Here is a 287,110-nt window from a genome sequence, read left to right on the forward strand (position 1 = left end):
GGTCTCTGGTACCTGATAGATGCTCCTTGCCCAGCGGCAGGCAGACACCTCTGGAGTCTTTAATCCACTGGACGGGAGAGGGAGGGAGTCTTTTCTGAAACGTAGGCTGCCTTTGCTCCTGATCACCCCTTTCCTCCCACACGCAGTCCCGCTGCTTTTCCTCCTCTCTGCTCTTGGGCCATGCAGCTATTTTCGGCACCCAGATACGCAGTTTGGGGCTGGGCTGCGGGTGCTGGAGGCGCTGGGCTCGGCTGCTGCCTTCGCTGCAGGTGCTTGCGTGGGGAAGAGCGGCAGGACCAGGCTGGAGGTATCCCCACAGCCCTTTCCTGGCGGTCATCCCTTCCTCTGAACCTGTGCTGCCTTCGCTGGAGCTTAGCTGGGCCAGGCAGGCCTCCTAACAGCTCGTGAGGTCTGGTTCCCCATAAAAAATGGATGCAGCCTGGTAGTCCCAGCAGCTGGGCTGGGACTGAGCAAAGGCCAGCGGGAGGTGTGAGCGGCTGCCCCCCGCGTTTGAGGTTGTGGTGTAGGCAGGGCTGTTCCTAAAGGAAGATATTCCAGGGCTGACCTCGTGGCTTGATGATGATCCCAAGTTTCGTGGCTCTCCAGGATGTGGCCGTCCCGGTGCCAAAATCAACTCGGGCTCCACGCTTACGGACCATACCCACGCCCGGCTGCCCACCCCTTGGCTCATCCGCGTTTTGTGAGGCCCCGGCTCTCCTGCGCTGCAGCAGGGGCTGGGGTGAGAGGTCAGATGTATTGCTGGGGCGAATATATATATATATATATATATATATATATATATATATATATATATATTGCTGTGGGACTCTTTCAGCAGCGGTGTAGGCAAAGTGAACTGTGTATCTGGAGAGGCAGAGTTGTTCATGCTGCTCAGCTCTTGCTGGAGGACCCCCCCCCCCCCCCGACCACCCACCCCCCAGCAGAGACAAAGTGAGGGGTGAGAGATTCACCTCAAAATCCCAGGGCTTGGTTTGCCGCAGCTTGTCTGGGATTTTCAGGTAGGGGGTTTAGTGCAGGAAAAAACGGCTTCAGCAAGTTGAGAGTCGGGGTTTTAGGAGCCTCGTTAGCTCCTACCATGGGGAGGGCAGCAGTGATGGGATGGGGGAGGGTGGGGGAACGAAGGGAAATTCAGAGAGAAGCCGGGGACCTGTGCAAAGAGAGGAGGCACATAGGCTGCTCCTGTGGTCCAGGAGATCTTTCTGTCTTGCTGACCCTGCAGGAAGCCAGGAAAAGAGGTTGTAGGAGAGGGTACCACCGCTGAGTCTCCTGGGGTAGCCCGTCCCTTGAAGCTACCAGTCGCTCTGGCAGTCAGCTGGCGAGCACGCAGAGGTGGGTCAGCCGTTTCGGTGCTGATGCAGAGTGACTCAGGCCTCTGCCCACAGCTCTCCAGTGGGATGCTGAGCAGAGCTGACAGGCAAAAGCGAAACATCTGCTTCAAACCCTTGTTCTTCGCAAACTCGGCAAGTCACCAGCCAAGAGCTCACGTCTTGGAAGAGAGGTACCCAAGGGAGAGGTACTGGGGTCTCTGATTTGGGAGCAGGGGAGCGGGGAGGCCATTTGGGACTGAATCCTGCCCTTTGGCAGCTTGGGCAGAGAAGAAAGAATTAGTTTCCCTTTGGGTCTGGACAATTAGTAGCACTAAGGTTGAGACTCAGCTCTTGGATGAACCAAAAAAGCCTAGAAACCACGTTTCTGGGCTTAATTCAAGGGTTGCTGATTGCAGTTCGCCAAACCGTGCCATTAGGAAGATATCTTTGGATAATCAGCTGTTCCTTCTGCTCTGCACCTCTGCAAATCGCCCTGGTGGAGGAGGATCTTTGGTCTCAGCTGCCCTAGTTAGTCTCCTGGCGTTTCTTACCAGAAAGGTGGTAGATCCCCAAAGCACCCATGTCGTAAGAGCGCATCAGTCTTCGGGAAGGACTCGAGTCCCTCTGAAGGCAATGTGAATCTTTTCCTTGACTTCATCAGGCTTTGGATCGGGGACGGACTCGTTGTGGTCTCTGCATGGAAGGGTGAAGTGCCACCATGATTAAAACAGACAGGCAGGGACCCAGCTGTGGTGGTGATGGCAGGCATTTTTAGGAGAGGAAAGTCTGGTGTCAGCATTCCCTCTAAGAGCTTCAATGCCCAACATGTTGAAATTTAATAATTAAGGAGGTGCTTTCATATGGTTTTGGGTTTTTTAATAGTCTAACAGCGTGAAATAAGCCATTCAATAATTAATTGACAAAGTTGAACCACACATGCCCGCACCCGAGCTGAGGGTATGGGCTCAGCCTTTGCAGACAAATGAAGTGAGAAGTAATTGCTTGATGAAGAAAAGGAAGATATTAACATAAGATTTGTCAGGTCCCTCGTAGGAATTCGTCATGGTGGGTCTGGGGCTTCGAATGGGATTTGTGCTGCTAATTCATCACTAATTAACACTCTACATTGGCCCAGGCGTGAGGGGAGGGAGGGAGCTAGGGTGATTCTAGACTGCAGCGAGAGCAAGAGGAGGGAGAGAGAGAAAAATCTTTATTTGTAGGGGACGACTCAGAGAGAATAAGGAGGAGACAGAACCGGACTGCTCATGCTGCACGACATCTGCACACGCGTGTGTGTCATTGGGAAGCGTCTAGCAATGTTGACATCCCCGTGGATGATCCTCAGGTCTGGGATGGGGACTTGGTGCCGGTGAAAGGGGTCCCATTTCTGCTCCTGGCTGACTCCAGTCTCCTTCCTTCTCGTCGTTCTCAGGGTGTCTCTGCTGTTGTGGATGTTACGACTGCCCTGACTGGGTGAGATTAGCGACTCGGCCTGATTCTGGTCCTTTGTGGCCCAAGCCTGGCTTCATGTACAGTCTGTAGAGAGAATTAAGTGCCACAGCGAGGGTGAACGTAGCTCTGAAATGCCGCTGTAACCCGTTAAATAACAAATCCTCCCGGCTGCCACCCAGAAATGGTGGCTCTGTGCACAATAAGAGGTGCCCCAATAATTTAAGTCTGTCTCTCTGTCCCTGTGTGTGTGTTATGTGACTTGGGTCTCTCCTAAGTACTTGTTACCGTGTGGGACAGCTCCATCTGGAGAGACAGCGAGGGCTCAGTCAGCGTGCCCTAACTGACAGCTAGGGTACTGACTGAACTTGGGGTGTGCTCTTCCCCTCCGTGTACTCTGCTTCCCTGGCTATTACGGGAGTGTCGCCTTTTCTCTGTTGTTTTTTTTTTTTTTTTTTCCTTTATAAGAAAGCTGAAAAGCCTATTTCAGCATGATAAAAACACTAAAACCTTGAAAAATGTTCCTGAGAGGGCAACTTATTCCTTCCCAGCTCCAGGTTTATTCCCAGGGCAGCAGATTAGTAGTGTTTAGGGCTGGAAAGGATCACTAGTTTAATCAATAGATTAAAAAAGATCACAGCTGTTAGTGCCAGAATTTGATTTTTACGCTGCCACTACGTTTTATGTGGCTGCCTCCCCATCTGTGGCGTTTTATAGCACTCAGGGTACCTCTGTGTTATCCCAGTCCAATTTGTGCTCTAATTTATACTATTCGCCTACCCCTTTGCTATCCCTTATCTCCTCGGATGTTCATGGATCCGTGTCCTGCCACGTTTCCATCACTCGCAGGACGTACCAGGTGGGAAGCGGCCCCGCGAGAGGCCGGCAGTGTTTGTGTGACATCTCCAAGGCAATGCAAGGGCAGTCTCTGGGCTGTGTGCTCTTTACTTCAGGGCCAGCAGCTCCTAATTTTGGCTCGAGGCTCCTCAGGGAAGGGTGATTCGTCTCCCCAGACACTACAGCAGGATTCAACTTGGAGTCCTGAGCTAAGCCTCTCCACCTTGAAGGTGATGGTGTGGACAGAGCGCCGGCCAGGCTCGGAGCACCTCAGCCAGCCGCCAGAGTCTTCCTCGATGGGGTAATTTCTGGTGAAAAAAAAGGGTATTTCTCTGCTCTCTCCCCTTCCCTGTCTTACAGCAGCTGAGCTGCTTCTCTCTCCCCACCTGGCCTGTTTTTGATCCTTGGCTCACATGGTGGTAACTCCAAAACACTCTTAGGAAGGACGAAGTTGCAGACTTGGGGTAGAACATACTGCTGTCAGCTGCTGCTTGGAGGTAGGGAGCGCTGCAGAAAGGGCAGTGGCAAGAAGTATCCCTGTGTCCCTTGTTCGCAAAGAAAAAGAGATGGATATAAAGAACAAACTTATTTTCTTAGAAAGTCAGCTCCGAAGGTCCCCTGAACTTGGTGCCATCTTTCTGCTGCCTCGATGTGGCTAGATGTGTCGGTGGATGGATTGGGATACTGGAGCAGGACAGGCTTCGGACAGAAATGAAGGCGCTGACAGATTACAGTCTTTGCTTGGCAGAGTTTATTCCAGAGACCTTGCTGCACCTTCTAGGAAAGGAGTTCCCCTTGAGGGAATGCAGCAAGTTTCTAAAGTCTCAGGAGGTAAAACCTTTCATAAAAATACAATTGGCTTCCAACCAGGACCCCTCTAAAGAGCAACTCAGTATGCTTTGGGTTAACTGTGGATTGTGTGCGCAAACATCCCCCTTCCTCACGTCTTAGGCACTGAGAAGGTGGCAGCTGTAGAGGCAAACTTCATCAGAGAGCACCACAAGTGATTCTCTGGCTTCCTGGTTCCAGTCTCTGGGTGAGTTTTCTCTAGTTCTGCTACAGATGGCTGGCAATTTCTGTCCCAGCCGTAAATTAATTGGCATTGAGGGTCTCTACTCTGTTATGTTTCCAGATGGGAAAATGCAAATCCCCTAATGAGGCCTCTAGCTCCATATTTCTGACTCTGGAGAATCAGTCTTCCTGAAGTCCCCTTGGGCATTGCTGATCTAGCAGAAAGCCTCCACACGCCTTCGTTTTCTGCTGATCAGCAAAGCTTCTTCCAGTCGGATTTTTCTCTTTGGGTTGAGTTGGGAGTCTTAACAGGGTTTGGGCATCATAAGCCCAGAGCAACTATGTTATCTGCTGAGTAACTTCTTGTGAATTTTCTGCCTCAGCTACAGCGTGATTTCTGCGTTGGCTTGCGTTTGCTCTTGGAGTGATGTCAGTGATAACCCATGTCCTGTGAATGAATAACGAGGCATTGATTTGAGGAGGGTCCCAGCACACACTGCACCTTTTGTGACAATCCTCAGGACTCCGTGAGGTCAACGCCTCACTTGCAGCTTGACGAGAGCACTGAAGCCCTTCTTCCAGAAAGCACCAGGAGATCCTGGATGGTTATCAACTCTCAGTGCTGTAACTTCACAATGGGGCAAAATATGGCTTTCTCCTCTAAAGTTGGTCTGGGATGCACAAGTCAGTACTGATCCAGAGGGGAATCTCCCACCAGGCTGGAAATAACCTGTTGCTGATTCCATAAGGCTGCCTCTTGCTGCTCCCGGGCTCTCCTGGCAGTTTTCTGTCCCAGAGCCAACCAAGGACTCAGCCAAGGATGTGAGCACACGTAGTCCAGAGGATAGTGCAAGCTTCCTTTTTCAGTGGGAAAAACAGGTAGATGCAGCCCTGAATTAAAAAACAAACATCACCAGCTCCTGCAGTGGGATTTTTAAGACAGCAGAGCCAGAGAGTGGATCCCTGGTGCCTGCAAGGCAGAAGATCTCCAGTGAATACTTGGAACAAACAGGACTCAGCCAAACTGGGACACATTGCACTAGAAGAGATTCCAGATTAGGAGCTGGGACTCTGCTGGCTGGCAGGGATGCTGTTCCCATGCCTGTTGCGCCCCAGAAATGCTTCTCTGGTCTCCCAGACAGAGCCCCAAGACGTATCTCGAAGTGCTAACAGTCCTGAACCTTGCCCATTTTAAATTATAGAAATCAGATTCCCACTTTCCTAGCAATGTGGAGACTGGAGAGTCCTGGGTTTCTTGTTGCTTTACTGTGCCAGCAACTCTGCATCAAGCCTATTACATTTATATTCCCACTTTCCGAATAAGGGAAGTGGGTAGCAATATGGGGTACCTGGAAAATGCATCTGCAATATCAGTTTAGGCTTGTGGATCCCTGGAAAGACCCAGCGAACTGCAAGCAAAAGCAATACATTGGAGTATTGCAAGAAAAAGCAATACATTAGCTTAGTGCAAGCGATAATGTTTCCCCGCAATAGCCAGCTCAAACAGCTCTAATAGCTTTCTACTGACTTTCTGCTGAAAGAATGACTCTTAGCTCGAACAACAGAGATGTATCTTCAGGTAGGGGAGGTTCCCTTCTAGCAGAGGCTGCTGTGAGCCCCGTCAGGGACACTCCAACACTTCCAAACCAGAAAAATCTGCAATCAAAATGACCCTGATATACCCGCTTCGGTGACATTGAGAAGCAACCTTACAGCTTCATAAATCAAACTGCGGTGAGGAAAGGAAGCGGAGGTTATGATGCCTGAAACCGGAGGGTTTAACCAATGGAAGGAGCACCTTGGGCCGGAACGCTTGGAGTCAGCTTTATCAAAGGTTTTGGCGTAAGGGATGGCATCCTGGCTGTGTCTGATAGTAAGAGGATGGATGGCCTGGTAAAGACTGGGACAGGCAGATCTACAGCTGAGCAAATAGGACGGAACGTGCAACACATACCAGGTGGACTCGGGCTCTTTTCCTTCCCGGGGGGAACGCTATCCATCTGCCATTTCGCTGAACCCAGTGAGCATTCAAAATAATGGGAGTGACTTGCAGAGTGGGGAGGTAAATGTGGGTTTGTAAGTGACGGCGGAAGGATCAGCTGCAAGGGTCTGCTCTGCCATGGCTTGTGGCAAGGCTTTTGCGTTAGCCCAAGAACTTCTCCTGCCATGCCCGGAGGAGCACGGCATGTGGCGCTGGAAGGAGCGCTCCCTTAGACGCCTTTGGTATTTGCTTGGCTTCTGTCAGCTCCTTAGAAAATTGCCTGCCATGAAGAGCCTGGCCAGGAGCGCTCCCTGTCTGTCTCCCTGAGGGCTGGAGCCTTCTCCTTCCTCCTAGTGATGGGAAGCAGGCCCGGGGTGGGGATGCTGCTGGTACCTTGCAGAGCCATGGGGAGAGTTGGAGGGATTTCCACAGAGCTGGCACTGATGGGCAGAGCCAACAGGCCAAGACCATCCAGGGAGGAGCAAAAAGGTGTCCCATGTGCCTGGGGAGAAAGCCACGGTGTGCCACGGTCCCTTCCACAGCCCTGGCTGGGGTGCAGCCTGGGAGGGACCGTGATGGGGGCGGGTAAAGCGCTAAGGGCAGGAGCCACCCCAACTTCCTCCGTCTGCCCCTTCCACCTCAGCAGAGCGTGCCCTGGGCAAGAGGAGCCAAGGTGGAGCGGGATGGGGGTGTGATGTGGGGCAAGGATGACCCTGCCCTCAGCCACCGGCGAAGTTTGCTGGCGGTGGTGGCAGGGCTGTTACTCTCCCCCTCGTAAACACTTAGCGGTTCCTTCGCTCCGGCAGATTTAAAAAGAAATCCAATGCGCGTTTACAAGCTCCCAGCCCATTAACGAGCGGGTTTATAAAGCAGCGAACAAAGGCTAATCAATATGCTGAGTGCAGGGGAGAGGGAGCCTGAAAGCATTCCCTAATCAGGGGGATGCTGCCGGCCTTATAAATAAGAAGGGTCTCTGTCTGAGGGGGAGTGGGCCCAGGGAGCGATTCGGCCCCTTTCGTCTCTGGATGCCCCTAAAGGCCTCTCTCCAGTAATGAGCCCGCCGCTGCCCTTCCTCCCCAGCGCCAAGCGGAGCGAGGCGGAGGAGGCAGGCGGAGCCGCTGCTAATGGTGACTTGCCACGGGGATCAATAGACGGGAAGCAAATTAACTGGGCTCCCGTGGGAAGGGATTTGTCGATAGGCGGGGTGGTGGGGAGTGACACGGGCTCGGGTGGCTGTGCCGCTTCACAGGCACCAGCCTGTAATGAACCCCCGAGGGAGCAGGAGGAAGGGGACCCTCCTGCCTGTCTGGGATGCTGCCATCCCTCACCTCATCCTCCCATTAGCATACACACGGCTTTGATTTTTTCCCCCTAACAAGTCCTCTCGCTGCCTCTCTCCCTCTGTGAGGTGCTGCTCCCTCCAAGAAAACTTCTCCTGTAGATGTCCCCGTGAAGAGGGAAGGGTCCTTGGAGCCCAAACCCCCCACGCTCAGGGCCCCTCACAGAGGTTGGCCTGAGGGGTTTTGCCTTGGGACATCTCTGAACCCCTTCCTAAGAGGCTTGCAGTCTTCCTGCCCTGGAAACGTGACAAGTGCTTGAAAAAAAAATCCTGGCCATTTTTTTTTTCAGCCTCATGGCCATGATGGGGCTGTGCTGTGGGGCGGGAAAGCAGGCAAGGGAGGGCTCGGCCCGGCGTTCCTCTACCAACTCGTTCTTTCTCCTGGGCCTGGGGGAGGAGGGACTGCTTCTCCAGGCGATGAAGCTGGCAAAGCACGCTCCTTTCCCCGCCAAGCCTGGCGTCTTGGTCGATCTTTGATTTTTTTGGTCAACGCTCCCAGAGACTGAGGTGTCCTGGGAGGCACAGGAGGCTGGAGGAGGAGGTTGCTTCTAGACAACTGCTCCGCAGAGCAACCTGACGGCCGTGGGGCTGCCATAAGGCTGGGGTTACAGAGCAAGTGTCTTCAGCGGAAACCTGTCTGGTCTGTTGCTTGACCCTGAGCTGCTCCAGCTACCAAATTAAGGGAACAGCCCTAATTGTAGGGGGCGTTCTCTTGCCTTCATTTCTCAGTTGCTCACGGGGAGCCTGGCCCTGCGGGTGTTAGTCCTGGTGTTCTGCCACTCCACTGGAGCCAGCAGAGCAGGCAAGGGGTGGGAGAGGAGCAATCGCCTGCTGGACCAAGCCCGGCTGGGAAAGGGCAGGAACTGCAAGTTGTGGCACCTGCTGGAGGTGTTTCAAAGAGGACATTTGTGCACAAGCTGTGCTTTTAACAGCTGGGACAGATTTCATGATCTTCATGGTCCTGTTAGGCAGCCCTGGCAGGTGGGTGGGTAGATGGGAAGGACAGCAGCAAGGGAAAAGTGGGCTAAGAAAAGCAAATCCTGAGCACGTGCAGAGAGCAGGATGACCCTGCCAGAATGTGAGTCATGTCTGCAGAGCAGAACCATATTTAGTACCTCTCCTTCGCTGGAGACTTCAGGCCGTGGCGTAGCAAGGCATCAGTTGGGTGCTGAGACAGCCAGGGACTGGATTTCCCTGGGGAACTGATCAAGAGGAGGGAGCCTTGGACTCCTGGAAGCCACCACCTGCCTCTTTGCAAGACGAGCCTTGCATTTGGACAACGCCAAGCGTTCCTCCTGGAGCTGACCGAGGAGACCTTCGTGGTCCTGGAGCTGGCCCAAAGCAGAAGTCATGAGAGGGGCCGGAGTCCAGTGAGTTTTGTGCAGGACACTCAAGTTCCCTGGGGAGGCTGGGGAGCCCGAGGGCATGCGTGTGCTGGGGTGCACCCCTGAGCGCGCAGAGGTGGGCGTCACGTGCCTCTCGCTCTCCCCGCAGGTGGAGGAGGAAGCGGGACAGAGGCCACCAGCCTCTTCCGTGGCAGGCAGCCCGGGCAGCCTTCTGGCAGCAAGCGATCTGCAGGAGCGGGGGCGATCTCCTGGCCACGCTGCCTGCGCTGCTGTGGCGGGGAAAGTTCTCGCTGTGCTGGGAAGGGAGCCCCTCCTCGACTGCCTGACAGCTCATGCCCTGAGGGGCTCGTTTGGTGCCGATCCAGCAGCGAGTTCGAATCACATTTAATTTTGCCCGCATGCACCAAAGAGAAAAATCCCGTAGTTTCTGCTGCTAGCTGCTGCTTGACTGGCTGCCCAAACAAACAGGCAAGATAAAGTGACCCTGGGCATCTCTGCTGAGCTGTGGCCAAGGCTCGATTGAGCAAATGAACCTGCAGACAGAGAACAGAAAAGGCCAGGGATTTGCTCTGCCTCCGCCATCCTCCCTCCAAACACCTCTGGCAGCCGAAGGAGCAAGGTCTCCTAGGCACCCTTCTTGCTGGGGAAGCAGGAACAGAACCAGCTTTATGGTAGGGGGAAAAGGGAAGGGTGTCCTCCTTTGGGAGACCAGAGCACTGAGGGATCAGCGTCTTGTTTGCAGGAGCGAGAACAGCCTCTCTTTGGAAGGCACCCTTTGTCCATCCGCTGGGACTACACCTTGTTTGCCTGCCCCCCTTCCCTGCTTCCCTCTCCGCTCACGATCGAGGTGTCCCCTGTCCGTGGGCGTGCTCAGGAAAGGTGTGCTCAGGACCATGCTGTTAACAACTTGAAAAGGATCCTTCCTTCCCCCCGCCCCTTCTGTCTCTCCCTCACTGCCTTCTGCACGTTGCTTTCTCATCCCTCCACCTCTCCTTCCCACCTCGCTGCTGATGTCTGCCTGCCTTCCTCATCCTCCCTCCCGTTGAATCTCGTCCTCCCCTCTGCAGCAGAGCTGTGCCTTTCAAGCAGCCTATTGAAGGCACTTGCCAAAGGAGCCATTAGCTGGAAGAGAAGCGGGGGCCTGTGATGCTGAAAACAAAAGGCGCCGCGGTGGAGAGCAGGGAGGGAAGAGCAGGTCTGTATTATGCAGCTCGTCTCTGCTGCCAAGCTCAGAGTGACCCCCTCGCTGTGCATCGAGCCGCCTCGGTGCGATGGCCATTTGTGAAGTGAGTCCAGGCAGTCCCGTCTGCACCCCCTGACAAAGACGGTGACTCACAGAGCCCCAGACGCGCCGCCCCCCGCCCTGAGAAGCGTTGAGCGTCTGCTGGGGTTTCTGCTCCTCTGGAGGAGAGCGGCTCTCGAGGGGAGAGGAAGGTGTGGGAGCGTGGGGAGAAGGGGTCTAAGAGAAATCTGAAGGTGACAGCAGAAGCTGGGGAGCTCCTGGCAATTCAGGCTGTTAGGAAACGGGTGAGAATGAGTGCGTTGTCCCCACAAGGACACCTTCCCTTGTTGACACAGGAGGGGTTGAGCGTGAGGCCGTCTCACCTCCTGGTCACTGTCGGCAGTGAGGAGAAAAGGTCCGCGTACACAAATGGAAAATAAGGTTGAATCGGGCTCCCTGCCTCTCTGTGCCAAAGCCCGTTGAGGTTAAAATGATGTCTGGATTCGGAGACAACTTCTGCTGGGACAGTTTGGTGGGATCTTCTGGGCATTGTCGCTCTTCCTCCAGCAGCGGTGAAGCCTGGCTCCTTCCCCAGCACCATCTAGGCAGTTCCCTGGCACAAAGCTCTAGCGAAGAGCCAGCGCGTGCCCTCAGGTCTGCTTGCTCTTTCCGTGGCGTCGGTGGCCGCAGGGCGCCTTTGGTTGGTCAGAGGTGGGGTGCCTGCAGGACGGCTGGAGTTCTGTGTTCGGGGCCTGTGTACTGCAGCCAGTAAAGTCCTGTGATGCTGTAGGGATAAGCCCCTGTGAGCAAGATTAAAAAAAGGCAGCGTTATATCACTCCTCACCTGTCAAGTGCTTTGAGATCCTTGACTATAATGTTCGATATAAATGCAAAATAATTATTATTTTGCAAAAAAATTCTTCATTTCCTTACATTATACTCACACGCACCGAGGAGTACGTTCCCATTGCCAAGCATTTGTGCGTAATCTCTAGAGAGGGGCTTGTCTGATGTGTTTATTCAGTGTAAATAAGTTAAATGCTGGGGAATGAACGATTCTACTAATTGAATTTATTCTTGTAGATTTAATGCCATTCTAGCCAAATGTGCCATCAAAAATGTGCATTATTTTGTTCATCTGCATGGGCACCATTGAAATTCAGAGAACGCGTCTGAAATCCTGCTGCATGGCTGGGGGAAATGGTCTTTACAGCAACCCATGGAAATACTGTGTGGAATTTCAATACCTGTCTATCCAGAATGACTGCTTGTGTTCTTGTGACAGAAGGATCGGTGGCTGCAACCGTAATGCTGAAATGTGCCCACTGTGAGAGAAAGTACGGTTCCTTAGTTGTTCTTGCTTCTTGTATACGGATTCCTTTGATGCGTGGAGTCCCTGTGCTTGTTCTCTGCCCAGAGAGGATTTTAAAGTAAAGAGGAAAGGGTCAAGGAAAATCTATAGGTTTTTCTGTGACTGTGCTTTATGTACATTGTCAGAATTACATCCGGGCATAACTCAGCAGCAGTCAGGCATATTTTGCTCTAATTCGAGCTCTTTTATAGCTCTTTTGGAGAACTGACAGCGATGAATGAGCTGCTTGCGAGGACACTATTAATTGGTTTGGAAGCCCTGAGTGCTGGGAGGGTCTGTTACGTTTCTTGAAGCTCTTCACCCATGTCTTACGCCACGGTAGGTCATATATCTGCTGCAAACCCGATGCGATCCTTTTGAGCCTGTTGCGTGGCAGTTCAATGAGATGGTTCGGAGGCGGAGGAAGCTCCTGCGAGCCCTGCCGTGGGAAGGAAAATCAGGGAAAGCAGAGAACATCATCCTGCCACTGCCAGCGTGCCGAGTAGGGAACACATCTCTGGCTTCTCCAGCTCCAATGTGGTTTATATAGTAGAGCTAAAAAAGGCTTAAAGCAGGGCAGCAGCAAGGATGACCAAAGGTGGGGACTGACTTGAGTGTGAAAAATGATAAACTGGGCTAGGGCTTCCCTGCCTGGAAGGAGGACAAGTGCGGAGCTATGAAATCATGAGTATCGTGGGGAAGGAGAGCAAGGACCAGTTGTTCTGTCCCAGCATCGGTACTGGGGGGCTCAGAGGGAACTGGCAGACGGCAGTTTCAGAAGAGACCAGAGGAGCTGGGAGCGTTGCTGAGCTGTGAAACGCCTGGGCAGCGGGTACCTGGAGCGTCCCAAACGTGACTGGACAGCTCTGTGGAGGAAAAACCCGTCATGAAGTATTAAACCCAGGGATGTCACCTGTGACCCAGGATGTCTCGAAGCCAAAGGTGCCTGGGAGAGTAATCTGGGGAAATCCCATGGCGTGCTTGCCCTGCCCTCGTCTGCTGCTGGTTGGAGACAGGCTGCTGAGAGAGACAGGTCTCTGGTCTTGCCTGGTAGGACCGTTATTGCACTTTCACGTCCATCACTCAAAAAACACCCTATGGCAGTCAGCTCAGCTTTCAGAACACTAAATTTTAGAGGGCTACATAACGATTAACTGCTTTTTCTTCATGCCATTAAGTATCATTAGGTCCCTACTATGGGTTTAGCAAAACCCCAATGAGCCAAGAGGGAGAAATAATTGCGGCCCATATGCCTGAAATCGTCCGTCCCACTAAGGACTGCAATTCAGCTCATAAGCCATAATCACGTCAATTAACCTTTGTTCCATTTAACATTAGGAGGGCCATGGAATTACAGTTTTCGTAATTAACCTCCTAAATAGGGATGCATCCAAAACAAAGAGAGGTCCCTATGTCTCCCAGGCCTGTGCAAAGACAGAGAGGGAGAGGTGAGGGTTATTAAACAAAAGGAAAGAGAAAATAATGTCCACTGAGCTCTGTTGCTGGCTTGCAAGGGGAAGGGCTGCTCTGAGCCCCCTGGGCTTGGGAGCCTTCTGGATGGGCAGCACCTCGTGCCTTGGATCCAATGCCAGGGACAGGAAGGACCGAGGATTGGGAATGGGGAAAGGGGGAAGCTCCCAGGGCTGAAGTAAGGGTGAATAAAGGAAGCTGCCTCCCCAGAGAGGTGGCCTGTGGGCTACCCAAGCCCCTCCAGCAAGCACCTAGCTGAAGACCCATGGTCTGCTCAGGACCTGGGCTCTGCTGCCCTGCCAGAGGGTCCGACAGCCCAGCTGGCCTCTACGCGGGGAAAACCGTGGAGCAGCCATTTAAAGGGAAAAACGGGTAAGATTCACTGAACAGCAGTGGGAAAGTAATTGAGCTAAACTAAAACCTAATTGGAAAATAATCATGGTGAGCAGCCGTTTAACACATTTTATTGTAATCTGAACAGAAGTTGCTTTATGAGTTTGTGTTCATCCCCGTCGCGGGGCTTGTGGTGCGCTGTCTGTAGCGCAGACAAAAGGCTTCTTCTGTGCCTTGGGACCGAAGCCAGAAACAGACTCTGCTCCTTCATCCTCACTGCCACCTCTGCCTCCAGATGCAGCGCTGGGGCAGCGTGGGAGGAGGAACCTGCTTTCTCCAGCCTCATGTGAGAGGGATGGTGCTACCACCCGCAGCAGGAGGCGGTGGCTGCTGGCCGGGGGTGGGGGCTATGCTGGGAGACGCTACTTGCTTGCTCCAGGTTAGTCAAGAGTGTTTTCTGTCCGTGCTTTCTCTGTGCTGTTCTGCTCCAAAGCTGCTTATGCAAAGCGTTCAATAAACACCCCCTGAAATGTGGAGGAGATGAACAAGGTAATGCGAGGAATAATGAAATGTCCCTCAGCCTCCGGGGAAGCAGTATTGACCAGCCATGGAGAGAGCTCGTAATGAGGCCCACTTTACCCAGAAAGAACAGTAATAGCCTTCCCTTCCGCAGCCCCCCCGCTCGCCATCCCTCTAAATTGTGTTTGCTCAAGAAAATGATTGGAGCAGGAAAGGAGCCAGGCAGCAAGTGCGGACTTGGAGGGGCTGGCGTGGAGGGAAGGAGAAAGGTTCGAGGGGGAGTGGTGGGCCAGATGCAGCTCCCCAAGGTCAGTCACTGTTGCAGACAAGGTCTGCTATGTCAGATGCTCCTCTGGACCCTGCTGGCCCAGGATCCTGGGGGGCAGGAGATTTTGGGAGCGTGGGAGCCAGAGCTGGAAGCAGAGAGTGGATCCTGCGCTCAGTGAGCACAACACTCATCCCGAGCGTGTTTTCACCTCGCCTCACCCGTGTCGCTCTGTCCGAACCTCTGTTCTTCGGGCAGGTGGTGTTATCTCTGTACCAGTCCCACCCTGCCCTGGCTATTACCCCAGCTCCTGAGCAACGCCCCTGCCCCTCGCCCCTGCCCTGCTGCAGGAGGCTCGCAGGATGCCTCTGGATTCAGTGCACTCGCCCAGGGGATTCACCGGCCACTCTCCTCTGGCCCCTTTGCCCACCACCGTCTGCTGTGGAGATCCCCAGAGCTGCGTCAGAGCATCTGGCAGGGTTTGTGTTCCTGGGACGTGATCAGCCCCAACAGGAGTGTGACCCAGATAACCTCCGGGCTCAGCGACGGGGCTGCAGTTCCCCCCCTGCGGTGGCTCTTGTCTCCTAGCCCGTGACCCGGGGTTCCCGGCAGCCTCTCCTGCACCACAGCATCTCTCCTTTCAGCAGTGATGGAGATTTCTAGAGCGCACCAGCTGCTCGCCTGGTTTTAACTGTGCTATCTGTTCAAGGCAGCATCCTCTCTACATTAACCTTTATCGTGTTATCCCTGTGCCTTCCGCTCCTCATTTCCATTCCTTGCCCCCGTGTTAGCTGAGGAGGCGACAGGTCTCTGTCACTTTGCCTTGCTGTTCTTCCTATTAATTTCCCTGCCTTTCGCTGTCAGAGCTTCCTCCGCCTGCTCCCTCCTTGAGCAGCCTCCCAGTTGGGACTGGCATCTCATTAGACTGCAATTCCCTTTGCCTTGGTCCGGCTTACAAAGTGCCAGGGCGTCTCAAATTGAGCTGGGACTCCTGTCTCACAAACAGCAAGGTCGCTGCGATGATCCGAGGAGCTCCTAAGCCTGTGTGTGTCTGAGGCAGCCCACGTTCACACAGGGCAAAAGTTAACTCTGCAGACTTGGGAGCGGAGTCCTTAAGCTGGTGCATTCAAGCACCCCCACACTGCGTCCTTTCTTTGGCAGGTGGAGGAGGAATAAAGGTTTCTCTTTATTATTATTATTATATCATTTATTTCCTCAGTGATGTCCAGAGGAGAGGCTCCTTCCTGCCCCTGTGGCAGGTGAGAGGAGGGTGCAGACGAGGCGGAGAGCTGAGATAAGGCAGGAACCTGCTAAGTGTGGTTGGGAAATGTGAGACTGGAGCGCGTGATGGATCTCAGATACGTGGTGGTCTTCTTCCCCGCCACGCTCTGATGTGGTCCAGCATGTGGTCAGTCCAGACTGGGGTTTTCAAAACTTTATGTGGTCCTCCATGGTCTCACCCCAGCCCTTGGGATCGCAGTGATTCTTCCCCTGAGCTGGAACCTTCTCCTCCAGGCCGGGAACAAAGGGGTTAGGTTTTACTGTGCCCTGGGGAAAACTGCTCTGGAAGCTGCAAGCCTAAAGCAAGCTGGAAGAGCCCCCCTGCTGTGTTCAATCAGTTGATTAAAGCAGCAGCTGATCTTATTGTCATTCCTAACAGATCAGTGTGGAGTTTTCCAAGGCTGCTGCTGAGCCCATTGTTAGTTTGGCCGGTTGCAATGAGTTTGATCTGAATTTATCCTAAGGGGTTTTGTTTGGGTTTGGTTTTTGGTTTTTTGGGGTTTTTTTTGGCTTGGTTTGGTTTTTTATTTCTTCTGGTTTTAAGCCTGCTCAGAAAATAACTTCTTTCTCATTTTGTGTTCATTGGGGTTTCATGTGGAGCAACCTGCCAACCTGGCAAAAAAAAACTTTGGTCATGAGTTGCTGAGGGATGCTGAAGCAAATCAAACTAAATCAAACTCCACGAAATCGGAAAAAGCTAAGCTAGGGACAAACCAGACCAGATTCAAATAAACCCCATCAGAGCAGCCTCAGGCAGACCAAACCAGAGACATACCTTGACTTGAGCAGACCAGAGCAGACATATTTAGATTAATAATTGAGTTAAGGAGAACAGAAAGGCCTTTTGGCAGGGGAATATAAAGGCATTTTCTTTCCTGCTTCCACTAACTCCAGGAGAAGCCCTGCTCTGCTTTCCTTGGGAAGGGGGCCTTCTGCTCAGGTGCAGAGCTCCTTAATGGGAGGATGCTGCTTGGAGAACACCCCACAGCATTTTAGGGGGACCACTTTTCTTTCTGTAGTAAAAGCCACATTGAAAGCAGAGACTCATCCTTACCCGTTATTTACTGTCTCTGGAATCTCTGCAGGCAACATGGGAGATGGTACCCATCAGGATCACAGCACTGGCTGTGACTTTTCTGGTAGGGTTGATGGCAGATGCTAAACCTTGATTTCCTTCTACCTGGAGGGGACACACAGCCCTGGTCTAAATGAAGGGGTTAGGAAGCTAGGTGCCTGTGCCCTACGGTCACAGTCAGCAGCACTGATTCATGGCCTTGCTAGTCTCCACACAATGAGGTGAGTGTTAAATGGGAAAGCCCTCTGGAGACTGGGTATTTACCAGACTGTCATTATCCACTGACGTCCCTTATGATTTTTTGCCCATAAACACCAGGAAACAAACAAACAACCCAACAGAAATAATTTTCTGCAGTCTCAACAGTTCAGATAAAAATCTTGGTTTTTAGACCCTCTCTTCTTCCCCGTGCTTCAGGTTGAGCTCATTACTTTTCCCAGCTAATTAGCATGCAGCCTGTGGGTTCCACAGCACCAGCTAAATATAAACCATCCTTTTATTTTTTCCTTTTATTTGAAGGCTGTTGACAGAGCTTTTTGTTCACTTGAAAGGTAGAGCATTAGCCATGTGAGGTTCGTTCCTCGTGTCTGTCTCCTGTCACCGGAGGACGGTGGGTCCCATCCATTAGCCAGGCACACGTCCAAGGCAGTGCGTCGGGCAAGGCTTCAGACAGGACAACGCCACAGCCAGACTCAAGGGAGTGAGCTCCTGGGCTATGACTTGGCCACAGTCTAGTGCTGAGGACAGGAGCTCAGCTCTCATCACTCTAGGCTTTTCTTCCCTGCCTCTTGACTGTTCCAGAGGAGTGACCTTCCTTCAGTGAGCTTTGTGTTCTCCACGTGCTGTTTCGGGAACAATCCTGCTTGGGAAGAAGAGTTAGCTGGGGTCTGTGAATAGGAGAGTTGCAGGGGGGTTGATCCCAGTCCTCAGCCTTTCGGGTTAACCAGCTGGTACCTGTAAAATTCTATGAGATTTCCTAAGAAATGATCCTCTGGCAGACATGGGCTGATGATGCCTGTCCTCTCCATGTGCTTTCAGGCTTCTGTTAACAGAGCTGGCCCCTGTATCTGGCTTGTCTGCCAGTTCGTAATGCTTTTAGGAGCAATGACATTCCAGGCTGAGGAAGGATGGACACAGCCTCTGATGTTAATGTCGCATCATTTGGTGGCCTCTCTGTCCTTTTTATACCCGTGAGGAGGACAGGGTGACGTTAAGGGAGCCAAAGACTGTATTTCAAAGCCTAAGGGATCCCATCTGGGCTGAACTGTAGCTGACATTTCACCCACCCTGGGCTTTAATGTGCAGCAAAGACCCTCTGGGCATGATACACAACCGTTTTATGGTGCTCTGAAGGAGAGCGTTCTCCAGCTGGGATAATAAAAGAGGGGATTTTTCTTTTTCCCCATGGCTCCTGTTGGAACACATTATGAAACCCTTTGTGAGAGGCTTTAAAGAGTGCCTTTAAAATTGATTCAAATGGAGTGAGACTTGGCAGAGATTGAAGTGGAAGAAGAATGTGGGGGATGAAGAACCTCCAAACCGTGGGAAATCATTCCCGGAGCATGAAGAAAGCTGTCTGGAGGATTAGTTCTCTTTCCTCCTCCCAACCCACAAAGCAGGTGTCAAGACTCAGATTTCCCTCCCTGAAGCTGGCACACAGTCATTGGAGTCATTGGTCTGGGTTTGTCTGGTTGGTCCCAGCACACACGCGTTACCCTCCAACCACAAACACCTTGGTGTGGACCTTCAGGGTGACCAGGCTGTGGTGTGATCCCAGGTGAATGTCCCTTTGGGCCTACACCACCTCTACAGCCAAAGGGTTCCCACTTGCACCCATCCCACTCTAAAGCCAAGGCTCCTATTTATTTCTTTGCTTCCTGTGGGAGGTGGAAACCAACACTGCCGTCCCTTATAACACCTCTCCTTCTCCTCTCTAGGGCTGTCTCTGTGACTTCTTTCCTACCCAGTTCCACTTATCTCCTGTCTGTATCCAGCATCACCAGTGATTTCAGCATGGAGAAGAAAGTTAACAAATGGAAAAGACCCCCCTTCCTAATACACATTTGTAGGAATGTATAAATCCAGGGGGTCTGAATCTATCAGTTCAAGAGGAAAGACCTTCACCCTGTTGAGCTGATACCTCACCTTGCCTGTGTCCTGCTTGCTGATGCTTCATCCCGGAAAGCTCAGAAAGCTGGGCAGTCCACCTTGCATCCCAGTCCCCTGCTGCTGGCCCAGGGCTGTGCTGCCCTCCCTTGTGGACAGCAAGGGATGAGGGACGAGCCATCTGCTGAGGGGACAGCATCACGATCAGGCACGAGACAGGGACTTCTGTCCCAGATGTTTGCCTGAGTGGCAGCCGGGGCTGTTGGATGTCCAGAAATCGATAGGTCGGTGCTCAGAGTGTTCAGACCGGTAGAGCCAGGGCTGATGTGTTAGAGGCTTTCTGGTGCCTCGTAGTTCTGCTGGGGAGCCTGGTGAAAGAGAAGGCAGGTGCTTTCTGATAAAGGCTTGTTTTCTGAGTCAGATTAAAGGGCTACTGTAAAGAGCAAGGGATCAAATCTGAAGATAGGGATGAGCATGGGAAGGTCTGTCCTACATGTTAAAGTCTTCTTCAGAGGGAAGAGATAAAAATTAGTCTGGAACTGAAGCACAAGAGAGCCGGAGCCTGCTTTGGCTCTGGGAGAGGGAGGGAGAAAGGGATTGGGAGATCTCCATGCTCTGCCAGCGAAGCCTTCTGGTGCACTACAGGTCTTGTGTCATCTCTGGGCTTTCCAACAGCAGCATGATGGCACGTCTGTGGTACTCTACACAAAAAGAGAAGCTAGGAATGCTATAGCTTGACCGCTAGCCTGACTGCTACCCTTTCCTTAAATCCAGCCTCACTTCTACACTAGAGACACTAGTTTCAAAGCCTTGATTCCTCTGTGCCTGCTCCAAAGTTGATCCATGTGTTAGCTGTGCAAGCTGGGGTTTTCAAAGCTGGAAATACGCCTTGGGCTGTTTTAATGTTTCATCTAAAGTGGGTCATTCACTTCTGAGGAGAAGATTAGGGGAAAAAAACCCCAACCAAACACGGCTGCTTTGCCCACACCGAACAGAGTTCTGACAGACGGGTGGTTGGGAAGTGCAAGCTTGCCTGTTGGGGCCGGGAATCGATGTTGGTAAAACCCCACTCAGCCTAACTAGAGCTGCCCCAGTGAAAAGCCATGCATCTTTGGACGCTCCCTGGCCCATTTATTTTCTGTAGAGACTAGTTGCAGCTGGACTGCTCTGTCCTCTGAAGCTCCTCTGTCCTCTGAAGCTCCTCTATATGCTGAGCTTGCTCTGCTTTCCTGCGGCTCCTGCAGTCCAGCTTGACAGGACTTCCAACATCTCCAGGATGGTGGGTTTTTTGGTGCAGCTGTTACTCCTTTGTATCGTGGTAAAGTTTTCGGTCCGCAGAGCATCCAACAGCACTGCTGCTAAAAGGTGTCTCCCCACCTCACTGTGCTCAGGAGGAGTCTCCCCTGGGAGTGCAGGTGGGGGAGGTAAGGCAGGAGGCAGCTCCCTCTCTGAGAGCTGCTCTGGCTGCTGCACATGACCCACGCGGGGAAGGACTAAATCAGGGAAATGCAAAAAGCAGAAGAATGATCTCACGCTGCCCACCCCAAGGGACTGGCTTGCTTTCTTCCTCTGTCACTGAGCTCCTTGCTGTCAGGGAAAGGTTGCATAAAGTAAGAGGTTCGTTGGGAGCAACTCGTTCCTTGTTTTCTGAGTAATGAGCCTGATTTATCCCGTCCGTTATAACCAGGTGGACTCATGCTTCAAACACATAAAATCCCATGTAAACCCTGAAAAAACAGACTTGAAGATCTTTGCAAATCTAGCATCCCAAATTAATGATAGTTTTGAATGAATTTGGCTTTGTTTCTGTCCCTCAGTTCATCAGGTATGAAGGTAATGAAACCACCCGATTCAACAGGGAAAATGCTGATGAATAACTCGCTCATACCTGTGGCACTCAAAGGCTATCATGAGCAGAACTTAGAAAAGGCTTTGGGGAAGGGCTTTGTCCCCTGCTGGAGGCTGTGAATGAGCTAGAGCCAGAGAGGCTGAGGCAAAACTGGCGGGGGACTGGAGCGATGGGAGTCAACGTGAGCAGAGGGAAAAGACTACGTGTCATTGTGGTCCCTCGCTCTGGAAACCTTCTTCCTGGTCCCTCTGAGGAGAGAAGGCATGGAGGTGCTTGGTGATAGGGCTGGAAGGGTGCTGAGGAACAGCCATGCCCTGGTACACAACAACGGAGCAGATGGGGCTAAATGAGGCATCTCCATCGCGGCATCCCGTCCTCTAATTCCCTCCTAGAAAGAGGTTGAAGAGACAAATGGCCCTCCTGGAGGGAATGCAGTATGAAAAAAAGGAACTCCAGCAAGCCCTGGCCACGCTGGAAGGCAGGACAACGTCAGCTAACTCACCCCTCGCCGTGCTGCTGGCCTCCATCCCTCCTGCTCCTCGTCCGCCGCACACCCAGCCCTTAGACTGAGGGGGGGTCTGCTCGTGCTGTCAGCCCGAACGCATCCAGCCTGCGAGGGGAGGAAGAGCGTGTGTTAGATAGGAAGTAGCGCATGGCCATGAAGCACTTGTGAGAAATCTCAGCTTGGGTGTAAAAACTCACTGAATTGCTAATTAGTGGATTACCTGCCAAACGGTAGTTGTCGTCATCGGCGTGGATTATACGCTTGTGCCCACCGTGAGGCAGAGTCAACCCCAGAGCTCTGCTCCTCAGGTGGGCTCCCTCCCTCTGCTTCTGACCCTCACACAGGCAGTCTTCTCAACCCCCTACACTCTCCGTCTTTTCCCTTAGTGCCCCGAGATGGCAAGTTATTGAAGGGTTTAATTTTAAATATTGACGCTGCGAAAGGGTTGGAGTTTTCTGAGAGGTGGCTCACGTATGGAGAAAAAAAAAAGAACAGGGTGGTTTGGTTATAATGGGGTGGTTCTCCAGCTGCTGGGTAATTCGAAGCATCTGACATACTTCTTCAGTATGTAACTGAAGAAGTATGAGCTCCTTCTAACCCACAGAAGTCCATTACTTATCAAAGAGATCAAAGTGGTCTAAGTGATAAGAATAATCCATCTGGAGGATTGGATGGAGGTAACACACATGACCAGGTGACCCAGGTGTCTGAACCCAGGTGACTCTGACTTCTGCCGTGGTACATCAGTAGAAACGTCAGGACGTGGATCTGCGAGTGACTCTTGACTGTGTCAGCTCTCGGCGGACAGCCTAGGTCAGGTCAAGCGGAGAGCTACTACTTTGCACCAGGTCAGAAGTTACCTACTTGGGAGAGAACCGCTTGCCTGAGCACTTTGAGCTAATATTTAATCAAGAAAGTGCCACAGCAATGGGGTTTTCCACCCAGAGCTGACTTGGGTGAACGGGAGAAAAATATATGCACAAGAGCGTACAACTGTAGGGAAAGAAAAGTTCCCAGATTGTCAAAACCACGATGAAATATTTGGGGCTTTCGGTTTGCAGCAGCTTTCCATTCTTGAAATGTTAATTGACTCGTATGTAGGAGAAGAAGGAAAAAAAAAAAAAGCCATGAAAGCCCTAAAGGTTGAAGAGGTTGTGTGCCCTCTGTAGCCTCGAAGCTGTTGGAGAGGCAGCCTCGCCGCACGAGAGCCGGGCTGTCTGGCAGGGGAGCTCTCCAGCAGGTGCTGGCCAAGGGCTTCTTCTCCTGGGCACCCTCCTTCCAAAGAGCCGTGTGGCAGGGAAGGGACAGGTTGTCACTGGGCAAAGGGGGAGATGCTGTGGCTTCCTTCTCTGCTGCCTTCCCCTCCTGAGTCACCGCTGGATCCATCCCTCTCAGGCTGCGGGGAGGAGCGAGGGGAAGACATGCCGGCAGGGAGGGCCGGGTGGTAGCAGCCTGTTTGTAACCCTCGATAAATGCCACGGTGCAGCCAGCGTGAAATGAAGAAATATTGCTTCTGGTAAATATTTATTTTATATCAGAAATTAGCATACCAAATGTAATTAAAAACAACTTTATGTGCACACCACCCCCCCCCCCCCCCTCAAGTCTGTCAAATGACATCTTAGAATAACTAGTCATAAAGAATGTGGCCTAATTAGCAAGCATCCCAGCCTACTGTTGCTGTTTGATAATTACCCTACAATGAGCTTCTGAAATTAGAATTTCATTCCCCCCCTCTCTGCCCTCCTCCAGCCGGAGCCAACGCCGGCTGCTTTGCATCCTCCCCGCTTTTATTTTCCCTTTCTCTGGGTGAATACCAGAGCACCAGAGCCAGCCTCGAAATCCCTCGCTTCGCTGAGCCAGGGATACGCCTGGTCCCTGTCAGCAGAAGCCCCCCCCCCCCCCCCCCCCCCCATCACGCGGGGTGGTTTTCGGAAGGCAGGCGCTGGGGGTTCACCCAGTGCCCCTCAGCTCCTCGTCCGGGTGCTTGGGAGCTTGGCTGGGGTGAGCAGAGCGAGGGGATGGGAGGGCTGGGGTGGGGGGAGACAGGAGAGAGGCGTAGGGAGGAGGAATTAGAAAGGTCTTAAACCAAACAGGAGAGTGGTGGTTTATCCCGCTCTGCCGTGCGGCTGCTTAATTGCTCATCCCCGAGTGCCGGCGTGCAGCGAGCCTGCTGCCTCCCTACATCAGGGCGTGCGTGAGATAAAACCCGGTTTTACCATTCTTAAATCCATCAGAAATGACCCATTAGTGGCAGGGAAAAAAAAAAAAAACCAACCACCAACCCAGATGGTGCCTTGTGAAAGCCTTTCTCCTCTTGTCGCTAGAGCAAAACCAAGGCTGCTTTCGCCAGCCCCGCACGGGCTGGTGTTGAGGCCAGGGAGGGGGGCTGCTGCCTGCCAGGAGCCCAAGGTCTGGGGGCACGGGTGGCTTATTTTCTCCTCCTGAGATTTGGGACTGATCCCTGCTGCTCGTGCTCACGCGGAGCCCTGTCTCACCCCAGCCCCTTGCTCGCAGATCCGTGCCCGCCCCCCGAAAGCATCCGCGGGCTCCCAGGGGCAGTGCAGCTGGAGGACAGTCCCTGGGGCGGGTCCTCGGGAGACCGAGCGGGGACTCACCGCCTGACTGATGGAGACATCTCCAGTCGGCCTCAGACATCTCCAGTCTGCCAGTCTCTGCCTAAATAAGCTCCTTCTCCCCTTCTCCCTAGGGGAGAGGACAAGGTGCTTTTAGGATCTGATTTGTCTGGCTTATTTTAGACATTGACTTTAGTATGAGACAAATTACATCATGGAAGAGTCTGTTTTCTTCACTGACTAAGCAGAGACCCCAGGGTGACTTGCTCATATTAAAAAAAAAAAAAAAAAAGTGAAATGAATCCCATTTTGAGACCTTGTTTTTCCACAAATAGAGGTTAACCAAGACAAAGCAGAGGAGAGGGGCAGCTAGTATTAAAGAACAACAGAATTAACTATAATAGGAAGCATTTCCCAAGAGGCTTTTCAAAAGAGGCTTTTCATCAGCACACAAGAGAGGCATGGGCTTTGTCCGGCTCTGCCTGGGATGCTTTAGCAGGAGGAACGAGGGCACAAAGAGCCAAGATTTTGGAGAGAGCAGCAGCTGAGAGGCTCACGCTGGAGCTGGGTGCCCTGGAAATTCAGAAGGGATGCTGAGGCGCTCTGGTTTTGATAGCTGGGCTGGGAGGGGGAGGCAGAAGGGAGCAGGGGCTTTGGCGACTAACCTTGTGCATGTGTAGGAAAGCGTTAGGGGCATCTATTCAAGCCACCCCACATCTCGAAGGGCAGAAGAAAAGCTTTGTCCTACTCACCCCTTCCATCCCACGGGGGACCAGAGACCCTGGATCCCAGCACGGGTCACTTGCTGGTGGTGTACTTGGGGTGCAGTGATCAGCACACTGGGAGCCAGCTCAACGGGAGCTGGGAAAAGAGAGGCTGTGATGACCTTGCTGGGTCTGCAAACACGGAGGGGCTTTGAGTAGATACGGCTCAGGAGGGGCTGTGACCCTCCTTGTGGCCTGCTGATGCCGAGTCTTGTTTTGTGTGAAGTTTGAACCCGGGTTTGGTGTCCCCAGAGGCGGTTCCCCAGCCAGGCTGGGCTCTGAAGGGCTGTAGGTGCTGTAAGGAACATGAAAAGCACCATGCTGCTGGTGGGCTGAGATGTGCTGGCAGCCAGAAGGAGGGTGGAGGGCAGGAAAGAGCGGGGAAGGGACCTGGCTGCCTTGGAAAAGCCTTTCCGAGACTCTGCAGTAGCTTCTGTCCCTGTGCTGGCGGTGCTCCCAACTTTACAGAGGCCTCCTCCTCTTCTCCTCGAGGACAGAGAGGATCTCCATGCTGACATTGCAAACGCAGCAGCCCCAGGCACTGGTTTCCTAATTGCTGTGCATGGCTGGGTCCTCTTGGGGATCCAGCAAGGAAGGCTACTGAAGATAAAGAAGGCTGGCGTTTCATTTAAGTCATTAGAGAGCTCCTCGGGGAGGTGGAGGGGAGACAAAGCGAGAAGGATGGAGGGGGAGAGGGAGGGAGAGGCAGCAGGAGAGGAGGGGAGCGAGGAGACAAGGAGGGAGTGAAGGAAGGTGTGGGCGAAAGAGGATGGAAAGACGGTGAAAGTATCTGGAAGGAAGAAAAAGAGAAAGGGAGAGGAGAGAGAAGGGGGTGCGGGGAGGGAGATGGGGAGGTGATGGAGGGAGGATGCCCCCATGTCAGAGGATGAGAAAAAAAGAGCTGGCGCTGACCAGAAGCAAGGAGCAAGAGCACTGCAAGCCCTTTCCGCGGGTGGGCTGTGCCGGGGACGCGTGGCCGCCCGTTTCTTCCACCCCTCCACCCTGCCTTTCCCCGGGCTCTTTGTGCCACCTCCCCAGTTGTTCTTTTCCCCCCCAGTTCCCCTCTCTGCAGCCATCTCCCTCCTCTGGCTTGGGCAGCATCAGGCAGATTTTTAATCTGGGAGATTTTTATTTCAATTTCTGACAGCAGTGAGAGCAGCATTTACCCTTCACCCACTCTTTAGTTTCCTTTTTTTTTTTCTTTTCCTTTAAAAAAAAAATTTCCTTCCTTTTTTTTTGGGGACTTCTAAGCCCTTCTTCGTCTGCTTCCCCCTCCCCGATGGAGGGAAGCGGGTGGCTGCTTGCAGAGCAGGGGAAGGAGCCGACCGGCAGCGGGGTGAGCTCAGCATCCCAGGCTCTGCTCTCAGGAACTTCTAATTGGAAATGGTTGGCTTGTTTTCTTTGGACATATTTTCCGGTTAAAAACCCAACCCTTTTCTATACAGTGTTTGTTTTTTTTTTTTTGGTTAGCAGATTGTTGTTTCTGTCAAACATTATGTTTTGTAGATGGCAGAAAATAACAAATATGTATAGCAAATATGTACTCTCTTTTCTTCCTCTTTTTCCACATGGGGAAAAAGACAGAAAGCCTAACGGAAATGACACATCTGAAAAAATGAAATATTTTCATGGATTATTTTGAAGAAAGCGTTTTTTTTTGTTGTGGTTGCAGAGCGAAAGGAAAAATAAAGACAGTTCTGATGAATTCTGCTGGCATTCTGAATAGGCAAAGGGAAATATCCTTACTGGAGCTATTTCACTGCTCTCTTGCAGCAGGGAAAACTGAGGCAGCGCTCATGGGCTGGCTCAAAGGCAAGCTGTGAGTCTGCAGGAACAGTGAGGCATCAGTCCTGGCTTGTAGGCAGTGCCAGGCCTGAATGTCTTCCCTGCTGGCCACGAATCCCACCCATTTTAGCAGCTCACCAGCTCTGCAAAGCCCAGGAGAAAAGGAGAACACAACTTTGCCTCCTCTGAGGACGGGAGAACCAGGAGAGGGGCTGGATGAAGCTTGGCAGCTGTGGCTAGCTCTCTTGCAGACAATTACCTCCTTCCAGTCTAAATGGCACCCCGCTTTTCCCCCACTGCACACAGTCTGTTTCAAACCCCCCCCCCTCTCTGGCTGCCTTCCACCCCAGCACCAGCTGCACCCTTGGTTTTGGGGGGGCAGCAGGCACACTGTGCACCAAGGACATTTCTGCAAATGAGGAGGCCGGGGAGGAATGGGAAGGAGAAGATTTAATTGCTGGCGCTCAGGATGTTTTTCCAGAGCTTGCAACCCAGACTTTTCTCAAACACGGGATGCATCAAACCTAATTGCTCTCCAGGCTGGGCTGCTGCTTAATTAGAAAGTGTTTTAAAGCCCCACGTCGACTCCCTGCTGATGAAGCCGCCTTGCAGTGTGAAATGAGAACCAGGTGCCCCCAGCACCTTGCAGCACCGCTCGAGGCAGGAGCGCAGGGTGCCCGGTCCTCTGGCCTGACGAGAAACCCCACAGGGCTGCGGCGTTGGGGGGGGTTCAAGGGTGCCCTCTGCCTCCAGCCGCCTCACCTTCCCTCAGCCCGCTTCCAAACAGGACTGTCCCACAGGATACGTGTGAGTGGGGGGTAGAAATCCCAGTTCGGTGAGGACACGAAGGGTGTCGTGGGTTCAGGCTTGAGGCTGAACATCAGGAGAGCAGCAAGGGGCAAGCAGAGCAGATGCCCCCTGGCTTCCCCAGCACGGGGGATGCTGCTGTATCCGCCCTCCTGTCCGAGCTGGTCCAAGCTGTAGCACATCCATGGGGGAGAGCAGAAGCAAATAGTCTCCTGCCTCTGAACGCGTTCCCCTCCTTTGCCTTTCCGTGGTTCCCCGTTGTCATTTCCCACTTGGCCGGCTCCACAAACATCTTAATTTCATGCCTGCTTGTCAGGGCTGCTTTGTGAAACATCTGAATGACATTAGCACAGTTTAAGAGTGTGACAGACTGAGGAGCAGCAGCCTCCTGTGATCGCTTATTCCAGATGGTTAAGTGACAAATCTCACTCCTGATATCTTAACTAGAAAGGTGCAGGAGGAAAACATTCCCCAGGGAACACCGAACACCCCACCCCGCCTCTGCTCCAGCTCTGAGCCTTTGCCGGGACCAGGCAGCGGTTAATCCAGACGGAAGGAGACGTGCAGCAGATGCCACGTTCTTCAGGGACCCTGGAAAGCTTTTCCCCTCCCTCTGACTTGTTGCTGTCTCATCTCAATTAACTGCACAGCCATAAACAGCTCAGGCAGACCCAGTGCTCGTTCCTGCAAGCGACTCTTCTCACTAGGGTGATACTCTATCACATTACCTTCAAATGGCATTTTCAGTCTCATAAGCACGCTTCAAGTCCCAAAGCATCGCAGGACATTTTGGGGAAGAAACTCTGCATTCACGCGGGTAGTGAAAGACAAGCATTGCCAGGGGAAAGTTCAGGGTCTAAAACTTGATGTGTCTGTGTGTAAGGAAAGTGTAGTCCAGGCTGGTGAAGCCCCGTGCTCAGGGTGACACCGCAAGACGCTTGCATCTCAACTACCTTGTTGAGCGCAGCTTTGCTTTCCAGTGCAACCCCTCCTGGGTCGTACCTAGCTCCTGAACGACTCCTTACAGTAGTGTAGGAGTCTCCTACTTACTCTTACCTCTGGGAGTGATAGATAGGACTAGTACTGACAGGCTCAGACTCTGCTAACAAGTAAAGCTAGAGGTTTCTGGGTCAGCACAGGTGATGGGGGGGGGGGGGTGTGTGTGCACGCGTGTGCGTGTTTTTATGGATTGCTATTCTGCCTCTTGAAATGAAGCTGACCCCAGCTTGGAGCACAGCAGCTGGTTGGAAGGCCAGGCCAGGCCAGGAGGTGGTAGGGCAGGAGATGAAGTGAAATATGTAAAACTGGGGAGGGGTACTTCGTGATCACCTCCCGTTGGAGTTTTGCGCCTCCTCTGCAGCGTAGCAGCGTTCATTCGCTTCTGGTGGATAACCTGTGTAAAATGCTTCCTTTTGGCCATGCAATGGGATGTGAGTTTCCCATCCTGGCTTGGTGTCTTGGTTCGAAAGGCAGGTGTCTGCGGAGGAAGGCAGGAGCCTCCCTTGAAATGGAAAGTGCAACCCCCTTCCCTCCAAATTATTATAATTTTGAAATTAACGGGCCTTCAGGCAAAGATATGGGGAATAGGAATAACAGTTCTTTACTAACATATATATATATATATAACACAAGGCAGGAAAAAAACAAACAACCCACTGGTTTACCCTGACAGAGTCAGGAATACAACCTGACACCCTGTTAGGGTGGCAGTAGCAGTCCGATAAGATGCTGGCTGCAGTCCTCCTGAAGTGATGGGTGTAGTGCTGTGGAAGCAGCGATCAGGTAAAAGGGTCTGGTCTTCCTCCGAAGGTCCAGTGGTCGGCAGGTAGCTCTTGTCCTCTGGAACTCCAGTGGGGGGAAAAGCTCCTCTGGGAATCCAGTGGAAGAAGGCTGCTAGGGTGTTCAAAATCTCCGTTTTTATTTGGCATGGACTGCTTGGCTCCTTCCCCCCCCTCCCCGGGCGGAGCATCTCACCATGGGATGGGGAGTCGTGAGGCAGTTCCTTGATGGGCCATGAACAGGAGATAGCCCAGGAGCGAGTTATCGATGGGTCAGGCAATAAGGCATTGTTGTGCCCATTGACAGGAGATAGTCCAGAGGGGGGAGGCAGGGAGCACCGCCCCACCTGGTCTCAACAGCTCCCGAAGATGGTCATGGAATACTTTTTTTTTCCTTTTGGCACATTTTACACTGTAACCTGGGACACTCGGGATCTGGATCCTGAGACGATGGCGTTCCTTTCCCATGCTACAGCAGCACATGTGTTCTGGCTCCGCAGAGAACACAACGCATCAGGTAAATGCTGAAAGGCTACGTCGTCCTGTGCTCCCAGTGCTGTTCCCATCGCTAGAGTGGGGATAATGGTCCGTCCTTCCCGCCCTCACGAAGCCTCCCGGCCCTGAAGCCAGGGCTCCCTGCCTGCCAGAGCGAGAAGCTGAAGTCGTTGGCCGTAGGCCCGGGACGTGGGACTAAAAGACAACAGCTGATCAGAAGATAAAACCAGAGAGTCTGAGCAGAGGAACTAAATCCGGCTTTTACTGATCTTACATAAAAGAGCAGCAGCCCGGTAGTTAGATAATTGCTTTTGTAAAACGCTTGGATTACGGTGTAATAGCTGAAGGTTTCCTGGTGGTGCCACGTGAATAAATTTGGAGTCTGTGCAGGTACCGCTTTCTTCTCGGTGAGACGTCTGCTTTTGGTGGCAGGTGACTCACAGTTGCAACCGGTGCTCTGGTCTGCGCTTGCACTCAGCTGCTGCAGTCTGGAGGCAAGTCTGACTTGCAGACTCCCGAGAGATGCTCGCAGGAGGCATCCGTCAGCATCCTGGTCCCTGCCTGCCTTCCCCCTGTTGGGTTGGAGCCCATCTGTTACTTCAGAAATATCCCTCGAGCCTCTTTGAAACAGAAATACATGGGAATTAGTACATGCTGTTGAAACCCTGCTTCTGCCCTCTGCAGATGGGAGGCAGAAATGGGCTGGATCCAGCTGGGATTACTCTGTATGGTCGAAATGATTCCCAGACTGGTCCCAAAAGAATGATAGGCAGAAGAATGAGTGCAGGGGGAACAGACCTCTAAACCCAACCTTTCCAGTGGAGAAATGTTTCAAGTTGCACCCTCAAAGAAGAAAGGAGATGTTCAAGGGCCCAAGGAAGGTGACCTGGCCTGAGTTAGTTCCTCAGAGAGTCTCTGAGTATGAGGAATCCCCTGCCCCAGCCTCTGCTGCTACATGGTGCTGCCCATCACCTCCACCCCCTGCCCCCCTCCCCAGGGATCCTGGAGGAAAATGACAGGGGAAACAAAGTGGAACCGGTGGGACTTGGGAAGACAGCAGCCAGCTCTCCAGCCGTGAGTAAACTGTGCATTTCTCAGCACTTTTAATCTGCTTATTATGGTAATGGGCTGATAACTGATTGTGTAGTCAAAACGGAATTTGGCACCAGGGCTGCAGTTTCCCTGACTTCAGAGAGATGCTGCCGTAAACAACCTGGTAAAGAGCTCTAAGAGCTGATGTTCTGCTTCAAACCTGTGCTAATGGGAATCTGGAGGAGGGCAAGAGAATGAAGGGAAGCTGAATTTATGTGGCTAGACGCATCGAATGGCCCTGGATAAAGGAAGCGTTTCTTGGCCTAGAAAGGGGATGGTCCGAGAGGTCACCCTGGTGGTGGGGTTGAAAAGCCATGGGAGATAGAGCGTGAATAAAAGACTCCGGGGCCAATGGCTGCAGCGTACAGCGTCTGCACAGCCCTGCTGCCGTGGCTGTACGCGGAGCCTCCACAGGCAACTGGCCCAGCTGTCACCGATGGTCCTGTCACCCGCCTACCCCTGCGACACCACATCCCCTTCGCCCTGACATGGTTCCCCTCTGCTCGGCCCAGCTGATCAGCCGGTGTTTTAACCGCGTTTCAGCCTTTTCCCTTCTGCTCTTTTATTAATTCCTGGCTGCTGTTTTTGTATTTACTGCTGTATTGCCTCCTGTGAGGTCCACGGTGGCCCATCTGATTGCAGATCCCCCCATTCAGCGTCAGGCTTGACACAGCGCAACGACTAACGTCCATGGCCTGCGGCGTCTTCTGCTGTCTTCACTCTTGCCAGTGGTTTGGCACCAAGCTGTATCTCTACAAAGGAGGAAAGGGATCTCTGTCATGGTCCTAGCAATTAAATTGCAGAGGATAAGAAACATAAAGGTGACAGGGCTATGGACCCATCTTCTACTTCGTCCCTGTAAGCACATTCCTCATAGAGAAAGAAGGGGAAGAACTTCTCTCTGCTCACCCTTGTGAGATAGGTGACAAGAGAAGAGGCAAACTGTGAGCCCCTCTGAACTGCTGAGCTCCCAATACTTTTCTGGGATCCTGCAGTCTGAGAAATTGTAGATTGATTGCCTGATAGATTCAGGGAAAATCCTTGTATGGTCCTGCTGCGTTTACCCCAGTGAAGATCCCTATTCCTGCTCTACCAGCCACTTAGACCGCTCCATTCTCCCTTTGAAAAACAGAAAGAAAAACATCGTCATCGTGAGGCTCTGCTTTTACTTTTTTGTTTTTTTTTTTTTAAAACTCATGGTCAAGTACATTTGCATGGGGGGAAAAAAACCCCGTTGAGTTTCAAGGTCTTGGGCAGCAGCTATTTCCTCCATTAAGCAGATGGACGCGGGGAAATGAGGGAAGGAATATTGACTGATTTTACCAAGGTCCATTAGAGGTCGTGTGAATATTGAAATACGAGTCTGGCTTTGACATTAGGTGGAGAGGAAGCGGGGCTCCCAGGAGGGTGCCGCAATGAGAAGGCACGGGCTCAGTTTGTTGGTGGGCTCAGCAAGGCGGGGATGAGTAGTGTCCCCAGGTGCCACGTTCGAAGCTGCGTTGAGATGCCGCAGATAGTCCCCGAGCGCTCATGACGAGCCTCCCAGCCCATCCTCCTCCTCCTCCCGAGGACTACGGGCGGTGCAGTAGGTGTCCATGAAGCCTCAGACCCCACTGTGAGCGTGTAGGGAGGGGGTTGCTCCCCAGGCACCCCCCGCCCGTGCGCTAGCACTGGGGAAGAGATGTTGCTCCTTCGCAGGAGAAGCTCAGGGGCTGCACTCAGCCCGTCCCTGAGTACTGGACGACTCAGGCGCTCGATGAAACAGCAGTATTTACAAGAGTCCACTGGAACCCAAAGCCTGAAAGGTAATTTTTAGGGGAAATACCGGCTGTCCGGTGCGATTAGCTGGGAATGCCATGTTTAGCGCGGAGGCTTTCATCGAGCTGCACGTGGCAGCCTCAGGTAAGGAGAGGTGACTCTGCAGGCCTGCAGAAACCCCTCTCTGGCCTTGCTTTGCAAGGGCTGGGAAGCAAGCAGGTCTGAGGGGATTGAACTGCCATGCCCGACAAGGTTTGTGGGCTAATGGATGCCTCACACCCACCTTTATCCTCAGCATGTTGGGAGCAAGGAGAATTCACTGTGCAAATACGAGCAAGTTTAGCTCCTTTAGGCAAAGCAGCGCTGCAGATCAAGCTGTGCTGCTGCACCCAGCGTGTGCTAAGCTGTGGAACTCCTTGCCACAAGAAATCACCCTGCTAATGGTGAGAATAACTTAATAAAGCTTGATGACACATGTATCTAGGCAAACCAGCATGTGGAATAACACAATCTTGTGATCCATGGCGTAAGAAGGAGTTACGTTACTAGCTGTTAGGTCTGGGGGGCTTTCCCAGCTCTTTTCCAGCCTGCTGAACAAATACATCCTTGCTGTAGGCATGTTTCTGTTTGCACCCATTTTTTTTTTCAGCAGGAGATTAAAGAGAGGTGACAAATGTTTTTCTTCTGTGGGATGCTGGTTGGCTGATGTACCCTGAGTCAGAGACATGGGCTAACAGGAGTCTATACGTTTCTCTTCCCTTCCCAGAGCTGTCAGTAAATCCAACAGCACCATCTTACAGTTCAAGTCCCTTAACCAGCCTGGCTGTTGTGTGGGAGAATTTGTGACCTTCTTCAGTCCTGACAGTAAAGAGCATGCCCTGCTCGTCTGCTGGGAGGATCTCCTTGTCCTTTTTTTTTATCTACATCCCAGCTCCCTCATCCCAAACTTGGCACTTGTCAGACGCTGCCCATCAGCTCGGAACAAACGGATGCCGTTTGCTGCCCGCTCGGCCGCCTCCTCCATATCCCTGTCACTGTGGTGGCACACCAGATTCAAGGCACTGTTCCCTGGTGCGAGCTGGGCTCTTGTCTTTTGCTCCCCCTCCGCTGCCCATCGCTTGTGTCTTTGTCACCTCGCTGGTGCCATGCTGCCTTCTCTCCTTGCCTCCTCCCTGGCCTCTCCTTATTAGATGCCGCTTCCAGAGGCTGCATCAGTCTCCCTCCCTTTACGCAGGCCCACGAGCACCCATTAGCATGAGGCTTCCCCTCCTTGCAAGTCACAGCCTCACTCCTTTTGGACTTAGCCTCTAATTTTAGCACCGCTTTTTCTTACAGCTACCTTTCCCAGAAGGTCAGAAGAGCCCCTGCCCTGTCAGAGACGTCATTCTCTTGGCAGCAAGCAGATGTTTTGCCGTCGTAGGAGTCAGCCTTCTCAGAACAGAGCAACCTTCGTGAAAGCAGTGGGGGTGCAGTGATTCAGGGCCATTGGGCTAGGCTGGCATGGACGAGCTCACACGCCCATCTGTGTTGGGGGGCTCGTACCTCTGCCCACCAGAGGCTGAAGGTCCAGCTCCAGCCCTGCGCTGGCCACGAGAGGGGTCTTCCTTCCCTGGCTGGCTCTGCTCCACCACCGTGCTGCCAGAACAACTCCACACATGCCCAGACCTGGATCATACCTCTGGAAGCAACCCCCTTTTTCTCTTCCCAGTTCCCAAGGTGCAGGGAATCCCTCCAGACCCTGCAGGGATCTGTGCCTGGTGGATGGCCCTAAGCTTGATCCGTACTCAAAGGTTATTGCCCTGGCTTTGTGTTTCAGAAAGCTACTGAAGTGCTCGGGAGAGCAGAGGTACAGCAGAGCCTCCCCCCTGGGGGGAAGGTGTCCTTCCCTCAGCAGGAATTCCCTGGGTCACTCCACGTCTCCTTGAGTACGGCTTTTCACAGAGGTGGCCTCTGTTGTCTCCAAGTTGACTGACACCCTCCGTGAAGCGAGCTGCCTTTTGGTAGCGCTGCGCTGATGGTGTGACAGGGCTGTGCACTGAGGTTCTTTGGGAAGAAAGGCAGCCTATGAATTATTTAAGCACCTCTGTTTCCGATGAGCTTATGACTAACGTTCATTGCACTGACCCCTGAGATGCTGCACGTTAAAACTGCTGGAGAAAATATAATGGGTTGAATTGCTTTCCAGGTAGCAAGGTACACACAAAGCTTTTGTGGATTTTTTGTGTGTTTGTTTTGCTTTTAGTGCTAAATGGGCGCACTGAAAGAGAGCTCAGAATGTCTGCTCAGGGATTGGGGGTCCACAGTAGGCCTGGATCATTTTTTCAAGGGCAGCAGGGAATAATGGGGAGTGAATACCGCAGCAGACAAGGGAGTTAGAAAGAAACCTTCTTTCTGGTGTAACATTAAGGTTTTACAAGCCTTAAGACCAGGAGATGAAGCAGGGCGTAGAGGTTGCCTTGAGATAGCCGGTGGAATGAAGGGTGCACGAGCAACACCAGCAAATTTCACATCATGCTGGAAAAACAGAGGGGTAGTGTTGGTGGAGCTCAGAAGCCAGAGGCCCATGTTAAAGCAAGTTAATAAATGCCTGGTGTGTACTGACCTCTTTGTGGTCTGTGGCCAGAGGTGGAGACCCTTTCCTGTTGTCACACAACAATCCCAACCACCTACCTCTTACCAGAGAGCGTGAGTCTTACGTAGGAGCACAGCCACAAACCCCCTTTTAAATTGAAGAGACCAGCCCAGAACACAGATGCCATAGCAGTGCCTTGATGGTGGCGTGAGGGAGGCCCTTGCTGGGGACCAGCTGCTCCGCCTCTCTGCCTCCTGCCTGTTTCTGCATGCAGCCTGAGTGCAAATGCATTTTGTTAAATAAAAACGTCTTTAATTGAATGAAACTCCCAAAGTTGGTTGGACTCCAAAAGCAACGTCAGTTCCAGGCACCACTTTCCTTCTCTCTTTCGAGTTTTAGCTTCTTAAATCCAAACATCTCTCAGAGATTATCTCTTCTGCATTTTTGATTGGCAGGGCTCACAGGGTTAAAACACTCCTGTGCTCTGTTCAAGTATGGCCTTGGGACTTTTGCCAGCAGGATGCACGGGTGAGGCCATCCTGCTTCAGGAGAAGAGAGTTTCGCTGCGTGGATGTCAGCACCATGGCAGGCTGTTTGCTTTCCTCCCCAGAGAACAGGCCCTGGCCTCTGAGGCCAGAAGAAAGGGTGTCTTGTCCTAGTCCAGCACTTCTGGTCTCCTAATGCTCCCTGTCGTTGCTCCGGAGCATTGAGGCCAGGTGGGATGTGGAGGGAGATCCTTCACCTCCACAGCCATCCCAGGAAAAGGACGGATGGAACAATTTTTCTGTAGCCCTGGGGCTTTTCTCCTGGCACACATGCCTCACCAGCCATCATCGCTAGGCTTGACTTGAGGAAGGTAATGCACTGGACTGGTACAGGTTCTTCCCGCTCATTGCTTTCTCTGTAAGATCTTCTTCCCAGGCCAGCAAGCTGTCTTGGTTTGAAAAGACAGGTGTCTGCGGAGGAAGGCAGGAGCCTCCCTTGAAATGGAGAGTGCAACCCCCTTCCCTCCAAACTATTATAATTTTGAAATTAACGGGCCTTCAGGCAAAGATATGGGGAATAGGAATAACAGTTCTTTACTAATATATATATATATATATATATAACACAAGGCAGGGAAAAAACAAACAACCCACTGGTTTACACTGACAGAGTCAGGAATACAACCTGACACCCTGTTAGGGGGGCAGTAGCAGTCCGATAAGATGCTGGCTGCCGTCCTCCTGAAGCGATGGGTGTAGTTCTGTGGAAGCAGCAATCAGGTAAAAGAGTCTGGTCTTCCTCCGAAGGTCCAGTGGTCGGCAGGTAGCTCTTGTCCTCTGGAACTCCAGTGGGGGGAAAAGCTCCTCTGGGAATCCAGTGGAAGAAGGCTGCTAGGGTGTTCAAAATCTCCGTTTTTATTTGGCATGGACTGCTTGGCTCCTTCCCCCCCCCTCCCCGGGCGGAGCATCTCACCATGGGATGGGGAGTCCTGAGGCAGTTCCTTGATGGGCCATTAACAGGAGATAGCCCAGGAGCGAGTTACCGATGGGTCAGGCGATAAGGCATTGTTGTGCCCATTGACAGGAGATAGTCCAGAGGGGGGAGGCAGGGAGCACCGCCCCGCCTGGTCTCAACAGCTCCTGAAGATGGTAATAGAATATTTTTTTTTTTCTTTTGGCACATTTTACACTGTAACCCAGGACACAAGCCTTCTGTGTCCTATCTCACATCAGCCAGTCCTTCCTCAGAGCTAGCCCTGGGGGGTATTAACATGGAGCTCCCCAATGGAGAGACCAGTTCTACGCTGGCCTGGGCAGACAGGGTGCTTTTTCTGTGATAATAACGCTCCCCCGCGTGTCTGTCGCTCTCTGTAGCAAACCAGGGGCAGAGGACGTGCATGCTAAATGGTCTCTGACTCACCTGCAGCCCTGCAGCTCCTCTGCTAGCAGGGACAGTCACCGCTGGCTCTGTTAGCAGCCTGAGCTGCGCCTACGGCAGCGCTGGCCTCGTGGGGTGCCGAGGGCGGGAGGATGCTGAGACGGAGACAGGGCCGCAAGCTGTTGGAAGTGTGCAGGAGGCTAAAGCACTCAGAGACGAGGTGTACAGGATTTCTCTCGATAACGTCTTAGAAGCACGGCACCAGCGTGTGGAAGAGAGTCTCCTTCTCGCAGTATAGCTGCAGGAGAAATTTTCTACACCGTTTTGTCGCGGTCGCTTGTAGCAAGGTCATGAGTCTTGCTCGTGCACCTGCGAGGTACTTTTCCATAGTGATCCTGCTCTAAAACGACCACTGGACCCATCCTTTCCTTGATACTATCAGTGCCACCTGATTAGAGAGAGGACCTGTCCCTTTGTCACTTAGAGCCTGCGAAGAAGCCCTCCCTGGAGGTCCTCGTCCCCACTGCCCACGCTGTGCTGAGCTCACTGAAGCGTAGGCAGCTGCCTACCACCCCGCGGCCGCAAGGGACACACGTGTCCTGGAGACGGAGAGACGGGCTGGTATGGACCTGGGCTATGCACAGGGTGCAGAGCCGCCTGCCTGGGCTCTTTGAGGGGTAACCAGACTCCAGCGGGACATTTTCTCCATTCGTGTGTCGGTCTCTGGCCACCGGGCAAAATTCCTGACCGGCATCTTCCCAAAGATAGGCGGCGTCGGAGCGTTACAGAGCGATGTGCTCTGGCACTGTGCGTGAGGCACCCTTGATGTCCACTTAACTGTTGTTTTCGAGCAAAGACACGGGCAGTCATTAGTGCGCAGACGTGATCTCATCCATCCTCACAGCACCCACTCCAGCTTCCTCGGCACTTCTCATGGCGCCCCTTCGGTGGTGCACAAGAGGATGGCTTGAGTGCCTGATTCCTCTTCATCGAACCTCACTGCTGCTGCCTGCAGCCAGCACCAGAAGCAACCTGTTTTCTCCCAACAGTACTTCCAGGCTTGGGATTCAAGCAGCGAGAAACCAGGAAAATTTGCCTTCTCAACAGTCAGGCCGGCTTGCCGTTGCAAGCTTTCCTTTGCCTGTGTTGAAGCTTGAAAGCGGCGCTGGGGGATCTGCAGTCAGAGCCAGTAGCTTCTATCACCTGATGCTTTCAGCACTCCCCTGCACACAGTCCCCAGCCGTTCCTACGAGAACTGACTGCACTTTCATAGCGGCATCACTTCTTGCAATGAAAGCACTTTGCTTCTGACAGTTGTCCACGCTATGCTTTTTGTGAGACTCTTGGTTAATGCGTTGTGCAGGTCATACGGTGCTCTCACAAATCCCTGGCATCTTTAGTACTTGTTTCCAGTCATATTCCAATTTCTTGAGCAGGTTTGGGGTCAAATCAGCCTCACTCTATAATCACTGGTTGGGGTTTGTTTTATTTCCCTGAACACAAAGTACCCAGTTCCTTCATGCATCATTTATATTCCCTGCACCCTGGAAAAGCTCTGGCCATTTCTCAATTCCAGCCACGTTTTCAGAAATGTTCATTTTCTTTCAGATTCTCTTTATAAAAACAGAAATGCTCTATCATCTCCAGTGACTCTGAGGATAGGTGATTTTGTAGATTTTTCCACAATCTCAGCAAATGCTTTGTCTGCAGATTTAATAGACACTGTTCAGCTATGCAGCAGATTCTAAATTTTAGCCCCCATTATGATCAGTAAACTGCCAGGGGTTTTTTTTAGATGTTGTCCATTGTTCACTCCCATAGCATGGGGGGAGCAGTCTTCTCCCAAGCCCGTGGAAAAGCTCATTTTCCCCAGACAGCCGGACGTGTTTAATTCTCTCTCCCTCTGCACGAGTGGGTTACGCACGGCCCCACACCTGCACCACGTACGAGTGGATCTCATGGCTCTCCTCATTCACCAGCAGCCCAGGAACAGGGTAGAGCCGGACCACAGACACTGGTGGGGAAGGAATGGCTGTTAGTCCTGAGGGCTGGTCTGTACCCACAGCTTTGCAAAGGGATGATTTTGTACGCCCGCACCGCTGGAAAGGCTGTACCGTCATCTTGAGCGATGCTACCCGGGTCTCCCCTCCACCTTCTTCTGTCTTGCAAAGTTACAGCAGGAGCTCTGCCGATTCCTGCTGTGGGTTTGCGTGGCATGGGCCAGCACTCTCCTCTGGACTGCGACCCCCGTTATTGCCATGACTCAAACACCATCAAACACTGCCTGCAGGTTGCTAGCAAGCTGCTGCCACTTCCATGTGGGAAAAACAACAGCCCGGTGGGCTCTGTGAAGGTTTTTGCCTTAGCTGGAGTGTCTTTGCAGAGGAGGGTGGCTGCACACTGAGCAGGTGAGGCATTACACGGACTTCCTTCCTCCATCCCCATGCCTGGGCTTCTTTCTGAAGGCTGGGTGCTCCCTAGGTCATGTAGGTGGCTATTCTGTGAGCCTGGACATCTCTAGCCAGGATGAAGCTTCCCACCTCTTTACATTTCGCAAGGCTGGCTGATGAGGACCTGCAAACACTCAGCCAAGTAGCACAGCTCCAGAAAACTCCTGAGTCCTCTCGCCACCTCCCCACCTTCTGACCCCATCGCTTTCACCTTACATTTCCTCCGACAGCTCTCGGCCAGCTCTCCTCCCCCTCCTGCTTTCTGCAGCTTGCAGTCAGTTCGCTGGATGGAGGGATGGGGAGAGGAGCAGGAGTTGGATGGACAGAGCAGGCTGTGGCAGTGAGATGCATAGCCCTCAGCATCCTGCTTGTGCAGGTGGTGGGACCTGTGGTTTATGGTATCGCTCACTGTCTGGGCACAAAACGCCTTCGTGCCTCTGCCGTAAGGTGGAGGCATTGGGCTGGCCAAGTGGTCTCCCAGACAGAGGCAACTGAAGCAGGAGGAAGGACTTTTCCGAGATCCCTCAGCCCCTGGTCTCTGGGCGGAGGTGATGAGGGAGGTCACGCTGCACATCCCAGGCCCAGCGTTCCTTTGGAGAGCTCTCTGCTCTCTGCTGAGCCACCCTGACCTCCAGAGACCTGGGAGAGAGGGGTTAAGGCAGAGCATACCTGAGCTGCAGGAGGGTGCAGCTGAGCAGAAAGGCAGCTATTGAGTCTGCTGAATGTTTTATAGTGCATTCGAGTGCCCGCTAGCTGGGCATTATCCATTTACAGCCTTGTCTTTAAAATAAATGGTAACTCTTTGAGGATGAGCCGGTGCCAGGTGAAGGAGGTGGGGTGTATGTCTGATACAGGAAGAGAAATTATACCAAAAAAAGGCTGAACGCTCTCACCTGAAGGGCCGTGGAGATGGGAAATCAGCTCACAGAGCCTAGGTATCTCTTCAGACCACGGCATCATCCTGAGCAAACTTCCCAGCCAATATTTTTACATTAAATTGGAGAATTTTGAACCCCACGCTCACCCCAGAAGAGAGGGTTGACTTTTTTTTTTTTTTTTAAAACTGCAGAGGTTAAGTAAAGCCTGAGTCAGTAAAATGGTTGGAGGTGGGGCAGTGGGGGGGGAAGAGGAAATAAAAAGGACTGTGCTGGGTGAGGAATGCGATGCCACGGGCTCTGGCACGCAAGGGGAGGCGGCGTGGGCCTGGGGAGGGAGCTGTGTTGTCAGGGCGTTAACTCTGGGAGGAAGATGTTGTGGGTTGTTGGCAAATAGGAGCTGTAGGTGTTTAAAGGTGTGGGCGAGAGGTGAGCAGTGGGGGTACAGGAAGGTTTGCACAGATCCCTGGGGCTGGTGAGCCCTGGGGTAGGGGGTGAGGGGCAGCGGTGGGAAGGGGCAGCGTGCCACATGAAGGGGGTGCACAGAGCAGGCGATGGCATTGGCATGGCGGTGATGCCCACGGTGTGTCCAGCCTTGCTCAGATATACGGAAACAGACAATTGCTGCCTGGAAAAACACACGAGCCACGAAGCCAAGCAGCAAACAAAAGGCATGAGGGAAGGGAGAAAAAGCAGCCATGGTGAACACAGGAGATGCTGCTCCAGACAAGATGGGTATCCCTTTAGGCTCTTATCTCAACCCTGACAGTGGCTGGTATCAGATACTCAAGAGAAAGCTGCAAAAACAATCTTCACAACACATCTGGGCATGGGTGTGATAATAACCCCATGAGGGCTCTTCCTGCCAGACCTCATTTGCTGATCAGCCTGCACATGGAAATCAGGAGACCGAGAACTCTTCTCAGCTTTGCTCCGGGTGGTGTTGCAGCCGGAAGGACTTTCACTCCTGTAGCCCGTAGCCCAGCTGGTTTTCCTCCCCCGTCGTTCTGTTTGGGCTCAACCCTTCTGGCAAGCGTGGACCCATGAGCTGTGTCACTAACACAGACCAAGGTGGGGCTGGACTACACCCTTTCTAGCCATGTCTAATGGCCATGGATTGAGGGCTCATCCATTCTTCATCTCACAGTTTGAGCACTTCAGGTGTGGGTAGGCAGTTGGAGCAGCCAACTCTTTTTGAGCACTCTTTTCCGATGTGGGGGACCATTCCTGGAGGATGGGTTAGCAGGAGTGTGAAGAGCAAACCAGGCAATCCACATACCACTGCCATGGATAGTCATGGAAGTTCCGCCAATGCTACGTGGCCCAACTGGAGGGTCTATACTGCATGCAGTAGGACTGATGAATAGGGGAAATAAATTTGAGGAAGGATCCCAGGAGCAGATGACAAGCATCTGGGTTTGACTGACAATTGCTGAGCAAGCTGATGGAGTGCAGTGTTACCCCGAGAGACAGTCCCTCAGGTGACGGTCCGTAACTGTAAGCTACAAAGCTATTGTGCACAGACCTCTTCATGGAAGATCCACACTATCTGTTCATACTCCAAGCACAAGGAAGTCAAAAACAAGAGAAAAAAAGAAAAGGTATGAAAGAGCTTTCAAAGTTTTATTTTGCTGTAAATGACAGTTGCTCTGGCCTCTCTGCACAGGGTGCTCTCCAGGAAGATTTCTCAACAGCTTAGGTGGCCACCGACAAAAACAAAGGTGGTGAAAATCTGTCCTGATAGGTTTTCTGGGTGAAGTCCCTGATGGATCTGATAAGATATGAGCCTGGGACTGCCCTGAGAAAGACCTTCCCTCTCTTCAGCTCTGTGTGGGCAGTGGCAGCATAAACCATGGAGGACCTCCCGTTTCGTAGCTAGTGCAGTTCTTCTGACAGAGACTGCTGAACACCCCGGGTGGTGTGGGGCTTTGCTCTGGGGCCTCCTGCCCCCTTGCATGCACATACACGCGTGCGTGTGCACAAGCACCGGTGGTTTCCTCTGGATGCCTGCTGGCACCTCCCCTCCGCTCGTGCCGGGGCTGCACCCCACGTGGCCCATCACGAAGGGCGGGGGGACCACGGGGCTAGGTTGGGACGCATGGGGTGAGTGCCTGGTGCGGTGAGGTCTGTCCCCATCCGTCTGCCCTCCGTGCCCGGCTGCAGGCCCCAGAGGAGGTGGCTTTCACTGTTGACCACCTCCATCGTGGGGTCAGGGCTGCGACGGCTCCTCCACGGGGCGTGGAGGAGAGCAGGTCATTCGCAGGAGTCGTAACGCGTGAGGCTTGGCTGGGCACTGCCCCTGCATTAAAGTCCTTGGGAAGATCAGTGGCTCTCCAGGGGTGATCTCTCCACGCACCAGCCCTTTCCCTCTTCTTTCTCCTGGATGTTGGTGTGAACCTTCTAGCTCTCACAGGGGGGTAAGCAGGGACACTTGAAAGCTACGATTCATGGCTTTAGGCTTGTGCTGCCTGATTTTTTTAAGGATTATTTGCTGCCAGGACACCACACGTACTCCAGCAGCTGCTTCAGCGCCAGTACATTTGGCATCACTCATGCAAGAGACGGCGCCCAAAGCAATGCTTCAGCTGAACCCAGCTCTCCGTGGGTTTTCACTGCCCTTCCCTGGGCAGCGAGAGGCAGTGGCAGCTCAGCACACTGCTTCTGTATCTGCAAGGTGAAGGCAATGGGTAGTAGCCCTCCTTGGGCTACTGGTGGGTCCTGGTTTGGCTTATGTGAGCTTTGTGGTTTCTGGTAGTTGGTTTGGAGCGGCTGACTCAGAACGCCTAACGCGGAGCAGCGAGCAAAGCCTGTTCACAGACCACAGGAATGCTCACGCTCTTTTTCCCTTTAAATTAAATTTCGTGTTGTTAACATGGAGACATGGAGTTTGGCAGCCTGCAGAGATGTAGGTTTGGGGTTTTTTCCCTTTTTTATCCCCACTTTAGTGTAATTGTTTCTTCAGTGAACATTGTTGGTTGTTTGGTTTGGGGTTTTTTGCCTTTTTTTTTTTTTTTTTTTTTGTGGTAGCAATGGCCATTTCAAAGCTACTTCCAAAACAAATAAGCCCCAGAATTACTCAGAAAGTTTTTTACCAGGCTGGGAAAATCCTACAAATGATGCACAGGCAGCTGAGTCCTGACACAGGTTGCTGAAGCACGCTAGACTTCACCACCTGCCACTTGCAAGAGCTAAGACTACAATTAATGCAGACCACAAATTCCTTACATGGTTAAAACAGTCCCCCCCAACATGTTCTCTCCTTCATACACATTATAATCCCTCCAAAAAAACAGCATCTTGAAGCTAGGGTCATCCCACTGTCCACACAATGTGGATCCACACCTCAAGAACCACAGCATCCAGCTCTACACTGCTGTTTTCCAAGGCTTGCTGTGGGGCAGGAGTGACAGGGGAGTAAAGGCTGTTTCTACACAAAGAGTTTGAAACAAAGCTCGGGTCTCATGAAGCTGAGATTAAATGGCCTGTTAGCTTTGCGGAGCCAGAGGAGAATTTTGAGCTGGGATACTCTGAAAGTCAGAAAAGGCGTTTAGGAGATGTGGGAGAAGGGCAGGATTGTGCCTCTGGCAGTACAACCGTGTGGAAATAGCTGGATAAATTGAGTGAAATCATCTCAGTGTCACAGAATAAGTGTCCACGTCCTAAAAACTTGCCTTGACTGTTGGTGACGCACATGCCGAGATGGAGGAGTGAATGATGGATTTCTAGCTCCCCAATTGCTTCTGACAAAGATCCCAGTACTGATCCATGCAGTGCCTGCTATCTGTTCTGTGCATAAACAAGGGAATTCATCCTCCAGGGACTCTTAGTCTAGTTTCTTTCATTAAGAATAAATTAAACATTAAAAAAAAAAAAAAATTGTAGGAGGAAATTAAAAAAAAAGTGATTTTTGGATTGGAACGCATTTCTGTAAAGCTCTGTCTGGAATAAGCAACATGTAGTGCAATGTATTTCAAATAGATAGAAATAATGCCCTAAATATACCAGGCTAATTAGATGTACTTTCTCTACAAAACCACAATTCTAATGTTCCTGTCTCACAGTAATTAAAGAAGCATTTGCCATGCATTGGAACTTTTAATTAGGTCTAACATCTAATAAACTTGGAGTAAACTAACAAATATTTCCTCTGTCAGTGAGTAGCTTTTAATCAGTGTTTAGAGGTTTAAAATTTCAGATAGCAGACATTAGCCAGTGTCTAAAGAGCTTGAAGAGACATTTGAGCATAACCTGGTAACAGTTGTGCTTCCTCTTGTGTTGAGGGAACCAGGTTCCAGCCTTTTCCCTTTGGTAGTTTAATTCTCCTGGTGGGGCAATGACCTTGCAGGCTGTGTTTGCACCAGGTTTGCTGGGCTGCGGAGCAGGCTTGGATGCCAAGTGTGGGCTCCTTCCCCCTCGCAGCAGGGGACCAGCTTCATGCACTCCTGCTATAGTCAGTGGAGGAGAAGGGGGTTCTTTCCCTCCCAAATAGGTGAGGCCAACTCCCTGCTCAAGATTCCTCTCTTTCTCCATCCAGACAGAGCACCTTGGTGGCCATCCTAGATTAAATATCTAAATTACAGACAGCCAAAGAGAGGTGAGAGGTCTCTCCCCACCCTGTACCCCAAGAAAGCCCTGCTAGCCACAGACTGAGATCCGGGTGAGTTTGCTGACATGTCCCTGCACAGAAATCAGAGCGTGGCCCAGAGGAGAGCCATCAGGGAGGGGCAGACGTCTGCTGCTGGCAATGGGGTTGCAGAAATGCAACGGGGAGGGCTCGTGCTCGCCATCTGGAGAACCGTCGTCCTTTCCTTAGGAAGGGGGGACGAGGCGGGGGGAACTGGGACCTGGGTGACGAGGAGAACAGAGTGCTACGTGCGTGTGTGGGGTAGGGACATGGACACGTCTCTTGGTGACAGGAGGCTGTGAGTAGGAAGGCTGGTGGCCCATACTGAGCAGTTGGCTGTGGTGGCGTTGAGGTTCACGTGGCAGTAAGACAACAAAGAAGAGCCTTTAAGGCGGTCAGATGTGTGCACAGCTCGACAGCGAAAGCACACAGGCCTCTCTGCGGGTTGACAGGTCTGAGGCCTGGAAAGGAGGGTGTTTGAGGAGATGAGGTGACCAGGACAGACTGCACTGGAGGAGAAGAGTGGGCAATGGAGGAGTACATCCATCCACTTTCTCACAGTGGCTCTTTCAACAGAACCAGACCAGCGTGGAGCCTTCAGTACTTGCCCTCTCAGTAAGTTTGCTGTGCAACAGGACAGCCCTTTTGAATCACACACTCCTTTATCTGTTCCTGTGGAGGGCAGGGGCATGATGCCAGAGCAGCAGGGCATGATCAGCATATGGTGTATCTGCTTGCAGCACCTTTCCCGAGCATCCTAGACCTTCCAGGCACCGGTCATGCTATCTTCCCATGTCCTGCACCTTCCACCTCCTTCTGGCAGTTGTTTGAAGTTAATGGTCCAGATGATGGTCTTCTATTACAGCTCCAATGTGACCTTACTCCTGTGCTAACAGGTCCTGAGAGACATTCCTACCTGCTTCTTGTCTTGGGAAAGTAATTCCCCTGCGGTGTGGTGCCAGGAGAAGGGAGTGAGGGACCTGAGTCATGAAATAACTCTGAGATTTCCACATTCTCTGCAGAAGAAGAAGGGGCAGGGGGGCGTAGGGTATAGGACTATATGTTAAAGGAGGTACTGAGGAAGCAAGCAGAGAAGGCAGGAGACACATGCACAGGGCAAAGGCTGAGGGAACACTGTCTGGAGGAAGAAAGCATAAGAGAGGATTTGGTGCAGTGGAGAAACCTGGGAAGATAGGGGAGGAGTAAAGGCTTTCGGATTTGGCCATGGAACTGGGGTTAGGACCCTTTGGAGGGGCAGGATGAAGCCAAGGTGCTGCTGAAAAGTGGGGACACAAGACAGTGTCTGTGAAGGAGCCTGGAGAAAGGAAAACAGTAATACCTGCTTCAGTACATCTGGCAGGTGCCTGTGTTTTTGGAACAGAAGGTCATATATTTCCTGTGAAGTCTCCTGTATCTAGGGAATTACTTTAATGTAGCTTGAAGTGCCAATAAGTGGAATAAGTATGTGCCATTACCAATAACAATAACAGCCCTGGAATCCTTTCTACCCAAGGATCTCAAAGCACTCCTTTTTATGACTTATTCATTGACTCTGCATGTCCCCAGGGAGGGAGGGGATTATAATGATCACCCACTCTCCACGTGGCGAAAAGCAGGGTAAGTGCCTGAGCTGTGAACAGAGCTGTGACTGTTCTGCTCTGACAGCACCCATTTCCCAAGTCATGGGTTGGGAGGGAAAAAGCTGCAGCAGCGGCCAGGGAAAGCCTCTGGCATCGCAAGGGGCGCGGAGGGAGCGCCTGTCGCCCCCTCCTGATGTGGAGGCGGTGTGGAGAAGACAGCCAGCCAGGCACCTTGAGGGCAGACAGGCTCAGCCTTGTGCCAGGCAGCACATTCCCAAGTGCTCTGGCTCCCGTGGTGTGGATCCCAGCGCCATTCAGAGGTGGCCCAGCTGCAGACCTGCTTTGAGAAACAGATTTTCACGGGTGGAGCCCAGTTTTCTCCCCTCGCTCCTGGGCACACAAGCTGGTTTCTCACCCACTCGTGGTGGGCAATTCATGAGCCAGACAAGGGTTATTGGTCTGACCTGAGGGTGTGGAGAATATTTGTGGCCTGAGACACCCATCTGGCTATAAGTGATGTCCACGTTGACTCCTATGCTAGCAAAGATTAAAGGGTTGTGGCACAAGTCCACCCAGCTATGGGTCACAGTGCAGACTACATGCTCTAGGGTGTGCCATACATACAAGGTATACGGATATAAATGTAAATTTGAGCTCCTCCATAGGGTGCTTGGGAAACTTGCCTCTATTTACATCTTTAAGACACCTACTAGGAACCTACCTGGGCACTACCAATGTAGTAGGAAGCTTCCTAAAAGGCAGCCGTCCACAGTGGAGGAGGTGGTTGTTTCCAGATGCAGAGCAACAGTTAAAAATATTTGTGCCGCTGTGGGAAAGACCTCAATACCTAATTGTACAGGGTACAGTTAAGTGTCTTATTAAGGAATTTTTTGGCAGGGTTAGTGAAGCCTCTCCCTTGCCTCCTGACCCTTTCCACCAACATGACTCCCCCTTTCCCGCCTGCTTCCCCCACCTGCTGCCCTTACTGACTGAAGATAGACATGAGAACCCTGGACCACCACAGACAAGCTCCTGAGGATGTTGTTTCAGTGGGGCTGGGGCTGTCCCAGGGGCAGAAGGTGGCCTTGTCCCTGCCTACACTGGCTGGCTCCATCTCTCAGGCACGTACGGGCTAAAGTTAAAAGCCTGAACTTGCCTTCTGCAGCTGGGGGAGCTGCGTGGCCGCCCTGAGAGTTATTGCTATGGCATTCATGGAGCATGTTGCTATGAATCGATATCTCACCGTAATTACCTCATTTGCCCATTTTTCAAATTAGATAACAAGGTTGAGTGCCTGACCAGACCGTCCTTCATGCAGTTACATTTCCCCTCCTCCTTGGCGGACGAAGGGAGCCCTTCTTCTATTAATTAGCAGGCCTTGGGGTGAGTGGGGTTACACCCTGAAAACTCACGTCTCCTTTTGCCTCTCGTGCCTGGACATCATCATCAAAAGGTGGGAGGCCAGGCCAGACTGCCCGCTCGGCGAGGACAGGGGCTGTTCATCCCGGCTCGCTTCGGAGGGCAATGAGCTCACGCTCTGTTCAGACAGTGACATTTCCACGGGGCAGGGCTCATCCATCACTGTGTGGTGGCTGAGGAGAGCTGTTAACCATTTCGAGCTGGCTGGCTGCCTCCTGTTCTGCAGCCAGGGCTTGCTCCCCCCTGGAGAGCCCAGGACCTAAAGCATCCACGTGGTGTGTGGGGTGGTCTGAGGCAGAACCCAGCCCCCAGAGCAGGAGATGGTGAGGAGGACAGGACACCTCCACCGTAACTCAGTGTTTGGGGAACACAGAGCATCCGTTTGTAGGGACAGTGCTCCTGTCTCACCCACCCCCATATGCACTGGGGAGAGGACTTTTCCCCTTTGTACCTGCTGTTTTCTTCATGGAAGACAGGCAGACTCCCCCCAGCACATTCCCTGCGGGTGCTCCCAGCCTGTAACACAGACTGACGTGCCTCCACCTCTTACCTCAGGGGTTGATTCCTGGCTGGACCCATCATCCCTGCTGCCCCCTGCCATGCTGTGGCCGGGGCTTTTTTTGTTTCTGCTGCTCAGCAAAGCACTCATGCTCGTCTGGGTGGCCACTTGGCTTTTGTGAAAATGGTACTTGCTCTAAATCAGAAGCTCTTGCAGCCTCTGATCGGATCCTCACCCCTCTCCATGCCCTGTCTTCCTGAGCCATCCTCCAGGGCAATACCTATTACCGGGTATTACAGGCAAAGCAAATGCTTGTAGTCAGATGGCTCATTAGCTCCCGCTTCTCTGGGGATGCCCTCTCCCCTGTGAGGAGCAAAGGAGTTCACCTTTGTCAGCACTAGATAAAGAACAATTAGACAGGCCTTAATCTGTAGAAGGGAGGGCAGGAGGGGCACCAGCTGCTGAGCTGCTGTTGCACCGATGGAGTGTGGTGTTTCAGGGGCGGGCGGGAGTGCAACTTGGATCAAAGATGGGGAGGACAGTCTTGTGCCTCTTCCTTGCTGTCAATTAGTCCAAGAGGTTAGCCTTACGTCCAAGGAGCCAGGAGACCTCGGAGCAGCTCTTTAAATGGCAAGCAGACTCTTTAGAGACTAATTGGGGTCTTTCACCTCCTTTTAGCTGCTTCTGAGCAACGTGCTCTGGAGTGCAAGCAGGAGAGGAGGTGCTTGCCAGAGACTGGAAGTCAGCAGGGCTTTACCTGTGCCCTGAAGCCTGAGGGGTAACAGAAGAAAAGAGGAGGGAGACACGGCCCTGAGGTCACGAAGCCACTTTCAATCATTTGTCAGCAGTCTTGGACAACTGGGGAGGTCCCAGTTGACTGGAGGTTAGCAGATGTGACGCCCATCTACAAGAAGGGCTGGAATGAGGATCTGGGGAACTACAGGCCTGCCAGTCTGACCTCAGTGCTGGGGAAGATTATGGAGCGGTTCATCTTGAGTGCCACCACACAGCACATACAGGACATCCAGGGGATCAGGCCACAGCCAGCATGAGTTTATGAAAGGCAGGTCCTTGCTTGACTGACCTGATCTCCGTATGTGACAAGGTGACCCACTTAGTGGATGAGGGGAAGGCTGTGGGTGTTGTCTACCTTTAGTGAAGCCTTTGACACCGTTTCCCACAGCGTTCTCCCAGAGAAACTGGCTGCTCATAGCTTGGATGGGTGGACTCTTCACTGGCTGGATGGCCGGGCCCAAAGAGTGGTGGTGAATGGAATTAAATCCAGCAGGCGACTGGTGACAAGTGGTGTTCCCCAGGGCTCAGTACTGGGGCCAGTTCTGTTCAAGATCTTTTTCAATGATCCAGATGAGGGGATCGAGTGCTCCCTCAATAAGTTTGCAGATGACACCAAGTTGAGCAGGAGTGTCGATCTGCTCGAGGGCAGGAAGGCTCTGCAGAGGGATCTGGACTGGCTGGATCGATGGGCTGAGGTCAATTGTATGAGGTTCAAGAAGGCAAAATGCTGGGTCCTGCACTTGGGTCACAACAACCCCATGCAGTGCTACAGGCTTGGGGGGGAGTGACTGGAAACTGGACCTGGGGGTGCTGGTCGCCAGCCGGCTGAACGTGAGCCAGCAAGTGTGCCCAGGTGGCCAAGAAGGCCAACAGCATCCTGGCCTGTGTCAGCCATGGTGTGGCCAGCAGGAGCAGGGAGGGGATCGTGCCCCTGGACTGGGCACTGGTGAGGCCGCCCCTCGAACCCCGTGGGCAGTTTTGGGCCCCTCGCTGCAAGAAGGACATGGAGGTGCTGGAGCGTGTCCAGAGAAGGGCAGCGGAGCTGGCGAAGGGTCTGGAGAGCAGGTCTGGTGAGGAGTGGCTGAGGGAGCTGGGGGTGTTCAGTCTGGAGAAGAGGAGGCTGAGGGGAGGCCTTATGGCTCTACAGCTGCCTGGAAGGGGGGTGTAGAGAGGGGGAAGTTGGTCTCTTCTCCCCAGTAACAAGTGATAGAACGAGAGGAAATGGCCTCAAGTTGCACCAGGGGAGGTTTAGACTGGACATGAGGAAAAACTTCTTTACTGAAAGAGTGGTCAAACATTGGACCAGGCTGCCCAGGGAAGTGGTGGAGTCACCATCCCTGGAGGTGTGCAAAAACCACGTAGATGTGGCACTTTGGGACATGGTTTAGTGGGCGTGGTGGTGTTGGGTTGACAGTTGGACTTGATGATCTTAGAGGTCTTTCCCGACCTTAATGCTTCCATGATTCTGTGAGGCGCTCTGCGGCTGGAAACAGACTCTTGCCTGGCAGGGTGGTGCCTGCACAGGCCCTCGGCACGGGTGCTCCCTACTGCCGCCTTTCAGACCCTGCACCGTCACTTCCAGAGCCTGCCTGCTCTTGCATCCTTCTTGGCGCCCGGGTCCTCGGGTTGACCCTCATCCAACAACAACCTGTAAGGGACCACCTGCCTTCTTCTGCACCTTCTGCTCTGGTGGGAACACGCGTGGGGAGGCATTTGTGCATGTGGCGGGGTGGGGCTGGTGTTCTGCCAATGCGCCGTAGAGCAGGAACGTGTACATCCATATGGAGAAGCACCTCTTGGTGCTGCAGGGGGCTGATGGTGACTTCCATCAGAAGGTAACCGAAGGTGGCCTATGAAAAGGGAAGGGGAAGGCCTGTCCAGAGGTCTTCTCCAGGGAAGGTGTCTCCTTCCAAGGAGAGAAGCAAGGGACGGAGTTGTTCTGAAGAGACGCTCTGGACTGCACCAGAGCACGCCACGCGGTGCGTTTGAATGGCGGCTGGTTATGAGCCCCAGGGGGGGGCCAGCAGGATTCAGGCTCAGTTATTAAGACCATAAATCATGGAGACAGTCACGGGGAAGGCTGATGAGGCAGGTGTGTGCAGCCAGGAATGCTGGGAGGGAGAGGCGGTGGGCATCGGAGGCACGTGGCTTCTCCACCTTGCGTGTTATTTTAAGAATTTTTCATTTTTATGGCGGTGCTGTCAGTTTTCTCGGAAGAAGGGACCAAACGATTTCGGTCTCCCTGATTCCCTGAAGATGCAGGCATGAATTCTAAGTTGCTCCTGATCAAGACTGAGGGCTGGGGTGTAGGGAGGAGAAACAGCCTTGCCAAGGGGTGCAGGGCAAGAGCGAGAGGCAGGGACAGGTCTGGGGTGAGGCACTGAAATACCAGGAGGAGACCATCTTTGGGACAGGGAATGGCCAGGATTTGGGATAGGGAATGGCCAGGATTTGGGATAGGGAATGGCCAGGATTTGGAATGGCAATGTTTCCTCTGCCAAAAGCAGGAGGCGGTTGTTGGCGAGGGGGGATGTCAGTCCATAGGGCTGCCTGCAGCGGAAGATGGAGCTGGTTGAAGGAGCTGGGAGCGAGGCTGTGCAACGGCAGGTGAGCTGCAGCCTTTTGCAGACCCCCACGGTGCTGCTGGCTCCTCTGCTGTCTAGTCTGCTCCAGAGCCCAAGCCCTGTGGTTTGTGGTCAGCTCTGGTATCTCTGTGGAGATGGGATGCCTGAACAATCTGCAGAGCACAACAGGCAGAGCCTTGCTCACTTGTGGCTGCCCAAGCCTCCTGCATCTCCTTTCAGCCCTTTCTGGTTAGATGCTGGGGTCTCTCTGAACTATTTGGGGCATGGAGAGGTAAGCAGTCACTCAGAGCTGTGCAGCCAGCGTGCCTGGCTACGGCACTTTGCTCAGGGAGAGCCACTCTTTGCTCTGACTCCGAGCATCAGTCACAGCCGAAGCTGCAAGGCCACAGATGAGGCTGGACAGGAGACACACGGTGAGCTTGAGACACAGCAGGGCGCCGGGCTCAGGCTTGCTGCATAACCTGTTCAGGACCCAGGGTTAGCAGAGGCTAAGCCTCCTGAGTGTAAGCCTGTTGGAAAAAGGACACCCCAGTGATTTCCCTCCACAGTCCGGCTCTTTCCAGGGGCAGAAAAAGCTGAGAGCAGCCAGAGGAGCCCATAAGAATATAAAAACTGGCCCCAGCATTTCGGGATGGTGAGCAGAACACTGAGGCTCACACAGGGCAGGTTGGCTGCAGCGAAACCCAGAAGAACAGACAGCTCGCGCGGTTTCCTCCAGGCCAGACCCACCACCATCTGCACAGCGGTCCTACACGTAGTCACAGCGCCGTCCCGTACCCTGTCATCACGCCTGCATCCCCTTGCCTGTCTGTGGCTTGATCTGCTCCAGAAAAGGCAGCGTCTGCCAAAGGGCTTTTCATGGGGCTCTGTCCTGGGTGCACTGGAGGCACCTCTGGGCTGTCCAGAGCAGCCAGGACCCTCAGAGCTGCTGCCTTCATGAAGGGCTCCCTCCCCCATCCGCTGCCCCTCCGGCAAGGTGCAACCGTGACATAAATGTGACCGTCAGCCGCGTGAGACACCGCACCCTGCTCCCTGGGAAAGGTCGGTGCCTGCACCCGCCGGCTCCTGCTCCACCAACGCTCACCGCCCCAGCGAGCGGGTGAGGGCTGCTCCGTCCCTGTCACCCCAGCGAGCGAGGGCCCTCTCCAGCAGCGTGCTGGGATGGACAGGGCCGCTCTGGGCTCCGGCAGCGGAAACTTTCATCCTGCCCGGTGTGTCCCCCTCCCCACCAAAGCCGACGGCCGCGAGGTACCCGGTGCTGGGCTTGTCCGTCCCTCGTCAAGGCGATGGGAAGCCGTGAGCTAATTGATCCCCGTTCCCTCTCTGCAGCGGTGAAGAGTAGCGGCTCTGTGCCAAACCGGAGGCGCAAGAGCAGGCAGGGGTTTTGCCTTGTGCTGGATGATGTAGTGGAGCTGGTGTGGAGGGCTCCAGGATCCTGAGCACCCCCCCCTCCCGCCGTGCAGTGGGGGAGGACAGGGCAGTGAGCCCCAGGATGCAGGGCACCCCCTGCCTGGGCCGCGGGTGGCAGCCCTGCCCTTGGAGGTCCTTTTCCCTCGTTCTCCCCCAAATACCTGGCGGGGAAACCACAAAAGTGGTTCCTACCCTCCCCCTTTTGCTAAGCAGGACTCTCTTCACCCAGACCTGGTCCCTGCCGTCCCACCTCAGTGCTCTGTGGCTTTCCACCCGCCCCAGCGCCTGCAGCACCTTCTCCGCCACATCTTTACCCAGCTCTTCTCCTCCCCGCTTCTGTCCCACCTGGATGTGGGCTCTGCCCTTTTTCTCCCCTGCTCCAAGGGGACGCGAGGGCAGGCCAGAGGAGCTGGGCACCCTGGGGACCAGGCTGCACTCTCTGCCTCCTCCCACCAAGAGTCCCCAGGGCAGCAAATAGGGTCGAGATGCAGCCGTGAGAGGCTGAAGGGGGTCAGGACGGCTGTCCTCAGGCAAGGTGGGACGGTGCTGGTGGCAGGCCGTGGAGGGAGGAGAGTTTCCCAGGGATCAGAGACCCGATGGGAGCAAAAAGCCAGGACCAGACCTGTAGCTGGCCTCAGCACAGGGCTATCGGTGACAGAAAAGGGCTTGGGGGATGGAGTCAGGGACAGTCAGAGCCCTCCTGGGGACGGACGTGTGGTGGGTATAAGAGACCCCCACGATGGAAGAGCATGACAGCGAGTGTGGAGAAAGGCAGCTGGAGGGAGGTGCTCCCTCCATCCCCAGGTACCCAAGCATAATCTCATCCAACACGTCTTCCCCTGCACACCGAGCTGAGGGACAAGGCTTTCCCAGCCAGACTCAGGACCCAGCTCTGCTCTGGGGCTCACAGGGGCTGGCAGGGTGCTGCTGCTGCGGTGGGCTGTAGCTACAGCCCATATCTCTAAATCTTCTCTGCTTTTTAGGTCACTTTGTTCTGCTTATAAATCCCGGCCTTGTCATACAAGCCATAAATCTTCCTCTCCAGTCAGCACCGTTTATTTTTTCTCTGGTCTTGTTAAAATAACAGGGTCAGAATGTTTAAAATCCAAATTGTTGCATTTGCTGCAGTTTTGGCTCATGGTAAGTGCTCTCTTCCTCTCTGGTAAACTGACACAGACTCACGGCCAGACAGGGCTGCTTGGGAGCTTGAGGGGAGAGAGGAACGGGGGCGGGGAAAGGGGTCCAAATGATGTGCTGAAATGATCTGCCGTTCACATAGCCCTCACACGTGCGCACGATCCCCTGCGTGCGTGTAGCACACCCAGGGCACCTACATGCACGCAGCCTCGCCTTCCCCGCTTTCACATACCTCCCGCCTTGCTGGCACCCTGCACCTGCCTTCCCCGAGGCACAGCCTTGCATAGAGCAGAGCTGCATCTCCTCCCTCCACCCCTGACCCCCGTATCCACCCCCAAATACCTGGCGGGGAAACCACAAAAGTGGTTCCTACCCTCCCCCTTTTGCTAAGCAGGACTCTCTTCACCCAGACCTGGTCCCTGCCGTCCCACCTCAGTGCTCTGTGGCTTTCCACCCGCCCCAGCGCCTGCAGCACCTTCTCCGCCACATCTTTACCCAGCTCTTCTCCTCCCCGCTTCCTGCAAGATGCTGCTGGGTCCCCAGCTGGGAGGAGCAGCACCTCTCCTCCGCTGCCTGCCTGGGGAAGGGGAAGAGACCCTGTGAGAGTTGGGCACAGCAAGAAACAGCCTCTGCTAAGCACCAGGCACCAGGGCAGCCCCGCCACGAGGCTGCCCACAAGGCGTGGGTGACGGTGCAAAGCCAGGGCTCCTGTGCTCCGCCAGCCAGGAGCCTGCAGAAGGGCAGTGGAGCAGCCCTGTGGATCTGCATTACAGTCTTACTCTTCTTAATGACGGCGCAACTCGTGTTTCTGCAGGTTTCATGTGGAGGGCTGTACTCACTTGAGCATGCAGTCAATACTCCTTTCGCTCTTCATCACTCACTGCCTGGCTCCAGGCTTTATTTATTGCACAGCATCAAATCACCCAGCCAAAGACAAAACGGCTCGCTCCCTCGTGGCCTTTTTTGGTGGGCGTTCGCAGTGATCGGGGTTTGACAAAATTAGCATTGCTTCTACCTTTGGAGGCGACAGGGCTGTCTGCAGTGCGTGCAGGAGGGGCTGAGCCGCAGCAGCCGTACGATCAATAGTACAGAGCACCTTGCAGGAACAGCCTGGACCTCAGTCTAGTTTCTAATCTGCCAGCACATCCTCTTCTCCCTCAGGGAAGAATTGCAACATGAAGTCCAGGAATGTATTAGTGTGGGGGTTGTGAGAATGGCTGCGGATAGGGTATAAGGCATAGACACAAAATAAAGGGTAAGGGCTGGGTTATCAGAGGTACTTCTCAGTGGGGGCGCCCTGTTCGAGAGAGCCAGAGCCCGTGCTTTTAGTGTACGTCTCATTTTATAGCTGACGCACGCTGACCCAGTGTTGGGACATCTAGAACAGGCGGAATTGACAACTAATGACAAAACCACAAAGTGACAGAACAGAAGATCAGCGACTGGAGCAGACCCCAGCGCTCTGGGTGATATTTCCCAACCTTACGTGTTCCTTCTCTGCCCACCCCCTCCTCATTTACCTCCCAGCCTGTGCAAGACACGAAGCCAGGTTCCTGCAAACCTCAGCCTGCTTTCCTGCCCAGCCTCAGACCTGTTCTGGCGCGGGTGCTAAAGAAGGGGGAGCCCTGAGGAGAAGTCACGGCATAGTTGGACTCTGTGTCTCAACATCTGCATGACAAGGGTGAGCTGAACTTGTGCAGGAGTGACAGGGATGAATGCTATGTGTATGCATATATATGCACACACACACACACATATATATATATGTATTTGTTTAATAATATTTTCCATCTTTAAGACCTAAAGCTCCACAGTAATTCCCATACCCAGCTCCCTCCAGGCTCTCATCCGGAGCAGTTATTTTTCATTACGAGGGAGAATAAAGGAAGCATTTACTAGGCATGATTACCTTCCTCTGAAAGGACCAGGCATCTGCTTTGCCGGTGGGTTCCACGACTGCTGGCTGTGAGGGGACCACAGGAGGCAGAAATACTGGGTTGGCTGGGAGGACCCTTTTGCATTGCTTTGAGCCCCGTCCCAGACTTTCTGCAGGCAGCCCAAGGTGCCGCTGACTCAGCGCCGTTAACACCAGCAGAAGCGGAGGGTACGGCCGTAGCTTGTGTGATCCGCCAGACCGCAGTCCGTGCAGGTACCCGGGTGCTGTTTTAATGTCGTAGCCTCTGTGGAGCTGCAGCCAACAGCTGCAGACTGCGGCATGTAAAACAAAACAACGTTTGGCGCTCACATCCAGTTCTCTTACTGTAACCACAGTGCTGGGGTAAGGCAATTTTTACGTTACCTGAGTAGATCTCTTGGCACAGAGAAGACACCTTCACCCAAGAGCATCTTAGGCATCCTGTGGGCCGCGGCTGGCATTGCCAATTCCCTGACGGGCCCATGGAGCAGCTGGACCCATGCTGGAGACCTCGGGATGGAGGCGAGTAGCAGGACAAGGGGACCTGGTGCCACACGGACATCCCACAGCTGCTGGCTTGTTTGACTCCTACTAGTTTTAGAGCTGCTGCCCCATTTCGTCTCCTTGCAGGAGAGGCCAAGAGCAAAGGACAGAAGAGGACCAGCTTTGCTCGGTGGTGGCAGCAGGAGCCAGCAGCCTCAATAGCTGCAAGCCTGGAGAGGGAAGGAGAGGTTTGGGAAAGGCAGCAGCAGCGCTGGGTGAGGGCACAGAAAGGGAGGGCTCTGCACCGCCCACCCCGTGCTCCCTTCACGAGGCTCCCCCACCACGAAGTGCCCCAAACCTGCCTCTGCCATGTTCTATGCCCAGCCCCCGTGGTGGGACTTGAGCAAAAATGAGAAGCCCTCCCCAAGGGACCTAACCAGACATTTTAGGAAGACCCGAGGGTCACGCACCGGCACGTCCCTCAGTGTTAGGCAGCAATATGAGGTCCTCCCTACCCCAGCCACGGCGAGCACAAACGGCAGGGCGCACCTCGTCATCCCGACCCAGCACAGAGGGACACACAGGCTCACCCACTCGAGTACTGCAGCTTTATTTGAATGAAACAATCCACGTTGACAGTCTATAGGTTACACGGCGGCTGTGTCAGGGTTGGGGGCCGGGGGGGGGTGGGGGTGGGGGGGTGGGGAGGTGGATGAGGCGATGCTTATAAAACATCTCACCCTGTTTAAAAGGTTCAGTTCAGTCCCTTTGTGTTTTTTTGTGCTTTTCACGTTGTGGACGGCTTGGTATCGGGGTGGCGAGAGGGTCCCAGCTCCGCTCAATGATGGTGACGGCGCCCTATGAGATGGGAAGCAGGGACAGGACAAGGCGTGGAGGTGATGAGGGGAGTGGGTGGAGAATGGGCCTCTGTTCCAGGGTCCCCCACCCAGGATATGGATGGGAAAAGAAACACAAGACACCAGAGGACCCCCCCCATCCTCCATAGTATGCCCAAATACACAGATTCTGTGTGTATCTCCTTTTGGGGGTGTGTTTCTAAATGCTTCCGTCAGGTCAACACATAACTTTCTACTGGCCTTGGTGACCTGGAAGCATGAGGGTGACATAGTCCCGCTGGCACTGGATCCCACTGAAGTGGCTCACCGTTGGGCCTGAGCTGGTTCTCCCTGCGCCTCGCAAGCTGAGGACGGGATTTTGGTGTGATCCCCTTCTATGGGATCCAGGGATGAAGTCTGCTGCTGATCTCTCCAGGCTGGGAACGAAAACACTTGGTGGCGGGGTGGAGTGAGGAAGAGTGGGGCGGAAACACTGTCTGGTGCTCACTTCTGGCCAGAGGCAGGAGGTGCCACAGTGGTTTCCCCACGAGACAGATGTATATTGGGTGACGGCACCTTTCCTCCACTATGTGCACTGCGGTACACGCAGGAGGGTTTTGTCTGGGGAAAAAAGACCCAAGCAAAACCACGCTGGCGGCAAATTTTCCATCCCATCCGGAGATTCGAGATTGTCTCCGTGCGGTCAGGCAAGGGCTGTGACCAAAACCACAGAGAAGAGCCACGTACCTGGCAGCATCCACAGCTTTTGCGGAATGTCCTGAGAGATGAACGCACGCTGTGGAGCCCTCTGGGGTAAGACGGTAAATCTAGAAGATCCCAAGAACTGGGGAGACAGGCCAAGCTCATCTATTTGAAAGCACTGACACTAAGCCACTTTACCCGGCGTTGATGACAACCGTTACATCAATGCTCTCAGGAGCTGGGGATGGGCAGCAGAGAAGGACAAGCATCAAGGTCTGATGAGAGGAAAAAGTCACCTCCAGCAAACTCTGAGAGAGTCTTCTTGTCCCAGGATGTTACATACCAGCCCCTCCCAGGAAAAGAAAAAACAAATAAATGCACAGGAAAACTCCTTTGCTCCCAGTCTGTAAACACCTTCCCCCATCGGCATCTGAATTTTCCCAGGGAAACCCCCAGAGCTCACAAGTCCCTCGTTCCCCCAGTTTCTGCGAGGTACATGCTGCTGCCTGTACGAAAGACCTAAATACTGCCCCGAGTCGATGCTTGTGGCATGTCAAAGACAGAATGAAATCAATTTTCTCCTCTCGCCACGATTTGGGTGCTGGCTGAGCTGACCGTGCTGCTACGGCCTCTTCCTGACTGTCGCTCTGTCTTGGTGATCCCTGTAGCTGGTTCTCGAGAACAAGGCCCAGTGAGACAAGACGCACCAACTGCCCCCACCTTGGCGGGTGCTCAGAGCTGGGGGGTGGGCAGTGGGAGAACGGAAAGGTGGGGACTGGATGGAGAGGCTGCTGCCTCCAAAAGGGGCTCTCAGGTCCCGTCTCCTCCCTGCCGCGCTGCCGGCAGCTGCAGCACGCCCACACCTCAGGTTTCAGCTCTGATCCCTTTACAAGCTGCTAAGATAAACACTTTACCAGCGCTGGACCGCCACAGTGCGAGCAGCCCCTGGAGACAGCTCCATCTCAGCGCCACGTTATGTGTAACACCAAAAGAAAACCAGTTGGTGCCCGCCTGCAGAGGCTGCAACGCAGACAGGGAGGTGGGGCTGCACTTGCTCTTGGCTGGGTTGGGCTCAGCCCGTGCCCTGAGCAGCTGTAACGCTGAGTGCAAAGGAGTCACTGGTCACCCACAGCGGCCGAGCAGGACTGCTGGCATCTGGCGTGTTCCAGCTCCTACCCAGGGCCTGCCTTGGCTGATTATCCGAGTTATACCACGGTTAGGCAGCTCTGAACACCTAGGAGTAACTCTCCATTATCAGAGCTGTGTTGTACGCCACTGAAAGCCACTAAATGGCAGGACCAGAGCCCAGCTCCCTCAGCCAAAGCAGACCTTGGTTTGCTAGCAGCAGCAGCAGGTCTTTTATCTTCCTCCAGACTTGGCTGGTGGGCAGGACCTATGCATCTGCAGGGCGGCAGAGCAGCCGGGTACCCTTCACTTGGCTCAATCCTTCAGGCAAGGACCTGGCTCTTACAGCATAAAGCACATCCAGTGCCATGAGCTTTGGGCGCTGGCACTGCTGGGGCTGCCAGCGCTGTGTGAGGGCTGTCCAGCCTCATTACGCTGAGTTTAGACCACCCTGGGGGTGGAATCTCCCACTGTAAGCTAAGCATTCATACCAAATTCCCCTTTAGGACAACAGTTAATGGAAGCACCAAACTTTGCCTCGTTCCACAGGAACAAATGGCTTATAGGCCATACCAAACCCATGCACAGCCTGGATATACCACAGACCTTCACAGCTCTCCACAAAAAAAACCTCTATTCCCCCAGCTCTACCTTTGCAACAGCTGCCAGCAAAGACAGCATCCCTCCCTCTCCCCTTCTCTTGTTCTTTGCCCCGTGCTGGAAAACCCTCACCATGAAAGGCAGCAGAGTGAAAGGCAGTGCCCATGTGCCGGGACCTGAGTGCTGACTCCCGTTGCGGCTTCCCCGAGGGATCACCGGTAGGAGCACAGAGGGTTGCTCGGCTTCTTCACGCGCAGATGGGCTGAAGATCTGGAGCTCAATCAGCGCATTTTCCTAGTACAGGTCCAGCTCGGAAGCCTGGTCTAAGGGCTTTTCTTCACTCTCCACTGCCTAGCATCTGAGCTGCTACAGGTCAGGGCCTGCTGCCTGCCACCAGTGAAATGAAGGACAATGCAATGTGGAGCTTGTCTTTCCCCTCTCCTTTTCACGTATAACGTGAACAAGCTCCGTTCCATCCTCTCGGCCACCCACGGGGCTGTTGTGAGCCCTCTTTTGCCTCTGATGAAGCCAGGATGTGCCCCACGCTAGGTCCCTGATGGAGCCAACACGTGCCCTGAGGTACTCCCATCTTCTCGCTCCACCACCACCACCACCACCACCACCACCCAGGCAGCCCTACCAGCCCCTCGGGCTGTGCCAGGGTTGGGGAGGGAGCAGGATGAAGAAGCTGCCAGACCAGATCTAGGCAATGCAGAACGTAACTAGTGCCAGAGGCACTTCTCAGCGGGGCTGAGCCCTCCCATCACCTGCAGCCACACAGCACAGGGACGCAGTGAGCCCTGCTAGTGTGCTCTCAGTCTCTGGAGCCCTCTTTCCTTTTGAGGAAAGATGCTGGATGGCAAAGCAACCGAGTATGCACCGTAGCCCCAACTCAGGGTCTAGATGGCAGGCACACACCTCACTCAGCCAAAATGGAGCAGGACGGCAAGAGGTGTCCTGCAGACTGCAGCTCTCTGCAAGCAGCATCCCCTCCCTCTTCGGAAAGGCAGGTTGGGTGAAGGTGGCCCTGGGCTCTCCCGCAGTTCTCCTTGTGATGTTTAAGGCCTCCAGGGCACAAGTGGCTGTCCCTGGTTTGATGTGACCGTAGCAGGCTGTCAGCAGCCATCAGAAGACCCCAGAATCGCCCTGTGGTGGGCTAGGTGGCGGCAGACAGCGATCCAGACTGGCATCTGTCTTACTCACAAAGGCAGCGCTGGAAAACACATACACACCACAGCTGTCATTTGGGATGCGGAGTGTACCAGGGCTATTCAACTCCCTGCTGGAAACCACCAGCTGCCAGTTATTACCACGAGCTGTAAATGGGGTCCTGTTAAAAGGCAATTTCCAGAGCTCTCCAGCACGTGTTTTTCTGCTAAATGCCTTTTGGCTGCATTAAACACTTGCCCAGGCTGAGCAGCAGGAGCAGCTACCTGTGGGGGCAAAGCCAACACACCAGGTGGCAACACCTGGCTTCTCCTGCAGCCTTGCACAGGGTCCTGCTGCTGCACGCTTCGTGCCTTTGCGAACAGGGCTGCACCCCCATTGAGGGCAGCCCGGGCAAGACAAGAGGTCAGGGCAGTTTAACGCAGAAAGGGGGACCAAAACCGGGCTGTGCCATAGGCAGGAGCGTGAGGAGGCCTCTTTTGCACAGAGGTACTCACAATGCTGCTCCTTGTCCTCGATAAAAGCAGGGTCCTGCGCCCTGGGTGCGAGAGTTGGGCATCGCTTGGCACGGTGGTACCGTGTCCCACCGCACCCGGCTTAAAGCGCAGAGCTGTGTCCCTCCGGGCTGTTGCGAGGCTGTCCAAAGGCAGCCAGGGAATTCTGGGGAAAGGATGGGCATCTGCACGGCTCTGACAGAGGAAGGGGAGTGAAACAGCAACACCCTGATGCGGCAACTCCCTGAGCTCTCTGCTTTAAGGCAAAAGTTGGGTCTGTGTGAGTGGGGTGAGGTGACACCATTGACCCATCGAGGATGGAAAACGCCCTGGTTCCTTTTTTCTGTCGCTGCCTGGGGCAGGTGAGGGTCCCTCAGAGCAGCATGAAGGACGCCCTGGCTGTCCCCACAGGTAAAACTCCCTGCCTCAGCCTCTCCGAGAGCTCAGGGGGAGCAGGGCTTGCTCCTGCCAGTGCCTTGCACGGTGATGGTGCGATGGAGGCACGCTGCTCCTACCAGCGCCGCTGGCCGCTCCACTGACGGCCCATCCCAGGCTGAGAAGCAGAGGGCACCAACCCAAAAGCAGGGTGCTTGCCCTGCCGGAGAATGACAGGGAGGGGCTGAGGAGGAGGAGAAATCCAGACCCTGTCTCTCCCTTTGGTACCAAAGCGTTTTCGTGTCGTTCTGGAGTAGCGCACCCACAGGAGTTCATATATAAAGAAATTAAATTACTGTACTTTGAACAGCAACAGGGAATAAAACACAATTGGTATCATCTTTACTACACTCATTCATACATCCATAAACGATTTTTGCAAGAAATTTACCAGCCTAAACAGCTGAATCCCCCCCCTACTTTTTCCCTGATTCCCACCCTATTTCCTTCCCAAAGAAAGCCGCTTCCCAGAAGAAGGGCTCCCTATCACGCCGCACAGCTCTGCTGGGGCAGCTCTGCAGGCATGCCCATCGCAACACGCCACCTGGGGAGCTCCCAAACCGTCTGTTCACTACGCAAAGTTTTTCATAGAGGTGAAACGGGTTTTCCCTCTCATATGGCGGGGAAGGGTTGCGCTCAGGCGTTGCAAATTACTTAACTCCACATCAAATGAAAGATATTAGCTCCAGCGCTTTCCCGTGGCTGATCTACGTGGAAGAAAAATAGTCTATTACTATTATCAGCCAGGAGTTGCTTTTCAGAGCAAGTGGTAGGAATTGATGTTCACATTGTTAAAAGCCATGGATTAAAGTCCTGTTGATGACCTGTTATTGGGAACTGCACTGAACGGTGGAAAATTATAATAAAAAAGTATATTTTTCAGAATACAAGGAACAACTATAAAAGAGGTTTCAAATGGAAGTTTCTTTGTACGCCCCACTTGTAACTACACAGTAGCATTCACTACTTCTGATATCTACAACTTACACCCAAGAGCCTGCACACTCACATATTTTCTGTTTTATACCCTGAAAAAAAAAAGAAATTGAGTATATATTGGCTAACACCCACACAGCATTCTTCCTAATGTATTTCTACAACTACCAAGCAGAGATCTCCTTGTAAATAAAAGCAGTCTCTTAAATTTATATTGCACTTTTCTTCTGCGGGGACTTCCATACTATGTACAGGAATAATCTCCACCAGCACTGAAATGCAGCCACTTCTGGAGCGGAATGAAGCAGCTACTCGATAGGCACAGAGCAACATAAAACATCAGGGAGAGAAACATAATGTTGGGACTGCAACAGACATTTAAGAAGACAGTCTGTAATTAAGTTTAAGGACTGTAATTTAGCCAGAACACTGTGAAAACTGTGAGGGGATCTTTAATTGCAAGCAGCAAGGAGCATGGCTTTATATGTCACCTGGGATGCATTACCACCGCGAGGAGAATTGCCCCCTCAAGCGTGGGGTAGTAAACCACAACTACCACTGCCCTCAGAAAGGAGGGACACTGCCTCCCCCCCCCCCCCCCCTCATCACTGAACAGCTTCTCATCCTTGCTGCTTGAAGTGCCTCTTCCCTATCCTCTCTCAGCGCATCTGCCAGGGAAACGAGGTCCTTTCTTTCGTCCTTGCTGCTTCTGAGAAGCTGAGGCACTTGGATTAATGACTTTTCCCCCCAAACTCACCGCCAGCTGCTTTCTAGCCAGAGATCAAGGAGCAGAGGTCTCAGTAGGAAGGGGCTCCCCAAGACTTTTACTGAAGCTGATGGGCCCATGCTTGACCGCAGGAGAAGGTTTCACCTCCGGCTGGGGCGATCTGCTTGATCTGCCCTGGATCCGCTGCCACCAACAGGCTTCTTGCCCGCCGCGGGTCCGCTTGGTGAGGCACTTTCATCCTTCCTCACAGGAGCTGGCAGCAGGGCATGGAAACCTTCCCTTCAGGCGTCCCTTCCTAAAAATGCGGTGCCCTCTTCCTGACGCTTGCCTCACGGCTAACGCTTTGTCTGTGATCCTGAACCTTCAGGCTGCACCTCCCCAGCCCCGCAGCACCTCTGCCGCCCACTGAACAGCAGCAAAACATGCCCAGGCCACCCTGTCTGAGCAGCCAGTAGAAGCAAGGCCACAAAGGTCTCTGCCTCAGGGCCAAGGTGAGATGGTTGCCCTGCCTCCTACTGATGGGGAAACACTTCTATCTCCACCTTCTGCCCAGCAGAAGCCCCCTGGCACCAGCCACTCAACACAAATGTTTCGCCACTGGCAGACCAGGAGCCGTCAAGAAGCACCCAAGGGCCCCTGGAAAGCACCGTCCCTCTCCTAGGAGTGAAAGTGGACTCTTATCAGGAGTGGGCTGATGACTTCTGGCCTCCAACAAGCATGGAGGAAAGGAAGAGCACAGGACTGAAAGAACTCACATAAAAGATGATGGTAGCACTGGCTGCCCACGAAAATGACAACGGACGGCAAGAAGTAGAATCGCCGCTGGCACCCACGGCATCCCTCAGCACTGCCGGGCCCCCGGAGACACCCACAGGTCTCCTGGACTAATATGCAGTGTGACTGAAGGCTGGGCTCTGGAGGGAGGAGTGGAAACAGAAAAGACACACTCCTCATTCCTGGAGGTGGAGAAAAGCAACAGGAGTGAGGGAGACCTGTATCACCCCCTCTCGCTGTCTTGTGAGACCCCCCTCTGAAGGAGGTCCCCTTGTCCCTCAGGGCTGACGTCCTTTCTCTCTCCAGTGGTGGCTGGGGAGCATTAGTGCGGATGAATGCCCTTCCAGAAGCTAGAGAGGGATGGGTTTCAAGACTTCCAACTGGATCTCTTGGGAGTTAAGTGAGAGCTTTCCCCTTCCATCAGTGGAGGAAATGAGGCACTAGCTGTGGCTGGAAGCTGAGCCGTGCAGGAGGCAACTAATACATTCATGTGATTTTAGACAGACAGAGTTGTCTCAGAGAAGCTGATACATTAATGGGTAAGGAGACATGGTACTGGGGGCTTGTGGTGAGCGAGCTAGCTCATCGTACCCCTGTGGTGCCTCAGATATGGAGTTTGGATGGGATATCTCTTAGGGGTAGGAGTCCCGCTTGAAGGGCCAGAGCATGGGCTAGTAAACCCCAGTTCACAGTGCTGTGGGGCTCCCGGCCCTGTGCAGGGAGGTTAAGTCATGCCCAGAGCTGCTTCCAGCTGCAACAAGGCTATCACAGCTCCTACTTGGCTGGTGCAGGGCAGACCCTTCTCCTGGGGGGGTTCATCTGGAGCAGCATGTGCCTCCACCCTGAGGAAGCCAGGCCAGACCCGCTGTAGGTCTGCAGCCGAGAGACACACCAGCTTTACCCTTCCACCATGCCAGCAGGAAAAAGGTGAGTTTCCCCCACGTTCCCCTGTTCCTCAGAGGCAAACAGGGCCACAGTCCAGCACAAGCCCTTCTTTTGGGTCAAGCTTTTCACCTCCATCCTTCTTGGGTCACCGTCCTGCCCGTTCCACCTTTCAACTCCTCTGCTTTGACAGTGGAAGCCGAGGGCCTGCGAGGCTGCACATGCTGACAAAATTCAGCCACCTCTCCCCCGAGCAGCGACGCCGTGGCCACACGTCACCCTCTCTGCGGGTAACGCACCGTGCAGGCGAAAAGGCCTCGGAGGGTGAGAGGGCAGCGTCGGAGCTGCCCAAACGGCCAGCCCAGGGGCTGGGTCGTGGGCACGGGACCTGCTGCCTGGCTGAAGAAGGGTTTAATGCCTGACTCTTCCCATCATCCAAAAAAAGCTTGAGGTGGGGGAAGTTAAGCAATGGAATGAAAGACCAAAATAAATAGGTAACAAACGAGAGGCAGAGAAGCAATTCTGGACTTAGGGCTGAGGGGACTGCCATCCCAGCGTTCACAGGGGGAAGCCAATGTGCAACTGCTTCGCCCTTCCCATCTGACCCCACGCCACCTCTCGGCCCCACAGAGACACCTTTCTGCCTGCAGCTCAGACCTGCTCTCGTCGTTTCTCCACCCAGCAAGAGCGCTGAGAGAGAGAAAGAAGCACTCAAGAGGCCAACGCTGCAGCCGGATCCAGCCGGGACTTCTCCACCGCTCAAGAGTGGTCCATGGGATGGGTCCGTTCCTCCTCCATCTTCTTCAGGCTGCCGAGGGAGAAGCACAGAGCGGTGGGGAAAGGCCAAAGCAAACCACACCGAGGGAGGGGGCAATTAAATACATGAGAGCCTGGGAGATGCAGACGGATGGGAGACACCGAAGCACATGCGGCGCGAGGCAAGATGCTCCGGCCACCGGCACGCGGGGCGGCTGCTGCCCCACGGTCTTGGCCGGCGTGACTGCACGGAGCTGCAGCTGGAGTGGGGCAGCCCCAGTCAGCGGGAAAGCATGGGGAGACAAGGGGAGCACTGCGGTATATCGTCCACTAAGCTGTGGGCTCCGCAGTAAAGAAGGTAACTGTTCTGGTAGAAATTTGTGCTTTAATGTATTTTTGTTTGCTTGTTTGTTTAAAACAAGTTCCCACTTCCCTGAGGAAGCCCTGTCCGACATTCCCAAGGAAACATGGGAGTGGTTTTTTTCCTCCTTCATTTGCTCTTCTTGTTTCTTCATTCCTATTTTTTGTCTTTCATTCCTTCTTTTCTGTGTGTTTCTGTTTCTTTCCTTCCTTCCTCTCTCTCTCTCTCTTGTGCACGTGCTTTTAAAAAATTTTTGTCTTTATTTTTAAATTTTGTTCTAGGCATGACGACTTTCTCAAGGAGTGCTCCAGTTCTGAACCAGATCCCTTTGCGTGGTCATGCCTGTCAGTCTTTGGTAACATATGGACACTTTGGTGTGCCAGTGAGGAGGGTAGGAAGAGGAGCAGAGGTGGCTGAGTAGGAAAGGAGCAGGAATGTCTCGGTCCGAAGACAGGAGCGCTCGCTTGCCATCATCTGAGCAGCACGTAAAGGAAGAAAGTCAATGGGCCACAAAGACAAGGGCTGTGCAGGGCCGGGACGCTGCCTCCTGGAAGAGCAACCGCTGCCAGCCGAGAAGAGAGAAAAAGAATTAGTGATGGGATGGGCCCAGACCTCATCAGTGTCTCAGCCTCTCCTCCCACCCCGAATCATCAAATACCTCCCAGATCTGCTGGAAGATCTTTCTGGCCTTCCCTGGACGTTCTCAAGGCTTCCCAAAACGATTTGGTTTTCCAACTCGGCAGAAAAGGTTGAATCTCAGTTACTTTTGCAATCCAACCCTCCTTTCTTCCCCAGAAGATTCAACTTGAATCGAACAAAAGGTTCTGCTTGTGCTTTGTTTACAGCTTGGCCATCCTAGGCTGAAACAGACCTTTAACTGCACCTGAAATTTTGACATTTTTAGGGTCTTCAGACTTTTTTTAATTCCCGCTTCACCTTTCGGACTTCGAGGAAATTGCTGAAAGCGACTCTTCCTCAACAAGGGTTTTTTTTTTTTCCTTCAAAAATAAATACGACAAATTGAACCTTGCTCACTCACCAGTGCCTGCCTGGCTCTGGTTTGCATACTATGACCATCTGCCCTCCTGAGGCACGTTATGGAGGGCACAGGCAGGACTAAGGCACAGGGCACACCAGTGATTCCCACCCAAGGACTAACGCCTACGTACTGCTGGTGCACCCTGCCATGGCACCAACCTGTGGTGCACCTCAGTGGGCGTGGGATTGTCTCCGTTTAAACACCAGGATGGTGTGGATGGACTGGCAAGGGGCTGGTGGGGTTTAGCTCAAGCACTCACTGTCAGGATCGGGAGGTGATCTACAGCTCGGGTAGCTTGCTTCCATCCTGCATGTCCAACGTCCTGCCTGGCTGCGCCTCTCTGCTCAGAGGGCAGTGGGAAGAAGCCCAGCTCTCCTTAGTTCCAGGCCCCAAAAGGCAGCTTTTTTTTCCCTGGAGAAGGACTGACTTAACACTGCAGAGGCCATTAGAGCCTGCAGAAGGTCTTTCCCTTTCCAAAGCTCCCACACCTAGAGTTTCCAGGAAATGAGATATTGCCCGAGCCTTTAGCTGCTTGGGGATGACACCCCTAACCCAACATACTGGGGCAGACTCCAGCATGCTGGTGCCTGGCAGCACAGTTCCTACGGGATCTCGTCATTCTAACGCACAGCTGTAAAGAACAAGTTCAAGAGTCCACCAGCCCCTCTGCTGACTTCTGCTGATCGAGTCAACCACCTTGTTAGTCCCACCAACACGCCGACGTGCTCTGAAATTAGCCGTGCCTCCCTTGCACATGCATTCAGGCACGCGCTCCCACCGACTCATTTTCCTCTGAGGCAAGCACACTCTCACCTTTATTCGGTCCAATTGGCTTCCTTGGACAGTCCCCCTTTTTCAGAGTGACGTCATCGATAGCGATGTCCCCCTCATAGCTTGTGCCCCGGACACCTTCGAAGATAATCTGCAAGCAGAGCATGGGACAGAGCCCAGCGTGAGGCAGCAGTCGGGGAGGACCCTTCCCACGCTGTGGGGCTCTGCAGAGGCGAGCAGGGCACAGAGCAGATCTTATCAGGCCCCCAAGGGCATCGATTCCTCCCTGTCCCTCCAGTACTCATAGGGTCTGGAGAGCCAAACCCCACAGGACCAACCCGTGCGTGCTGAGCATTTCTAGAGCAATAAAAAAGCACGTAGAGCTCTGCTTTATTAAGCGTGCTGAACTAACAGACCAACGAACGCCGAACAACGCTTGCAAGAGTAACTAAATTCTCATTTATTATTTTAAAGTACCCAAAAGCACACCGGGCATTTTGCCACAGCGCTACAAAACTTACCAGCCTGCACGGACCCAGCTCTCACAAACCAACCTACAACAGCAAAGCAGCACGTCGGGCGAAAGCATCGGCAGTAAACCATCCAGTGACAAAGCAGCCCCCTTCCTGGGTTCGACTCGATGAGCAGGTCCAGGGGGCCCAGTTCATGTTGACAAGCTGTCCTACAGCCCTAAACCAGGGGGACGGGGCGGGGTGGGCTCTTGCAGCACACGCTAGAAGACCCCTCGAGGGCTCCAAGTCACCTCACACCAACAGGCCAGCGTCACCCCTCAGCTGCTCAACGCCAAGAGACCTGTCATGCAGACCTGGTACCAGGAGGAGCTCTTCGACAAGCGGTTCCCAGATCAGCAATAACCAGAATATTTATAGTGCCAAACTGATGCTTGTGCATAACAATGTTGGGTGGCTTCAGTGAGAAGTGGATTTGATTTCTGTGCACCCACCAAGCTCTCGCTTTGCCCCAGCGACCCTGGGGGTGGAGAGCTCCCAGTGCCCTCCCTGTGCCTGACCAGCCCCTGTACCCCAGAGGCAGGTACCTGCTGGGAAGTCTCCTACAGCCCACGGCACACGCACAGGACAGACGGTAGGCGGCTCCTCGGCTGTGGACCCGACTCACCTGGAAGGGCCCGGGCGGGTTGATGGGCACGTGTGCTTGCTGCCACATGTTCCCCCGGTTCCCACTGAGCGACCAGACCTGGGTGTCGATGGCTCGCTTGTTCCGCACGCGAACCAGCAGGTTTAAGGAGCCTGTAAGAAAGAAACTGGGCACTGGCGTGCTGGGGCAGGCAGGCAACTGGGCTGGCCCCTGGCGTAGCTCTGGGGCTCAGCCTCGAGCCACAGCTGTTTGCCCCAGCCCCTGCAGAGACCCAGTGGTAACATCTCGGGGGAGCCAGCTGTCTCCTGGCAAGTGCCACCGGCAATGTTTCATCCATCTGGGCTAGCCAAAGGGAGGACACAGACCCAGATGAAGGCAGAGAGGACAGGACGAGGAAGAAGCAGTCTGTGGCACGGCTGGGGTGGCACAAGAAGGGGGGGTGGCAGAAACGCTAGCCGCAAGGGCCCTCCAGAGGCATGCCATCCGACCTCCTGCTTGAAGTTCTACAGGAGGGCAGAATGGCTTTGCGTGGCCAAGTCCTGAAATCCCCCGAGGAAATCAGCTTTTCCTAATGCCCAGTATGAACCTCCAGCGCTACCAGTTGTGGCCACTGTTCCCCATTATATTGTCTAACACCACTGATAAGATTTTGGCTCCATTACCTTTGAAATTGCCCTTCAAACAGTTGGGGGCCAAGGGCTGATAGCAGCCTCTTCTTTTCTAGACTGAGCAAGTCCAGTGCCCTCAACCTCTCTTCCCCAGGACTTTTGTTCCTGGCCCTTGACCATCCTGATGCCCCTCCATTGGACCCACACCAGTTTCTGTACATCCCACTTGAAGTGAGGAACCCAGGACACACGTTTGCCTCTCCCCATTCACCACTAACCCCTGACATACGCGATGCAGCTTACAGGCCTCTCCCTGCCCTGGCCCTGACCATCAGCTGCAGAAATATGGCCTGTGTCCTCGGTCCCCATTTGCCCTGGAAGCAGCCTCGAAGCGAGCAGCCGTTCTTTGCTAGCGCTGGGCGCCGTCACCTGCACCGCGCTGCCCGTACCATCGCAGCCCCATGTTCTCAGAGGGATGGAAAACCCTGGGAATCAACACCGACTTGGAGTTCTTTCAGACAAAGCAACTCCCCAAAGGGTTTGTCTGCCATTAAACCGAAACCAAAGCCAACAAATCTCAAAGCGTTTCCAGTTCTCGCTTTGAAAACAGTGTCGCAGCCCCCTACCCTCCACTGGCAAACGAAATATCTGTTTGCCCTCCTGCAGTCTTTTTAGTAATCCCTTCAGCTGATTTTTTTTTTCCTTTTTTGTTTCAGTGAAAAAAACATTTTTAAACATTCGCTCAGGGCTGACCTGAAACACTTTTTCTTTCTTTCTTTTTTTTCAGTTCAGCTGGTGAACCAAAAAAATCAATCAGAACTCTAGTCATGCTGTTGCTTATCAGTGTTTCTGGTCTCCGCACACAGACATATTGCACCTGAGAGCAGAGAGGCAATAATAACCCTTACCTCTACGTTCGTAGTCTGTCTGCGCTTGGGATGCCGCACTCCTGCCCAGGTATGCCCGTCTGAGAGGCAGAAGTGAGAGGACAGGGAAAGAGACTTTCCTACGTAACCTCCCCCCTACATGATCCCCTGAAATTCCTCATTCTTGGCACATCATCCTCGGGGGGCACTGTGTGAAGGACAGGGACCTGGAAGTACCCCCGTCAACAGCCTGGCTGTCGGAAAGCAGGAGATACATCACAGGGAGTTCAGAGATGCGTAATAAAGATGATGAAATGTTTAGATTCTGAGTGGCTGACTTACAAGAAAAGGTTAAAAGAATGAAATATGTGTATAATTTAGTGAACTGAGGAAAGAGGGGCACGTTATTGCCTAGAAATACTCAGAAGCATTAGCACGAAGGCTAGCTGAGAAAATTAGATGAAGGCCTGATGGGACAGGGAGAGCGTATCCAGTTCGCTTCTCCGGTGGTACCCAGTTTGGGATGTGCACCACAACCCAAGATAAGGGGTGAAACGGTTTGTTTCTCTCTGTCTTGAGAGCAGCTGGCACTGCACAACCTTGGGGAGACAGAGGGAAGCGAGTGGGATGTCCCTCCTGGAAACACGGCGCCGAGGACAAGAGAAGTCACTACAGGAGCCTCCGGCAAAACCAGCTCTAAGCGTCTGGTTTCTTGGTGTCCTCTCTGCCCTCGGGAGCTTCCTACGAGGGAAAGTCTCTCTAAGAAAGAAACCTAGTCCACGTGGAGGCCCTTGGCTAAACTGATGGCCCACACAGGAACTACATAATCCCACAGATCCAAGTCAACAGGAGTGTGTTCAGAGCAGCTAATTACAGACACCAGAGCCGGTGAGGTGAGGGATTGAGAGCAAATGAAGAACTGATATGAAGCTGCTAAGCAAGCAAGGGTTAAACCCAACCTCATTTGGGGACTTGCAACTAGGATCTGCTGTGCAAGAGCCTGGCTGAGTAGCCAGCACCAGGACAAATCGGGCAGCAAATGGACGTTGATGCTTTAGGAAAAAAAAGGAAAGGCGAGCTAGAAAGAGACCCAGAGAAGCATCTGGAATGCAAATTCGTGCCCCCAAAAGCACAGGCTGTGAATGCTTGGCCTAAACTCAGACCAAGCCTGCGCATATCCTGGCTGACAGATCCATGTCCTTGCAGCATCAGGAAAAAAGTTTCAACCTTTTGGTGCCCGAGTTCCTTAGCAGAACAATACTGAACACGAGCAGGCGTTCTTCAAATGGTTTGTGACTGGAAAAGGAGCTCCTGTATCCACCCACATCACGCAGCGTTTCACCACCCCTGTCTACACGTGGAAAACTGAAGGTCAAAGCAGACAAACAGCGTGCCCATGACTGCCTTACAAATAAGTCAAGAGTTGTGAAGGGGAGTCAGATCTCATAGCCCTTTCCCAGTAATGCTGTCACTGGGAATGTGCTTCTGGGAGGCATGGCAGAGACTCCAGGACTTTAAACTAAACAGGGATGAAGCCTCTACCCCATCTGAACCGGGTCCACAGTGTGGCAGGCATTACAGGTCGCACAGGACATCTGCTTTATTCCCTCCTACCGTGTGTCGGTCTGCCACAGTAGCGGTCACAAACTGAAGAACCCCCAACGTGGGACCTGCTCTCCAACCGCCGTGCCCCTGTCAGTGGAGATGTGAAAGGCCCATCTGGGATGTCCTCCAGGGCCAGCTGTTGCAGCCACCCCTTCTGCCTGCTTTTATACTACAATCATGCCTGGTCTCCTCTATCAGAGTCCAAATCCAGCTGTCCAGTTTTGTTACCCATTTCTGTGGTTGTCACCCGTCCTCCCTCTCCCATCAGGTGTGTCTGGCATTTCCCAAGGGCACCTGCTGGTAAGGCACACGCAAAGACCGGCCATCTATCTGCTGCTAAATCTTTCCAGCTGACCGGAGACAGACAAACACAAGGGAAATCCCAGGACACGAGCAATCCTGTTGTTACCTCTCTCCATACAAGGCAATCTTCGTATTTCTCTTGTGATCTCTATTATTCCTTCTTCCCAATCAAAAGGGAGAATCAAGGCCAGTGACGAGGGATGAGGAATCAATTACAGGGAGGATGAGCCGTACCTTTCTGCTGGCTGCCTTTAAGACCGGAGCTGGCATTTCAAAAGAGTGGCACTCACACAAAAGAGCACCAGCTGGGCTGCCGGATAGAGTAGCCCAAGGGATGCCTTTAAATGTTACCTTCTCACAGCCAGAAAAGGTCTTCTCTCCGTTACCGCGGGATGGGGACTTCACTGTCGCATTGAACAGCAGAGCAGATCCAGAAGAGCTGGCGCAGGCAGCACTGGGAGGGAGGCAGGGTCTGTAAGGGCAGGGCCAGGGGCACAGCCCACGTGGGGTGGCAGAAAAGGTAGAGGTTTCCTCAAGAGCTCTGCGCGGGGCAGCTGGGGGTGGGGGTGGGTTAATGCAGGGTGATGGTGTGGGGAAAAGGCCGAGGCACAGCTCAGTTTGTACAGCTCGGACGGAAAGCAGGCAGCCAGAGCGGCTGGGAAGCAAAAGGGAGGATGATGCTGAGCGACAGGGTGCTGTGCCAAGGGCAGCAGAGCTCTGCGGGTCGGGTCGGGAAGGCTGTCGGGATGCACAGCCAGGAGCTGGGCTGCTCCCAGGCTCCTGTGCAGCCTGGTCTCACGGCTGCGCTCCTGCAGGATCCCTGCTGCGGAACAGGGTGATCTCAGGAGATCCATGAAAAATCCTGGCTGAGGCCCCGGTTTAGGTTTGGCACCTAACTGGGAACCCAAGGCTGAAAGCCCCTGTGGAAATCCCCACAGCATTTCAACTGCAGGCAAGACCGATTGAGATAAGAAAAAGAAACGGATTCATGGCAAGAGATGTCCGGTGGATGGAAAGAGATGCATGGCATGGAGAGGGCTCAGACCTTGTATAGCCTGGCAGAGTCACCTGCAGACCCAATATGAGGGCTAAAACCAGGCCAGGGAGAAGAGAGCTCTAACAGGGGCTCTGAGCACTTCCTTCAGCGTGGTTTGGTGTTGACACCACTGATCACAAGCTAAAAGCCCAAAGCTTAGTGCAGGCAAATCCCAGGAGCGAACAAAGGTCTCTCTCCCTCTCTCATTTAAATGGATGTTAATGAACAGCAGTCAGTGTCAGGCTGGTGTTCTCAGTTACAGTGCTGTGGGGGAAAGTTACTGTTCTGAGAGACAGAAAGCAGAGGGTAGAAAAACAACCGTAGCACAGATAGAGATGGGGAAATAATACCAGCTTGTACTGACCCATAATTTCTAGGAATTGTCTTCGTGCCATGATAGGATGTATTTGCTCTTTCACACTCTCTAATGATGCTTCATACATTAACAAGACAATTAAAGCCTCTCGGCTGCTTTCCACTCCTGATGACAGAGAACTTTTGTCTCTACATGACTCCAACTGATCCCAGCTTGGTGTGCCCTGTGCCCTGTGTCCAGTCACAGGGTCGCTACAGAGACCCCTTCCTGCAGCCGCCGCTTCAGTCACTTCAAAGCGGGAAGGTTCAGAGAGCTGATCCACAGCGAGAAAATGCAGCCTTGGCGCTTTGGAAAGCGCCACTATCCCACCCCTGCTCAGGAGGCATCCCCACCGCCTCCCGAGAGGCGCTGAGCGTGTTCAGTGCTGTGCTGCAGGCCGGCTAATTGCTATGGGACGCTTTCTTTCTGCTTCGTTATGGTGGGGAGGCTGCAGTGAAAGGGATCAGGGGAATCAAAGCCTCCAGTTCCCCACTGTGGCTGGGACTTTCTGGGGATATAAACAGCAATATGGTAAGTTTTGATTGGCAATGTTTCCCCTACAGCAAACCTGTGAAAATTACTTATATCTGGCTACAGGGAATTTTCCTTGGATTTTACTGTGGATTTAAAAAAATCAATGAAACAAACACATTTCCACCCCTGACCTCCCAAACCACCGTCAAATGAGGATGGGCTTGAAGCAATATCCCCTGACATGGCAAAACCAATTGCACAGATTGATCTATGATCCATCACTATCTGCCTTGTCTGGCATGCATATGAGTTTTGGGATGCAGGGAACGGACCAGCAGAGAAGCAACACTGCTGCACTGTAAAGAGGCAAAGTGGACACATCTCTGGACCCCTGGAGGGGACACGCTGGGTGGAAGGACCTGGGGCACGCAGGCAGTGGGGTAAACGCCACGGTATGGCCATGTCTGCCTCATGATGGGGGATGTGAATGCTAATGGAAGGAAGGCAAGCAAACTATAGCTACAGCTCCTTCTCTCCAGCATACCCCCCCCTGTCTGTGTACACAGAAAGCAGATGGTGATAAGGTAGGCACAGTCTTGCAACGGAGCGGTGCTTGAGATCCTTTGCTCATTTGATCCACGGTCTAATTAAAGGAAGTGTTGGCGCAGAAAGACGAATGATACAGGACTTCCATCTTTGATGCTATGTGTATGGAACAAAACCTTGCCCGCCCTTTTCATGGAAAATTCCCTCAGAGGTTGTTTGTGACCAGGAACATGTCTATGCATGGACAACAGGGTGGGCTTCAAGGAATTCAAAAAAAAGGGAGGGAAAAAAAACCCTCCATGCTCCCTAACATTAGATTTATGTTGTCTCAGAAGAACAAAGGCCCAACATGCATCCAGAACAGAACGCAGGGAGGGTACAGAGCCTGGGATTTAAAAGACAAGAATTTGGAGTCCTTGGGCTTTTCACCCACTTCACGTCCGACTCATCACACCATCTTGCTTAATCACATCCCTTTCCCGTACTACAACTTTTTGCAGGGGACAACGTGGACAATGTCCTTCCCTACAGGACAGATGGGGGGGTCTGACTCTCAGCCCCAAGCCCAGCTGCGTTTTCACAGCCCCTGAACGCCGCCGTGGGCAGCAGCTCTGCTCCCCCGTGCCAGCTCCTTGTGCCGCGCGGTGCCTGCCCGCCGCCAGCGCGGGGGTCATCGCGGCGATCCACAGCAGATCCGACCACGGGATCAGGCTAGGGGCAGGTTCTCTCTGCTTAGCACCTGCTGAGCTACGGTCCCGCTTGCCAGACGCTCAGCCTCGGTTTCCCCACGCCTCCTGGAGACCTCCTGCCCTCTGTAGGCAGAGGGAGGCGAGCAGGCAGGGTGGTGCCCACCACTCTCTCAGCTGAACACACGCTTGTTTACAGGCCAGCAAAGCAGAAAACGAACAGCCTCGTGAGCTGAGCGAGTCTCCAAACAGCACCCGTGCTCCAGCACTCGCCCCCCTCCCTCACCAAGCCCAGCAGGCAGAGGGTGTGCTCAGCCTGCGGGGACCAGCCAGCCTCTCCAGAGCTTGCTCTGCCCAGCCCCAGGTCAGGGGACATATAAACGCTTCCCTGAAAAGGCGGTCACTGACCCACATCGATGGGACCGGGAAGCACCCAGTAATCTCAGGGTCAATGATGGGAAGGACCTTAGTGTTGTGTCCCCTGCTTGCTGGCTGAGCAGGATGGTGCTTGAGCTGCCTTGCTGGTCTCTTTTGCCCTCTAGCAGCCCCAAATGTGCTGCCAAGCCCTGCTCCTGCATGGTGATGCTCCATCGCGAGATGGAGATCCCCGCTGAGGTTCATCCTGCCTCGCTACGGCCCCCTCCACGCTGGTCCATGCAGCACGCTGTCAGAAAGCACTGCCTGGATGCAGAGAGGCTCTCATTTGCACTGTGTCCTCTGGGCTGTGATAATTCATGCTAACGCTCCAGCTTCTTGCATGACTCCATAACCAATATGTGTAATAATTTACAACATCTCTCTGTTCCTACACCTCTCTACACAGAGATTCTTTCTCATGGGATTTCTCACTCTTCAGGAAATATGACCAGCCCCAAAAGGGAGGAATTTGCATTACAAGAAAAGCCATATATGTGTTGGAAACGTCTCCTGTTGTTTTATACTCCAGACCTGCCTCAACAGCTTGTTTTTTATCCAGAGATCCTTGTAAAGGATGTGCACGCTTAGAGACCTCCCCATCTTAGGAGAGCACGTAGCTGTGGAAAGAAGTTCTGGACATTTTGAGCAGAACTCCATCTCAAGAGACTGTGAACAACCGGTACCACCCCTCATCTAGGGCTTGCCCTTTTGCTCCTAGCCAGGATCCCCTGTACAAAAACCCACGCAGGATGCAGCCTGCCTGAAGTCACAGAGCAGGATGAGATCCATCCTGGTCTAAATGCAGCTGTGGGGCTCCTCTTCCATCCAGCCAGCCCTAAGAAAGGAGCTATGACCTTCCATAGCCGCTGCTTCTACCTGCGTAGCCAGAGAGTGCATCCTTGCCTTTCGGGCTCTCTCCAAGGAAGCCTGCAACGATACAATCTAGGTAAATGCAGAGCAGGCAGAAACAGACCCTTCCCAGGCAGCAGTATTGCATTCCTTGCTGAGCTTGAATAGATAAACTAGACAGTTGGATCAAATCCTTGGGTTTGTCTGTTTAAGAGAAAAAATACAAGCTCCTCTGAAATTCTGTTGGGAGGGAAGATGTGCTAAAGGTACAAAAAGTGTCTGGCCCGGGAAAGCCAGCTGTAGGAGCAGAAGGAAACGTGATTTCAGCAGAGCAAGGGGAAATTCAGAGGTAAGTTCAGGGCTGGCCGCTCGTCAGGGCCGTGGCTGTGTGCGAGCCCGGCACTGCCTCTGACTCGAGCCCAGGCAGGGCCGAGGGAGCCCCGGGGTGCTCAGCACTGAAGTGGATGCTGCTGCCCGCCTTTGCGCCGCTCCTGGCAAGCAGGATGGGACATGCCAGTGGGGGATGCACCTGCAAAGCCCTGGCTCCCTCAGTGCAAAGCAGGCAGCTGCTGGGGGCAGCAAAACATCCCAGCTCGGCTGCCTTTATTGTGGCCCCAGTCCTCCCCAACACGGCACCACCTTGCCCTTCATTTAACGAGGGACTGGGGGAATACTTCTGCACCACTTCTGGGGGGCACATGGGGCAGGGGGACAGGAGGCACGTGAATCAGCCTTTGTGGGGCGTGTGATGGGGAAGGGGGGGGTTGACCTCACCTTCAGCTGCCAGCAAAACCACCTGCACAAGGGCTTGGTATGTCCAGGCAGGGCTCCAAAGGAGGCCCAGAGGGTGATTTGGTGGGGTCAGACTCCTGTTTGTCCTGAGTAGGAAGACAGACAGCGTTGGTCTTTGTCAGGACACACCAACCTCTCTCTTCTCACCGGGCAGCCTGCATGACTCACCGCTCTCCTCGAGTCGAGCGTCTGTAGATTAGAGCATCTACACTAATCTTAAACCCCAGAATGGACTGTCTGGATTATGGTCCTAAAGCCCTGCAGAGAAGGTGGATGCCACACTATGATTTCTCATTACAAAGACCAAGTCCAAGGCAGGGCTCGAGACCTACTCTGGTGAAGCAGCTGTGGAGAGGAGCCTCCGCAGGCAGCAGTGCTGGCCAGCCCGTGGACAGGATCATTACACATGCTCTGTGCCTCAGGCAAGTGAGCCGTGGCAGCCCATCCTTCTTCCCTCACGATGTTTTGTGGAATCAAGCAGCCTGAAGGCAGCCAGGCCTTCCCTCTTGCTGCTGCTTGGACCTGGTGGTCCCCAGAAGTGCTGGGTACTACCTTAGGGAGGAGAAGCCAGCCTGAAGGAAAATGGGACTACGGGGAACGTAGCAAGAAGGAGACCACGTGTAGGCAACTTTTCCCACCAATTTTGCCGACTCAGGAAGCGGAGTGAACCATAATCGCCGTGAGGTCTGCTTGCTCCTTGTTCACCCTCTGTTTCCTGACATGCCCAGCTGCCCCCAGGCAATTGCTCTCTCTTCTCCCAGCTTTGATAACGCAACCTTTGATCTTTGCCACCAGAGGCAGCTAGGGCCTTTGCGGAATTCATGTGCTTCAGCTCTCAGGCTGAAAGCTGGCACTGTTCTCCGCTCCCTCAGACGAGCCGAAACAGAAGTCTGCTTCGTAGACACTGCCAGGTTTAAAAGAGCACAACAGGCAGACAGGGGGACTCTGCCTGCCTCCCTTCGGCGGGCAGGCTTTGCCAGAGGGAGAGGGAGCCTCCCAGAGCCCCCAAAATACAAATGGTGCGTGTGGGAGGGTTCCTGACAAAAAACCCCCCTGCAGAAGCAGATGTACTGATGCTGAGGAAGACTTTGCCTGTCTCTTCTCTAACCCTTCTAACAATCTCTTTCCCCATCATCACCCAGCCTGTGGTCTCTCAGTCCCGGGAGCCAAGCGCAGGGCAGCTGCAAGGCTGCAGGGCTTGGAGCAGATGGGCTGGTTTAGTGCGATGCTGTAGCCAGCAAGACAGCAGGAATGAGCAGCTGAGATCGCGTGTTCTTCCTGTCGAACTGAAGACACCACTCAAAATCTGTTCTCCGGCCTCTTCCTCTGCCTGACCCAAGGAGATGCCAGAGGTGAACGTTTCAGGCCTGGGAAGTGGTTTGCTGCAGAAAGACCGTCAGAGGAGGCTGTGTTCCCAGCAAGGGTGCATTTTAGCAAGAGATTCCTTTCGTGCCCGGCTGTATTTTCACCAGAAAACATCCAGGGGACTGGCTGAGACAGCGAGATTCCTAGCCTGGATCTGCAGACTCCTTCAATTCAAGTGCTGGGGTGCCAGCCATCCCTGCACAGCTCTCTTCGGGAGAAGCAGTCACTCCTGGAAGTAACGGTGATGACTGACACTTGTTGAGCATTTTTTGACGTTCTGGGAAGCATTTCAATACGTGTTACAAAATCACGTCTTGTTGGAAGTGCGAGAACAGAGGGGAACGGTTGCACAAGCAGTGCAAGACAGTTGTGCACTCTGGCCCCCCCAGCCTTTATCCTGTCAGGGCACCCAGGGAGGTCTCTGGATGTGCACTTCCAATGACCAACGTCAGTCTCCACTTGTACAATGATGGCGCTGCTGAAATAGTTAATGGTCCATGGAGAGAACAAAAGAGTGACCTGGGAGTACTAAAGGAGTAGCTGGATGTGCACCGAGAGCTCCCATTTCCTCTTAAGTGTCTGTTAAGTTTTGTATCTAGCAATTTCAGGTCTGAATAATTGATGCAACAACTCACGTTCAGGAGACGGTCAGGTTGCAGTATATCCTTCCAGGTCCTCAACTTTGTGCGAGGCTGCGGCTGCTGCCGCTGTGAGCCAGGTCTGAATGGAAAGACGCTTTGCTGAGAGCCTGGAGGAAGGGAGGGGGGGGTTGTAGCGGCTTCCCACCAGACGAAGAGCAGTGGCTCAAATCAAGGGCGAAGGAGCAAAGATGATCTGTGGGGATTCAGGGCATCTGCAAACGAATTCACGTCACCAGTCTGCGCCCCTGACCACCTTCCCAACAAATTCTGCATCAGGAGTGTGGTCAGATCATGGCTGGTAAGACAGAAGAGGACTTTCGAAGAAGGCATCATTTCAGTGGCTATCTGCACTGGGAACCTGATTCAGTGATGCACTTCTAGTGAGGAGCGAGGAAAGGTGGGGATCGGTGCACCCAGATTCAAGGTACTAAGCAGAAAGCCCGCATCAACAGGAAGACGCGTTATTTGTGGAATAAAAATGACATATTGCCAATCCACATCTGAATACCTTTCCCTCCTTCGGCTCTTTGGCTTAGGGATGATTCAGCTCCACATCAGCAAACCGTGCCAAGCCTGCTGTTGGAGTTCTTTGTCAGTAAACATCCAACGAAAGTGTAGACACATAGTATTAACGAGGCTCCAGCATGAGTAACTAAAGAGAGTCCTCTGCCCTTGGTTGTGCAGGAAGTTTGATTAGATCATGTATTGGTACCATCTGGTCTTAATAATCTTTAAATCTATGGCTTTAATCCAAATTTCACTGAAGTCTTTAGAAAAACAATGACTTCAACGGTCTTTGATTCAAAGCCGCTGTATTGAACCTACAGAGCTTGAATGGCACTTTACAAATATGTGGTTATCTTGCCAGTTATTTATAATCCTTGCTCATGATCATGGTCTTTGACTAACTTCCCCCCCCCCCCCCCCCCCCAAAGCAGATACTATCAGAAGAGACCACAGTCTATCCAAAGGATCCATACCATAGCCCACAGGAAGCTGCTGGATGATTGCACAAAACATTAGTCAAATACACATCGATGGAAGAATGAGAAAAGCCAAGAAACCATCTGAGTAAGTCGAAAAATAAACTATTAAAAAAATTGAATACATTTTTTCATTACAAACTCTTAACTCTAACGGCAACTTGTTTTCAAGAGCCCAGAGGGAAGTGAATCACACTCATTAGGAAAATCAGCCTCCCCTCAGTCAATCCAGTCCAGTGACGTAATCCCTACCCTGCAGAGTTATTGCACTGGAGATAATGGCATGGATTTTGTGAATGATGCATCTGTACACAAGGCAAACTTTATATATCCAACAGAATGCAGCCACCTCCAGGATGCCACCTGTATATCCGTGCGCAGTAGCAAGGTCCTGTGTTTGTGTAGGAATGAGGGCGCTGTGATACTGAATCACATAAAAAGGATGTCTTCATGGTTCAAATGGCTTTTACATTGACATAGCTGGTACCCATCCATCTGTGTGACCTGACAGCTCTGACTGCTGTCACTTGTCAGCAGCAAAATGTTGACATATTGCGTCTGTGCTAACACCGGCTCCTACGTGTGATCATCCACCCTGACCTCTCAGACGCACCTTTGCGCTGGCTGCATCGTCGCAGTTGAAGAAGTAAAGGAGCAATCCAGTTTGGCAGGCCTTCCAGATCGGCGTTTCCTACTCAGCTGGAGGGCATCAGTGGTGACACCACAAATGCCAGTGGCCTACAACCCAATCACCTCTGTGAAACAGCTTGTGGCTTTCCTGAACTTGGATGTTGTGGCAAGCGATCTGACCAGGTCTCGTTGTTTCTAGTGACTCAGAACCAAAATCCCTCTATTCCTCACAGGGTCATACAACAGAATAGAATAGAATAGAGTAGAAATAGAAACAGAAACAGAAATAGAAATAGAAATAGAAATAGAAATAGAAATAGAAATAGAAATAGAAATAGAAATAGAATAAACAGAACAGAACAGAACAGTTGGAAGTGATCTACAACCATCACCTAACCCCACTGCCTGACCACTTTGACCACATCTCTAGGAAGGCTGCTCCAGTGTTTGACCACCCTCTCGGTAAAGAAATGCCTCCTAATATCTAATCTGATCCTCCCCTGACGTGGCTTTGAACTATTCCCACACGTCCTGTCACTGGGTCCCAGGGAGAAGAGATCAGCACCTCCCTTTCCACTTCGCCTCCTCAGGAAGCTGTAGAGAGCAATGGGTTGTTTACAACTTCATTGGAAGCTTCTCATCCTGATTATACACAGGCCAGACGTAGCTGTGGTGGGCAGATAGGTCTCCGTCAGCACTAAGATGGAACAATAGCACCTTTAACTCTTCCTGAGTTTCACAGATGCTGGACACATGCCAGAAACTAAGCCTGTTCCCTGATTTCGGGGAGAGGAACTGGCAAAGGTGAGACTGTGACACTGCTAGTGCAGAAAGGAGGCTCAAACTGCAAAAAAATTGCAAGCCAAGAGCAGGGTCTTCAGATGTTGCATTCAACCAGCTCCAGCTCTTGAAGCCCAGGACCTGCCAGTTTCACTGCAGGATGCAGCCGAACAGCCCCGTCTTGGGAGGTACCCCAGGGCGAGGCGGGGTCTTTGCCATCACCCCTCTCTGAGGCTGCATCTCGTCGTAAGCCTGTGTGCAGTGACTGCTTCTACTAAAAATATGGCAAATACAGGTTGAAAATGGCCTGCCACTGAGCTCACAAATCAAATGAGGCTAAAAACCCCGCTGTTTGGGTACATCCTACGTCACTGCTTGCGCGTAGATACCCCTGTGAGCAAACAACCTCTTCGACACAAGTGTTTTTCCCCACGAGCACAGTCACTGGCTCACGGGATAGGGAACCGCAGCGTCAGCAATCACCGCGTGCCGTGGGGGCCACGATGGCAACACGGAAAGTTAAATCCTCTGCGGCTGAAACTTCCTCATCCCTCCGAGCAAACCATCCTCCTGGGATCTGACCCTGAGGGCACCTCTTGCTGCAGGCTCTGCGAGAGCAGGAGGCCGTGCAGATCATAACCTGGCCGCTGCCGAGCTAGGAGACACGGGAGAGGGGTGGCAGCAGACTGCAGTAGGAGCAGCCTGCTGGGGACACCGTCCCCTCAAAGCATCCCCCTCCCAGAAAGTCCCTGGGAAGGGAGGAAGAGGAGTCTGGTGGCTGAAGCAAAGGCTTGAAGATCTGCTGACCCACCAAGCCACCTCGACAAACAGGCTTTTAAAATTTGGCGGCTGGTCGCTGCCTGCTGTGGTTAGCTGCTGCCCCCGAAGAAAGCAAGCAGTTCCTCGTTTGACGGGCCTGCCGCGAGCAAGACACCCTTGGTCTTGAATGCCTGGTGGAAACGGGATTTCTTTCCTTCCCCTCCCCCTGATTTTTGTGTTTGGGCTGGCAGGATCGTAGGGCAATGCGAACGCTTGCTCCAGAGTGGGCCGGAGGAAGGAAAACCGATGACCAAATAACTCCAGAAGAACGGGAATTGCCTCCAGGGAGCTCCCCTTCACGCCGCTCTCTCATCAGCTGAGAGATACTCAACATCACCCTGCTCTGCTAGTCGCTGAATATTTTATACCACGGCTACAAACGCTCCATTTGTATTCTGTTTCTCTCTTTCGTCATATCTATTATAAACGAGTAGTGTCTGGGAACTCTCCCAGGGAAGATTTGCCTGGATGGCTATGGATATTTTATAGTCAAATTGTGAGAGTAAACCAGCTTTCAAGTTCTGTAGAGGGGGGAAAAAAGGTAATAAAAGGGTTATTAAAAAAATAAATAAATGTCGGGATTTTATATGGCTTCTTTTCATAGTGACGGAGCTTCGGTTTGCTCTACGATGGAGCTGGAGCTGCTAGGAGAGGCTTGGGCTGGGGGATGTCCTCATGCTGGCACTCTTTGACAACAGGAGCAATCCGGGACGCTCTCGCCACGTGCTAGGGCTGGCTCAGCAGGGCTGGCCTGTGGCTTGGTAGGACCGGGCTGGCACTAGGGGAGCCAGGGGTTGGGCCGTGTCCGCAGGCATCAGGGGTAGCTGGCTCTATGGGAAGCAAGACGTGGCCCAGGGTTGTAGCCACCCCATCTTTACCTTCACATTGTCACACACGCGGTGCAGGCAGGAGGCTGGGGTCTGTCTCCTCATTTGCCAGGAGAAGCCCTAGCGGGAGCCCTGTATCTGAGAGAGGGCATTCTCCTCCAACCCAGGGCCAAGAAAAAGAGCTGAAGACGTTTGCTTTGCCCTCAGGCAGGCTGCCACTTCCCCAGGGGACCCTGAGAGGACTTCAGCCACCAAAGGCATCGAGCCTGGCACCATCCGAACAAGCTAAAGCTTTTTGGTGGGTTTTCACAACCTCTGCACAAGCAAAACCAGTCAGGGAGCAACCAATGCGCGTTAGAAATGTAGATCGGGCCATTAGACCCGCTGGTGAAACAGAGCGTGTCCCAAATGTGGGTTCACTGGTGCGTGTGCAGGGACGAGGACAGCTACGCCGGAGCGCTGCCACTGGGGCAGTAAGGAAGAAGACCAAGTAGCAGAAGAGTTAGTAAGTTGCATAGCGGGAATGATGAAAACGAGACAATTTTAGGATTACTAGGCATTCTGATTTTTCCTGGAGAGGTCTGTTTCACCCTGGTGCCCCGATATGTAGAAGAGAAGCCAAAATGATTACAGAATACCATGACTGGCCCTGAAAGAAACCCCGGAGTAGAGAGCAGATACAAGGTACTGAATTTCAATTTGCAGACAGATATATTGCGGGTTCGCTAGACCAAGCCACAAATTCCAGAGGCCAAGAGAAAAAGAACTTTTTCTCATTTCTTTTTCTTTCATTCTCTGACTCTACCTAGTCAGTCTAATTTTAAAATAATTTATTCGCGCTCAGCTCAGCAGCACCCACCTCGGAAATCATCATATGGCATTAAAGAGTCTCTCCACACTGCACAAATTTATCAGCCCCTTTGTGCAACAAGGGGAAAAAATGGAGAGCAGGTAGGGACAGCAACACTGAGTATGAAGGGAAAAATCAACAGATATAAAAGGTGCCTGAAGCCGAGGAATAGAAAATGGCACTCAGCAGCTTTCTTAGGTCTTGGGAGTCACTGTGATCTTCTGCTCTGGGCAATTGTGGGTGGAGCAAATGAATAGTTAAAACACTAAAAGCCAAAAACCTGTAATGAATTGATTCCCTGGCACGTCCAGTCCACCCCGTCTGCAGACAGACCACCACATGAGAGCTGTAAAACACAGCTCAGATCCAAAAGCAAGCAAAAGCTGATGGGCTTTTAACTTTCCCCGCGAAACGGACCTGGAAACACGACCCATAGCTGTATTCCTGAAGGAAAATAAAGAGAGAGGGGCCTCCTCCCTCCATGTCTGCTTTCCTTGCCAGTCTCCCACCGGTCGGGGCCACCCGACATTGCAACCCCATACAATGAGATCCCTTTCAAAGCCTGCAGGAGAAGACGTGCAGGAATTAGGCAGCAAGGCCGAACAACGGCAGGGAAGAAAGGGAGTTTGCCAAGCCAGCATTTACAGCAGGACTCTGTCAGCTAAGCAAGACCAGCAAGTCCAGGAAAACCTGGTGTGAACCCGCACTGACAGTGCTCTGCCCGAGCCACCTGCCACCCCCCGGCGTGAGGACAACGCGGAGCAGCCTGACTGCAGGGGGAATACGGGTGTGGGCCAACACCTCCGACCCAGCTGACAGCAAATACGAGCCCTCGGAGCAAAGACAGAGATGGAGACCTGCTCAGCGAACCAGAGCCCAGCCCCTGCTGCCCCCCACCCCGGGCACCCACCGGGTCAGGGTTTCAGCCTCGCCCCCGCTGAGAGGAGGAGATCCCAGGTTTTGCAGCTTAACCCCTCTGCCGTACCACACGTGCACGGAGACGTGGTGGCCAGACGCTGGAGCCTGTTCTCTCCCAGTGACATCAACGGTGCTGAGCAGAGAGCTGTTAATTAACCCCGTTTATTGAAGGGCGGACACATTCCTGCTTGGGCCCTGATTTTTCAGTCAGGCTCCAGTCCAGCAGGTGATTAATAACCCAGCGTGCTGTGGGAAGAGTGCATCTATTATTCAAATTAATGAAATTATAATCAAGAGGTGACGAATTAGCAATTGCTCCTTGACTGGATATGGAAACTCATTAGTGTGCCAGGCGCTTCTGAGGCGCTCGCTGCATTCACAGGCTTGCAGTTAGAGAGGAGGGAGTCAGGTGGAGCAGACAGCCCCTCGGCACAGCTGAGGGCACCTGCACTCTGCCCACCCCAAAATAGCTCCCGCCACCACAGAGCCCTCTGGTCCCACAAAACGCCTCCACCTGTGTCTCCCCTCTGACGGACGACTGTTCACCCGGTGTCCTGCTGCCTGGGGCAAGGTGGCCGTGGCCGCGAGCGGGGAAAAGGTGTGCACGGGGGGGCACAACGGTCTTTTTTTGTGGAGGGTAGGGAGCCTTATGCTAGAGAAGGAGTGAGCCGGGGGCGGGGAAGGGCCGATGGCTGACTGCAAGACGCTGCTCTGAGGGTGGGCTGCAACGTCCTCACAACCCTGGCACTGCTGGGGTGGGGGTAAGGGACAAGTATCCGAAAGCAGCAGCCCACCCTGTCGCTTGGAGCATTGGAGTAGGACCCCCACCCTCCTGGAATTGCTGGCTGCAGGCGCAGCTCGGGGAGCGAAAGACGGGAGGTCTTCCCCGACAGCCCGCACTACCCCAGGAGGTACTCACCGATGTGCTTCCCGTACATGTGGTAGTAGAAGGAGACACAGTAGTACTTGGCCGTAATGTTGTAGAGGGGGCTGATGAGCCGGGCTTTGTCTCCCGTCACCCGGGGCCGGGACGCCTCGATGAACATGTAATAACCTACGGAATGAGATGGGAAGGTGGGGAAAGGCAGCGTGCCCCAGGTCTCCCTCCCTGCAAGGGATGGGATGCCGGAGGCTGGGAGACGGCTCCTCCTCTGAGAGACATGGCCTCGCTCTGGCCATCCGCTCTGCACCCGCTGTGATCCCGGCCAGAGACTCTCCCAGGATGCCCGCAGTGCCTCCCCTGCCCCTGCAGGATTTACGGCAGAGCGACAGAGACGGGCATCAGCAGACCTGCTGTGGGCGCAGGCAGCAGATGAGTCCCTGGACGTGCACACGTACATCCGTCCAGGTGCAAAAGGAGCCCCAGAGCTGACTGCACTGTGTAAGGAGAAAACCAGAAAGAGGGGGGAGAAACCATTCCAGCCTTATTTCTCTGCCTCAAGCAGAGGGAGAGAGGATTTGGAATATCTGGCCTAAGCAATATTGTTGTCTAAAGAGAACAATACCAAAGTAGTTGTTAACAACCCAGGGAGGAACAGTTTAGCTATTTAATTTGTTGGCATTGTTTTCAGGCTGGTGTACTGAGCACTAATGGGAAAAGCCATTTCCTTAACTGGCCATTGGATGTTTCCCATTTTTTCTGAGTTCAAAGATTTGTGCTTGCATGGCAAATTTACTTTCCTCATTAGAGAAAAGGGAAAGTAAAAACCAGCTAAAATGGGAGCATGTACTCCACACACAGCTAGCGTGAGCAATACACACCACCAGTCTCCTCCAACTAGAGGTGAGGCACTTGCTGCCACCCCGCAGGCAGCTCCCATCTGGTCTCTCATGCTCCTGCTTGCTACTAAGGGGATCTGTTTGCCTCCCCAAGACCTTCTTTGAGGAAACAGCTGGCTAAAACCAGCAGGGCCATTTCTAGGTGTTACGCGGTCTTCTCCTACTTGTTTATCCTTTTGTGACTTCAAAACAAACATCAAACGGGACAAGGGCATTAGGCAGCAGGCAATTAGCTGGTAACAAGAACTAATGCTCATGCTGTCCCCTTAAACAAAGTCGTGGGTGTTTTAATTGTGTGTTTAATGCTAATCAGTACCATGCAAATTAACTGCCTGCTCCCTGCACCCCGTGCGGAGGAGAAGCGTGTTGTGTGGAAAGCAGATCAGCGCTCCACCAGCTCCCAGAGCTGCGGGACTCCTGATAACTGACAGCACGCCTCTCGCCTCCACAGCCAAGCCAGAAGAAACCCAGACGTGTGCCTACCCTCTGGCGTCCCGCTGATGTCCGTCGGGGGCCCCGTGTTGACGGTGCGCTTGGGGTTCTGGGTCAGGGCGTTCTGCCGGGTCCAGTCAAAGTTGTCCATCTTGTCCTGCACGAAGCCGCAGATCTTCTCGTCCTCAAAGCGGCAGGTGTTATCTGCGGGGGAAGGGGTGGGAAGGGGCTGGTCAGCCGCCACTTTTCCCACCTCCTCCCCAGGGCTGCCGGGGTGCTGGCAGCCAAGTCGGCGCTGAGCCGGCGACAGGCAGGCAGCCCCTGACCTCGGGAGGAGGCTGAAAGGGAATATATCCGTGATTAGTATGATTATGGAAGGGTTAATCCAGGCTGATGGACGTGACGGTCTGACAAAGTGGAAGGCGGCTCTTAGGGCTAAAGAGAAGGAGAGATTCTGTTGGGAGGTCTGAGGGGCCAAATGTAGAGGGAGGGTAAAAAGAGCACGGAAGCCAAACAGGCCACAAGAGGTTTTAAACCAGAACAACTTGATAGTAGAATAATTTCCCCAGGAGAGCGGAAAAAGCGCCAGCAGATGACCCCCCTTTGGGCTATGCATTAAACTAAACGATGGCACACGTGAAGAAAATCAGATGGGGAGAAGAGGTCATCCCAGTGCTACAAACGTGTCATTTAGCTAGAGTACACCCAATTTATACCAGCTAAAAGGCACATTTGATATTGCAGCTTATGCTGGTTCCCGTAACAAATTCAGCCATGCAGGTAAAAGATTTTTATGTAGGATCAACTACATGTGCCATAGGGTTCAGTTTTATTATTAATACAAGACAGTCCCTGTAGCAATATCGTAAGACAGGTGAAAAATCTTGTGTGTAGGCATAATCCAATATTGAACTGCAGGGTCTGGAATGAATTGCACTTGACCAGGCTGAAGATGGTAACACCTTTGTGGTAAAAAGGTAGTTCCAGAGCCACAAAAGCAAAGGCCAAGAACCAGCTTTGCACTGCTGACGTAGCAGGAGAGGGATGGAGGAAACAGGCGGAAGAGAAAGAGAAAACAGATCCAAGACCCGATGTGAAAATGTCTTTGTGCTCTGAAAGGTCCCTGGGCAGAGACCGGAGCTGGAGAATGGACTGAGAGTGGGATCTCAGACCTCGTGAGTGGTGCAGACACAGCAGGCCCAGATCTCTACCTTCTGCCTTTATATAAGGGCAAGGAGGTGTGCTATAAAACTGAAAGATAAAGTACTTAAAAGCCGTCAAAGAACACCTACAGAAAGGAAAACTAGGCTCTTGCTAAGGGCACCGTGGCATGCTGGTGCAAGACTCAACTTTTTGGGGTTTACCCCCCCCACACACACTGTTCCTGTTATCATGCCCAGATGAAGAGAAGCCCAGATGCCTACTTGGGCTCCTACATTCCTGTATCTTCAGTGGTGGTTTGCTCTGGTTCCTGGGCAGGAGGCTCTCTGTCCTAGCATGGGTGACTCTGGCAGGACATGCAGGGAAGAGCAGGGTCAGCAACCGATGGGCTGGGTGTCGAGGACGGGCTGAGCAAAGGAAGCTTTCTGCAATCCCAGGGCCAAAAGCTCCCAGACATGGTATATTGTCACGGTAAGAGCTTCACCACACCTACCGCGCACACCAAAATCTGCCATCAGAGAGGAGAGACTACCCATGAAATGAACAGCATCTTGACTCCCGAGATGCTGCACCTCCCAGTTCCTACCCTGCAGCTGAGGCCCTCCCCATCCCCTCCCATTTGGCAACGGAAACAACCGCCATCCAGACACGACACCAAAAAAGCCTGCACACACCCCCCCCCCGCACCGTGGTAGGGAAATGGGTTCCCCTTTTTGCCTGTCTCCCTCCAGCAGTGAGAAGCGAGGAGGCAGCCTCCCGCGGCGGCCCGCAAAAAGGTCTTGGCCACCGCGGGTTGGGCGCCGTGCCGCCAGCTGGGTTCGCAGAGCAGGGCAGCTGGGTTTTCTGTAAGCTCAGCGGGAAACTCCGCTCCTGCGAGCTGAGCCACAGCCATCGGGAGCTTGGCTGGCCTGGCCACTTAACTGCTGATTAACCCTGGCTAAGTGCTTTCCGTTCAATCCGCTCATTTCTAATTAGCATCCTAATCCAAATTAGCCACTGCTCCGCAGGGCCAGCACGGGGACGGGGGGGGGGCACATGGCAGCTGGAGATGAAGGAGAAGGGAGAAGCGGGGAGCGGACAATGGGGAAGATGCCTGCAGGGTCTGAGGCAGGGTGACTACGTGGCATGGGTGGGGGGCTTGGGGGGCTCTTTCATCCCCAGCTCAAGGAGATGGAGGGGGGAGAAGGGTGTGAAAGCAGCTTCTAAGGGTCCTTCCCCAGCCCTCGTGGCTGGGAGAAGGGAGTTCGTGGCTGTACCAAACACCCACTGGTCCTCAGAGGATGGGCAGGAGCCCAGAAGCTTCCTGATATTGCTGGGTTGGTCTAACACTCCTGGCTTCTCTCCATCAGACCGAAGACAGACTTTTGTGTGGCTCAAGCTCACAGGTTGCCAGCTGCAGTTAGAAGACACAAGTTTTCTCTTACAGTGGCATTACCCTACACAGCAGGATCCACCTTGACCGTCCTTTTGCAATCAAAGGGATCGTGATGGTTTGCACCTCCGACCCTGTTGTGCACGTGGACTTTCAGAGGAGAAAGTTGATATCTTTCCTCAGCACAAAATTTGCTTAACAGGGAATATCAGGTGGAAAGCAGAGCTGAAAGCTGTAACACGGAGGCCAGCCAGGCAACTGATTGAGAGGGAGCAAACCCACAAAGGACAAGGTACAGAAACTGAAGGAGAGGCAGATTAAGGACAAAGCCCAAGCTCAGGTGGAGATCAGAGCGAGCTGTGCAAGAGAAGATGACTGAGGACAGTATTCCCAGCTTAGCACCAAGGCCTGGTTGTGCCAGCTGATGGACTGCCGTGCCTCATTTCTAAGAAGCCCCACACGTCCGTGGGCTAAGACTGCTCAGAGAAGAAGACTCGAAAACTTGGAGAGAGCTCTTTTAACGCCAAAACAGGGCCCTGAATCCATCCTCTCCTCTCACTCAGACATAGCTACTTCCAGAAGGCAACACTTCTAGCAGACAGCATAAACCAGAGAAGGGTCCTATGCACCACAGATACTCCAACATGACCAAGCTCATGTGCAACACCATTTGCTGTGCAGGACTTTAGAACGATAGCAGTTGCCTCTGCTTAGCTTGGGCTCTCCAGGCACTTTGCAACAACTAATGAACAAGGCTTTTTAACATCTCTATGAGGTAACAGTCTCTCTTTCTATAGATCTCCTGCATTACACGTGGGGAAACAGCTGCACAAAAATATAGAGAGACACGTTTAAGGTCACAGCAGGCAGTGCCAGAGCTGGGAAGAGAATCCAAGTGCTCTGACTGCTGGTCCTTTGGTTTCAAACAAGCCACAGGAAGGCAAAGCTCTGGCGTTTCCCCGAGCTAGAAGTGGAGGTGCTCAGAATAACTAGATGTTCAGTGTGGTCTGGGACACTGCCAGCATGTCACCTCTGGATGGTTATCAGCAAGGCTTACCAGGAGAAACTTGGCAGATCCAGCCGAAAAGAAAACCTTTAAATGAACTGCTGTGTCTCAGAGGCCACAGTGGTGACCTCGGCTGTGTGAAGCAAACCTTCTTGCAGACTCACACCATCTGCCAGGGATCCTGGCTCAGCACTGCCGTGCAAAGGAAGCTCCCTGTTTAAAAATTAAACAGTAGATTTAAATATTGAACGCAGAAGTTGTTCTCTGGATTGTTAGCAGCAAGGTGGAGGTGGCAGGGGAGCTGGTTCCTCAAAGGCTGGAGTTAGCGCGGTCTTCACCAAACAGATCTCCTTGGCAGGCTTTGCAGCGGTGGCAGCTCGAAGGGCAGAGATGTTTGCTCCCGGTTAGACACCTCCCTGCATTCCCAGGGGAGAGACCCTCTTCCATGGCGATCAGCATTCCTGTTGCTTTGCCTTCTTGAGAAGCATAACGGAGGTTTTCATTTCAAGTCCTTAGGGGGAAGCCATCCCTGGCCCTGAAATTCTGGCTGCCAGATGAATGCAAAAAACAATAATCCTATTCTAGCTGCAGACAATGGGTGAGTAGCAGATGGAGTGCACTTGAATAAAATTGCCTTCGTCATTTATCTGTGGCCTGATGACAAACTGGCTTGGAGCATAAGGGACCATGCTCCGAGCTTCAGCTCTGTTGCAGACCTGCTGCGTGACGCACAGGCTATCACTTACTGTCCGGAGACCAGCTTCCCCATCTAGAAGATGAAGGCAATGAAAACCGTACTGTGACCTCAAAGTAGGTTGAGATCTAAGAAACGGCATTTAACAGCCTTTTCCATGGCAAGTTTCTAAAGCATTTACAACCAGTAATGGAAGAAAGCTTCACAATACCGAAACTGGTTGGGTCATACTGGATTGCCATCTGCTTTAATATTGCCACCTGCCACAAGGGGATAAGGCGGCCTAGACAATCCTGTTTGCCATCACGATACAATGAATTGGTGGCAGTCACCTTTCTTAACCTCTGCGTTACACACGTTCCTGAGGGATCGGCACCGATTTGAGGAGTCCAGCTCTAAACGCCAGGCTCACATCTCATTCCCACAACGTTCACATCGGGGCAACAAGCTCAGATTCCTCTGGACTATGAGGTGTTATCAGTGACAGGACACACAAGCACTAGAGAGTAAGCGACGAGCCAGGGTAAACCTACAACAACCAGCATCTGGTACTGATCACCACCCACTGTACTGGTCCACGATCCCAAAACATTTTAGCACCACACACAATCAGACTGCAGATAGATGAAAAATACCGTTGCTGCTCTGGAAGGGCAAGACACACTGGCCCAGAGGAAAAAAAAAGCCCCAGCAATCCCGTATGATTCGTAATGCCCTCATCACCAAGGTTGCAAGGCTACATCTGCTAGAACCAGGGAAATCAAACCATCCACTGCTGATGAGATGGAAGAGCTTGCAGGGTGACACTGTGGGGTTTGGGTTAGAAAGTGAAGGCTATAGCCAAATTAAATTGCAGGGGAGAGGTAAGAGGGACAGAGCAGATTCCCCAGCACTGGAATTTAGTCGCGACATTAAAATGATCAGTTCGTCGAAGACATCTTCAAGGTAATGCCTTAGAATTAAGATCGTTCCAAGACAGTTTTTAAAAGATAAATTCTAGGTTTTGGAACCATATTAACTGATTTTGAAGAGCTATAGTCAATCTTTCTGCTAGCCTCTCAACACTTGAAATCCTCAGTGTCTTTTGTTCACTTCCTCTGCTTTTACTCTGCTTTTGCTTCATAACCCCAGTACCTGGCTCCGTAACCATGCCACATGCATGCCTGCCCCAATGCCATTAACATCTTATTAGGCTGAGAGAGAAAATGCATGAAGAAATAATTGTATTAAGTGACTCTCAGAGTCTGTAAATTAATCACCATTGTGCATGCCCTTGGAGCAGGCTGCCAGAGGCATTAATCATCTAATCTTTGCCTTTCACTTGAGAGCTCTCAATGTTTGCTCCTAGAATTTGGCTGGGCAGCCTAGCGTGAGGATACCTCCACAATCCTGTCCCAGCCCTTTTCCCCTGGGGGTGGTGGTAGCAGGGGAAGTGGGGAAAGAAGAGGTAGTAGCAAGGATTTCCATGTTACTGGGATGAGAGCCTGGGAACTGAGCTGTGGCCCAGAGACAGAGCGAAGAGCTTTTGGGCTCCTAGGTCACTGGCAGCAGCTCTGAAAGGATGGGGCATCTTTGAAGGCAAGTGTGGTGGGTGCAACTTTAGGCCGTCAATCTCGAGGAGAGACCTCACAGGCAAGACTCTGAGGTCCCAATATCCACCACAGGCTGGGTAACTTGTATCAAGGAGAAACCCTAAGTGTTGGATTTCCTGCATGAAAATACAAACGTGGCTGAGCTATCCTCCACCAGAGGCAAATTTCACTGGTAGTCATTCTGGTCTCAATTAAGCTGCCAAAGCAACCCCAGGGGAGCAGTGGGAAGGCTCAGTTTGCAAACACCCCAGGAGATGGACACAATTAGGACTGAGGTTGCTCTGGCTTCGCCAGTGATTTATGGAGTGTAAAAGCAAGTGGCAAAAGGCCAGATTTTGTCACTTCCACCTGTGGGCTGGGATGCTTGCCTCCTCCAGCGAGTACCAAGGGACACGCTCTGGAGCGGGTCCCTGGCAACGTGCTCAGTGTTTCCCAGTGAGTCTTCTATAAAGAGCATTTAAAGAGGATCAGAAAGTGGAGAAAAGCAAAGCGCATCAGGAACTAGAGCCACAAAATCCCTCTCAGGCAGAATATGGTTCATCAAAACATCCTCAGAGTGTGAACTTGCAAGAGTGAACACCTCATGACTGCCTTAACAAGACAACCCCATACCCTGATTCCTGGCTGCCATTGCCTAATCTTGGCTTCTCCTTCCCCCTGCTACCGTGCAGTGCAGCAGTAGCACTTGCCTACACATACGCAGAGTAATACCTAAAAAGACTGAATGGTGACTCAGCAGCTAGAAACAGGGATAAAGAAACAGCTACATGGAACCACCTGCTCCCCATGGACCACCAGCAAGTAGTCTGCCCACCTCTGCCCAAAAGCTTTGCCTGGTCTTATATCCCACAATCGAAGCAAATGGACTTTGTTTCGTCCCCTGAAGGTCTCTCCACTGCTACTTACAGCATGCTAGAAATCCTCTTTAATGCCTGATGGGCACCATCATGTAAAGACCATTGTTCTGAGGCTTTGTGTACTCTGCTCTCATAATCAATGGGAACTCTGGGTGCTCAGTAAAAATGGGCCAGCATCTTGACAGGAATGACCAGAAGGTAAATAAGCAAGTAAACAGTGATGACACTGGAGGGGAAGAGGAAAGGGACTGTGCACAAGGAGTCTGCAAGAGAAACCAGGAGACTGCTCCATACCAGCCTGAAGAGATGTCAAGCATCTTCCTGGTCAGAAAAGGACGGGGGATATACATTCCTTAAACACACATATTTTGGAGAACATTTAATAACTTGCTTACTGGATGCAGATTGCTAATGTTAGGGGGAGGGCGGGTTCAAGATCACAGCTTATCCACGCACGGACGTGTGAGTCGGAGGCATATCTCTGGTGTATAACTCCTGGCGATAACACGAGGTACAACAATTGGCATTACTTACTGGAAGCATCAGTAAGGATCTTCTTTTAGGGAAGAAGATTTGACAAAGCCACCTGTGCATTCCAGCTGTTTGGCTTCCCTGATCTGCTGGACCCCTTGACTAACATACATTAGATTAAAAACATAAATGCAAAGGTCTTGTTGCTTACCTGTTGGGTTGGGATAGTTGATGGCTGGAAGAGGAAACAGAAAAACCAAGTCAGAACAGCTAGTACTCCGTCAAATCCCAAATCACAATCAAAATCTGAATATAAAACAAACACATCGAGAAAGGCCGTAGATGCACAAATCTCCTAAGCACCCCCGTGAAACAGCAGTGCTCCATGGAACAAGATGCTGACTCTCTGATCCAAGCAGCAACAGACCTTAGGAAAACCTCATCTAAGGGGTGATCCTGGGATTGCACAAGGGAACCCTTCTGGCAACCCTAGTTTCTTTCTGGAGCACCCACTGGGATAGCACCCGCTGCAATACCAAAGCTTGGTATCTAAGGGGGACATCCAAACGGTTTGAGGCACTGCGGAGGTTTGAGACAACAGGTATGCTGGGGACACCAAACACATTGTCACTCCATGGGACAAGAAGGTTGTGTGCAATCATGGAAATGTAGGAGGAGGGGAATCTGTCCTTCCTGCTGAAATACAGGGTCCAAACTCCTGAGGAGAGTAAAGAAATCATGGGGTTGTGGGAATGGGGAAGAGTTGTGAGCTGTTGGGATGCTAGGGAGAGGAGCATGGTGTATAGCAACAGGATGATCTGGGAGTCAGGGTATTGGACAAAGCTAGAGGTTTGCTAGTGACTAGTTAGGGAAGGAACTGTGCATTCAGCTCTGGAAAGAACTGAAGCTTCCTGAAATCCTCTTACTTTTACGGGCATTCGGCTAATATGCAGTGCCCAGCGGCTGTCCTCTAAAACACACCACTGTACCATGGTGAGCTGTAGCATGGCCTGACGGGGGACTGGGGTTTTGGGGCTCTCCTGCCCACGGAGCTGAGAATGCGAGTCAGAGCTGCTGAGTGAAGGACGAGTGGAGACTGGCCCTCACAGATCCCTACCTAGCGCTCCGCATTGACGGCAACAGCCAAAATACGGCCAAATGTGATAGCACCGTGTCGTCAAAACTCCACAGAGCAGAGAGATCCACCCGTGGGTCACAGAAGACAACATCTACGCCTGCCCATGTCCCTAGGCCTGAGGCTCGGACCTGCTCTCATAGGCAGGACCCAGGAGGAGACACCTACGTTCCATGTACCGGATGATGCGGGCAGCCATATCTCCCGCCCCAAAGCTGGTGATGGGTGTCAGGCGGACTTCGTAGCTCTGAGGCACTTTCAGGTTGGGCAAGATGTGCTCCAGCAACAAGCCTTTCTCCATTTTCTGCACAGGAATGAAGGTTTGGATGGTGTTTCTCTGAGCCAGCTGCATAGAAAAAGAACCCACAGCGTCATGAAAATCCTGAAACCGGAAACCTGAGGGATCCTGTCCACCATCTATTCCTCCCCTTCCTATACAGACCAGTACACCTGGATTATCAATGAGATCTTCATGTAGAATTGGCTTGAAAATTCCCACCCTTGGTACAGAACAGTGATCAGGTCTCCCTGAAGGGAAGCCTTGGGGTCCTCCTGACTGGGGAGACAACTTGAACTACGGGCCCTGGAGCAACTCTGTGTCGGAACCAATGTCTCCAAGAGGGGAGGAATGACCCCCACTCACCTCCACTAGTGCACCAAGGTCCTGTGCACACACAAGCACGGCATTTTGCCAAGATACCCTTCGGTTCACAATCGCTGATGCAGAATTCATTCATTTGCTGCCTTGCTGGGCCCTGTCTACTGCCATGCTGCCTCCGCAGCCTTCCACAGGATCCACCCTTGAATCCTAGCCCATGCTGCCTCTGCAGACCAGAGCAAGGGGACTAGTTCGAGTCAGTGGTCCTCTGGAGTCACTCATAGGCTCCCTCTTTCCCTGGTGCCCACTGAGGAAGGAGCTGAACCACGCTAGCTGAACCATATCAGCTGAACATTGTTCAGTTTGCTAAGGCAGCGGGGAAGGTTCAATAAAACAATGGGAAAAATGCAGTTGTCAAAAATCACCACCACTAAAAGTGATGAATTATATGTCAGTGAAACCCCGTGCCACAATCGTGCTCGCTTGGCAGGGGAAGGATGAGAACAAGGACTGCATTGCGAAGATACAATTCCCTGCCTATTGCTGTGCACTGCCTGGATCCTCGTGACAAGATACGTTACTGGGGATGCTGGTCCTGCTAAAAAGACCTTTGGCAGGGCTTTCCAGGACCCAGTGTTCACTGACCCTGACACTAAGCCTTCCCTTGCCTCTGATATATCCTCTAGGCTGACAGGTTTCATCACAAAGGCAGTTCTCCTGATAGGCAGGCTCACTGTTTGTCATTAACTCTGAAGTTACAGGATTACTGCCACAGGGATGCAGGGAGGAAGGTTTACAGCAAATCTGTCAGTGCGTAGAGTGGGGGGGCAAGGAGATGGAGCGAGGGCATCAGCAAGACAGGGCAGGGGAGCCATGCAAATGTGGTGCTTGGTAAAAACAATCCCTCCTCCAGCCCTAACGTACAAAACTGTGAGTTCAAACTCGGAAGAAACGTCTGCCACTGGCGAGCTTCCCACGCCAGAGCCCTGTTCATTTCCAGCATGGCCAGGACCCAGCGACCCACCTCCTCACCTGAGCGGATCCCCCCACAGTTTGGACAGTGCTCCCAAGCAAAGGGCAGGGCTGGACCAGATCCGGCCATGGTACCGTGTCAGGGCAGGGACCGGCCCCTGGGAACCTGTGGCTGCCTGTGGTTCTCGCAGTGAACAACAACTCTGTACCCGCCTGACGGACTGTAAGTAAAAGAGACCTTTGTCCACATCAGGGTGCAAGTTGCTTGAGGAACCGCTTTCTGCACCCTCCTCCTCCTCCTCCCGCCCCAGGCAAGATGAGTCAGAGGGTCGGGAACTGCTCCGGTGCCTTCCCCCAGCTTGGTGCCTTCCCGGGAGCAGTCCCAGCAGGCAGGACCAGGGCAGCGCCTCTGGGAACCGAGCGTGAACTTGGCACCGGGATGCTGCCAGGATCCATCCGTCTCAACAACGCCCCATCTGCACGCAAGCAAGCTGGGTGCTGATCCAACTGGCATGCCTACCGCTCAGCCCTCCCATCTGCCAGCCCTCCGCACCATATCTCTGCCAAGCAAGAGCAGAGCTGGCTCCCAGTAGCGGCCCTTGGGATCATTAGGAGCAGACCCCGCAGTTAGGTGGGAGGAGAGGAGGGGTCCCCAGCCAGAAGCAGGAGGCTGGAGCGGTACGGCTCCTGGCACAGGACTTTTTGGGGAGCAGAGCCTGACTGGGGATGGGGAGGCTGGCGGCAGCTCCTCCCCGAAGGCTGCCATGAGCCGGGGCGCTGGGAAGGCAGCCAGCAAACAGGAGGAGGTCAGGAGCCGTTTCCCTCGTCTAGACATAACCTTTAGAAAAGAAACAAAATGGAGAGTTGGAGAGAAGCCTGAGGGTGAGATCCAGACAGTGCAAATTCCACCTCAGCTGGGAGCTAGGTGGAATTTGGGTATCTAAAACCTCTGGGAGCAATGTCAAATCATTTACTCTCCCACACCGCCTAATCCACGACAAACTGAGAAATCAGCCTCCAGTCTGGACTGCAAAGCTGAAGATCGCCCAGATGAGGCTCTCCTCGGGGGCACGGGGGTTTAACCAAATAAATACCTGGCTGCCACCCAGGTTTGGCTGTGAAGCACAAATGAATAAAGGCATATATGCCCCCCCGCCATGGGTCGCAACTGCCCCACTTCCCAGGAGAGACTTGGATCACTAGGTAACGGGAAAGACCCAGCGGGAGCCCAGCGCATACCTCCTCTGGAAGCATAGGGGAAAAGTTTTGTGAGGGTCTTTCGCCTCCACCAAATACTTCAGACTCAACTCTTCTCTCAGCCTGTGGCCTGCCTCTATTCAACCTGCAACCTGGACAGACACAGCGACTGTCTGCCAGCCAGGCTGCCCTCCACACATCCTTACTACAGTCCTTACCGTCCTGCCACCCTGACAGAACCTGGCCCGGGATGTCTTTGGGAAGATTGGCTCTTCTGGGTGAAGAGCAGCATGGGGTAAACGTCTCCCCTGGGCTAGCAGCAGGTGTCGGGAGAAAGGGCCAGATGCCAGCCCAGTTTAAAGGGCATGAAATTAGTGCCAGGGAGAAAAAGGGCACAGCCCCAGCCAGCCACTGGCTCTGCGCACACAGAGCAGGTGCTGGCTTGCAGTCACTAGCACAGGTCCAGCAGACAGAGACGTTTAGGCCAAAGTCTGGCTCTGCCTCCCCCTCCCCAAACATCCTTTGCCTCCCTGCTTGCCAGCAGCAGGTCTGCGCAGAGCTCCGTGCATCAGTCCGGCAGGAACTCATGTTTTAATCCTCCACTTCAATCACCAGCTGCTGCCCTCGTTCTCCTGCTCTGTGCGTGCTCTCCTCCCGTGCTACCCTGGTATCTTCTCCCCTCCACCCCCTCCTCAAGCTCCTTCCTCCTTCTGATCACGCTGGCCCAGTGCTCCAGCTTAATATTGCAGCGGTGCAGTTAATAAAGCAGAGGCAGGCGCAGAGGACAGTGAGACGCTGGCCGCCTTATTAGAGATGCTGAAGCCTCAGCGGAGGATCTCACGCAACAAGCTCATTCATCACCAGGCTCGGGATGCTGCCAGTGGGGCCAGAGCGAAAGCACAGCGCAACGCACAGCCTCGTCTCTGCCTTCACCTCCTTTCGTCTCCAGCAATCAGGGGAAGGGGATGGGAAGGGGAAAACCAAACCAACCCACAGTTTCTGCCAGCTGGTTGTGAGTATCACACAGGCTGCGGAAGGGAGAACTTGCAGAATGGGTTCACCAAAAACACCTTACACAAGGCAAAATCAGCCCTGATGGGGACATATGTATTCACACGCACAGCGTGCAACCTGTCCCTGTCCCCTGTCACTTGTAAGCCGTATTAGCAACCAAGGGAGAGCACACTCATGTGCTTATATGCACTTAGCCATCAAGCCTCTGGGGCCTGCAAACTAGGTCTCCCCTTTCTCATTCCTCACCATCACATTCTCTTGGTAGGTGTCGTCCGTCCGGCCCACCGTCTTCTCATTTGAGCTGGCTCGTGAGGCTTAGAGAGTGCTTGTCCCACTGTGGCCAGCCGAGCCGGCTCGTGGTCTGGGAACCCCCACCAAGAGCCTTGGGGAGAAAAGCAGGGTGCCACACTACTCCTGCCCCTGGGACCTGTCACAGCAGAGGGGTCCGAAGTATGACACTGCCACATCGACATTTTCTGCTTATGTAGGCTATCGAAGGAAAAGAGGACGTTGTTTTCAGACTGGATGATGTTTGAGCCAGGTACGTATCAGCTAACGGACATAATAAAGCCACGAGATATCAATAAACACATCTGTCAACAGTTAATGTCACAGTGCTGCTCAACAAACCCCACCACGGATTTACAAGATCACGACAACCTACCCGTGCTGGGACTTCTTGGCGTGACCCGCGTAGCCACGCATGTGGTCTCACAACCAGCTGCACATTAAGCAGCTGTGCATGCTTGTTTGAGGAAGAAATTAGAAAGGAAACCTATTTCCTCACCAAGCCCCGGGGAATTGTTGCAAACACCAACTAGAAGAACACACATTAAAATCATGAGGATTCCCCAACAAGCTGATCGAAGCAAAGGCACTGCTCTGTGGGCAGCCAGCTTCCCAGCATTGCTACTCACTCCTGCTACTGTCTCCTTACTTGTCCTGCTTCTTCATCAGCTTCTCAGCTCAGGGCATGAGCGCTGGCTCTGCTTTCCAGTATCTCCCCTCCAAACCCTTTCCACCCATCCTCACTGTTCTCAGCCTCTTTCAGATTCCCCTGGCTGCCCCTTCCTGCAGCACAAGCAAGTCGGGGGTGGCTGCCCACGCTCCCGCTCCATCCTCACCAGCGAACGGCAGACTTGGCCCACCAGGAAAGCTCCCATCCCCAGCCACACCACCCTCTGAAGGGAGAGGAGATGGCAGGCAAAGGCAGGCTGGTGTTCATGCCCTGTACAGCTCGGCAGAGGAGCACAACAGACAAATGCTGTCTCTGGCAAACGTGCAAGTGGAGCATGAGGCCGAGTCTCCCTCCCACCCCTCTTCTCTCATCTGTGTGTGTCAGGAGAGCAGACGTGCACCGGACCGGGAGCTGTGGGGAGCCTGGTCGTGCGGGAAGCACAGGGATCTCACAAAGGTCTGAAAGAAACGCGGGGCAACAAGGTGGACAAAACAATCTTCAACTGCCTGCGCAAGCTGGTGGGCTGCACTCTTCAAGCAACCGGCAATTAAGGTGGTCTTCAGAGCTTAGCACCCTGGCAGCAGTAGGTGCAAGGGCGCCCGTGTCTCTCGTGCCTCGGAGAACAGTCAGTCTCAGTCAAGCCGCCCAGTTTCTCACCAGGCAGAGATATCCCTGTTCAGCACGGCCCAGGGGCCAGGAGAAGGTGGCAGCAGCAGAAGGGCGCTTTTCCACTGACAGGCAATACCACTCAGGATGTAAAAGATCCTCCCATTTTTACCAGTTCAGCCTATTTGCCACCAGTCTTGGACACATTATATAGCTCTGTCCTAGAGTGCTGCAGGCATCACCTCCTATCAGATTTCCCCTGTGGCTGGTACTGCCACGAACTCATCCCAACAAAATCCAGCTAAGACACAGCTGCTCCCTTCCAAAGGGAGTGTCGTTCACAAAGATCAGAAACAATCACACCATTGCCCTCAACACGATGGGACTGGCAGTGTCTGTGGCCTTAAACTGGTAACAGCCAGGAAAGCTACTCCCAAGCACCCCATCCTAGGGACTGGAAGGGGCTGAGCTTTGTTATGGTGCTGGGTGAAGGATGAACATGGGGCTCTGAAATGCAAAATACCTTGCTAACTCAGCAGACATGCCTTGCTCTCAGCTTCTGCCCAACTGCACCGCCAAAGCTACAGGATGCCTTGCACAGAGGTAACGCCACAGAGTTCAGCTGCCATGGACTTCTTAAAGTTAAAAAAAAGGAAAAGATGATGACAGGATTTGTGTGTCAGAATTTACAGTGTCAAAAATTGAGAGCAAATTATCCAAGGGTCAGACCCATTCTCCGTTGCTGGAGAATGAGAGCCCAGGAGATGAGTTCCATGGGTAGAAATAAGATCATTGCAAATTCCTTGGGAAAAGAGGAATGAAAAACGCTCAGAAACAGAGGCAGGAGGGAGATGGCGACAGGGAATTTCAGGAACCTCTCCTGAACATAAGGCTCCAATATCTTCCACAATGATGGAAAAATGTGCCATAAACCTGGCCCTTCTCTCCCACTCGTTGCCATTCGCTTTCTGACACGCAGCAACGGATTGAGATTCTGGTCCTTGAAGTCACCTTGGCCCCACAGAGCAAAGCAGAGGAAGACGGTTTGTCTTTGACATTGCAGTGAACCCCCCCTGCACCGGCAGCCCCCTCCTATCCTGCAGGAGGTCAGAGAAGGGAAAAGCATGGCCACATTCAGGGACACAGCAGGGGAAGTCCACTCCTGGCTGACGGAGCCCTGTCACCGCAGGGGCTACCTCTGCTTATTCATTTTATGAACGTACCACATCCCATCTTAAAAGCCGTTCCTGTTTGGCCTGCTCCTCCCGCTGGATGGCTGTTCCAGAGCCTGACCGCCCTCATGTTCTCATTTCCAGCCTGAATTTATTCACGAGCAGCTTTGTACCCAGTTGAACTTGTGCCAACATTGTCCTTTAGCTTAAATGTCTCTTTTCCCTCCCTGCTGCTTGACCCCCTGATGTTTTTACAGACAGCAATCACACCACCTCTCAGCCTTTGCTTTGCTAGGCTAGACAAGCTGAGCACTCTGCGCCTCCTCTTGTAACACAGACTCTCACTTTCCCTGATCTACTCTAAAAACCTTTTCTGCATGATCCCACTTCTGGAGTTCAACATCCCAGCCCTGCATAGGATGCAGTAGCACTTCTCCACCTTGTCTGGAAGTAGTTTAGGTTTTACCTAGGAGGAAGGTGAAGCATTTGCCCCTTCTCACACCTGCATCTTACCAGGAGCTCCCTGAAGTCAACTCACTCACCCACATTGTTCCTCCACTGATGAGCTCCCAGCCTGTAGCAGATTCCTCTGATAGCACTCTCCGCATGCATGACCTTGCATTTGTACCACTGCATTTCATCCCACCTGAATCATTGAAGTAGTTTTCCATTTTTCAGGTCTTCCTCATGGTATCCTGATCCTTCGCTGAGGTGGCATTGCCTCCCAGCCTGGTGTCAGCTGCACAAAATTCCAGCAGCACAATCCTAACAGGGGATTCTGATCTGGCTGGCTGGTATCAGTCATAGGGAAGATGCCTGCCCACTCTGGAAAAGCCAGAGTAAGTTTTGGGTAGTACATTTAAACGTGGATTTATTCAATTTTCCTTGCTTGATAACCATTACTGATGAGGGGTTTCCAGAGCAAATAATCACATTGCAAAGATAAAGCCGGCATTTGCCAGACAAGCACATCAGCGAACTGAAATTCATGGCTATGCTGTTCACCAGTCAAGCACACACAGGTTCAGATATCCTGGCGTTAAGCGAGCATGGATGGACAAAGCAAATCCATTATCCAACCTAAATGAGGAGCCCTGGAAGCTTTTTGTCCTGTATTGTCCTTATCACGAGGATCCCTTTCTGGGCTGAAACACCCGCAGTTCTAAAGAGAGTAACAACTGCAACCTTCAGCAGCTACGGAGGACAGCTGGAGCCATCTAAGCCAGGAGGGAGACTGTCTTTCTCTTCCTCTCACGCAATCAGCTGCCCATCCTCATTAGATGCCAAGAGCAGCAGCCTACAGCTTCCCAGAGAAGCCAAATTGGTGCTGTCATGAATTACTGTAAGTGCTTGTTCCACACTCTTCCGTAATGTCTTTCATTAGGGGCTGATCAGAAAGCAATATGTATTTTATTAGCATATGTTCTGCGGTCTAAGAAGAACAGACCTAATCGTCGCTCTGTCAGGGAGACAGTCAAGTAAAAGCCTTAACTGAGGCACAGCAGGACTGGCAACTTCATGAGCCACGGGCTTACTCGCAGCATCGCACAGCTGCACCTCCTGAGGAGGGGGAGCCCAGGAGCTGGAGTAGAAAAGGGGCGAACTAGCACCTGAATTTGGTGATGGGTCGGAAGGGAGGGAGAGCCACGCGCTCCCCAGACTGTGCAAGGAGCCTCTGCTGGTGCCACCGTGGTTGGTACTGAGCCAGGCAGGTTACGTCTAGCTATGCTTGTTATCTCTCTCCTCCTGTCTCGCAGCCATATCTTCGATCCTGAAGGCACAGGCAGTCCTTCTGTTCAGACTGGAAGCTCTGCACTGCTGCTGCAAGATCCTACCTGTACTTGACTGTGCGCTGCAGAGCCTGAAATCGCCTCCCTGTCTGCAGCACGGGCATAAGCTGAGTCAGGGACAACATCCCTCACGCTGCTCCACAGCCCCCTCCTGCAGACAGCAATGGTTCCAGTCTCTTTTGAGCCTCACATCTGAGAGTCGGTACTGCATTACTGGATCCAGCTTTATACCCATCCCCAATCTCAGTGAGCATAGTCTCGTCTTCCACCCGTTTCCTTGCACGGGACACGACTGCCTGCAGGCAGACCCACGTACGTGTCTATGTACCGTGCTGTCAGCACGGCTGGCTCCAAAAAGAAAAAGCAATCTGGCTCTGCACAGCCCAAGTTTGCCCAGCTGCAGTTCGGTGGAGCTCTGAGCCATTTTGTCCGTAATACGGTTGTCACTCACCAAGGGAGACACGTTCCACCAACAGGAGTTGCCATCTCCCACCCTGCTTTTCCTTGGGTTATCTACACACCCTGGCAGAGCCCTCTCTTAGGGCACCTTTACCCTGAAAAACAATGATTAATAAAGGATGGGGCTATTGCTTACTGGAGCAGAAATAGCCTTTCTGTGGGACTCTGGACTTCCCAGGCTGGCGTATGGAATGAAGGTACAGAGGCAAGTACCAGTCCAGAGCACATAGGCCACCTCTGACTCGACTGCACTTGCAGTCCTGTCTCCAGTGAAGAAGAGGCAGGCAGCACAGCGCACACCGAGGTGGCCATAAAACCCTTCACGTTGCTCCACGCCGCCTGCACTGGCAGCATGACTGCCTGCGTGTCATTTCTCTCTGAAACACAGTCAAAACATCTATCTAGTGCCTACTCCTGCCTGTTTGTCACTAGCTATGGGAGAGACTACATCTCCCTTCCAAACCCTCCTGCCTTCACACACCCTCTGCTCTTGTCTCCAACATGTTCTAGGAAGTGAGAACCAGGAAAAAAAAAAACAAAACACCACAAAACCAAGAACAAAACCAAAAAAGAAAACAGAACTGAAAGTAAGAAGAGGTGGAAAATTGGAGAGTGAACATGGAAGGGGGAGAAGGTGCACAAAGAAAAGGCTCTGAAGCAGTAGGGGGAACATAGGCTGACTACTGAAAACAAAAGATGAGCAGAGTAAGCTGCATCACAGCCTATCGACAGGGACTCTCAGAAAGACTCAATAACTCGCATGTACCCCCTGAAGCCACCGATGGAGTGAGGATAAGAGATGCACACAAAGGACTCACTTTTATCTCTGATACCTGGCAAGCATTTTTCCTCCTGTGCTCAGCTTTGTAAAACACAAGCCAACAGCCTGCTGGATACGAACAAGCACAATGGTGTGAAAACAACATCTCAAGCCTGCAAGGCTGATATGAGGGGCATATTGGTTGGGGGAATGTGATTATCTCTCCTCTCACATTCTCCTTACCCTGAATGAGCACTGAACAGTGGTGTTAGGAGCTAGAGATAGACGAGATTTCGCTACTAGATGTGGTTTAAGATGATATGACCTTTTCCAGTGAGATTATTTGTACTGTTCTTCTCGGACACTACCTATTCAAAACAGAGATGAGTGGGAAAACTGTTCCTAATTATTCCCTTGTACTAGACAAGCTAAACAATATCCTGCTTTCTCTCTCGCACAGTCAAGTACTTGAATAGCATTAGGAGCAGTACTTATGAAAAGTGACTGTTAAGACAGAATCTCTGCTGCAAGGCACCTTATGAATGGCAAGCAAACTTGTAAAACTTTCAGGTACCCTGTTTTGGGCAGGTTACCTTCCTTTGGATAATCAGAGAAGAGAAATGGTACCATGAGACTGAGACGTAACTAACCTGCCACGGCTCATACTACCAATTTTCCCAACTAACAGATTACAGACAATCTGTGCACCAGGGATAACCAGCTCAGGGAAACCATGAATCATACTGAAGAGCTATTTGTGAATGCAAAAAGACAGAAATAGTCAGATTAATTCATTAGTTAGGCATCGTTTTCTAAGCTCCCGTGGACAAAGGGAAGTCTCAATAGTGGCATTGGAAGGCGCTGGGCAGAGCTAAGGGGGAAACCTCATCCCACGGCTCCCAGCCGTTTCCACTGGACTCCCTGACCCATCACTGCTGGGCAGGCCTGCGCGGAGCTTCCCTGGCCAGCCTTGTAGAAATCACTCTGATCCTCACGCTGACAGGGCTAACAACCACCGTGGCCAGGCAGGCACCTCCACCTGCAGTGGGCAACGGCCGGGAGGAAACTCCCTTCCTCTGCGCTGGGGGGGGGGCTCTGCTGTTGTCAACTTAGCCAGGAAAGAATATATACGTGAAACGTGGAGAAAGCGCCTTGTTTCCCACCCCCACCAAACACCCAGCTGTCCTGGAGTCTCCCCTTGCCGCACAGGTAGAGAGGATCTTGTTCTAGCAGCTGGTCTCATTGACGGATCATCCCCTGTGACAGACTGCTAGGGATGAAAAGAGATGGCTCAGTGTGCTGTCAGCTGCAGTGACTGATGTTGTGTCCCATTTTCAGGCAGCAGAGAGCAAGCTGAGGCAGGATCCTGCCCTCTCCACTCCCAAAAGCCTGTGGCAAAGTTGCTGCTTTCCCCCCAGGTCCCACATCGTAATCTCATTAAGCTTCAAGCACAGCTTGTCCATCAAATGCTATTGATCAGCCAGCTCTCCTTCCACCGATGTGTGGCTGCCCCTCAATCCCATCGCACGTTCCAAACCCGTCCTCCTCTCCCAGCCTAAAAAGGCAGCGTCACTTCTCCCTTCTTTTGCTCTCCCTGGCTTTGCATCACGACGGCTGTTCGCACTGCCCGCCAAGCGCACCTCCCGTTGACACGCCGGCTTCTTTCTCCATCCTTTTCCACCCCCCTGAGGGCTCAGTTCTGCGCAGCATCAGGTACCCCACTAGCGCAACTGAAGGCAATTCACTTGAGACCACAAATGCAATTTGCCTAGTCTCACTGCCTGATCGAAAAGATGAAATTAAAAAAATAAATAAATAAAAAAAGAAGAGAGCATCAGTGAGGGAGATGGGAGAGCTAGAGCTGAAAAAACCCACCACCTTTTCCTGCTGCAGAGGGTGGTTCAGCAGGTAGGTGGAATTACGTCGATTTGATGCTGTCCCATAGGACAGCAGCCTGGGATGAGACATCAAACCGGCTGCCAAGGTAGGCAAAAAAGACAACAGGACTAAGGAAGCTTTCTGGCAGATGTGACTTATAAGCCATCCTACGACAGAAGGTCTGCTTCCAGAGTCAGTCCCCGGCAAACGCTGTGAGGCCAAGCCACTGCAGTCCCCAGTCCTAACACCAGTGAGACAGGACCAGCGCCGCCCATACCAAGTGAAATGATGAACAGTAAAGGGATGTGCCACTCGTCACACCCCACAAGTGTTTTGATCCATGCAGCACCTCGCACACAGCCAGGATCACCATTTGCTGCTTCAGGGGAAGTCACCTCCGGTTCCTCCCTGCAGCCGGCTGAGACTGCAGTGCTCTAGCAGGGAAGGAAGGAAAAGGGACCTGCACATCCCTGTTCCATGTGTGCCCCACACTGGGACATCAAACTGGGCTGTCCAGTTAAGCAGCCACTCAGCAGGAAGATTTCTCAATGGATGTGGCACGACAAGCCCTTTCCCTTTGTCCAGGCAACACCAGGCCAGTGCATCACAGGTCACTTTTTATCCAGGGCAGGATGGGTCCCTCCCCACTTCACAAGCCACAGCTCCATCCTTCAAGCTTTTCAACTTCTAGTATGAAAAGGACTTAGGAGGACAACCCTGACAGCTTTTAGCTAAGCTGTCCTAAAACCTCACCATATCACCTCCTCAGCTCCCGCAGTGTCTGCCAGCTGAAAACCCCACTGCAGCACTAGCCGGGGGATGCACAGGATGGGGCCGTTGGGGGTATGGTGCCCCAGACAGCCTCAGGACGAGGGTCTACGGATCCAGGCCTGTCAGCCTTGGTGATGGCAGCATGGCCCGGACAGCATGTAATCCCCCGGAGCCAACAAAACCGTAGCCCCTTTGTTTGCAAAGGGAATTCGGCCACCCCTGCCTGCCTTGTGCAGAGCTGCTTTCTTTCCTAGCCTTGAGCATCCCCCCCTTCCCCAGCCCTGAGGTGCAGCCCTCAGGCAACCCCCTGAGCTGCCCAGTTTCCCAGGAAGCTCTGCCTGAAGCCAGTTACACCTGCAGAAGAAAAGGGATTTTGTTCACCTCCCAGAGCACGGGACTGGGCTGCTGCCAGGGCCACCACCCACTCGAGTACATCACCTTTCTGCGTTTGCAGCCTTTCCTAACCTGGAACCCAATAAACAAACGGGTTTATAATATTTAGAGGCAGAGAAAGCATTACTGCATGTGCCTGTCTTGGATTTATACTCTTCTCCAGATACTGGCTACTGCTGAAGGTGGGAGGAGACAATCTTTTGGCTTGGATGTTCTCACTCCTGATGAGTCCAGGGCTGGATTAGCTTGCTCTGGAGGTTTGCCCTACCCTGGCTGCCCAAATTAGCTGTTTATTTTAAAACATATACATAAAAGCAGCATTGCATTGGAAGATGCATTCGGCTTCACCAGGCTGGTTCCTCACGGGCCGAGGGCCACGCGCACGGGTTCACCAAGCCAGGGTGGTGCGTGAACGGGGGAAGCACCGGGGTGTGAGTTAACGGTGTTCTCAACTAAACGTTTACGTAAAAGACTACGGGCTGGTGCACTGCTCCCTCATCCTCCCTTTGGAGTAACACCAGCCCCACTCGGGGCGTGAAGAGAGCGAGAGACGCCCCCGCGCTGGTCTGTGCACCCTCGGAGGGGCGCCTGGCGCCGTGCGCTAACGAAGCCCGTGACAGACAGCAGCTGACAGGCGCCGCTGAAGCGGGCTTAGGGGAGAGCGAAAGAACAACTCGGAGGCAGAAAGGAAGCGATACCGCTCCGCAGCCCGCGGGCCTCGGCGCAAAACCTCTCCCGCTGCGTGGCGATGGCCATCGGCGGCCTTAACCTTCCGCTGTAATCGCAATCGTTAAATTCCTGCTAACGCCCCTGTCCTGTGTCTGTCCAAACAGCTCTGTTATCTGTCACCTCCCCACACGGTGAGCCCGGCTCCCCACTGCCACAGCCCTCATTAATGCTGCTCTGGCTGGCTGATGAGGCAAAGTGGCAGCCGGCTCCCGGAGCCCAGATGAGTTTTGTAGACAGCAGGGGATGTTTATCCAACGTGGAGGGGATGAAAGTACAAACAAAGGGAGACCGTACAATTACTCAGGCATTGCACAGGGCCAGTCTCATTAAAGACAGTCTCCCTGACAGGAATTAATCTGAAGTGACAATGACAGTGAGCTAATTTAGCAAATGGGTCTGGGGCTTGGCCCGGTGCAAATTCCAGGCGTCTGTCTGGCAGGTAGAGCTACGCCTGCTCTAAGGAGGGGAAAGGCAGGAATGTGTTAAGCTGGCCCTGTTCTGGCCCGAGCCCTGGTATCAGAAGGTACAGAGGAGACGGCAGCCTCAGGTCTCCTTGAGGGGCATGATGAAGATTAAACTTCCCTACTTCACCAATACCTTCTCCTTCCCCTTTCTCTTGCAGCCTCGGGTCACAGATGGGTTCCAGCTCATTAAGTGCACAGTAATTCTGCCACTATCCCCTGTAACCACCAGCCCAACTCAGATCTTTCCTCCAGGATGCAACCTGCTTGCAATATTAGATGCCTTTTCATTCCTCTTTAATGTTAGAGCAGAGCTCTGGGAGGGGATAAAATACACAGAGAGAAACAAGCAACTTAAAAGGCTTTTTATTTTTTAAGCAAAGATCTGGTTTGGGGAGGCTGCTTTGAATCCCCAAGCAATGAAAAACATTTTCAGCTGGAGTGCAGCGCCTCTGTGCCTTTTTTTTTGCTACAAGAACACATGGAAGAAAAAAAAAGCTGACCCAACAAACAGTCCAAAAGCCTCATGGCATCTGCCCGCAATCAAACCACCCAAGGCTGTGAACTCACTAAGTTCACTGGGTAAGGCGAAGTAAGGTGGTCAGCGTTCGGATCATTCGCCTTGGAGCAAGAAAGGAAAAGCATCCCAAGCCATCAGGACAGATGACTGCGAGGCCCCTGCCCTTCCTCAGTGGGGATGTTTTCCCCTCTGAATTGGCACTCCACACAACGTCCCTGCCTAAGCCCATCTGACGGGAAAGAACAGCCTCTTTGCAGAGACATACAACAGAGGCTTTAGAAGAAGCTTGCTCCACGCTGCTATCGTATGTGCTTTGCCTGGGTCAGTGGCTCCAAGCTGTCAGGCTGTTCATTTGGTTTTAATCGAAAGTTAATTCTTATTCTACTGGAACCGGTACGTCTGCTGTGCCACTCAGCCTGCTCCGCAGTGCGGGGAGCAACCAGCTCCTGTGGAAAGGCACCTGCCCGTCTTGCTGGGAGCCCCCACGCATCGCTCAGGAACCCAAATTCCCCCAGACCTCTTACAATCCCCCCCCCCAGGAATGCCCAGCCAGCCCTCAGAAGCTGTTGGACAGGAAGAGTTGGAGGACCCACAGCACCACCCACCTAGCAAGCAGCACTGGTACTCTCACCCAGCCCCATCTCCAGCAGCTGCAGCAAGCACATTTAATTCAAGGGTTCCCAGGGGTCTTGCAAAGCATCCTGCTACTTGGGGATCTTCACATTACCTAAGCCAAGAGCTCCTCAAGCAAACTGGGGAGAGCGAAATGAAAACCAGCAGACCGTTTTACAATCCGTGGGCATCCCAGCTGGTTGCCCTTTGGATTCCAGCTCAGCAAGAGTTAATCAACCCTCTCCCCCAGACAGCCCCTCACCACCCCGAGACCGCAGGCTGCTGCTGCCACATTCATTCATCCTTAAGATGCTGAAGGAGCATCTGCCCTGACCGCTGAGGCTGGGGAGCTCCCAGGGCTGGAGGAGAAGGTGGGCTGGCTGGCCAAGCTTTCATCAGCTTGATGCTGGTGATAAATCAGTCGCGTCTGGCCACGCAGAAGGCCCATTTTATCTGAGGAGAATATTCCACTCAAATCCTAGCTCTCCAGGAGGATTTTTTGCGCCACCACAGCTCGTGCCTGGAAGCTGGTGCACAGGCAAACAACAGCTCCTCATTCAGGCGGTCAAATCCCCTTTCTTAAGAGCTCTCCAGTCAGCAACACTTTTAAGCCTTTGAGCTTTTCACAGTTATATTCAGTAATGTCACTACGTTCTGCGGTCCAACCATGGAACAGCAGGACACAAAGCTGAGCCCACGTGCCCCAGCGAGGAGAAGAAAGCGCGACAAAGCAGCAAAGCCCGCGGGACGTGAAGGAGGGTGATGGCACAAGGGAAACGGCGAAAGGTCAGGAGGCGTCACGAGGCTGCTTGGGGAAAAGACCAGGAAGGCAGGACAGGAGCAGAGAGGCAGCTCTGGGAAGCAGCAGGTTGGAGATGAGAGGGGATGTGATGCTCTGGGACGAGGAAGTGGAAAGGGCTGAGGGAGACCTCAGTATGGCACATGGAGGCAGAGGCCTCACTGCGGAACGCAAGTGTCTCTTTATCAGAGGAGGGCCAGGAGGAGGCAATGCCGTGACAGCCTTTTCCAGAGTGTTTCCTGCTTGTGCTTGATAGAAGTGGGGGGAAAAAAACCTCCCCTGCTTACTCCTCTCTCTGCCTTTCCTTATTCAGACCCAGGCCACCACGATGGCACCTGTAGCCACTTATACCCTTACGTGAGCCTGGGCTACAGCAAGGCCACGGTATAACACTCCTCTAAACCACATCACTCAATAGTCACAACGATGTGGTGATGCTGCAGGAGAAACATTAACAGCAATAACCGATGGGGTGTGAACAAAACCAGGGGGGTTAAATTTGCACAGGCACTCAGCTTCCTTCCTGTCATCACTTAGAGCAGAAAGGTGATTTTCCCTTTTCTTGATCCCTTTCAGCAGGAGCTCAACGAAGAACAGATCCAAGATTACCTCTAGGCACTGTGCAAAAGCAAAAACCACCTCGACATCACTGAAGAAGGATAAAAATCACAAATTAGTTCATTGACTTGCAGCGCTGATAACAGCAAAACTCAGCTAAGAGGGAAGGGGTGCTGTAACAAACTGCTTTCATTATTAGAGGCTCCCCCGTGCCCTGTATTATGATGAAGCACTGACAATGTGCTCCACGCGGTTTGAGTAACAAACAAAGGCTGTCCCGCCCCAGAGAGCTCACAGTCAAACGGAGACATAAAACCGGAGCCTACTGTGCAGAACTAGAGGAAAGAGGCACTTGGATCTTCTTAATTATTTTGTTTTCTATACACAGTAACCAAATTTTTCCTTACAAAATGCGTTTGCTTCCAAGCTACGACTGAATGGCAAGAACCACTGATTTTAAGCGTCCCCATTTTAAAAAAATTTTGAATGCAGGCACTTTACTGAGCGTGGATGAAAGCACCTGGCAAGCCTGCTAGGTTAATGTGCTCTTTCAAAACATCAGACTCTTTTCCCCTAACCTTCTACAACCAGTGAGCTCTTCAGATTTCCCTCAGTCCCCCCGCCCCACGCCGGTATGATTTCTCTTCAGACTCAGAAACCTTGAAACCCACTTCTCTTCCCCTGCAGAGTTTATATAGCCCAAATAGCTTCTTTGCTGTGACAGTATGAAAACCATTCTGCAACACAAATAACCAATGACTTTTTCCCGCAGTTCCTGCATGGAGAGCTCTTCAGCTTATTCCCTTTATTTCATACGAGTGAGGAGGATGGAATTCCACTTGCTTGAGTCTTTGGCCTACAAAATCTACAATACCTACTAATGACTGTAGGGTTTTGTTCCCATGCAAACCCCATTCAAAACGCTGAGAACGAACAGTCTGACGGGAGGCTGCAGGGCTTTGAAAGCCCTCGATTGTACCCAACACCAGACATCAAAATGAACACCGAGCTGTGCACTTGGCCTGTCTCTTCCATTTGGTGGGAAAGGTGCGAGACCGTCAGGACTTGGCAATTTCATCACCTTCAGTTCTTAATCGGCAAAAAAGACATCGAGATGTAACTGCCTCCTGAGAGGGCCTCCTCCCAAGGGCACACGCTGAGGCTCCAGCAGAGCCAACCTTACCTGCCGGACTTCCAGGCGGTACTTGAGGATGGGATCCACAGCATCAGGCTCCTTCTGTGTCCACTGCAAGACGTAAGAGTAATTCTTGGATTGCTTCTGGCTCAAGGTGGGGTTGGGAGTGTCATAGTAAAACTCCGGGCTGTAAGCTTTTGCTGGAGGGGGAAGGAAAAAAAAAAAAAAGGGAGAGGAAAGTAAAAGAGTGGGATCAAGGGGAGCATAAACTACAAAGAGATGCGGTGAGAGTGGAACAGCTCTGCTCATCCACTTGCCCGTGACATGACAGAGACCTTCACTGTTGTAGCTGGTGTTGCACTCATGTGCCATCATTTTCTGGGAATCGCTACTGCTTTCTCTGCCTAAACTACCAGGGTTGTTAACAGCCCTGCAACACCAGCGGGGCATGACCAACACCAGAGAAGTGGGAACAACTTCAGTTCTCCAGCTGGAACCAGCTCTAATCTTTTCTCTCTCGCTTTGTAGTTTAGATTGAGGTAACAGCTTTAAACTGCCATTTCTCCTGTTTCATCTGCTGCTTTGCAGAGTCTCCTGCTAACAAACCCTGAGGAAAGAGCATTTGGCCAGTAGGTCACAGGAATAGTGTTATTTATCACACAGGGACCACGGCATTAAAAAGGAGACCTTGCTCCTTCTGCACCTCCCCTGCCTTGGCAACCCAGTGCTCCAGCCTCTTTGTAACACGACAGTCAACGCGGCAGCAAAGGGGATGCTGACCTCAGCCTGGGTAAAAAACAGCAGGAGCTTTTGCAGGGGTGGAGATGTCTTTTCTAAAGCCAAGTCTCCCCTCAAAAACAGAGGGCAGCAGGAGCAAGAGAAACACGGGAGAAACAACATACCAGAGAGGAACTGGGTAGTTCAGAGAAGGGATTTCCCATCATTTCCCCAGCTGCTGCTGTCCTGAACCACCACCCAGCAGGATTTGAAGGCCACTGCCACGCAGCCCAGCAGCTGGTGGACTAATGCACAGGGCCCCGAAGTTACTCAAGGTCTTACCCACAACTGGTTTTGCCCTATTTGAAATTACCTTCATCTCACCCTGGGCCAGGCAGGAGCTGGACCCAACCCAAAACTCTCCTTTCTGGCTTCAGGTCCAATCTGGACCTGCACAGACCAGAAAGATGCCTGGGCAGCAAGGGGTTCTGGAGAGCAGAACAGGCATAAACGCCGTCTTCCCAGCTGGTGCTGCACCCTTCCACTTGAATCACAGGCCCTGCCATTCTGTGTGGTTATAATTAGCCTCGAAAGGATTCAATGTTTATTTTTTATGAACTCGGATGGATAATATTGATGTTTATTTCCAAGTCTTTTTTTTCTTATTATTTTTATTGACTTGGATTTTTGCACAAGCAAGAAGTTCAGCACCACCTCAGAGACTAATTGCTGCTTATTCAACTTGTATTGACTGTGGAAGTCAAGCTTCATAATGATTCCAAAATAAAATCAGAACTGATGATAATCATCGTCTTGCATGATATTAATTCCTTATTAATTGACTCCAAGATGGAAAACGGAAGTTAAAAAAAGCGCCTTCTAATAGATGTGTAGCCCATCGAGATAACTCTGGAACTTCCTTTCTGGGAGCTTTTACTATTGCTGGGAAGCTTTGTCTTTTGCTTACCGCTGATGGGAAGAGCTAAAGATCATTCACTCCGTCTCTCAGGGCTTTTCTGTGCGTGTGACTAGTGGGAGTGCAGGTGGTGAGCAGTCACTTGCTCAAGGGACTGGCTTGGATGTCTCGCTATCCTTCCAAAACATCTCAGAAAGCTAATCTCCCATCCATAGAAGAAACTCATCCCATCCTGGGCAGATTTATGTGCTCTGTTTCCAGTACATCTGAACACCTCACAGTCACAAATGAGTCACTGCCTCCCTGTCAGATAGGAAGGTTTATGGTCCTTCTTTCACGGAGAAGAAACAGAAACCAAGAGATCATGCCATCTCCCCCGCTCACACGGGAAGGCTGTGGCTGATGGGAATTAAAACTCCAGTGGTCCTGAGTCCAAGCGCAGCAGTCTAGCCACTGGATTATTTTTCAGGTTGCTCTACAGGCTCAGAAGGTCTAATTGATTTGTAACTGTCCAGGACACAGGCGGAGATGTCTGGAGCTGAAAAGCCACCATCAGATATCAACGCCTTGGAAACAGAGAAGGGATGCAGGAAAATAAATGCTTGCTGCTTTCCCGATGAGCACTCTCTAGGGATGAACGCTGCTTTCTGCTGAGGGGATCTTATCTGGTGAGGCGCAGCACGGCGCACCAGACAGCAACATGGTTTTGTTAACTGCTTCCAGCAAGAAATTCAGATCAAGGAAGCATTCCCAGGCTTGCTAGGGACGCAGCTCACTGTGGTGGCCCATAGCGGGATATGGTTTGCCATCACTTCGTTAGTGACGTGAGAATTGTAAGCGTATGAAGAAAGGGCAGAGAAGGACAAAGCTCTCAAGCAAAATCCACTGCCAGCCAAATTCCAGGAAATCCCAAGGGGTCAGACCAAGGTCCTGAAAAGGGGCCCAAACCGTAGAAGTGGTTTGGGCTTCCCCATTTCTGAGAGCACCTCAGAATTACAGCACACCTGAGCTTTTCCAAACCCTGGGAAAGGTCTGCTTCAAAACCAGGTCTCTCTGGATGTTATTTATTCTCATTTGTTCAGCCCTGACTTGAAAAATATTATAAATTGGCCCTGGACTGAAAACCCAGTATTTTGGCTGAATTTACTGCTTAGTAAGGCAACTTCATCAGAGAGCTTTTCTAGAAACTGGTGCCCAAGTCGATTCTGGGGTCATGGGAAAAGCAGATTTAATGATCAGCTGGAGAGGCTAGGTCAGATGTGTGGGTTTAGATGCTATAACCACTGCCATCCCTCTTTGCAGTTGCAGGGGCTGGAGAGGAGTCCCAGTACAGTGCCTGCTGGATTCACCGAAAACTGTGAGCAGCAAATCCACTAAGTACTAGTACCCATTCCCAGCTCACGTCTGTCCTAGCAGGCATCACGAGACGCAGAGAGGAGACATAGGGAAGGTACAGGAATACGTAACACAGGTTTTGTTTGGTTTTAAAGGAGAAATGAGATGGTTTGGAGCCTGTTGGGGGGATGTAGAGTGCCTTTTGCTCCTCCTTGGTCAATACTTATCTACAATACAAGTTGTTCAAGATTGAAAGCTGATGGCAGCCTTGAGTTTAAGACCTATATCTTTCAGGCAAGTGGTCAAACGCTGCTAAAACGTACCAGTGGCTGGCACTCACTGCCCCAGGTCCATCCCAGACTTGAAGGACTGCCTGAAGGGTGGAGGCAGATCTCCCTGTTGGCTTACAGAAAGTTACCCGTTCTGAACGCAGCGCCGGGCACAGGCGAGGCAGCAGAGGTTGCCTGTACTGGCACCAGTCCACAAGGAGCAAGCTTCCCACCTCCACGACCCCACCCAACAGCTCCCTCCAACGTGCCCTCTGCGGCTTACCAGACACCTGGAAGAGGCAGGTGGAGACCCCCACGTCGTTGGAAATGCTGCACTCGTAGCTACCGCTGGTCTCCCGGCTGACGCCGTCCACCTTCAGCTCCGAGTAGTCCTGCTGCTCCGCCAGGGGCTGCGCCAGAAGGGTCCCGTTGAAGCGCCAGACGGAGGTGGCCACCTTCATGGGGCTGCCCTTCAGCATGGTGCAGCGCAGGGCGACGCTGCGCCCCATGCCCTGGCGCACGTCCTGGAAGGCCGGCTCCACCACGGGGGGGACTGGAAACCCAACACAGCAACAGACGGGGATGCCATCAGCGAGCGGCCACCTCGCTCAGCCCAGTCACCCCTGAGAAGACGGGCACTCATGATTTCCAAGGGGATATTTATTTTCTAGCCAGCCTTCATCAAACCAAAAGCAGCAATAGCTGTCTGACATCCTCTTCTGACTGGGACGGGGCCACCTTCTACCTCCCTCCCATTTATTTTGCAGGGGCTGCCTTTAGGAAGTAGTGATTCCCGCAGGGAGACGCTGCTTGGAGGAGCTACCAAGCCCTACTCTTTCACGTGAGAAGTGCAACTCCAGCATCACAGCTTGGATTCGACCCTCAGACCCTAATCGGGATGACCATAGTCCTCACTCTCAGCATCAGCTGCGCTCCACAAGCAGGCAGGTATGCTCCCAGGCAGTTACATTCAGGTTCTTCTGGTCAACGTCCGACAGGCTTATCGGGGACACCATGTTCGGGTGTAGGGATATGAACTGGCTGTCCCCACGGAGCACGGACCTGAAGGGGTGTTAGACAGCCTCTCCCAAATGCATCAATACAACCCATCAGGGGCTGGTTACAGGGACTCTGGGTTCTATTTTTATCTCTGGCAACAATTCCCCGATGCTGGGAGGTGAGTCATGTTTCTCTACGTCAGCTTCTCTGCCAGTAATGTGAGGATGGTGAAGTGTGGCCACCTCCTTAGGAAAGCGAGGCTACAAAGTTTTGTTCTTTATCTCTTGTAAAAATTTACAGGAACCTTACAATTTGGGCATGGTTGAGGCAGAGCAAGGAGAAAGTCTGGCTTGGTATTGCTTGGGTTATCCCTTATTGAGTGCAATGGCAGAGGACTTCAGTCTCCACAGCCATCTGGTGGACATGTTTCACTGGCAAAGAACTCTTAATTAAAACACCACAGCATAGGAATAATCAGAAGTATCCTCCCTCTAAAACGAGAAAAGCTTCCTGAACACAAAACAGCTGTTAGCCCGAATGTAAAAGAGAACAGATTCACAGCAGCTCCACCACAACCACAACTTTCCTTCTCCACATTCAAAGCGCCTGCTCTTCCACAGACAACATCTATGCACCCCAGGTCTACAGAGCCCCTGCCTCCTCTAGAGCTCCCAAGCACAGCCAGGCCCCCCCCCCCCCAAAAAAAAACCCTGCAACACGCAGCATCTGCAGCACCACAGACACAGCTCCACACCAGGAGCCCCAGCCATCCTGCTGCCCCGAACACAGCCATGCCTGCAGGGCTGGAGCACACCAGTTTCTCCCCTCCCATAGCCTGACCCCAGCAAGACCTGCCTACAGCTCTGTAACGCTAGCAGCGCCTCCATCTTCACCTCAGACGAAAGCGGTGCGTGCGCCACCCCTAGATCTGCACGCACGGTGTCCCCTCTCCCAGGGACACAAAAGCCTCCCTGGGTACGCAGCAAACAAGCACGCCCTCCCCTCGGCAGCCCTTGTTTTGACAGCGCCTGATTGTTTTCTAGGTTCCCATTCTCAACTCAGCCCCTGGGCCCTTTGCTGCACTGAAGTGGATTAAAGGGAGCCCTTGGCTGAGCTCACGTTGCCATGCTGAGCGGCATGGTCAGCTCATCACACGCGGCTTGGCTCGCAACGTGCCTCTGCGGGTGCTCCAAGCGCTGGCTTGCCTTTGGCTCGCACGTCTCTCCCACCTGACGGTGAGAATAATGTGAGAAGTTGTTTGATCGGACCGAAGTGCCAGGAACGTGTCGTCTCCATCCCTAGCTGCTATCCCGTTTCTTGGGCCACATCTGCTCCTTAATGGAAGCTGGTGGGGTCTCGCATTATAATCAAGGCCAGCTGGTGATGTAGGGAGAAAAAAAAAAAAAAAAAAGCAGCGAAAAGAGAAAGGAAGGCTTAAAAAAAAGTGGCACAGCAGCTCCAGATGTACTCAAAGCAATCTATCTCATGAAGAGGAGAGAGAGAGGGGTGGGAGAGCAGCTTCCCTCACTGCACTGAGCAGTGCCTGTGTACGGAGCTGGGGCAGAGGAAGAGGAAAAAGTCTGAAATTGGACAAAGTGCCCCCCTGCAAGGAAGGTGCCCCCCTGGGCCTTACTGAGGGAGCGTCTGGGGCTGGTAAAGGGTCACAGAGGAGCAGGGCTGGGACACTCCAGGTGCCTCCTTAGGTCACAGGAACAACAAAGCGTCCTTGGCACCTTCTTCAGCTGGGAAATGGGATTTACTCAATTTGCACTGGGGCAGGCTCTGCACCTACGTTATCACCTTGCGAAGGAAATGCCTGAAAGTGCCTATTCAGTAAAAATTGATTATATTTTCTTCTCTTGTCTCTGGCACCAGGAAACATCCAACGAGCATTAACTCTGCAGGTAGTCCTGGAGCCCCTGGGTTTTCTGGATAGAGCGCTGAAGCAGGTCATCCTATCACGGCAAAGGATGCAGAGCTACACCAAGGGGCCGCTGTTCCTGAAGGCTGCCAGCGGATATGAAAGCAAAGAAAGGTCAACAGCAATTACAGAACATCAGCTCTGGCCTCCAACGCCTACTGGGGAGCCCACACAAAAGGGAGACCCACCACCAAGGCAGGGATTCAGTCCACAAATCCCGGCAGACGACCACACGGCCTTTTCTCATCCCTGGCTTAAACACAAAAGGAAGCTTGTTTAAACGGCAGAGACCTCCAACATGACACCTGCACAGACACTTTTAGGGAGCTGCAGGAAACGATAATGATTTCCCAGGTGCCTCTAATACCCACAGGGAAGCAGCATCCCTGCTGGCTGTAAGGGAGCAGTATCTGGCTATTCTGGCTCACTAAGCTCTCGTGGCACTCTTTGGGGAGCTTAGGTATCAACCCCAGTTTTTAACCCAGGTCCAAAAGCAAGTCCTTGTCCAGAGGCCCCTCAAACACCTTTCTGTATCTCCCCTGAACTCCAGTACATGCAGCTGAAGTGCTCTTTTTAAGCAGCAGCCACGTTGCAGGCAGCAGGTTGCTACGCTTCAAGGAGGTAAAATACCTCTCTGCGTCTACAGGGCTTTGGGATCCCCTGGTGAGAAACACAGCAAACAAATATAGATGATTACTGTTTTCTCTCAGCATACAGCTGAACTCTAGAAGAGCTAGCTGACAGGAGTGACGAAAGGGATATCACCGTTCCAGGCAACGTTGAGGGAGCAAGGCTCCTCTAGCAACCTTGGGAAGACGTGGCTGCTGTGAAACACAAGGCAGGGCAGCCTGCCTTTGCAGCAGAATTAGCTCCTTAGGAGCAAATCAAATTTGCCAAACCCAGGCAACCTACTCCAGCGTGCCACGCACCCTAAAGCAAAGCTGGGCCGTAGGCAGCTTCCTTGCTGCGAGCCAGAGCAGATGCCCTGCACTGAAGAGTTGCTAAGCCAGCACAGCGTTCACAATGAAGAAGGGCAAGAGCAAGAGAAGCACAGCAGAGAAATGTCAAGTGTCAAGGGGTGTTGCTTTGTACCCCAATAACCTCTTATTTTCTTGGTTTCACTGGAAATAAGCAGGACTGAAGTGTTCGTCCTGCTAGACGAGTGAGAAGTGCACTGACTGTTGAGCTGTGGTCAAGTGTGTATTTGGTTTAAGTCTGTTTTTATTTTAGCCTTGAGGAAGGGAGGAGTGTTCTTCCTTACAAGAGCCAAAGGGCTTTCAGGAGAGACCAGTCTCCCTGCACTGTTACTGTGCTGTCCTGCTTGGGCACAACTCAAGAAGGGGTACTTCGTGATCCCTACAATGCTCTCCGGTTGCTGCAGGTTCCCATCAAACTCAGATGCCTGGAGATGCCACAGATCCTTCTTTCACCAACGATGAGATCAGAGCATCCCAGGATGGCAGTGATACACTATGGAAAGTTTTTCACTTGTGGGGTAAACACAGAAAAAAAAAAAAATTCAGTGAAAATCCTTTTTTTCCACTTTAAAAAATGGGGATGTTGTCATGAGGCTGCCCAACCTGACATGGACGCAACACAAAGAAAGGCTCATAATGGAGTCTGATGTACAGAAATCCGTGACGAGCTTAAACTCAAACCAGTATCTGCAGAACAGGGGAACACCGAGTGAACAGACCTTGCATTAAGAGCTCAGGCAAGAACTGAGAAGGTCGAAAATCTGAGACACCACAGCGCAGCACTGCTACGCAAGATGCAACGGCCGCTCTCCCACCGTCGCCTGAGGACTGTGACTAGCATATCCTGGTCAATTCTTAAATGCTGACTTGTTTCGAAAGGGCTGTCAGAACCGAGGAGCTCATTCATAACCTGCTCCCTGACTCACAGGCAGCCCTTGCCCCCCTGCAGCCACCCTGACCAGTGGCTGACAACAGCCGCCGCTGTAGGTGGTCAGCAGCCCGCGTTGTACCCTTGGTCTATGCAGCTGCCATGGGCTGCTCTCTTTTTTTCTGTAGGGATTTACTTCCCACAACGCTTCCTCTGCTGCAAAGAGCACCGTGGCACAGAGAGAGGCACAAGCACAAAGACTGCTCGCCCAAGGTCACACGAGCCAAGCAGCACAGGAGTCCTGTACCCTGACCCACAATTCAGCCCTTAGCCCAGGCTTCCTCCCCTGGGAAAAACACCCTCTACCTTCCCAAGTCAGTCATCATTCGCTTTTTTATTTAAATCTAGAAAGTGCAACACAGAAGTGATGAAAATAGCAAGCCTTGCTAGGTTAGAAAGCAGCTTTATTTTCAGCAGCTCTCATCCTACACTGCGGAATGAATTCCCTCCAAGCTTAACCGTGCAATCACAGCGCCAGTGAGCCTCCTGCTTGGAGTCTTCGCCTTGTCCCATGTACGAGAGCTAACAACTGACCACTCGTTTGCTGGATCAACATTGCAAAGGACACACAGACAACCTGGGATGAAAGACTGCACGTTGTGGTTAGTTACAATGATGAGCTGCGTTTTGTTTTCCGAAGCGTCTGACAATACACCAGGCAGAAACTTCTCTCTCTGGAAAGCAAACCAGCACAAGCTGCTGGTTGGGCCTTACAAGACCTATACGACCCCATCCAGCATCCATTTAAATTCTGATAGGTACCCTTCTGCAGTCCTACTGGCTGCAGTCTTCCCGAGTCTCCCCTAGGCAGCCAAAGCAATCCCAGAAATGGGTGCCTTCCTTATCCAGCCCCTCGTCCCGTCATCAAGACGTCACAGCCATCAAAGATACTGCACCCCTGCTTTCACAGCAGGTAGAAAACTCCATGGTTTCAGCTCCAGGGAAAGGCCAGAGCTCTTTGCTGCAGCAAGCGTGAAGCTCTTTTATTGTCACAAGGCTGGGAAATCACAGCTGAGCAATTCTGTTCCCCGCAGCAGCACCCACCCCCCGAGAACACACGTTAGGCACCAGCAGTTTTCCATGTGGAGACAAATATTCAACTCATATTTACAGGCCCAGTCTCATCGGCTTGTTTCTGAGAGATGATATAACTGAGTAGTTAGAAGAGGGGAGATAGATGAAGCCTTGCTCAACCTATTTCAGCTAAAAGCCAGAATCTCTTTCTTTCATCTTCTATGCCTTTTGCCGTTGCATTTCAGTCTCCCCGTGTGCAGAGAGATAAAATGTGTATTTTTTGCAAAGTGCTTGAAAGCCAAGTTGCAATTATTGTTATTTCAAACAAAACAAATTTGTTTGAGAACATTTTCTGCTAGACAAGTGGATGCAGGGACTGGAGAAGCAAGGCTCGGAACAGAGAAGGCTCAGTTCTGTGCTAGTCGACTGTTTTTAGAAGAAGAGCAAATGAAATGTATTCACTACCAGCTTTTCTGCTTTCCTCTTCTCTGAACTTTCCAAGCCAATTAGCTCAACCAGTCTTCACCTTGTTCTAATAAAGAGGGATTTACTAAAGGATTTCCTCTTCTGCATGATGAGCTGTGCTGATTAATACATGAGACCCTTAGAGCTCACTTTACAGAGTGCTTTGAAGAAAGTCCATCCTGGCTGGGAATTTCCAGACCTTCTGCCTCACAGATATGCCTCCTCAAAAAAGATCTGTCCCAGACATGCTGGAACTCCACTCAGCTTCACCGCCCAATTAATTCATGCTAACAAGACACTACAAAGACAAGTATTCTCCTGCAGTGTAAAGCCACCTCATTCCCATGCCTCACTTACCTTCAAGTGCCTGGTTTCAAAACAGTATGCTTCCCTAATTGAAAAAGATAAGTGGGAAAAGATGGTGTATGTACAGAAGGCACATACACATTTGTATGTGAAATGCATGCTGATAATCCTCCCCCGCCCACATACCACCCAATTAGCAAAGTTATGCACAGGAGAAATACAGAGGGCAAGAGAGTGGGCATTTCTGAGCTGATACCTTCAATTACTGCCAAACCAATGGCATAACCCAAATCTAGATTTATTTATTTTTTTGGGCCACAGACTGACACGAAAATATTGCCTCTAACTCACAGCCAGTTTTGCTAGTTATAGCGTGGTGAAGCAGGGTGATGGCTAGGGTGAATCCGGGATTCTCCTGCCCACCCACGTACCCACAAGAGGGGACCCCTCCCATGTGTAGCATTGTTAGACCACCAACCTCTTCGCTCAGGTTCTGCTTCTGTCTTCTAGAAGATAACAAGATGTCAGCTCACACCCATGCATCTGCTATTACACGCTTCTGTTTAACAAATTGGGCTGGCAGTGACATGCCGCTCCCAATAGCATATAAATAGTTTAGATCCAAACATTCACTAACTGTCAGCCAATGATACACTTTCCCCAAAAGCATCCCGTATGCATTAACTTTTGGCAGAGAACCAGTTATCTTACTACTCAATAATTCATAACTGAGCTACTCAGCTGGGTAGTTCTGGGAATAAAGCAACTCATTGCCAGTGCAAACTAAGGAAAATAAAAAATAAAAATCAACCCACAAAAAAGAGCCAGATGAGATTCTTATTCCAAAACAGAGAATCCACATCTTTCCTCTTTTGAGTTTATCACTAATTTTTCTTACCATCTAACCCAGCTCCCTGGCTGCAGTTTAAGCCTACTGCAAGTCTTCCCCATAGGTGGCTTTAGGTACTAGCAATCAACTTTGCCCTAACCCCAGTAGCCCCCAACCTCAACAAATACTAGAAGGAAAGTCCTCCTCTCCTCTCCCAAAGTCCTTGACAAGATTATGTTGATGTTTTATGTGCGTGTGTGTATGTATACACATCTTTACAATTCCCCTTTCTCTCCTTCCTCTGTTCTTCAGGTGGCCAGAGGCACAGCTTTAGTTCCTATTTAGATTTTGTTTTCTTCGGGCAGAAACACTGTCCTAGAGTTTTAAACAGTCATATGCAAAAGGTTTGGGAAAGGAGAAAATAAAAGAGAAACCTGAATCTACAGCTCTGACTCTCCTCATGTGCCTGGCACAGCCAAGCAGGGCACAGGGGCCTATAATGGGGCGGAGATCAACAGGTACCGTTTGCAACTTCGCAAGCAGAAACAGAACCGCTTGGCCCATCACAGCAGAAGGCATTCCCTATGCTTCCATCCCCAGTGTAAAGAAGGGAAAATAGAAGGAAAACCGCCATTCAGTGGTGTTCATCATCCTAGGATAGGCCCTCTACATTGCTGAGAAGGATTTGGAACAACTGAGGAAGGACTGATCATCCCCCCAGGTTTGACAGCAAACCTGGATCTAGCTAGAACAGGACTTTGAAGCCCAAATTTATCCCATCCAACTTCAGGCTCTTCATTGAGGCACCCAAGTTAGGAATGTTACCTCCCTCCAAAACCACTGAGTGAGGGGGACATCTCCAGAGGATGATTCAGATGGTGGGAATGCCCAGCTGGCATTACCTCCCTCCATCCTGTGCCTGGACAGGGAGACTAAGGTGATCTCTGCTAGGTGGGATGAATGCAGACCAAAGTGAATGCTTGTGTGACACCTGCACAGAAGTGGCCAGTGCCATGAACATTCAGTGCCTTGTTTCATGAGTTAATCAAGAAGTTGAGTCACAACATGCATCTGAAACTCGGGCAGCATGTCCTGCTTTTGGACAGGAGACACCTCCTGTGCTCAAGCTATCGCAGGCCACAACGGAGTCACCCCAGGAAGGAAAACAGACAGCAGCCTGCATCTTCCCTGTAGCCAATACAGCGATAAATCTTTGGAGAGCATCCAGTTAGCGCCACTGCTAGGGCTCAGGCGCAGAGTACGCAGCTGCTGCCTACAAGGAGTTTCCCCCAGTCTCCTATGGAGGATCTCACCCACAACCAGAGGAACTACCAGGCAGAGGCGACCGCTGACTTCAAGCAGCAATCCAACAGCAACAGGCTCCATCACTAGCTGCCTGAGCAGTTCAATCGCCTCCATATGTTGAGAATGTTTCAGTAAAAGACCTGAAAGTTATGAACAGGGAGGCTGCAGGAGAACTGCCATCCTGTCAAAAAGGGAGCAGAGGCCCTGCTTTAGAAATGCAGCGAATTGTCAGGGCCACAGGTGGTCAGAGCCTTCTGCTCACAGATGGGCCACAGCATTACCTCACCTTCTGTTTTCAGTTTGAAAGCTAAATTGGGAGCACTAGAGGATCCCTCCACAGCTGCTTTCCAAACAGGCAGGCAGAGCAAGAGGCAGCATAGCCAAAAAGCAGGAACGCTGATCAAAAAAAATCAGACCTGCTTTAATTATGGGGTGGTGGGATCAGAGTTGGGAAGGGGAGAGATCCAAGCCAGAAGGAGCTTGGTAGGGGAAGGAGGGCCATCGAAGCCAATTAAGATAATCAAATATTAACCAGCACTCCTTAATAGGTTTACTTTGAATTCTTTGCCTGTACTAGTAAGCCAAAAGGCCGCACGGGGCAAAGATAGCCCAGGAAGAGTTAACACAGTGGTTCTCCATTTATCTAGGAGTGGAAAGAGGACAAACTTCCACATATAAACCAGGCTCTTCCTCAGCCTCTCTTTCAGGCCTTGTAGGGAATTTGGGCCACGTTGGAAGAACTCGGCATAGAGCAACATCTCCATCGCTTCTCTATCTGTGGCCTCAGAGTTCTGCTGCCAATCGCTTCACACCCTGCTGCAGTAACTGTCACCATTACACCATTTTTCCATCCTTCACCCTTGATTGATCTTGATTCACCTGAGGAAGATGATGACAATGAAAATGTAACCATTCAGAAAGAGGCTGAAAAGATGCTCACACTAAAAGATTTATAGCAAACATTTGGTCTCACAGATGAAGCAGCTGAGGTCAACAGATAGTGAAGTAATTTTTCCCATAAAAATTAATGTAACAAGGGGGGTGGTGCATACAGGAACTTAAGAAATGCATGGAATTTAAAAGCACAGGATCACCACATAGCATAGAGAAAAGAGAGGCAAGAACCTTTCTCACTGTAAGCATTTTTGCTGTCGCTCTCTGGATGGTTACCTCTTCATCATTGTCATCATCATCTTCAGATGAATCAAGGTAGATCAAATCAATCATGGGTGAAGGATGGAAAAATGAGGATAGGTTCAGGCAGTCCATAAGACGCGATGGCTGAGGTCTTTCAGAATAGTGACCGGCTCCAAAGAGCCAGCTGCCAAATAGCCACTGTCTCTGCCATCTGAAAGTCCTATCTTCCCCCTCCATCCTTCACACTGTTATCCTGCAGGCATTTAAAATGTGCGGATTTCCTAAGTGCCTGTGTCCAACTCCTCCTCGATTAATTATGAAGAAGAACGCTTGATCTCTCCTATCAGCAACTGTCACAGCTTTTCATGAACGCATCTCCAGCAGACTGCTGGTTACAGAGACTCATCTCCCTGCACATTATTCACAAAACCACCTGTGGAGACAGCAGAGGATTTGGCAGTCCCGTTTCTTCAGGCCCGGATGATACTGCTCGTTTCAGAGAAGGGCATGGACTCGCGCTATGGAGGACTCGCTCCCCCGCTGGAAACCTCACGCCTTCTCCCCACGCTGCCCCCGTGTTTCCCGAGAAGCAGCAGCACACCAGCCTGGCTGCTGAAGCAGATGCAGCCCTGCAGCTCTCATCCTTCCCTGCGTTAGGGAAAGCGCTGTCACTTCTGACAGCCGCAGGTGTTGTGGGCTCCCAGAAATCCCTCTCCAGGGCCCAGGGTCTCCTCTGCAGCAGAGGGCACAGGAAAGAGGCCCACGACAGAACTGGCAATCATTCAAGGACAGCAGCCTGCTCCTTCGACCTCCCCATCTGGCTATCAGCTCTGTCCCATCTCCTCTGGACTTGGACCAGGAGAGGGAAATTTATTAAGTCCCACTCACTGGATAAATCTGCTCTGACATTCGATTTTCCCGGTTGCTTCTGTGGCTGACCTCAAACAGGGCCAGCCCTACAGGAACTATTTGGAGGAGCAGCATCCCTGTAAGGCGGGCACACGCTTATCTCACACAGACAAACGTTTTCATCACGTTGACTGAGGACTTAGGCTGCAGCAAAGGTGATGTGCAGGACAAGCGGGAAGTACACAGTCCCGATGCCTAGATTTTGATCTAACAGATAAATACCTGAAGCTCATTTCATAAAGTTTCGGTTGTTCATATTCCCGACCCTTCCACAAAAAGTAAGGCCATTACCTTCACCCATTGGATCAAGATCTGAAAGTGGATCCTGGCCTGCGTCAACACATCAGCAATTATCAGCCTGAAGAGCTGTGGCAGCACACGCTGTAACGTGGCATCCTGCTCCTTCCAGCCTCTCCACGATACATAGCAACACCTCCTAGAATCAGATACCCCAGGTGAAAAGGACATTTTAAACAAGTTTCAGCAATGTTTGCTAAGTTGTCTCACTGTGGCGGGCAGAGGGAAGATCTAATTCTGCATACAGCTCTGGAAAGAACCTGCGTAGACATAATTCTGGGAATATCTGTGGCTAAATCTGTGATAAAAGCCAGAGATGATGGAAGAACAGGCTTCTCTATGTCCTGTTTGTAAGACTCTAGCCGGATCTGTGTATCCTGATCTGAATTCATCAGTGCAAAAATGACAGAATAACAAACAACAGATCATAAAAACCTCAAAAATGCCACAGAAAGTAGGAAAAGATGAGAGAAAACTTCATCTAGCCAGGACTTTCAGGGAAAGTTTGTGACAGCATCCTGCAAACACCAGAGGAGATAAAATTCTTCTGTACCCTCCATGCATATATTGCCTGTGAGAGTACACACATGAACCGATCGGGTCAATGTAAGCAGAAGAAACCTCAGAACAAACAGCAATAAACCTTTTTATTCCTTGCTGACTCCAGAAGAAAACTCATGGAAGATGAATGTGGGATGCAACTTTACAAGTAAAAAAATGAACGATGATTAATATAGTTTTATGGGTCCTTGGCAGACAAACTGGGTAGCGTTTGAGAAAGCAACAAGAAAAGTAACTCTCTTGTCATAACATCCTCAGGCACTGGAGAGATCCTGGCTTGCTTCCACACAACAGACCAATTGAAGATGTAATACTATTCAAATGCAGCCCACATTAAGCAGATTAAAAACACATTAACTAAACGGGCTCAAAAAGAAATTTTAAACGGGTGCCCACACCACTGAGGTCTCTCCAGTGAGAGGGAAGAGCTTCTCTAAGAAGACCTCTCTAGCGAGATCCCATGTGAACCTCTTAAACTGATCCTATTTCACACCTTCACCGGGGTCAAAGATCCAGCCAGCAGGTTGGCATAGCGAAAGCACATCAGTTCTGAAGTCTCCTGTTCAGACTGCGTAGCCAATATCATACAAAACCACCTCCAGCGTCTGAATGACCTCACATCCATCTGCAGCTGGGGTGACTGGGCGCAGACTTTGGCACAGCTCTGGGATGTGGCTTGTGCTTTGCTTCCTTCCCTCCCACGCAAAAGCAGCATCCTCAAGTGCCTATGTCAGGATAAGATACCAACATCCGCAGAGGACACAGAATATGCAGCAGCAAATAACATACTAGAGAGATGCCGCACACAGGACAACCTGGTTTGCTTGATGGAATGGGCTTATGGTAACTGCATTCCATTTATCTTGCATAATGTAAAGGTCTGGAAAGAAAACCGTTGAGGAAAGAGCGTGTCACTTCTGTTAGGAAAGAATCAATGACTCCAAGAGGAACCTGAGTTGATGTAACCCTGCGAACATCGGCTTTCAACTTAATTCTGTATTCCAAAGATGTCCAGATCCTTGCATGATTAAGCCAAAGCTTACTAAACGTATTGCGAGATGGGCATCACCTCTGCATCGGTGAGATCATTTTTGAAAATCTGTTCAATACGGGTGACCACGCTGCCAGAAAGACGTTGAAAAAAACTGAGAGGAGAGCTATAAAAATGAATCAAGGGCTGGAAAACATGCCTTGTGGTGAATGGCTAAAGAGACTCTCTCCGGATTGCATACTGAAAAAAAGCTAAGAGTTTCCTTGTTCTGGTGTCTGAGACTACACGAGGAAGAGACTGCTGATAACAAATAGCTCTTTATGTGAGAACACAAAGGCATAAACAGAGCTTGTAGCTGGAAACTGAAATGAGACATGCTTAGATTAAGTCATGACAACTGAACCATGAGAATAAAAAAAAAAAAAAAATGCTGGAACAACTTACTGAGGCACACACTGAATTCTCTGTCACTTCAGTCTGTGAGTAGATGCTGCACTGAAAATGTACAAATAACCCAGGTTTAGATCCGTGAAGGTAAACTCACCTTGTTCCTCAGTTGCACTAGTGACAGAGACTATGCTTGGCATATAACTAACTCTCCTGTCTAGAGAAACAGCACAAAATGGTTAGAAAGAGATTCAAAGAGCTTCTGCTTTCTCATAATGATCAGGAAGCTGGAGTCCCAGCGTTTTGGGTAAGGAGATTGGAGCACATAAGCTTCTCCAAATGCTTTTTTTTAAAAAAAAAAAAAGCAACAAAACCTACCACAAAACCCAACGTCTTTCCTCCTCTCTTTAAAACCTCTAGGTAGTTTCATTTGCATCTTTTCATTTATACACGGTTCCTAGAAAGCTAATCAGAATGAAAACTTGCCCATTTCCACGCATAAACTTGTACTTTTGTAAGGCCTCATTACAAGCAGCCCAAGGGGAAGAGAAAAATCCCCACACCAGAAAAAAGCCGTTCTGAGTGTTGCTCTGACCCAGCCAACTGCCACCATCTTCTCATCCCTTTAGATCCATTATGCTCCTTCCAGCAAACCACCTTAGACAGAGGGCTGCTCCCTTTCCCTCCAGCCCCAGTTCCCCGTTTTACAGCACACCAGGATGTTAACTAAAGGACCCGTATGATGCATAAGCTATGAACTGCTCTAGAAAATCCCAGCAGACCTAGCACTATTAAGCCCATCTATATTGCATTAAGTTGTTATTAGCTACTGTATTCTAGCTTATGATTGGGACAGTAAAATACCTCCTTGCAATCAGCACTTGTTCAATGCAAATGCCACTATTATTTATCGTTCTCTTGACCTCAATCACAGCCACCGTCGGGAACCTCTGTTAGTTCTGGCACTCCAACCAATTCCTCCCATCAAATGCTGGGCTGAGCTGAGCCCGGAGTTGCAGCATATTTGCAACAGATGAGATTTACAGCACTTGTTTCACCAGACGTGAGAGCAAGTCACAACAGCTCAAGAGCCTACAAAGGGTCGGCTGGAATGGCCTTCGGTTGCCATTCTTTCTTTAGCCAGCAGGGATTTATCCCAGATGCTCCTTTGTCACAGAAATGGAGTCATTTTCAGTCTCTTCTACATCCCATTCATCCCCTTGCAGCTTGGCAAACAAGCAAACCTCTCAGAAGTCCGTTTCCTCCCAGTCAACAGTAATGAAAAATTTCCATGGTTTCCTGCGATCACACACGAGCCTAGAAACAAGGACTCCAAAAACCATACAAAATGCAGCAGGTCTGCATGCAACTAGGAAATTTAAGCACGTCTGTCAATTCCTGGGACCAATGATGGTTTTGCAGGTTCATCACTGAGTTTATAAAAAAAAAAACAAACCTGCTGTTTTACCTCAAGTCCTGGAGGCCAATTAAATTTGAATGAGAAGCAAAAACCGAGATAAGGTAGGAGCGTGTGCACACACATGCTTATTTGTGTTTGCAATAGAGAGGCAAAGAGGAATGGAAATCAGGAACTATATGAAGTGAAATAGGGTGAGACGGGTGCATGTTGGAAATGTGATCTCTGCTCATTGAGAAAACACTGTTTCCTGGCTTCAAAGAAAACAACCTGCTTCTTTCTCAGAGACTGGCCCAAGTGGAAAAGCACAAACTAGTAACTGAACAGTTGTTTCCCCACAGAAAACTCCAAAACGCCCCTATGCCCTTCCTGAAAACTGAACCCTCAGGCTCCCACTACAGTGTCCCAGCACAGAACTGGCAGCAGAAAGACCTGCTGGGATGTAGGGTGGCCTGAGCACCTCTGAAATTTCATTCACATCCAGTTTCCCTATAGTAATGGGTGCTGCTTCAGAGCTCGGGGTCAGGATGGTCACAGCCAATTAAAATAACCCACCAGGATGCTCTGTTTCCTACTACGGCTCCTGTTCCTGTCAGGAGTGACTCGGGATCTTCCCTGCATAAGCCCCCTCCTCAGAAGCACCCTTGCTATTCTGTGTGCTGCCTCCACGTACCTGCCACAGCCCTCCGGTGGGGCAGAAGGAAACAGCGCTGCTCTAGTGCCAGGGTGCAGGGAGCAGGCGAGGAATAGCATGGAAGTCTGCTCCTGCACACTCACAGCTGCTGCTTCACACGGTTTGCGGCCCAAAAATCATGGCAGAAAAGCAAAGGCACGGGCACAACACCGTGGCATCACATAGCTCCCTCTGAGAAAGAGGCTGAGGGGGACAAAAAGAGCCTCTGGTCCCCTGGCACAGGTCCTGTGTCACGTCTGATGTCCTGTGATTCCCTGCAGGCGCGGACAGCCATTTTCACTTCCCTGTGCCTCAGGCTTTTGGGCAGAGGCTGAGAGCTATCATGAGAAAATGAAGCGCTTTTTTTTTGCCTGCTTGGTGTCTTCCTGGGTCACCTGGTGAGTTTTGGTCCATGGCATCTCTCTCCCCACAGCTGGGCCCTCAACATGCTCATGTCCTGGTCACCAAGAGGCACAATTTGGTAGGGACCTTTCCTGTCCTAGGACCGCAGCCTTAAAATATGAGAGCTGACAGCAGTTTTCTAATTCCTCCAGCTACCACCTCCCTCGCCCCATGTCTCCCGATGCCAGTGTTACCACACACAGCGCATGCCTTCCCAAACCTGCTTTGCTCAGCTGTCAGCAGCAGCTCCCTCTTTTGCTAGAGCAGATACACAAATCTTCCGATCCTCTTAGCTCTCTCCTATCCCCAGTCTTTTCCACTGGCTTTTCTCTTTCAAATACACCCACTATGCCCAACCCACACAAGCAGGTACCGTCTTCTCCTCTCCCTAACGCATTCCCCATAAACTTAGATCCCAGTCCCCTCCACCACCTCTGGCAGAGGATATCCCACCCCCCCGTGGCCCTTTCTCTGCCTCGACCCAGTTCCCCCGTCCCCTGGACATGCACTGGTGCTGTGCAGTCCAAGAAAGCAAGCTTGGCAAGAGCTGCCGTGCCAAGCTCACCATCTCTGACCTGCTGACTGGAGGCAAGCACGTGGCAGAAGTACTCGCCGTGGATGTTAAAGAGGAACCTGCGTTACATCCCCATGCGAACAGAAGCAGAGCCAGGACAACCTCTCCCCTCCAGCCAGGGTTCCCCGAAGCAGGCTGGGTACCACCAGCTGTATCACAGCTTGGAGATCTTTGATACAGGTGGTTTCACCTACCGCCTGAACCCAGACAACAACAACAGGGCTCAAAACCAAAGCTGTTTCTTCGGAAGGGCAAGATGGGAAGCCCTGGGACAGCGTCTGGCGGTACTTCAGCAGCAGTATGCTCCTGCGGCTTAACGACGAGGACGCGCTTGCAAAAACATGCACAGCCTTGCAGGATGCCCAGCACAAAGTTTTTCGTTCTGGAGCTGTTTTTTATCCCAGCAAGTTGATGTATAGCTAGGTCCTACAGGGAGAATACCTGCCATGACAGGAAAAACTTAAAAGGATTGTCTGAGTTAGAACAACACGTGAATGGGCCACGGTAGGTGAGCAGTTGTCCACAGAGAGATGATCAAGACTATCTGCCATCCACTGTGTCTATACAGCTCTTCTTTCCTGACAAAACTGTATAGCTTGGATCTCTCTTTCTCTCTCTCTAAAATTAAGTTGCTCTTCTTGGAAAGCCTGGCCAAAAAAAACAGGATAATGGCAGCTTATAGAAAGTGTATTTGTTTCTCCCAACAATATCTGAGAAATGGATTATTTGATTTAAACCAGTTCTCTTCTGAACAAACAAATTCATCTCTCTAGGTGAGAAGCTCTCACACGAGCTTTTACTCAGCCTATCATTGCAGCCGCAGAGGTGTTTAGAGATGAGCAATGAGCTCCACAGAGGCTGAATGGCCGCGCAGGCAGGCTGCAATCTTACGTAGCAGAGCCAGGTCCCCTCTTTAAGGAGGGCTCCCACCTTCCTGATGCACATATCTGGGTATCATACTCTCTTCTTTCACAGTCATTTAACCAGGGCACGGCGAGGCGGCCTCCCGGTACTTTGTGTCTGACACGTGGTGCCACAGGCTGAACGCGCCAGCTTTGCAACATCGGCTCCCCAGCCTCCGCCGCTGCAGTGAGCTCTCCCTGCCATCTGGGCCTTTTGCTTTGTGTCTCGAGTCTCCTATATCTGTTGGCCACCACGGCACGCAGACATGCTCTGTCAGGCCAGTTTCAATCAAAGAGGTAAATCAGAAAAACTCTCAGGGTGCAAGGGAGGCTTCCCAAGAAAAATCTCGGGGAGTGGCAGCACATGGGAACCTTCCCCACAAGGCAGCAAGCAGAGAAGAGAGCCGGGTCCTGGAAAGCAAGTCCTAACTACTGCACACTGAGGGGAGAAATTCAGTCCAAATTCATGCAATGGCTTTACCCCGTGAAAGCCATTTTCCTCCCAAGCTGTGTATACCAAACGCTATAGGAATGCAGCACTGGGAGTCCTGGGGCTTTGCTCTGCAAACATGAAGGTGGTCACAAAGAAGACGACTTTAACGAAGCATCCTTAGCCCGTCAGACTACCTGCCCCTCAATGCCATGAGGGTAGGGCCAACAAGTCCTAGACAAACAGGTGCCATCCTCTTTTCAGCTCCGTTTGGTACAACCCCCTCTCAAGACCCAGTCTGAAGCGGAGGTAACTGCTGTCACAGCCTCCACCTGCCAGCCCCAAGCCCAATAGCTGGTAATTGTTAAAACAAATCTGAGGCCAGCTAAGCCTCTGTGGTTGTTACTGTGCTCTGAACTGTGGCCATTTGGGTTTACAGCCACCACGGAGTAAAACTGATTCCTCCTCCGCCCTGTCCTTAGACTGACAACTCCAATTAGCCGCTAGCGGCCCAGGCACCGGGAAGCAGAGTGAGCGACCCTGATGCCGTATTGCCGAGGACAGGGCTACGTGCCCAAACACAAGCTCTAAGCAACTTAATCCCAGCCTCAGCACTGCTAGTGGAAAGTGTGTTGACAATCAAGAACAAAACTCTCTGCTCTCAACGGGGGGAGCGGGGGGTGTGTGTTCTGCGTATTGATAGAAACACAGAAATAACGTGTATACTTTAGTCACATAACCCTCGTACAACAAATTAGGGGATAAACAGGGAGGTTTTCCATCAAAGTGGGACCAGCAATTGGGTCAGGCTTTGTTCAGACTGGTGGTTTGAGGTCATGCAAACGGTTTTCTTCTTTTCACTCGCAAAAATCTCCAGGTTTGCAGACACTGAACTTCCAGAAGTCACAGTTTTCTCGAGGCTTTGAATACTGACACACCTTCCCCAGGACATCAGTTCACTCTTAAGCCTCTGATGGTTTAAAATGAACCAAAGCATTCCAGAGCTCTGGTGGGTAGGACAGCCTGGGGTCTCCCTCTCCTGGGGACCAGACCTGTACTCTGCAGAACAGCGATACTGAAGCATGAATGGAAGGGCAGGAAAGCCCCAGGGACTACAAGGGTAGGAAAAAGAATAATCACCCTCTGCCCCTGAGTTAGCTCCTGAATGGTGCTCCTCAGCTTGGAGGAGGGTGTCAGGATGGACTGTGCTGATGAAAATAATTAAAAAAAAATAAATAAATAAAACAGTCACTATTAATAAATACACTCAGAAATTAAACCAGCCGAGCCTAAAATTCTTAGCAGATGGCTCCATACTCCAGCTCACATGGCCAAGCAGCAAGACAGATAAGCCAGCTCTCTCACAGAGAGGGGGTCAGCTCTGGCCACAGCCAGCCTCATTTCTCTTCGACTCCCTCCACACAGGCAGGGAGAGCTGCAGGGAGCTCTCAGGAGCCAAAAACCCAGTCCTAGCCACTCTGAAGAAACATCTCCACGTCAGGAGCGTGTCTCAAGAGTGCTTTTAATGGAGCAGTTAATACCCAAGCTTATGTTTCAGAGGGGGCAGGGCACCAGCAAAGAGCACCGACACTGAGGGATGGCTTCAACAGTTAATCGAAACAGTTTAACGCATTTCCATTTCCAGTTGTGTGGATCCAGCAATGCTTCTTACTTATTTACAGTATCGCTCCCCCCTTCTCCTCCCTGCTCTTCTGTTTGCTACAGAGATAATGGCAGAAATTGATGCTGACTATTGCCTGCCTGATGTACGGCATTGCCAACGAGTTTACAATCAGCAGGATTTTAAGGAGGAATGAGTCAACAGCGTGTGACCAGGAATAGCATTTGCCAGTGTGTGAGCCTGTTATAGGAAAACCTATCTGTGCCCACCTGAACATTAGTTTAAGTGACAAGGGCAACAGATGCCCCAGCAGGACATATTCGGGACGTATTCCAGATCAGGACAGAGCCAGACCTGCTGGCCACTGGCCCTGTGGCAATACTTACGTCTAGGACTATGCAAGGTCTCCTGTCCTGTTAATTACAGTAACTGCCCCTCCAAAGAAAACAACAGTCTACTTTCCTGATTACGCTTAATATTCACTATACTTTGAGGGCAAACCACAATAATCCACCTGCTGCTTAGTGTGGCAAAACTCTACTTAAGGGCAATAAACCTAAGCCTTTGGAGATCAATCCCAGAGTATTGTGGACTACTATTTTGGATCCAGAAGGGGCCAAATTTGCAGGTCATGTTATTCCACGGAAGGAGACACTCAGGAGAGCAAGGAGACAGCCCTTTTCTAGTCTTTCTTCCTGCCAAGATCTCACCCGCTCTGGGACCCGAAGATAAGAAACAGGATCATCTTTCAGACTTGACTACCCAAAACAAGGTCAACCCTACGTAGAGTATCTCTTCTTCCCTTCTTTCTCTGGGCGCTTAGAGACACCAAGACTTTTGCCAAAGACAAAAATGGCACCAGCAAAAGTCTGCTTTGTCCAGTCATCAGAATGTGGAGAACTAATTAACATCTCTCAACGCAGGAGATGGGTTCTCTGCTGCAAGGCTTTGGTGATTACCCAAAGAGGAAGAACCCATTCAGGTGATCGAGCAAGGGCCTGAGACAGCAAGTGGTGAGTGCTGTGAGGGAGGATAAACCTACCTGTGGGAAAAAAACTGGAGAAGATGTATCAAGGATCAGGTGTGATGAGGAGTGCAGGGTTGAGGTGGACTTTGACTGAGCTGTCCAGGAGTTTACAACCTGCTGTTCAGGGCTGACAAAGCATCAGAGCTGACACGGTATCATTCAAGCAGGACAAGGGACTAGGATTGCAATTTACACCACGCTGCTCTATAAGGCTCTAACGAAGCAAATGTAATGCCGTGATGAGACAGTAATCTCAAAGGCCAGTTCTAGCACAGCTAGAGTTCAGAGTCACTACTAATCTTCGTAATTCGTGGAAATGCCATTTTGGCCAGGCTTTTAAGATGCATGGCTAATACTTTTTTTGCATTTTGTTATTATGTACTTGCTGAATTTGTATCTAGGTAGCGTCCTTTTCACTCATCCACACACATACCCTTTCTTTCTTCCCTCCTTTCATATACACTGGCTCAAATAACACTTTGTATTCCAAAAGCCAGGGTGCTGCACATTTTCAAGCCCAGTGTGTGCTTTACAGCCCTACGCTAACCACACCTACACAGGGTGACCAGGCCTGATTTTAAACCCACGTCTGCAAAGGATTAATTTTTCTGCTGGGATTTTCTTGAGCGAGCACCTGGTCCTGAAAAAAGCCTTGACAACAGCATCAGCAGTAGCATTGATATTAGTAACAGCACTCTGCCCTTCCATTACTGTTTTTATTTCAAGATTTCTGAGTGCTATGTTTATTATGCCCAACAAATCCTTGAAGAGATGGATCAGTTTTATTCCTGTCTTGAAGATATGGGAAAAGACGACAAGACACTGCCACTCCCAAGTGGTAGTCAGATTCCTAGGAGTTCTGACAAGCCCAATCTCTCACTCTAACCAGCATACAATATTTCTTCATCCTAAACACAGAGCTGTAAGGCTGCAAGGACTTCATGAACTTATTAATCTTCCAAAACTCTACAGTTCAGACCAAGTAGTCCAGGGAACAGATCATCCAGGCTGTCAGAGCTGATGATAGACAATTACAGTTGTATCATAAGATAAAATGAGAGCAACTTTTTGGGCTTGCAAAATACAAAAAAAAAATTATAAAAAGCCCAAACGTGGTTTGGTTTTTTTTTTTTTTTGACAGCTGACTTGTTCTTTTTGTCTTCTTATTCTCTTTCCATTATTACAGTCCAGTTGGCAAAGCCTATTTCTGGGCTAGTTTGCTACAATACAGCACTATATGCATGAGGGTGAGGGGAGAAAAAGAAAAAAGAAGCACAGAAACAGGTTCTGACATCTCATCAGATCTGCTGTATTGATTTTACAACTTGAGCTTTGGAGCAAATCAGAGAAACAACCACATTATCACCCAGAATTCGCTCTTCCCTTGAGCGAGCCGGTTCAAAAGGAGCTCCCACTGACACACAAACAGGCATGCCTGCATGCACGCACACGCGTGTGCATGCTCACGTCGAGGCACAGCCCACCCAAGCGGCTCTCCGGTGGGACACGCAGGCTGGGGGAGGCGAGCGAAGCTCTCATCACGGAGGCTGCAGGAGCCACGCCATCCCCGTTTCCAACAAGATGAGAATTCCAGAGCAAGCCACTGGACTAATGAGCTCCCCACACTGGAGAGCAGCGTTTCAAATCAACCACAGCAGCCCCGACTGCAGCACCCACCTCCTTCCAGCTGCGTGAACAAGGAGGAGAGGGATAAATAAGGACTGTGGTGGTTGCTGGGGTGGTTTTTTTTTGCATGGGGGAAAAGGGGGGAGGCTACAAAGTGATGAGGGCAATCCTTGCCCGGCTTTCCTGGTTTGCAGTTTGTTTGTCATGCTGATGGAAGGAGCACATTGACAGCCCCAAACCCAAAGCTGCCTGGCTCAGGCACAGAACAGGCAAGGCCACCGTAAGGTCCTTACACAGCTTCCAGGCAGGAGGAGACAGCTCTGGTGTACAAACCCTCCCTACGCACCCAGCTCCAACTGAGGGTACACAGAACCGACGGAGAAGGGAAGAGGGCCATTTGGGTGGGCTGCCGCACGGACCGTGCCACCGTTACTTGGGCGAGATCACAGCAAAGCATTGCTTGGCCTCAGGAAGAGCTATAGGAAGAGGATGGCGAGTTGCTCTTTACACAAAAGTTCATCACATCTTTGCCTTCTTAGGGGTCACATCAAAGGCTCTGCCCCAGAACAGCTTCTGGCTTGACTCCCCCCACAAGAAAGATGGTAGGTACATGTCCTCCCACTCCAGCCCAAGACTCAGGGCTGTGATCCCCCTCCAGACCACCTAGCAAGCCTGAGGCTCAGCCCTGCCGCTCCCTCTGCAGGGGCAAGGAGCGTCAGCGAGGACCACGCAGCTTTCAAACACCAGCACCAAACTGGGCACACCAGCAGGTCTGATGGATCTTTACTCCAGAGTGAGATTTCGCTGCTGTATCTCCCATCAGTTCTTGAGGCGACCAAGCATCGCCCTCCCTGCCATGTCCTGCCGTGCCCCATACGCCTGATCCAGCCTGCCTTCCAAAACAGCTTAAACCCAGACACCTATTTCCACATGTCCCCACCCTGTAATTTAATTCCTGCCGTGCTTCTGAAGGGACAGAGGTAATTTTACTAGGGGGTCTTCAAACACTCAGAGTGCCGGCAGGATTTGGCACACCTCTGTCACTGTGAGCTCCCAGCAGCTCACGCCTCTCTGGTTGGCTTCAGCCAGGTTATCTGCTCTGGTCTCACTTCTCTTCTTGCCGGGGAGCGAGCCGGGGAGGAGTGTGGCAGCACGTCAGACGAGCGCCGCTGGGCTGTGTGTGGAGGCACGTCAGTCACAGCCCAGCGGCAGCGCGCCCGGGTGCAAATTACCCTGCTCCTTCCCCATCCCACACCTGCCAGATCTGCGCTGCTCAGGGGACCCCACGGAGGGCTCAGCAACTGCACGATCCCGAGGGGATGAGGTCTGCACGGAAGGCTACTCCTGCAGTCACGGCTCCTTCCAGAACAAGGCATTTTACCCAGCTGAATTCCCCCCTGTCCGATTCAAAGTCTTGAAGGAGAGAGCACAGACCCCTGCATGTCAAAACACACCTCAACAGCACGGGAGCCGAGCAGGCACTCGCTTCTCTAGAGGGAGAAACCACCGCAGGGAAAGGATGGAGCCGCTCGCCCAACACACCACCAGCAGCATCCCTCCCTCTACGTTCATCTTTGTGCAGAGATACCACCTTCAAGCAGCGCTGGGAGCGCTACCCATCACTGAAATCACTCAATACACCCCATGCAAAGAATCAGTTTTCTGTTACTCACAGCTTTATTGCATGGAAACCACTCGGGAGCACGCAGTCCCTGTTAGGGGCTGCCTAGCCCTGCTTTTCAGGCAAAACAGCTCAGGCAGCCCAGAAATGACAGCTGGGGTAACCAAGCTGCAGGAAGGATTGTGGGGTGGAAGTGGCCTAATTAACGTTCTTTTGTCGCATTTTGAGTGCTTGACTTTATGCTTTGACATATGTTGAAGGTATTTTACACGTGTGTACTGCACACAAACACACACCTGGTAAAGCTGCTGTTCTGCACTCCTCCACCGATGGGGAAACACAAAGCCTTGGACACAAACACACACACCGCCTCTCCCTTCCACTTGCAAGAGGCTGGCCATATGGTATCCTGCCCTTAGCCTTACGTAGCCAGGCCAGTTACCCAGAAAGGGTTCAGAGGTCCCCAGACAAAAGAGATGTGTGTGCTCAGCCCAGTAAGAAAGGCCAACTCTGCCTGAAAGCAGCGCCGAGTGTGTCAACCCTGCTTAGCCCACGGGCTTTTGTGTACACAGGCATTCAGACAGGCACTCCAGTGCCGTAAGGTTATACTCACACTGCACGTTGAGCTGCACCAGGGCTTCCCGGGGTCTGATGTTAAAGCCATTGTACCTGGCTGTCTGACACTTGTAGGTCCCGCTCATTTCTCGGCTCACGCTCTCCAGGCGCAGCTTCCCATCGTATGTCTCCATGGTCATGGTCCCTGAAGGCATGGGGGTTTCCTTATCTACCCGGGACCAGATGATGGGTGGCTTGGGTTTCCCTCGAACCTCGCACTGCAGCTCAGCCCTGGAGCCCTCCCGGACAGTGATGGTGGACTGACCCTTAGGAACACTGATGGTCGGTGGCACTGAAGGGGAGACAAGGAGGGAATCATTTTACACTGAGTTTCCAGTGAGCAAGGAACATTCTCGAGATGCTGGCAGCTGAGTTACATCAAAAGCCCTGAACTCCAAAGGTTTCCACTTGACACACTGCAACCCCTTTAGGGACATGCTGCCCATATAAGTAATCCTACAGGGTCTGGAGCTGCACGGGACCAAGGAAGATCCCAGATCATCCAACGATGAATCCCAATACCAGTGGCAAGCGTCAGCTGTATTGGGACATTCCCCCAGCTCCCACCCCTCTGGTTGCAAAATGCTGTCCAGCAGCAGGGCTAGCACCAAGGAACCCAAAGGCAAAAGTCTCTTTGATCCATTTCTCAATTTCTGGTCGGTGAATTTCCCAAGTGGAACTGCAGGCTTTTGGCCAAGAAGCAAAAGTTGTATCTGCCAAAGTATCTAGTCCCCTTACTCAGGTCAGATCAAACTCAAGACTCACAGGGTTAGTGCTAGTAGATCGCATCTCCAGCCTCACCAGATGTTCAGAATCCCTGTCTGCTCCTCACCCCAGCAAGGAGCCAGCTCTGTTAAGTGTCTTTGCTCGCTTGATATTAAGATTCACAGCACACTGGTTATCTCTGGCTCACTTGAGTGAGAGGCGGGTCTCAGAAAAGATCACTTCTGGCATCCCTTCCAGGCTGGGAAGAGCTCACCCAGCAGAACTACTGCTGAGCTGGCGCTAGAGCTGGAGGCGCAGTAACGCTCAAGAAATACCCAGCTATCAACTGACAAACAACACTTTGCTAATAAACAAAGCTCAAAAGGAACCAAATGACTACAGCTAAAGGGTGCAGAGGTGTTGGTGGGAAGAGGTTTGTTGTTCACACCCCCAACTTCACCAAGAACCCCAGGAAGTGGATGTTTGTGCTAAACCACATGTAATATTGACATTTTATTTGTATTAGGCTTCAGAGTGAACAGTTCAACTGAGGTAAATATGGGCACAATCATTTTCTGAAAGCTCCTTTTTCAGCCCTTCCTGCTGACAGTGGCAACGCTTGGACTGACGCTTCTGTAACTGCAAGGGCCGCGTACTTCGTTTCCATTTAAACCAAAGTTTAGAACTACCGAGGCTGTAACTAACTGGTCTGACCAATGTCAGCTCAATTCAGCTCCAGCGAAGGAGAGTGTGCCACAGTAATTGTACACGTTCCAGCCCACAGCTGCCTTATGAGCGAATTTAGGATGGCTCCAGCCCAACCTCCCTCGGCAGCGACCTCCCTATGCAACAGGGAGGCCACGTTTTCAATTTGCAGGTCTCCCGTGGGTTGAGAATCTCATCACACCCTACCCCGCACAGCGTGAAGGGACGACAGCGCTCTCGGCACCTGACACGGCCAGCAGCCACTCACCTGGTGAGAGGCAATTTTCTCCACGGGGAAAAAGCTGTAAATTGCATTTGAAGATTTCTTTTCTTTAATTAAAGCTATCTCCTTGGAGCTGCTCCGTGGAGGCAGCCAGCTTGGCGAGCTCAGGTTTTGCTCAGCAGGGGAAACGGAGAGCCACTGCTGCCACCCTCCTGCTCTGATCCTGCGGTCTGGGGACAACCTGCTGGGTTTTTACGTGGGAACCGAGTGGCTCGGTGCTGTTTGAGGGGGGGGGAATGCCCCACGCTGGACAGCCTTAGCTGCTGCGTGGAGGACTGGGCTGGCAGGGATGGATGTTTTCACTCCCTGGGTCACAAAGCAGTTCTGCTGGTCCAGACTGTCAGTCTTCAACCCCCCCCAGGCTGCCCTCCTGCCTTTCCCCATCAGCAGCCCCCAAACGAGCACGTGGGGCTCCCCCTCCACCAGGCAGGCCAGAGCACCAGGGAACCTGCCACCACAGACACCTCCTTTAAGGCAGCCACCGGCTGGTGCTCAGACCAACACCTATGCCAACAGCCACTGCCCAGCCTTTTGGTGGGATCACCCAGGGTCTCCCAGCCCTTCGCAGCCTCCTACCCTTGCAGTCTTAAACACAACTGCACCCTGCCATCTAGTGATCTTGGGCAAAAGAGATGGATCCTGGCGGCAGCAGCCACACGAGGTTGGGAGAGCCAGCTTCGCACCAGGATTGGGGGGTTCCCCCCATTTTGTTCCCTGCTGGTACACCACAGTTAGTGCCTGCTGGCATGGAGAGGGCCCTACCTTCCAGGGCTGCCAGCAGAAGGAAAGCAGCACCTTTAGGTGTTCGTGGGTCCATGGCACGGTCAGGGCTCGATCTCCAGGCTGCTAATAAACACTGGATGCAGTCCTGTTGGGAGCGGGCTGGCCCCAGCATTTCTTATGGGAAACAAGGGCTTCCCAAAGCATCAAAAGCAGTCGCAGCACTTTCTGCTGGGGGGCTGAATTAAGCCACATCAAGACCGGGACCAGCCTGGCCAATGGATCCAGCACAACCAGGGACTGAGAAGAAACTCTCCATGAAGGTTCAGGAGAAAATCTGTGGGTGGCTGGCTCCCCTCAGGAGTCCTCACCAGATTACCAGCCCAACGCTGCTTTGTGCTGTACCCTCAAGGTCCTGGAAAGGCAGCAAGATGACATGGCTGTAATGGAGAGCAGAGTTGGACTCACCCTGAAATCCTGTATTTCAGTGCCCAAGATGACTGACAAACACATTATGGATTAGTCCTGTCCTCACCAACCCATGGGGGGAAGCTTTGACCCTGATTTTAAAGGGAGAGGCATTCATAACACTTGGACTCTTCCAGAGAGTGCCCAAGACAGATTGCAATTGCAATCCAGTAAACATTAAAGGTCTTCACAGAATTTGCAATGACAGATCATGCCAATCTCATAGCTGCAGCTCTGAAAAAAGGCACATGCCTCATAAGCAATGCCAAGGAGAAGAAAGAGCAGCTTGCTTTCTCTTTTACTCCCTTCTAAGCAAAGGGGCTTTTGAAATTTGGTGAAATACCACCCCCCCTCTTTCTTCCTTCACAATTTGGAGGCTTCTTTGAACAATCACACTCTAAACCTGTCTCTGTAGCTTTGACTGGACTGCACTTTGGACTTCTTATAGAGAGAAAACATAAAGGAAGATCTGCTTGGTGCATCACACATCTGGCAGAGGGGCTGTAACTATCACCCGTTTCGTCTCAGCCCAATGCTTGCCTGAGGATGTGAGACTTTTCCAGGCTGGGATTCGAGGCACTCATGTGAGGTCCTTCCAAAAAGCCAGAGACATGGGGGTGGGGGGCAGCCAGTGATGCCAACCACTCCTCTGGGGTCCCCAGCTGCCACAGAGAGGCTCACCTGTCTCTGAGGAGATGTTCACCTCCACACTGAGGTCAGGAATGGGTGCTCCCTGGAAGGTCGCCACGCACAGGTAGGTGCCGTAGTCACTGAATCTCAGGTCAATAATCTCCAAGCTGCAGGTCACAGGTGGGAGCTCGGGGTCATTGCGGGTGATGAGCAACCGGTCTGAGAACCTGGCTGGTTTCCCATTCTTGTACCAGGAATAAACAACCTTCTCCTGGGGGACAGCATCTACATGGCATGAGAGCTTCAAGTCCTGCCCTAACTGGATGGTTTCACTCTCTTTGATCACATCAGGGGTGATTTGGAACGTGGCATTCTTCATGGCTGGGGTGAACACAAGTGCAAAACTGGTTAGGGACAGCAAAGCGTCTCGCGTGGGACAGGACAACAGCCCTTTGCTCCTCAGGAATACAACATCTCCTTGCAAAATCTGTTCAAAGACACCCCCCCCGCCCCCTCCAGTTACATTCCTCCAAAGTACCCCCAGAGCCTCACATCTGGTAGTCTGGGACCATTCCCGAGTCCAGGATAGTGCTACAGCCCTGCACGAGGCTGCAAGCAGAGCTGGCACAGCTGTTGATCTGGGAGCAGAGAAGCTTGCACAGGCACTTCTCCAGAATACTAATCACTGCTAAGTATCACATTCACCCTCAGCTGCATAAGAACAGCCAGGAGAAATGCAAATCTAGCCCCTCCGCCCTGAAAACCCATACTCTGAGGAAAAAAAAGCAACTTACACCGCACCAGCAGGTTCACGGTCTTCTTTGCTGGGTTCCCCACGTTGTTGATGGCTGTGCAATTGTAATAGCCCGAGTCCTCCACGCGGATCCTCCAGATGGTGAGGTTGCCTCCTTGCACAAGGCTATTGGGAGGCATCGGGCCAGGAGAGTGAGACCAAACCACCTCTGGCTGTGGGTCGCCGCCCATCAGAGAGCACTGCATGGTGATGTTGTCACCAGGGTTAACCACCAGCGTCTCGTTGACAGACAGCTTCAGAGCAGGTGGGGCTGGAAGAGTACAAAGAGGGACACTTCTGAGCTTGAAGAAGACCCATTCACTTACACGTGCGCAGCTTCTGACGTTCTAGGATCTGTTCTTGTAGATACCCGGTTTGAGGAGGGAGAGCTGGAGGGATCCACAAATTCATTATAAATACAAGCTCTTTGTGAACCTAAAGCATGATCGTTACCGTGTCTTCGAGTTAGAGCACTCTGCTCGGTTAAGGTTAGGAAATATTGTAGGCAGGACCTCACGCTGCACTAAAACGGAGGTCACACCTGAACCACTCCACCACTAGCGCTTAGGATTGGGGCACGATCTGGGTATGACATTTTAGCAGTGTTCAGTGCAGGGCTTAGGACGTAGGTCAGAAGAAAAACCCAATGAACCCCCTTTGCATCGGTGGGAGCGGCGACCAGACAAAATTCGGCAGTGGAAGCCCGAGGCTAGAGGCTTCCTGACTTCTGATGCACACGACTGCCACAAGGCAGGAGGGCAATGGAAAGCCACCGTGGCTCTGCATTACTGACCTGCGCTGCCTCCAGCCCGCTCCTCTGCAGACGCCACGGTGCCTTCTGCTCTCCCTGTATTGAACTCCCCTGACTCCAGGCAGGCCCTGCAGAAGCAGCACTGGAGAAAAGGCTCAAGGTAGCTCCTGTTAGAGCTCCTGCATCTCCCTTGCTGCAACGCTTGTATGAATCACCGTTAGTCTGCTTATGCCTTGGACAGGAACAGCACAATGGACTGAGTCCCAAGAAAGGGGGGGGGGGAAAAATGCAGGGGAACAAGAGATTCGTTGTCACAAGGCGTGGGAAGTTGCAGCCATGGATTGAGCTGCGCATCTCAGGACTCGATCCAAAGCATGCTGGGAAGCTCACTGGGATGTCGGTGTTTGCTGGATGGTGCTCACAACCCCCAGGGAAGGTCAGGCAGAGCACCAGGTGCCTCCACAGTTAGAGCCCGCTCCTTCTGCCTGGCCACCAGATCTCCACCCTAACGGAGAGGTGAAGGAGGAGGACACGGTCAGAGGAGCCTGCCTGAACCCTACAGCTCTTTGTGTTCAAGGACAGCGGGGTTAAACCACTCCTCCCATACCGAGTTGCCATCCCAAGAAGGAGTTTTGGGGAAGGTCTACCACTAAAAAAGGACCTCAGCTCTATCCCATCATACGCCTCTCCATCTCTCACACCCAACTAGACATCTTTGAGAGGCAAAGCCTCTGCCAGGCAGGTGGCCCTTGCAGCTAGGAGCCTGACACCCAGGACCTGTCTGCACCATAACAGACCACGAACAGCAGCTCTGCACCCACTCAACCTCCTTCACCTCCGCAGATGTCAAATATACTTTTCTGTAGACCTGGTGGCTACAGACCAGGTCACAGGGATTGCCTCGTGTAACAACTGAACTGACACTGATTCAAAATGTCTAGACCACCTCTCCTTTGAATACCCTAATACCTGGTTTTAGTTTATTTTATTTCTGCACCCTTCTCACTACATCCCCCTCCAGGAACTGATCCAAAAACCTTCCCTTTGTATTCTCTATTTCATCCCATGAAAAGCCTTTTGAAGCCCTTGTCAGCACCATCACCGGCTCCATCCAGACAGAGCTGAGAAAGTAGCAGTCCCCAGCACAAAGGTGGGGAGTATGTTTTAAGTAACGACCGTAATAATGCAAAATAAGACATTGTTCCATATTCATGAAGCCTGATTTAACAGCATCATTATTTCTGCCTCTTCTCTCCCTGGACCCTGCGTTAATGAGCTGTGCTGGATTTGTGTTGGATCTCTGAATTACAGCCCACACAAACAAGGTGAGGAGGCCCGCTCTCTCCTCAGCACCGGCGCCATAATTTAGCAGCGCAACTACTGCCATGCTGGGAGATTGCTTTGGTGCACTGAACCAAGTGTCCTCTCCCCAGCCACAGCGCATGCTGTTTCGGCCAGAGGTGGCCAGCTGTGCCTAAGGAAGAAGGCGGCTCCTCTGACACCTGCACTGGCCATCTTGAGGCCAGTTGGCAGGTTGGAGTCCTTGAATTTCAGAAAGTCACAGCCTGCACTCAGAGTTTCTGACAGGTATCTTTGCTGGAGTCTCGGAAACAGTGTGCAAAGGTTAACGAGCACCAGTCAGCAAAGGAAGGATTGGTACATCCTCTCCAAACTCCAGTTGGTTTCACGAGACGGTATGAAGCCCAGGAATGCAACACCTCAACCCACTGTGGTCGGGCAGGACCCATTCCTGTCACTAACAGGCTGTCAGCTGAGTGTAGCTGACACCAAATAGCTGTTCATGCCCTCTGACATTGAACCGGTCTCAGGTTCACAGGGCACAGACAAACTGACAGTTGCAGCACCTTGCCTGGGAATCTCCATCCATCCTCGTCAAAGCCATGGACCAGCCTATGTCCAGAGAGAAGATGTCAGAGTTGGGGACCACAAACCGGAGGTCCTGCAGGCTCTGGTTAAGATTTAGGGCTCCTGCAGTGTTGGACATGCACCTCAAGTACTGTGTGCAGTTTTGGGCCCCTCTCTAGGAGAAGGACAGTGAGGTGCTGGAGAAGGTCCAGAGGCAGGCTACCAAGCTAGTGAAGGATTTGGAGCGTGTCTCGTTTGAGGAACGGCTGAGGGATCTGGGGCTGTTCAGCCTGGAGAAGAGAAAGCTGAGGGCAGACCTTATCACTCTCTACAACTACCCGAAAGGAGGTTGTAGCAAGGTGGGGGTTGGTGGTCTCTTCCTAGTAACAAGCAACAGAACAAGGGGAAATGGCCTTAAGCTGCACCAGGGGAGGTTCAGGATGGAGATTAGGAAGAATTCCTTTACTGAAAGGGTTGTCAGGCATTGGAACAGCCTGCCCAGGGGGGTGGGGGAGTCACCATCCCTGGAGGTGTTTAGGAGACGGGTAGGTGTTGTCCTTAGGGACATGGTTTAGTGGTGTTGGTAGAGCTAGGGCAGAGGTGGGACTCGATGATCTCGAAGGTCTCTTCCAACCCAAACTGTTCTATGATTCTGTGCTTCCATACCTGATCCATACTCACCTTGCCCACTTCTGGGCAAGGCAACATGGAAAAAAAGGGAGACGATGGTGCAAGCACCGCCTCAGGGCAGGTTGTGTGTCCATGCAAGAGGGAGGCAGAGAAACTGCAGAGCTGCCACCTGCACAGCTCCAGGCAACATGCTCCCATGACGTGCCCCAAGACGGAGCCCTGGCTGTGGCAGCCTGCGCGGGCTCCCACTCCCACTCCCGTCAGCAGGCAGAGGTTAACAGTCTGCAGACATTGTTATGCAGGAGGTGAATCTCATTTATTTGTAACCTGTGGCAATTCTTTTTGTTCTTGGCTCAGAAAACCTGCTGGCGGAGTCTGCGGAGCAGCGAGGGGACCATTAAAAACAAAGAGTCGCTTTCAATTCCCTTTGAAGTCCAATTTGCTGCAGTAAAACTGCAGGAGAATTAACCTGCTGGGCTGCTTAATTTTGCAGAAATCAAGGAAGAGGAAAACGTCAGCCTGACCCTGCTGGGGCGGGTGGCGACAGCCCGGTGCCGAGCCGGTCTTGGGGCTCTGCGGACCCAACCTGCTGCTCTAGAGCCACACCACAGCAGCAGGATGGAGGAGGAGCAGGAGAAGCCTCCTTCCCATTAAGATCGCAGACCAAGAACCCATCCCCTCCTGCAAGGGCCAGGCTGCTGATACAGAGCTTGGGAGGAGCACATCCCCTTGCCAGAGACTATCATCTGTCCAAAGGCCACTGCCAGAGGAGCCAAAGCGAACCAGCTGAGGAACAGCAAACAAATGGAAAGAGAAGATTCCCTGGCCTAACACGACCTGACCCACCAATTCCCCTCAAGGTCTGTAGTACTTGGGTCTATAAATATTTAAGAGATCAATTTCCATGCACCTCGGTGCCCTTTGGGCCCTCCTCAGTTGCAAAGACGAAGGCAACCTGAGCAAAGCTGCTCAGGATTCCGGGCACAGCCAAGGCTACGGAGGCTGCTAAAGCACAAGTGCAAGAGGGAAAGAAAAAACATATGCAAAAAAGGAGAGAATTAAAGATTTTTCTTTAGATATTTTCTCCACTATGCACTACCTACAGGGCAAGGAAGCCAGACAACATTTCATGTTAAACACACTTGTGTTCTTTAACACAACCCCTGCTCGCACCACAATGCCACCTTCATTTTCACCACCAGCTTTTAATACAATCTGCTAGGAACACTTCTACGGCTCCTTTGAGCTTGTAGTATGAGGCTCCATTATAACTACGTATAAATATGAATCTACAACTCAACCACAGGAAAAAAGACCTAGATGTCTTTGCTACACGGTCCAGGTTCAGGGCTTAGGTAAGTACTTAAGAAGTTGGGGTAAATTCAGCCACATCGCTGACTTCTGATCTGGCTACAGTCTGAAAATACATTTTCCTCCTTCACTCAGCTAAGGGGCTGGACTGCAACGAAGGGTAGTTTCCCTGCTCTTGGGCTGGCAGGGGAGAGCAGACATGAAGAGAAATGTGATTTTCTAATTCTTCAAAGGTAAAGACACAACAGGGAAGAGCAGCTGAATGAAATCCCTTTCTTCATCATGAGCACAAGATAAGCTTTTAAAGGGAATATTCCAGCACTCGCTACAGTCTCATCCTGAGATAAACTCAGGCAGTGGTGCGAGTTCCTCAAGACATGTTCAGAGATCTTACTACTTAGAGAATATTTTTTTCTGACATTAGCTATAACTTACTTTCATAAGCTCATTATTTTTTCCTCTTTCTACATAAAATGATGCAACTATTGCTCAGCACCTTGGGCTCAAGTCAGATCAATAAACATAATTTATACAGTATCAACAATACCACATCAACAGTTGGCAACATCAAAAGAGCTCTCTTTCCACTGCACAAAGATGACACAAGGGATGCAAACTGCTTTGTGTTACATTACAGAGGTGAATAATTCAAACGACTACAATGCCTTTCCTTCTGATCACGGAATACCCCAGGGCTGGAAGCAATTTCTTGACATTTACTTATTATTTGAAAATATTCAACACACGTTGGGGTGTTGTGGGTGGGTTTTTTTTTTTTTGTGGGTGTGGTTTGTTTTCATTTTCAGGGTGGTTTGTACCTTTTTTAATGGACAAGTTGCAGTCAGGTCCTTGCGAGTATTCGGTACATGATACTCAGTTATCAGTTACTGCAGGTCAAGCAAGAGGCACCAAGCTGATACTGTTTGCAACTGGAGGTGCACTCGAGCACTGCCAGTATGAATACCAGTGTAAAATTTATCTCTAGCGCCTTCCCAGTAAGCACTCGCTTCGCTTTCCACAAGCATCGGCACCAGCGGAGCCCGTGAGCTGGGAGGCGCCGAGATCGCAGCACCAAATCAGGCCAGAGTCACACGTGAATGAATTATTTGTAAGAACTCCTCCAGCATCTGCCCCACTCTACGCTGTACCGAATCTATTTTTAAAGTCACTTAGAATTATAAATAAATAAAACAATGTCTGGATTAAAACCTACAGAGTGCTTCAACACCTACACGTAGTCTGTTTTAATGATCTCACAGCAGGCCGGGCCAAAGCACCGGCTGTAGGCAGAGCTACAAGGAATCAGAGCATCCCTGGCCACATGAAGGATTTGTAATCCTGGCAGCCGTGGACACGAACGTGAGGCGCTGCAGGACAGGGCGCTGCGTTCCCCTCCTGGAGGGGTGACGGCTGTTAAGCAGCTGAGGGGCGGGAGGGCTGCAGGGATGGCTCTGCGTCCCCTCTTACCTGTGGTGTTTGTGAGCTGGAAGGTGATGGATTTGTCAGGGATGCTGCAGACGTTGCGGACGGACACCTGGCATGTGTAGCTGGCATAATCCTGGGGCCGCAGGTTCTTGAGCTTCAGGACTTTGGTTTCACCCTGGGAGTCGGGGAAAAAATGGGGGGGGGGGGGAAAGGCACAGGGGTACAAAGCACAGGTTGTCATTGCAAGGCCATAACCTACAGATTACCAGCAGGTCCCATCAGAACCTCAGGGAACTGTGCAGACTCCAAGCCCCCCTAGCTACACATAAAAGAGAGACAAAATGTTTGCAGTGGTAACTCCGCTGCCGGGATTCCACAAAACACCCAGCAACTGACTGACATTTAACCTGAAAGCACTGCTGAACAGGTCTAGGCATAATTTCTCATCAACTGCTATCAGAATCATCTCGTGGAACCTGAAAAACCTTAAAACATCCCAGAACAGACCCCGAGATCTCACACCGAGATGTCGGTAGGAACCCAAGGGATGTCACTGGGGTCTCAACATTGCAAAACCAAAGTAAATCAGATCAGATTCAGGCGTTAATGCTGGCCTAAATATGACAAGGTCAACAGTTACACTGTGAACACTTGCAGTACAGGGAGGGAGAAAAGATGATTCAGATAAATACTCAAGGAATCCCTCAAAACTTCTCCAGATTCTAATGTCATTTATGCTGGTGTAAACCCACAGTGACTGCACATATTTTGATAGCCTTTTCTCACACTAAGGTAACAAAGAAACATCACTGCCTGGCAATTAGTTAGTTACTAGCTTGTTACAGAAACAGAATCAAGTTGTTAAATCAACAATAGATGCGTTTTGTAGAATTTTTTATTTGTGGAATGTGGAAAGCTCTGAGATGCATCCTGTGGTTTGTACATCTTGCAACTCATATGTCTTCCCAGGACAGCTTGTTGCTGTTTTTCTCCTTGTGTTTATCTAAATCTCTTTTGGAGAAACCATTCCATAATTGCCTGCAAATGTGAGAAGGTGTCAGCACAACAAATCCTCTTGAGGATAACCTCGAGGGACTGGACAATGAGCTCAGGCATACTAATATGCAGGGAACAAGGATCCGGACTGAGTAAATTAGAAAGATAAATACCTAGGAGAGCAATAACCCTGTGAAAGTCCTGTCCCCTGAGACTTGTTGCTATGCCACACAAATGATGGCATTTACAATGTGCGTGTCAACTACTTACTTACAGGGTCGTATGTATCCTGTTTATTGATGAGTAAATGTTGGGTAAAGGTGTATAAACCTTCAGTGTAAATAAGCCATAAGAAGCTTAAATGGTAAAGTTTTCACTTCCTTTCTAATGTAAAAGCCTACCCAAACCTGACACCGATACCAGGTCATCTCTAAGACAACATTACAAACCCCTGTGAAGGGTGCTTCGTGAAACGTAGAGCATTTGGGCACCAGCAAGATTTTCCCCTCCCAACAGTGCTGCAGAGGCGTGTTTCTGTTAACTTCAACTCTTACCAACCCAAACTCACAGGTTTATACTGGTGCTAAGGAGAGCTCTGTAAGGGCATGCCTGTGTGAGCACAGCAGTCCTAACACCCTCTCTGAGAGCTGGGAACGACCAGTCGTGGTGGGAACATTGCCTGACAGGAGCTGCGGGACGCTGGGTCATTAACACGTTAATGGTGAAATTCTGCCAGATGCCTTATGTAGCTGAAGAAAATATCTCAAGTCCTAAGACATCCTCTCATTAATGTCTCCTGTTAATTACACTGAGCTTAGTGAAAGCTGGAAGAGTCCATGGTGGCTTCCTCTAAGGCCAGGGATGTCCCGGTTGAATGCCACATCGCACTGGGCTAGAGAAAGCTTTCCTCGGGGCGCACAGCAGCGCTGACCTACAGCGCTCCTGCAAATCTGCCACTAACCTGCAGCTCTCTCCTCACCCCCCCTGAACGTTTCCATTTCGCTGCCCATTTCCATGACCTGCAGAGATGGTGTGTTTCAATAAAATATGAACACGACTACATTAACTGAAAGGTTGCCTGGAGCATTGCTCAGAAATCAAACTCGGCAAGAATGAGCTCAGGGCCCAGCTTTGGGAGCACGGGGAGGTGCGTGGGAGGAAATGGGTGCTCAGGGGAGCAGCCCTTTCAGCCCTCCCTTCCCACCCATCACCGCCTCGCGCTGCTGAACAGCCTTGCTGTAAGCGCTCGGGCTGGTTGGCGTCTAAAGGACATTCAGAGCCAGAGCTCAGCTTAGGATACCATGCCCAGAGTGCCTTGGCAAAGGAAAAACTCCCCTCCATCTCCCACTGCGGGCTAATTACTGCGGAGAAAGTGGCATTCAGACAGACAAGTCCAGCACAGGCAAGCAGGAGAAGCAGAAAGAATGTGGATAGCCTGTCACAGGACAACAGGCAGAAAAAGCCCAGGCAGTTGGGCCGCCTCAGTCACTTGTGGCCATTAGGAAAAGCTCTTCATCATCTGCCTCATGGATCCCGCAGCAATTCCTGCCGTTCACTCGACGCTGCTGAACAGGAAGCAACGCCTCTCATGTATGGAGCTTGGGCACTCAATTAAGGGGAAAAAATAATTAGTAACAGGAGATAGAAACCCAATCTTGGGACTGTTTGCTCGGATTTCAGTCTCAGCCATCCAACGGCCATGTAACCTCATCAGGGGAGCTGTGACCTGCTCTCAGGGACAGTGCCAGGAACCAGAAGGGACTTCCAGGCTGTCGCGCTCCCTCCTGCTGCTCTGCTCCTCTTTCCCCTGGGAACCTGCATACAGAAGTAGGCTCTACCAGCCCTTTTGGAGACAGTGCTCCTTGCAGTGGCCACCACCCTCTCCCCAACCACTACAGAGTGCCCTGCCTCAGCAAGATGCTCAGCACAAGCTGGTGGGGGTTTCATTTTTTTTCACCTGTGTGTAGAGGGGTTCATAGATGTCCACACCATTGTCCTGACTGTGGGAGAGCGTCTCAGCTCCCCGTTTCCAGATGAAGCGAGCTGGTGGGTTGGAGTTGACAGTGCAGCGAAGGAAAACAGTCTTCTCCTGGTAGAAGCTGCCACGTACGTCGCTGATGGTCTGGTGAACGGTGAGAACGGGTTCATCTAGATCTGGAAGGAAGGTAAGGAGGGCCGCAGCAGTTGTTAGTGAAGCTTGGTCTGCACGTACAGCCTGCAGAGCAGATGATGCTCCAGGCACCACAGAGGAGAGGGGAAGCTCCGACACATTTAGCTGATGACAACTGCTGAATTAAGAGCTGATCTGAGGGCAGGTAACCCAAACAATATCTAGAGGGAACAGACAGGAGAAGCCAAAATTCTCCCGCTCAGCACACAAACTTCAGAGAATAGAAAGCGCCCTCTGGTTTGCAAACCCCATGTGGTCCTCGAGCAAGCTGCCTGCCTGCCACACACCTCTCAGACCAGTGGGCTGCTTCACCTTCCCCAACGACACCCCACACCCCAAAGCACTGCTCTCGACTTCAGCGAGAGGTCAGAAGGATCCCAGGAAACTCTGCTCCATCATTTCTTCTGCTCCCACCTTCCATTTTCCCAGTGAAATCATGGGGCTAAGCCCATGGCTGGGAGATGCCCCCACAAACCTCCCAGTCAACGGGTGAGAGTAGAAGCCAGGAAAGATCAACAAGCGGAGATGGAGAGTCATTTCCTAGACAGGAGCCAGTCTCGTGGGGTGCCATGGGAACGTGAGATGCAAAACGCTGTGAGAGGTATGTACAATTTCTCTCTCTTCCTATTAAAATAGCCTCTGTGTATTCTTCTTTTCAAGGTCTGTACTGACTCTCCCATCTTCAGCAACTTCTACTCACTGCCTCCCTACCGCCCACCCCTAAACCGATCAGATTCTCTTTTCTCTTTTCTCCCTTTACAGAAAATGATCCTTCTAATCCCCTCACTACACCTGCACCAGACATGCAGCTGTCATGACTTGGATCCACGGTTATCGGTCACTTCACTTGCAAGGACACAAGCAATAGCCCTGCAGCGAGCATACTTTCCCTATCCACACAGGGCACACTGCTCTCCAAGGGCTGCCCTCTTGCTAAAAAAGGGAACGTTTTCTTGGGCTTTCGCACCAGATTACCAGCGTTTGAACATCAAGGAAGCACGGGGAGAACCTCAGAGGAGTTCTCCTCCCAGAGCCACTTTGAGACTGACTGAGATTAAATGTAAAGATGCCATTTGACAAGATGAGACCAACTGACCCTCTAAGACCAAAATCTGTCCCCATGCCCTTAAGCATGTCCTAAAGACATCTGTTGAGCTCAGTTTAAGCAGTTCTACATTTTCAGCAGCCTTATGACCCCATCTTCAAGTGCGAGGAAACTGAGGCACACGCACCCAGCATCCCCTCGTGCTGCCAGCACTGTCTTCTGCACATGTTAGCACAGACGAAGAGGGCACATGCTCATCACCTCCTGCTCTCCTATGCCGCCTAATTTTCATGACACTTTATTTTAGAGATTTGTAAGTTAGGAAATCTGACTCCCAGAAAGGACTGGGGAAGCAGGGATGAATTTGTGCTAACATGCCATCCAAATAATGCGTGTTCTCTGCTGAATCACAAGTGTCAACTTGTGGATTTGCATATTTTAATGAGCTGTATGCTTGGTAGACAGCAATTGTAATGGGACCTGAGATTTGTCAGCTTGACCACACCATAGCTCAGAGATACAAGTAGAGCCATTAGCAGAACAATGACAAGGCACAAAAAAAAACCCAAGGCTGAAGAAAAACATGTGCAGGTGGAGGGAAAAAAGTCTCCTCTCCATACAGTGCTGTCTCTATGTGGGCATAGGGGGCCAGTGAATTTTAACACCAAATTCTCTTGGACCAGGACCTTGGGCACAGCCTCTCATCTTTCCCCCTTCTTTATCCTTAACCCTCCTGTATTTGTCCACACTTCACATGAGTAACTCTGCAGCTACCATCCTTCTGAGGCTCCATTTCTCAGCAGGATGCGTGGCAAAACACTTCCCTTACTGATCAAAGAAGATACTCACCATTCAGGTCTCCTGGCTCCCAGCTTCTCCCCACACAGAAAACAAGCTCTTCCTTTTGGTTCTTAAACCTTTACTTCCTCGAATCTTTCAGCCTTCTTTCGTAGCAGTCAGCTCTAAGTCTAGCCCTCCTGAGAAAAGCTAAAATAAGACCTACAACAATATGTATGTCCTCGATGTACAAGTGACGCCACTGATGTCAGTGAGCTGCACAAATGATAAATTTGACCCAAGGCTGCTCATGGAGATGATCACATGGGATGTTTCATGCGCAATATAAGCTTATAAACATCCGTTCTTTCTTTTTCTTTACTTTCGCTCTCTCACACATGGAAATACGCTAAACGGCTGCTGCCTCACTGCCAGTATCTAATCAGTCCTTTAAAGCCTCACTTGATGCCCACTTGAGGCAAAGGAATAACTTGTTACACAGGTTTGTGTTTCCAGTTCAATATCCTCTTGGCACCCATGGTGCTCTCTGCACAACCGTGCCGTCTAATACGAAAAAGTATGAGCGAGGACTACCACTAGCTGTCAGGGACACCAAGGTTCACATAAGGGTGATTACAAACCTCTAACTACAAATTGGGATGTGGGGAACGAAGGGGTTTGCTTTCCAATTCTGCTTCATTCAGCTGAAGGTTGCCTGGGTGAGCGTTCAACAAAAACTGTGGCTTTTCCTGTGTTCCCTTGTACCTACTGCAAATACTAGCAGAAAATAGCCTCTCCTCCCCAAAAAAACAAGTGAGCAGAACAGAGGTGCGTTACCAAGTCCATCTGCAGAGTAGATGTTAGTATGAGAAAGCCCTTGGCCACCCCATTAGCCCCATAGTTCTACAGGTCAGAGCTGCACGAGGGACCATGGGACACTACATCACTCTAGCTCCAGCCTGCACCCCAGAAGCAAAAGGAGTGCCCTCAGGACACAAGGAGATTCATGACACAGTCCTGTTCCTAGAGACACAGGCCCCGGTCAAGGTATCGTACTGAGGCTTGAGAAAAGCAAGTCCCCTTTGCAATGGAGAGTTATCATATGCCTCTACTGCATGTAGGAGAAGAAACAGGCAGAGAAGCCAAGCAGATCTAGGTGGGTGTCAGAACTCCCTCCCAACAACCCTATGCAATGCCCAGGACAAAATGCTCACCCTATCCAAAGCAGCTGCTGATAAAGCACTCTATTTTCCCAGCCTGGAGGATGGTGCTCACACTACACTGCTCCAACACAGGGTAGGGCGAGGAAGGAACAGAGACAGGAGTTGCTCCAGGACATATGATACAACTACGGATCATAAACCTGCCAAAGCCTAAAGATGTCCTAGTCTATGGCATACTTTGTGAGGGCCACATCATGGTAGGACTGGACAGTAGGACTAAGAAGAAGCAGTCAGGCCATCAGTTGATGTCAGCAAAGCTCTGCCCAGCCCCCAGGCAGGTCGTGGGGTTTTGAAGCTTGGAGGTATATCCACTGACAAATAACCACAGCACACCTCAGCACAGAAGACTGTCTTGCTAGGAGGAGTGTGGGAACAGGTGGTGACAGGTTCAGGGTGAGTTCCAGCTGCTTTATCACACTTTACATCTTTTTAGCCATCAACCTCTTGCTGGCTAGGCCTTCTCTGAAGATATGAGTGAGGAGAGGGATCTGGTGCTACTCGGACTGGAGAAAACCGGAATAGTGGATAGCCAAGGACAATAAGTAGAGTGGTAACCGTCCCCAAGAAAGCAAATCTCTTGAAAAGTTGCCTAGGCCTTAAATCTTGGATTCCTCCCATATCAGGGTTATGGGATAAGTTTAATTTCCCCCCCTTTTATACACAGCAGCCCAAGAATAAACAACATTAAGCCAGCATGAGAAACCTTCAAAACTTGGGGCCCAAGGTGGAGAAGCGCTAACAGCATCTCCAGGACACAAGAATGGGCATTGCAACCAGCCAGAGAAACGCTGAGACACTGAAGCCAACGGGTCCTTCACATTCACCCCTTCAAGCTCAGCTTCCTCAGGTGCATCCCAGAGCCTTTTGCTCTGTTTCCACCGTGCTACAAAGGTAGCAATGCTGGGAGCAGGGCACTGGTTTCAGGAATGCCCCAAGCATCTGAGGCACTACCAGTTCCAAGAAGCATGGCTATGCTTCAAGCATTGAGAGCTTCAAAATGAAGACAAAGAAGGCACAAGCCGTCTACAACGCCACATCCCAGACAAGTGCTCAGGACTTTGGGCAGCAAGAGACATCATGGCACTAGGTAAGAATGACTCACATGGACAGGCAAGAGCTATCTTTTTCGTGGATGGATCTATTCTCCTAGGGTAAATGGACCCTGGGGACACTGCACCAGTCCATTTGCTCCTGAATCAGGTGCGTGTGGCCCTAGGGCAATGCAGCTCCCCGTCGGCCCCGCAGCGAGGCAGAGACATGCAGTAGAACTGTGGGAAGGTCTGGGTTGCCGCTAAACGACTTACACTGCACATCTACTCGAATGGACTTGATGGCAGGGACCCCAACCCCATTTTCTGCTTTACAGTAATAGCGGCCCCCCTGCAGCCTTTGGATCTTCTCAATCCGAAGGGTCTCGTTAAGCACGGACGTCTCTTGGAATTTGTCCGACGCGCTGCCAGCAGTTTTGGTCCATCTCACCTGCGCGAGAAGAACGAGAGAAACGCAAGCAATCGGTGACAGAAACTAGAGACCCCAAGGGACAACAGTGCTCTGCTTGCTCCTCTTCCCCCTCCTCCCCAGCCGCTCTCAAAAATGGGCCCTACAGCACCACCAGGCCTTACCAAAGTTCAACTGCTGATCTCGGTATGTCCAAGTAGACCAGCTGCTGATTCTCATCCGTCACCAAGCCCCATGTCCAAGCGCCCAGGATAAGCCCCCAGTTCACCCAGACACACACTGCCTATTTACCACTCCTGCTCTGGTCCAGCAGCTTAGTTCTTTTTATACCACTATCTGCACAGCACAGGACTTTCAGCATCAAGCTTTGGGACCCCATATGGCTAGCACGCCACAAAGCCACAGCAGACATCATCTCACAGCTACAGAGCTTTTATTGCAGTCAACACGCTGTCATCTTTCTCTGGAAGCAAGGCTATTCCTGCTGTTTGCTTTTCCAAGAGTGAGAAAATGCAGTTGCTATCTGGCTCTTGCCCCTCTCCCACAGGGAACCCCTGTGTATGTTATTTTTATAAGTCATCCTTTTGCAGTACACAAGCTTTCACTTTGATTTTAAAGATACAGAAAAAGAAAAGAAAAAAATCCTTTCAGATTTCAAGCTATCTTGCATTTTTTTGTCCTTATGTTACATGCCTTAAGATCCTGGCTTGTGAGGGCAACGGAACTGAATGATATTTCACAGTGAATGGTGGCAAGAGGACAGCACTCCTAAAGACCGAATGGTTATTCTTATGTCTGGAATGAGGTACAGCGCTAGCAGTGGCAGTACAAGCTTCCCCCTCGTTTTCTGCAGTCCAGACAATGAGAGAGAGATGGTTTTTCGCAGCCCATTGGTTACCAATAACTGCAATCTCCTTTCTAAAGGTTGGTGACTGCTGGTCTCCCACACTGGTGGCCATCTAGACTTTGGGACTGAGATCCAGCACGATCAGTCAACAGAAAGAAAACAGTTTCATTCAACACTGGCCACAGATATGATGGACCAGATACCTTGACCACTCCACCAGACCTTGCGTAAAGCTCATTGCCATCACCTGATTGATGCTGATGCTCTAAGAAAGAGCAGGAGTGTCTACATCCCACTCCCAGTGCACTAGTCTGAGCACATTTTTGGCACTAATGACCATGGATTAATGTAGCTTTTGTAGACTTATTACGAAATTGTCTGAGGGCTCCAACACTCTCAGAGTCTCCCGTTTGCAAGGACACTTCAGCCAGCTCTTTAATCTTTTCAATTTCAATCTCATTTAAGTATTTTGGCCACATTTTCATGCTTTAATGACTGGCTGATAGAAGGGAAAAGAGAAGATTAAACAAAGGTTAGGGTAAGAGCTTAGCTGGAGAAGAAATCTATCCATGAGGAAGGAGGGAAGAGATAGGACACATGCCATGTGCACGGGTTCCAGCCTCCCTGGTCACACCTGGTTGCATGCTCTGGTGTCCCCTGTGCACGTCCAGGCGATGACAAACCACAGTGTTACCCACTAGCATGCTGTCTCCATCAGGCTCTGCTCCTGCAACCTCTCTGGCTACTCAGGCTCAAATCCCCGCAAACTGCCGGCACCTTCTCACACATTCAACATCCTCAGGCAGGGCCAGCCCTACCACCTTCCTCGTTTCTGATGTACACAGCTATCACCCGCCCATCACTGTCACAAGCCTAGGCTGGACATTTTTCCTGGCTTGGCTCAGATAATTTCCTTTTTATTGCTTCCAAGACATGCTTTGATGGATAAACTGAAATCCTGCTGGCTGAGTCTCCCTCCCTCTCCTTTGCGACTGCCTCTTAGCCAAGTAGCTCCTCACAAGCAAGTCCACAGAGGCATTGATCGGTGTATGCAGATAACATGGCTTCTCAGCACAAATACCTTTGTCAGGGTTGGGGAAGGGGGCCAGGAAGGCACACATACCATATTTTGCTCCCTCGAGAGTATTCTGGCACATCCAGCCTCATAGTAGGCACCAGCTGCCACCCCTACCATGCTCTGTCCCACAGTGGGCAGACCCATGCTCTGGTCCAGTGTCTCTACAGACACATCCCCACTAACACTGGACCAGCCTGCTTGAGTATCTGGTGGGTGGGGAGGGGGCTGCATGGGCCCTGAGGCTATGCAACCCTCTAGGGAGCCTGGGGAAGGACTGCAGCAGTCAGCCAAGCTCAGCTCCGTACCTCTCCGCTGGACTGTGACTTCAACCACAGCATGGATACACCCAGCGCTGCAAGTCTGAATCTGCCTCTGGTCAGTGGCCATAAAGCAGCGACCAGCAAGCCCTGCACAGGGCTCGGTGATGTGCACTACAAACTTCCCAACCCCCCCCCCAAGCAGGTTCCCCTTGGCTGTACATCCAGAGAAGCCAAGAAACTGATGGGCCATGAAGGATCAGCTCCTATGGCCAGCATGCCTCCAAAAAAGCCTCCTCTAGCCTGTTCAGGCTGTTCCTGCTTTGCAGTAAGAGGGTCAAAGATTTGAGGGTGGTTTGTATAATGGATTCAGTTTGGGCTCTCAGTTTTTCAGAGGACTTCACATACTCAAGACCACTAGAAGGTCTGTGTAGGCTCCTGCAAACCTTTGCTGGACTGTTTTTGATGAAAGGAAGGCTAGATGTTTCGTAACTTAACAAGCTAGTGCTTGCACTACGGAGCATCCCTGCTTGACTCCGACATGTAGGAGGAAGCTGGAAACCCCGCTGCCCACAATCCTTCTCCACGTGGAGACTACAAAAAAGTATCACGGGGAGAATGGGTCACAGGCAAACCCAAAAGCTTACCTGTGGCCGGGGGTGTCCTGTGACCAGACACTGCAAGACCAGCGTGTCGCCCTCCCGAATTGTGTAAACGCGTTCACTGATGTTGTCTTCCTTCACCACGCACGCCTGGCCAGCGTGGATGATTTGGGCCTGAGCAGGAGCTGCAGAGAGGGAAAAAAAAAAAAAAAGAGGTAAGGAGGGAAACAAGCAGCACCCCAGCCCCTCACACCCACCGCTCAGCACGGCTGCTCTCACAGCGGGGTGGAAGAGCCACCTCTTAAGGCACAGAGAGGAAGAGCCGGACAGTGCTGGGTATGAGAAACAAAGGTCTCGGGAGATAGAAAACGGAGTGATTTTCCCCATCTCCTGGGTGGCTGGTATCAACTGCTATTTGAAAACCTTTGGTCCTGTTGGGATGAGAAGCTCTCGGCACTGAAAAACAGAATAGGGAGCTTTTTGGGGAGACCCTCCTGCACAGGCTGAGGACTAAGAATTCCCCGCTCTCATCTCTCCCAGAAAGGAGTACGTGCAAGTGGTTAAAGCAGGGACCTGGTCAAATCACAACTGCTCTACATCTGTCTAAACCAGTCCTGATGGCTATCATTTACCTTGCAGGTGACTGGGATAACTACCGAGCAGAGTCAGAAAGGGCCTTGAAGCTCCGAACAGCTTTTAGCACACAACCCTAGAACAGGCATAGCACACGCTGCAGGAGAAGCAGATCTTTCCCAAATTACACAGCAACCTCTCTCAGCCCTGAGCCAGAGGGACCCATAGAGATCTCTCCAGCTAGGGCTCCAAGCAGAGCCCAGTTGCTATCAGTCTGGCCAGGAAAACAAGCGAAGACCAGCGCTGTGGAAAAACACGTGGAAAGAAAGTTCCAAGAAAGAAAGTTTAAAAAATCCTTGCCCACCAAACAGCAACTATGTCCCACTGCAGCCCTGACCAACAGCAGGGAGAGACAAGCTTTAGGAGAACAGGGTTTTGTTTTTTTTTTAAGAAGCCTCATCTCCAGAGTCCTGTGCAAACAGCCCTTGGATCCCTTTGTGTGATGACCAAAGCGGAGATGTATTGAAGGTGACTGCGCAGCCCAATGGGACACCTGGGCTCGTTCAAGGGGAAACTCCAGTCGCGCTTCGAGGGACAGAGAAACCCACAAATGCATCTAAGAACTGGTGCCTCAGTGAGGGTCCCCCTGGGATGCTTCTCCGTCTTGCTGCAACACTTCCAGGTGACTCTGGAGCCACAGCTCCAGCTCCCATCAGTGAAACACAACGCAAACAACAAACCATTGAGATGATCAAAGGGTTTAAAGCAACGAGCCTCAGTGAGCCTTCTGAAATAAGCAGAGATTTTACACAAGCTGTTAAAGCTGAACTGAGCACTCACTTTTTCCTCAAGGTTAGTTGAGCTTCAAAGACTTACTTTTTTTCATCCTTATGGCATGACCAAAACGCTCTAAGCCCAGTCACCTGGGCAAGGAAAGTGCACAGGATCACAGATTTATACTGGTTTAATTCACGAGCAGCACCGTTCTAGAGCAGGCTGGGCTTGGGCAGTGGAGGGGATCTGCCTTTGAGGTCATCCTGTACCGACTGGTGTCACCACAATGCACTGACCAAGCAGCAGTGACACAAGAGTGGACACGGGGCCAGCGGGCAGCAAGCTGCTCTCGCTGCTGGGGCTCTACAGCCTGCCACAGTCCCCCAGCACCCAGGCAGCAGCACTGCACACGCAGCAAGCTGCTCCCTCTTTTTGCATCTCTTCTGTCTTCCCAGCGTGGTGGCACTTTGTTAAAATCACTATTACTGTCCAAACTGTTGGCTAACAGAAGCAACACGTGTATTTGAATAATATGATGGCACAAACACGGACGGATTCCTCAGCCTCTCCTATCTTCCTGCTCTGCAGGGCTCCCAGGAACATGCCTGCGGTCGTTTGAGCATCATGGAATGCTGAAACCAACTGTCAAAGCTTCGTTGATATCACAAGTGACCTTCCCCTGCCTGGTCAGCAGAAGAGTCTTGTTGAACCCAGGAGAAAGCACAGACCTACGTACATGCTTACACACATCTGTCTGTACACACATACAAGTACGGATATACACACAGATAGGCAAATACATTAAGTAAATTATTGACTTATCAGGAAAAGACATCATGAATGCTTGTCAAGCCAACAGTGGCAGAACAGTAATTCAGAAGCCTATATAACCTTTGCTAACACACCTTAATCCAAATGACAGCCTCTTGTGCCGTTTCAGCCCTTGGACCAGTCCTCTGCAGACCTGCCATCACACCTTCAACCCCGTGTGCACTGCAGATCATCACACTGAAGAATCTCTACGATTAAAAGAGAGACCCTGTCCCTTCCCATCCTGTACCAGACTCCCCCCCAACCCTGATCTGAGCTGCCTACATTTCAGTGGGGTCCTGGCCGCCTTCAGCAGCAAAGCTCTCGAAACCTCTCTTCACAGTTTCTGGGCTGCGTTTGCCAGCTGGTGGCTCTATTCTCCCTTTGCAAACATGACCTTGCTGCAAAAACTAATTTCCAGCCACCCCATGGAGAATCAGAATATTTATCTGCAGCTCAAGCTCTCCGTTAAGTGTTTCCTTAAGTTGCTCTGCTGTACCCCACATGGTAAGTCTTTTCAACTCGCACTTCTCCCTTTGGCCATCCCACTTCCATAATTTCACCGGTCTTGTGTAACCCTTTCCTGCCCCCTGCCTAAAGGCATTCCCACATGGCAAATTTCCACAGTCTGAAATCATTCGGTACAGTGGTACAGGGTTAGAGGGGTTTTCCTGCAATCATCCTGGTGCCAAAATACCTTGCAGTAATTTGCTGGTGTCTCTCTGAGTCTGATTAAATAATATTATTTAAACTAACCCTTACTTGGCACTACAAAGCATTACATAGCCCCAGTCTACAGCAAAACAATCACCCCAGGGTCAAGCCCTGTGTCATAATTTTGTCCTCTTCTCCCAAATACTCCCTGGATCCACTGAGCTGTAATGAAGTTTACGAGCAAGGGTGTGCACATCCAGCTTTGTTCATAGGTGTCTTAACCTCCTTGTGTTAATAGCACTAATACCTAATACTAGTATTCCAATGAATACTAATATGTTCATTGGAAAAGGACCGCACTTTAAGTGAATCCCCACTGCTTAAGCTGCAACACCGCTCTTGCAATCACGGCGCCAGGTCTCCAGCAGAACAACAACCACTTTTCCAAGTCTTAAACCCCATATGAACCCAGATCTCTGAAAAGGGAGCTCATAAAGCCTGGGGTTGTCTTGGAAAGAAAACCACTCAGGGAGGTGGCATAGGAGTCTGAGAAACTCTGCCTTCGGTTGCAACTTGACATTAGGGAAGCGGTGGGGGCTGAGCAACGAACCAACCCAGCTCTTAGGGAACTGCATTCAATCACAAGGTGAGACTTGGGAAGGCCTCTGTCCCAGGGTCAGCCTGCCCCAGCACACAAAGGCTGGGAAAGTCACCTCATGCCGTACTACAGACGGGCAGGGAGATCGTGAGGATTAATCGCTCTTTCAACGTGCTGGAACAGAAAGAATCCGTTACTGTTTGACATCATCCCAGGTCTCCTGGAGGATTTCAGCATGCAGAGCGTTTGTGCATTGCCAGACCAACGGGATGGCAGGACCATGCCTGTCAGAGTAAACAGCAGGAGGGAAAAGAAAGGCTGGAGCATGAGGCCGGGTGCTGGAGACGAAGCAGTCAGTTACCTCAGCCACTCCCAGTGCTCCACAAACAACCCTTGCACAGATACAACCTGCCCTGCTAAGTCCTGCTGGGGCACAATCCCTCTCCTCAGGCTGGCAAAGCCCAAAGCAGAGGTCCAAGGAAGACCTCTGATGGCCAATATGGAGGAAGAGGGGACAGGTTGTTCCCCATCCTTTTTCCCCCCAACATTTTGAGGGACAGATGCATCATCACTTCCATTCCACTCCCAGGTTAAGAGATCGACTTAGGGAAGGTTCCCCATACAAAGCTCTCCAGAGAAGCTAGGCCAGCCAAACATTGAGTGCCAGATGCTTGACAAGGGGAAAAATTCAAACTCTGAACCTGCCACATTAGGCCCTTCCTTGGGAAAGGGCTGACTTGCAATACGTTTGGCCTCTGCACTGAGGTTTCCTACTATGCTTTCACATGATATATTTACACATTAAAACAAAAGAAAATTGGAGTGGATAAAATGACTTTATTCCCAGTGCAGTGTATGGTACAATGTTATTATTACCATAATCTGGAAAGTTTATGAGACTCTTGGTGCTTAGAGGTTGCTAATATCATTAAAATGCAGAAATGGAGAAATAAATGGGTCTTATGGAGAGGACTGAGTAATCTGTATTTGGTTCACAGGTCTAGCCATTCATCTTTTTGAGCCTGATGCCCCATTGCTACAATGGCAATGACGAGAGCTCCTTCGCAGAGAGGGTGGCGAGTGACAGATACTGCATTAACACCCACTCAGTCACAGTCAGCCACAGCAAGGGCAGCCTGCTCACCCCCTTCCGCAGCACGGCATCAGGTGCACTTCACTGCTGCCTTCTCAGCAGGCGAGCGCTACCCATCGCTGTTAGACTCTGCCCCACCACCGCCTTTGCCACCTGCACGTGGCCTGCAGACGGCCTCAAGGACGAAGAGCGTTCATCTCCAAAGCTGCTGCCCAACACCTACAGCTACACACACACAGGGACACTGAAGCCACCCACCTCCACTGCCACCCTCCTGCGGGGTGGAAAGAGGGGCAAAATGCACCTGGAGCTTTCCCTCTTCCTCAGGCTTCACCTATCACCCCGCTTTGCAAGTCAAGCGATGCCCTCCCGTGCAGCTGATGTAATTATAATTCAGCCTCTTCTGCACATAAGCCAGGCAAAGAAGCCAGGGTCCTTCCCCACCCCTGTTCACAGGCTCCCTGGATGTTACGTGGGAGCAAGGGAAGGGGGGGCATTGGCTGCTAATGTCCTGCTTAAACCCCTCAAGAACCTGCCTGTCTCCTTCCCTCACCCTTCCCTTCCTGAGCAAGTGGCACGTAAGGGATGCATCTTGAAGGGAGTTCCCAGAAAGGGGAAAAAATGGAGCACGTGGGGTTGAATAAGCATTTCATTAAGGATATCCACATGTGGCATTCCTTGCTGAACAGCCACTCTCCATAACTGCCTGTCTACGGGTGGAATTGCCCTGCAGCACCGTTAGTTACAGACCCTGCACCGCTAAGCGCCCAGGGAGCATCTCGGGCCTTGAAGTCACTGCTTTAGCCAGCATTTTATCCTGCCTGTTCACGCAACGCACAACTCTGCCTGAAGAGCAGGGGCACACAAACCTGACGACCTTCGAGGAAGGGGTCACGTCCCCATAGCAGAGCACAAAGAGACGCCAGCACACGAGTAAAGGGGAGAGACGCGCTAGCAACACTCAGCAGGAGCGAGGAAGGTCTCGTAGGACGGGGAGGGTCTGCAGGGGCAGCAACCTGACGGTCAGACAAAACACCCTGCTTGTGGCCTTCTCTGGGAGCGGATGGCAGCTGCCTCTCTGTGCGCTCCATCACTGTTCAGCTGGTCTCAACCATCGCTCTACTGTGGGTGAAGAGCACAGGCTTTGCCGAAACCTTTGAAAAAAACCCAAATGAACCAGGCCAGCTCCAGCCCACAATGCAGGGCATGATATCGACGGGTCACTTGAAAAAGAAAATTCACTCCAGCTTGAGGACAATTATGGAAATAATAATACACAATCAGTGTCCATTAACAGGGCCAGCAGGGCTGTGGATCAATAGTGTATTAATGGCTGAAGAAAGATCGCCCATACCTATCAGCACGTTCAGAGCAGCACAACGGGAGGGCGAGGAGGTGGCAGTGGGTGGGTGTAACCAAGCTCAGGCGCTGGATGTCCTTTCAGAGCCTGCCCAGGGGAACCCCTGTCACCGTCACTTTCCGAACGGTCCCCTGGCTGCTTGCTTGGGGGCCTCCTCCTCCGCACCTCAGCCCCCCCCAGCCTCTTCGCCCAGCGCAACGGGCAACTGGTGCACAGCCCCTGTGGGGAACCTCCCCAGCTGAAGCTGCCCAGTACAGCTCAGCCTGATGAGGCTCCAACTTTTTAAACACAAGGCCAGGCTGGTCCCATAGCAGAAAGGGAGGCACCGCAGAAGACCCCAGGGGTAGCTGAGGAGCAAAGCGAATCCATGGTCCTGGGTCTCCTCCCACTCCTCGGATTTCTCTCTTCCCCAAGCTCCCCCCTGTTGACCCCCGACACGGTGTGCTGCCTGGGCAGCTCGGTGCTACCCCAAGGCTGCCCTGAAGCAAAAGCCAGCAGGAAGCCCTCCCTGCACGCTGACGCTAAGGGTTACAACCCCAAGCAAGAGGTGTCTCCACTGAGGCTCTTTTGCTCCCATGAATCCATGTTCTCACTGCAGCCCAAACCACAGATGCAAAAAAAAAAACAAACCCACCCCAAAACTCTGCTTACTGTACTCCTGTCCTAAATTTGCAGCAGGAAACAGGTCATATTTCAGCAGCAAAATGTCCCCGACTCCTTTGGCACCTGTACACCGGCCACGATTAAAACACAAACGTCGATCCACCCACAAAAGCAGCACAGCCACTGCCAAGGTGTGCAAAGCAACCACGCCTAACCCCACACAACACTCCTTAGCACTCCTGAGCAAGAAGAAAAGAATATCATTTTCCATGAGAAGTGCACGGAGAAATGACAGACTTGTGGAAAGTAATCACAGAGCATGAAACCTGGCTACTTAAAATAGCATGGGATTTTTTTTTTTACTTATTTATTTTTTACTTTGAAGAGACCAAGACTGTGTCTTTACATCTCTGGCTGATTGCATCTCCAGAAGCATAGTTTCCTTTTGCAAAGCTCAGCCAGATGATTTGCGCAGTCTTAAAATAACTGTTTCCTTAGTCAATGTCATTTTCTTGAATAATTTTGTTTCTTTCAGATAAAAAGCCAGCAACAAAATCATGTCAGATGTCACGAATAGCAGGTACACCCCCCAGTGACTGCAACACCTGCTCCTGAGACCTTTGTTCGATTTAAAACTAAAGAGGTTGTGTGTCCTTTACTGAAGTATCAGATTCACGAGATCATCGCTGACCCCCTCACCACCCCAACCCCCAAACTCCACTGCCTGCAGTGGCTCACTAGTTTTCCTAGGTGTTTCCAAAATTTTCTGACACAGGTCCACCTAACAGCAGAGCATCAAGCAGCAGAGCAAAACTGATTGGCAGCTTTGATAGGAATCAAGTGACAGATGTTACGCACACAACATTGCAGTGGCATAAACTCTGCATCAGTCTCTAACTCGTGCACCTGACTGGAATTTGTATAGATGACCCAGTGCCAGCAATATGAAGTAGGTGGTCTTCACACCTTTAGGGGCTCCAGATATGGTGACAGTCAGAGGCTGCACCTCAGCGATCTGTCCTGGAAGCTTCCAGCTTTGGGCAGAAAATGAAAACAAAGCATGTCTGTCTCATAATGGCCATAAAAGAGACTTTTATCATCTTTCCCAACCTACTTCCCACTGTGCCAGCTACAGAGCCCGAGCTCTGCAAAAGGTATCTTTATATCTTCATGCAAAACCCAGCGAGTCACAGAGCCACACTCGGGCAAGGTGATCCTGCCAAGCTGAGTGCTCAAAGCATCGCATTTAAAAAGCCCATTTCTTGTCTGGTTGCTACTTAAAGCTGCTAAGCCTTTTAGGGTAAAACAGAAATAAGGCAAGCAGCTCGAGGGAGAAATCAGACATCCTCTATTCTAGAGACCACTGACAGACTGACTTGTTTGTCAGCTGGTAAAATACCCAGAAATTAAACGGTCCAGTTGGAGGAGAGAGGGCTACAAAGAGAGGAACCCAACTGGATGTGGGTGGCACAGACACTCACTCACCCTGCCCATGTGCTGCAGCAACAGTCCCCAGAGGACAGGCCAGCACCAGGCTCCTCGGCAGGTTTGATCCCTTGCCTCTCCATGGGAATTCCCACCAGGTCTCCAGTCCCCTGAGCCAACCCCCAGCTGCTTCATGCACCCACCGCTCTCTGAAGGGCAATGAACAGTCACAGGCCTCCAGAAAGCCTGGTGACCCTCTGGCCTTTGCAAGCCCTCGTGCTCTCAGCGTGCCCATCACCAGCAGCCTCTGAGCAGCCGGTCTGCAGGAGAGCCAGGGCTGGCTCAGGTGGGGATGCAAGTCAGCTGCTCTTCATGCATCTCCCACCTCTGCTCTCTCCCTTTTTGCTCCGCCGTTGAGCACACCGAAGCCACTGAAGCTGCACATCTCCACTCAAGGACAACAACCGCCTCTCACAGGCACGCTGCAGCTTGTCAGCACAGGTAGCAAAGCCCAACGGGCGACATCCTCAGATCTGCTGCTAGTAACTCTTGCAGGCAAAGGGGCGCTGCTTGAACGGTTCCAAAGATTTTACATCTCTTCTCTTTCCCTTGAATTCAAGATCAGCTCATTCCCAAAGTCACCATTGCTTGTTCCACTTCCTTTCCCTTTTCATACTTGAAACCACCTTGTTACAGCTCTTCATCAAAGAGGTTCGTGCACACAGATCTATAAACTTGAAACTCAGCTGTTGTTTCATTGCTGGACCATTTAATGTAGGAGATTAAAGGAGAGTACAGCCCAGATCCTTCGTCCCTCCAAAAGGGAGGGAAAAAAAAGTCAATTTGCTAATCATCTGTCAACTAGATTAGCAGCAAAGGTGCATGAACCCTAATCAATGAAAAACTACAGGCTCCTTTTCATATCAAAAGGGGAAAAAAAACATCAGGCAACAGCTGTGGCTCCTGAATCATGAAAAATAAGGAAAGGCAGAGGGAGTGGTTTCAAACTGGGTTCCCTGGCTGGCAGGATGCTCCAGACTTTGCTGGTGAGGGACTCCAAAGTCACACATACATGCTAAAACCCTGGAAACACAGGAAGAGAGACAGATTCAAGCTCCAAGTATACTAAAAACACTAGACAAGAACAAAAATCAAACTGGTATGCAATCAGAGCACACTAACACAAGCTGGGTAAGGATACGAGTATTTCCATGAAACTCCAGCTGCTGCTGTCTAAAACGCTAAACCCCGAGGCTCAAATTCTTCAATGCTGAGGTGGAAACTGGGGTCTGGTGAGCAGGAGAAGGGTTGGCAGAGAAGAGCGGTCAGAGGAGAGGACTTCTCTCCACGTGGAGCGCCACAGAGGGTGTCGTACGCTCAGGGTTGCCAACCCCAGGGGGTGGGCGCACGGCCGCGGGGTTAGTAAAGCAAGGCGCTCTGGTGCCCCAGCTCTCCTGCAGACTTCCCTCGCTGTCAGGCAAGCTCCTGCAGAGGCACAGAGCTCAGTGCAGACCACAAAGCCCATCTGAGGAGCTGGGTAAACACTCAGGCACCGAATCTATGCTAAATTCTCACCTGTCACGGCTCCGCTGCTTCCAGGGCCCCATCTAGCCAGCTCGGAAGGAGCCGGGGATGCGAGGGCAATCACGCCACCGTGGCAGTTGCAAACATTCCTTCCACGCGGGAGAGGAATGATTCAACAAATGGCCATGTTTACCGGCTGCTGTACCCAGCCTCCACAGAAAGCAAAAGGCGATTCCAGTTGTGAAACAGAGTAGGGGCGAGGGGGGAAATCACTGCAGGAGCCAGAGGGGGATAAAAGCCACAAGAAAGAGCCTGAAATAAAATGTCACTGAAAGCCTGTTTTGTTCTCGCCGTAGTTAAGAGCTGGAAATACAAATGCTACCCTTAAAGTATTTAAAAGCCAATTTTGCTACTGAAAAGAGGCAGGCAGCGGGGACTCCTCTCTGTCCAAAGCTCTAGCGGTACTCATCCCCCAGGCACCCCAGGTCCCCTGCAGCAAAGTCACATCCCAGGGGGACAAAAGCAGGGTGGCTGCACGAGATCTGCTCTCGGCCTCAAGCCACTTGGTGAGGGACAGGCAACGGCAGCACGAACGCCAGCACAACCACTCGCTGGCCACCTTGGCAGAGACGCCAAGGACCCGTGGGACAGCAGAGACTTGGCATCCTTCTGCCTGGCGCTTATCTGCTCCTGGCAAGAGCGGGCTCAGAGACAGAGGTGCTGCTGATGGTACAGGGATGCTGTTGGTGACACAGCCCCTTGGGGGAAAGAAGCCTTTGTGCACAAATGGATTCCCATACAGGCCCTCACAAAAGACTGAAGCTTTTATCCCCCAAGCAGTGCTGTTAGAGGAGGGGGGGGAAATGCTGCTATTGCACGCTGCCAGCTGGGGAAGGTAAAGAAATGGAATGGCTTGTCCATCGTTGGGCGGGAAGCCTGAAGCACAGCCAGGGATCAATCCGTACCTAATTCCAGTCGAGCACCTTACAATGCAAAGGCCAGACTTTAGCCTCCAAGGCTGCCTAATGCAGCACTAAAAATTCACACTCACCCGGAGCGGAGGAAGAAAACTTCTTGTGCAACACAGAAGGGTTTACTCAAGAAAAACGGTTATCCTCTGGATTTTCTTTCATATCCCTTTTCCCCAGCACAAGGAACTTGAGCCTGAAAACCACTGCCAGCAAGCAAAACGGCCTAGAGAGGGAAAAATAAGTACGACAGCTCAACTCCACCCCAAAGGAAGAGAAAGAGCAGCGAAAGGAAATGCCAGCAAATTGTCAGCAAAGCTGAGGCAATGGGGGCACTCCTGGAAATCAAGCCAAGCAATGTTTTATCTTGACGGCATCCTTTACATCCCTCGGTGCCTTTGGTGTGCAGAGTCCCAGGAAATCCCCAGTTCTTTCCCTCTCGGGTACCAATAATTAATAACCACAACCTGGCAGACAAGCGAGCAATTCCCTCTCGTTCCAATAAGAGGAGCTGACATCTCTCTAACCCCAGCCACCTCCATTGTTTTCTTCTCTTTGTTTATTGATCCTTTTATGTACATAATGCAAATTGACATTTAATAATTCAGCCGAGTTAATGGCGCTTAAATATTAAAAGGCTTTTCTCTTTTAATTAGCTGTAGCAAAATAGGCAACAAAGGAGTGCTAGATAGATGCCATTTAAAATGCTGTCGTCCAAGTTCCTTGGCATTTTTCTGGGGACAGGAAAGAACAGATCAAGGGAAATTTTGTGTGAGTCTCCCACTCTTGCTAGGAAGGTAAGTAACCCATAGAAGTGTTTCCAGAAGCTTTGATTCATCGAGCGTATTCATCTCTGTCAGCTCTGTTTTCTCTCCCTTCTGCTCTCCTCCTAATAAAGACAGAGGGGAGGGGAAGGATGGGCAGAGGGTAGAAGAAAAATCCTTCCCCACAAAAAATGCCACCACTGGCTGCTGGCACCCGCGTAACACAGTGCAGACGCGGACGCAGAAGCCTTCTGACACAAGACCTGCAACCAGGTGAACACAGAGCTGAAAGGAAGAAGTGCACACGGCTCATGGAAGAGTTCCAAACAGCACAGAAATCCTGTAATTATTCCCTGGGGCAAGAATAACTAATCCAGGAAATTAATTTAAGATTACACCGGGAAAAAAAAAAAAATCCAGATGTAGCAGGGTGAGGGAACACTCATTTATTTCTATTCTGATCATTATGCCAAGGGGTGAGAATGAGAAGGAAAACACACGATATCTTTAAACCTCAGTTTCATCTCAGCTGGAGCCGATGGCAGTAATACATCTCAGTCACAATGTTGCTGGTGTACGGCATCATAACTGCAAAGAGTTGATATTATTTAGGGTGTTTTAACGCTTGTCTTAATTAGTGCTCATTTTAAGTCCTGGATTGGTTTGAGTTCGGGATAATGATCTCCCACCTGACCCAAAGCAGAACCATGTAGTCACAATAATTAGATATAGTAACCGTTAATAACTTAGTTTAATTACAACCTATTTTCTTCAAATTTAGCCTAGACATAAGGTTTCAATGAATTCTAATTACATGCCACATTTGAAGAGCCTGTGCTATTACATCATTAATTCCAGACAACGAAAGAGACTGAGAAACACTAAATTTTACCTTACTGAGGATACTTAAAAAAATTAATCTTAACTCAAGCCAATTAATAGATTGACTTGCAAATTCCCTGCAAATTCGTTCTTCCAGTGAGGACCTAAGTAAACCTGCAGGGTGAGCTGCATTTTTGACAGATAACAGAGAGACCAAATTCCCAGTTTACCTGCAAAGTTGAGTTCATCAGAGCTGCTAGCTGCCTTGCACAAACCAGTCACCACTCTGAAGCTGCCAGGCAGAACATCACGGCAAAGAGTGCCCGTCCCCACGTGCAACGGCACCCGAGGACGTCAGGATCATGGGACTGATGGCGCAGGGCTTAAGTAATGGCTCATGGGAGAAGGCAGAGCACCAGCCCTTCTGCCCACCGAGTGTGCAACACAGCCCTGTTCACAACCAGCATCCCCCCACGCACGCAGGAGAGGGCAGTGGTGCACGCGTCAGAGTCAGCACATCGCATTTTTTATGACTGATTTTAAGGCGGGGAAATCTGGACGCAGGAACTGCTACCTCATCTCCCCTTGCACGCAAACCCTAGAGGAGGGTCTTTTGCAACCCTCTCAGACTTGGGGTACCCCCTGCCAGTTGCTTTGGCAGAACAAGGGGAACCCCTCCTTGCCTCTACGAGGCTCGGCACACAGGGAGCATTTTCTGTCACTCCGCAATCTGGCACATGCTGCTCATGCAGTGAAATATTCTCGACACCACAACAAACAGTTTGCATTTCCCTTCAACAGATTACCCATCTACTCCTCTCCAGCTGTGCGGCACATCTGCCCACGCTGCCTCTCCGGGGCAGGCGCTCCTCAGCCCAACATTGTGCTTATTCTTGCTCAGGAGACTCACAAGGTGATGGGGGGAGTAAACGCCCAGTGGACAAGTTGCATCCTCAGGGAGTTTTCAGAGGCAATAAAACACAAGCTTGTTTCCAGCCCCTTCAGCACGGAGTTACCAGCTTTGGCCTCCCGTGGTCTCCCTCCCACCTGCAGCTATTCTCAGTAAGATCAGGCCACTCTCTGGATGTACATGCCATTAACTCACACGGCACTGCGAGGCTCTTCCCACTAACGCGATGGGCTTTGGGCCACTACTACAAAGAAATCTCCTCGACCACGAGGGTCAGGTATTGGTCTAAGGGCCATCCCCCCCCCCGCCCAACCCCTGCAAAATGAGAGTATCTTTGGCACGGCCGCATCCTGGCTATGTTCCTGGGAGTTCATTCTGACAAACGGCTGCAGCAGCTCAAACAACTAATCTATCTGGGGGAAGAAAAGGAAAAAAAGAGGGGAAAAAGGAAAATGGACTAGTAAAGAGTTTTGCGGGGGAAAAAAAAAAAAATAAAATCTGATTACAACTGAAACACCGGCAAGGAGAAGCAAGGCAGGCTGATGCTGGCTTGGCTGCTCCCTGGTGAGAGATGGCGAGCAATGAATTTGGGAGCAAAAGTTCCACAAAGCAAGGTTATGAATTTATTACTCTGCATCTGTGCGGAGTCAAAAGATCATCTGAAACACCAGAGGCTTGCAGAGGAAATTGGGAAAGCACTAATGCACATGGGATGGTGTTTAAAATAATTTCTCAGCTGGCTGACTGCACAGGGGGTAAGGACAGAGAGTAATTCTCTACCGGAGATCATGCATTTGTGCAAACATTGTCGAGCAGCTTGTTCAACAGGGGATTCAGGGACTAACACAGCTGTATCAAAGCAGCCAGGGTCTAGCTGACAGCCTTGCAAAGAAAGCAAGATGATCTTTGACATTAAGGAAATAAAGCTCTAAGAGACTGAAATGCTGACAGGCACCAGCCTCAAAGCCGATGCGTGTCTGAAGAGGAAGGCTCTTTAAAGACTTTTGTTCTCAAACTCTCTTCTGCAAGAGAAAAGGCTTTGGCCTACTTAGGCAAGGCCAAGGGCAGGCTAAGACCTCAGCACATTTTAAACGCACTTATCCTCAACTCCATTTGATGTTCTCTTGATATTAGTAAGAAATTTCTTTTTATTTAAAACACTCTCGGGCCTTCGGCTGTTTGTGGAATGACACAGAGCAGCCCATCCCACGCAGAACAAAGCAGTTCCCTGGTTTCTGAAGGGGACAGGACAAAAGCAAGCTCCCAAGGACAGCAGAGACTCAAACCAGCCTCCTTTCTCAAAGGCCAACCAACCCAGCCTGCTGCAGAACACCCCTGGACACACTAACACAAAACTAGACAGCGGGCTTCCCATTTGAAAGCAAAAAGTGTTTGAAGAAGGAAAGAGGCGCAGTTTCTGAAAACACACGCTTCCTTGAACCTCCCTAGTGTGCAAACTTGAACTGCTGTCCCCCAGATGAGCAAGTCCCTTGTGCTGCCCATCAGGCAAGGAACCGGTCCTAAATCTCGTTTTGACCCCCATTTCAGCCTGCTCCAACGCTGCACAAAGGGCAAAGACTCCAGATCTAGTTATGCCCCAGAGAAGCGTAGCTCCCCAGTAGCCCACCAGACTGATGGCTGACAGGGACTGTGGAACTATTCTGCAGCGTCTGTCCCACAAGACACGTCACCAGTTGCCGAGGCACCACCAATTTCTTTCACCATGTGGGCAGCACGCCTGTCTTGGGGCATTTCAAAGCCTGCTGTGGCAAAAGATTGTTCCTGTTATAAATTACACTGGGGAAACAACCAAGAACCATTTCAGTCTTGCAGATCACGTCTGCTAACCCTCATCTGGAGGGACACAAGTTGGCCCGGACAAGCTTAGGAAATCGGCTGAGGAAAGAAGAAGTCACGCCTTCCTGCAGCAATGGGTGCAACCAGAGCTGCTCCTCCTTCCACAGGCCAACTCGCACGTGTGCTGCTGAACGCCCCAAAATGAGCCACTGTCACATATTACAGTCACCACGCCTTCAAACTTCTCTCCATGTTTGATCATGTCCTACAATAGCTCAGTTATTGGCCACGTGCTTTCCCTGTTGCTGACCGCCAACTAGGGGGGCAACTGAAGGAGCTGGGGTTCTACTCACTAAACACCAAAGGATTTCACTTGCAACAGCAGCGATGTTCTAAACCACCAGCCACTATCGAGCACTGACAGCAAACAGCTCTTCGTGACCCTGTTAACCCCGAAGTTTTTCAGCCAAATTACCCCCACTCCACCCAAGAGACACCTTTATTTTTGCATCCTTTATTTTTGCTCAGTTACACGAACTTAATGGTCTTCAGTTCACGGACTTCACCCTCTACCGCTCTCGTATATCACTGCTCTCGTATATCACTGCTCTCATATATCACTGCTCAACTACGGCACCAAGGAAGACAGAGAGTGGGAAAGAAACCCAGAAACTGAGAATCTTCAATGAGGACTAGTCAGCAGTTGGCTTGATGCGTGACCTTGGGCAAGCATGTTCTCCCCTTGGCGTATCTTTGTCTCCCCCTGTGTCATCTGAATAATTGCACCACCGTGTCATGCAGAGTACTTTAAAGCTTATTGTTTATACAACTTTTTGAAGACGCAGAACGCCACGTAAGTGCTAAGTATTATTGTGGTTATTACCTTCCTCACAGGGGGGGTTATGGAGCTTTGTAATTAATGTTTGCAAAACAAACCTCTGTCATCGGATGACATGGGCTAGAGGAGTGCAAAGGATTAATATCCTCAGTAATCTGATGTGGGTTTTACTGTTCTGCACAACACTTAATAAAAAATAATTAAAAGCAAACCTAAGCTGATACTGATAGGAAGGATGAGGAGGCAGGGACGGATGCATGGGGGACAGACTGCTCTTGATTAATTAAGCCCTACACCATCAGTCTCCAAGACAGTGCCAAGTATTTTCTCGCTCCTGGTGGTAATCACACATTAAGCTTAGAGCTGATTTTGGGTAACCAGAACTCTTGAGCACCCCAGAAAGACTCGCATTGCAGTCAGGAATACCAAACACGGCTGAAGCAGCACAGCTCTGAGCCCACAACCCCTTTACACAGCACCTGCTGCCTGGGGAACTGGATGGGCAGAGAACAAGCAGGTGTAGGTATGCTCAGGGACCCCACAAGCACCTAGAAAAGAGCTGAAAAAAAGCTGGAAACCCACTCACACAGCCCCACTCCCATACACCACAAGCCCTGGTCTCCAGCCACTAGCCTGCAGGAGTAAAGAAATTTCATTCCTTTGGCTGTGCAGGATTCAAGGCCTCCGGAGCACAGGCAGCTACCAGTCCTACCCATTGAGAGCCACTAGCTCAGTGGCTCTGTAAAAAATACATACCAACAGCTTTATATTTCTTCAGTATGAGAACTTCAGTGGTTGCTGAAGTGTCTTGCAGTACGGTACTTCCAAGCACAACAAAGATGGAGAAGCCTTCGGAGAGGTTCTCCGAGAACAATTACCACCAGAGAAGGAAAATTGCTGGCAATTGCTTTGGCTGCTGGAGCACGAGCTTTGTCCCCAGCACAGCAGCTGCAGACAGAGCACCCCACTCCCCACACCCCCGTACGTGCGTTAAACAAAACAGCCCTCCAGAAGCTTCACGGGACTGAGTTCCCACCACAACCACACGTGCCCTTGCACTGGGGAGTAGCGGTAGGGGCTATCCTGCCTTTACGGACGCAGGTTGCAACAGCAGCTCCCTGGCAAACTCCAAAACCAACAGGATGCCCAAGCCCCACAGATTTTTTTTCGTGCAATTGTTAATTAGGCTTCACTCTTATTTATTGCATTTGCCCACGTGGTTTCTTCTGGTGGAAATTCCTTTTGGTCAATGCCAAAGTGATAAAAAGTGATACTGTTTTTTCCCCTGCATATGTGCATACAGACAGCCCAACACTTTCCACAGGCAAATGGACCAACAGCAAAACTCAGATGAGCTACAGAAAGAGCTCAAGGAACCACACATATTACAGACAGAGGAGTCCCACAGTACTTGTCAGGTCATCTGCAAGCCTTCCCTACAGCCTGCTCCACAGTGATGAGCCTGCTCCAGCTTTAAAGTGTCCCCAGAGAAGCATCTCTGCAGCTGCTTTCACGTTTGCATCAGGGAACTTGTTCTGGCATTCAGACCAAGTTGTCCCCACAGACAGAGGTTTAAGACAGGGTGGAAAACAGCACCCAGAGCACCTGTCTTGTAGCAGGCTTGTCATCTTTTTGTTTATCACTTGAAGGCAGGCAGCAAGGGGATCTGAGCTCACATCAGGTATTACAGGAATAGGTATGACGACCAACAGTCTTGGTTGGGCCTGATACACCACCACAGCAAAGCCACCACACATCCTCTCTCTTTAGAGGGCTTCGAGCGGTGATGGGAAGCAGATTACACCACCACAAGACAGACAACAGCCACTTGAAGAGTCCATGGGATGGGGTGGGAGCATGAGAAGCTAAACAAATGCCCTTCTTGACATAAGAGGCTCCACTCAACACTCACTTTTAAAGCTTGAGAAACCACTTCCCCTCTACCCTGATTCACTTGAGACTCAACAGGAATACAAAACGTGTGTGGCGCTCTGCAGCCGTGTAACATCCCTTCTCCCTCCGCCTGGTGCAAAGGACGAAGCCCAACGTCCCCTCACCACATTCAGTTTTACAGGGGAGGAGTTGGAGGAGGGCTGTGTTTCACTGGAGGATGCTCTGCTAAGCCTTGCTATACGTGACTGGTAAGGGCAAAGGATTAGCATCACCAGCTGCTCCGCTAGAAAGTGCGACACGGAAAATTGGATGCATATATGCAGTGTGGAGCCCTTAGGAAGAGCCGCCTCAAGCACCTCCCGCTCCCCATATCGCCGTTCGCAATTCCCCATGTCGTGCCCGCCGCACTCCCCTTCAGCACAGCCTTTACCTCGTCTCCTCTGCAGCCTGTTACTCCAAGCGCCATTCCCACCGCTGAAACACAAGCAACACCCCTTGCCCATCCGCACGACAGCGGAGCACGTTACTCTCACCGAAACCATCCAGGGCAGCCGGTGCACGCTGCAGAACCAGTGAACTCAGCACCTTCTGCAGCTTGCCCTTAGCAGAGTGGAGATGCCAGGCACCCCAGCCCTGAGAACTCACTTTACCTCACATTTTGCTATCGTTTGTCATATCAAAAAAACCCCAACTTTCTAACTACACTGGGAAGGGAAGGGGGCTGCTTCAGTAAGCAATGAAACACAGCTTCCTCCGAGGTGGGACATAGCTGGTTAACAGGGCTCGGGGACAGGATCTAATTGCTCAGGCTAGAAAGGGAAAAGCAATCTAAACTGGTTTGAAGCTTCAGAGGGAATTAGGGAAGCAGAACATAATTACCTACGCTGGAATTTGGCCAAAACTCGGGGGAGGGGGGGGGGGCAATTCTGGGCTTTAATGTCCACAAACAATCAGCAACTTAGTTTTCCATTGCTTTCTGGCGTGGTACAGGCATGCATTTCATCTCCTTCACGCTAACACTCCTCTTGAATTAGCAGCTTTGAGGTGGAGAAAGACATACTGGATACACACCAACACAGCTGACAATTACATTACAGTGCCGTGCTAGAGAGACCATAATGTCCCACATCTCACTCAGGTGACTTCAAATTTGGGGAACACGCAGACTTTCAGGCCTTGAACTTTACCGTTTTTAAAATCCTCAAGCAAATCTTCAATAAAGCAAGCACAGACTAACAACCAGCTGCAGCCAACCACTTTTCAGAATAGCCTGTATCTGTCACCTCAATACTTTTTCACACAGCACCCCCAGAAGAAGAGCAGGTTTCCTATGGCCAGCTGTCAGCTGCACAGCTCTGGGTCCACGCAGCAGGACAGTGGCACTGCCCTAGGCTTGTGCCCCAGCGGAAGGTCTTGGTGGCAAAGGGTTTGGTCAAACCCTGCATCCCCAAAGCAGGTATTGGAACAGCTTTTAGCAGATCTGGTGTCACAGTGAGGAGAGACCAGGAAAGCGTGCGTTGTCAAGGCAGGAAAGCCTTCAATCTCATTAACTCTGGCGTACTGCTGCTTTGAAGCTTCCCTGGTATTTTACAAGCTGTGAGAAGCAGCCAAGCCAGCTCTGGTCTGTTTTAAAAGATAGCCAGACTCACGCTCGGGTCTCAAAGACTACACAGCTGCCTGCAGCTCACATGAAGTCCATATGTGGGACAGATCATGGCTAAAACACCACTCATAAAAACCTGCCAGCAATGCCAGACTGGCCCTTTTCTACCTCCAACCTCGCAAGCACCTGCGAACAAGTAGACAAGGCTGGTGCCCTTCTGCTCCAGCCTACCCAGAAACAGAGGCAACAACTCAGCTCTGACAAGGTCTGAGCCTCGGCTGTTCCTGTTGTAGACAGGGCAGCAACAAGCTGGAAAGCACAGAAGACCCTGGAGAGCAAACCCCGCTTCTCCTGTTCCCCTGGGAAGGGGGCTTGCCCCACAGAAGTCATTACCAGCCCTAATTTTGAGAGCTTTGACAGGCACAAAGTGGGCACCAAAGCCACAGTCCCCCATCATCCCTACTGATCCTAGCCAAATGCCTGTTTCACCTACCCCATACGCCAGCCTTCCCCCACTGTTAAACAGCAAGGACGGAGCTAACACTGGTTTAGCTCTTGAGATCATCCAGTTGCACTGAAACTGATCCTCATGCTTTGCTTCAGCAACGTGTGTCCACACACACAACCTGGTGCAAGTGCTTAAGCCCATGGAAGTAAGGGGACGTATCAGAAGTTGCACCCAGTGTTGGTGCTACATCCCCACGGGCTGGAAGAAGCCCTCTACCAGGAGGGTTACAGGGGGACAGAGAGGGCAACACCGTCTCTGCTGTGCAGTACCAGCCACACAGCTTTGACGACAGCGCCATTCTCTTCTGAAGTAGAAGGTGGAGGAGGTGGGACTGAAGATAGGTTGGGGGGGATACGGAGGTCTTCCAGGAGGAATTAATTTCAATGGTTTTGGTGCTTAATATAATTTTAAAAAAATCCAAGCCTTCACGGAATGAAAAATGTCACCAGCTGAAACACTTAAACACGTACAAAAAACCAAGGAAAACACTGGCAGCAGGCTTTGCTCTCCACCCTCTGTCACACTTCAGTTCTTAATGGCAAAGCAGGGTGGTGGGAGACACTGGCATCTCCAGGTCACTACAGACTGAGCGAAGCACTGGTCACAAACACTTGGAAAGCAGCTTGCACTGACCTTGGAAAAAAGTCCAGAGGAAGCCAATGATGGGTTTTCTGTCTCTAATACATATGGATCCAATTCCACCTTCCGCTGCAAAACTGTAACTTTCGCTGCAGTCGATGGGAATTACACCTATTTAATAGACGGCAGAATTGATTTTGTGATCTCAGGTGTCTGGGCCTGCAAGATTTCCAGCCCACATAACTTTAGATAAAAATCCCGCAACCCCCAAGATAATGAAGTCTTTGAGATTCCACAAACGCTGCCTCACTGAGCAAAGCTCAGAGGTGGCTGGAGCTCAATGCAATCACAAGCACCTGCCAGAAACATTGCAGATCAGGACACTTCCAGCCAGGCTAGGGACTAACGTCACGAGAATTGCCACTTAAGGAGTATTTTTATCGCTACTCCGTTGCTCCTGGGCAAAATGCAAAGGGGATAACGTGTACGCAGAGCTACAATTCCCATCTAAGAGCTGAGCCCAAGCTTCACATCAAGCTGTTTGACTCTGCTGTGCAAGCTTTGCTTGTCACAGTGCAAATGTGTCTAAGGAGATCCTGTTACCAGACAGAAGGAGTGAGAAAGACAGCAAGGAGCAGCTGTCACCTGCTGAGACGCGGCTTTGCAACTTCGCTGGTGCCACGTCGAGGACTGTGAAGTGCCTGACGGGAGCACCAAAAGGTCACAGATGCAGATTTCGCTAGTGGGTCTTGGCACCATGATCTAAGCACCCTTTGGAAACAGGAAGACTCCTCAGCTTTGCTCCCCTTTGTGCGCTCCTTGCTGCGCTTCTGAGCGCACACATCAAGGGCAAGAGGCTGCTGCTGGAGCCTGCAGGTGCCTGGCAGCTGGGGAAGTCTGATGGAGAGGGCAGGACAAAGACCTGAGGTGCAAGGACAAGCATCTACACCTTTTCTCCCAAAACAGTGAATCTTTTCTGTGGGACGGGAAGCCTCGCCGTGCTGGAAGAGCACATGAGGCACCACCTTCCCCACCCCGGCAGCAGCGGGGAAGAGAAACTGGAGCCACGCTGAGCAACAGGCTGGGAGCTCTGCAGGGCTCATCTCGCAGTGCCATCCCGTGGCAACGCCTGCTTCAGGCCTAAAGGCTGCTGTAGAGTCCCAAAAGATGAATTAAGAGCGTTCAAGCAAGACTTTGGCTTGCAATCCCTGTTCCTCTCCCAGGACACAGCCTCTGCTCTCCTCCTCCCTCGGGAGCACTCCGCAAGCGTTCCTGCATTCAGTTCAGCATCCCTTCCCCATTAACAGCAACTCAATACCAGTAGACCCTGCTGGCCTGGGTGATGCATTGCTCCTGCTGCGCAGGAATCACATCGTTTAGCAGGCACGCTGGCCACAAACGGCGTCATTTTGTTGGCTCGTGGCCACAGCGATGGTGGCCCGTTAGGACGGGGAGTGGAGGCAGCTTCCAGGGAGTGGTCCCTGCCGATGGCCCACTGCTCGTTGCCAAAGACAGACAGCAGAAGGAGGTGCTGTGGCACCCTATGGGAGCCCCCACCACGCCTGGAGAAAGCGAGGGAGGAGAAAAGGGAAACGGACACATCATCTCCGTTGCTCCAGGAGAGCAAGCGGTTGGACCGGAGGGATTTGGTTCACTGCCCGTCCTCACAGCCTTGCACAGGCCTCTCATTTGCAAAGGGACAGATGCTCATGCCCTTCCTGGCAGGCTGCTCAGCAGCGGCACAGGGAAGGGAACCGGGCACATAGAGTTTAAGGATTGTGAGCAGGATGCTCGGGGAGTCAGCAGTTCAGTCCAGGAGCTCACTGTACTCGTTTGCTCCCATAGCTGTAGCAGTCTTCATCCACGTACGGTGAAGAACAGCCTCTTCGGTGCTCATCCTTGCAACCTCCAATCCAACAGCCTCCCCCAAAGGGAATCACAGTACAGAAAACACCACGGCCCTCACGACCCGTTTTCTGTGCGGTATCCAGCACACGTTAGCACGGCTGCCTGGAGCATCCCCACCCTATGGCGCCCGCTCGCTGCAACAGCTCGTGCCTCACAACACCCCAACAGCCTAGCAGAAGAGGCGCTACGAGATGGAGCACTCAAGAGCAACCCAATTCACTGTTGGGGAGATACAGCCCCTGAGGAATAAACACAAGGGAGAGAACTGATGAGCAGGCAGTAGGAGATGGAGACAGAAAGCCTTCCCTGTGTTTATTAAAATAGCGTCTGCCAGTCACCTCCTTGGCAGTGGTGGCATTTATGCTGTAAAGCAGTGCCTCGAGGCAGAAGCCAGCACTCCTGGAGTAAAAAAAAATCAGTGGTCCTTTGAGATGCAGCGTCTAAATGCCTTGTCCCCACAGGAGGCTTCGAGCACACCCTTGCCAGCTGCCTCCTCAGCTGCAGGTCTTTGACTTCCACACTGCCCCAACACATGGAACCCCTCAGCCTCCTGGAGCCCTGTCGCACACCCCCACAGCTCTGCAGACTGTGCCGGGAAGGGCTGCAGTTTCACACCGTCCGAAACACCCAGCTGCAGGGAGGAAGGAAACAAGGCGAAGGGGCAGCTGGAGATGTAGAACACAGCAGCAGAGCCAACCCCACCAACCAGATGTGTGGCCAGCCCAGCCACGAACACCAGCTGGGGACACCCTGCCCCACAGCAACCACAGCACTGCCCTTCCATTAACCCGGTAATGCGCATTACAGCAGGCTGGATCCTTCAACAGGGAAGGCACAAGGTGTCCCGCATAACAACTTCTTCAACAGGTTTTGAAAGAGCTAAACCCTGACAATCCCTGACTAAGGCCTCACTGTGATCTGTTTAGTTTCCCTTGCGTCTTTGTCTCCCTGAATTTTCCTTCCCCCACAAGGATGTTTTAGCTACTTGATGAGCAAAATTGGTAAATAGATAACATCTTGCCTAACACCGAGGAGACCGAGCTCCAGATATCAAGGAGCCATTAAGGAGACATCAAGAAGACAAAGCTCCAGATATCAAGGAAACACTAAGGAGACGCCCAGCAAACATCTACAAGACTGCTGGTTACAAGAGGAATTTGCATCAGAAAAGGGGCCCTGGCTTGTGCTCAGGAAGGAAGATCATGAGCGATCACCGGAGGATGAAAAGACCCTAACCCTAATTTACTGTGCAAACCTGGACTACGTAAATGAATCCCGGGAACTCATCACCATCAGACTGCCCTTCTCAGGAAATCTGATGAATATGTATGATTTTTGTGTATATAAACCGATGTGTCTTGCTAGCCCGTTGGAGCACTCATAGTGGAGCATCCCCAGTGCTGCCCAGCGCTGCAATAAAGAATGTCTGCTTGATTACACTCTGTTGTTATTGAGTTTTCACCCCTGAATCCTTACCCAGCCGCACCCAGCCTCCCACCTCGGTGAGGAGTGTTGGAAAACCAGGGGGTTTGGAAGCTCCGAATTTGGTATCAGTTTCAGGCTACTAAACGTGCCATCTGCGATAGACGCCTATTCATCGCTTCAGCCAGATCCCTCACAGCGGAGGTTGACTCTTGTGCATTAGCATTTACGGCTTCCGCCTTTGCCTCCTTCCTCGTAAAACTAAAAACACATGTAGGCTGTTTTCTCGGTCTGTCTCACCCAAATCAGTCCACTCGCCAGGGAAACGCATGCATGTGGGAGCAGAGCCCAGCAGCAGTTTAATGGTGTGTTGCAGTACCAAACACCACTTCGGTAGGGCAGGAGAAGGAGGAACATTAAATACGATCTCAGACATTCAAATCCTTGTGCAGTCATTAAAAAAAAAAAAAATGCCTAGAACAGAACATAAACCCTTCGTGGGGTTTTTTTGGTTGTTTTGTTTTCAAAATAAAAAAAATCTCTAGGTAACCAGGCAAGCCAAGTGACTAGTGCAAAGCTGAATATTCGCACCAGCACAGTGAGCAAGACAGCATCTTGCCATTCACTTCCCACTGATGCTACCAAAGCACTGGGAGATCCATCCATTCCCAAACCAGGGATTTCCTGCTGTATCCTCTGCTGTTGCCCCACAGCGCTGCATAGGATGCTCACAGCTCTACTTCATGCAGCTGAAGAAAGGGTAAAAAAAAAACCCACCAAACTAGCAGCTAATGGCAAAGGGCTCAGAGTGTGCTTGCACACACATTGAGGCAACAGTGCTGCTGGGCAGACACTGTTAAATCAATTCCTGCATAAAAGGCATGAGATAGAGACCCAGGGAAGGCAGTGTTTCAGCAGCTGTAAAGGACAGCTGGTGTGTCAGGGGTTGAGGAGGGTGGGAAGCAGTGGGGTCTTTCAGCCTAGATGCAGCCCCATCCTAAGCTGTTAGCACTCTCATGGGTGCGAGAGAGCTCTGGGAAAGGCTTGCCTCAGGAAGCCACCAAAAGCAGCCAGGTCTGTGAATGGCTTTGCCAAGGGCACCATGACAAGAAGAAACTCCAGGTTCATCTGGCTGGAGACATACATGCTGCTTTCCCTCCTCCAACACCTTCCTCACTAATGCTGCTGGCTGCCAAGCCCGAATGAGGCAGGAAAATGAGGGGGTTTGTTTTGGGGAAGAGCAGGAAAAAAAAAAAAAAGGAATAGCCTATTCCAATTGTCTGGAGAGAATGAAGGTTACTCTCAGAGAGGAAGCATCAGGAAGCAGCATCAGACCTGCCTAGGGAAAAGCAAGTCTATGAACAAAATACCATCCCCCCAGTGAGCAAAGACCAAAAAGCAGCTACAACTTAGTTCTGTGCTCCGTATCTAAGAGAGAAATGGATGTGGTATAAGGAGCAAGTTTCATCCTGTAGTATGAGAATTGTCTTGGTTTTCCTTGGATTGCATTGCTCAAACTTTTCCTTCCCTCCACATCTCCAATCCCTTCCATAACTGAATCATGCCTCTTCTGCAGCTACAAGCCTGTGAAGAAGCAGAAAGCATCCAAGCTGGGAGCCTGAAAGCTTCAGCTCCCTGCAATGCACAGGGGCCAGAGAGACAGCTTTGAATCCACTGCACCTGTCTGGGCTAGGGCACATCTGCCTGGCAAAGCTGCTCCCCTTGGTCCCCTCTGTTTCTCACACAAATTTGCCCTTAACTCAACAAGGAGATGACGGAAGAGTTCCCAGCACCGCCCTTCCTGCCTCGTGGGACACCAGCGTTTTGGCCACCGTCGGAGGACCACGATACAGACCGTCCCCACACTGACTCCAACGTAGTGCTACACTTGAAGGGAATCTGTGGTCTGAGGACCAAAATATAAACTGCTGCTCGTGCCAAGAGAGCTGCCAGGGCCTGCAGCGAGGGTCTGTGGAGGTAGCTGGTGGTGTGGCATCAGCCCCAAACGAGGAGGGGATGCAGCCCCCAGAGCCTGCCCCTGCACACCGGCCTGGGCAGCGTGAGATTCAGAGCTGGGAAAGACTTTGAGTCAAGCAGTGCTTCCCCCCGCCGCCGAGTCACACCGAGTCCCCAGCAACGTGGGCAGGCGGCCACGTAAATAGGCAGATGCGAGGAAAGCGTCCTTCTGGCATTTCAGGTGAACTACCCCTGCCAGGGGTGTTACCTCAGAAAAAAAAAATACACCGTACGAGACATTAAACAGACCACCAGAGTACCTATCTACAGAGACAGTGGAGGGAAGCGGGTGCTGTTTGCCACAGTCCTGAACCAGACAGAGCCTGATACGCTTTCTAGGAGAAACATGATGAATCAGTCTTGCACAACAGCAGGGGCACCGAGAGGCTGTTATTCTGGGGACCTGTCACAGACTCTGCTGCGCATCCCAGGGACACGGTAGGTTTCTATAGATACCTCGTATACTTTCCCAGCAGCCACTTCCAAGCCATACCCCACATTACATGCTGCAAAACCTTAAACATTAATTAGAGGAAACAGCTTGCCTCGGTGCTTATGATAACTTGTGAGTACTACGTATCCCTCCCCATCCCCCTCTTTCCCCAGCACAGGAGAGTCACTCCCAGCATTTTCTCCCTACAACCGAGGCGAAGGAGCCCCCAACCACCTTCCTGCGTGGTCCTACCCCCGCAGTCTCCTCCTGGCAGGCTGCTGCTTGGCGCTGTGCACAGCACCCTCCATGGGTGCAAGCACACAACTCCATACCCGCTTAGCTCCATCTCCTCAGCGCAGCAGCAAAGCACAGCTTGCTTGCTTTGCTGCAGGAACCAACACAGCAGAGGACAAGCGAAAACCGTTTCGCTTCCCTCCTACAGCCTGTGCCACGGCCCAGGAGGAGGGAGACAATGGAATGAAAGGCCAACACCTCCGAAGCAACGCCAAGGACCTGCAGCTTGACAACTCTGTTTCATGAGTCATTCTCCTTTCTGCTAAAGCCCTAGAAAATGGTCATGCTTAGGGCAGGGATGGGACCAATTACCTGGCATGAAAGGCTTTTAAAATCCCGCACCTGATGAGAGCCAATCACTGGTGCATGTCAAGCAAGTGGTACCTTGGATTTTAATTGTCCCCCTCTAGCCTGCACTGCTCAGAAACCTTGGCACAGCTCTTATTCTGCCTCTTGTCCAGAAAGCCACGCTACAAGCTGGAGGAACGGGGCTCTCCTTCCCTTGGCAGTGTGGCCAGCAGCCCTCCTGCAGCAGCCAGCACCCTTGCCAGCTGGGCAGACGAGCCAGCCCTCCCTCCAGCACCCTAACAAGCCCTCTACCGCCTGTAAAAGCAGCAACAGCCCACTCCACAGCCCTGGTACTGTTAAATACTCTCCTAAATACTACAAAACACTGCTGTCGTCGTTCCTATACACTCTCCCCTCATGCCATCGACTGCAGGGACCTCTGCATGACTGCTTCAAAAGTCTCATAAACCTTCCCACTCTTTCTTCAAAGCTGGAGTTACTGCTCTCCCCGGCACCCGGGCTGGTTCCCTGAAAGTTATGGCCAAGTCAAAAATAAACTCATGGTTTAAAAATGGCACAGATTTAAGATTTAAAGTACTTATTTATTTCTGCCTTCCTACCTCCTCCCTCCCTCTAAGTGTTTCTGGGACCATTGCTAAATTAAAGCAAGTATAACAAGGCTAAGGAGAATTCCAGCCAATTTTAAAAGCTAAAAGCAGCATAAGGAGAATAAACCCATCCTATTACTCTTACCCTTTGCTTTTATATAACGGATGGTTTTCCTCTCTTCCCCCTTTTGCTAAAAGGATTTTTCTACCTTAGGCTCTCATGTTTGGACAAGTAATAGAAAATGGGCAGTGTGGTGTCACTGGCTAGTGTGGAAGCCCAACACAGACTTAAGGATGAGGAGCTTGGTCAGCTCAGTTTAGAGGTCTTCTCCAGTTCTCACCTATTTCAAGATGATGTATGTCAAGACACAACACTGATTTTTCTGGCCTTCTCAGAAGCAGAACGCACACTCCTACGCGTAAGCAGGGACTTTCCAAACCACCTCCCCATCTCTCCAACCATGACTTTACAACTGTTTCCTTACCAAGACAGACAGGCTAAACCCCAAACCTGGCGGTCTCAAGGCTGGCACAGGGACTGGCATCAGACCTGCTGGTGAGCCAACAGACACTGGCCACCACGAGCCTAGCTCACCTTGTCAGGTTTTTCACTACTGACATTTCTGGCAGCTCTTGATCGCTGCAGGAACTGGATTTAAGGGGCGGCGAGACTGTTTCCTTATCTGGATTTCTTCTGAAGCGATGAAAAAAAAAATGCCTAGAACAGAACATAAACCCTTTGTGGGGTTTTTTTTGTTGTTTTGTTTAAAAAAAAAAGTCTCTAGGTAACCAGGCAAGCCAAATGGCTAGTGCAAAGGCAGCCAACATAGAGAAGTTCCACGTCCTTGTGGCACCCTCAGCACAGCTTTGGGTGGAAGCTCAGGCCTGAAGCTGGTTGTTATCAGGCAACTTCTGGCAGACCCCAAGCAAGCATCAGGGTCCCGCGACTCCTGTAGCAGGCTTTCACCCTGAGAAGCAGCACCCACACCCGCCTGTCTCCAGCAGGAGCAAACTGGGGTCAAACCAGTTATGAGCCCAGACAGACCAGGCTGAAACCCACTGGCGGAGAGACTCAGCCCACCGTCCTCCAAGGAAACCTGTTCCTCAGCCAGTACTGGCAGCTCATGGTGGGAAGGGGTGGGCAGGAAGCACTTTCGCCCTCTCTCCCGATCTCTTCAAGAGGCTGCAGGGAGGGCAGCTCTGCGCATCCTCACCGCCAAGGGGGTGCGAAGGGCTGCCCCGCTCCCCTTGGCGGGCGAGCTTGCCGCGGTGCCCAGATAACCCAGAGAGACGGGCGGAGGGTGCCCAGCTCAGAGTTCAACCAGGCGCTTTTTTTCAGCCAGTTCCCTGCCTCAAGCTCGATTCCCACTTGAGAAGCACCACCCTGCAAACCCCCACAACGGGCCCCCCCCACTTTGTACACTGTGCAAATTGGAATACAAATCAGAGGAAAAAGCTCTCCTCTGTTTGAACAAATTGCTATAGATTCACCCCGTCTCAGGTCAGAGCCCCCGATGGGAAATATTTTCACTGGCTGACTGCTAATAGACTCTGGAGCAGCCATTGGATCAATACCTGAATAAGAAAATTAGCCAAAGCACACAATCTGATTTTGCCTTGTTTTGAATTACAGCAGGTTTGTGTTTATTTCGCTCCCTTTTCCCTCCTTCCCTCTCTAGCACACTTCCCCCGTCCTTGCTCCCTGGTTACCTATCTATCAAATCGAGTCAGATTTGTGGGAATATAATAAAGTACATGCAGGGAGATGTAATGGCTTTTGAAAAATGTTTACACGCGTTAATATTTCCTGGAGAAACTGCGGCACCGCCACTCCCTCAGAGGAGATGGATCAGGAGCAACAGCAACATTTTCACGCACCCTCCTCAAAAAAGCCATATGCAAACAATACCAAAAAAAAAAAAAATAATCTGCAAAGCAGGAGCGGGTATTGGCCGCACGCTCCCTCTCAGAAAACCCAGGAGGTCAGCGGCGAGGTTTCAACATTGGGAATTAAAAAAATAATAATAATAATAAAGCAGCTCAGTCCTTTCATTTGATATTGGGAGCAATGGAGACGTGCAGCTGCACCTGGGCTAGATTTCAGATGCACAGAGGGTGAGACAGACACTAGAACTCTTCCCCATTCTCTGACTTCACCAGCAAGGAAACAAGCAAAGTTGATGCCTTTCACAGGGATTCAGCGCCGTGTCTCTGGCAGCTGAACACATGGACCATCCTGACTTCCCAATCCCTTCTTGCTGGTTTAGAGCCTATTTCATTTTAATCTGGTAATGGCCCTACAAGAGGGGTAGAGAGAGGAAAAGAACACAGATACTAAACACACTTAAAAAAAAAATAAAAATCAAGCTACCAAACCAACTGTTCAGATAGGGCATATTGCCCAGATAAAATTCAGTGGGAGTAAAATGATTCCTTCTACTTCCTACCCCAGCATCCCACTCTCCATGCCACCTACAATTGTGTCAAATGAAGACAGAAAGCACGGCTCAATCTTCAGCTTCCTGCTCCGGCACATCACGCTGTGAAGCGAAGCCACCAACCGGGTGCCAATGGAGAATTCAAACCGTAAAGAAACCCCACCAGACTCAACGTGAGACGAGGTCCCCCTGACACATTAGCACACCGCAAGGGGCTTCGAACTAAACACTCTGAGCGGGACCTGACATCCCCTTTACAAAGCTTCCCTGAGAAACGGCACATCTTTCTTCCTACCCAGTCACTTACTGCTACACGTGGGGGACAGGACCCTCGTCTCTTGACATCTGCTGGACGAGCCCTGCCTCCTAATCGAGCAAACTGACCAGGTATCCCAAGAGAGACCCTGCAAAATGCGCTTCTGTGTGTAATAAATATACCCATTCTATGATGCACACACACACGTACATACACGTGTGTACATATATACATATACGCAAACACACAGAGATATTTTACTCGCTGTAGTATGTGGTAAACAGTGTATTACTCTTTTCCACCATCTCTCACCCTGTGTTTAATCTTTATGTTACGCTCACAGAAGAATACTAGGTGTAACTATTACCAGAGGTTATGCTGCACATAATGGTAAACGTACAAATGTCTCCCAGTTTCCCTGCTTGTCTGGGGCAGACTGCACCAGGAGCGTGCTAATTACAGCATGTTAATCAAAGCACTTTGAAGAGGAGGATAGGCCATAAAGCAAACCTTTCCCTAAACAGCACGTAGCAAGGACCATCTCATTGGAAGAAACCAGGAAAGGTGTTTTCCCACAAAGCAGCACTTACGTACTGGATCAAGTCCAGTGAGGAACCACCAAAATGGTCAGGCAGGTGGAGCATATGGTGTATGAAGAAAAGCTGAGAAAAGTTTGGGTGGGTTTCTTTGTTTACTGGTTTTGTTTGCTTGCTTTCTCTCCCTCAAGCCTTAAAAAAAGACAGGTGAGATCTTACTGCTATTACCTAACTCGGATGGGGTGGAGAGGGGGGAAGATGGACACAGAGTCAGACTCTCCTCAGAAGTGCATGGCGAAAGTAAGAAGGGCAAAAGCCACCAGATGCACCACAGGAAACTCCCATTTGCCACGAAGACAAAAACTACTTCACCATGAAGGTGGTCAAACACCAGTAGAGGGGCCCAGAGAGCTTATGGACCCTCCATCCTTGGAGATGCTCCAAATTCGCTGGATGAGGTCCTTCGCACCCTGCCTTAAATTCAAAGTTGGCTCTAATGTCAGACTAGCCCTGCCTTGAGCAGAGGGCTGGACCAGGTGACTTCCAGTGGTCCCTTCCAACCTTAATTATTCCATGAAGTAACTAAGTCAAGAAAGTGCTAGATTGGCACCACCTAGATTCCAGGGTTTGCTCTGTGCCCTTGCCCTCTCCAGTGGGGAGGAGAGGCCATATCACCTTAAAAATACACACACACACACACTTAAGCTAACAGGTTTCAACTTTGAGATGTAGAAGCAAGGTAAAAGACCAAAACCACCAAAAAGGACTGTCATGGACATCAGGCTTATTAATAGAATCTTTTTCTTTTGCTTGCTTTGTTTTTTTGTTTTCTTTGGGTTTTAAGATTTGTTCCATTATTGCGGATGTCGACCAAGATGAACAAGGGTTTTTACGATCTAGGGCCTCTAAACCAGGCTGCAGTCCAGGCAGTAGGAATTTCTGTTGGTCCTTTCACTGAGATTCGGGCTGAATCCTCAATTACAATTACTTTGGTGCAGGTTTAAATCTTTGAGCCTTGCTATCTCCCAGAAAAAGGTAACAGGAGTGGAAAGGTGCCACAGATTAGAGTCAAGCTCAGTCCCAAGGAAACAGAACTGCAGGGTTTCTTTTTCCCTTTAAAAGCAAACATAGATTTCCATATACAGTGTTGATTTTCACCATTATGAAGTTACTATACTGTTCCCCTCCCCCCCCCCCCCCCCCCCCCGAGGTCCATAAAACCCAGAAAGAGCTTTTGGGAAGGCTCCCAAAACAATGCAAAATGTCACAGCTTTCCCCAGACAGGGATTCCAGGGGAATCTAGCGGATTATCAGGGACAAAAAGCAGTTTTCCCCAAACGGATGAATGATGCCTTTGCTGTAGTGCCTACAACCGTACTGCTCACCTAAGGCACCTCACTGCTGCTGTCTGCGGGCAGGCATGCTCCTGGGGGAGAGCCACCAAGTACTGGAGAGGATGAATAGACCAGCTATGAAAGGGAAGAGTCACACTCCTGAGAGACTGGAAGGAAAAAAGAAAGGTCACTCTACAATTTAAGAAGATGAGGGCTTCATGCAACTCTTTTCTTCAGTAAGAAGGACTGTGCTCATCTCTATTCGACCTAACCATCCCCAGATGCTGCAGAAGAACCGCACTTTTACACTTGTGAGCTACCTGAGAAACAACAAAACACTGATCCAGCAGCAAGGCACGTTATGAGCCCACGAGTACCACGAGGAGACAGCTGCTTCTCTCCACGCTGTGAAGTTTAGCGTCCAGAGGTTGTTCTGTTCTGCAACACAGAGACGTTGAGTTTTGGCTTCATTTCAGTGACAGCACTGGGCTGAGAGTACCCTGGCCCAGCTGATGCCCCGCCAGGAAGGGCAGTACTCCAGCAGACACCCCAACTCCAGAAGCACTCAAGCACTGACAGACCTAGAGCCTGCACTTCTTCCTGAAGGGTGATGAGGAGACGGACAAGTAATCTGGGAGTGTATCTGCCCAAGAAAGAGGCAATAAATAAAAAAAATGAAGGCAAAGACAGCAATAATGCCTGTGTTAGGAACACCATGGATGAATCCACGTGTATAAATCCACACACTTAGTTGGCCAAAGAAGAGGGTGAGGCTGACAAGATGTCTCTAGGAAGGAAAGCAGAGTGAGGGAGCGCTGGGAATCCGAAAAGCTGCTCTGCAAGAAAAACAAAACAGCTGAAAGGAAGTTTGTTCTCTCACTCTTGCTCTAAAATGGAAGCAGCGATGACAGTTCACACCAGCAGAGTAAGTGCAAGAGCAGAGATCGTTAGTGTGGCTGCAGAAGCAGGCCTGGAAGACCGAAGCTCTGCCCCCGTTCCCATCTGGTCTCACACACAGTCTGCAGGAGACCCAGGTGCTAGCTCTCGAGCCCAGACTCCCAGCTCCCCGCTGACCGCCAGGCTAGGTTCTCATCCCAGTGAGACGATGCATTTAATGTCAAACGTGGATGAATAATTACAAAAACATTAACGGGAAAGAAAGGAGAGACATGGGCACAACGGAAGAGTCTATCTGCTCTGGCTAGCAGGGGAACTGAACGCGTTAGGCCTAGGTCCTTCTCATAGATGTATTTCTGCAAGAGTTAGAAATATCATCTGGCTCCATTTGACAGAAAGAGCCTAGATTGACAGCAACTTTGGAGGCCTGTACGCACTCCCACAATTTCCACGGCATACAAGGTATTTGGAAAATAAAGACCAAAGCAGCAAAGGCAGGTTGAGGACCTACAGCACTGCTCAGACCCCTACACGCACAGAGCCTCCACAAACCAGCCATAAACCGAGGAGGTGGAGAAGGACAGAAAGCCGTCGTGCAAGGCATGACCTGAGGGAACGTCCCTTGGCTGGAAGGGAAGGGTCCCCGCTGCTCAGCTGCCATGTGCCACCCGTCCGTATCTAACTCATCAGAAGTCAACCATTCGGGTTAAAATCAGGAAAGTCAAGTTGCAGGTATCAGCCCTCCCAAGTGGACATCAGTGACAAGCCCGGCTGGTCAAGGCACACACACGAATGCCACGAGGCAGGTCGATGCCCCGGTCAGGGGAAGGGACCCAGGCAGAGCACCGCGCTGTGCCGAGCTCTCCGGTCACCGGTCCCTCAGCAGGTGCTGAAGATAACCCCACACTTCTCCAGAAGTGTTCAAAAGCTTTGTGGAAGAGGGTCAGGAAAATACACCTCACCAGCACCATGCCTGCTATTTAATCTTATTCATACCAAAGGATCAAAGCAAGCTTCCAGCTGCTGTTTGCCTTCAGTGCTATAACTCAGTATAAAGGTATGGCTGGCAGCATTTCAATGCCACTCGCTTTTCCCTTGCTGCTGCTGCTTCAGCGGTAGGAACTGCTGTTGTATTTGGATATTTGCATGCGGGGAAGCAGGGGAAAAGGGCTTTCTTCAGTGGCAGACCTCTTGCAGGATTTTGTTGACATACTCATTTTATGTATGAAAGCATACAGTCAGGCTTTCTTTGCAAAGCCCTCTCTCACAGAGCCAATATGTGTATTTAAACTAAGTGACAATGTTATCCCTTTAATACAGCTTTTATTGTTCAAACAAATATTATTTTAAGCAAAGTGAATTCAGGAAGGATTCTGAAGGTGAAACAACAGGAACCGAGGAAAGAGAGAAGGCAGAGGAGAAGATGGTGGGGACAATGGAACAAAGACTCCCCACCACCAGGCCCTTACCTCCACAGCAGAGTGAGATCCTGAACACTAGCTCTATTTATGTCCCTTCCTTCCAGCTGCACTTTTTAAGGCCATCAGAAAAGTTACAGAACAAATGTAGGTGACAAAGGCAAGGAGAAAAGATTTCAACCAGTGTAACGTAATTAAGCAACGGAAAGGAAAAATTCCTCTTATCCCAACGCAACAATCCTGCAGGAAAGCAAAGGATGGGGGGGGGGAAATAAACCCAAACAATTCTTGCCAGCTACCTCCAATTCACTTCAAGATAGCAAGTCAAAGAGTGACAGGCCTGCAGTCTCTAGGAAAGGATACTCAAGAAGTAGTATCACGTACCAGATAAAACAGCCAAAAACTTTTGGGGTAGGAAAGACTGGTTTTCCCATTATTCCAGACTGACCAATGAAAGAAAAGGCATGACTTGCTGAGAGTTAAGCTGTGGTTCAAGTATAATAAGAATTATCCCGTTCTGGAATACTCACAAGCCATCCAGAGTAGTGAGGTTTTGAAACCAAAGCGCCCAGACACTTTTCAAGCCCAGGGAAACCAAGGAATCCCCCTACAGAAACCACCATCTCGGAGACCAGATCCAGCAAACGGTGACAACAGAGCTTAGCCTCTCTGGCAGCAGGTTACCTGGCAAGCCAGAGTCTCAAGGCACTGCACGCTGGTTGTACAAAGAAGCATGCTTTACGAAGAGGGTTCACGCCGAAGGATGTTCTGTGCTTTGCTGACAGATCTGCTGTCGGGTTCTCCAACAGCAGCGCCCCAAAGGCAGCTCAGGGGCTGCCCAAGAGAGCGGCAGCAGCTCAGCGACTGCAGCGACCAGCCGCCAGTGAAAGGATGCTCATCGATGCACCGAAGTGGAAACCGCCACAAAACCAAAAATGTCTCAAGTCCAAATTTAATGGTGATGGGGGGGAAAAAAAAAATTAAAAAAATCAGTTGCCCATGAAAACCTGTAAACCACTAAGACAAGACATCACACCAAAGCCGAGGTGCCTGTCTGTGCCCTCCCCCTTCACATCCAGGTGGAAACACCTCACTGAAATCACCAGCTTCATCTTCAAAACACCCAGCCCAGGCAGACAAATGGTACCACCTTCCATTTGCACGAGGAGAAGGCCAGGAGAAACTAACAGATCTAGCCTATTTTTGTGGGTTGTTTTAAGGTTGGGGTTTTTTTGGTTTTTTGTTTGTTTGTTTGTTTTGGTTTTTTCCCAAACATACTTGGCTTACACTGAAGTCTTTTAAAAAAAAAAAAAGTCATAAAGGAAGACTGACAGCAACAGGATCCAAGCCATCATGTGCAGCATTTCAGGCCAGCATTTCTACCAAAGCAACAGCTCATCTGGATTTAACTCCCTTCTCTTAGAATTAAAATACTATCTACATGAGTAGCACAGCAGAGCCAAAAATTGTAGCCAGGAAAGCGAATCCTCTAAGATTTCCCCCTCACCCCACTTCTAACTTCTGTTTTCCCAGAGGATCTGAAGGAACACAACCGTTCCTCCCAGCCAGCCGGTAGCAGAGGTTGGAGTAAAAAGTCGCCTGTGTCAGCAAGGCGAGCACGTGTGACAAAGCACATGCAAGAAATAAGACCTTATATCAACAAAAATCCAATCAGCCAAGTGCGCCTTGAAAGCTAATTACGATGACTAACTGAAACAGACACAAAGCTAGAAATAAAATACAGGAAAAAATCAGGAGAGTTAGTTCAGCAAATGAACCCCTCAATTACAAGCCATCACCCATTTTACACCACCCTGGGATCTGGGCTCCAGCCTTGGTGCAACCTACAGCTGCTTGCCCACAGACGACAGCAACGCTCACAAGAGCACCCAGGACCTTAAACAAGGTGTCCAGCGGTACATAGGCAAAAGCTACATTAAATCCTCCTGTTTCTTGCAACGGGGGTGCTCAGACTAACCCCCTTTTACGTGACCATGGAATTACAGCCACTGCCCTCTGGCAGAGACCACGGTTCTCGCTTGTTCTTCCAATCCCTCATTTTCAACAGCAACAGCGTCACGGGTATTATCGTGAGGCCAATGAAAGAGAGAAATATTCTCACTCCTAGAATTTACACACCATCAACAGCATCCATTTCTTTTCACTCCTTTTTCTTTTTTTTTTTTTTTAAACCTCGCAATAGCTAGACACATTTCTTTCTCATTTCCCCGTCTACCTCACCAAGCATCTCACAGATCCTAGTACTTTTTAGCACCTTCCCCTGCTTCCTCCTTCTGCGAAGCTTTTATTTAGGCCTAACAAGCAAAACGCTCATACGGCGGTTTCCTTCCCCCACTCTCCTCACTCACCGCTTCCTCTAGACTTGCTTTGAGACAATCAAATGCAATTCTTACATTAAATATCTGTTTATTCAGAATTAGCTCGGCTGGAGCTTTCCTGCACGCTGCTCTACGCCAGGAAAGAAAGTTTGCAGTGTCACGAGGCAGGGTTCGCTCCTCGTTTCTCTTCGCTGCTCTTTTAAGTGTCTGTACAAAATGCCCTGCTGACCCAGCTGAAGCGGAGTGATAAGCAGCTGATCTACTGTGTTTTACTGAATGTCTCCTATCTAAAACCATCTCCTTAAGCAAGCCATATGCTGCAAACATACTTTGAAATGTCTCCATAATAATCTGAGAAGCAGAACTGTTTGTCAAGTAGCACACACACGACTGCTGGCCACTTGGAATAACCATCAGCCACAAGTAGATGCATATGCTTATTGTGATCTGCAAAAATCAGCATGGCATCCTTGCCAAAGCTTAGCAAATGCCAGAGTGGTTTCTAGTTTCGGTAACTACCCTTCAACTTTGGCTAATCTCTCCTTTTACGCAGAGTTTCGAGCCCAATTACCAGCCACGAATATGTAACAAACTGCTTTCAATTTGTTGTGGTGATATTCATGCCTTTCATCCAACATCCCAACATGAAAGACTTACGGTATTAATCATGCACATCATAGTAAACAGCCATTCTCTACTGTCAATTGCATTTTTCTGCTGGAATAGGGATTAAAGTCCTGAGCTGCTTATCATTTGACCAGCCAGGAAACAATTATTGTGCTATTTTAGCCAAAACTGAAGCTTGGTTTCTATGGGTAACGTCTTCAGATGCAGCTACATGGTTCAGGAGCTTGCCTATCCCATTTTGAAAAACAATTTAGGAACTTAATCACAGCTAAATGCAGGGCTGGTCTACGCAAGGAGTCATTCAGGAATAACTTTCCAAAATTCAAGATTAATTCTAGAGCTCTTGGCTAGAGGCTCTCTTTCACAACAGCAAGCTGCATTAAGCCAACTTGCATTCCTGCACTGCAAGCTACGTGCGCTTGAAAGATCCCACGGGGCAAGAACAGCCCCAGCATTTGTCTCGATAGAGTTCGCAGCTACTGGATGGCAGTAGCTAAGCCACTGCAGCCCTTGAGCTTCCAGCTGCACCCCGCAATAAGCCAGCTAGTTGGATTTATAGGATGATTACCCAGTTGCACAGCCAGAAGTTGAGTACATTTTTCGCGCTGCAGTCCAAAACCAAGCATGAACCTCATGTAGGTGCCCCACGGCTTATTTATCAAGGAGCTGAGGGCAGTGTGTGGCTGCCAGGTGACCCCGGGCGCGGGGGGGCTCAGCACACCTTGCAAAGCCCCCTCAGGGTGTTGCACAAGTGGTTGGAGCACAGGCCAGGCCGAGCTCCACGCCGTTACAGCTGTGCTGCCATCAGTAACAGGTAATTTAAAGCTAGTTCAAGAGCGCACCCACAAGTTACAGCCCTGCTTTTGCCTAGGCGTAGCGTACGTGCTCCTTCAGTCAATCTGTTTGCAGAAGCATCCCCCTAATCCCACTCTCACATTGCACTGGAAAGCTCCTGTATTCTTACGCAGTTTCCAAGGATTCCTCATTTGTAGAGGTACAGGGAACAGCAAGGCGCTGTTTTGCACTACACCTTAAAGTGGGGATCTTCCCAACCTGCAGCTAACACCACTGCCCACTTCTGAGCTCCAATTGCCAGAGGTAAGAAGGTCTCCTTATTCAGCAATTATTTGATGACTGGTCAAGTCATCTCCTTCTCAAACACATACTTGTGAATTTTAATTGCGCTAAATACAAAAGAAAAATCTCTATTAAAAAAAAAAAAAAAAAAATCACTGACATTAATTCCTCTCGGCCTTCGTTAGCATTTGGGAAACAAACACCAGAGATTTCTTCCTCCTGTCTTCATACTTGTAAAAAAAATAGGAATACGGCTTAGCACATACTTAAAGTAACAAAATGCGTTAGAATATTCAGACTTTCCTTTCGCTTCTTCAAAAGCTGTGTTCTGCTCTGGCATCCAGAATCCTTGATTCTCAGATAACTAGATCAGAGCCTGTTTTCAACGGCTTATTCCTTCTTATCGAGGATGTATTTACCTTGGATCTGTCAGCCACAGGGATTGCACTTAATACCAGCTGCACTTTACCAGAGAGAAAAGGATGGTTAAAACTTCACTGATGTTCGATTCTCCGTTCCGCCACAGGCAAATCACTTAATCTCCATCTCATTTCCCCACATGCAGAGTGGAGTAACTGTAGGCAACGGAGGCATCGTAAAGGTGGAAGTTCACAGATATTACAGCGATGGGAAACAGCCATCCACAAGAAATCCTACTGGTGCGCTCTGAGAGGGATTTTCAGGGTCTAACAACCACAGTGGAAATGCCCCGGAGCAGTTAAGTTTTCTTAACACCCCACCTGGATTCACTTGACTGGCAGGGGAGTCCAGTCTCCCACCCCCAACCGGCTCTCGCTGCTCAGGTTACTTTCGTGAGCCTCAATTTCTCGCATTTCCACTATTTTGAGGGATGATCCGAGTCAGAACAATCCGTTTGTTAAACTTAGCAAGAGAGTGCCATTCTTCACTCAAATTCTACAAATGCCTCTTCCCACCGTGCAAGGCACCCAGCGAGCACCAGAAGGTGAAACGGCATTTGTAAGCAAAAGCCATTTCTCAAACATCTGAGTCACACCTTTGTTTCTCCTTTTTATTTCATCACAAAGGCACACAAGAGATGCGCAAGATTCCCACCCCCATTTATTTTAAAACAATTTATGCCAATTAGCGAAGGACCATTTCTTTCCGAAGCAGGAGCGGCAAGGGCAAGCAGCTACTCTCGCATTAAATGTCCACCTGCAGACATCCTAAAGCCTTTCTCACAGCTTGACTTTAGCTTTCAGTGTTATGTCAGCCCTTCTTTAGGCGACATTCGCTAATTTGTCTTTAGGAACTGCCGTTCTTACTGCACCTTTGCCAATCGCCATCCTCACCCTGCCATCATTTCCATTTACACGAAAGTATCTCCACGCCATTTGTCCTACCCTACGTCTCACAGCGGAGAGAAGCCACAAGCCAGCCCATCACAGCCGGCGGGATTTTTAGTTACATCAATGATATCTCCCCTATGAAAGCTACAGCAAAGGGATAACAGCCAACACCACGTCCACGAGCGATTCGCGGTGGGAACGAAAGGAGCCACAAGGAAGCGAGGGGCTGGCCAGACAGATAAAAGCTGCTCGAGATCCTGGCTCATCACCTCGCTGCGCCCTCTCCCTGGGGCCCTGCAGCCCAGCAAAGAGCCGTGACCTGCTCCCAGGGCAGTGCTGGTGACTCCAAATCACCAGCCCACTCCAGCACCACGGCTGTCCTGCCTTATTTGCAACCACCGAAGTAACTAACTGCATCTACGCTGCTGTTCACTACTAGCACCATACTAAGAACACGGAGTGCTTTACAGAAGCGTATACAAAGGCAGAGTCCCGCTCAGAGGAGTCTGAACATTACTAGACCACACAGCTCTGTAGATTTTGGGAATACAGTCATACAAGCATATGCTGGGGTAACCTTATCGCCTAGCCTAGAAGAACAAGTAGAATATTTAAAGAAATAACAATTTACACTCAGCTGTCTCCCTCTCTAGTTCCCTGGTTGTCTCCCTTCACCAGCCATGGACAAGATTATTTAGGCATTAAAATTTAAGGTAGCAGTAGTCAACAGCTGACCAGCGCAGCCAATGCACTGGTGCAAAGACCTCCTTGTAGGCAGCCAAAATGCTCTGAAGACCATGTTGCACTAAGCTAGGGCCCCCAAGTCGTGTATTCCCAAGAGTCAAAGCACCAGCATCAACCAAATGCCTCTGCTCTGGCACCCTCAGCTCTGCTGCCTCACAGAGCCAAGCAGATATAGTGCAGCTCACCCAAACACATCAGAGGCCCCGACAGCCAGCCACCACCTTGCTGTCTTCTTTTCTCCTCCCGACAGAGCAGTATCTTCATCAATGGCACAGACGGTGGGATCGAGCGCACCCTCAGCAAGTTTGCAGCTGACACCAAGCTGAGTGGTGTGGCCGACACGCTGGAGGGTCGGGATGACATCCACAGGGACCGTGACAGGCTTGAGAAGTGGGGCCACGTGAACCTCGTGAGGTTCAACAAGGGCAAGGTCCTGCACCTGGGTCAAGGCAACAGCATCCCCCAGGCTGGGGGATGAAGGGATTAAGATCAGCCCTATGGAGCAGGACTTGGGGGTGCTGGTGGATGAAAAGCTGGACATGAACCCGCAATGTGCGCTCACAGCCCAGAAGCCAACTGGGGTATCCTGGGGTGCATCAAAAGAAGCGTGGCCAGCAGGTCGAGGGAGGGGATTCTCCCCCTCTGCTCTGGGGCCCCCAGCACAAGAAAGACACGGAGCTGCTCGAGCAAGTCCAGACAAGGGCCACAAAAATGATCATTGGGATGGAACACTTTTATGAGGACAGGCTGAGAGAGTTGGGGCTGTTCAGCCTCGAGAAGAGAAGGCCCCAGGGAGACCTTACAGCGGCCTCCCAGTGCTGAAAGGAGTCTTATAAGAAAGATGGCTGAAAGCCTGTTGCTATAGGGCAAGGGGTAATGATTTTAAGCTCAAAGAGGGCAGATTTAGCCTAGATATAAAGAAGATTTTTTAAATTTTTTTTAAAATTCATTTATTTTTTACAATGAGGGTGGTGAAACACTGGACCAGGCTGCCCAGAGGGGTGGTAGAAACCCCATCCCTGGAAACATTCAAGGTCAGGTTGGACAGGGCTCTGAGCAACCTGATCCAGCTCAAGATGTCCCTGCTCACTGCAGGGGGGTTGGACTAGGTGACCTCTAAAGGTCCCTTCCAACCCAAACTGTTCTATGATTCTGTGAGGATCCCTCTTCCCTCATACCCGTTCAGATTCCTTTAACCCTACCTTTCCTTTTTGCGAACCAAACCCGAACAAACAAAACCCCAAATGAAAAAAAAATAATAATGATCCCAAAACCACAACTACACAGATATGTGAAGAAGAAAAAAAAAGAAATGGAGACTACGGTTGAAAAGCCAATTCAGGATTCAAGGGGCCTGCACTCACTTTAGTGTATGATCTTTTATGGGAAATGGACAAGGTGCTCCTGGAAGGAAAGAATAGCACTTTCAAATGAAAAAAAAAAAAGGGGGGGGGGGGAAAGGATCATGACCTGCTTGGGTACAATGTGACAGAGCCTCAGACCCTAAAACAAACCAGAGATGCAGAGCAGCACGCAAACAGCCAGCACCCCAACCCTGCAAACAGCCAGCACCCCAACCCTGCAAACAGCCAGCACCCCAACCCTGCAAACAGCAGCTCCAGCCTTTCACTGCCCGTCACTCCCGAGAACTTCGCCCTCGGGCAGACACCGGGCGGGGGAGGGGGGGGTGTGTCCCAAAGTCCCCCCCGGGTGACAACGGAGAGGATGAGCTGCCCCCGGGCGCTCCACCGAGGGCAACCCCCCCCCTCCCCTCCCCCGGCGGACAGAAGCGCCGCATCATTTTGGCTTCCAAGGATGCGCCCCGCTCTCCAAGGGTTTTGCCCTGAGCAAGTCCCAGCGCACACCCCCACACCCACCCACACCCCCGCTTGCCCCTCGCCCCGGGGGAAAGGGGCGCACCCCCGGGTACCGGGTACCCCCCCCTCCCCTCCTCCTCCTCCTCCTCCCGCCGCCGGGCCGGTGCAACGCCTCCCTCTGCCGGGCAGCGGCGGAGCGGCACGGCCCCGCCGCCCAGATGTGCGCCTCCTCCCCCCGCCCAGATGTGCGCCTCCCCCCCCCCAGATGTGCGCCTCCCCCCCCCCCCCCCCCCCAGATGTGCTGCCCGCCCGCAGCTGGAGAGGCGCCCCCGGGCAGGACGGGGAAGCGGGGGGGGGGGGGGGGGGGCAGCTTCGTTCGCCTTTCCCACAGGCGGGACCGGGAAGGAGCCGCTCGCAGCCGGCCCAAAAGTCAGGAAAAAGCCAGCGGGGGAGTCCAGCCCTCAGTTCCAAGAAACACCCGACAGCGGGCACGGCAACTCCCCGCCTCCCAGCGAGCCCTGGCCCAGCTATCCCGTTGGTAACAGCCCTTCTCTGACCCCACTTTTGCGGAGCCAAGACCAGCTGATGCCCGGGATCTCCCTGTCCTGTCTCTTTGATGCAGCGCTTTTGATCGCCAGCTCCCTGGGTTATCACACGTTTAATTTCTTCTTTTGAACACGGAGCAAGTGCTTGGCTATTAAAAAAAAAAAAAAAGAAATCCCACACCTCTGTTGTTCCTTCAACCCCTTCCCCCAAACAAAGGGCAGATGAAAGCTTTTTTTTTTTCCTTTTCAAAGCAAGTACATTGGATCCTTACAGAGCAGAGATCTCACCAGTTAAACGGGGGCACTGAGATAGGAAACACGGGGGCTCTGCTCTCCCACTTCTCCCCAGCACATCACTCTGTTGGATCCTGGAGGCCCTGCCAGATCTGCATCCTGCTGTGCAGGGTCAGTGCTGCACCCCTCCCCCATCCCCCACAAGCCTGGGAGGACATTGGCATGTTTTTCTCTTCTGAATTTAAACCTGCAGCTGATGATTGGCAAAAGGTGTCTGGGACACACGGCCTTGATGTGTTCACCTCGAGTGCTTGAGTGCAGAAACGGTCTCAAACTTTTCGTAATAGTTTCAGTCTACGTAAGACCTCGGCTACCAGGTATAGCCTAAAGAAACCCCCATTGCATTACCAGACGCAGGTAACCACAGCATCTCCGAGAACAAACCAACATTTTCCACTGTCTCTTGTCTGTAAGAGACAACCCCTCTGCGCAAAAAAATACCAACATCTCACCTACCCTGATGAGGACTTCACAGTGAACTGTCTCTCCAGAGCTACACAGGCAAATCAGTTGACTGTGGACTTAACCTATGCTGACCAAAGAAGCCTTTGGCAGGGTTCAGGACACTTCCACAGACAGAGTAAGAAACATCCTCCACCCCAAGCAGTCTTTCACCAGTAGAAATGCATCTCGCTCCGTTGCTTTTGCCCGCACATTGGCATTGGGCAAACTGCAATTTTTTTCCCCAGCTCCCAACTCTGCCCTCCTCATAACAAGCTGTAGCCACGCTGGCAAGACCCATAGGCATAGGCTACGCGTAATGAGCCACGAGAGCACAGTATGTGTGGAGAGAGGGGCTGGAAGCCCAAAATTGCACTACTCCGGCAAGCAGAACAGCAGTAATTTGAATTAAAACACAGACAATACAGTAGGGCTTCTGGTTGACGGGAAGTGACACAAGATCTCTGAGTTTCCAGCATGGAAGTCACTTAGTCTTCTTCCTTAAAATTAAGAACAGCAGCCCTAACAGCATGGCATCCCTTACTGCCACTGCTGAATTGTTGTCTGACTGCTGAACCTCCAAGGCCATCTTCTGCGGCATCTTCCACTTAGCAGAAGCCACTTAGTATATCTCCCTCCCCTCTCTCAAACTCATCTGAAATACATATATATATTTCAAAAAAAAAAAAAATCCAGTGCAAACCTGACACGGTGATAATTTTTAAAGCTATGCTGCTCATGTCAAATTATTCAACATCTATCTTCATGTTCCCACAAAAATTAGCATAGGATGGTGGTTTCTGATGACACCTATAGTGAAATATTTTGACTTCTACCAGCAAGTTGCAAACAACCTGTCAAGAGGATAATGTCAATTTTCTAGTACTGCATATTAAAGCCAATTGAGGGCTTATCTAGTGTGTGAAGCTACTGACCTGACCTAAAAACAGAGGCTCTGGTGTCACAGGAGGGTGAATCTGACACACTACAGCTGGAGAACAGCAAGGCATGCTGAAGCACAGGGCTGGACAGATTTAATGCCCTGACCTTAAAGAGCTGCTAAAGAGCTATGGAAGTCTTGGACCAACCCAGTCCTTTGGTGAGGCTGTTTCTAGAGCCCTCCAGTTACAAACCTCGTTCCTGTAACCAAAAGGCTACAGCCTGAGCCACCACAGATTTAGGGGCTGCACAACAAGGAGAGATGGCTGAGCACAAAGGATGTGTGTGTCTCTGTGTGTATGTATATACACACACATATACACACACACACACAGAGATAAAGAGAGATATATATGTATGTATCGTTTGGAGGATCACTGTGCTCATACATCACCTTTTCCCAAGAGTACCAGCCCAGAAATGGCTCCCAGGAGCCAGCTCCACCGCTACTCTAGCCAGTATTTCTAAGGGTTGGACACAGAGTGCGCTGGGGTAACTGCAAGATCACCCGAGAGCTCCATGTCTGGACTCCTGTTCAAAACAGCTAGAGGCAGAGGAGAGGGACTGATCCGGGTCACCAGGCTCAAGGTTAACATTAGAATGTGTCTGTGCACCCAGAAAGCGGCAGCAGAAGACAGACAGGCACACGGGTTGCAAGAGGGTGCGAGGCATCCTGCATCGAAAACTCCAGCAAGAGAGGGTTTTTACAGTTAAAAGGAGCAGGAAACAAATCATGTCATGCGTACATGAAATGAAAAAGCACGGATGTTTATGGTCTAAACCCAGGATATGTTTTACCGTGACACTCCTCCATCACAGCTGCAAGAAAACAGTCTTCCACTAGATGTTTTTGGCTGCCCGTAGTGGCATCTCATAGGTGATTCAGTGTGATGGTGTCTCTTTAAATGAGGAGTTTTACTGTGTCATTTATTCCCCAGCTCAGAGGCCAGGGCAGGACTACTCCGTACCACCAAGGGCTTCACCCCCACCAGTTTCAAGTGGCTGAAGTACTGCAGCCCATCCAGCCCCTCTCATCACAGCGCTGGGCTGCTTTCCCTGCTGCCCAGCCTAAACCTTCCTTTTATTCCCTTCCCATCACCTTGCTGTAGCCCCTCATCACCCACCGTGGTGACCATTCCCGAAATGCCTTTTCTGCAGGTGAATGACGAGAGGCAGGGAACAAAACTTCCCACTCTTATTCAGCCTGAAAGGCTGCTGCTGATCAGCTGGACTGTGCTAGTCGCAAGACAACCCGGACATGTTCAATATGTTCTGCACATGGTCTCAGCAAAGCAGCAGCCCTGTGCACGCTCTGAACCGGAGCTACGCAAGTCCTGGAGCCGGCAAGGCTGACTAGGAAGCGAGAGGCATACTCTTCCCCTTGGAAACACTGCCTATTCTCCCCTATCAGTCTAATTTATAGCCTGTAAGTGTTGATAACTCCACAGCTGGAAAGGTAAGCCCCTTTTCTCCTTACCTCTTCCCTCCCTCCCCCCAAATTCTGACATTTCCTAGAGCTCTATTACAGCTTGCTCCTCATCTTGACCAGCAGCGTTAATGCACCAGGACTGAAAGGCACACGCAGTTTGGGAAATGGGATACCACAGAAGGCTAATAAAAGTTGCCTCTTGGCAGTCTGCTGAACTGCCTTCCGTATCAGGCCAGCCTTGTCTTATTGCGGCAAACAAGGCTGAAAGGATGGGAGCAGCTAATGAGAAGAGGGTTTCAGACACACTTCAGTCATTACAACAAATGCCAATTTATCTAACAAGCCTCTTCAGGTAGCAGGCTAAAAGCACCTTGACTCCTAATTAAATTGCACCTCCATTGCAAATGCTGCTTTCCCAGAAACCTCCTTACACACATTTTATTTATACCATTCATCTCAATAAACCTCTCCAACAACTCCGCTCAAAAGACAGAGGTCTTTTGTGCACATCCATGTGGGTGTATTATTTAAAGGGTACATCACATGGACACTTTATCTAGTTTAATCTGATTTAATCTCAGCAGATTTACTAAAGTGAAATATATTTATAGACCCATAGAGATGTCTCTCCCCATCTCCATCGGCATCAATAAACATTCAAAGGCAGAAAAAGAGCTCAAACACGATACTTGAGTTCCCATCATTTCTATATTAAGCAGCGCACGAGACGGACGTTCACGACCCAGAACACTCACGTACAGCTCAAAGCTGTGGCAAGACACTAACATTTAGGACAAAGCGAAGTGGAGGGGGGCAGTAGGACTAGTTTCTAATCCTGCCTTAGTTATCCTCACAAATAAAACTATCAATCCAGCTCTGCTGGAGCCATCAGTAACAGCAATCTTGCACTCAAACAAACAGCGCTGGCTGCACAGGGCATGAAATCAGCGCCGGGCAGTGGACTGAAGGCAGAATTGGGGAAGACAATATGAAAACTATTAGTCACTGTAGAAGTTTGCAGATACACTGCTCTGGGCTGCACTCAGAAAGCTGCGTATGAAGGCACCTGATGGTCTCAACAGATAGTTTGAAGAGGGCGGGGGGGGGGGAAGAGGAGGGAAGAGACTCGATTTCTCCTTTGTGTAGTTGAGTAAGAGAATAGATAGAAGTAGTGTACCATTTTGGCTTAAAAGGATGCCTTCATGTTAGTGCATGTCTGTATCTGTGCTTTCTTTTGTACACAGCTTCTCCAATCTCTCTCTGACAGAAAAAGACAAAAACAGTAAGTTATTCTGAAGATCTAATTTAGCAGCAGCTCTATCAAATGCAAGTTCACTGAAGTGGATGAAAAAATACAACAGGCAACCTTCTAAAGTACATTTAAGCAAACCCGGTTTTAAGCTCTGTCCCTCTCGCTACGAGCCCGAGCGGAGAGCCTATTCTACAGCCAGTGACAGCTACTCGGCAGCAAGCACACCAAAACAAAATAATACAAGTTTGGCTAGAAGCAGATCAGCTGTTTAAAAAGACTGAATAACCTGCTCTGACCAGGTTTCTGTACCGCAAACTCATCCTACTCCTCATCTTTCCAGCCTTCAGAGGGTCCTACAATTTTCCTCTGGACATGCAGACTGTGAGAAAAGACATATACTGGGAGGAAGAAAGAAAGAAGAAAGGAAGCTAAACACCCTCTATTTAAAGCGGTTATTTTACAAAACGGACCCAAACTCACATTAACATCCCAGCCCTCAAGGAGAAAGGAGGAATTGTTTCCATTAAAGAAATACATCATTAAAAAGTGACCTACAAAGACTTACCCATAGCCAGTGAGACTGAACTGATCTTTGCCAGAGCTCACACAAGAGACTGGCTGCGTGCTGTTAAAAAAAGGGGGAGCGGGGGGGCTGGATTCTCTCACTGGGGTCTCTCTTCAGAGCTCAGAGAGCTTGGCTTGTTAGAGGCAGAGGCATGCCTTCCAGGAGGACTTTACAGCCACGCACAACTGAGTTGTAAGCCAAGATAAAGCCGGCTTGTTGTGAGAGGCAAGTCTTGTGGGTCGCTTTTATTTATTTTTTCCCAGTGTATTGGAAATGCAGATCTTGTAAAGCGAGAATTAAGAGAGGGCTGGGAGAGGGGAAGGGGGGCTGCACGGCTGGCTGAAGGAAATCCCGGCTGTGCGCTCAACCCAGCGCTTGTGCTCGGTGGGGACACGGGGTGCCACCCCCAGCCTCTGCCCCCTGCCCTGGGGAGCCCGACCTCTCAGGGGGGACACCCGAGCTTGCCATTTGCCATCCTGCTTGCAAATAAGGAGGGGAGGCGAGCACCGTAACTGCAGAAATAATGATAATAGTAATAAATAATAAAAGAAGGGGAAAAAAAAAAAATCGAGGGGCTTGTCATCGGCTCTGCCACAGATCACTACCCGCCCCCACCATCCAGAAGAACATCGGCAGCAAAGTTCAAGAGGGTGCAAAAGCAGCCTTAACCCCTCGCCCCCCCGGGGAGGGACGGAGCTGCCCCCGGCAGCCAGGGAGACCCCCGGCCCGGAGACCCCCGGCCGCTCTCCTCTGGCTTTCCCCGTCCCGGTGCTCCTGGCAAGGCGGCAGCAAAACCCGCAAGGGCAACGTGGGGAGGGGACCCTCCGTCCTTCCCCCCCCCCCCCCCCGCCCCAAAGAAACCGCAACTCGGAGGCGCTCCCGCAGCCGCCCCGCCGCCTTTCGCCCGCCGGGGGGAGGGGGGGGGGAAGTGGGGGTGTAGGGCTGGGGTCCGGGGTCGCCCCCCGCCCGGCTGCGGCCAGCCCGGTGGCAACCTCGCCAGCGGGTCCCTGCGTGCCACCTCGGCGGACTGGTAAACCCGCGGCGGCCGGGGGTTACGGCGAGGAATTATGAAGTCGCGACAGGCGCTGGGAGCCCTCTTGCTGCATAAATCTCTCCGCTCCGGCTGCGACGAGCCCCGCCGGCATCATTTACTTTCTCCTGCAGGTGCTTTTTAACTTTGATCCCATCGCCAACCCCCCCCCCCCACCACCACCACCCCCCTCCTCCCAAACAGCGACCGCGACAACGTTTCTTACCGTAAACCCCCTGTCCCCTGCTGTACACCGGCACCAGAGACAGGAATAAAAACCAGATCAGCTCCATCTTCAAGGCAGAGCCTTCATCGCCGGCGAAGAAAAGCAGCCAAAACAGCCCAGGCAGCATCCGGCGGCGGAGCGGGGAGCAGGCGAAAGCCTCCCCAAACGCCGCCCCATACGCCCCGCTCCGCACCGGAGCCCCTGGGGCGGAGGTAGGAACCCCCCGCCACCGGGGCCGCCAGGGGATAAAATTTAATAATAAAAAAAAAAAAAAGAAAGAAAGAAAAAAAGAGAAAAATAAATAAAGGAGAGGGCGAGGGAAGGCGGCAGGCAAGGCAGGGAAGCGGAGCGCCGCGTCCCCTCGCCAGGTTGCTCGAGGGTCACCAGGAAAACGGGCAGCCGCGCCCGCACCCGGGGTACGCGGCAAACGGCACCCCGGGAGCACCGGGAAGGGGGAGGAGAAGGGCCCGGGCCAGTCCAGCGGTGCCCCCCCCCGGTCCCTGCGGGAAAGGGGTTTTCTTTGTTCAGCGGGAGCCGCCGAGCGCTGCCCCGAGTCCCACGCTGCCCCAAGTGCTGCCAACTTGGAAGAGTCCTCGCCCTCCCTCCTCCCGACGAGGCTCTGGCCGCAGCCCCAGGAGCGAACGGGGGGAAAGAAGGAGAAGGAGGTGGAGAAAAAGGGGGGGGGGGGGAGCGAGGGTGGGGGGTAGGAGCCAGCTGCTGAAAGGCGGAGGGAGGGATAGGTGATTCTCTCTCCTCTTTTCCAGATCTTCTGGGGAGGGGATTGTTGTAATTAATCAAATCCAGGAAGGATTTTTTTCCTTTTTTTTTTCTTTTTTTTTTTTTTTTTTTTTGGTTAAAGCGGCTCCCAAGAGCTCCCCCAGCTGCACTGCATCGCCCCAGCCAGCCTGAAGGGAGAAGCAAACGAAGAGCAGCGAGACCACGCACCCTCCAGCAGCTCAGCCCGGCTCTCCTCGCCTCCTCCCCAGCCTACCAGGTCCTTCTCCCTTCCAAAACTTTTCCCCCGACGTTATGTGCCGGGCTCGGGCTGATGCTTTGCCTCCGCTGCTTGCCTGCTCCGCCCGCCTCGCAGAGGATTTGCGGCTGTACAGGGGTCCCCGTCGCTCTTCCCCCCGACGGCTGCCGGAGCTCCCGGTGGGAGCTAACGGGGGGGGGGCTGCAGCTGGAAGGGAATCGACGAGGAGGGACGAGAAGCTGGACAAAGTTGGGTTCCTCCTGCCAGACGCCGGCTGGAAACCGCTTGGCAGCTCACTGCCCCACCGCTTGCTTTTTTTTTTTTTTTTTTTTTTTTTTTTTTCTTCCTTAAGCGCCAAAAATCTCCTGCAAAAGTTGTCGGGAGCGTCCACCGCTCCCCAGCCGGGGGGCACAGCACCGCACCCCGCCAGCCGGGCTGGCCCGGGGCCACCTCGCCTCACCCCGCCCTGCCTGCCGGCACTGCCGGGCACGCTGTATTTTCTTCCCCTTTGGCTTTCCAGGTTTTTCCCCTCCCCTTTTCACCATTTCGTTCCTCTTCGGTTAAAAAAAAAAAAAAAAAAAGGAGCCAATTAAAGTGGCCGCGCTCGGCAGAGCCCTGCCTCCTGCCCAATTCTGCGGGCCTCCCCTCGCCCCGACCCAGTTAGAGCCCACCCCGCAGGGCTGGGGAGAAAAAGGGACTTGCTTCGGGCGGAGAGATCGGCTGTCAGCCCGGGGTCCCTCCATCCTCAGGACACTCGCGGCAAGGTCGGCTTCTCCCGGGCGGGGGAAACACACCTGGAATAAGGAAAGCCCGGGGGTAGCGGGGGGCTGGGGGCGCCTCCTGGCTTGCGTGGGTAGAGAGCCGGGGGAGGTGGAGGGGGGGCAGCACAGGTTGCCGATGGAGGGGGGGATGGGGGTCTCCTGTGCAAAGTTTTTTAGCCCCCCCCCCCCCCCCCCCGTAGGTTGCAGGGTGGTGGGGCTGCCTTGTGCATGCTGCTGGGGAGCGGGGGGCGTGCTGTGCGGTCCCGGTGCGGGGGTCGGCGGTACCCGTGGGGCTTGCTGATGTGTCCCGTCCCCCCCCCCGGGCGGTGCTGCTGCTCGTATAATCCCGGAGAGGGGGAGCGCAGGGCCCCGGGGCGAGACCCCTGGCCGGGAGGAGATGCTGAGCGACCGCCCCGGGCATCACCCCCGGCATCGGGGGGGCTGCGTGAGCGCCGGTGCGGAGCCGTGCTATGCCATCCCCATCTCCATCTGGTTTACTGAGGGGATAAAACGCTGCTTGGGGGGAGCCTAGACCAGCTCGCCCCCCCGTCCCCGGCTCGGGGCCGTGGCAACGAGCCCACCCCGTGAAGCGGAGCCAGCGCCGTGGACACCCGGGGAAGCGGGCGGGCTCCGGCGCGGCGCTGGATGCGCCCCCCGTCCCTTGGCGACGCTGGGTCTCCCTCGGCCTCTTCTCCCCCCCGGGGCTGGGCCCTGCGTGCCCTCCCGCCGCGGCCACGCGTGGGTTTGGCAGCCCCACGCCGCTCACGGCCCCCCCCCCCCCCCGTGCCCCCCGTCCCGCCCCGTCCCGCCGCTCCGCATCCGCGGCCGTAGCTGGCGGGGGGTGCTACAGGCGAAGGGAAAGCGGGTGGAAAGACGTACCCCAGCAGGCACCGGGTGGTCCTGTGAACGAGTCGCTCCCCGGATAAAAAATGTAATTAAAAAATAAAATTAAAAAAAAAAATATTGGGAGATACGGCCCAAAATGCGGCTGGCTGCTCAGTCGTGCTCTAACAAACCAGCAATTAATAGATAGAGCCGCTAATTAGTAAGCAGTTATTCCTATTGTAAATGGTGCCTGGCGGGAGAGAAAAGCAGTAGGGAGCACCGGGAGGAGAGCGGCAGCTTCGCCCCACACCAGCATCCATCCCTGCGTGCAGGAGGCCAGGCAGGCGGATTTCCCACTGCACCTTCCTCCCTCGCTTGGCAGGATGTTGCCAGTATAAAACTGCTTTGCTTGGTTTTGGTTACTGCTTTTTTTTCCCTTCCTTTTGTATTTTTCTTTTTTTTTTTTTTTTTCTTTTTTTTCCCTTCTCCTGTAACTGAGCTAAGGGAACATTTGCCAAGAAACTGTGGGCTTCACACTCTGAGATGTCCTTTCCCAAGATGCTTATGAAAGCACGTGATGTGAGCCAATTTATTCTTTAATACAATAAACCCTTATCTGAGAAGGATTTCCAGCAAGGTGGGTGGGTGGTGGCAACATTAATACAGGGCCTATAGGTAGAAGGAGGCAGCCAGCACCAGGGAGGACAGGGGGAGCAGCCCCTTTTCCAGGGCATGGGGAGAACCAGGAGCTGACAAAGATGAGACAAAGTAAAATTGTCCTCGTCTGCATGAAGCAGGCTGAAAGCCACACAAGGAAATGAGATGGAGAGATGTTTGCAGATCCAGGAAACTTCATGGTGATAAAAAAACCCAAAACATGGAGACATGAATCTCGTTTTTTCTACTCCCAGTTTTGAAATAAGGATATTTATGGGGCATTTTGTAGCCTTTCCTTTTTTTTTTTTTTTTTTTTCAGGGATTCCCGTTAGATTATGGAATATTGCCTCAGAGTTTGAACGAGTACGAGTCACGTATCTGGATAAAGAGTCTAAAAAAAATAAATCCCGTAAACTTGTGCTTCACACCCCTTTTTTGTGTTAACATTCAATGCACGTGGTCATGTTTCACTGGCACAAATGCTTATGAAAAATGAATTTCAAAATAAACTGCCAAAGTATGTGAAACAACTCAGCTTTTTCATGGCAAATAAAAGTGTGCCAGAAGTACCTTTGAACTCATCCAATTAGGGAACAGTAAAAAACCATAAAGTAGACTGACTGTGAGCAGTCCATTGAATTAAAGGGAAAAATAATTGGATAATAAATAATTAGAAAGAGCTGTTGTCTGTCCATGGATATTCTGAGTGGAAAACAATACTGCCAAAACTCAAGTACATAACTGCATTTGCTAAATAAGGTAATGAATAATTATTGGTTGAGGCCTAATAAATTGTGACATTGATAACTATGCCGTTTCCAATGGGTGACAGCAAGCCAGAGCTCCCCTGCACATTTCCTAAGCAATCTCCTTGCCATAAGGAAACCGTCGCTGTAGTGATTCCACTCGTCAAAAAGCAAAAATGAGGGATGTCTTTCCTCGCACCAGTCTGGTTCTGCAGAACGTATTTGTCCTGTCTTTCCAGATGGGAGGCAGTGCCTCTGGTCCCTTCTCAAGACCCCACTTGTCAAATGAGGCCTGTCTCTTTGAAATATTTGTACATACTACACCACCTATATTTCACAGCTACGTGAACAAGGAGACAGTCCCTGGGACAGATGTGGCGTTCAAAGAGAGCAAATCATACACAGCACAATGTCACCAGGCAAGAGACGAGTGAAGAACTGTGTGAGGCCAAGGTCCAGTTGCAAGAACATTAATTTCCTTTGTGTCAATGTTTTCATGCTATGGTCTGGTGCAGTCTGCCATTTATTTCTATTCTGGGATGATGCAGCTGTCCCTGGGCCCCAGTGATCTCTTGAGCTTGTGGCCTGACATTTCTGTCACCTCTTTCCTGTTCATTTTCTTCTCAGCACCGCGTCCAAGAATGTCTCCAGGATCCCTGAAGTTTGATCTCTTCCTCCCCTCCCTCCCTCCACATGCACGTGGAATTGAGCACAGCCCAGCCTGCAGCTTTTCCCGTGCTATGGATCACTAAAAGGGAGTGGGAATAGAAACTCAGAAGGGAAAAGGTACACAGTGGGGCACCTTAAAGGCAATGGGCAAAGCCAGTGTGACAGCAAGAGGTGGGAGTTGAGAAAGGGAAAGCTAGAGGACTCTCTGGCGCTGCAACAGAGATGTTAGCAGCGAGATGGGAAAACAAGGGGATTCTAGCGGCAGCGCAGCTCTGCATTGAGGAGCTGAGCACACAGGGTCGCTCCTGCGATGCTGCTGGGCTGGGCTGAGCTGGGGCAGGCTCTGCAACTGCGCAGCGCGGGGGCAAGAGAGAGAGGGCAGCAAGAGAGCCAAAGTGGGGGGACTGGGAAAGGCGAGGGAAAGCCAGCGTGTGTGGGGAGGGGGAGCCCCGTCTCGCTGCTGTAAACAAACTAAGGGCAACAGCACCAAGGGCTCTACAGAGCACGAACTGCTGGAAGATGAGAAAGCGTGGGTGAAGCTACAGTGGCAGGATGCAGCCAAACTGTCCACTGACTGTTTTCTTTCTGTTTAATTTGTTTTCACAGGAAAACTGTAAAAAAAAAAAAAATTAAAAACTGTTATTTGTCATTCTGAAGTGCTGTAGCCAGCATCTCTTTGGGGAAAAAAAATCCCCCTAGCCTAGAGCTGTGCTTCCCACCATCCTTAACACTAGGCTGGTGCTGCTACTGTCCCAGATCCTCCTGGGTATCTCCTGCTTCCAGTATGAAGCATGCCAAGATAGGGCAATAAATCCCAAGGGCTCTGCTTTGCTGTCCTCGGTTCTCCTCATCTCCACTCCAGGGAATATACCTATGCTGTGCTCGCTTTCTTCCCAGATGCATTTTACAACATCAGTAGTACCTCTGAGCCTCTAGTGTGTTCTCTGCTTTTCCTTTTATTAGCTGTCCTCATCACAGAGAATGTTTGCTGCTGAAAGGAGTGATGAAGAGAGAGTCCATCTCTATTCCTCACTCAACATATTCATCCTGCTTGAGCTTTACCACTCTTCCTCCCTGCAGTTCCCTGAGGCAGCCAGTCTCCAGGCCATGCTGGGATTTCTGGCGGCTGGTTGCTATTGTTATTGGCTTTTGTTATTTCTGCCTTTACCGAGTTGTTCTTTGACAAACTTGTTTCCTGGTGAAGGCTTATGTGAAAGCCACTGCAATCCATTGGCCCTGTGATCTCAATGTGTAGCCACTCTCCTTTCCTCAGCTCAAGTGCTCACATGAACACCACCCCACTTCTTGTGCACTAAACCCATGGGCTTTTAACTCAACATTTTCTACCAATCTCTGTGCTTTTTAGCCTATATATCTAGTTTGCCAGAGATGCTGCTGGTTTTTTGCTCTTGTGCTTTAGGACAGGTTTGGGCTGGTATAGGGGCGCAGACAAGCGTCTCGGCATCACTGGGAGCATCTTTTTCCTGCTTCACCCTTCTTTTGAACTTTTTTTTCCTGTCTGCCTCCTTCTCCTCCTGCATTCATGCTTTCTTCTTCTTTCCCACCCTCCCTTTCATGTGTAAAAAGTGAGCTGAAAAAATGTCAAGCTGGTGCTGGTCAAAGGAACTTGTTCTGCCTTTCTTCCACTTCCTTTCATTGCCTCAGCTCCCCTCTCCTAGCACACGTCTGCCAGAGTGCACTGGAGAGGGACGCCTTTTCACAGAGAGCAGATACAAAGGGTTTGTGCATGATTCTCCCCTCTTCATGCTCTCTGCCGTTGCCAGCAAAGGGTGCATCGACTGCAGATTTCGTCAGTGCCAGGCAGATGATCTGAAATATGTGATCTCTGTCCTGTGGTGGAGGTGATGGTGCTGGGGAGGGTAAAGGAGCTACTCCTGAAGCAGATGCCTCGTTCGAACACAACCACAAAGAGGGCTGTGTTTGAGCCAGTTGTCAGCACTCCCAGGAGACTGCACTACTTGAATTTCCCTTGAGAGGTTTTAAACACAGCTCACAGCATGGGGAGGATTGATTGACATGAGTCAAAGTAAAATCTATAGAGGACAACTCTCAGATGGGATCTTGCTGTTTAGACCTCGGTAGAGACAGCCTTTGGCCATAGACAGCACATTTCGTCTCCCATAGCCTGGCAGGCGGAGCAAGCCATCCTGCAGAGGCACTTTTGTGGGAGCACTCAGGTAAGACTGTGGGCTTACATGCCCCGAGACCTCTTGTTGGTGAGAAAACACCCCAGCTGGTACCTCCTCACTTCATTTGCCCAGTGGCCACACTCGTTTTTGGGAAGCTGATCTATGATCAATACATTGACTTAAAATTACGCACAAGAAGTTCCTCAGTCCCTGTTTGTCCCCAGACAGAGCCGCACTTCCTTCAGGAAGGTGAGTGTCTGTGTTTTAGATGTAAACAGCTGTGTTTGGGTGTAAAAAGCTGCAGAGAAAACTATTTTTCTGCCAGAATCTTCCCTCACTACTGATCCCGGATCACAAGAGCTGGGAGAGATGATGACAGAAAGGTTCAACCGTGTGCCAGGCAGGCTGCAGAAAGGGCCATGCAATTCAACGCCTGAAGCGGCCCCACTGCTTTCTGGGGAGCCACACGTGGCTCATCGGTGGTGCAGCTCTCCACCAGCCTCTCGCTGCAACCTGGCAATGAAAAACGTTTGAAATCCCAAGCTGTCAGGTGCCTATGTGCACTGCCACCGTCCAGACAACTTGGGGCTGTCAGACCTTTACAGGTCTGGGCTTCGTTCCACCCAGGAAAAGGGGCGCGCAGCCCCCAGCTCACCCGGGCATCGCCAGCGATTTTGGGCAGAGATATCGGAGTCAGCCCAGCTCCTGGTGTAGGATTTCCTCCTGCTCTCTTTTTGGCAGCTCTCCAGTTGATCGTTATTTCCCTTCTCTACCATAAACCCGCTCTCTCAGCCTGACCCATCTTCCCTCTGCCCAGACTCCTTCCAGGAGAACTATAAATAAGCACAGCTCCAACCTGAGTTTTGGAAATCCTGAGGCCAGAGACCTTGTTGGGAATAGAGTAGTGCCACTGTACCTATCTCATCCAGAGGTAGTCAAAGCTGGATGGGGGCAGTCATGTTTTAATTAAAAATAACTTCTATGGCCTGTTTCACTGTCACGTCTTGCTCTGCTCACACCTATCGCCCAGGGTGGCAGGTGAATCCATCAGAGGGTTTCCAGGCTTAAGGAGAGAAGGGAAGGAGCTGCCTCACTGGGCAATGCGTGTCTCAGTGCCACTGAAATTCCCTGCTTTGGGTCTGTAAGCCGGTGGGGTCTGAAGGGGTAAAGTGCTTCAAGTCTTACCCCCATGAGGGAGGAGTCTCTGAGCTCATCTACTAGGAGTGTGGATCTCTCGGCCCTCATTTACATCCCCCAGCAGTCTGTATGACTTTGAGGAAACTTGGATGCCTGAAGACTTAGCGTCAAGAGAAATGTGTTTGGCCCCTCTGACTGACTGCAAAAGCCACTGTCTTCTCGCGACCCAGCCCATGGTGCAAAACTAGCCCATAAGGTTCGGCTCCTCTAAGTGAGTTTGGGAATGAAGCCTCTACGGTTAACTTGCATAAAGTAGTTGCCTTGTTGGATGCTGTGTATAGTGTACAGGCTACCCTGACAAGTTACTATTGCCTCTTCATTTTCAGGTGTTGTTGGCCACTGCTGGAGCACTCGACTCAAGAATCCAGTGATTTTTGCCTTTGTGTGAACCTGTGTGTATCCACACATGCATGCATACCCTTTCCCCTCCTGTCCAGTGACACACTACAGCCCCATTGAACAAACCACCCGTTCAAGTCAAAATATCTTAAACAATTCTTTGCACAAATCCAGAAGTTGCGGAAGAAATGTGCAAATAAGAGAAAACTTTTGGAACTGTGCCTGCTGAAAGGATGCTTTAAAACACGACACACAAACACACACAGGGGTTGCTGCTCCCTCCTTACTTTGGGGTGGATCCAAAACACAATTCCATGTTGCCTCTGTGCTTAAATATACTCACATCCTTAAGGCACAGTGGCATGCTTGTCTTTCCTCTGTGACTTGATCTATTTTAGAGAACCCGTGGCGGAAGACTCTGTTTCAACTTGTCGTGACTATTTATAACACAATTCTCTAGCAAACCAGAGTTAGAAGGGCCATTACTGTAAAACTGAGTAACATGAGATGGTACATACAACAAATTAACAGAAAAACCCTATTGGGAGGAAATCAGAGAAACACCAACCGCATTTACCAGTGGTTTTTTGTTTCCTTTGAGCTGCTCTAATCGTTTAGAAAGGCTGGGGCTGGGGCTACCTGGGGACACAATACAGGTGTGCGGGTGCTGTGCGGCGTGAAGCACTGCTGGTGGAGAGGCAGGGTTTACCAGCAGAGCTGTTCCTGCCAGGATCGCCCATCTCCCCGCTGCTCCCAAGCAAAGCAACAAACGAATCCGCACTCACACGGGTGGATTGTGCTGGCACAGCCGTCTCAGTCATTAATTGCACCCCTGATCAAAAGGGAGTGCCAGGGAGCGCTCCCCTGGGTGAGGAAGGGGGGATAAAACACAAAGCCGAGGTGTGACTCACCCAAATTCAGGCAGCGAGGCAGAGGCATGAGCAGAGCCGGAACAGAGTACTTGCTTCCCTCGTTTCTCAGGGCGGCTGCAGACAGACAGCATTGCCACTGAGCTGTGTATTCCAATGTCTAATTACTTGCTTATTAGCTGGCCAGCTCGTCATGCCAAGAAAGTGAGCAGGGAAGCGGAGCAAAGACATTTCTCCTCTCTCTGTCTTTCAGACCAGAGAAGAAACGACAGCTCATGCAACCTGCTGGGAACCTCCACCTCCTACACCTTGTATAGGCTGGCAGAGGTTGAAGTTTGATTGATTTCTCAGTTACGTCTAGTCCTCAGAAGAAAGAGAAAAAGAGCTAATCATGCTAGCCTGATACTAGAGCCAGGGATTCTGATGGCCATGGCTATTACTGCTTCCACAGTGACGTGCTGGGCACATGTCCCTGACAGGCGACCTCTCACTGAGCCGTGAAGATGTGGAGAGCAACCAGCTCTACCACACACCATTGCTCAGTACCTCACAGAGGGGGAGGAATGTAACAGCCAACCGAATACAGGGCCACTGGAATCAAGATAGGGCTTGGCTTACCTATTGTATAGCCGGCACTTTTTGGAAAGCTTGAAAAACATAATCCCCTCTGTTGGAACCTCCTTCTAGGGGCCCAGCGGGTGCCGCAGTGTTTTCATGCAGGTCCCCTTGGGTCTCGAGCATTGCACGCCCACCCTGTGAGTTTCCAAAGAAGTTTCTCCACGCAGCTGCCCAGGTAGCTGTGCTCCGCTGAAGGGTGAAGCGATTCTCCTTGCTAAACCAACCCCTGCCTCCCAACCTCCCTAGGAAAACCAGATGAGTGTTTTGAGTAACAGCAGCAGACTTCCCTATTAGTGGTATCAAGCAGGAAAATTAGCCGAAAATAGCGTCATTTTTACGTGGACCGAATAATTCAGAGATTACGGAGACAGAAGGAAATACTGCGGGCCTGACCTCCTGTTCTAATCAGAGTGCATTGTGAGGAACAAGCTCCAGTCCTGCTTTCTGAGCAGCCAGTAACAAACGATTCGTTTGTATTTCACCCAGAGCAGTGCCGTATTCCGTCAGGATGCACAAACCGGTACGCTGAAGGAACAAGACGCGTTTGGGATCGGACTGACAGCTGTTCGGTAGCTGTTCAGATTTGCAGGTAAACCACAGTATCTGACTTGCTGGAAGGTTTCACGGCATGTGACCCTGGCACTGGGGAATAAACACCTCTGATTTTCCTCCCCCCCCCCCCCCCCCCGATTTTTCCTGGTCTCGGGCGTCAGGACTGAGTGAGCCAGGAGCCACCTCTCCATCCAGCTTCAGGGAGAACTGAGGGAACCAGCAAGATCCAGGAGAGAGGGAGAAGCTGGTGGGAAGCCAGGACTGACTCAGGAATTAATGGGGGTGGACAGAGAAAGGAGAAGGTGGGAAATGGCCTGGGGGAGGGACAAAAGAGGGACACTGGGGCAGCCTGCAGTGTGAGAAGAGGAGCAAGGATTGCCGGAAAGATGTCGGGGGCAAGTGGACAACCGAAACTTGGGGAAAGCTGGGATGTAAGATGGCACTGCTGCAGCACGGCTGGGGCAGGGACTGACAGCCCCGGGCTGGGCTGAAATGTGGTCCTGGGCCAGGGGCAGGGTGGGGGGAGGCTTGGGAGGGGGGAGGCGGGCAGGATCCCCACGACCTGGCAGCTCTGCCCCTTCTTTCTGCCCAGGCAGACCTTATTTTTCTCCATCCCACCTTTTGGCACCCCCTCACTGGCTTCACAGCCTGCCAGAATTCCCGCATGGTCCTGCCCTTGCAGGGAGGGAGGGGTCGGAGGGACCATAGGAAGGTGAGAGAGGAAGAGGGTGAAATCTCCTCCCTCTGCCTGAGGAGCTGGTCCAGCTGTCCTGGGCATTCCTGGTCTTGGGGATAACATGGAGGTTGAGCACCTCAGCTGAGAGGGGGTGAGCTCATCCCTGCTCCAAACATCCTACGTGAGGTGTCTCATGTTGAATACTCTTCTTCATTCACCATGTCTGGAAAAAGTACCTCTGGGCCCCTGAAGAGAGCAGACAATTTGATGGAAGATGCGTGAGAAAGAGTATTTTGCAGGAACCAAGAGACGCCTGCCTCTCTGGAAAATGGTCATTGGCCAATCAAGAAATCACCAATAGAAGTTTCTCATATTAGCACTTTTTTTTCTTTCCTTGCTTGTCTTGGTGGAGAATCACATTTCATTTTCAAACTGCAGTTCTACATTTATCATCCCTGATTTAGTAAATTGCCTCTTGCAGGAGCAGTGTCTAACCCACCTTCATTTAAGTCTTTGCAGGATAATGTGTTTATGTTGGACTCAGAGTGGGCCACAAAAAAAAAGTGGCAGATGCTGCAAGCATATTGAAATGGAGGTAACGTAAATGATTTTAGATTCAAAATATTCCTCCTCAAGTAACTTAACACTTTCAGAAAATACTGTATTGTCAGTGAGACTTAAATCTAAAATCTTGAAGCAAGAGGAATTTTATTGTCTTTCTCCTTTATTTTTTTTCTTAACAGTGATCAAAATCAACCTTTCAATAAGCCTCTCTTTGTAGTCAAAATAGAAGGAGGTGAAGATACCTCTATAATCAGAGCTGGCTCAAGGCTTATCAGCAGGGTAGGCAAAATTTAATTTTGCAGCCCAAGGATTTTCTCTTCACCCTTGGGCAGGCAAACCTCAGCTGTGTGGCAGCAGCAGAGAGGTCCCTCCTCCGATCTGCTTCTCCTTTTCTACCCTCTTGCTACCACACGGCTCAGGGGGAAAGGCTGGACAGTCGGCTTGTGCCTGCTGCAGCTACAGCCATCCCCATCTCTTCCAGTCCAGGCAAACTGGGGTGCTGGTTGCCCCTGGCAGGCTCCCACCTTTGGCAGCCGACAGCTTTGCCCGTGCTTGCATCCATCCCTGTCTGTGATGAGGCAGAGAAACTCAACATCTGCAAAGCTGAGTCTGGAATCATTACCTTACAGCTGCAAATGTAGCCGCCCACTTAAATGAAAGGATGCAGATAATTGGGTTGTCTTGAATAAAACAAATCCTTCTGCCCTACAAACTCTACCCACTACATACAACGCGTTCTCGCTGTGCCAGGCTGGAGAGGGGGGTGTTGGGAATGGGGGTGGCTTACTCACCCCAAGCAAGAGAGGACTTCTCCTGTGCCCCTAGCGCACACCCCTAAATCCAGGGGGTCGTGACGTTCGTACATATGCCCCCTCCCCATTTGAGCTCCATGGGAACACCAAGCTGATGATTTCCAGTGAAATCAGTAAGAAAGGCAGAGGGCATCAACAAAATCATTAATAATTTCTCTCGATTATCATCCAGTTTCTTCAAATCCAGCTGTTGCTAGAGCTTCCAGCCAGAATTAATGACATGGAAAATCTGAAGGACGATAAACAGTATATTTGTGAGCTAGAGGGATGTGAACAAGCAGTAAACAAAAAGGAAAATGTCAAAGAGGTTAAACCTTTAATAAACTGCTGCTCCAATATCGTTTGATAAACTCTCCTTCAGATGTTCCACAAATATTCTCCCTCGCTTTCAGAGTCAGCCTGGTCTTTCTCAAGCCAAACGCCTTTCACAGGACAAAATTAAAGAGGAACTGAAAGGGGCTTTTAAAAGAGAAATAGATTGTAACCTTATTCTTACATTTTAAAAGCAATAACATGAATGCAAGATTACACATTCCTCATAACCAGGATTCCTCGTTCCTCGTAGGAACACAGCCTGCCCTGTGTTCAGCACACTGATGTTCAGTAATTTCTGCTCTTTATAAAGTGAATCAAGCAGGTACATTTTGCAATTGTTAATACTAAGGGTAATAATACACACACATGCACATGTGCACCTACCCACAAAAGCACAGAGAGGTTAATACTGATCTAAAAATATTTCGTATGGCAGAAAGAACACGAAAACATGGTCAGCAGAGTTTTTGGAAGACACTAGCAGTTAACAAGAGGTTTGTAGTCTTGGGCACATGAGTGCAGGATTTAATGGTGTTCATCTGTCCAGCCTGGGCAAACACTGGATTTACCTCTTTTAAAGTACTTTAGTAAATGCTTTGGGACGAAAAAGGCTACAACCCCTGCACATCTTAATTAAAGTAGCCACCAATACAGATGAAAAAGACACATTTATGACGCCAAGGAAGGAAAGGATAAGTTTCCTTAAGCCTGATTTCATGTCACAGGTTCATTTTTGTGACTTTCAGCCTTGCCAAGGATGACTCAAAATGCAGAATTCTAATCCCCCCCAGGCGCAGAGACAAGCAGTCACTGATGAAGAGGCAATGCTGAATTCTCAGTACCTAGCCTGCTCCAAGAAAGCCCCTCAGCTGTGTAATGCAAGCTAATCTGTTCCAAGCACCAGCTTTTTTGTTTCTTGCCCTGGTTCACATATATACACACATCCAGTGGGGGAGAGAGAGAGAGAGAGACAGAGAAAAAGAGAGGGTGTGGGGAGAAGAGGCTACATCCACACATATCAATGAGTGTCGGAAGAAAATAACTAATACGTGGAGCTGGAGTTGGGGAAAGGTGGGACTATGCCAATCCCTTTGTGAACTGCAGCCGAGATCAGTCCAGACCAAGCAGAAATAAAATACTGCATGGAAGACAAAAACCAGGACATGTTTTTAACCATCTGGGTGGGGGAAAAATCGCTATGGATTCTGGCTGGGAGAAGCAGATGGCGGTGAATTACGAGAACAGGGCACCGCTGCTGCGGCAGCCGCTGCTGCAACTGCCACAGCTCAGCTCTTTTCCGTCTGACAGAAGGGCCTCTGGGCAGCCAGAGATGAGTCAGACTCGTGCGTGTCGTCCAGGCATCTGTGGAGAACCCCGGTTTTCCCCTTTCACTTGTGGCACGCAGCTTCAGGGTTTGAAATGAGCCGCGCAGCCCCTGCGTCCTAGCAGCACCCTTTCCCCTCTCACTGTGTCTTTCTCAGTGTCTGAGCTGCAGCCAGCCCTGAGGACCACCGAGTGGCTGGATGGCGTCATGCAGGAGGGATCCCCACAGTCCCCAAGCAAAGGTGCCATTAGCATCCTCCGAGTGTTGCACTGGAAGGCCTGAGCTAACGCCAAGCTGAGGAGCAGCAGCCATTGAGGACGTCCACACCGAAGCGACCTTGCTTGTACCCCTCAGGAAGACCTGTAGGCTCCACCTGCAAACCCAAGGATGGGCAGCAGCCACGTTGCAAAGCTTCAGGGTTTGGCAAACCCACTTAAACCTCTAGGTTACCCGTTAGCACTGGTGAATAGTCCCCATTGGCTCTGGGAGACATCTCAGCCCCTGACCAACACTTCCACCGAGGACGGTGGAAGCAGAAGGACAGTGTTGTCACAGGTTAAGGCCAGGCTTCTCTTTTGCTTGCAAAAGAGAAACCATGCCAGCAACGGCACCCTGGATTGCTGGTTTTACACAAGACTTAGCTGCTGGTTTGAAGTTGATGAGCAGTTTCTTATCCTCAAAACAAATGACAGACGCTCTCTATTAACCCCTCTCCTGTCCCAGAAGTGAAAGAGAATAAGGGAGAGAGACTTACGGGTTGGAAGAAAACCTAACCCAGCTTTAACGAAACAGTAACAATAAAAAGAAAATACAATAATATTAATAAGAAAATAATTAAATACCAATATATACAAAACCAGTATCGAACTCCCCCGATGGTGACCACTTCGCTGCTGATGCTGCAGGGCAGGCACTGGGAAAGTCCAGACTGGACTCAGCAGCAGAAGGGAATTGGCTTCAGGAATTGGCTTTGGGAATTGGCTTCGGGAACTGGATTCAGGAATGCATGGAATGGGATCGAAGGCAGAAGAACAGACAGAGTCCTCCTCGGACGCCGGCCATAGGAAACAAAGGCTTGACCCTTGTGATCCCTCGGCTTTATACTATGACGTACATGGAGTGGAATACTTAGTTGGTCAGGTTTGGGTCATCTGTCCTGTCCACTCCTCCCCTTTGGTGAGATCTTTTTACTCATGACTCTTTTGCTTATGGCGCTTCAGCATGGCACACGATTTAGCAGTGACATTGGTTTCTATAGGAGCAAGCGTAAGCACGAGCCTTTCTGCACAGCATTCCTTCTTAATAACTACAAACATCAAGCGCTATCACTTCTAGAAGCAGAGAGTGTCTGAAAAAATATGCCATTAACTTCAGAAAGTGCAGTTACTTAGAGGAGACTTAGCTGAAAAGTCACTGAGCGGAGAATTGGTTCTGTTCTAGCTCAAACCAGGACAAGCATTTTGAACTGGAGACTGGCCAAAGCACATACCCAGCGTATCCCACCGCGTGAGAAACTCCTGGCTGCTTGCAAAAGAGAAACCATGCCAGCAACGGCACCCTGGATTGCTCGTTTTACACAAGACTTAGCTGCTGGTTTGAAGTTGATGAGCAGTTTCTTATCCTCAAAAGACTATTTTAAGCTCCACAGAGAGCAGTTGTTGAACAAGCTCTGCTAATAAAGAAGAGCAGCAGCAAATCCATTTCACCTTCTTAGCTAATGGCTTCTCCTCCTGGAAAAGAGATCCCTGAGGAAAGAAACAAAACAGTGCTGTCTCTGCCACCCCCGGCACAAGGGGGGACTCTGGGGAACTGCTCTGCCCTCTCTGGAGGACTGCTCTGCCCTCAAATACAGGACTGCAGGCTGTGCTAGAGGTGGGGAGATGAGCTGGGTAAGGAATTACTGCTTTCTGTGCTTTGATACCTTCTGGGAAAAAAATTAGGGATACTTAGCTGCTGTCATACAAACATTTTATGCAAATCTTATCTTTGTCTTCAGCATACTGGTACATAATTTGCATCTGATTATCAACTTTGGGTCTATTGTTTTGTTCTAAGCAGAATTCCTGCTGCCGAAAGGTGTTGGATTGTCAACCCTGCTGAATAAAGTCATCTCTCTAACAAGAAGGTAGGAGAAGAACAGCTTCCCGCACAAGGCTCTGCCATTATTCCCCAGCCAGGGCCAACAGTGAGGATGCCAGCCCTCGGCCTGAGCCTGCCAGCTGATGCAGAGCGCGGCTGTGAGTGCGTAAGCCCTGTGAACCTTCTACAAAGACAACTCAAAATCCTTTAAAAAGGAAGAGCTCGTCTGTTGGGTCAGATTCACCTTTCTGCTACAGGCACAAAAGGTTCCAGTCCCCTAGCTGGTTCTAGAAGTCACACCCAAGGATCATACGGGAAAATTTACATGGTGGGATCTTCACACCCCAAAACGAAAGCCTTTACCCTCTTGACCTAGAGAAGAGGAGGCTTTTGCACCCTCTGGCACATGCACAAATATCACCAGCGGGATATAGCCCTGTCTGCAGCAGCAGCAACACGCTGATCCCTTTTCCTGGTTGTAGTAGGGTGTCTCGCCTCGTGTCACGAGGCAAAAAGATTTGCCTGGGGCTAAAGTGGCTCAAGTCCACTGGAGTAGATGTCTTGACTTCAGTTTGCCCTGGCTGAGAATTTGTCTCAGTTACACCACATCAGGAGAAACTTTTTGGGAAGTCTCGTGTAGATCAATGATAAGCAGAGATCACGGTCTTCAAGTTCTTCAACACATGGATCTTACCAGTTACCCGCTCTGCCTCTGGAAAGATACTTTTCTTTCGTCTTGAGCGGGGGCACAGGACCCTCCCTAGTACTGGGGAAACACAGGGAACTGTTCACAGTAGCTACAGGATGAGATGAGGCCTGAACAACCACTCCACGCTGCAACACGAGGCTGCTTCAGTCAAGACAAAGGAGGAGGAGAAACGGATGTTAATCCTGATCCTTGGCCTTCAGCAGTCACAGCACTGGGCAATACAAGTCTGTCCACTTGACTTTGGGATGGATGGCTGTTCTAGCCGGGCTTGTCCTGTCGATCAAGTGTTCAGCCCCAGTAACAGCTGCTTCTGTAAGAGTGCCAGATTAAGACAAATAATGCAGACTTAGTGCTCTTTACATGGATTGCACGGGCTGACCCTGCTGCAATATGCACACCCACAAATCTTCTCAGCTCATTACTTCATTGAACACGGCTGCTTCTCTGTAAGGACAGGGTCTGTGTGATACCTCGGCAGAATTTGAACACTGCATGCTAAGTCAGAGCTGGAAATAGCTGACTGAGAGCTCTGGGCCTGGCCTGGTGGGGAGGTGGACCCCGTCAGAAAAATGCAGCCTAAAGAAGGACACAGCCCTGCTGCACAGGACCCTTGGCTTTGCAGTGTACAAGACATAGCTTTCCTATGGTTAAGACATCTCTCATTGTTTCTGTGCTTGTTCGTTGCTAACACCCCCTTAGTATTTCACTTCTTTCCTTCTCTGCACAGCCAGTTCTGGGTTAAGAAGGCAGGAGTATGCATTGTGTAAATAAAGTTTGTTTTCCTTTGAAGTATGTGGGAAGGCTTTGAAAACCCAACTGTAGCTGTTCCCAACAACCTAAACTTTCTGCTCTATTTCTCTGGTTAACCTTGCTGACTCAAAACAACAAAAAGCATAGCCTGAAGGAAATAGTGCTCACTGCTTTCTTAACTTTCCAATGGCGTTTTACCAGAGATATTTTCTTTTTGTTAAGATCTTTGAAGTCTGCTCCTCTCTTTCTGTGTGGATTCCCATTGAGACCAAATGGCTTTTACCAGCCTGCTTCCCCAGGCGTTGGGTAGGAAGCAGGACTGCCTTCCCCAGGTCGTAACAAGAAGGAAGAGTCAGTGCGGGGGGTGCTGAGATGCCAGCAGTAAACAAGTCAACACAGAGATGGGGTTTGTTTTCTTCCCAGAGGATGGTGTGAGCGAGATCTTTCCTCACACGCGTGTCCCAATTAGAGAGCCGTGATCTATTAGGTCACCACTCTGCCCGTCTAGTAAGACTGAACAAGTCTCTCTTTCATATCACTTTGCAGTCAGCTCAAGAGGTCACTCTTCACTCAAGCAAACTTTCTTCCCCCACCGACACTTGCATCCCCTTACCTCTCCCTGCATTTACAAACTAAATGTCCAGAGAAGGAAGCAATGGGAACTTCACATCAAGGCAGGCTCCTGCCAAGCTTTGCTAAGCTACCTTGTTGGCAGAAAAGGGTGAAATATGGCAACAAGGTCACCTGAGGGGAAGCAGACACCCTTCCTTGTTCCCCTCCTCCTACAGTCCTTCTGGGGAAGAGTCCATCTCCCCCATTGTCTGGGCCCAAAGGACTGTGGTTTGCTCGCCAGCCTCAGACACTTCTCTCAGGAGGGCTTTCCACATGCTGGTCGGTGGCTTGAGGGACAACCCTCCCACGCCTGCAAGGCATAGATATTGCTTCTGCTGAGGTGCAGCTCCTGAGTGTGGATGAACATGGTGGAGGAGGGCATCTGTCACGCTGTGAAGTGTGTACCGCACCCCCACACCATATAGCAGGCTGAAAATGGGGAAGACCCACAGCTTGCAGATGTCGCTGCCCAGAAAGCCTGTCCCATGGCTAGAGCAATAGGGTTCGTCCTGACCAAGCCAGCTGAGTATACCACCCACCCTGCCACAAGAATTTAATATTACTACCCCCTGCCTCTGTCTCATCTCTAAGTACATTTCTAATTCTTCAGGGGAAGAAAAAAAAAATACACGTTCTGCCTCCATAAACCCCAGCCCTTCGTAGATGTGATGAATAAAGGGAGGGAGAAAGAAGCGTATAAACAGGCCCCTGGAACGTAATTGAAGAGACAGACTAATTTGGCTTGTCTTTATAACAGGCCAGAGCTGGGCACTAAACTTACCCACAACAGATAAAGATGAGTAACTACATAATGAGGTTAAAATATTCATTAAGCTAATTGCATGTTAATTAAGTAAAGGATGCTATTAGGGATCCATTGAGCTCCATCTGTGTGTGCAAACAGGAGTGAGAATAATCACACCAGAAAGCAGAAGAGACAGTGACAGCTCTGCGGTTCCTGGCGCGCAGGAGCCAGGGGTGGAAGGGACAACCAGTGGGGGCAGCTCGGGGTCCTGGGGGAGCTGGTCCTGGGAGGTGGTCGCCTGAGAAGATGGGGGCTGGTAATGTGAAGATTTAGGTGCCGTTGCCAGCAATCACGTGGTGAACGGGCATATCATTTCCCCACCCTCCATTTCCAGAGATGTACACCAGGAACTGTAGCCATCTCAAGCGAGAAAGTTCATGAGAAAACTCAGGAAAGGGTCTAGCCAAACTTACCTTCACTATTCTATCTGTTGATTTTACCAGAATCGCTTGCAGGGACAGAGATCCATCACCCCAGAAAGCACCGTGGGACTCAAGCCAATAGGCTGTGAGGCACTGGAAAGGTCCGTTCTTGAAAATGGCCTACAAGCAGGCTAAAAATAAGGAGGCAGGAATTACTCTTTCATTTAAATTTCCTCTGTCAGCACCACAGAGGACAGTTTCTAACAAATACTTCCTCAAAAAAAGGAGAAAAAAATTCTCTCTGACATAATTATGGCCAATGCTCCATAAGGCAGGATAGGGAAAATGCCTACATATTTCATGTTAAAATTCATTAATAATGGAAGGCAAAGATTAAATTATATAACTGCCACCTTTAAGTTAAATAATATTTTCAGCAGAAGGAAAGGGAGAAGGGACAACTCCATAACCAATACGTTTATTTCAACACATGAATAATTTAGGCAAATAATACAGCAACCTTTTAAAGGGGAGAAGATTCGACGAGGAGGTTCTGTTAGAAAGGACTTGCACTCTATTGGGAGATTTGAAGGACTGGGACAATAATTCATATTCAATCATTCATTTGATTAATTTCTCCTTTCTTTCAGGCCATTAATGGGCAGATTGTTCTTTTTGCAAATGCACTTATAGTTTGAAGTTACTGGAATAAATCTGGTCCACTTGAGTGGCCAGTTTCTTGCAAGGAGTCACTGCGCAAAACAGAAACAGGTTTGGATGGGGAGGTCACCTCCCAGTGGGTTCCTGATCTCAGACTGGCTCCTCAAGCGCTTTTTGCTATGAACCTAAATTTAACGTCTCCTCATTCTCCTGCAATACTTGCTTAAAATTTCTGCTTCTCCAGGTAGGCCTGCCAGGTCACCCCGCTCATCCTGCATGGGTGCAAAGTAGAGGGCAAAACTGGAGTGAACACGAATGAAGCAGATTCATTAAAAATCTCAGACCATTATTCACGAAAAATTAGTTTATTGTATTCATGTCCCCAGTGAAGCTGGCATTGCTCCAAACTACCCTTCTGATGAATGGGAAGGAGAAGAATTGCCTAAGCCGTTCGTGTTTCTGCGGTGAAACCTGGCAGATAACACTTTATCCAGGGTCCGATTATTGTCATGGGCAAAACAAGAAAAATCCCTGTAGATTCTGCGAAGTGCCCAAACGTATGTGCTCTTTTCCGCAGCCCCAGAGCCTCCTAGACACACTCCGGTTCATGAAAGATTCCCGGGAGAACTGGCACAGCCCTTCCCACGGGCTCCCAGATAAAAACCATCTGCAGAAGTTAACCAGATTTTTCCCAGCGGCTGGAGCTGCTGGCGAGAGCTCGGTGTGGGTCTCGGGATGCTGATCCCTGCGTAACAGCAGAGCTCTGGTGCCCAGAAACCATCCCTGTGACTGACTCAGCAGGAAGCCTTAATCCTGATAATTTTACGGCTCTGAGAGGCCTATGCCTAATGACTTTTGTCTGGGGTGCCTGCCCATTTCAAGGTAGATAAATGTCTGCGTAGTGAAAACAGAAGCCCTGTTTGGCACTGAAGTGCCTGCCAAGCTAGGGATCTCAGCAGGCCGCCTCAGGGCTGGGTTCAGTCTCCACTCCACATCCAGAGAAGGCTGTTTTGCAGGAAAAGGGACAGACAGCAAAGGAAACACGGATATACGTTGCCCCTGCTCTGTCTGTAGTAGGAGCAAGCAAAGAACACCCATCTCCAAGGATGCTGATTAATTCTGCACCATACTCTGTTCATTTAAAGAAAAATCAGAAATAATAAAAACTTCTGAAAATATTTGCTGTAGGTTTGAGGCGCAAACGAAATCCAAGGAATTCATGGGTGTATGCAAAAGGGATAAGGAGCAAGAATGAATGAGCGCGGGGGTATGGGTGAGAAGGAAAGACTGTTATTTTATCTGAACTGCTTTATGGGCTAGATGACCTAATAAGTCTTTTCCATCTCTAATTTCTCTGCTTCACCTATCCCTAGTTTATCATTAAGGAATCACTTATGCAAATTCAATTAAGTATTTAACATTTTCCTTCCTGTAGCTCCCTGCCTCACTGACTCTCCATCCCATTTCAAATCTCAGCTGACAACACCTCTTAGCTCTACGGTTCCCATTTCTTTGCCCTTAGACGATTAACTCAGTAGCTCTGTGATTGAATCCGCCAAAATATTTTGGGTTTTCACTTTCTTGCAAAGGAGGGGCAAAACGAAGCTGTAGCATCCTGCACTAGCAAAGCTCAGCTCACAGCTGCTGGCTGCACAGCCGTACCCGGCAAGGGCTTAGCCCGCTGGCCTGGCAGCTCTGGTGCCCCCAGTCCAACGCTGCGATAAGTCAGGAATGAAAATAAGCTTTTTCCCTTCCATTGTTCGTGTTCACTTAACTAGGTACAACGTACGGGGCTGAGTTTAGCAGGGTGAATTCGTGAGCTTAGGATGGGAAGAAGCAGGCTACGGCGTGGGCCAGAGGAGGGGGAAGAGCTGTGCCTGAGGAGTCCCGGGCTGGAACAGCAAAAGGTGAATGGGTTGCAGGGTGTACAGCAGCGATGTGCAAGTGCTGCCCAGTCTCAGCCAAGAGTTACCGCCCTTCTGGGCTTTGAGAAGGAAATTTTAACTTGGGTGGTATCCTCCTATTCTTTCTGCCGTTAGTCTTCTGGGTTTTCGCTCTCTGTGGCATACGCTACCCTCCCTTCCCACACACACGCTAATGCAGTTGTATGTAAACTTGCTCAAGTTGAAAAAGCAATGTTCTGGAAAGGCTCAGGAGCCAGTCCCAGCTAAGTGCATAATTACATAGCACTTGGAGTAATTTTCCTTTTCCTCTGAAAACTGCACATTGGCTCTGATTTTCCTATCTGCAGATTGTAAGATCATAATTAGCCGTAAATTACTCACACAAGTGACAAATTTTGTACTTCCAAGTAAACAGACAAAATAGCCACCGTTTACAAATTGCCTCTGGGTGCCGCAGCCACCTGGCTCTTCCTGCTCCTATTTATCCCTCTCGCAAGCAGGATAGATGGATCAGAAAACAAGTCTCTTCAAGGAGCTTGGGTGATTATATCAATTACTGCGCTACCACAAAAAAGCTGTAAAAGGCAACTGCTGAGCTAAGGCTGGCCGCTCCCTGAGGACTGCGTGGCTCGGCTGGGCGTCAGCAGGACAGCACGTGGCAGAGGCACCTCAGGAGCAGAGGGTCTCCCTGCAGCCGTGTCCTCAGCCTGCCTACCCAGAGCTTCTGAGGACATCAAGAAACCTTGATTTAAGAGCTGCAGAGGATCTATCCACCCCTCACAAGCAAGGGGAAGCGATATGAAATAACACGCCGTCTGGGAAGCTGCCGCAGAGCACTGGAGGAAGGTGAACTTGTTGAGCTACTGTGGAGCAAGGGCCAGGGTAAGCACTGAGGGTGGAACAAGCTCCTCAAAATCCAGTCTGGTCTTGGGCAACGCTCTATGATGAAGCAATACCGATACACTTTGTTAATCACAGTGAAACACGCGTCTAAACTGCACTGATACAGCCAGATGTCTTGCTGGGGGGATAGCCCAGACAGAGTGGGTGGGCTTCAGGGCAAATAAGCCTATGGTTTTCCAGTTTTAAGAGCCATCAGCTGAGAAATGGCTCTTGGAAGAAGCCCCAGAGATGGGTGCAGCTGGATGGAAGGTCATCTATCCTGACTGGGCACCTGCCTGAGGCTCAGAGAATGGCAACAGGCCCATTCTTCTGGTTAATGAGCAATACGTTTTCAGGGATCTGACCCAACAGTCAGCAGTATCTCTACCACCTAGCAAGAAGGTGTCTCAGAAAAAATTGCCACAGCAATTATCAGAGAGGTGGAGATGACAACAGAAAACAAATGACTTCTGGAGTCAAAAGGCAGCTGTTTATCAATGCATAAATACAAAGAAGGGATTATTGGAACATGCAGTTAGGAGCAGAGGAACGAAAGAAAAATATGAGGAAGAGATTCTGGGTGATGGTGGTTGGTTGGGTCTACAGTAACTTCCAAGAACCAGTGCGTGCAATGGCAGGGCAAGCCTTGTTCCCTGAGCTGGGACACTGTCATGGATGCTGCTGTGACAATGGAGGCATAAGCAAAGGCAAAAATCATATCCTAGTTTCAGCTTCACTGGAAATTTGTGAGGGAAACCACACAATCTACTCAGCAAGCAGAAAAGAACAAAAGAGGAAAGGCAAGGCATTAAAAATGGAATTAAAAAAAAAATGCAAGGGGGAGATTGCATAGAAAAAAATTTGAAAACAGAGGTTGCAGTTGGCCTGGTAGCATAATCCTTTCGTTATAACATATTAACATGTAAGGGATGTTTGCAGGGAAAAGATAGGATAAAACAATTAATCTAGAGCATCCATCCAAACAGAGGCAATTCTTCCCTATGTGTAGCATCATGTGAATGCATTAGAAAGAGGGCTGATCAGAGAAGCATTTTGTATAGAACGCACTTTTTTAAAGCTGGACTGAAATTTTCTAATATATATAAATATATATTTAGGGACACTGCTTAAGTCCTTGAATAATAGTACTTTGCACTTTTTGTAGCAACTTCCTTCTGGAGGACCCATAAGACTTTGCAAAAACGAATGAATTCAGTTTCTCCAACCCACTGCGAGGGAGATAACTACTTTTACCTTATTATACAAAGGGGAGGAGGGGAAACAGCAAGACAGAATAGTTAAGCAATTCGACAAAAGTCGCGCAGTACATCTGATGGTCTGAATGAATTTAAGGATGAAGTTGTCAAGTTGCTACAGAAAGGACGCAGCTTGGCTGATATCAGCTCTAAGGAGAATCAGGGGGCGGCAGATGTTGCAGCAGCCCTCTGAAGTAGGTGTTTGGGAAAGCAGAGCAGGGAGCATTGGTTACCTGAGATGAAAACAAGACTGGAATGACAAAATACCTGAAAGTTGCAGATATAACGGGGACTCTGGAAGGGCATTTGCAAAAACACTTCAGTCTATTAGCACTCTTTGAGCGTGTCAGCAAATATGGGACGAAGGAAAATTGTCTGCCTGTTTTCACTTGGATTTTCAAAACATTCTCGACAGGACCCAAACAAGAGGGTAGGCAATCAGGTACTCTATTAATGAGAACATCATGCTGCAGCAAGCAGACAAGCTGCCTAAGCGTCTGAAAAAATAAATACGTAATTTAGCATCAAGTTTGCCATTTCCAACACAGCAAAATACTCGTAGCAGTGTGCATCTAACTCCTAGAAAGATCTGCGATGGTCTGTAGGTGAATGGACGACGTGGTAAAGATGGATAGTCAGGAAGGTGGTGACAGTCGCAAATGGTAAATATTCTTTGTCAAACCTAGAGAAACGTGAGGAATCAATCACGGCGTGGTGTGAAGTTTCTTGGTAACAAATGCATGTTGGGAGGATTCATTTGAAGTATCCACATATGTCCCCATGTTCAAAATGGGACAGATTTCGTGTCCTCCTAGGCTGCAGTAGCACCTTGCTCCTTGTGGCACCACGCTCCTCTGCGGTCAAAGTGTGCTCTCCATTTGTAGGGGCGTGTACGGGTAACAGGGTGGAGATTCTTACTAAAAATGGTGTGAGATCAGTGTGTAAGTGCATTAGGGTGGGAACACAGCCTTCAGTTCTGTATTCAAAGAAAATTACAGCAGAAATCAAAGGGGTCAAGAAATAGTCAACACAATTGTTTCAAGGCATAGCATGACTTCCATGTAGGAGGCGAATTAGACAGCAGGTGTATTTATTCTAGAAATCATATGCATAAAATAGGCATTCAAAATAGTTAGAATAAATTACGTAGAAAACCAAATTCAATGTTCCTATTTACCTTGTCTTTCACACACCAGCACCAAAGGCACATCTCATTAAACTGAGTGATAGGGAAAGTATTCCATCAAAGGGAATACTTTTCCTCAGGCATCCTCATTCATCTGTGGAAATCTCTGCTACATGATATCTCTGAGGTGCAGGGTGTGGAAGGATGCAAATAAGAAGGAGATACTTGTGGATATTGAAATTTTCCAGCTTTACAATAGAAGAAGGTAAGGTACAAATGATGAATAGAAGAGCTTCACACTATGGCATGTAAACCAACCGCTAATGAGAGTGCTAGGGAAGATATTTCCCTAAGCAATAGCTATCCTTAACTGTCCAGCATGAGATCCTGTGAGCCTGCCTTTGTAGCTTCTGATACCCACCAGTATCAAAGGCAAAATACCAAACACATGGATAATTGGCCAGATCAGACGTGGCATTTCCTCTGTTCTTGAACATTCTTCTCCTCTGTTTCTTTCTGTCCTCAAGGCCACCCCTCCTGTCATCTAAAGTGCAGCGAGGTACCGCTGAATCATTTAACATTTCTATCCGTGGATTTTTGGCTCTTTTAAGCAATTGAACCCGTGGTGCCCAGCGTCAGGCTCACCGCCAATTTTGACTTGACCTGGTCGCAATTTTGCAGGCACTGTCAATGCCGAGCAACAGCTGAAATGGAAATTTTAATGATGTTAATGAATAAAAGCTTAAGCTCTGCTTCCTGCACGTGGGCAGCAAAAGTGCATTTATAATTACTTGCCAAACAAGCCTCCTGGCTGCTTTCTATCTGCCCCAGGCAAGCAGTTAACTGAGGTTCTCTCCTTTCACCAAGATTATTTTGGAGTGAATATTTCTGCCCGTGAAAGGTGTTGGATTGACAGCTCTGGAGACTGAAGTCTTCCATTATGTGACAGAAGCGAAAAAATCTGTAACAACAGTTTTTATTAGGTCACCTAGTTCATCACTCTATCAACACAAGATTGTTCTCTACAATATATTCTCGAGTGATTTCCCACCCCCCTTCTCTCCCCACTCTTAAATACAATTCCCTTGGTCCTTTCCATTTTGCTGCACAGCTCTGATCCTCATGGTCTCCTCTGTATTGACGTTGTAGAAAAAAACCCCTGTGTGTGTGAGTGCGAAGACAAGCATGTGCATCTTCCAGGCTCCCAGAGTTCATCGGAGAAGAGGCAACGAGTTTGGAATCTGCAGGGAAGATGCTGAGACAACCTCAGATAGCAATTCCTATGGGACAATGTTTTTCCTCCCAGATGCCTCCTGAAAGGAGACTTCAGAACAAACAATGTTCTTTTCCTTGCCCTGATGCTAATACACTACTGGTATTGTCTGGATGACCACCACCTTTTTACCAGCGGGGCACCCTGAGAACTCATCGTGGCAACTTTGCCTTTGTTTAAAGAATAAGAATTGAGGTACAGAGGGATTAAGTGACTTGTCCAAGCTCCCAGTGAAATAAGTCTAGGTTTCTCCCTACCTTCTAGCCCAATCCCTTAAAACCTCTCTGAGGACCGGTTCAGTAAATGTCAGCTGCCAAAGAATCTTTGCCCATGATAGGGTGGTGGTCCCATACCAATGCAGCAGAGCAGAGGAGCCCTTCAAACCCTGCATTGCATAGATTCCTTAGCCCCTTCTCCCCTTGCATATTGCCAGAGCACAGGATTCATTGCCTCAGTGTTGTAACCTGATGGTATTCCTTCTGGAATACGTCCTTCCCTTGTGTTAAAGTTAAACCAACAAACGAAGACTGGAGCCTGCCCAGCCTTGTGAGAAGAGCTCTGACAGCTGGTGCTGTTTAGTACATGGATGGGAACGGGACCAGAAACTACCCTAGGGATGACCAGTTTACAGAGATGCATTTTACCTCTGTTCTGAAATCTTGTATTTACAGATCGTCCCAAAAGCCAGCAGCAACCACCAGACACCCTTTCTTATCACACTCCTTTCCTGCTACCAGTTCTTGACTAGAACAGACCTGGGCTAGACAGCTTCCTCCAGGCAGGCACCCTGCAACCCCTTAGCTTTGGAGGAGCGTTATAGCAGTATATAAAATGGCCAAGGCTACTGTCCTGGACATGATCCAGTTTGATGAGCGTTTGGGTTCCTGCCATTTAATTCTATACATTTGGTTCACAAAAGAACCTTAGCTGGCTAGTGTCAAACAGTAACCAGGTGTGCTCCGTAGGGGAATTCCAACTGACTCACTCATTGCTGTGATGGTGCACGTGGATGGATCCTAGATCACGCGCTCAAAACCACAGGCTATCTTCTGCTCTCACTGACACTAGAGAACATACATCCATCACGCAGCGCAGCTCATGCAGAAATCTCCAGGCTTGCACGTCATGGCTCGGCTGTGGGTCTGAAGGCACAGGACCCGCACTGTGTGGTGCTGGCTCCAGGGAGCTGGTCCTGCTGGGAGCAGTCTGCCGGCATCGCTATGCCACTCCCATGACCTGAGCCTAATGTTTCCACGCAGCACCCTGCCGTTGGGCTCACTCGGTGCTCCAGCAGTGCACCGTGCCGTGTGGACGTGCCCTCGGGTCACTTGCCAAAGTAATTTTGCTCCTCCGAGCTCATGCCATGGCAACTGTGCAGCATCCAGCTGCGGTTATTGAAAAAGAGGGAGATTACAAGAGGACGCAACTGGCGGTTTTGAGGAGCCTGTACAGGAGAAGGGCTGGTTCGAGCACATCAGAGCATGAGCAGAGCTCAGAAAGGGGTCTGAGACTGGAGACAGCCTCTATGGGGACTTCACTGTGCAGGAGAAAGGTATGTGCACGGGCCAGATTCAGCAAAGAAACTGGGGATACTGGAAGTGCACCTATGCCGAAAAAGGATCAGCAAGGCACTTAAAAGAAGGTGAGAATGTGGGATGTAAATTCCGGTTGTGTCAGATGTCTGGACCAAGCCTGGCCACCTGGCCTCCTTCTGTCTGATAGCGTTACTTTGCACGCAGCAGAACAAGGGCTGGCCGGCTATGCAAAGACACCTGGAGCCTGCCCCATCCTGGAAGAGATACACCTGGCTCCCAGCCACCCTCACGCACCGCAGAGCAGCCAAGGACAGGAGCTGCAGGGACCACCCTGGGGTCTCGTCCACATCGTACCCACAGCACGCATCCAGGATCACATAATCCTGTGCCCTGGCACGATTCGTGCCCTCTCTAAGTGAACAATTTCCCACAGAGTAACACAAGTGATTCATTCTGTCTGACAGTCTTTCACATGTAAATATTTTATATTCCTATTGAATATTTTTGGATGATTATGAATTCTTGATGTGATGAGGACCTTGCTATGTATGAGATGCAGGCAGCAGCAAGGACTCAGCAAGGAGGAAAAGCATCCAAGAATAAAAAATAAGACATCATTACAAACTACAAATTAGAATGATCTGGGATAAAACCACAGGCACATACCACTCTTCCTTCCTCCTCTGTCTGGACGCTTTCAGAAACTGTCTGGAGCCCACATAACGAGCTTTGCACATGGATAGATGTGGAGCTGGCTGCCTCTCTCCCCTTTCCTCCTTTCTCTCTCTCTCTCTTCTTCTGATTTAGTTTTGGTTTCCTTATTCTTGTCGAAAGATGCAATACCAACAGCCCAGAGGACCCAAGACTGAAGTCACTCCAGAGTTTCTGCTCTGTCTTCAGTTTGACTCTGTTTCTGCAGCGCACCCATAAACCCAGACTGCACCTCTGAATCCACACGGCGAGTCTAGACTGAAGGTGGAGAACTTCTACAAAATGTGAAAAGATCTGGACAAGATAATGACTATTTTTATACCCCTGGTATTGATAGTGGCAGTATGAGCTTCATGTGTGAGTGCCAAAATGTCTCAGAGTTGACAGGAGGGACCTTTTCCAGGTTGCAATGATCTCTCTCTAGGTCTCAATGATGTAGTTAGTCAGAAGGACTCGTGCACACCAATGAGTGAAGGGGTGAAAAATGTCACCTCTCAGTCAAATTAGAATCGAGTTTGTCAGCAGAAGCATATCCTCTTGATCTGGACTGAAATAACTAAAAGCATGAAGCAGAATCAAGGATGTTTGTCCTTATGTATCCGTATATAAGCCTGGCTTCTCCCCATGAGCTAGGAAGGCGACTTGTATTGCCAATTGTTTTCATAGTGCCCTGACTGGCAACGCAACATCAATGCCTGTGGGTCACCACAAGCCTGCTGAGGCCTCACCCGCTGGCCCAGATCTAAAAATGCGTGGGCCTAAGCCTATCCAAAGGGCACGAAGTTTGTGTTGCTGGTTATATCCAAGATTAGGAATAATACTCTTTCCAAGGTTTCTCCATGATCCTGGTTGTCCCTTGTCCCTGGTACCAGCAATTGCATCTCCATAGAAACCCCATGACAAAACCCCACACTGCTATCTGCAGAAGAACCATTTCTCAGAAGCCTCTAGGGAATAGCAAAGACACCTTTGCCTTAGTTATGTCGTGACAGAAGAGAAGCTGGCATTGTCCTTGCAAGAGTGGAAGCTAATTTAGACAGGCTTAAACTAAGTTGGAGATGCTTAGCTGCCCCCATGATCCATCTTCCAGACCTGTCCACCTCTACTCATGCACCCATGGGTAGCTGTCTGCAAGAAGAGTCCCCCACGACCGTCTCCTTAGCGTGTTGCCTGCAAAGACAAATCATCCCACCGTGCACCAGGGAAACGTGGCCAACCAGCACAGCAAGGGGAGTTCTGAGCTGGACCAACCCAGATAAGGATTGCACAAAGGAACCCGGTTATCTGGTCCCTGTCGCGCTGGCATCAAAGCCCTGCACCGAGAATTAGGGTTTCCACGTGTCCCCAGGGTGCGCTATGCTGACTTTGCTTGAAGTGCAATTTCAGATTGATGAATTCACAGGTTTTAAATCAACAGCAAGCATCCAGGCTGGCCCCTTGATGAAGGCTATTAACTTAATGAAACTGAAAGGCTGTGAAGTCAGATAACAGACATTAGAGTCTTTATTTACCTAGAGATTTAAGGAGACCTTTCTGAGGTAGCACACGACTTCTTTTTTGAGAAGTGTAAGCTACCGCCTAACAGCACTTCCCAGGCACATGTACACACACACTCAAGCTGCCAGGAAGGCACTGACAAGTGCATGTTCCCTCTGGTGCCGGCTGACAAGTGGTATGTTGTGGCACAAGGAGAAAGGCTTCTTTTAACAGCTCAGGTTCTGCTGCAGAGGCGGTCTAGTACCAAAGGAAGGACACCCAGCGAGCATCGGGGTCCCACATAGCCAGCCCCCCCCCGAAATGACACAGCCAGCTGATTAATGGATGCTCTTGACAGTGTATATGCAAAGCAAGTCAGCAGCAGGGCCGAGGGCAGAGCCCAGCTCTCTCGACCGCTGCCTGGCTGCGCTGGGCGCTGGGCATTGCAGCTTTCCATCACACGCTTCAAAAGGACGAGGCAGAACAGCTCTCCAGATGAGTGAGACGAGATTTAGTAGCAACTAGGATCCCCCTGCTCCCCACCTTCACGGTTAACGCACGCGGTGGAGCCTGCGTGTGCTCATCCAGTGCACAAACGTCGGCTGTTTCAACTGCTACCCGAAGGCGTCTCGCTGATGAGCTCAAACCTTACGTTTCCTGCCTTTCCCCCACTTCCACGCACAGCTACGGTGACAGGGTGCACGGTTCAAACGCTCTGGTGGCTACGCAAGAGGCGGGAGAGGCTCGGCCATCTGGCTCACCGCTTTCGGGAGGGAGCGGGGAGCAGCAGAGCAAGCGCCCAGCACGTACAGCGATACCCTGCGCGGCATCCCGGCACTACCAGGGGAGGAGCAGGGAGGACTGGGGTAGAGGATGGGACGGCAAACAGATCTAGTGACGCCCTCCCCAGCCCCTCGCCTCCTCGTCAGTCAGCTCAAGGAGGAGAGAGGGTTTTTGGAAAAAAAAAACCAACCCCCACACCAGCTCCAAGCCCCTGCCTTGACCGCAGCCAGCTTACGCGGCGCTGAAATCCCAGCAGACTTCACCAAGCGCAGAGATCTGCGACGAGAGCTGTTAGGGCTGTGGAGTAGCCTTCTACAAGGATGTCCTGCTGCTGAGGTAATCTGGAAGAACAATCTTAAGTGAACAACTGGTTGTTGGGTGGGTTCATAGTGACGCCTCCTTTGTTCAAAAATCCCCCTTGCGCACTCACTGAGGTGCAACAGGGCAAGTTCTTTATAGGTCACTCCTCTCCTGGAAACCCCGCTGCAAAGCCTGGCATATCTTGCTCAAATGTACTTGGAGTCCTCCCAGCACCAGACAGAAGGACTCTCAGAAGCATGTGATAGAGGATTTAAGTGTCAAAATAACTAAGGAGTATTAGGGAATTTATCTCGGCTAAATGACATATGTTTCAATTTGCATGAGGCTGAGGACTATTCCATTTAAGCTCTTATGCAGATGATTTTTGCTCCTGTTCACCTAGATATAACCATGTCTTTCACAGAAAGTGCAGGGGTCACTTTCTGAAACAGTCTTTCTATTCAATTTTCTTCAGAAAAAAAAAAAAAAGAGCAGTTAAACTTTACCTTTTAAACCCTTTCCAGTTTCCACTTTTCTTCTTTTAGTGATGTAACACCTCTTTGGATTTTCCTGTGGGCTGAATGCATTAGTCTGTAGCAAAAGGAATACATTTAAATTCCAGAATAATCTTCCATCTGCAAGAAGTTGAAATCAAATATTATATCCAAGTCCTCGTTTATGGGCACAGCAGAAATACGCAGATGTGTGTGTGTGTGTATATATATATATATATATATATATATATATAAAGCCAAGAATTCATTGTTAGTATAATCAAAGTCTTAACAGTGTAATCCAAGAATAATACTCGAGATTTGACTGTCACAGAAAAAGGAAGCGTACTTCTGTGCAGGAAAAAACCCCTCAATAATAGTAAAAATGCATTTAAAACCTCTCAGTTTGCACCCCTTTTCCTGGTGTTATACTCAGCCTTCCACTGCTCTTCTGGGTCTTGAGGGTGGTGGTTTCTTCCTAATGGGAGGGGATGGAGGTTATCACAGTGTGTCATCATCATTTGGAGTCCTTCACTGGGAAGAATATGATGTCAATGTTGATGGTTTCTTCTTCCTCACTCCAGGGTCCTGGGCGGTCTTTTTCACGTCTGCTGTCTTGGTTTGAAAGGCAGGTGTCTGTGGAGGAAGGCAGGAGCCTCCCTTGAAATGGAAAGTGCAACCCCCTTCCCTCCAAATTATTATAATTTTGAAATTAACGGGCCTTCAGGCAAAGATATGGGGAATAGGAATAACAGTTCTTTACTAATATATATATATATATATAACACAAGGCAGGGAAAAAACCCCAACCCACTGGTTTACACTGGCAGAGTCAGGAATACAACCTGACACCCTGTTAGGGGGGCAGTAGCAGTCCGATAAGATGCTGGCTGCAGTCCTCCTGAAGCGATGGGTGTAGTGCTGTGGAAGCAGCGATCAGGTAAAAGGGTCTGGTCTTCCTCCGAAGGTCCAGTGGTAGGTAGGTAGCTCTTGTCCTCTGGAACTCCAGTGGGGGAAAAACTCCTCTGGGAATCCAGTGGAAGAAGGCTGCTAGGGTGTTGGAGATCTCAGTTTTTATTTGGCATGGACTGCTTGGCTCCTTCCCCCCGGGCGGAGCATCTCACCATGGGATGGGGAGTCGTGAGGCAGTTCCTTGATGGGCCATGAACAGGAGATAGCCCAGGAGCGAGTTATCGATGGGTCAGGCGATAAGGCATTGTTGTGCCCATTGACAGGAGATAGTCCAGAGGGGGGAGGCAGGGAGCACCGCCCCACCTGGTCTCAACAGCTCCTGAAGATGGTTTTGGCACATTTTACAGTGTAACCTAGGACATCTGCTTTTACATCTTGCTCTTTTCGCCATCTCTCTGCAACTGCATGTTACATCCGGATTTATTGTGTACGGTGCATTTTACAGATGCTCGATACTTGTGCCTTGTTCTCTTTGTTGCCCAGAATAACTGTTTTTGTCCAGCTCCGGGACATTTGTCCAGCTGCATTTCTTCAATTGGCTGTCGCTGTGTGGTTTATATCCATGAGGCTTCCAGTGCTGGCCTGTGCCCCGTCGCTTGCCATCCCACACTGGTACTCTTCCACACCGCATCCTGTGCCCCCACACTGTGTCCCAAGACCTGTTGTCACACCAGACTTACATCTCTCTGTGCTATGTCATGACGTTAGAGTCAGAAACACAGTTACACCGTGGAAAGACAATCAGGAGCAAAACCAACTGGCCATAACTACCTGGTGAGTGGGCAAAGCTGCTGTGATAGCTAAACCATGTCAAACAAATCTGCAGGCAGGTCAAGAAAAGCTTAGGCAGAGCAGGCCTGACAAACCCCAGCCCCGAGGCCTCACAGGCTCAGCACAAAGCCCGAGACCGGTACTAGCAATGGCAATATTGCATTACAGGGTTACAGCTTTGCCCAAGCTGTTTCTGGGACTTTCTATATAAAGTCACTGGACTTTTAACCAAAAGTGCAGGGTTTCACGCCTAAGAAGCTGACAGAGACCCACCTGCTGTACAGCCCTGCCAGTGCTGCCTGGGCATTTTTGCCTTAGTCTTGTCCTTCACTGTCACAAAAATCTTGAAGGCGGAACACAAAGACAGGGAGTTTTTTCTTTTAAATCCTCGTGGCTTTCATTCCTCCTATCCACTGTTTGCCGCCTCTAATTAAAGTGCAAGGACCACGTCATGAGGATGGTGAAGTCGCATCCGGACTGCAAAATTTGTTTCCTAACCGTGTCACCAACTTACCAACTGACATAAGGCAAAACCACAGCCTGTGCCCTTTGTTTTTCCCTTTGTAAGCAAAGGATGACATTGCTTCTATACCTGCAGAACTTTTGGAGCAAGGACAGATAAGGCATTGACCCAGATTTGCAGATGGGCTCTGACAACTCAGACAGTGAAGGAAGTGCCTAAACTGGAGTAACGCTCGGACCAGTTTTTCACTGTTTGTTGTCCTGGGGTGGAGAAGTGAAATCCTGGGGATCACCAAATGGCAAGCTCAGTTAGTTCTCAAGGGATTATCCCCCACTTTTCCCATATTCCTCACACTCACAGTGCCAGGGATGGGCTGGGGATGACGACCTAATCCACGAGATCTGTGACAGCTGAGTAGGGGGAACTCCTCAGCAGCCAGGTACCCATCCCCTCTGGCAGGACAACAGGATGGAGAAGGTCTGATAACCTTTCAGAGGACTAGTAACAGCAATAAGAGGAGCCGTCTCTCTTGCAGCCTGCCTCCCAGAGCGAGAATTTCTTGCTGAGGCTCTCAGCCTAATTCACTGCCTCATGCCTCCCGGGCTGCAGCTACCAAAGCACGCTGTTGTGCCCAGAAACATTTCTAGAGCACGGCTGCTGGCTCCATTATTAGAAAATTGTGCATTATCCGCTGGTGAGTGACTTGCGTGTTAAAAGTCACCCACGGGGCCCTGTCCCCTGCGCACACAGGGTGGTGCTGCCTCTGGTTACTAAGATCCAGCACAGCGCTCCAAGCTGCTGCAGACACGTTTCCTCTCCACCCCTGCATCACGCTGCCCACCACACTCTAGCCACAATGTTGTGTGCTGGAGGGCTACTTCTGCTCGGAGTTGTGCCGGTGCAAATGGGCGGGAGGCTTGCTGGGGATTGAGGGGTGTATTCCGGGGTGGGTGAAAGCAGAATTCAGGCTACTTGTTCTCAGACACACCTCCTGCAGCAAACACCCAAAAAATACTGTAATACAAGTAATTATGTCTCCTATATCTTACCCTTCAGCGTCAGGCATAGTTAGGGACCTGGATGTACTCCCATATCCTAAGTCAGGATTGTAAATTTTGCCTTTTCAGCACAGCTGATAATAGGTATCTGAAAAAAAAAAACAACAAAGGCACAACAAAACAACAACCATTCCCTCCCCCAATCCCTGCTGAAGTCTTTTTGCCCTTTGGTTGTTGCAGAGACAGAGAAATAGCAGACTGACTGACTGTCACATTTCTTCTTTGGCAAGTGGCCCTCCAAAGGCAGCAACCTTTCCCTTTTCCATTCTGCCTTGGAAGATTGCTCCTTCCTGTGCCCTCACCATCAGTTTTCACCCTTCTTGGCAGAAGCAGACCATTCCCTGTGTGGTCCAGTCTATCTGAAGGGGAATCACCACCGGGGTGGGGGAATGGGACCCCCTTAGCTTGAAGGCACTCTGCGGAACTGAAAGGGAACTCTGCAAAAGATAATAACCAAACCCAACCCATTATCATTTGTGAGAATAATTATTAAATCCACTGTAAACTACTCTAATCTACCCCTCTTTTCCCCAGTCTGCCTGGTTACACTTCCTAGGGGCACCAATGCAGCTCGAAACGAGCAGCCGCTCCAAACTGAGACCGGCTGGAGTCACCTGAGCACATGCCATGTCTGTAGGAACAGCCTAGCACACGGGCAGCCCTCTTGGGATTACCTGCAGCTACCAGAGAGAGACAAGATTTCTGCCAGCTGCCCTGCCCAGACACCTTGGGCAAATTCAGCATTTACCCTGTAATACTCGAGGTGGATTTTATGAGGCATCTCTTCTGTTTTGCCCAAGAACAAACCCAAGCGAGCCCCCAAAGAGGACCGCCTTCTCCCCGCTGTGGAGAAAGCTCTGCATTGCCTGCTGCTCAGGCAGGGAGGGTGGTAGCCACCGAGGGACTGTGCAGCCACATGCTCCTCAGAGAGCAGGGGGAAGACTCTCAGCTTCTGGGTCTTTGAGGTGTTCACAGTCCTGCCTTCCCCACCGTCTTCGCCCTGCAAGGGGAACTAGGTGGTGCTTCTCCAACCAGGCTAGTTCCGCCCAATTTGTTTAGTCTTTTCACTCCATCATAGCTGGATTAACCCTCCCACTCAGCTGGACAAGCTGATTAGTTAAAGAACTTGTTTCATCCCTCTCTAGGGCTTTATTTTTCATCTGTCATTTTCCTCTGTATTACCACAGTAAGCCTCTGCCTCTTCAGCTCTTTCCATGCTCCCCGCTCACCGCCCCCTCCATTTCCCCTGCCACCAGAGCTTACCAGCCTTTCTCAGCTGGGGTGAGGGAGCAGGGCCTTCCTGCCTGCTCCTGTGTGCTGTGTCTCCATACCCCTTCATCTCCTCTCTTCAGACACTCCCTTTCACACGAGTTAATCTCCAGTTTATTCCTCCAGCACTCTTTCATACCCCTTTCTGCTTCATCCCCCTGAGGCCGCATCGGCCCCGCGCACAGGACTTCGCTTGAAGACCCTGGTGCTCCTGCTTGTGCAAAGGCAGTGGGAGGCAGCCCGTTGTCTTGGGGTCTTTCCTCACTGTGCCTGGTAGACTTGGGTCAGGAGTCAAGGAGGAAGGTGTGTGCAGGTAATTGCCCTGTAGAAAGCTCGCGCGTTGATGCTCACTTCTGGCCATCAGGAGCTTTGAAGCATGAAACGGAGGCTCCAGGACCTTGCAGCCCATCCGAACACGAAGGACTGCCCCCAGCAGCCTTCCTCAGCCTTTTGCAGGCCCAGCAACATCACCGCCTCAGCTTTCTTAGTCGTCTCGGCAGTTTGATCACGGCCTTATTTCTCCTTCTTGGCTCTGTCTAAGTTGTTGGTCGTCTGATCCTGACCATTGCTCCCTCCTCCTGCCATCTCCTCTCTCTGCTGTTGTCCTTCCAACTGCCTCCGCACATCTTTCTCCATCTCTGAGCAATGCAGACGAACCCTCCGAACGGCGGGCGAGTGAAATACATCTTTAGGGAAAAAGAAAACAAAAAGAGCCTATAATTATGCTGCCCCTGTGGCTGCCAGCAACAGCCCTGGTCGCTTTGATTGTATATGGTGACCCCTTTTGCCATGCTCCATCTGTTTGTTTTTATAGCCTGTGAATTTGCAGCAGCAAAAGGACCATGGCTTCTTATTTGTATCTACAGGGTCCCCTGTGCAATCTGCCCCAGTTCTGACCGGGGCCTTGCTCTACAGGAGAGATAAGTAAGAATAATAATGAAAAGTGGGAGCTGCAGCCAGCAGCACAGCCCTACTTTGGAGGCAGAACAAGACAATTAAGGAAAGGATTTTCAAATAATCCAAATGAAGAATACAAGGGAATAAATATTTAATACTCGGTCATGCAGCTTCATCCTCTCTAATAATCCCTAATGTTTCCACAGCGTCTTTCAGAAGGCAGCAAGGCAGAAAGGGCAGATGCAAAACGTGGCTCTGACAGGCAAAGATCCCCCCTGTTCCCCGAGTGGGATGGCGAATGTACAGCTACACCCAAGACACGAATCCTTTCAGTGGTGGCCATACCTGTAACTCTGTGGGGCCCTGCTGGTAGGACACGTTCTGCTTAAGCAGTAGCTAAGGCTATAGTTCCTGTTCTCACTCCCCTTGACCCCACGGGTAGGATCATGCAGAGATTACGGATTTGTAATACAGGAATACTCTGTTAAAATTTAAATCAAATCAATTTGTGCTTTTTACAACACAGTCCACGTTCCCCTCTGTCTGGGGGCTCAGGGAGTATTGTGAGGGGCAGAAGAAAGTACTCTTCGTGTGGAGAGAGGGTACGCTGACCATAGCTCTGCTGCCAAAACTCTGCGTCCCCCAGACAATTTCTCTGCCCTCCTCTTCCCCAGGCACTTTCAGGTGCCAGGCTCCACTCAGGAATTCCCAGCACAGACCAGTGCCAGTATGACAAATACTGGTGACCAGGCTGGGTCAAGGGGAATTGAGGACAGTGGGAAGGTGGTTTGGACTGGCCAGAGAGAGAGAAGAACAGGCAGGGAAGCTGTGTGTGCGTGTTGGAGGATGCAGAAGCCAGCGTCTGCGGTATGTGCAGGGGGAGCATTTTGTCTGTGTGTGTGGAGAAAGGGTGGGATTTCAACACTCCGGTTTTTAAACCTTTTTCCCCTTGTTTGATTATCAGTTGCAATTATAAGCCAAGATTAACAAGCCATGATCATGCTGGGCAGGTAATATCCGTGCACAAAAGGAGACATATATACAGTAGAGAATGGGCCACTGCAGGGTGTCTACAGCCCTCTGCCCTCTCTAAGTGCAAGTTTGATCTAGTTTTCTTCTTAGTGGTCTAGGATTAACTGCAAGCAGCCAGAAGGAGAGGGCAGAACTGTTACCAACAGGCTGCAGCCCTGTTTCTGAGATCACGTGAGTGTATTTGGATGAAAAGAAGTCCTGATGGCAAAGAATGGATCCAGATAAAGTCTCACTCTGGGACCTGAAATGTTAGCTTCCAGAGGCTTGGACAAAGGAGCTGCTCTACCACATTCCCCCCACAAGCCATCTGGATTGTATAATCGCTTGTAATTTTCTGCAAAACTAAATGTATGTGTGGAGAAAGCACCTGCTTTGTTAAGTGTTCTTAAGGTGATTTTTCCACACCTCAGTTTCAGGTCCTGCGTCCCAAGAGGAAGACAGGTTGGCATTTCAGAAAGGCATTTTCCCTCAGCAGTTTCCATGTGGCCATCAGTACAACACTGCGTAATGGCAACCTTGGGAGGAGAAAGGAGAAAAATAAAGAATTACTGAGTAATCCAGGTTGGAAGTGACCTTCCAACTGCTGCTAATAGGATGGCTAACTTCAAAGCCGAATTGGGTTACTCAAAGCCTTGTGCAGCTGAGTTTTGAATATCTTCAAGGATGGAGATCCCACAACCTCTCTGGGCACCTCTCTCATGACCATCCTCATGGTGACAAATTTCTTCCTTATGTCCAACTGGAATTTCCCATGCTTCAACTTGTGATGACTGCCTCATGCCTTTTCACCTCTGGGAAGACCATCTTCACTATCAACCCTTTTAGGTAGTAGGAAACAGCTATTAGATCTGCCTTTTGCCTTCCCTACTTAAGACTAAACAAACCGAGTTCCCTCAGCCTCTTTCTCTGCACCGTCTGCTGCAGCTCCCAACCATCCTGTTGGCCTTCTACTGGACTCCCTCCAGTTTGCCAAGCTCTTTCTTTTCCTGAGAAATCCCAGACTGGACACTGGGCACCAAATATGTCCTCATGAGTGACAAACAGAGGAGAATAATCACGTCCCTCAGTTTGATGGTCAGCTCGGCTTTCCAGATCTGCCCCTAATAAACCCACATCATGGGTGTGTTCACTGCAGTTCTGTGCATACACGTCAGAAAAGGGAGAGTTTACTGGCGGGTGTCAGGCAAAATTTCTTTCTGTACTAAAACATGAAAACATTTGAAGTAATTAATGTTTGAAAATTACCAAGAGGGAAGAGATTTAAAATGTTCAGTAACATTTAAGGGCAAATTGTGTGTGTATGCATGTGGGATGTGAGTATGGGATTGAGTGGGTGTCAGTGGCACTAGAAAGGAATTCTTGATGATTTTTAAAATAAAAAACATTAAGGAGCTAACAGTATGAAACAGCAATTATTATGAAGCGTGATCTCATTTCTGAATCTGGTATGAATTTCAGGCTCTGCACTTATTACATTTTGAATAAATAGCAATTAACATCATAGGCTTTTCTATTTTATTTTTTTTTTTAGCTTCTGACTAACAGACAAACCTAAGCCATTCTAAAATTCAAATACCTCTGAAGAGAATGTCAAGACCCCTACATCACTACTAACGGCAAAAAAGAAAGTTCTAAAGCATGTTGTCCGACTTTGAGGTTTTGCTGTGTCTTCTGGACTGACATCCACTGACCACTTGTGGGTTGTCATGTACTGCAGTGCAAAGGGCCCGCGAATCTCGTACTGACTTTGCAGCTGATTTGTATTTCACCTTCTTGTTCTAGTGCCTCACGGCCAAGTGTGGACTTGTTTTCCCTTGCTTGTGCCGTAAGACCCATAACAGAGTTTTGCAGACCACGTTCTGCTGTCAGTGGCACTTGAGCAACTCCACTTTCTGCAATTCCCTGACAGCGATACAAGTGCATAAGTTAAGTCTCCGACTTGTGCCTGAAGCAGCAGATGTGGGGTGCCCCCACTGCCACTGGAACTTGTGAAAATGCAGTGTGGAGATGAAGCGTGAAGGGCTGGAGCTTCAGGTCACCTTTCCAGGCCTGCGTTGGTGCTGTAGGAGATATAACATTGAAAAAACAATGAAAATGTGGTTAACAAAGAAAACAAACCTAATTCTCAGATGGTACCATTTACTTCCATTGGAAACCCCTTTCTGACCTATATTCTTCCCCTAATGTCTCCAGTCAGTATGTCTAATATCTACAGTTAGAAAAGAGCCTTGAAGATGAGATGAAACATCCACATCAACGGATGAAGCCATTTCTTTCAGTTTATGAGCTCCTCAAAAAAATGTCAGTGTAGGTGCTAACTTATTTCCTGTAGAACATATGTGAGACAACTGACCACATTCCCGCTGGTTTGTTATCATCTGCAAGTCCTGCAGGAGCAGTCTGTGGCGTCCCAGGAATCTGCAGAGCTCAGACTGAAACCCCTCGCAGTGAGGTATACGGAATAAATCCACAGCCCTGCAGAGCAGGAGCTGGATGGGTTTTCAGTGAGGTATGAAAGCTTCTGAACAGACAGAATATTTCAGTATTAACCTTTGTTTAGTAGAAAGTGCTGTTGCTGGAGGACTGATACAAGTTTCACTTCTGAAAAAGCAGCAGCACTACAGGCCACTTGATCCTGAAACACATTAACCTTACTAGTGGTGCAAATAGACTGAGACTGTGTGCTGCCTGTTTTAAGAAAACCACAAAGGATCTTCCACCCCTTTCCTCAGGACACTATTCCACAGCCAGTCAGATGCTCAGTCAAGATTTGCCTTTAGACTGAATAACGTAGTTTGCTGTTACTTTATCTCCCTGCCCCTGTTTTACGTATTCCCTCCATGTATACTTTCCAAACCTCCTCCGGAGCAAGCTGGGGTATGTGCAATATCTCAAGAGCGTGACACAAAAGCTCCAGTTGTCCCTCTCCCCATATTCCTGCTTGACTCTGCACTACCCTCCACCGGGCACAGTGGTGGATCTGGATGGAGGAAGCTTCCTGGAAAGTTTCCTCCCTGCAAGTGCCAGGATTTTCCTCCTCTGCTGCAGGGTCGCACCCTCTGCTGTGGTTTTCAGAGGGCACGAGTGGGCTGCTGAGTGGCATTGCTGAATCTCTACTTCGTGGCCTTTATCAGGGGTCACTTTCAAACACTTCTCCCTTAATGAAGCACTGGCTGTTCCTTCCTGGTGTTGCATTAAATCACAAGCTGGAGCGAAAACGAGGAGAAAGGGGCCCCAGCTGGAGCCCTCTGCCTTGCCTCAGCCCCTCCAGCCCCCTGCAGCTGGACCCCTCCCCCAGTTCACAAAAGATTAAAGCAGCTATTTTTTGTGTTGAGAGTTTTTATTGTTGTTGTTGTCACCTTTTCCCTGTGCCGTGCCCATCGTTCCAAAGAGAGGAGCGAATATTTGATTGCAGTAATTAGTTAATCAGTAACTGGCATAATTTTTTTCCCTGATTAATGCTTTGAATAATCATTGCAGCCCTATCTGTAGGCAGTCCTGTTATCAGAGTCACTTTGAAAACAGCTTTGAAAAGATAGATCTGCATCCTTACAGATAAAATTAGACAGGTCAGATGCTCCACCCTCCGAATACTGCTCCTTCATTGAAGATGGTCAGGAAAAAAGAGATCAAAAATGCATTCTCTTCTCCCAGCTCGCTCATTTGCACTTCCCTGTAAGTACCATACTGGAAGGACCTGGGGAATGAGTCCACATGGAAAATTCCAAGCTCACAGGGCAGATGGAGGCACAGGATGGGCCTTCCTGGAAATGAGGACCAGGAAAAACATTCATACAAAGACTAATCCATCTCTGTCCCTAGATCTTTTGCCATTGTTCCAAGGGAATGCTGAAACAGAGGGACCACATGCTGATCTGAGGAAAGGATAAGCTCAGAGTGGACTCTGTGTGTTTCCACATATATATAATATATATATTTATACATATAATATATATTTTTAATATATAATGCATGTATTATACATATAAAAAATGCATGCACAAGAAAAACATTAAAACTAACTTCGTAGAAAGAAAAGCGTGTGGTGGTCTCCTCCCTGCAGGAGTAAGACCAATTCCTAAAGCGGTGTCGAAGTTCAAAGTCAGCCTTGCTTTGGAGGGATGGAGAGTGCTCACTGGGGACTCCTGTAACCGGGTTTAGGTGGGAATTTTTCAACTCCAAATTTTTTTTGTAACAAATTATTGATTCTGAAAAACTAAACCTTTCCAGAAGAACATTCCAGCCTCAGGTCCGGTCTCTCTAGCTCCTGGGTGGGATTTCTAAGAGAAATGTGAGAGAGACAGTACAGGTGAATATATGTAACGTTCAGCATGCTCAACGTGAGCCGGTGCTCAGCGGGAAGGGTCTAGCTTTCAAAACCATGACCTCTCCGATTGAACTTGAAAACCTGGACCCCAGCTTTACTCATCCCCAGTTAGTGCTGCAGTCTCCTGCTCATGAGCCATTCCGAGCATCTGGTCCCAGTCTGTCATCTCTCACCAAAAGACGGGAAAGACTGAATGTTTTCCCCTTTTTTGCCCTGCTGTGAAGCAGGGGTATTTCTGAAACCACGAAGACGCTGGGAGGATGGGATACCGTTTCTTCACAGCTTCACCTGGGCCACCTGATCCCAGAAACTGTAACATCCGCAACGGGCACATCAGTGGTTGTGTGATGGGCCCATCAGCAGCTGTGACTTGATCGTCAGGCCACAAAACCCAGATCAAGAAGATAGAGGGTATTTTCCCAAGGTACATTTCTGTTTATTTGACAGAACACTGTCGGGTTTTTATCAGCCACTGTAAGCTACCAACGACAGCCATGGGAGACTAGTGATCCTTCCTAGGCATGGCTGGGTAAACAGGTCGTGACCTGCTGCCATATTTGCTAGAAGAAAAGAGTGAGAAGATACGTACAGCAGGCGAAGAAAACGCCCCCACTGTAACTGGGGCTATCACCGCAAGGGTGAGCTGGGTAAAACAGAGACGTACCCACGTATCCTTTCTCAGGTACAAGTTGAATCTCCTCATTGAGCCAGTTCTCAGAAAATCGCAGCACTGATGTGTTATCAAAGGGATTTTTAGGTTAGAGAAAAGCAGCAGATTTGTGTGTGAGGACTGATGCTATATCATTCAGGAGAGCTGGACTCGGCTGCACTATGTGACTCCACAGACAGCAAGAAAGGGTTGAAGGAAACTCCTCTATGAGACCAGGATTTCCTGTAATACGTCCAAATATATTTAGCAGTCTTACAGTGTGATACCACAAGTAAATCAGGAGCAATGCAACACAGTTACGATCAGACCACCTTATCTTTATCTAAACTATGTCCTCTGTTATGTTATAACTTAAGTAAAAAGCTCTGTCTACTAGCTTCTTGGCAATGAGGCCATTTCTTCTGACCTTTTGCCCGTGGAAAGCCTCAAGTCATTTGTCTCACACCTCCAATATTTCCTGGACATTTAACTTCCACTTAGCCTACCTAATGCTGAGCTGACAAAAGCTGTCTTGGTAATGGGTACTCGTATGTACGAAGCTACTGGCTATACTCCTATCGTATTCTACCTCTAATGATTATTGTATAATATTTCCTACTTTCTCGCATGCTTAATACTATACTTAGACCTACTAAAAGAGTCAGGATTAAATGACATGTGAACAGCTATCAAAATGGATAATATTATTCCCCTTGCGTCAGGAAGACTCCCGGAGTGATATGGTCTGGCTGGCTGGTGCATTCGTAGGCATGAGAAACCGAGCAGGCAGATACCTCCTCATTTCTGGCTCTGGAGAAAGGAGAGCTGCTTTCTGGCTGCTTGATATGCAGTGGCCACTTACAGGGGGTGAATAAAGTAGGACGCAGCCAGTGACTGGAGAGGACCCTTGGACAACTCTGTCTCACTCCTGTATTTGGAAGAGGCAGGTCACTTACTAGTAAAGCCAGTAAAAACGGTGAGATTCATTCTTGCTTATAGGATTTCAGAAATGTCTCTCATCTTCCAAAGACTGTTTCTGCCGTAATAATTGACCTAGTCCTGCCAATACAGAAATACAGAGATATCTGCAGAGGGGAGAAGATGATCATTTACTGATCTTTACTCACTCTTGTCCCAGCGGGGATGCACCAACGACAGAGGGTGATGGGCTCCCTTGTCCATTTATTAACTAAGGGAATTTGTGCCTGGAGCTGCCCAGCAAACCCAGGGCTCTCAGACTGGGGAGAGCTAGGGCTGCTGTCCTGTCCCTGCTGGTGGCAACTCCACAGCCCCTGGAGACTCAGAATTCACTGTACATGCAGGGAGCAGAAGCAGAAGCGGTGTTAAATTTAGACTATGTTCATTTCTGCTGTCTGAGGGAAGAGGGAGCAGCTGCCTATGCCCCGGATCCCACATCTGAGCTGTCTCTTCCTCACGCTTGGATGCTTGGGCATGCAAAAAGTCTGGGAAGGGACTAGGGCTAGGGACAGAGGCAGGAAAGCTGGAGGACCTCTCCTGCTCTCATCCCCAGGGAGAATCTCCCCAAGCTTGGATGTATTTTTAATCTGTTCCATCAGCAATAACAAACACAGTCAGAAGAAGTAATAACAGGGATTTTGCTGTGTATGAACTTGTTATCACGAAATGTAATCTCTCGATCAAATTAGAGCTGTGTTCAGACATTCTCTTCACTGACCTTGGGCTCATCAAGAGAAAAATTTTCCCTTCCAAAGGCGGCCTGTTCTTCACTCAGCCACATAAACACTTTCCCCTTGTAACTACCGCTTTAACCTGTCGATGCCTAGCCATACCTGCCTAACTCTGGCTGGGTCAACAAGTAAGGTGAAAGCAGCTTGAGATGTTCGCTTTAACATGAGATGTCCCATAAAAAACACAGTAGAGTCTGTTTAGTATCAGTGCTCTTGTTGCTTCTGCGCCTAGAACAAATTCTAAGCCAGAAGAGTTAAGTCCACCCAGGATTTATCCTGTTCTTTCAGAGGGCCAAGAGTACCTCTTCCCTTCATATTGTTGACTGATATGTAGCTATGAACTGCAAAGCGACTGCTATAGCTCATTGAATTTCAGTGCTGGGTGGAGCACTACCAATATGTGTGAGATGTAGTAAGTTGGTGAAGTTTGTTAGATAACTTGGGTGGAAGACACTCGTCTTTTGCCTAGGCATAACTCCTCAGTCAGTCAGTTCAGGATGTCAGACATCCTCCACCCCAGAGTGTCAGTGCTTAATGGCTCACACGGAGCTAACAGCTACTGCAGCTACTTGCTTGGCCAAGGCTTGATGAATGTTTGGGAGGAATCTCTCCTGACCCCTAAGGCTGATCAGACAATTCAGTGATGCAAGTGGGCTGGGTCTTTGCCCAGTGCTCCAGCAGACTCGTCCAAACTCACCCAGCAGAAGTTATAGGGCAGAGGTACCAAATGACCCTGCCATGTCCTTAATGTGCCAGCATGCATAATTCATCACCCTCAGATAACCCGCAGCCCTTCCACCCTTCTGGTGGCTGTATCAGAATTTGCAATGCAGAGCACTCCTTTAATTTTATTTATTGAGGGACTGATTTGCACAGCAGGGCATCACTTTGTTTATTCTCTGCCATCGTTGTTACCTTTAATGAAGACAATGAAGAATTTAAAATAATAATTAAAAAATAGATCCCCCTCAGTTACCATGGCAACAAGCCGGAGCTTTTTAACACTGCCACATATTCCATCTGTTTCTTTCTTTTAAATGACAAAACAGCTTCCTCCCATACCAGCATTGCATGGAGGAGAGGAGGTTCTCAGATGGAGGAAAACAGAAATTCCAGCTAACAAACAACTCACGTTACTACCCTGCAGGAAAGCCCCTTTCTAGTCAAGAGTGGTCTCCTCCCACCAATGCTGTCTAACGAGGTTTCCTCTGTACAAAAAAGGGCACAGGTCTGCTAGCAGACCAGCCTCCAGGATCCCCTCACTCCTCCATCATCAGGTAATAGGTAGGGTGGTGAATGTCTCCCTCCCTTCTCTCCATCTCAAGCTAAATCAGACTCTATCAGACGAACGTCCTTCAGCTTGGTGCAAGTCTAGCCCTGGGATGGCTCAGCCCAGTGTGGAAGGCAAAGAGCAAGAGCATTCTTGTGATACTGCGGGAGCGGTGTCACAATAAGGTGCTTTCCAATAGATTTGGGGGTTTCGATTAGGGGTAAATAAAATATCATAAAATTGCTATTTTCTGTCCTCAAAGTTTCCCTCACTACTCTCTCACCCAGATTTCCTGGGTGGATTTTTCTCTCTTCCTCCTCTTTCTCAGACTCTGTTTTGGGGCTTACCCCAGCTCATCCCAGCTTTCTAAAACGGACTCTGGCCTTCTCTCTTCCCTTGGGCTCTGCGTTTTTTTGGTAGATAAACCCTCTCACCCTAAAGGCTGGCTGTCTGCCACTGCTCAGATGTATATCACACCTGTCTCCTGCTTAGCATCTGACTCTCAGTTTAATCTGGAACCATTTGTTATATGAAGTCTCCATCTGCAAGATTTTGCTCTTACTTGTACGGATGTAAAGCCAGAGCAATTCTCCCAGATTAGGTGGAAATACTCCACCTAATGTTTGCCATTTCCAAGACCAGGACTATGCTCAAATGTTCCCTTTGGCCTTGCAACAGATGGTCCACCAAGGAACACGAGTGCTTAGAAAGAAAACTGGGAAGTGACCTTACATGCACAGCAAAAGCAAGCCTTGTCTTCAGAGTCAAAGAGGTTGTGGTCTCTCTCCCTTTCTCTCCAGCATCCAGGGTTGGGTTTTTTTAATTCTGTTATTATCTAAAAGTCTCCTGTAGTCTTCTGACTTCCTTAGCAGTAGATTTTGCTTTTTTCATCTTGTCCCCCAGCGTTTCTCCCAGAGTCCAGTTTAACCACCCAGATTTTTAGTTTCAGGCAGGCTGTATAGTGTTTTGGGGTTTTGCTTCTTCTCATACAGTTTACTGATTCCTTCTGTCCTTCCACAGAAACAGCAGATTGCAGTTGTGGGGCAGGGAGGGAAGCCTGTCGGCCCTTTCTCTCTGGGAAACAGGTAGTTTCTCAAGAAACCCAGAAAAAAAACGCTGGAAAAATAAAGGACAAACTAAAACAAGGGATACAGCCTTTTTGTTTTGATCAGCTCTGGTGTTCTAGCTCTGAAACACGTCACTGCAGAGGCAGAAATCCCGCTAGCCTCCTTCTGTCACACGGAGGCCGAGATGCTCCTTCTCAGGATTTCTAAGGGCAACGTGCAGTCTCTGAATGATGAACTACCAACAAAGTGGTTGATATCAACCTTGAGAGGCGATGTGACGAAATCTTTGAGGGGCAGAAGGGGAAACCAGATCTGTAACATCTTCTGTAACACCACACGTGTGAGCCAGGAGTGCTTGGGGTGGAAATGCCACCATCCTGCCTCTGGCCTGCTGTTTCACCATTGCCTGTGACGGGGGATTTCACCCTGAGGTGTCCCTCTGGGTCCACTGCAGTAGACAGGGACCTGGAGCCAGATGGTCCCATTAACAGTCCTGATGCTGGCAAGACAAGAGCACAGCACTTGGCGCTTTATCGCCTCCTCCTTCACATTGTGTGTAACTGATGGTTGTGCTGCTAAAGAAGGACAAATATGATAAATAACCATGGAAAAGAAATCTATGGAGATGGATATTCTACTGTAAACCATATGTCTCTGTCCAGGGCTGCTGCATAGTCGTTCCTGAAAACAGCAGGGTAATAAAAAGCAAGATTTCCTACATTTTCAATAATGTTTTCTGACCACCTGAAATATCAAATGTTGAGAGACTGGCCAGAATTTCAGCCCTGGAGGCCAGATGAAACCTCCTCATGTCACGCCTTCTGGGACCTTTCGCTAAGGGGAGGGAACCATTGCTGTCGGCCAGCGCTTGCCTGGCAGCAGGCCCTCCTCCTCCTCCTGGTGGTGAATCTGCACCTCCAAAAGAAGCCAGTTTTCACTGCAATCCTGGTGATCACAAAGCTAAAGGTATTGGCCCTTGGCAGGAGCTGTGCAAGGACAGAAAACTTACTCAGAGGAAGAACACAGGCACCATCTGAGGAAAACCCAGAATACTAGTGCCAGCAAAGAGTTAAATCTCCAGTTTCCCAGGATGGCTGGTGGCAGAGTCAACCCATCAAATTCCTTTCTCACTCCCTGATGAGGTTGCCCTGTAGGGAATACCTTCTGGACACCCATCTACCAGACTCCATTCATGGCTAGGTGTGTCAGCTCAGGTATTCCTTTGCAGATCTTCCTCTAATCCCCACATAATCACCTGCCTTTGCTCTCTTAATCCAGCTAATTATTCACCTCAATTAACATCCATACAGGAAGGATGTACCAGAGGCATTTCTGCTCAAATAATGCCCTGACCATCATCTTTCTTGCCCCAAAGTGTTCTGTAACAGCTGTCATATTGTCAAGCTTTCAGTCTATGCTGGCTCTTTGAATTCCTTGACTTATATCTTCTGCAGCAAATACATATAGGCTGAAATCTAAAAATGCTTAGCAAAGCAAGGATTGAGATCAATGAAATCAAGAGTTTGATACTCCCAAGTGAGCGGCAAGACATTAGTAGACACGATATGCTCCAAGTTAGAAGTAGTTCTGTCCCTTTACCTGCATCCAGGGAGACATGGTGAGTGGGCAGTTAACTGTTATCCCCAAACACGAATGTTTTCTGCAATTAAAAAGAAGTTATTTTGAATCCTACAAATCTGAAATCCAAGGTTATAGTGTTGTATTGCCCTGTCACACAGAGCAGTATGGGTAAGGAACCCATAAAAATGAAAATTTCCTCCTCTACCTGAGTAGATAGAATAAAGATTCCTTCCTCCCTTGAAGCTCTAGCTCTTGGGCATTGGCAAGCTGGAAAGATTACCTTTTTACTAGCAACTATGGATGTAATAGGGGTTTTCTGTTGCACTTCTGCCCCACTGGGTTCGTAGAAGTGAAGGATTACAGGAGAGAAAAGCATCTGCAATCCCTCCTTCCAAGCCTTATCATCTTCTCCTAGCTGCTAAGAGGAGCCGAAGGATTTGTTCCCCTACCTGTCTTCCCTGAGCTATTTTTCATAGTGGACTGAGAAGGGCTTAAATGTTACAGATGGCTGAAAATCTAGTGGCATCAGCACAGAATGGCAGTTTCTGTTCATGCTAATAGCCCAAAACGAACAGCAGCCGCAGCAACACGCCGCGGTAAGCCTTGCTGTGGTCCCTTTAGTGTCAATCAACTGAAAAAAATGAACCAACCTACCTGATGTCAAATACAGTTCAAGGCCTTTTTGGCCCAAATTTCCCACTGTTAGTACGACTGCTTTGGCTCCCTCAGTGGTAGCAATCGGAAAGTGAGAAGGGTCATCCAGACAGTTTCCAGCACTGTTAATGTGGTTTTTAGCAAGGCTGGACCTAAGCGGCTGTATAGGATATCTGCGTGTTACAGGGAACTTTCAAAGCCTCTTGTTGTGTTTGGCTACCAGGTCCCATCAACTGAGCTCTCTACGATAGCTGGAAGCCCTGACACAGGTCAGTGTCGCATAGCCTTTTCTTTACTGTATGGTTTTGGGGCAGCTGTAAAGCTGACCAGCATCTGACTGTCTAACTGCTTTCTATCTGCCAACCAAAGCAGTAGGCGAATGAGCAGCAGCCCATATATGTGAGGCTTTGAGTGGAAGACCTCCCAGGCTGGTCCTGTACAACTCCTTCCGTATACCTGGTCCCTTCATGACCTGCCTCCTTTTTTTCTTACTTCTTCCTTTTATTAGAATGTAGCTGACTCTGGTAGGGTAAGGAACCAGCACAGCAAGATGATTAGATTCATTCTCACATCAAGTAATAGCAGTAAATGCAGATTCTTGGTGCAAGAGCGCCTGTGACAGAAACCCACCACTGGAGCGCTGGATGCTCCCCATCCTCCTCCGTGCAAGACAGGTAATGCCCAGCAGAGGTTTGCACGCATGTGTGTGTCACTTCTACAGCCTTCTCTGTAACAAAGTGTGTAAGGAGGTGTTCAGCCAGGCCTGTGTTTAAATTATTCATCTAACAGCAGAAAGAGTGATCCTTTTAAAAAAAAAACTGAGCTGGTATATTAATACTTCAAGAGATGCATTTGTTGGAGACAGATTCCCGGGTGCTCCTGAGAAGCTGAGCTTGGCCGGCGTCAAGTGACAGGGCCTAAAACTCAGTTTCCATGTTCTTCTGCAGATATGTTTTTAACACCAACCATGATTATGCCTTGGACTGGCATCCTAGGAAAGCAGATGGGTTTTCCTGGCATCAGGTTTGCTGGGCTTTTGGCTGTTGGAGGCTACTGCATCCTGTTGTGAGGAGACTGTATTTTCCAAAGTCATAACGGGATTCTATTTCCAAATATAATGGTTCCCTCCTAATTCTCATGCATGAGGCACTGCCAGGCATGGCTCAGCCTGACACCATTTTACTACAATGCACATGTGAAAATAGCCTGATTTCTGCCTTGAGTTTTCAAGCCAGAAATTAATTGAGCCAGGAACAAATAAATAATTCCTTGTTTATTCCTCAGTTAAGCTTTGCTGCTGTTGTCAGGCCATAACAGGTCAGGAAGGAGAATTGCTTTCTGTGCCTCAAAAAAAGTATTACTCACTATTACGGAAAATTAATAAATGGCAGGACTCCGGAGTGGGAAAAGGGCTTGTCCTCCTCTTTGTAATTTACACTAGTGTTTAGTAATCTCTGCCTCTTAACTACAAGTGGTTGGACTATCACTACTACTTTTTAAAACAGTTGACATCTTCGAGCCAGAAAGCACAGAAAGGATAAGATGCAGAACTTCCCTGGAGTTTTCTCTCTCCTTGGATACCCCAGTGGTTACCCCATGGGGAAGCTGTAGAGGTCACGCTTGGCTTTAGGGGCAAATCAAGGGACCACATGCCTGGGAGCACTGAGCTTGTGAGCTGAACCCACACATTTCCATGCAGAAGCACCAGGGAGTTCAACAAAGCACCATTGCCTCGGGAAAGCCATGGGATCTGAACCACAACCTCCCTCTGAACCTCTCTTTCTGTACCACCCCTGTAGGAGGCAATAGGAGTTGCTGCTACCTGCAGCCCGATAGGGATATGCTTTTTTCCTTTGTAGGCACTTTTGAAAAGCTCTTTATCTGGTGATCCATGTTCTGATCACCAGGAAGTTTACTCTCGGCTTTACATCTTGGGTGAGAGCAGGGAAATGTCCTAGCAACGCGAGCATTGCTTCTACACAGCGAGCATTTTGCTTCTACGCAGTGAGCCCTGAGAGGAGAGATTTCCCCAGGGCCCAATCTCCTCTGTTGAAGGATTCTTCTCTCTGGCAGCTGAGGAGACCCTCCATGGTCTCTGTACAGCAGGGCAGAAGATATGCCGCTTGGGAGCCTGGCTTGTGTCCCACCAACGGAGACACACGCACTGCTAGCCCCCACCTCTGGCCGGGCAGCAGCCTGTGGCCGTGTACTTGAGCTCACCACACGACAGGGGCACCGCAAAGGCACCTCCCTGGCTAAAATTGCCTTTAGGACCAGGCTGAGTTAGAGAGGGGCCTGTGGGGACACGCAGCAGCCCTGCTGCAGCGAGGGAAGTGCCCAGGCCATCTCTCCCTGCTCGGGATGCTCGGGATGCTCCTTTGTTTCATGAGACAAGGGGCTGCATCAGGATTCTGCTTCACGCCTCTGCCAGCCCTCCCTGCCCATGGCATGTGGCTGCTGTTACTGCAGTGCTTTTACCTTAATATTCTCAATTTCTATCCTGCTCTTAGTTTTAACGTTGTTTGATGAGCAATGGGCCCCTTCCAGCACGGTGGTAAACACCACTGAAATAATTCACAGGTGGTAGAGCCCGCCTGTCTTTATATAACACGTAATTTTCCCCAGCCTTGAGACGAATAACTTCTGGAGAAGAACAAAGTGGATGTTTAGTGGTGTCCACTAAAATGATGCAAGAGCACAGGCCAAAAAGTGAAGTGAAAACCTGCACTAATCTGAAGTGTTTGGGAGATTTAAAGAGCAGGTCTCTAATTAATGGGGCAGGAATGTGGCCAGGAAACCCTCCTTAGGGCCCCACGCTCTTTAGGAAAGGACCTGAATGTTGTGCGTGCAGCAAATAAGGGATTTATCAGAATATTAACAATATCCCCGTTCCTATATGACAGCGCATCCTTGATACAAATAGAAAGGTATTACTTGCCACCCACAGTCTATTGCCCTTGCTACTTAAAGACCCCAAGCACTTTACATTTTGCCAGCCACTTGGAATATATACACTAGCTATAAAATGATACTTAAAGAGTTCCTGCACTTTGTACAAATGGCTATTTATGACCTGCCATCCATGTTGTTCTACAGAGAGGCATGGGGAGGGGGGATTGATGGAGCACTGAGCCTAATCCATCAGTCACTTTGCTACAAACTCTAAACAGATTTTAATTGTGAGGCCAGATTTACTCCAGCCATCTGTATAGCAAACATGTCTCCCCACTGAAATAGAGAAATACTTTATCCCGAATGCTCTTTTGCAATGTATATGTTGTATCAATGTCAATAAAATATTTGTCACAGCAAAAATGTAAGCCTGTCTGCTGCATAACAGAGAGCCCCAATGGAAGGCAACACTCCCAGATTTAATGCTGACTAAACTTCTCCGTTTCGCAGGAAATTAATGGGGCTGGGGAAGAGCCTTGCAATTAGAGGAGCAGGGCTACAAATTCTTGCCTTGCTGTTGGCCTTCTTTATTGGAAAGGTCTCAGTTCTCTGAGCAGGACAGGGCTGATGGCTGGAATTGCTGGGAGCTTTTATTTCTCCTCAGAGCGAGAAAAATAAAGCCACTGGCATGGTAAGCTTGCCTATGCCTCCATCCCCTGCTCTGACAGAGCACCCCGGGTTGTTCCCCACCCAGAGCTGTGGATTTACTCCCCACAACCCCCTTAAACTATGGCGTCACTGCTGAGATTGCCAACATGGGACCCAATTAGGTGGTGCTACAAAGATGTTGATGCTTGTAGTGTGAGATCTATCGGCTCATTTCAAATATCCCCTGAACTTCCATGAAGTGGTAGCAGCTTTTAATCACTGCTGAGCTTGACTCAGTCCAGAAATTTCCTTGAGCTATCCAGTCCTTTTGTCTGCCTCACTTCCATGATGATTAAAACTCTGTTTACTGCAAGAAGACACTTTCTTCTTTAAATTTTATTCTTTTCCTCATCACTAGCTATAACGGAATTGCTCCTGAAGATCCTCAGGTTAAGCGACTTTGATGTAACATGCCCCTCTCTTGTGGTAGACCCAGCCTGTCACCTCAGATCTCCAGACAGCCCAGCACAGTCACCAGGCTTGAGACCTGGTAACCAGCCCTGCCACGGCTCAGCTCTCCCTGGAGCTTGGAGAGGCATCGAATCACGCCGTCCTCTCTGCATTGCCATAGACAGACCCTCTCTGCCACTCACAGATCTGTTTCAAACCAGGTAGAACAGTTTTACTTTGCAATTCCTAAAGCTAATGATACGTAGCATAGATTAAAAGTGTCCAGTACAGACCGAAAGCTTGTTTATGTGGGAGAGGTTGGTCTCCAGGACTCCCCGGAGTGCTGTGCAGGTGAAACCCACTTTCTCCTCAGTCGATTGACCGGTACATGCTGGTGTCATCTTTGCTATCTGTGGAGGTGCAAATCCCACCTGTCCCGTTGCATCCACAGTTGTATTTTTTCTCCTGTGACATGGTGGCTACCACTCACTCATTTGTTGTGATTTTCGGTTGTTCACACAGCTGATGGCACAGGACTTCAGTCTAATTAACCTGAATGGATGCTGACACGCTCCACATTGCATACTCTGATTTATAGAGGGTACCTCAAACACTTATCCTTGCAAGGCTTTTCAGAATCCAATTTGCTTTTCACTTTCTGCTGCTTGCTTATTCCTTGGCATCTCTCTCTGATGGACAATGAGAACAGACGCCTGGATTTCACTTCAGTTTCTAGTCAGGTTTACTCTGAATTCTGTGCACTAATGGAGTAACATTTGCGTTGCAAACCCCCAAAGTGGATTTTCCCTTGTTTTAAGCGTGTTTCTTTCACGGGATTTTTTTTTAAATGAATTGCTGTGCAGTACTTTTATTGATCTGTGGTATATTTTGGACAGGTTTATTTCCAGCAAAAGCTGTACTGGGGGCTAAGCCCTAGCCTTGGTGCTTCCCTTAAAATGGTGGCCCCCGGGCAACAGTTACATGAATCTAAAATATTCATCACAGGCTTCCTGTGTGCATGAAGGCAAGAGCAGGTATTGACAGTCTCTTATCTATTTCTGCCCAGCCTGGCTTGGTATCAGGGCAGCTAGTTCTGAAATCACCAGATGAACCCAGACTTCTGCGCCGTGAGATTCAGAGATGTCTGCCAAAAGAAGAAAATAGTAGGTCAGTGTCGGTCCTTCTGCGTTAACCTGGTGATGTTTGTTGCACAGGCGAGAGCCTCGTCTCCTGGGTGATATTGAACAACTCAGGAACGACTCCAAACTCCTCAGGCTTTGCTCTCGCTAGGCTGGCGGCACATTTCACCCTTCTCCCGTTAGTGGTGAAGTGAGAGAAGGAGTGTATGGATGCGAAGATGAGAAGGGATCCCAGTGAGGCAGGCAATAGTTTGGCAGTTAAATTTACCATCAAAAACACTCTAATATATTCTAGAGGCATTTTAAGCGCACTGCTTTAAACACAACTGGTAATACAAAAACAGAGCAGAAATATGCCTTTGATTTCCTTGCCTGTGTTTTATTGCTCTAGTATGTGCTCTGTAAATCACGTGAGCATCTGCATCCAGGGTAAGGCATTAAGTGACAGTCCAATTCGGTGGGCAATGTTCCTGCCTCTAGGCAGGAGGGTCGGAGGACTGGATTTTCCTTCAAGCTCATACCTGCTGGCAGGACAGCAGCAAAGGGCTGGAGGGATCAGTTGCTTTTTGGACCAGACATTAAACACAGAAACATTGTGAGACGTAACAGGATGAAAATGAGGGTGCACATCACTCATTGCAAAAACATTATAGCAGAGTGTGTACATCAGACACATAACAAAACTTATTAAAATGACAGTACAAAGTCAGGCACTGAAAAAATTTGGAAAAGGCAGGAATCTTCAGGCAACCATTAGTTTGCTCCCTTATGCGTTAACTATGTGGCTACACAGTGTTTTCCCTGCAGGGCCCTGCTTTATTCACTGCACAAGGTAGGCAGTGCTAACTTCATAAATAGCATTTCAGTGTTTCCTTTCTCCTTTGTGCTCGCTCTGCCGCCTGCACGGTTGGGTTCCTCACCTCCTGTGCCCCTCTCCCATTTCTTGGTCCCTGTGCTCCCCCAGCCATACTCCCTTCCCTTGCTGGTGTCCCATGCAAGATCCTCTCCTCAGACTCGAGACCAAGTCTCGCTGCCCCTTCCCATCAGTGCCTCCAAGACACCCTGTCCCATTAGTCTCAGCTCTCCTGAATCCTCCTTAACCCACATTCAAGGGTTGCCAGTATCCCTGCAAGGTCCCGCCGTTATCTCCCCACCCATCCCACCTCAGCCCCTGAGGACTGGCCTCCCACAAGACCTACACCCAGCCAGCCCCAGTTGACCCCAGGGGAAGAGATGGAGGGAAGGACCAAGGAGTTAGCACTGCATCCAGGGGCTGTGGGGGTCGGCCTGTGACACGTAGAGGTGCCCTGCAGAGGGTTTGCATGCCAGCGTGGGCCCAGGGCTCGGCAACACAGGCTGATCCCCAGTTCTCATCAGCCTCTGAAGGCTTCAAATACCATGGGGATCCGGCAGCTGACGTCCCTCCCGCAGGCTATGAGCCCCAGACCCCACCTGACCAAATGCAGAGGGGTCCCTCTGAGCTGATAATCTGATGAGCCTTTTGCAGTCAAGGCAGAGAAAACACAGCAGCCCTGGGGCATGAGCCAACCTAAGCAGATACTTCATATAGGGCGTCTGAATCGCTCCCTATGAGCGCCGCTGCCTGTAACCAGAAATAGAGCCTACGGAGCTATGCAAGGTGAATGCCACCTCGGTGGCCAGAAGGGGGAGATCACACCACCACGTAGGCACAGTCTCCATCCCCACAATCCTAGTCCCAGTCTGACTCCCTAATCCCACTTCCGTCACCCAGACCATTTTTTTAGGTCCAGTCTCTTTGCTCGTTGCGTCTCAGTCTTTCGCCCTTCTCCACAGCCCAGCCCAGCGTCCGTCTCTCTCTCTTGCTCTTACCAGCTCCCAGGTGAAGCCCCAACCCTCACCAGGTTCCTGGGCAAATCTGCTTCTCCAGCAGGTGCTGAAAGCTGGTTCCACACGGCTACAGGCCTCGTGCAGCAAATTCTGCATAGCCTGGGGCATCAAACATGATGAACATCGCTTCTACAATCCAAGTACTTTCCAGTAGGCATGTGCAAACTGCAGTTTTCGGAGGCCAGATTTGGGGCAGGTTCATGAAGAGACAAAGGGTGCATTCCCAACTCAAAGACTACCCAAGTGCTCAATTTCAAGTCCTATTTCCACAGTATTCTGGATACAGAACATTTAAAGGAAAAGGTCACCTTTATTTTTTATCATGGACAGAGGCATATTTTTTTTTCTGGCTTCATTCTTGAAAACTGCTACACCATTTTTGATGAAACATTCACAAATACATGTACCCCAAAAAGGAAGACTGTGTAACCATGAAAAATCTCTGCCCAGAAAAGATCTTACGTAACTAAATATAAGATCTTATGATGGGAAATGCTGGACAATGTTAATGATGTGTGAGGCTAACAACCTGCACATAAAGACCAGACACTATCAGGAACTGATGTGTCAAAAGAAAAGATGCTGGAATAAATGCATTACTTTAAAGAGCTGTAAATCACCAGTCTCTGATGACCGAGGTTAAAAAATTCTGAAGGCATCTAAGAAAGAAACTTTGGAGGAAAATTCATAATCTCTCAATAAAATTAGTTAGCTGAAAGATAGCAAACATTAAGTCTACCATTTTCAGAAACACTAGGGTTACTCATCCCAGGGAATACAAATCAATACATCTTACCCTGATAAACAAGTTTTATAATGAAAATTTAAAACATAATTACAGCACCACCGATTGAAATACGTTAAGGTCTAACAAGCAAATTTTCAACACAGGAAAATCATGTTTCATTGGTCTATTGGACTTCTTTGGATAAAAAGGCGAGGCAGAACTGGTTGCTACAGGCTATTAGATTCCTACAGAACTTTTGACAAAGTATTTCTTAAGACAGAATTGCATAAATTAAGTAGCCAGAGGCAAAGCAACATCATAAACTAGAGCAAGGCTGCAAAGCAAAAGAAAACCAAGAGGAATAAATGGCCAATTGTCATTACGGTAAAACACCATTAATGAGACACAATAAAGTTTAATACCAGGGGATCATATTATTTAACATAGTCATCAGTGATCCTGAAATGGGAACAAGCAGCAAAACGAGTCGTTGAGGTCCCTTTGTTTAGCCAGGGCTGTGTGAGACTGGAGGGGCTGATCTGGGTGCCTGGGCTACTCATTCCTCCAGTGGGCCATCAGCAGCAGGCCAGAACTCAGGGCTATGAACCTGGCTTAGATCTATATTTGCTTACACTGCTTTCACAAGCCTGCAGCTGCTGCCGCGTCTTTCCCACTTTAATTCGAAGTACAGCTGGTCTTCAAACAAATGCTCCCTTAAAAATCGCTGATGTTATTTATGAAGCACAACGTTCCCTCCTGGGAAGCTGTCAAGCACAAGCCACACTGCACTCGCTCTGGACCGTGAGGATCAGCACTTGTACCAACAGGGGTCTTCTCCTGGAAACTTTTGCGTCAAACTCTGTAAAACTTCCACTGCATTTTTAAATAGCAGGGCATCATGTATATTTATAGCATTATGAAAATAAAAATAGCCTTTTTACTACCTCCAGTCCACTCTAATCAAGGGCCAAGCCATCCCAGGCCCTTTGTCTGGGCACATTTGGATAGGAGACTCCTTAAACTCCCTGCAGGGGCAGCCAAACTGAAGCCAGTTGCTCTGGAGGGTGGCTGCTTTAGTGTCTCTGCTTTTGAATTCTCTGCTTGAAGTTGCTGAGGACAAGGCACCTCTAATCCCAGCAGCTGGGCATGCATCCATAGGTCACAGCTCCTATTCTCTTGGGCCTGACCCCGCTTTTTGCTGTGGCACGAACAAATCTCCCAGATTGTGCACATAGTGGGGAATAAACACACCTCGTGCTCCCAGGTACGCATCGCTGCTGAGCGTGAGGAGCCAATGAGGAGATGCTGTTCCCCATGGCCTTAGGAACGGTTCTCTGTTGGGATTTGTCTCTCTTCTCCAGTAGGTAGGAATTGCAACACCCAGGAGCTTTCAAAAGCTCTCCACCCACAGCAGCTCCCCACAGCGCTGCAAAGGGGGATGTAGGGAAGGAGTGGAGGAGGAAGAAGAGGCGACAAACTCGTCAAGTAGCAGAGCCAGAAACGGGAAGAGTTTCTAAGCCCTCACCTGCCAACGCAATATTCAAAATGGTCAGGCTGGTTTGGAGGCTGTAGTTCTGTGATAAGGTTTGGAGAGTGCTCTGGAAAGAGCTGGACCGTCCCCAGCTTGGTGTCTCTGCAGTGTGACGACAATAGGCTCTACGGCTATTCCTCTCCGGGCAGTGCCAGCCACGGGGACGCGCACTGCCCGCACTCTCGGACGGGGCTGCGTGTTTGGGGGTGCTCCTTTCTCCCCTCTGTGTGGTCCTTCTTTGCACAGTGTCCTAAATGCTCCAGTGGAGATCATGGGGATCTTGTTGATCTGTCTGCTCATAATCATTAACTGTGCAACACACTGGGAGACTGCGTTCACCACCTTTCCCCCCTCTAAGTCTCTTCCTTGCTGTATACACCACCAGTCTTTCCGCCTGTCTGTACAATCTGACGTTTGAGCTCAGATTCCCGTAAGGAAATTCATATTTTCCATGTTTGACTTCCACAAGGGTCCTCCCCCAATACCACCCTTTCAAAAAGGGAATGTCAAATCAAGATTTTTTCCTATTCTCAGACAGCAGAAAAAATAAATGTTTACTGTTCCTCCAGCTATTTACAGAGGCAGGCGAACTTTCCCCTGCCAGTGGGGGCAGGATGCAGCAAAACCCACACTTCAGGGCTCCTAAATAAAAGCAGCTCTACAGAGCAGCCAGCTGAGCTGAGCTCCAGTGCCACTCCTCTGCCCCCCCTTTCCCTTCTCACCCCTTTCTCCAGGTCCCCAGCTGCAAAGTAGAAAAGCAGCAAACCTTCAAAGGGCAACAGCCTGGTGCTGGCTTGCCCGAGCGGGAGAGTTTGGTGCCTGACTTGTGACGCGGGGTCGTCTTCCCTCGCGCCCAAGGCAGCACGACATGCTGTTTCAAGGATGACACCTCAGAAGGAAGATGGATATTTGGGGTCTGAGCTGGGTGACAGCTGTCTAACAGATTGAAAAGAAGCGTAGGAGAACGGTCCCGTGGACCTGGCAGCAGGGGACCAGCCCCCTGATTACTATCTTCACATGCAGGCTGCAAAGCAAGCCCTCTCCTCCCGTCCCCATATTTAACAGCCTCAGAGACTGGGGGAAGCATTTTCTGAAGCTCCTCTGTCAGAAGAGCACCCCTTGCAGCAGGGAAAAAAAGAGTCAAAAGCATGGTGGCTCTGAGGCATGGCACACCCAGGTGTCCCTGGAGCAACGTGCAAAGGGCACCAGCCTGAATGTGAACAGGTTAAAAAACCTCAACTGACCAAAAGAGAGACAGTGCCAAGCAAACAGTGAAGCTTCTGTACTTGTGCCATGAGTTTTGCGCAAGAGTCTATATCTGGGATCACCCGTGACTCAGTACCGGCTGTAAATAGGTGAGGTACAGGGGAGGAGGGAGAGGCCGTCTTTCCCCATGCACAACTGGGGATTTTGCTAGCTCGACTCCACTGTCGTTTGCAGGCAAGGGGAGGTGGCAGGGACTGCTGCAGCTTTCCAGGCTGACCCAGCATGGGTAGATGTGGGTCATGCAGCTGGCAGAGCACATCAGGATAACTGCAGTCCCCTGACAGCCAGAGCTAGGAAGAGCATCTGCTCTCTCCTGCACTTAGACCCAGGGTGGAATTGTGCCTGGCCATGGACACACACCTGGGGGTGTTGTGGTTCTGTGCATAAACCGTCCCTGGGGGAAGGGAGGCATTTGAAACACACCTTCTTGCCCCGGATAAAGGGGGTTAAATTAATGCATCTGATGATATAGGCAGTTAAGACTGTTAGAAACTGAGGGCAATTCACACCAATTTTTTTTCTTCTTTGCACTAAAAAAACCCACGAGGACTAAGAATCATTTTGGCATATTTTTTGATCTGATTTTCTGAGAGAAGTTCATAAGTTTGTGGAGAAACCCAACAGCTAACGCAAAACTCCTCTCATGCTCTAATGGGGCAAATGCTGGGGCCCCACATGAGGTCGGGTAAAGATCACAAGCAGCGCTTATTTCACTTTCTTGACAATGTCATGAGTCCCAATTAGCAGCCTCAGGCATCTTTGTAAAGTGGTGGTGCACCTTTTCATTTAGCAGTCAGGCTACCACCTCATCCTGCTCTAAGTAATACCCCAGGGGAACCAATATAAAGTTCCAAGATAAGCTCTGTGAAGCTCTCTTCCCTTCAGCTGAGCTATTGGAGATGTTCAGCCCCACAGCATACCCACATACAACAGCTTTATCTGGGCAAAACGTACTGAGTGGGAAGCTGGGAGAAGTTTTATCCTTTTTTACACTGTTTTGTCAATGGTTTTCTCTATCAGACTTTTTCTTCAATAGGAATTGTTTCAATTTAGACCCTTAGGGACAGTCTGTGCATAATTTTTCATACTGACTTAACTATATTAGCTTCAAAGCCAATGTAATTAAAGTAGTATTCCCTCCTCCTTCACAGTCACACTTTAACTGGTATAAAGGGACTTATAATGGTAGTGCTTACATGAAAATTAACTGCATTAATTCCTCCTTCTCTGCACACCTGTATTATATCTGGACAGCTGTAACATCACCAGAGGGTGGACTGGGGAGGAAATACCGAAACCCTTCTGGCAAAGCTAAACGGGCCCAGAGGCAGGCAGGTAATACCAACGAGGCAGACCATCCTGCCCTCTGGTCTGACATGTGGTGGGACAGACTGACAATCAGCATCTGTGGGTTTGAGGGAAAGGAATCCAGGGAAGTTTGATTCGGGGCACTGTGTCAAGAAAGCCCCAAAAGAAAGTGGAAGCTACAGCTTCTGGTCTCACAGCAGCATTAGGACCTCCACTCCTGACAGCAGAGAACAACGTGGTGGTTTCATCTATTGCTTCGGACTTTCCCCTCCTACACACAGCCCTGTCAAGTCTCACAGCTCCTTGTTTAGGTGCTGAAGTTTGCAGCCATCCTTCTGCCCTCCCTGCCCTCGCCCTGAGCTCCAAGTCTCCCGCTGAAGGAACTAGCTGCAACCCGCATCAGGCGAGCACCTCTAAGTCACCGCCGTCATCTTCCCTGCACAAACAAAGTGCGACATAATTTCACGTTTGTCACTTACCAGGCTCCTTCCCAGTCTCCCTGATTTGTGATTTCTATTTCAGGAGCTCTGCAAAGGAGCTCCACTGATTAATCCTCCCTCTACAAACTAAAAGTAGCTGTAATCCCAGGGCATGGGGGAGGGACCCTTAAACATCCCCGGTGGAAAGAGGCAGTATTAATTCTGGCATGGGAACAGCACTTAGCTTGACTGCAGAATGACTTAATTTGTTTCTTAATGGACACGATGCTTTGCTGATAAAAGCCCTAAAGTGCCTTTAAAAAAAAAATTAAGAAAGTGATTGTTCATTCTTTACCCATTGGAGATTTCATTTGTAACGTGTACGCTCCAGCCTGGAAAGCAGAAGGGGTTATGCTCTGGATGGGAAGTTAACACATGTGCAGGCTCAGCTACTTTGTAAACTTTGAAAGGGAAAGGAGTAGCCTACCATCAAAGAAATTCGGGGAGCAGCTCACTGTAGGAATTACTGTCCAGCCAGAGCTTCAGGGCAGGGTGAGAGGGATGCCTAGACATCCAGGGAGATTTTTTCACTTACAGTCTTGTGTGTTGCAAGAAGAGATGGGACATCAAACCCTGCATCTAAATTTCCCTAAAGTGGATATATAGTAAAGAAAGTCAGCTCCACCACGAGTCAGGTAAAAACTGGCACCGAACACCACTCCCTGGGCAGAGAGTGTTACCACCCACTTGGCTCTTCCTTCTGATGCCGCCTGCAGGTGCTGGTATTTCCTTGTAACTGCTGATCTCTCAGGGAAATGGAGGAGGAAGAGTGGTAAGTCCTAAAGATAGGAATAAGGAGGAGCTTTTTAGACAATATATGACATCAGGTTATTAACCAAATATTCAGAAACTGAAAATCAGATTGCTGCCCAGCTCTGGATCCTGGCCCAGCACTTTGTTTTGGCCATTTCTGCAGGCTGAATTTGTGCTGCTGACCACTGCCAGGGAGACTAGCTCTGAGCTAGACGAACCATTTGTTTCATCTAACGTGACAGTTCCTGTGCTCTGTAATGCATGGTGGCTATTACATTTCTAGGGACGCAAGGCTTTCATCTTAGGCCTAACACCCAGGTTTTGGTACGCAGCCTCAAGCGCTGGGGCTCCTGCTAGCACTCCTTGACACAGTTGCCTGGCGTGGCCGGGCAAGTGCCAGCCCCAGCACTGACGTTTCTGCACACTTCCAGGGCAGGCAAAGTCTTTTCGGCCTCCCCTCACCATGTGTTATGTAGGGGGGATGGTGCTGCAGCAGTTTTGCTCGTGTTTCTTGGCAAGGTTAGTGGGTCATCCCTTCCCACCTGCCCTGGTCTGAGATCCCTTGTTCGGTTATTCTCACCCTAGACTTCTTGGAGATGCATGGCTGAGAGCACACCATCTCCTCTTACGCCTGGAAACCTTTTATAATAGGATCATGAAGGAGGGGAAAGGAAACTTTCCTCAGAAGTTCATCCCTCTCCCCAGGGTGGGAACAGCAGACTGGGTTAGAAACGGAGGGCTTGGAGGTCAGAGTCCCCCCACAGCAGAGAGCTTCCTCCTTGTCCAGGAGATGAGGATGGAGCAGCAGAGCTTCCAGGAGCCAGAGCTAAAGTAGAGGAGAAACCAATGTAAAACATTTGAGCTCACAGAGAAAACTTGATGATCCATGAGTATCAGCAGGATAAGGGAAGATCTTTCAGAGATCACAGCTATAAAGGGCAATAAAGCAAAAGAACGTGACTAGCTACTAAAAATAAAGCTTCTTGAGTCATACTGTATTAGTCCATTAACTCCAGCAGGAGAAAAATACCCTAAGTGATGTACAAAGCAACTAGGTACAGAAATCCTGGGCCAAAGCTGACAGAGGGGGAAAGTGCACGGGAGTGCCTGTTTTAGTGTCACCCTGTCATAAGCACTGGACGAGGTTCAAATACCAGTAAAAGCTGCCTGTCATCCTGCCCTGGTAAGCAGAAAGGGCACCCTTGTGTCTGCAGAGCAGGAATGAGGAGCGTGAGAGAGATGCAGGGACTTTGCACCAGGCAGGGTGAAAATCCCTTGACGCTGGGCAAATCCAGGTTGAAACCAGTCCAGGAAGGCCCATGATCTCTTGGGCTTCCCTTCCTCTTGCCTAGCAGGCCAATATGCTGTTACTCGCTTGTACAGGAGAATCCAGGGAAATCCCGTTCCTAAATGCGCTGTTCTCTGGCACCGAGCATCCAGCCCAGGTCCCGATCTCACTTTTACAGGCACCGAGGCCGCATTAACATCATCTGAGCAACTTCAGACTTAGAGCGGTGTCACCACGATCAGAATCAGGCCTTCAGTCATTCCTGGCATGAGACTCTTGTTTCCCTCCCCCTCTTCCTCCCTTTATTTTCTGCGGTCTATAAGATAATTTGCTAAAAATATTACAATGTGCTGCTTATTCTGGCTGCCTCTTCAAGACCTTCCTGTGCCGTCACCTCTTCCTCACTCCGCTCTGCGGGAATTTCGCAAATCACTGGAGGTTACGCTCACCTAACGTGGGGACACGCATCACCTAAATGCCCTCTTCACAAACTGCCTTTCACCTCAAGGACAATAAGAAAAGATGCTCCTGCTGGCTGGTCCGCTTCTTGCCTCGCAGAGGATGTGTGAGGAAAACTCCAGACGCAGCAGTATATTGATCTAAATTAAACACACACACACAATCTAATTGAACTGACAGGAAACTGGTGTTTAAAGGCAGAAAATTAAAGCTGTTAATATAATAATGAACAGTTGTGCTTACTGTCTGTGCCTCTGACATTTCATATTGTCATCTCACCAGCTAATCACCGCCTCTCCCCCTTTTGTGGGAGTTAATATGTTTTCATCCATTCACCCAACAACGAAGCTTTCTAATTGTTTGACAGTTACTAATATATCCTACCTGCTAACGAGCCACCAAGCTGGAGCCGTGCAGGTGATGGAATAATAACCGCCCACTGCTCTGCAATAACCCTGGTCGGGCCAGGCACGGCGCGCTCCATGCCTGCTTGCCGCTTACCCTCAGGTCAGGGCAGCCCCCCAGTAGCCCCACTCACCCCCTCGGTGCTGGGGGGCGGAAATCAGGAGTGACTCCGTCCAAGCAGCAATGCTACGCTGCTGCAGGAGGAGGCAAGAGCTGCTGCCCTTGGCTGGGGAGGTCCCTCCCCAGCTCAGGGCTGGGTTATCAGACCCCCAACTGCTGCACCGTCTTTGCAGGGCACCCAGCAGGTCTGCCTGTGCAGCCATTCCCAGAAGAAGTCCTGAAGGATTTGGAGGCACTGCACTAACACCCGTCCTGCCTTTTGTAGCAGTTTGGCTCCTCTAATCTCCAGCTGAAGGCTGTGAGGACTTCAGCCTGCAGCCAGTCAGGCTACTGGGCTGGGCCGTTTTGAATGGTCTCTGCAAGTCTGCTGGCCAGCTGCCACCTGCCTGCTCGCCCAGAATAGGGGGCAGGAGCACCGCGGCTCGACAGCTTTTTTCGCTCAGGGAGCTGGCGCTCACTGGTAAGTAAATATATCTGCTCCACAGATGGGGAGCCCGAGGGGAGGACAGGAGGACAGGCTTGCTTGCAAGTCAGCAGCAGGATTGGGAAATGGACCCTTGCCCCAGCCCCCAGCACTGCCAGTTTCCAACAGCAGAAGAGGGAGAAGGGGAACGAGGCTCATCTGCTTGTAAAGATGACCCGCAAGCTGATTTCCTCCACTGATTTTCCAATAAACTTGACTACATCGCTTGAGTGGATTCTTGACAGCCTCAGCATAACAGAAAGGGCACCACACTCCCCTACGGTAGCCCCCATGAGGGCTGCACAAGCTGAAAGCCTGTGGAATAAATGTTGCATTACCCAGGCCAAATCCTGCTTTGCGCTGCCCACTAGTCATGTCCTAGGTGATGCGTAACTACCTTGTTAATGGCAGAGGGATGAGCTTGGAGTTGCCAAAGTGATTGCACCTATGGTTATTCATCATCATTACTGGGAGACACCTTCTTCTGCTTGCACAGACGGTGTGTGCAGAGTTCCCCGTCCAGCTGGAAAGGTGGAAATCCAGAGGAAAGAAGGAAGGAAAAGCCACCGTTCTCCAGATCTGTCACCATGGGCTCTGGAGGCTCTCACACTTGGGCCTCGAACTTGAAACATAGGGATGAGCAGGACTTTCAACTGGTGCTGTGGTCACGTCCTTACCAAGACTTCCAGAGGACAATGAAAAAAGCTCTGCAACATAAATTTATAAAAGCCTGTGTCCCTTGGGGAAACTTCCTTCACTACCCATCTCATAGAAACTAATTTCTGCCACGAAGCATGGGGATTGATTGCCCATCTCACAAAATTAAAGGTATTCCCATTATCCATATTCATGACTAGTTTTTTATTTTGGTCCCATTCTGGTTTTTGGGCACATCAACTTCCAACAGCAAGGAGTTCCCCAGACCTGGAGCTACGTGTTACACAAAAATAATTCTCTAGCCTTTTATGTGCAGCTGTTCAATACAATGACTCATCTCTCAGAAAGAATTAGGAGCATCCAGTATATCTTCTCTAACCCATCTATTGTTTTACTCTTGTCTACCATGTCCCTTGTTGTTTATCTTCTGTGCTTGATGAAAAGATCCAGTATTTTCCACACCCTTCCCAAGTTTTTTCTATCTGGTTACGAGTTCCTTTTGCTTCTCCTACACCTTTTCTGGACATATCTCCAAGGCTGAGTACAGCATTGCAGGTAAAAGCAAGCCATCTAGCAATATCACGGTATTGCCACGTAGTTGATCTCCTATCACATTTCGAGCTGTTCTTTGCTTTGCTTCACCACCTTCCTGCACGCTGCAGGGGTTTCATGGAGCTCTCCATGCCAGAAAGTTCGTTTTTTCCTTCCCTTAAGTGAAGACAGAGCAATGCCATCAAATGGTTTAAATTATGTCTCCCTGCTCCTTGCCCGTGACGGCACCCGCATCTTTAGGAAAGCGATTTTTGGCTTTGTTCGGATTAGCAGTTTCCCATCCTCTGAATCTCTGTCCACCTGTCACATTCTCTACCAGCTCTCTCTGTTTATGGGCTGCATAAATTACGCTCCGGTCCCTGAGTTAGCCCCACGTACGCAGACCCACACCAGCTGCTGGGTGCAGTGCTGGATGGAGATGAATGAAGACCTCTTCTCCTGCAGTTTGCCCCAAATCCTCCACTGAGGAGCTACAGGAAAGCAGTCTCCAAGCCCAGACTTCTCACTACCAGAGACATGAAGAAAAAAACCTCCTTCCAAGAGGGGAGCAGTACTCGTGAGTGACATTCAGGTTCCTGCAAGGAGGAATGAGGCAGACAGCCCCCACTGCCACTGCTGCACAGCTTTCCCCCAGGATCGCTTCAGCGCTTGGGTGGATAAAATCTAGAGGACAGTCCACAAAGGCCACCAAACAGGCAGGGACAGCAGAAATCCTGTTTCGGAGGGAAAGAGAGGACGGCGAGGCAAAGTGGAGGGAGACTGTCCTGCAGAGTAAAGCCAGCTCCGCAGCTTGCCACCACCGCGCCGCAGAGCCTCGGCATGCTCGTCCCCAGCGATCGCTGCCAATGAGGGGGCTGCTCGGTTGTCTTGGTTTGAAAGACAGGTGTCTGCAGAGGAAGGCAGGAGCCTCCCTTGAAATGGAAAGTGCAACCCCCTTCCCCCCAAATTATTATTATTTTGGAATTAATGGGGCTTCAGGCAAAGATATGGGGAATAGGAATAACAGTTCTTTACTAATATATATATATATATATATAACACAAGGCAGGGAAAAAACCCCAACCCACTGGTTTACACTGGCAGAGTCAGGAATACAACCTGACCCCCTGTTAGGGTGGCAGTAGCAGTCCGATAAGATGCTGGCTGCAGTCCTCCTGAAGCGATGGGTGTAGTGCTGTGGAAGCAGCGACCTTGTAAAAGGGTCTGGTCTTCCTCCGAAGGTCCAGTGGTAGGTAGGTAGCTCTTGTCCTCTGGAACTCCAGTGGGGGGAAAAGCTCCTCTGGGAATCCAGTGGAAGAAGGCTGCTAGGGTGTTGGAGATCTCAGTTTTTATTTGGCATGGACTGCTTGGCTCCTTCCCCCCCGGGCGGAGCATCTCACCATGGGATGGGGAGTCGTGAGGCAGTTCCTTGATGGGCCATGAACAGGAGATAGCCCAGGAGCGAGTTATCGATGGGTCAGGCGATAAGGCACTGTTGTGCCCATTGACAGGAGATAGTCCAGAGGGGGGAGGCAGGGAGCACCGCCCCACCTGGTCTCAACAGCTCCTGAAGATGGTAATAGAATACCTTTTTTTCTTTTGGCACATTTTACACTGTAACCTAGGACATCGGTGGAGATGCTTCACTTCTGGGCAGCCGCGGTGCTGTGTGGTAGTCGGCGGGGATGAGCGGTGGGGACGGGGGCGATGTCCTGGGTTACAGTGTAAAATGTGCCAAAAGAAAAAAAATATATTCTATTACCATCTTCAGGAGCTGTTGAGACCAGGTGGGGCGGTGCTCCCTGCCTCCCCCCCTCTGGACTATCTCCTGTCAATGGGCACAACAATGCCTTATCGCCTGACCCATCGGTAACTCGCTCCTGGGCTATCTCCTGTTCATGGCCCATCAAGGAACTGCCTCACGACTCCCCATCCCATTGTGAGATACTCCGCCCGGGGAGGGGGGGGGAAGGAGCCAAGCAGTCCATGCCAAATAAAAACGGAGATTTTGAACACGCTAGCCGCCTTTCTTCCACTGGATTCCCAGAGGAGCTTTTCCCCCCACCTGAGTTCCAGAGGACGAGAGCTACCTGCCGACCACTGGACCTTCGGAGGAAGACCAGACTCTTTTACCTGATTGCTGCTTCCACAGAACTACACCCATCACTTCAGGAGGACTGCAGCCAGCATCTTATCGGACTGCTACTGCCACCCTAACAGGGTGTCAGGTTGTATTCCTGACTCTGTCAGTGTAAACCAGTGGGTTGTTTGTTTTTTCCCTGCCTTGTGTTATATATATATATATATATTAGTAAAGAACTGTTATTCCTATTCCCCATATCTTTGCCTGAAGGCCCGTTAATTTCAAAATTATAATAGTTTGGAGGGAAGGGGGTTGCACTCTCCATTTCAAGGGAGGCTCCTGCCTTCCTCCACAGACACCTGTCTTTTTCAAACCAAGACAGATTTTGGCGCCCAACGTGGGGCTCGAGGGCATCGAGAGATAAAAGGAATAACGGTTCTTGTGCGTTGGATATAGATTCCTTGTTAAGTGGCATCATGTGGGCTAGCTTATCCCGATTCGTGTGGCATGTGGTGGTGGCTGTATTTCTCCCATTTGCAGGCCCTTATCTAAACATGGGTCCTATAACTAAGGCTACCGTGACTGTTATCCAGTTTGTTTTATGGATTAATAAGGTGAGGAATTCATGGCTTATTAACTTCCTCTGGAAGGCGGGCACATGGATTCGGAGCTATCAAACACTAAATGTATGCTTTTGGGGTTACTTTAATAATGGTACCTACTGTGAGGAAATGACACCGGGAGAAACTTTCTCCCAACCCCTAACCCAGCTCTTTGGGTCTACTCCACCAGTTTTCGAAGGATTCAGAGCTTTCCTAAGTGCTAATGATATCATACAGTGGCTGGTGTTGCTGATAATCCTGTTTTATTCAGTATTCAGAGATCAGGGGAGATTGGCTTGGATAACTACCCTGACTAGGAATGCTGCTCCAGAATCTGACCCTGCCTCACAGCTCACATCAGAAATGAACCACTCGGATTGGGTGAAGGAGATACGTGAGATGGGCCAGATGCTGAAGGAGTGCATTCTCTCAGCTGCTGGGAATCCCTCCTCCTGCCTTGAAGAGGGAGAGTCTAATGGTGCAGCAGTAGAACCCACAGACGTTACAACCGTCCAGGTTCCAGCTGAAACGCAAGGGCAGTCAGAGCCAGCAGCAGTCGCCCCTGTGGAAACGAGGAAATCTAAGATGAAATCAGACCACTCAGTTAAGAAAGGAGGGCCCTCAGAACCTGCAGGCGAGCCAGTGGTTGAGATAATCACAGAGTCCCTGACGTACGACAGTCTCCGTAATCTGCACAAAGACATCGTACGGCGGGGGCGTGAGGCTTTTACAACCTGGTTACTTCGGGTCTGGGATCTTATGGGTACGGGTGTGCAACTGGATGGCAGTGAGGCAAGGAATTTGGGACCCTTGACTCAGGACTCAGGTGTCAATCTGGTATTTGTAAGGGAGCCAGGGACCCTTTCCCTCTGGGAGCGGCTTTTAATGAGTGTGAGAGAGAGGTTTGTCCACAGAGAGAGAATGCAGGAGCACCATCATAGAATGCGCTGGAAGACCCTTGAGGAAGGGATCCAGCAGCTGAGAGAAGTGGCAGTATTGGAGGTACTCTTTGGGAGGGATGGACAGCATGGTAATGACCCTGACAAAGTCAGGTGCACAGGGCAAATGTTGTGGAATCTGGCAACTCTAGGGCCATCCGAATACTCCACCTTCATTGCAATGATTAATGCAGATAACGACCGAGAGACAGTGGGTTCTGTCACGAGCAAGCATAGAAATTTTGAAAGCATGATCAATGGCCCAATGCAGGCTAACGTTTCTGCTGTGATTAAGAGCCTACAAGAGGAGATGAGGGAAATAAAGCAGGAGGTGAGGAGGAGCAGTTCCCATTTGGCACCGGTACAAGTCACAGGCCCCAAAGTCGGAGCCCAACGTCCCCCAGCTAGAGGGAGAGGGTACACCCCACGAGCTGAGCTATGGTACTTCCTGCGCGACCATGGGGAAGACATGGGAAGGTGGGATGGGAAACCCACTTCTGTCCTGGCAGCACGGGTGCGTCAACTCAAGGAGGGAAACACTAACCGGGGGAGTAACACTAAAGTGAAGGTAGCCTCAACCTCCCAGGACCGAGCTGCCAGATATTACAGAAGGGAGGATGATCTGACAGATCCCCTTGAAGGAACCTCTAGTATGTATGTCCAGGAAGGGAATGGTAACCAGTGCTAGAGGGGCCCTGCCTCTAGCCAGGGAGAGGCACGGGAAAACCGGATATTTTGGACGGTGTGGATCCGATGGCCTGGCACGTCAGAGCCACAAAAATACAAAGCGTTAGTTGATACTGGTGCGCAGTGTACCCTAATGCCATCGGGACATGTGGGGGCAGAACCTGTTTCCATTGCCGGGGTAACAGGGGGATCGCAGCAATTGACTCTGTTGGAAGCCGAGGTGAGCCTTACTGGGAAGGAGTGGCAGAAACATCCGATTGTGACTGGCCCAGAGGCCCCGTGTATTCTGGGCATAGACTTCCTCCGGAATGGCTATTACAAGGACCCAAAAGGTCTCAGGTGGGCATTTGGGATAGCTGCTGTGGAGGCAGAGAGCATTAGGCAATTGAACACCTTGCCCGGACTATCAGAAAACCCATCTGCAGTAGGACTCTTGAAGGTGGAAGAGCAACAAGTGCCAATTGCCACCTCGACAGTGCACCGCCGGCAGTATCGGACGAATCGAGATGCCGTGATCCCCATCCACAAAATGATCCGCGAGCTGGAGAGTCAAGGGGTGGTCAGCAAGACCCACTCACCCTTCAACAGCCCCATTTGGCCTGTGCGCAAGTCTGACGGAGAATGGAGATTGACTGTGGACTATCGTGGCTTGAATGAAGTGACTCCACCGTTGAGCGCTGCCGTGCCGGACATGCTGGAACTCCAGTACGAGCTGGAGTCCAAGGCAGCAAAGTGGTATGCCACTATTGACATTGCCAATGCTTTTTTCTCCATTCCTCTGGCAGCAGAATGTAGGCCTCAGTTTGCCTTCACCTGGAGGGGCGTACAGTACACCTGGAACCGACTGCCCCAGGGGTGGAAGCACAGTCCCACCATCTGCCATGGACTGATCCAGGCTGCACTGGAAAAGGGTGAAGCTCCGGAACATCTGCAGTACATCGATGACATCATTGTGTGGGGGAACACAGCAAAGGAAGTATTTGGGAAAGGAGAGAAGATCATCCAGATTCTCCTGGAAGCTGGTTTTGCCATCAAGAAGAGCAAAGTCAAGGGACCTGCCCGAGAGATCCAGTTCCTGGGGGTAAAGTGGCAAGACGGACGGCGTCAGATCCCCACCGAGGTCATCAATAAGATCACTGCGATGTCTCCACCAACCAGCAAGAAGGAAACACAGGCTTTCCTAGGCGCCATAGGTTTTTGGAGAATGCACATTCCTGAGTACAGCCAGATCGTGAGCCCTCTGTACCTGGTTACCCGCAAGAAGAACAATTTCCACTGGGGCCCTGAACAGCAACAAGCTTTTGCCCAAATCAAGCGGGAGATCGCTCATGCGCTAGCCCTTGGCCCAGTCAGGACGGGACCAGAGGTGAGGAACGTGCTCTACTCTGCGGCCGGGAACAATGGTTTGTCCTGGAGCCTTTGGCAGAAGGTGCCTGGAGAGACTCGTGGCCGACCACTGGGATTCTGGAGTCGAAGTTATAGAGGGTCTGAGGCCAACTACACTCCCACAGAGAAGGAAATCCTAGCAGCCTATGAAGGAGTCCAAGCTGCCTCGGAAGTGATTGGCACCGAAGCACAACTCCTCCTGGCACCCCGACTACCGGTGCTGGGGTGGATGTTTAAAGGAAAGGTTCCCTCCACCCACCACGCCACTGACGCCACATGGAGCAAATGGATTGCCCTCATCACACAGCGCGCCCGTATTGGAAACCCAAATCGCCCTGGGATTTTGGAGATAATTACGAACTGGCCGGAAGGTGAAGACTTTGGCCTCACTGACGAAGAGGAGCAGGAACAAGTGATGCGGGCTGAAGAAGCTCCACCGTACAACCAACTACCAGCAGAGGAAACACGATATGCTCTTTTCACTGACGGTTCCTGTCGCATCGTAGGGATGAACCGGAAGTGGAAAGCAGCCGTATGGAGCCCCACACGACAGGTCGCACAAGCTACTGAAGGAGAAGGTGGATCAAGTCAACATGCTGAACTCAAAGCCGTTCAACTGGCCCTGGACATTGCTGAAAGAGAGAAGTGGCCAAAGCTCTACCTTTATACTGATTCATGGATGGTAGCCAATGCTCTGTGGGGCTGGCTGGAAAGGTGGAAAAAGGCCAACTGGCAGCGTAGGGGAAAACCAATTTGGGCTGCTGATGAGTGGAAAGATATTGCCACTCGGGTAAAGAAGCTACCTGTGAGGGTCCGTCATGTAGATGCTCATGTCCCCAGGAGTCGGGCTAACGAAGAACATCGTAACAATGAACAGGTAGATCAGGCTGCAAAAATAGAGGTGTCCCAGATAGACTTAGATTGGCAACATAAAGGAGAGTTGTTCTTAGCTCGATGGGCCCATGATGCCTCAGGCCATCAAGGCAGAGAGGCCACTTATAAATGGGCACGGGACCGAGGGGTGGATCTAACCATGAACAGTATCTCCCAGGTTATCCAAGACTGTGAGACCTGCGCTGCAATCAAGCAGGCCAAGCGGGTGAAGCCTCTGTGGTACGGTGGACGATGGTCGAAGTACAGGTATGGGGAAGCCTGGCAAATTGACTACATCACTCTTCCCCAAACCCGTCAAGGCAAGCGCTACGTGCTGACCATGGTGGAAGCAACCACTGGGTGGCTGGAGACCTACCCTGTGCCTCATGCTACTGCCCGGAACACCATCTTGGGCCTGGAAAAGCAAGTTCTTTGGAGACATGGCACCCCTGAGAGAATCGAGTCAGACAACGGGACACATTTCAAGAACAGCCTCATAAGCACTTGGGCCAGAGAACATGGAATCGAATGGATATATCATATCCCTTATCATGCACCAGCTGCCGGGAAAGTTGAACGGTGCAACGGGCTACTTAAGACTACCCTAAAAGCACTTGGAGGGGGGACTTTCAAAAATTGGGAACTGAACTTAGCAAAGGCCACCTGGATGGTCAATACCCGAGGGTCCATCAATCGAGCTGGTCCCGCCCAGTCTGGACCCTTGCACACAGTGGACGGAGATAAAGTCCCTGTGGTACACACGAGAGGTATGTTAGGAAAGACTGTTTGGATTAATCCCACATCAGGCAAAGGCACACCCCTCCGTGGGGTTGTTTTTGCTCAAGGACCTGGTTACACTTGGTGGGTAATGCAGAAAAATGGGGAAACCCGTTGTGTACCACAAGGAGACCTAATTTTAAGTGAGAACTCTGTGTAAGGTTTCATTGTGTATATATGTATATATGTATCTGTAAGGGGGCATTGGGTTGGGTATGGTGTAGATGGTAATAGAATAAGGGGTGGATTATGTCCTGGGTTACAGTGTAAAATGTGCCAAAAGAAAAAAAATATATTCTATTACCATCTTCAGGAGCTGTTGAGACCAGGTGGGGCGGTGCTCCCTGCCTCCCCCCCTCTGGACTATCTCCTGTCAATGGGCACAACAATGCCTTATCGCCTGACCCATCGGTAACTCGCTCCTGGGCTATCTCCTGTTCATGGCCCATCAAGGAACTGCCTCACGACTCCCCATCCCATTGTGAGATACTCCGCCCGGGGAGGGGGGGGGAAGGAGCCAAGCAGTCCATGCCAAATAAAAACGGAGATTTTGAACACGCTAGCCGCCTTTCTTCCACTGGATTCCCAGAGGAGCTTTTCCCCCCACCTGAGTTCCAGAGGACGAGAGCTACCTGCCGACCACTGGACCTTCGGAGGAAGACCAGACTCTTTTACCTGATTGCTGCTTCCACAGAACTACACCCATCACTTCAGGAGGACTGCAGCCAGCATCTTATCGGACTGCTACTGCCACCCTAACAGGGTGTCAGGTTGTATTCCTGACTCTGTCAGTGTAAACCAGTGGGTTGTTTGTTTTTTCCCTGCCTTGTGTTATATATATATATATATATTAGTAAAGAACTGTTATTCCTATTCCCCATATCTTTGCCTGAAGGCCCGTTAATTTCAAAATTATAATAGTTTGGAGGGAAGGGGGTTGCACTCTCCATTTCAAGGGAGGCTCCTGCCTTCCTCCACAGACACCTGTCTTTTTCAAACCAAGACAGGCGATCAGAAAAGCCAAGATGCAATGCGCTGCAGGAGTGAATCAGCTCTTTCCCTGGCCCAGCCCGTCCTTGCCCACGTGAAACGGACGGCAGACACTGGGTGCAAATCACAGCTACTGCCTTCCCCGTTGGGACCGAGCCCAATAACATCCTCCTACCCACAGACCCCATCCTCTGACAGGTAGGTAGCATCCAGGCTTGCCCTGCAATTTGCCACTCGGAGGTCTCGTTTGGGGTGCTTTGATCCTTACCCAACCCACGGCACAACAGAGGGAAACTCGGTGTCACTTCCCCCAGGGAAGGACGTAATTTCCCATTGCCCAGGTAATAAAAGTATCTTTCCTAGCTTTATAGACACCTGCTGACAGGCTTTAAAAATAGGGGGCCCAATTTCCATTTTCATGGTGTTCCCTTATATAATATAAAGAAGCTTTAAATTAGAGTGATCTATATTCATCTCATGGTTTCTTTCCACTGCCAAAGTGCTGTAAAATCTGTTGTAGTGTAAATGAGAATCAGGTCCAAAATGCTCCTCTACAGCACAGAGCAGTGCTGGCCCCTCCAAGGCTTTGAGCAAGGTACCGGGGAAGAGGGTGAGAAGGAGAAATCCCACATTGAAGGAGGGAAGGAAGGGAAATGTGACCTTGACAGGCATGTTTGAGAAATAACCCTCTACCAGCCCATGGCCGGGGACAGCTCTCAGGGATGTGAATGCTCAGAGATGTCACGTGTGGGCGAGTTAATGTGGGTCTAGGCTTGTGAGAGAAATAGGCACCATGCAGGTAACACCCTCAGTAGCACCATATATATGTATGTGTATACATCTGTATGTATGTATACATGGATATCCCTGAGTTTTGGCAAACCTTTTCAAATTTGTTTCAAGCACTGCCGAGATCCAGTGGATTACTGATAATTTAGCGTTATCCCTCCTATGCAAGATAACCAGTTTCATACACAGTGTAAGCAAATATGTCAAGCAATTTCTTGGTTCAACCATCTGTACCTGCCAGTCATGCTAGGATTTATGTATTAACTGTGTTGGATCAAATTTTGGCTCAAATATTGGATAATTTGGGGCAGGAGGCCAGTGTTTTTCCAACTGAAAGGAGAACGTGCTGGAAGATGAACAGGACGATGAGCAACAGTGTAGTTTTAATTTTTTAACCCCTGACAAATGCCACAGGCAGAAAGGGTGATCACCGTCCCTGTTAAAACTGGGAAGATGACTGCGGGTTTGGCGTACACCCAGCTTACACGGAGGCAGCCACTGCCACGGGCAGTGCTCCCCTCTGACCTCTTCTGCTGTGCCTGTGGGTGCAAAGGGATAGCTGCACCTCCTGGGCTTGGAGGAGGAGGCGGAGGTAGTACAGCCACCAAGTCAGCAACTGCTCAGCCACAAGTTTCCCTAACAACTCCCAGCTTCCACCAAATACGTCTTTTTCCGTCAGGGTGGCTGTGCAGCCTCTCCTCTCACCGCTGATGGACGGACCAGCACAGCTAGGAAGCATTTTGGCTTTATGACCAGGATCCACAAAGGCTCCCAAGTCACTCTATGCATTTATCCTCTGAAGAAATTGGTATAGAGAGAGCAGGTAGCAGCGCCCCATTCCTTGGACATACACTGAGCTCCAGGGAAACTTTCTAGCTTGGAGAAATTGTGCTGGGTGAAACCCTGGGACCTGCACCAGGCCAGTGGTTGAATGCTGGCGTGTCCCAAGGCCCCCCACAGAGGTGCTTTGAGGACTGGAGGAGGGACAACCTCTCTGACCCTTGTGCTTTGCTCTGGCTGTGGTACCTCCTGCCCATCTAGTTGCCTGTGGAACTCTGAAACTGCTGAGAAAACCAGTAGGTGGGCAACAGGGAATCAGCTTTCACCTGATTGCCTCTCCCCTGCAGCATCGTGAAAAAGTCAGGTACAGGTTTCTGGGATGTTGAAAAAGAAAGGAGGGAAGAAGGGAGTTTCCCAGCCCAGCAAGGGTGAAAGGACATGACATTTGTATGAGGCAGCCTCCAGCCAAAAAAGGAGCCTTTGTCCGAGGTCTCTGGCGTGTTAAAGAGATGTGCAAACACACTGGCCAACGCTTTGCACTGATGTCCTCTCACCACAGAGTTACTCTCCCTGGGCGACCCAGCATTTGGGGCGAAAGACAGGACCACGTGAATGTCAACGGTGTGGGTAACAGACCAGGAGACCCCATTAGCTCTCTCCTTTCGTGGACTTCTGCTTCAGAACACATCGACAGTTGGCTGCAGGCTCCCCCTACAGAAAGCAACTTCCTGGTGTCCAACTGGCTGTCTTCTCATTCTGTAAACAT

At 50.7% G+C, this 287,110-nt stretch overlaps 1 protein-coding gene across 1 annotated transcript; it reads right to left on the reverse strand.

The window, feature by feature from the left end:
- Positions 1 to 66,794: 66,794 nt before the first annotated feature.
- Positions 66,795 to 210,098, reverse strand: MDGA1 (MAM domain containing glycosylphosphatidylinositol anchor 1). Its single transcript, XM_086460540.1, has 17 exons — positions 209,972 to 210,098; positions 161,438 to 161,577; positions 158,455 to 158,629; positions 153,893 to 154,089; positions 150,982 to 151,114; positions 144,958 to 145,227; positions 144,215 to 144,544; positions 140,651 to 140,944; positions 117,002 to 117,271; positions 113,530 to 113,681; positions 96,268 to 96,445; positions 95,176 to 95,199; positions 87,863 to 88,015; positions 86,520 to 86,654; positions 69,272 to 69,402; positions 68,177 to 68,285; positions 66,795 to 66,886 (listed from the first exon to the last, which is right to left on the reverse strand). The coding sequence occupies exons 1-17, from the start codon at positions 210,096 to 210,098 to the stop codon at positions 66,795 to 66,797; spliced, it is 2,910 nt and encodes a 969-aa protein (XP_086316666.1).
- Between the last annotated feature and the right edge of the window lie 77,012 nt (positions 210,099 to 287,110).

This window comes from Leptosomus discolor, chromosome 2 (genome assembly GCF_034619465.1).
Source record: "Leptosomus discolor isolate bLepDis1 chromosome 2, bLepDis1.hap2, whole genome shotgun sequence".
Taxonomy (NCBI): domain Eukaryota; kingdom Metazoa; phylum Chordata; class Aves; order Leptosomiformes; family Leptosomidae; genus Leptosomus; species Leptosomus discolor.

Coding starts and splice junctions, on each gene's coding strand:
- MDGA1 (XM_086460540.1), bottom strand. CDS start 210,098: ATGCTGCCTGGGCTGTTTTGGCTGCTTTTCTTCGCCGGCGATGAAGGC. Junction 151,115..153,892: donor ATGAACCCCTCTACACACAG/GTGAAAAAAAAT, acceptor CCCGACTCCCAG/GGTGAAACCAAAGTCCTGAA. Junction 95,200..96,267: donor CATCATCCGGTACATGGAAC/GTAGGTGTCTCC, acceptor TTCCTCTTCCAG/CCATCAACTATCCCAACCCA.